At 38.6% G+C, this 288,358-nt stretch overlaps 16 protein-coding genes and 1 non-coding gene across 29 annotated transcripts; 9 read left to right on the top strand and 8 right to left on the bottom strand.

The window, feature by feature from the left end:
- Positions 1–1,393: 1,393 nt before the first annotated feature.
- LOC118808097 (cell wall protein DAN4) lies at positions 1,394–15,208 on the top strand. The gene is made up of 18 exons (XM_036570507.1): positions 1,394–1,487; positions 4,423–4,473; positions 6,151–6,256; positions 6,340–6,396; positions 6,630–6,698; positions 7,302–7,385; positions 7,471–7,545; positions 7,763–7,837; positions 8,012–8,068; positions 8,150–8,206; positions 9,342–9,431; positions 9,547–9,618; positions 11,075–11,134; positions 11,879–11,938; positions 12,677–12,775; positions 12,887–12,995; positions 14,096–14,198; positions 14,871–15,208. Exons 2-18 carry the CDS (start codon positions 4,446–4,448, stop codon positions 14,885–14,887), a joined length of 1,218 nt encoding a protein of 405 aa, XP_036426400.1. The 5' UTR covers positions 1,394–1,487; positions 4,423–4,445; the 3' UTR covers positions 14,888–15,208.
- An 893-nt stretch (positions 15,209–16,101) lies between these two features.
- LOC118808095 (SLAIN motif-containing protein 1-like) lies at positions 16,102–33,510 on the top strand. 3 transcript variants are annotated; one of them, XM_036570504.1, is made up of 10 exons: positions 16,102–16,631; positions 18,191–18,327; positions 25,816–25,968; positions 26,147–26,266; positions 26,623–26,772; positions 28,089–28,442; positions 29,934–29,945; positions 30,723–30,872; positions 32,117–32,399; positions 33,223–33,510. In XM_036570504.1, the coding sequence occupies exons 1-10, from the start codon at positions 16,189–16,191 to the stop codon at positions 33,296–33,298; spliced, it is 1,878 nt and encodes a 625-aa protein (XP_036426397.1). In that variant the 5' UTR covers positions 16,102–16,188; the 3' UTR covers positions 33,299–33,510. The 3 variants fall into 3 exon arrangements, with proteins under 3 accessions (XP_036426397.1, XP_036426398.1, XP_036426399.1); XM_036570505.1 differs by lacking the exon at positions 29,934–29,945; XM_036570506.1 differs by lacking the exons at positions 16,102–16,631; positions 18,191–18,327; positions 25,816–25,968; positions 26,147–26,266 and adding an exon at positions 26,287–26,379.
- A 944-nt stretch (positions 33,511–34,454) lies between these two features.
- On the bottom strand, positions 34,455–34,526 carry trnae-uuc. Its single transcript has one exon. It is a non-coding gene; the product is annotated as a tRNA-Glu (tRNA).
- A 143-nt stretch (positions 34,527–34,669) lies between these two features.
- Positions 34,670–40,232, top strand: wbp4 (WW domain binding protein 4). 2 transcript variants are annotated; one of them, XM_036570503.1, is made up of 10 exons: positions 34,670–34,811; positions 35,236–35,308; positions 35,408–35,470; positions 35,909–36,032; positions 36,971–37,123; positions 37,335–37,396; positions 37,480–37,555; positions 37,833–38,026; positions 39,016–39,230; positions 39,416–40,232. In XM_036570503.1, coding segments are annotated over exons 1-10 (1,170 nt in total). In that variant the 5' UTR covers positions 34,670–34,809; the 3' UTR covers positions 39,624–40,232. The 2 variants fall into 2 exon arrangements, with proteins under 2 accessions (XP_036426396.1, XP_036426395.1); XM_036570502.1 differs by having other exon boundaries at positions 37,477–37,555.
- A 1,371-nt stretch (positions 40,233–41,603) lies between these two features.
- mtrf1 (mitochondrial translational release factor 1) lies at positions 41,604–47,684 on the bottom strand. The gene is made up of 9 exons (XM_036570501.1): positions 46,956–47,684; positions 46,649–46,746; positions 46,477–46,558; positions 46,277–46,384; positions 45,897–46,069; positions 44,730–44,847; positions 44,458–44,594; positions 42,504–42,602; positions 41,604–41,935 (listed from the first exon to the last, which is right to left on the bottom strand). Exons 1-9 carry the CDS (start codon positions 47,344–47,346, stop codon positions 41,804–41,806), a joined length of 1,338 nt encoding a protein of 445 aa, XP_036426394.1. The 5' UTR covers positions 47,347–47,684; the 3' UTR covers positions 41,604–41,803.
- An 8,230-nt stretch (positions 47,685–55,914) lies between these two features.
- Positions 55,915–61,362, top strand: LOC118807526 (tumor necrosis factor ligand superfamily member 11-like). 2 transcript variants are annotated; one of them, XM_036569544.1, is made up of 4 exons: positions 55,915–56,167; positions 56,851–56,886; positions 56,973–57,111; positions 60,305–61,362. In XM_036569544.1, the coding sequence occupies exons 1-4, from the start codon at positions 55,994–55,996 to the stop codon at positions 60,775–60,777; spliced, it is 822 nt and encodes a 273-aa protein (XP_036425437.1). In that variant the 5' UTR covers positions 55,915–55,993; the 3' UTR covers positions 60,778–61,362. The 2 variants fall into 2 exon arrangements, with proteins under 2 accessions (XP_036425437.1, XP_036425438.1); XM_036569545.1 differs by having other exon boundaries at positions 56,855–56,886; positions 60,305–60,559.
- A 7,901-nt stretch (positions 61,363–69,263) lies between these two features.
- LOC118807447 (coiled-coil domain-containing protein 122) lies at positions 69,264–72,560 on the top strand. The gene is made up of 5 exons (XM_036569460.1): positions 69,264–69,271; positions 70,319–70,430; positions 70,756–71,154; positions 71,907–72,023; positions 72,378–72,560. Exons 1-5 carry the CDS (start codon positions 69,264–69,266, stop codon positions 72,558–72,560), a joined length of 819 nt encoding a protein of 272 aa, XP_036425353.1.
- Positions 72,561–100,616: 28,056 nt separating this feature from the next.
- zgc:65895 (uncharacterized protein LOC393546 homolog) lies at positions 100,617–129,606 on the bottom strand. Of its 3 annotated transcripts, none has more exons than XM_036570497.1 (3): positions 126,248–129,606; positions 104,257–104,308; positions 100,617–102,231 (listed from the first exon to the last, which is right to left on the bottom strand). In XM_036570497.1, exons 1-3 carry the CDS (start codon positions 128,527–128,529, stop codon positions 101,962–101,964), a joined length of 2,604 nt encoding a protein of 867 aa, XP_036426390.1. In that variant the 5' UTR covers positions 128,530–129,606; the 3' UTR covers positions 100,617–101,961. The 3 variants fall into 3 exon arrangements, with proteins under 3 accessions (XP_036426390.1, XP_036426392.1, XP_036426391.1); XM_036570499.1 differs by lacking the exon at positions 126,248–129,606 and adding an exon at positions 109,864–110,093; XM_036570498.1 differs by lacking the exon at positions 126,248–129,606 and adding an exon at positions 104,825–105,214.
- Positions 129,607–130,524: 918 nt separating this feature from the next.
- Positions 130,525–135,754, bottom strand: nufip1 (nuclear FMR1 interacting protein 1). 3 transcript variants are annotated; one of them, XM_036570495.1, is made up of 11 exons: positions 135,419–135,754; positions 135,220–135,284; positions 134,968–135,072; positions 134,743–134,805; positions 134,536–134,612; positions 134,285–134,377; positions 133,949–134,106; positions 133,713–133,844; positions 131,981–132,252; positions 131,650–131,802; positions 130,525–131,550 (listed from the first exon to the last, which is right to left on the bottom strand). In XM_036570495.1, the coding sequence occupies exons 1-11, from the start codon at positions 135,660–135,662 to the stop codon at positions 130,846–130,848; spliced, it is 2,067 nt and encodes a 688-aa protein (XP_036426388.1). In that variant the 5' UTR covers positions 135,663–135,754; the 3' UTR covers positions 130,525–130,845. The 3 variants fall into 3 exon arrangements, with proteins under 3 accessions (XP_036426388.1, XP_036426386.1, XP_036426387.1); XM_036570493.1 differs by having other exon boundaries at positions 130,525–131,802; XM_036570494.1 differs by having other exon boundaries at positions 130,525–131,802; positions 134,968–135,069.
- A 2,548-nt stretch (positions 135,755–138,302) lies between these two features.
- On the bottom strand, positions 138,303–144,328 carry LOC118808091 (dTDP-D-glucose 4,6-dehydratase-like). The gene is made up of 12 exons (XM_036570496.1): positions 143,858–144,328; positions 143,692–143,758; positions 143,512–143,580; positions 142,581–142,671; positions 142,320–142,462; positions 142,136–142,234; positions 141,647–141,706; positions 141,502–141,545; positions 141,248–141,413; positions 140,883–140,938; positions 139,463–139,560; positions 138,303–138,843 (listed from the first exon to the last, which is right to left on the bottom strand). The coding sequence occupies exons 1-12, from the start codon at positions 143,944–143,946 to the stop codon at positions 138,698–138,700; spliced, it is 1,128 nt and encodes a 375-aa protein (XP_036426389.1). The 5' UTR covers positions 143,947–144,328; the 3' UTR covers positions 138,303–138,697.
- A 248-nt stretch (positions 144,329–144,576) lies between these two features.
- gpr180 (G protein-coupled receptor 180) lies at positions 144,577–155,301 on the top strand. The gene is made up of 9 exons (XM_036570492.1): positions 144,577–144,715; positions 145,015–145,155; positions 146,853–147,053; positions 147,216–147,396; positions 147,504–147,553; positions 148,574–148,731; positions 150,608–150,799; positions 153,920–153,997; positions 154,113–155,301. The coding sequence occupies exons 1-9, from the start codon at positions 144,577–144,579 to the stop codon at positions 154,263–154,265; spliced, it is 1,293 nt and encodes a 430-aa protein (XP_036426385.1). The 3' UTR covers positions 154,266–155,301.
- An 11,375-nt stretch (positions 155,302–166,676) lies between these two features.
- On the bottom strand, positions 166,677–168,091 carry sox21a (SRY-box transcription factor 21a). Its single transcript, XM_036569543.1, has one exon. It carries the CDS (start codon positions 167,662–167,664, stop codon positions 166,966–166,968), a length of 699 nt encoding a protein of 232 aa, XP_036425436.1. The 5' UTR covers positions 167,665–168,091; the 3' UTR covers positions 166,677–166,965.
- A 9,805-nt stretch (positions 168,092–177,896) lies between these two features.
- On the bottom strand, positions 177,897–220,435 carry abcc4 (ATP-binding cassette, sub-family C (CFTR/MRP), member 4). Its single transcript, XM_036570490.1, has 30 exons — positions 220,200–220,435; positions 218,944–219,054; positions 217,276–217,396; positions 216,939–217,163; positions 216,059–216,148; positions 212,482–212,645; positions 210,119–210,244; positions 206,617–206,866; positions 204,229–204,336; positions 203,547–203,636; positions 203,252–203,443; positions 202,167–202,261; positions 200,444–200,530; positions 197,624–197,720; positions 196,528–196,728; positions 194,968–195,105; positions 194,837–194,874; positions 194,484–194,611; positions 193,236–193,382; positions 189,611–189,690; positions 186,950–187,100; positions 186,686–186,805; positions 186,496–186,606; positions 185,709–185,809; positions 185,418–185,609; positions 185,033–185,278; positions 184,607–184,779; positions 184,317–184,422; positions 182,004–182,138; positions 177,897–180,091 (listed from the first exon to the last, which is right to left on the bottom strand). Exons 1-30 carry the CDS (start codon positions 220,271–220,273, stop codon positions 180,002–180,004), a joined length of 3,987 nt encoding a protein of 1,328 aa, XP_036426383.1. The 5' UTR covers positions 220,274–220,435; the 3' UTR covers positions 177,897–180,001.
- Positions 220,436–228,125: 7,690 nt separating this feature from the next.
- Positions 228,126–236,130, top strand: cldn10a (claudin 10a). The gene is made up of 7 exons (XM_036570489.1): positions 228,126–228,347; positions 229,780–230,027; positions 230,647–230,808; positions 231,046–231,127; positions 231,230–231,334; positions 234,411–234,581; positions 234,813–236,130. Exons 2-6 carry the CDS (start codon positions 229,808–229,810, stop codon positions 234,538–234,540), a joined length of 699 nt encoding a protein of 232 aa, XP_036426382.1. The 5' UTR covers positions 228,126–228,347; positions 229,780–229,807; the 3' UTR covers positions 234,541–234,581; positions 234,813–236,130.
- Positions 236,131–237,717: 1,587 nt separating this feature from the next.
- On the top strand, positions 237,718–240,757 carry si:busm1-52i16.2 (claudin-10). The gene is made up of 5 exons (XM_036569542.1): positions 237,718–238,247; positions 238,729–238,890; positions 238,986–239,064; positions 240,020–240,133; positions 240,421–240,757. The coding sequence occupies exons 1-5, from the start codon at positions 238,016–238,018 to the stop codon at positions 240,599–240,601; spliced, it is 768 nt and encodes a 255-aa protein (XP_036425435.1). The 5' UTR covers positions 237,718–238,015; the 3' UTR covers positions 240,602–240,757.
- A 7,507-nt stretch (positions 240,758–248,264) lies between these two features.
- On the top strand, positions 248,265–254,029 carry si:ch211-181l5.2 (claudin-10). Its single transcript, XM_036569459.1, has 5 exons — positions 248,265–249,410; positions 249,594–249,755; positions 249,840–249,921; positions 253,534–253,641; positions 253,786–254,029. The coding sequence occupies exons 1-5, from the start codon at positions 249,182–249,184 to the stop codon at positions 254,027–254,029; spliced, it is 825 nt and encodes a 274-aa protein (XP_036425352.1). The 5' UTR covers positions 248,265–249,181.
- Positions 254,030–255,696: 1,667 nt separating this feature from the next.
- Positions 255,697–280,226, bottom strand: dzip1 (DAZ interacting zinc finger protein 1). Of its 5 annotated transcripts, none has more exons than XM_036570484.1 (19): positions 280,121–280,226; positions 278,990–279,148; positions 278,108–278,719; positions 275,711–275,795; positions 275,494–275,624; positions 275,114–275,272; positions 274,146–274,283; positions 274,009–274,071; positions 273,787–273,894; positions 272,075–272,123; positions 271,934–271,981; positions 267,630–267,689; positions 266,905–267,056; positions 266,344–266,548; positions 264,154–264,307; positions 262,277–262,662; positions 260,504–260,643; positions 259,621–259,786; positions 255,697–256,146 (listed from the first exon to the last, which is right to left on the bottom strand). In XM_036570484.1, the coding sequence occupies exons 2-19, from the start codon at positions 278,990–278,992 to the stop codon at positions 256,064–256,066; spliced, it is 2,742 nt and encodes a 913-aa protein (XP_036426377.1). In that variant the 5' UTR covers positions 278,993–279,148; positions 280,121–280,226; the 3' UTR covers positions 255,697–256,063. The 5 variants fall into 5 exon arrangements, with proteins under 5 accessions (XP_036426377.1, XP_036426378.1, XP_036426379.1 ...); XM_036570485.1 differs by having other exon boundaries at positions 264,154–264,304; XM_036570486.1 differs by having other exon boundaries at positions 266,344–266,530.
- Between the last annotated feature and the right edge of the window lie 8,132 nt (positions 280,227–288,358).

The following is a 288,358-nucleotide window of genomic DNA, read 5'->3' as shown; positions in this document are numbered from 1 at the left end:
TGCATTGTAGAGAAATGTACAGACTTGGATTTCTCTACAATGGTGGTGATAGGAACCAGGGGTCACAATGTCTACACGATATTTATTGTAATATCCAAAATGACCTGTTAAATAACCATTACTAACTTTCCATCACGTAGCTTGTAGAGGCATTAAACTCTTCAGACATCTGGCTTCTATCACACCACTGTGAACGATTCTGACTTTATACAGACTGATATTTGTATCAAATGTGTTACCATTGCGCATAGTTCTTCTTTTTCTCCTGAAGACACAGGATCTCTAAGTACATCTGAAAACAGTGATCTGTGGAGTGTTACATAGCAGCTTATCATGAATCAGCTAGAACCTATGACAGTCCAATATACTAAAATGTGCTAATATTAGTATGTGCCAGGCAGTGACATGAGAGGCAGCATGAGGCCAGCGGCCAATCCCTAAAACTCAAAAGGCTCAAACACAGAGGGCTGGTGCCACATTGTTTTTATGTTGCCAGGGAGATGCCGCTGTCAATCACTGTCATCTGAAATGCCCTATACTGTTCTGAGCAGGCAGCAGCTACTACTGTTAAATTGTATATATTTCTTCCTCTATATATCTTTATTATTATTGTTTTTAAGCATTTAAAACCATGTTGACAGGGGCTTTAAGAGCAGCACATGCACCTGAGCTGAGAAGGAGGGAGAAAACTTTTTGCTCCTTATTATGTTGCCTCAGCCCTCAAGTCCTATGGCAACACCACTGGGGTCGAACAGGAGGTGTGGTCTGATGGCCATGCTGCTAGATGTTAGCACTAGACACTAGCATGAGCTTGGCGTGAAGGCCTAAACAGTTGTACATGCAACCACACGGGTTCATTCCAGCTCACTGAAGCTTCATTGACGCAAATTTAGAGAACAACTCAAATCTGATCAAGTGAAATCGAGTGACTGTTGCCGAAGTGACAGAAAGACAGTTTCATTCTGATTATTAAAGTTACAGTGGGAGCTTTATTTCTCCTCTGTCTCATCTGTTCAAACGTAAAGACAGCCTGCAAGGTAGTAGGGGAACAGAGGGGAGTTTTGGAAACAGGGCAGCAAGAAGGTATTTACAATTTGCATAATTATGCATATTCATAGATTTTTGCATTCTTAATAAGTGTTGTGGTTTATGGATGCTCATATGCCATTTGTAGTAGTTTGTTTTGAGTGTCAGGGGGAGAATGAATTAGTGGAGTAAGACAATTCAAGACCATTCAAAATATCCCAGATGAAGTGTGCAGCAGAAGAGACAGAAAAAACTGGCGAAAAGTGATATTCTTGAATTGGAAAACAGTGCTTTTACAGATACCCAAACTGCTTAAGAAGACATCGGAAAGAAAACTCACCTTTCTGGTTTGAGGCGTGGACTACACTGCTGTTTAAATCTAACTCTCTGCCTGTGGCAGGGCAGAGCGAGAAAAACGTGCATCCTTTCACCTGTCACTCACTGCGGATCCTCCGAAAGAGGTGAGTGGGATCAGTAAAGGGAGCTCTATTACATTTTAAGTATCTATTGAATGCCTTCAAATGTTTATCTGTATTTGTATACCACTGCTGTCATAAGACAACCTCATAACTCCAAAATGGCAACTTTATAGGAGACATTCTTAGCTTAATTCCAAGTAATTTTGTACTATTTGGTGTGGTTTGAGTTATGAGTTTTTAACACAGCAGCAGTCAACTGGTTGTTGTTTTGTATATATTCTCATATTTTGAGTAGTTTATACTCTGATATACTCTCAAATATTCATGCTTACTTTCAAATAGTTTTACATGAGCTGGATTAGCATGAGCCACTTGTCTGTGCTTAACGGCTTTGATGTCACAAGATACAATTTTAGACATTGTCTCAAGGCTTTATAAGAAATGAAAAGTTGAAAAAGGCAAAGTTTGGGTAGGCTCATTTGAAAGTGCTATACCAGATCGTTTTTTGCTTCTCAGCTAACTGAAAATGGAAAAGAACAATTAAGTAATATTTTTTTTGTATTACAACTCTTGTGTTACTTACATTACAGTGTATAATAGCAATGCATAAAATGTGTCACAAAGAGTGAAAAGCCAGTTTATGTGCATTAGGCAAGTGTGTAAAGGCACTAATCGGTTGTAAATAGACAGACTAGGGTGGAATAATGTAGTCATCGAGGCATGTGCTAATTGGAAGAGGTGACGATAATTGTGCAGGTGTTTGTGTGGGTGGGTGTGTCTCCATGCGTCATAAGGACAGGTTGTTTCAGGTCAAACCCAGTGAAAACAGTGGAACAATGGGTGCGACAAGCATATAAACACCTGCAAATTGCCACAAAAAATGAATGGCATCAGGCTCATAAAACTTTCTCACACTTAACAAGCTAATATGCACAGAGACGTTGTACGTAAAAGAGTATATAATTGCAGCAAATAACAGAACCTATAATGGCTACAATATACAGTGACTAGAGCATTGACTGTCTGTTACTGCCCATTATTATTATATTTATTCTTCTTAATAGCTGACATTCATTTCATGTTTGTAGACAAAGAACGAGCACCCACCCAGTCGCACCTTCTACTCTCTTAAAGGGCCCATTATTGTACATTATTCTTCTATTTTCATTTATTATATATATATATATATATATTTGTTTTGATGTTTTGAGTGTCTGGGAGAATGAATTAGTGGAGTAAGACAATTCAAGATCTAAATGTAATGGTGTGCGCAATATCACAAAAACAGTTTCAAAACAGGCTGTTGCAGTTTATATGGACTTTTGTAGGGAGCAAACATAACGTTTCGAAACTTTAACACTCTGATTTAAAAAAAAGTGAGAAAAATTCAGTTTTCCATGACATGGGACCAAATAAAGGTGCTAAACATGGTTATTTGGAGGAATGTCATAGAACATTATGTTCCTTAAAAACTTCTAATGGATGTTACTTTAAAAAATAAAAAGAGTTTTAAACAAGTTTTAAGAACCTCTAAATAATGTATACTGTCAGAAATAAAGGAACTGTGCAGGTACATTTTTCATTCAGAGTACAAACAATGTAAACCTACCCTCAGAAGTACAACAGTGATTTCAAGGTCCAGTTGTGTACCTTCAATAGGTTTGTTCTCAGGGGATAGATATTTGTACTCTTTCATAGCTTACTGTTTTAAAACAGAACAATAAAATAAAAAGGGTGAAGACAAGATAGGGTGTGTGGATTCAGTACAACTTGGAAAAAATATAATTTCAATGGAATTCTCTAACTAAAGGTACTGAGGACAAACCCTGAGAGTTCTGCCTCAGTGACAATTTAGTACCTTCTTTTCTGATAGTGTGAAAATTCCTTGTCAATTTAAAACCATACGTTTGATAAAAATCATTTACGAATCTTTATTTTATATTGAAGTGCACAACTTTAATTAGGTGATTTAGTCAGTTACTGATAAAGCTGATCTGGAGGGCCACATGCAAATCTATACAATGAACATGTGCTATTTGGTCAGTTCACTCCACACTAGGGTCTAAAGCTTTCAGAAATGGTGGTCCAAAGCACAACCATTGTTACAAAATGTCTTCCGCATGTTGCATGCAATTAACATCAGACAGGTCCCCAAATCCTCATGTAATGCAGCTTTAACATAAAAAGATTTTATTCCAAACTATTTGGCACCATTTCTATTTATCCATTTGTCATACTTTTCACACAATGTAAAGGGCAGCTTGTATTCTCAAATGAAAAATGACAGCAATGATATGCATTTTAATATAGATATGTGGATATGCATTATACAGTTCACAGTGATCATATACAGTTGTATGCAAAAGTTTGAACACCCACAAATTTAAATATAGTGTTTTCAGCAAATTTTAGTGCAAATGTTGAGTTTAACATAACTTATCTTTGCTTAGAAAATCAAAAAAGTATGTAAATTGACTAGTGGCATCCAAACTCTGCATGCTGGTTAAAGTGGAAGCACTCTGAATCATGTTGCACCTTTTTGTTTTTATTTTTTCTCCAAATCGCTAAAACAGCAACAACTATAACACTGAGTTTTTTTTAAACAATGTAAGGATTAATATTGCATGATTGAGGAGGTGCATTTGAAACCCCACCCATGATGTAGTACTAAAACTGGTCTGTCTGCTGCAGTGATTAGTGTCTGAGGCTTTAGGCACATGTTTATTGCTGTTCTTGAAAGACAGACATGTAAAAACGAATTAACTGAACTGGAGACTAGAACTACATGTGAAAAAAGTAGTCAACCACATTTAGAGAATTACTGACTGAGGCTAGGCACCAAAATCTTTATTTGATCTCTTTTTAGGTGTAAATACATGCTAGGCATGTCAAAACATGTCCAGTGTGGACGGTGACAAAACCTGTAGTAACGTTATAGAACTAGTTTTATTCTCCTTAACAATCTTTGTCTTTACAGATTCAAATAATCACAGTTTCAAAATGTCCTCCAACAAAACACTTCAGTCTGGTAAGAATTTTTTTCTCTGTTTGTGTGCTTCACAATCTCTGCAGTAAATAAATTTTTTAAAATAACATTTTTTTCTGCAAATGTTAAATCACAATTACTTTATATTTGATGAACTTAAAAATAGAAAGAAAATAAAAGAGTACATTTTGGACACCCTTCCAGTTGTAAAGTCTCAGAACTTGAACTCTTCTAAGTATCTGATTGAGGATCTGATAATGTAGCTTAGTAATAGGGAATGAAGCAGGGGAAGGCAACTGTTCAAAAGGCATTAAGAAATGTCAGTTAAAGGGAACTGTGGAAGTCAAGGCAAGGCCTTAGCATGGAGGAGTCATCAGAGGTCAATGTATGATAAGAGCTATGGACCAATGATGTAATAGTGGAACTCTTTGGTCACAGTCACCAAAGGTATGTTTGGAGAAAAATGAGCTGCATTTGATGCAAAGAACACCTTGTCAAGTGTAAAGAATGGGGGTGGATTACGCTTTAGAGGTTGTGCGGCAGACATTGGCGCAGAAAACATTGCACGGGTAGATTGAAGAATGGATTCCACTAAAAATCAGCTAATTCTAGGAGCAAGTGTGAGACAGTCAAGAAACTGAAGCTGAAAAAAGGCTGGCATGGACAACAGGACAATGGTCCAAAACCACTTCTACAACAGGACAATGGCCCAAAACGGCCCCCACAGCTTCCTAACTTGAACATTTATTTCAATAGATTACATTTAGTGTTGTCCAAAGTGCTGTACAAGTAGATAAAAATAATAAAACAGAAAATACAATATAAATAATATATCAACATGAAAACGCACAGATGTGTGACAAATTAAAGGAAAAAAAAACATAAATTGTCTTAGTAAGTTGTTAGGCTAGCACAAGCTCCCAGAAAAGCTTCAGTGTGCCTTGACACAGATTCTACAAGTCTAGTAGCATATCCCCTCAACTGGAGTTTTTTTGATGATGGTAGTGGAGAACGCTGTCCAACACATGGTCCAAAAAGGGTTCATCTGGGTTGAGATCTGGTGGAAGAAGGCCATAGCATGTGATTTACATAATTTTGATAATAATCAAAGCATTTAGTGACCTTTTGATGGGGACATTGCCATCCCGGAAGAGGCCAATCCTATCAGGATAGAAATGTTTAGTCATAAGAAGAAAGTGATCAGTCAGAAAGAATTGATGCGCAGTGACCCTTCCTTCATATAGGGGACATATAGATCCAAACCATGCCAGCACAGCACTAAACATATTTTCAGCTTGGTTTATTTCTGCCTCTTTCGTAGATCTAAATGCAGTCACCGTTCCTATTGAAACACTGGTCAGTTGAGCAGTCTCAGCTACTGCCATCTGTGCACCAATAATGAACCCCTTTTCCTCTTGCCATCTTGATCTAAAGTCAAGGCCAACTGGGCCTGCTTTGCATTTTTGTACATGCCAGAGCATGGTAAGATGTTAATTGCTTTATTGTAGCACATCTGGAAGCATCTCCACTCGTTATGTTTCGCTACTCATTTATTCAGCTTTTTCATTTAATTTGTCATCTGTCTGCTGTTACTTCTCAGTCCTGTATATTTGCCCTATATTTGAGAACTGTCTGAATGTATTTGGGAATCTGTGTGTGTGTGTGTTAATGTGTGTTTGGGTGAAAAGTGTGGATTTATCATCATGTACTACTCTGCAGGTGTGCGTCCCAGTCAGGCAATCAAAGACACTACCAAACGAAGAACAGGTCTACTAAAAGACAACAGCTGGATTAAAAGAGACAGAGAGGAGGACGAACCAGTGGAGTAAGACACAATCCAGACACACACATACACAATCATTCAGCCATCACACATACTTACAACTAAGATATAATTTGGATTTGCAGTGTGGATCCCAACTATGGCAGAGGTGTCCTCCTCAAAACTCAGAACAACAGTCAAAGGTAGATTAAAAAAAACATACAGTACTAAAGTAAATAGCTTGTACTTAATGGCTGCTTAGATTGGTAATGAAAGAATATGAATTTTATGGCTTTAATGAAATAAAATGACTCTCTGGCTCTTGCACAGAACCAAATTACTACTGCTACAGTACTAAATTATACTGTAGAAAAATTGTTAAACCTCCCTGAGGTGGCAGATTTGTCTTCTTGTTATCTGTGTATTTCTACCACAGCAAGCCAGCAGAGGCCACCCTGATCAACCCAGTGTCCCCAAGTGCCTCCGTCAACTCCCTCACTAAGAAGTATGTTCCCTCATTACAATTACAGACTGAAAGGCTGTAGTGTTAGTCACGTCTGACGCGTCATTGAAAGTCATGTTGTCTTTTTTCTGTAATTTTCATCTTGGCAGATTTAATGTGAGTCAGGAGTTGCCAGATAAAGGTTGGCCTGGTATTCATACAGTAGCCTACTCATTTATGAAGCTCTCTATAGGTTCATTTCCTGTCAACACACTTTAGCCTTGGCAGGTCATGTTATGGATTTCCTTGAAAAAAAATATTTAGAAACTTAAATTTACTTCATGCAACTATTTAAAATTCTTTTTTTAAAACTTTATTGCCATTAACACACACTGACTGGCAATTAACATATAACAAATTCACCTTGAGATAGGGGCTTCCCTTAACATACATGTTGCAGGCCCCCATGCTTTTTTAAGAGGTAATATATTCTTCTATTACCTGCTGTTGTTTGATCTATTATGTACAGAATCTCTTGCAGAGGCAGCCGCTAATTGTCCTGCCATGACCCTGTATTCTGTACTCCTAAAGTCTTCACGTTTTCTCTACATTCTCTCCTTGTAAATGTTTTTCATGTTTAATGTATTCTGTTTTCTTCTACTTAAGCACTACCACAACCCCAAAAAGCTCTGTGACTGTTGCCACCAGTCCGACTACAGCCACCCCAAACAAACCTCCAGTCCCTGCCAAGTAAGAGCTTACAGTAAAGCACAAAAATCTCAAAAAGCACCCATCTGCTTGTGGCCCTGCTATTGCTTATATGTTTTTGCTATAGGAATCCCACGCTTACGACGACCTCTAAAAGTTTTACAGCTCGGGTGTTCTCAGGTGCCAATTCGAGCGAGAAAGCGTAAGTGAAATAACATTGAAGTTCCAATTTTGCTCCCATATGTGAACTCATTTAACTCCTTACATGGCCCCCTTACATACAGGATAGCTCAACCCGTTTGCATTGAAGTCCCTGAATAATAAATTATACAGAATGCAAATTCTATACTATCTATGATTTGCTCTGCAGTTTGTTTATCTTTGTTCTGATATTGTCTTATTTGTCTTGTTGGCCAAAGATTAACCCCTGTTAAAAGATCCATGGATGAGAAGTCTCCAGTGTCAAAGGAGCCACCTAAAGATGTCACCAATGGGTTGGTCTTACTGAGTTGAAAATAAGCCAGTCCACTCTATTGACTTCTCATTTATATAGACATAGAGGAGATATCAAAAGAGTGGTTTGATTTCCCAAGTTAGTTTGTTTTGTCATTTATTTTCATGTGAAAAGAATAGCTACTAAGACTGAATTTACTCATCTTTTCTCGCAGTAACAACAGTGCCCCTCTATCACCAGCACCGTCAGCTAAAGCTGTTACCTCTCCTATGTAAGTCTTCTCTCATGGCAGAACAAATGATTCTGCAGTGGAATCAGTAAAACAGTGCATAATTCTGTTGTTTTGTGACAGCACTAAGAGTGAAATCAAACCCTCTATGCCACAATCAACTACAGTTACCTCAACCAGGTAAGAAACTTCACCTGATTATGTTCAACTAAGACCGATTCAGCGCTACGATACACATGATCTACCTATCTGGTGGAAACGTGTAATTGCATGTAATGTGCAGAACATAATATTTTGTAATGTTGATTGTGCTATAGATTTCTTCTCTGCGCAGATGAATCTGATGATTGTCTTTTTGCTTGATAAAATCAAGCACATAGCAGTGCAATCTCTAAATACAAACACTGGCTGTACAACAGGTCATACTAAGAAAATGCTCAATGACTTTAAATGTGGCAAAGTAGGATACTTTCTTTGCCACAAGTCTGTTTGTGAAATTTCTGTCCTGCTAAACCTGCCCCGGTCAACTGTGAGTGCTATTATTGCTTAGCCCACTGGATTCGGGAGCAGTGGAAACGTGTTGTCTGGAGTAATGAATCACGCTTCACTATGTGGCAGTCTGATGGATGAATCTAGGTTTGACAAGTCCAGGAGAACACTACCTACCAGCATGCACAGTGCCAACAGTAAAGTTTGGTGGAGGAGGGATAATGGGATGTTTTTTAGGATTTGGGCTTGGCCCCTTAGTTCCACTGAAGGGTAATGTTCATGCTACAGCATACAGAGACCTTACATACAAAGTTTGGTGGGATGGAGTTTTGCATGGACTGCACAGAGCCCTAAACATGTTTGGGATGAATTGGAATGTTGATTGCGAGCCAGACCTTCTCGTCCAACATCAGTACCTGACCTGAACAGATGTTCTTTTGACTGAATCAGCACAAATTCACTCATACAAACTCCAAAATATCATGGAAAGCCTTCCCGAACAGTGGAAGCTGTTATAGATGCAAGGGTGAGGGCAAGCTCATACAGGTGTGATGGTCTAATGTCCACATACTTTTGGCCGTATAGTGTATCTTCATCAGTATAATGTTGATTTTGTATTTGAGATCTAAACACTGAACTAGACCTTCTTTTTGAGACTGTGTGTGACCTTAATACAAAAAGATCTATGATGTGGTCCAAAAAAACCTCACAGAACTGTTCTCAAAGAGCTACAAGCAAAGGCATGACAGCATTAAATTACTAAATTATACCACAAAGAAAGAAAAATGTATGAATCATGAGATCATATCTGAATTTATACACACAGCAATGCTGCTTCAAAATCTAATACAACTATTACATCAACAACAAAATCAACTACCCCTGACCCAGCTGCGAGCAGTGGTAAAGCTCTCAGGTAAAAACTTAGATTACAAAAATGTATAATTATTTCCCACCGTTGGGATGTTTATTCATAACCTACCTAATAAAGACACGACCTACTATTGCTCATAATACATGTTCTTTTCCAGTAACACAATGGACATTCCTGCTGATATATTGATTCCTGCGCTGTCTCCCACTGTGTACACAAACCCTGTCAGGTGAGATTTATTTTCAAGGCGTATTGACACTGTATTGTCACTTTCACTTTCACTATTGTCATATTCACCTCAACATTAGGGGTGTTATTAGGCTAGTTTCAGGCCTTAGCCTCCCCAAAATATTTTCATATATTATATAATATATAATATAATTAAGCCACCCCAAACCAAAAAATGTACATTATTAGTTCACATCATCAATGTTATTTTTCATTGATTCTTCATTCTTCAACTGTGCCATCATGTCAAATTCACTATGTGTGTTTGTATGTGTATGTATGCATATTTGTGCTGTTAAATGTCACTATGACCATGTCACTTAGACTGTTAAACATCTAAGCGCAACTACAAAACAAAATCACACTCTGACTGGTTGCACAAACTGACACTGTACCAATCTGTAATCTGTGTATATGAAGAACATATTTAGTAGCTGCAGCTTCTCTAAGAGAGGAGATAGCATTCCTTTACTTTAATACCATTGTTTGATCTGCGATCTGTGTATAGATATAATATTCAAGTTGTACTAGATCCGCTCTTAATGAAAACTACGAAAAGGCAGATCTGCTCTGCTCCAACTTGACCACATAGACATGTTTTGATACATTTTCCACCTATTGCTACTCAAAAGGTTCATGATGAACAGACATTTTGGGAAGCATGCCCTCTGACACCCTTAGTAAAGGCTTAGCTCCTCCCATCCATAAATTTCTACCGCACCACTCTATTTACTGGGCAGATTCTGCGAGTGCACTATCTTGTACAACTAGAAGGGAGAACTTGTGTCACTGCACTAGTTGTCTGTTCCTTGTTGAATTGATTTACATTCGTTTTTGAATCTATGAATGATGTCGTACCGTCATACATTGCACTGTGTCTGTCAAACTGTATTCAGAATTCTGTATAAGAACAATACCAACAAGGTCATAGAAAACTTTGTTTTTATGTATTTCTGGGTAAAGCTGCATCATTTAAGCCTAAAGTAAGGACTGTTCAATAGGAATGTTCCTTACCTCTTCTGTTGGACAGGCCTAACCTTTAAGTTATCTGGCTAATTACCTTATGAAATGCTGGTTTGGAGTTCTTTGCCTACTTTTATTCATCAGGTACTTTCTGATGAAAGTTTTTTTTTTTAATTCTTTGGTTAATTACATCCTAGGGTTTATTATTCAGGGCTTATAATTACATGCAATACAGTGTAAACTGGGCAAGTTATTCCTAAGTTGTAGGAATGAGAAATGGATGTCTGGATGTGTTGGTGGGTTTATGGGGATAATACAAATCCGAACTTATTTACTTTAGCTTATGTATATTTTTGTCTTTGTCAGTCTAACAAAGACTGACTATGTCATGTCAGCAGAAAGCCTAACGTTGCTTAGATGACCTTTAATTTTGTCCCTTCTCAAAAAAGAAGATGAATCAATTATCTAATCAATTGTGTTCTTTTTTCTCTTAGCCCAAAAAGTTCTTCTGATACTCTGAGCTATAATTCATCTCAGCCAGTAAACACTGCCAGGTAAGAGAGTCATACAGAAAATAGATGATCTGCATAATTACATGCAATCACTTTTCAGCTTGTTGGAAACACCTACCTTATACTTTATACTTATACTCTATACTAAACTTTTTATACAGTACTGAACAAAAGTCAGAGAAAGGGGGGTGGCCCCTTTTCATTTATTTAATTTTCAATCAAACAGGCTGTCCAATAGGAATGTCCCTTACCTCTTCACCAATTGGATAAGATTAATTTTGGGTTTCAGTTATCTGACTAACTACCTTATGAAACTGGTTTGGTGTTCTTTGTCTACGTGTATTCGTCAGGTTCTTTATGATGACAGTTTTTTAAAATTCCTCAGCTTGTTACATCCTAACGCATATTATTTAGAGCTTAATTACTTGTAGCATGTCTGTTGCTTAGTTACATGGAAAGCTATGCAAACTGACCAAGAGTTACAGCAGTGAGGAATGGAAGCCTGGACCTGTCAGTGGGTCCTGGCCATTTAATGATTTAATACAAATCCAAACCTACTATTTGCTTTTGTTAGTCTAGTCAAAGATAGACTATGCCATGTCAGTATAGAGTTCTTTAAATTATTATGTCATTAATATGTGTAAATATTATTTATTATCATGCATTGACTATAGCCATATTAGCACAAGTCTAAAATATTGTTTCAAATGCCTTTAGTTCAGACTCTACTCAAAAAATGAAGGAGACAAATCAATAATCTAATCAGTCTCTTTCTTTATCATGTAGTCCAAAAATCCTCTCTGATTCTCTGAGCTATACTTCATCTCAGCCAGCAAACACTACCAGGTAAGGGAGTCATACCGAAATTCCATTCCATTACCAGCAAAATAACTAAATATGTTTTCTATATTTTGACATAATGATATACATTCACCGTTCTCTAATAGAAACATCTACCTTGTACTTCCATTCATTGGCCAATTTATTAGCTCCATTTACTTTTTAGGGCCATGACAAAGTATGCATTTACAGACTGTATCCAATCTGTTGCTGAGGAATTTGTAAGCTATCCTCTACTCATTTATCATTGGTCAATTTCTGACCACAGGGCCACTGTTGATCAGATATTATTCACAGCAGTGACACTGACATGATAGTGATTTGATGGCGGGTGAGGCGCTGGTACGAGTGTATCAGGCACAGTGATGTCAATGCTAAGCTGGGAGCAGTCTGCACTCCAAAAATGTCCAGCTGAGAGTGGCTCTGTCAGAAATTGCATGAAAGGTATTCAACTCCTGCCTTAGAGGAGTGGTGTCCAGCACAATTTGTTGATTTTCATGCTGAAATCTCCAGATTGAACTTGTCTTGTTAAGTGACAAGTTTAGTTGGTGTGTTTAAGTAGAGAGCTTGATCAGGTGTGGGCAGTAGGTTGAAATACGCTGAGCTAGAGCATGGCTAACAAAAATTGTGCATGACAACAAATGGGTTACATTATCTAAGTGCACACCATCAAAGTTGACCTACAGGATGGTTGTTTCTAATAAAATGTTTAATTATTTTATCTGTATTCCTGATTTTTTACAGTACAACGCTCAGAACAAGTGTCAAACAGAGTCCAACGACATCCCAAACTCTGCCCTCACTTTCTGTGAATTCACCACCACTCACACAGTTGTCAACCAGGTCAGTTAGGCATATTCCCAGAAGAACAGTCTCCTGCAAAATGTAAAGTGAAAATCATTTAACAAACCATCTACTGTTAAGTCTAACCTGATAGTGGTGTCCATCCAACAGGATCGTGGGCAAAAGGGATCTTTGCTCATTCTGTGGTAAAAACATTTCTGGAGGAGAGAGGATGATTTTGGATGACCTTCAGATTTTCAGTCACACATCCTGCTTCAAGGTACATTTAGAAGATGAACGCGTCAGAGACCGGTTTTGTTGTGAAAGATGATGAGTCTAGTTTAAACTGAGAATGCAAGAGTTGGAAAGGGCACTACTCCTTCAGTAAGCACACTGTCTTGACTCAAGTCAAAGAGGCCTCTTCCAGTACGACTTTATGCAGCAGGCCTCACAGAGCTGCTGTTTCTGCTAAACAAATACCAGTATGACCCAAAGTGCCCCACCCCCTCACCTATATATGGACCATTGTACTGAGTTAGTTCAAACTGCGGTCTCACAGTAAAAAACTATTAAAAAAACATTTAAGCATTTAGATCGTAGATATTTACATCGAATATGCTATGATCTGTTTCAGCTCAAGGCATTATTTAAAATAGTTAATTATATACAATATCATATATAAGTTACTTCCTATTGGAAGGTGTCTATCCCAAAACCCCTAAATTTCAACTTGTGAAAATAATATTTAATTTTTTTGTAATTTTTTTGTTTTTATAAAGATCTTTTGAAAATGAAGTTGAAAGATTTAGACAGTTTCATTTCATGAAAATTTTATTTCATTTCAATCTCATCTCATTTCTTGTCAGTACCAAAACACAAAGAGTTTTAGTTTATAAGCGAAGCCTTTTTAGCCACACTCCTGCATTTTAGAGCAGGAAGTGAGACTGCATCCCTGTTAGATTCCATTGTTTTGGAATAAATTTGTCCCAAAGTCTGAAAATCAGTGTGTAATCAGTGTGTTCTTCACAGCCTCTCTGTCCCCTACACTTTTCTCCTCTGATTTCCTTTATTCTTTCTTCTTTGTACTCTCTATCCCCTCCATCTCTCTGTTCTACCCACCCACTCACTCCTCTCTCTCATTTGCACACATTATATTTATAAGGAATTCGGCTTCAGCTGGATCTCATATATTATTCTGATTTGGTCTCAATTCTTTTTGGGCTACAGTTTCTGCTCATTTTCTTCAAAGCTGAATCCTAATGCATCTAAAAATATTGCACAGCTCCTTTGGGAGTGAAAACAAGTTTAAAGGAACATTTAAAATAAAGAGATAAAGGACAGAAACTGTCACATATGCCTCTGTGTCCTTTCATTTCACAGTGTGAGCTATGCTGTCGTTCTCTGGGGAATCTGGAGGCAGGCGCCACTCTGTGGGTGCACAGAGAAAAGGTGAACTGTGAAAACTGCTACAAGAAGACCAAAGGTAACACCTCACTCTCAAACACGCAGTCAGTCACATCTTTTATTACGTAAGCATTCATACATACTAGGGATGCACTGATAGCACTTGGGTCGGCCGATACAGAGTACTGATGCTAACTCTAGCTAACCTAACTAGCTTATAACTAGCTTATAAGACCTGATAATTACACAGTTTCACCAGCCACTTCATTAAGAACGTCAACCTTGTATTTACATTCATTGACCATTTTATTAGCTCCACTTATCGTATAAGTGCAGTTTGTAGTTCTACAATTACAAGCTGTAGTCCATCTTTTTCTTTCTTCTTTTTCAACTGTAGTCCATGCTTTACTTTGTTTGCCCCCTTTTACCCTGTTCTTCAATGGTCAGGACCCCTACAGGACCACCACAGAGCAGGTTTATTTGGGTGGTGAATCATTCTCAGCACTGCAGTGACACTGATGTGATGGTGGTGTGTAGTGTGTTGTGCTGGTACAAGTGGATCAGACACAGCACTACTGCGTTACAGATTTTGCCATTAGCAAATCCTGCTTGTCAATCCCACAATGCCGATGTGGATACTGCGTTTAAGTGCCAGTATTGATGCCGATACCGATGTGCTATTGATATCAGTGCAACCCTAATAAATAAGTCAGCAAACACACATCATAGTCTCTCATTATCTCTTTTTCAGATCACTGGTTTCACTGAAGATACGGAGACAGCGTTGGAACCTTGCAAAAAAAAGAAAGCTACATACCAAACTGCTGGATTCAAATCCAAAATCATTTAATATCTTTGGTAGCAAGTACACGGTGTTTTTCTTTGACATGTTTACAGGGGAAAAGGACATAGCGAGATTTGTACTGGAAAATATGATTGTGAGAAGTTAATGATTATGAGCATGAGAGAAAAAAGATACATATGGTTTACTTTCTCTAATATTTCATGTGATATAAACAGAACTTGCAAAAAAATGTCTTTGGTAAATGTTTAACAGTGGTGTAATAAAGAACTTCTATTTCTTCAACATGTAAAAAGTTTTTATTTGGTTCTTTCTCAAATGACCTATGGATTTATGAATGCGCTGTCCTGGATCTGCCTTTACAGTTGTTGCGCCATCAAACCAGCAGAGCTCCAGCACAGGGCAGTTGATGTTTGCTCTAATGGACATTATTACCTTTCAAGATCCACAGTGAAACACTCTCAAATATGCAATATATTTCACACAAATGTAATGTACTGAAAACAGGATGAACCCTCACAAATTGGAAGATTTGCATTTTTGACCTGAAATAAAACATTTGACTTAAGTTCCTACAGTATATTACATCTAAACTGTAATGAATTATATAAAACATGCTTAGAAACACATTATATGTATTCTTAATCAATACTGCTCTACATGCAAGGGCATGTTGTTTTTAACAACTTGTTAAACTTTTTAATAAAACTTGTGACTTTGTGTGTAAACCTGAGTAATAAAAACCATTAAACTGGATAATATTTTTAAATATTCTGTGAAAGAAGGCGATAAAGTAAAGTAACAGTACATTGTACATTCTCCATACCTTTTTTATTCGAAGAAGCAAATGGTTTGCTAGTACAGTAAGTTTCACTTGTCATGATTGATTAAAAAAAGTTAGAATGCTTATAAATAGGTAGAATAATCTGACAGTAATCTTCTTGTACTCTCATCTTGAGAAATATGTCATCTGCTTTTTACATTCCAGAGAAACCCATTTTTCCACTGTAATTACCGACAATTAGCGCTCTCGTTAGCAGTTCTTCATCTCAACGCCAGAGGTCGCGCTGGTCAGCGGCGCAGTGGTGGGCGTGGTCTTGATGACTCCACGGAGCTCATTGGACGAACCGCTTCAGCGCCATGGGCGGGGCCACGGCGGGAGGCACACGCGCCGCCTGAAATCACGGCGAAGGCGGCGGGTGAGCAGTGAGGAGCCGTGCACCATATTATTTTATACGTTAATTATTTTGATAGTTTCTCTCGTCCAATGGAGGCCGCGGTGTTGAAGCCCCGAATAACGGCGGAGGGCAGCTGTGGCGTCGTGAACGCGGAGATAGAGGTGAAGAAGCTGCAGGAGCTCGTGAGGAAGCTCGAGCGGCAGAACGAGCAGCTGAGGACGCGCGCGCACGCCGTGAACACGCTCGCGAGCCCCCGTTCTCTGCCGTCGCCGCCACCTCCGCTGTCCCTCTTCTCTTCCACCGGCGCTGGAGGCTGCTGCTCCGGCCTTGGCTTCTCCATCCACTCCGCCCTGCCCCCGTGCTGCGCGCCCGAGGAGCCTTTCCCGTATTTCCAGCCGCACTCCGCCGCTGACACTGCGGAGGAGGCGGAGCATGACACGGGTCTGCCGTCTGAGCCCACCGTGCTGGACGAGATGGAGTTACTGGACCTGGATTCCATTTTCCAGTGCAACCAGGAGTCAGATGAAACCTGGTAGGCATCCCGTTGAATCATGTCCCTGCTTTTGTCCTCCTGTTTGCCCCCAAACATTTGTATTCCACAGCCACAACTAATGAGACCTGCAACAGCTGCTGTTTACAGCAGTTCTTCTGTTGCATTTCATTCTCTTCTCAACTGTTACCAGTGAACACCGCTGTTCAATTCAGGAATGGGAAAAGACAGGATTTTAGCGAGTCGTCTGAGTTAAACAGACCTAACTGAAGCTGTATTATGCAAATTCTACTGCTGAAACAGTGAAAACAGTTATTTAAAATGTTGCTATTGGACCATATATAATCACTTCCATCCACTCTTTTAATGATATCAATAAACGAATCCGTTCAATTAAATCATGGGGAAAATATATATCAGTGTACTGTTTGGCTGAAGCAGGCCTGGTTAAAGCTGTATTGATAACCAAAATCTATGGCTTATAATTGTAATGTGTTTTGGACTGAATGAATTAGTACATGAGGCCCTTTCTTTGTTTGATTTCTGAATACTCATTTAGAGCGTTTCCAGTGGACCATATACCAGCCAGTTAAGGAATACTCTTTGACCTACTTGTCAGATGAATGAGAATGGACAGTGAAGATAATAATTGAACCACTTTCCAAAATTGTAGTCACTCAAGCAGAAAATTTGACATGCATCCGCACCCAGCCACCCCACTCTGCCTTCTAGCTATTCTGCTTTTTTCTCTTGGGTCATATAACATGTTTTGGTCAAAGTCATGGTGTTGCCAGTTTTTGTCTGGTTGATCAACTGGCACATTATTATGACTTTAGGGATAAGTTTGAGAAGCTTGTCCTAGCTTCTATAGGTTTGTCACTAGGCTTCAAGTGTTTTGAATTTCATGTGTTTGTAACAGATCTCCTCTTGCATGAGACACAGTCTGTATTTGCTGAGGCAGCAGCCCATCATAATTTGAAACTGCTATTGATGCTTTAGGACTGATCTGCTTGTGAAAGGTTCCTCGGTCCTTGCCAAAGTTCTTACTCTCAGTGAGTATTTATGCAGATGTCCCAAAGGAGCCTTACAGTGTCTTAAGATCAGTTTTTCTTTGGGTACAATTGCTCAGTGAAGAAGAAAATGAGAAAATAAAGATCACATGCTGAACCATGTAAGCATCTGATGACTTCTAATTATGACCGTATATTTGAAATATTTGTGATCTTGTTAAGATGGTGTAGGTACAGGAACATAGCCGCTAAGGCCAGCAGTTTATATAATTACATGTCATAGGTTAGCATGTCATGAAAGGACAGGCTCACAGCTAGAGATTAGCCGACTTCTAAAAATGTGTTTCTCGGAGGCATCTGAAGATCTGGCGTACTAATAATGGAGGATCCTCTGAGCTGAGTCAAGTCTGTGTTCACTGTTGCCTTTGCTTTCAAATGTGACATTTCTTCTTTTAGTCTTCCTTTGTGTCTCTCTACTGTGTAACCAATAATAAATGTTCTGTTAAAAATCACTCCACACTGAAAGTAGATACTCCTGAACAATGGATGTTTGCCCACAGCTTGGCACAATTTCTTTTGTTCTCTTCTCAGGCTTTATTCTTCCTCCAAGTCTTGTTCGTGGTCTGGTGGAGGTCTAACCCCTCTGCAGTGGTGCAGGCATGTGCTCGACCATCCTCAACCAGAGGCAGAAGCAACTAAGCGATCACTATGTCAGAGACTTGAGTCAGGTAGGCTGTCTATGAAAGTACACAAAAGTTTGGTTTACCAGAATTGGACTAAATTATATTGTCACTGGAGACTTTTTAATGAGTTCTTTTTGAGTCATTGGACATTGGAAGAAAGTTTCCTCTTAAAATAAATTATCACTTATGGGCTATCTGAACACTGGTTGCACAATAGAACTATGAAAGTAGCCAGGATTTATTTTTAGCTTGTATGGTTACATTATTTTTCATGCAAATTTAGCATTAACAGTAAACACAAATGTCAGTAGCAAGAACTGAGGAGGTTCAAGTTCTGATTTACTTTTTACTTTGTGTTTTCTCAGTGGTTTGCACCATTTCTTGCTGTATATAATCTGGCTCAGCACGCTTGGTACTACAGTAAGAAGGGTAACCAAATTCAGCATGGGTGCTCAGGTTGGGTCACTTAGAAGTGGAAATAATGACAAAATGCCTCATCACAGATTTGTAACCATACCATACTCTAGTAGTGGGCGGTATGGCCATAAATTCAGATCACAGTGTAATTAATTTTAGATGCGCATGTAAAACTATTTTTAAAGGTTGGTAGTGGCTTATTATTCTGAGATGTTCCTCTGTATTTTAATAAAAATCGTTTTTCCAAAGTGAATATGACATTTTGTATTGTGCAAAAAAACCCCACAAAAAACTGAACAATAAATTGATAAACCTATGTCAATATTGCTTTTCGAACACTCCAAGAGCCTTGCAAAAATGTTGCTAATTTTTTTTCTTGCTTAATTTCTACAAGGCTGAAGTTCTTATACTTCTTCTACTGTGGCTTTTTTGTTTGAATTTGAATTGAAAGAAATCATGATTAGCTTCAGCAAATTTTTCAAGTCGCCCTAAACACTCTCACCTCTGATTTTCAAACTGGAAAACATTAATCATTCATATTATAAGTGCCAGGTGATTGACGGATTGTTGCGAGGCCCTGAGGCCGCAGCCTCCTCTGATGCAGCTGAATGAGTCAGGTGGCTGCTTGAAAAGAAAGTGCAGCAATTCGTCTGGTGTCCATGTTAGGCTAAGGTTAACCCCAAAAACCAGCCTTTTCTTCAGTAGACGACTTCAGATGCAGTGGACTAGACAGCTGGAGGTGACTGAGGGTCTGCTACGCTTTGTTTTATTTAAAATGTGACTGAAATGTCCCTTGGGCATACAGCTAAAAGGGATAGCGTTACTGTTGTTTGTGCTGTTTATCTGTCATGTTATCTGCATTTATTTGTGGCTTACCTCTATAAAAGTTGTTACTTACGCCAGAGCAAGAATTTCAACCAGTATACCGGATGAACTTGTTCACCTGTCACTACTACTGTACTGCACTGCACCGTGTTAGTTTGAATTAGGTAGTAATTATACACCTTGATTGATATCTGATTATGTAGTACTATGATGCATCTAGACTGTGTGAACAAAAGTCCATTTTGTCGTCACATTAAACTTAGCACACTCTGATTTCACACAAAGGTCTGATGGTGAAAGCAGGCAGCTGAGGATGCTGATGAGACTGTAGAATGCCAGTCCTGTAGACGTGAGCAAAGCTCACAGCTTGCGGTGCCTGTCACATTTCACAGGATTAGCGGGAGAAGTCTGCCACTCTATTATTTAACTAAAAGAGGAAGCCTAGCTTAGTCCTAAACTATGAAGGATTTTTGTTGGAGTATCGTAATTTACAGAGTAATTTAGTCAAACCAACTTGCCCAAATTTTCAGGTGCTTTAACCACATAAAATCTTTTACTTACATTATACACCCATTTTTAAAGCAGATTAAACATGAATGTCCACAACTGCAGTGTAAAGCTTTTTGCAGACGAACCTCACTGTAACAATGAAGCTGCAGCTCACACATGCTCTGTGCTGAGCCCTGCATTCACATGTTTGGGTTTTACATTGTGTAGCATCACTTTGGAACATGTACTGTAAACTTGTTGGTGGAATTCAATGTGAACGGGCAATTCATTCAAACATTAAACATGTAAGCGAAAAATGTTGGTTGCTGCTCCTCTTTTCCGATGCTGAGCACCTTTTGGAACTGGCTTGTAACTTACTCGTGTTTAGCAAATTGAAAATTCTCCATGGTCAGATAGCTTTTGATGCTTTAGAAGAACAGTGCCTTGCATCCCTGACACTGTGTTCTTGCTCATAAAACAAAAAAGATGTGCATAAGTTTTAAGCAAACCAGCTGCTGTGTTATGTTCTTAGTGTTGGATGTCAGAAGTTGTTTACTTATTATATTTCTGTCACTTCAATACCAGTCATTCAAAATGTGTGCTCAGATATGAGTCTTTATCCTCTAAACGGGTGTTTTTAATCATCAGCTCACTAAAACCGTACTGCGGTGGGAGGCATCGTGCACTCGCGTTAGCTTTGCCTAACAGGCTATAGCTTAAACACTACAGAACAGGTCTGATCTTGGCTTTGTAACTCCACCGCCAATCAGTCGATTTTATTCTTGCTCTTATAAGTTTTTATCATCTATAATTGTGATAGCAGAGCACCGGTTAGTCAAATTGAACCTGCACTGGGGTGTTTGGATCTCATTAACTAAGTTAGCTAGGAGAGAGGACCCGGGTAGCAGAAGCTTATCTATAAGGTTCCAGCTCCAGACACCAGATAAGAGGTTTAATTTCGACCTTCTGTTTCTCTAACATTGTACTCGACTTCGCTTACTCAAATTTGAGTCCTTATCTAAATTTTTGTCAGTAAAGCTGTTGTTAGAATTGAATATTCTGTGATGAGCACAGCTGGCAGCATGGGAGCTGAGCTAACGCTCACCAACTGCTCTCTTCTGGTTAGCAGCGCCGTTTAACATTTAGAAATTGGTCTTAGATTAAAAGCTGTGATGTTTAATTAAGTGGTGGATTTAAGATCTTGCATTGTTTTCATTTATTTAGCATTCGTGTGAGTGAACACAACTTATTTGATTGAATTATTTTTGTGTTTGAAGTGATGCAGCACTATAAAATGGCACAATATTGACATAAATGTAGAGCCAATCAGCAAATAGCTACATTGTTGCATCATCCCATTGAACTAGCTAACCGTGCAGAATTTGAACGTTGTAGAGCACTTCATATTGGTGGCAGCTCTATGCCTGCGCTCTGCTTACAGGCAGGTGATAAAGCTGAAAAGTAATAGAAGAAACTAAGTATTAAATTTAAATCATATAAGAAGATGAAGATAAATACCAAAGAGGTGTAGTACTGTAATTAAACACTAAATGAAAGAGATACATTATGAAATGTTTTATGATGTGTGTTCTGAGCTTGACTGTCTGTTTTAAAAAGTGGAATAGAGTTCCACACTTTAGAAGCATAATATCTGAAAGAGGCCTGTAGTGCAGTTCTTTCAAAATGAGGGTGATATGAGCTCTCTTTTTTGTTTCTTGGATCTGTGCTTGAAAACAGTGAGTTTGTGAAGAGGTAATAAACTGATTACAGTTGTGATAAATTATGTTAAGTTTTATTTTATTAAATTTAGTAGAGTGTAAAAATGAACTTGACATTTATTTGCAGTCTCATTGCATGCATTCTATAGCAACGCACCTCTATGTGCCACGACGTGGCTGTGTGCAGTGGCCTTTAGAGGAGGAAAGAGACTAATCTCTGCAGAGCTGTGGCCTGGAAGGAACCTAGTACAACACCTGTGTTAGCATGTGGCAGATACATTTTCCCTTAGTCTTCATGATATCCTGAAATATGTGCAATAATCAACAGTTATTAATGTGGCTTTGGCCTCTTTGCACTTGATGAATCAAGACAGTCACATAATCCAATAAATAATAAAAATAATAAATTCGGTAAAAAAGTCTTTAACCAACTTACTTGAAGGGTTCAAGGGGAGTGATTTTAGTACATTGCAAGGCATATCACATTATGTAGCTACTACAAAAATACTAGTATTTTGTCTGTATCTTGCAGCCAGGTAATGTGCAGGTAGTGTAGCTGCAGAGCTGAAGCATGTTGGATTTGTGAAGTATGAGGCCATGGCCTTGAAAAGTGAATGGGTGTGATGGTGCACTGACTTGGGGGAAGATTGTAATGGATTAATAGGGATTAAGGCTGTAAGCTGGTAAAGGGACGCTTACGTCCTTAGCTGAAGCAGCTGTACATCATGCTCAGAAAGGAATATGCTGAAGTTTTTAAAGTGGTTTGTGTGTTGGCCACGTATTAGAACTCCATAACACTGGTCTTATTTACGTGAATATTATTACTAGACAACTTGTTCATGTGGCCATGGTTTGGTTTTGTTACCACAGAGAGGAGACCCCATGTTGTCTGGCCCACTCTTTGCTTGTTGCTATATTCAGGAGCGAGAGGCCGGGAGCGGTAACCATGGAAACTGTTTACATAAAAGGAATCGGCTCTTGATGCCAAGTGGCTTGTACAGTTCTCATTGACAGCTTCCATAACCTACGTATTTTCTAATAGGTCAGCATAGACACAGACACAGCTCTTTATTTATTGCTGGACTGCAGGATATTATCATTTAATGTGCTGATTATGGCTACAAGATACAGATAAATGCTATATAGCTGTTTCAAATATAATAAAACCACCTTGATGTAATAAGGTTAAAGACAGACCTGCATGATTTTGACCAAAAGTATTTATCATTGTTGGATCATGTGAATAATACATGAGCACTCACAGAAACTCATCTGTGACATAACATTCAAGATGCTGCCAGCATCTAAAGGGCTCATTTGCATTGTGCAGCTTTTGATAGTATTAGCATTGCCAAAGCCAGTCTTTAACCATTAACAAATGAAATACTGAGCAGCCATAGTGTAGATCCACATATGTATTAAATAGAATAAATATTTGGATTACAATTTAAAAGATGCTAGCTTGAATATAAGCGCGTGCGTGTGTTTACAAAGCCGTTATGTTCTGGCTCCTGGTCAGTGGCCCTGCATGAATGACTTGCATTGGGACGCACATGCTTCCTCCTATTACACCCTGAATGCTGCTTTGTTTTCAGTGCCTGAGGGAACAGATGTGTACTCTGGCTCCTCATCAATACCCATTCTGAGGCCTTCTGATGGCACTAGATGAGATGTTCTGAGGTAGTTCTTTACAAAGATTGCCTTTTTCCTGCTCTTACATAACCTACAAAATGCTGCGGTGTTTGTTCCATATGGCCCTTTCAGATGCGGTAAGTGCAGTAATGGTGGTTAAGAAAGAATACATTTAGTAAAATGGTGCAACGATATAAGCAACATGTTGACATTTAACACCATTTAAGCCCAGCTAGTATTTTGACTGAAATCTGGTCTAGAATGCAAGAGGCCATGACTCTAGTAAAACCAGTTGACCCTGAACTGTTGACTTTGTAAATATTTGTTTCTTGACCCGAATTTGTGTTTGTATGCTTATATATGGCATGTGAGCATTTGTTGAAAAGGCTGGTCAGCATATGAATGTGGGTTTTATAAGAATCAGAAGCATTTAGTTGGATGTGTTGGCTTTGCTCCATGGAGAAAAATCTGTCAATATGAAATACTGAAAAAAGCTCATATTTGAGTATGACAGTCCTAAAATAGCTTTACAATTCAAAATAAGTGCAGTCTTACTCTTTATATAACTTTTATAATGATCTAGATAATACAGTAGTTTAAAGATGTTACTATGTTAGTAATTGAGTAACAATGTGGTTATTTTGATTATTAATTAAGTAATCAGATCCGTGTACAATGTAACATTTTTATACAGTAAAATAATCATTAAAAATACAGTCCACATGATGATCCTTGATGTGTATGTAATTATTGTACAGGCCTATCTGCAGTTAGGATTAGGGATATGCATTCTGACATAAGAGATAATGAATGGATATTTGGTTATGTAGGGAAGGAAAAAACGGACTTCGACTGAAATTAATGTTGCACTGTAGGCTTGCCTTTTTAGGTCACAGCACTGGTGTTGCCAGAAAACTGTAGCAGCATGCAGAGGAATGTTTCATTATTCAAAAGTAGCCAAGGGAACTGATGAATAACAAAGGCTGCCTCATTGGCAAACACAGCTAACAAGTACAACACCAGATGCTGATGAGGACTCGTCTTTTCTCCTCACTGGACATAGTGGCAACATGTCAGTTTGTCATAGCAGTATATTTTCACTATTTCTGGACCCAGCTAACAGGGGCTTATGTAGACAGAGGACTTATTTAGCCATGTTAAATAATTACCGCTTGACTGAATTGTAGGTCTGTATGTTTTCTCTTCCCGTGATGAAACGTAACAAATAGCCAAATACTGATTTCACTGTTTGAATACTGGTTTCTTAAATGGTTAACCAAGCACTGAAGTACCCATGCACATCCCTGGGTTTAAGGATTTGTGCCATAGAGGACTGTAAACTTTACTGATAGCTATGAAGCTGTTACATTATAGAGTAGCGTTTAAAACAAAACACTAACTAACCCTAACTGAGTAGAGTACCACTACTAGAATAAAGCTAATTCTTACTATTTTTTAGATTTTCAGTAGTATATCAGCGCAAATCTAGCAGTGGTTTACACTCAATTTCCAACATTGGGTTTAATGCTACTTATGGCAGCTCTAGCTGATTTGAAGCTTGTAGGATACATTCAAGTAGTATTTCTACTCTGTATGTTGTAGTTTTACATAGAATCCTTCAGTAAATATTTCTTAAAGCCTATGTTTGAATATTATTAAAGGAGCCTGTTAACTGTCAGCAGTGTGCAAAATTCCCCCATCTGGTATTAGGAGGGTCCTGTGTTGGCTGGCTACTCCAGTGTTGGCTAGCTGCTAACTCGCCATAGCGGTGCTGATGCTAGCTTTAATGGTGGCAAAATATTTGGTTTAACAATTCTTCTGGAAATGCTCTTTTCTAGTTTGTTAATGCGCTCTTCCACACATTCATAGAAACCGTACGCGTCTCATCTTGTGTCTTCATTTTGAGGAATGAGTAGCAATTCACCATTTCCTCCAGGCTCTTCAGAAATTGGACAAGTTTTCAGATTTACAAATATTCCATGGCATGTTGTAAAGTTTTTTCCAGAGATATCCTGCGCATAGTTACAGTTGCTAGGCTATGAAGAACTAACTGGGTGAACCCGTTTCTACAGCACCACCCTGAGAAAGACCAGTGCTTCATCCCTGGTTAATTAAGAATACCAAAGACAAAATCTCATCATTTCGTGGGTGAAAAGCATTTCCTTAAATTTGTATTTGAACATCTAATTTACACTAATAGACAGCATAACATCATAATGTTTAAAAATTAGTTTATTTTCAGGGGATTCCCAGAATTTTGATTTTGAGACATTCAGGTCTGAGACATTAATTAGGAGGTCCTAGACCCCCCCCGCCATGGTAGTTGTTAAATAAGACACATGCTCTTTTCAGTTTTTTTCATGAAGCTGGTCACTATAGACCTAGCCTATAATATGGTCATGTTAATGCTGATATCTAACTCTTCTGCTTTCCTCTACCTGCTCTCATTTAGTTAATAGATGGAGGGGTGTATTCTCCTCCTCGTCCCCGTCCTCTCCTGCTTTCCCTCACAGCCGTGTAGTTGGAGTTCCCCCTCTCTGCACCTCTTCAACCTCCAAATCCTGCTCCACTCCAGCACCAAGCACTTCTGCCTGTGAGAAACCAGGTAATGCACAGCATACAAGACAAACTATTATCTTTAAAATTCTGTATCTTTCAGAGTTATGGGATTGCCCAATGATGCCATATGTAAACTTATGGAAAATACTGTCTGAATTCAATGTTTCCTTCTTCACTGTAAGCCCTTCCTGTTTGCATTTCTCTCTCTCCCTTCCTCTGTCCAGCTTCATCTACTCCCTCATCCCTTCATCCCTCTCTCCTTTCCACCCTGACCCCAATTGGAAAGGACCGCTCTCCTCAAGCTGAGAGAACTCCCACTTTCCTCTATCACCCAGCCAGTCGCAGTAAGCAGCGCTGCCATCCCATAATCCATCACCACCTTGCCATGGTGACCCTCCCCATAGTGATGCTCACTATGGTGACACCCATGCCGGTCATTTGCCATGTTTCATATCAAGTAAGGCAGTCTAACGTTCGCTTCTGCTGTTATCGCAAGTTAAATGTGTTCTGTTGTTTGGGGTTAAAAAGTGTATGAGCTGTGTTAATTCTCTGCAATGGCAACGGCTTTCCTCTCACCAAATCACTGTGCTCTGTTCTGTATTGTCTCATGGAACGTGCTTTGGAAAACTTGGCTTTTAGCTTAGTCTACAAACATAGATTCACTTAATGGGTGTTCATGCAAGTGGCTGGCCCTTTGCAGGTCGCAGTCTGCGGCGCGCTCCCTTCAGCACGCAGTCATCTCTGGACAGTGAGCTGAGTGCCTCTGAGCTTGAGGATGACTCCATCTCTCTGGGATACAAGTTGCAGGACCTCACTGATGTGCAAGTGATGGCTCGACTCCAGGAGGAGAGTAAGTGGAGTGCAGATCATCGCAGGGATTGAGTTCAGCTGAATATTGGGTCATTCCACACCAGCTTAGCTAGTACTTGGAAGAGCTTGGCAAGTCAAAGTTGAAGCAAAAACAATTTCAGCAGACTCAACATAATACTTTTTAGTTAAGCATCTTTAATGCAGGAATGGCTAATTCCTAAGTTGGAAAAAAATGTAGAAAAACCTAAATTTTGCATAAACAAAACTAGGCAAGATTAATTTAGCTGAACTGACTATCAGACTATAAAATGATTTTCACCACAGATTATATGACTATAAGATGATTTCCACATGCACACACACATGCACAAATATCTACAGTTACCCAGAATACTCTGCAAAGTGAAGCAAATTTACAGTTTTTGTGTGAGTGTAGAAATATGCTCAAAAAAATCACTTGTTCTCTAGCTGCTAGCATACATGCTAATGCTAACAGTAGCATCATAGCTTAATTTGCAAAAACGTCATTGTTTATATTTTGATGTACATTATGGGATGTCGATTTTGCTTCATTTAATTAGGTGTATAATGCTACTTACTGTCTGTCTTGGGCAGGGTTTGTGCATGTGCATTTCAAAGTGAGTCAGAGGATCGGTCAGTCAGTAAGTGACTCAGTAAGAGGCTGGCCCGCTGGGTGATCCAGCAATCATTTTGAAAACTGACTGAAAGTTTACATTTCAAAGATAAAAGATTTAATGCTATGACATAAAAACTACACACTACAATTAATTAACCTATTTTGGGATTTATTAACATAAAAAAACTAGATGATCTTAACTGAAATGTTTTTGTCGTTGAATTTAAATTGTAGCTCCATCCAGTCATTCTGTAAGCAGTGTTTAAGATGTAATTTTGGGACAAACTTTACTAAAAGATGAACTAAAGACTCAAAACTTGAACTTTTTGCAAGAATTTTAGGAAATCCAAGAGATGACCTGCCAGGCCCTAGGTGAGTTGGCATGGAATAGGGAATCTAGAATTCTCAGAGGAAGTTATTATTGGAGATGTGTGTTTCTGGAACAGGCCAGAACAGGCAGACTGTTTTTATGATACAGATTAAACATGATCTTTGGCTGCTTTGCACTATGAATGTTTACCAGTTTGAAAAAAAAAAACCAAAAAACAAAACAAAACTGGGCCTTAAAAAACATTAACTTGTATAAAACCAAGAAGCTAACCTATGGGCAAGGAAATTCATTATGATCCTGTTTCTTGATTCTACATGCTTAGCATTTGCTGTTCTTTGTGTTTGAAGTTACAGTAAAATGTGCTCGAACTGTGCCTGTTGTACTTAAGGTCTCCGCCAGGACTATGCCACAACCTCGGCTTCCTCCTGTGTGAACAGCCGCCGCAGCGCCAGCTTCTCCTTTCAGTTTGGACAGCGGGGCGAGTGCAATTTAGAGGAAGAGGATGACGATGATGAAGATTATGGCCAGCTGCCTCCGCCGCAGCCCCGTCTGACCCGGACTGGACCTTTACAGTGCGGGCTGCCTCATTCACAAACGTTCACCAGCATCAGAGACTGGCGTCTGAGCGCCCCCTCCACTCCATCCACCCCTTCCACCCCCACCACCCTTCCCTTCCAGACCCCAGCCAGCCTCAGCACACCTGCTTATACACCTGAGCAGCCCAGCCTCAGAGCCAGCTCAGGTGAGAACAGAGGGTCCAGAGTGGAATAATGAAGTTGTGACTCTGTGACAAAATGTTTTATGACTAAATAAAGACTAGGGCTGTCAGAGGTTTTTTTTTTATTTTTTTTATTTTTTTTTTTATAAATATAAACAGCGTTAACAATGTTCCTAGTTTGATCCTTAAAACCTTCTGTAGTAGTGCAGGCTAAAGCCCAGCTGCTCGCATGCTGTTGCTACAGTAGAATCCATGATGTCATTTTCTGGAATTTGATATAGTAAATTATAAGTGAAGTAATCCATTTGTAAATATTTGTTGAAAAAAATAGCTTGTGTCATGTACAAAGTAGTTATCCTAAACAACTTGCTAAAACTGTGGTTTGTTGACATGGAGATGTGGAGGAGATAAATGAGTTATAATGACTCCAACCTAAATGTTTGTAAACTTATTACTTCAACTGCAACAAAAACATACCGAAATAAGACATTTAATAGATTAAATACAAGAAATTTCAATAAATGCTAAATTAATGTTCATCCAAAACAGGGGTGCTCAGTCTGGGTCCCGGAGATCTACCACACTGGAGAGTTCAGATTCAACACACCTGGCTCTAATATAGATTAGGTTTAGAGCTCCAGGACCAGGGCTGGGCACCCTTGCTCTAAATGTTTTACAAAGTCAGCATTTGAAGACAGTAAAGGACTCAGACAGCCAGTAAGTGGGTTTCCATTCAAAGGTTTCACACATTTTTATGTGAATTGCTGAAAGGTCAGTAAAATAAACTGTGAATTAATGGATGTTTCCACTAACTACAGCTATGCGCAAATTCTTGAAAATTATGTGACATGCTTAGAGTTTCATATTGTAGTTCATATAAGTACTCTGTGAATAAGATGAAAGTAAATGGGGGAAATCGTTCTTAGGATCAGATTTAAACAAATACAGTTAAACATCATTAACTGTGCAAAATCATGTATTTATTATTAAGTACTTAATCGTTTTACAGTCCTAAAAATGACCCAGTAACTTCTATCTTATTATTTTTGAAACAGATCTATATAATAGAAAAATAACCATTTATTTATTTATTTTTGGTAGTGTAGGACAAAAATAATATCTCCTTATGTTCTAGTTGCCATGTGGAAATGGTGTGACAGTTTGTTTTTGCAGTTCTGTTTAAGATTAATTTATTGGGCTATTTGTGGTCTTGCTAAACATGGTTTTCCAGGGTTTACATCTCCCGGCTTATCAGATTTGCTAATTTGTACGATTTTAGAGAAATTACATGTCAAGCTTAAAAGCTTAACATGGTTTGGAGGACCTCTTTTAAAAATGAGGCCTCAGTGGAGACATACTGGGAAAAGAAGAACATGCATGATACATCACAGCATTTGTCCTTTGTTGAAGACGTTTTTAATTTGGTTCTTTTTGTTTCTATCTCTGTGTATTGTGTGTATTATGTATTTGGTTTGTAATCTTATGCAATCTTTGGGGATCCTGTTTGGAATCCAGTCGAGTATGAGAGTAAGTGGTCAAACTTTTGGTGAATATTTTCTGTAATAATTGCTATAAAGTTGTAAGTAAAACCCTTCAACTCTTAATCACATCACAACTTGATCTATTTATGTTTTTTGTTGTATTTTCTCAGTAAGATATCTGGTATTCGTTTTTTTAAAAGTCAAATAAAAGTTTATTTTAGTTAAGATACTGGAGAAACAAGAGTCAGGAAGAAAATTATTATGTTGCCTAATGTTTAGTTGCTTCTCATGGAGAGTAGCTTACACTAGCGTTGTAATTTATGGCGGTTTCTGTGCTTGCCAGACATCCGCTGCTTACCAGCCTCTAAGCCTCTTGCAGAGCTATAAGCTTTTATTGGCTTGTCCCTTTCCTTTTGGAGTGTGTAGGCTGATGATGACTGAATCAGGGTGAGAGGACTTAAGCTGTAGGGACCTTGTGTTTTTGTAAGGGTGTTACATACTGTGTTCCACTGTAAAACGTAAAACTGTAATGTCTGTGAAGTACATAAGACAGACATACAGAGTACTACATACTCCATATTAGATATTTTGTCTGGGAAATAGGGTCATACATATGTTATGCTTTCTTTTGTAGTTAGAATAGATAATTTCATCAATATAAAGCAGTTTTAGACTGGGTGTTAATTGATGACTGTCTTTGTGAGAGTTTATGACCCTTTGTGCATATGCATGTCTGCGTGAATGTGTGTCTTTTCCATCTGGACATTCTCTCTCTACATAATGCCTGAGTGGTAAATTAACATGCTATGATGATGTGCTCTAGATAAACTGAGGAGGAGCATGCCCAACCTGGTGAGGGCTCCCAGCATGCCAAGTGTGCCAAGTCCAGCCAATCACACGGGTTCTCCTACGTCCATCCGGAATAGTCAAAGCTTTGACTCCTCCAGTGGACTTGCAAGACTACAGTCCTCCAGTAAGGCTCACTTTCTGCTGTAATGATAATTAAATAAATGTCAACAAAAGCAGACAGTAATCAAAAAAAAAAATAAATAAATAAATAAATAAATATATATATACACACACACACACACACACACACTTCTGAATTTGATGCCTGTAATGTTCCAAACAAGTAGCTGGGACAGGGGCATGTTTACCTCTGCGTTACATCACTTTCAATCACATCAATTGTAGTTGTGAAAGTGGATTTTTTTTTTTTTTTTATATTCTTCCTTGATATGACACTTAAGCAGCTCAACACTGGGGTCTCCATTGTCGTATATTGGGCTTTTGTAATGCACACATTTTTAGTGGGAGGAGGGTGTGGAATGCAGTGAGGCCAGTCTAGCACAACCAAGTAATGGTGTTGTAACACATGCAGAACATGGCTTTGCAGTGTCTTGATGAAACAAGCAGGGATGTTGAAAAGGACATCATCTGGATGGCAGCATGTGTCGATCTAAAATGCTTATGTACCCCTTAGCATTTATGGTGGCTTCAAGATGTGCAAGGTAACCATGCCATTGGCACTAACTGACCCCTCTAACCATGACAGACACTAACTTTTGAACTTTGTGTTGGTAACAGTTGGGATGATCCTTTTCCTCACCTTCTTCTTCTAGAGAACACAATGTCTATTATTTTGAAAAACAGTTTGAAAGGTGGTCCCATCATGTGATGTTAATGTGGAACATATAGGCTTACATTCAGCATGTTGGTTTTTAATGCAGTGCTGTCTGAAGGATCCAAGGTCACAGGCATTCGGTTATGGTTTTTGGTCTTGTCCCTTGCGCACAGAGATTTCTCCTGATTCACTGAAACTTTTAATAATGTTATGGACTATATATGGTGGAAATCCCTAAACTGTTGGACTATTCACTCATGCAATTTTTTGCAAAGTGGCAGCTGAGCCTTTCATGAATCCTCCTTTTAAATCCAATCATGATGGCATCACCTGTTACCTATTCACCTGTTTACTTTTGGAAAGTTCAGGTGTTTTTGATCATTCCCCAGACTTTCCAGTCTTAGTGTTCCTGTGCCAACTTTTTTGTAATGTGTTGCAGGCAAATTTGGAATTAGCATACATTTACAAAATCAATAAATTTGATAAGGTAAAATATCTCCTCTTTGTGCTGTTTTTAATCAAATCAGAAAGACAAATTACTGCTTTTTGCTTTTATTTGCATTTGACCTATTTGGGTGATCTCTTTTGTTCAGTTCCTTCTCCAGGGCAGCTCCAGAATCGGGTCCAAAGTGTTGGAAACTTCCCATTGTCTTCACGCCAACCACTTAAGGCCACTGCTTATGTTAGCCCCACTATTAAAGGGCCCTCCACCATGACGACATCAGCCAGTTCACAGTCACTGCCCAGCAGTGGCATTCCATTGCCCAGCAAAGGAGGCAGTATTCAGACGCCTGGCCGCAGCGGCCTCCCACGCCCTGCATCATTTATAGGGAGCAGCTCCACTCCTCGGAGCAAGCTCACTCAACCCGTGCGAAGGTAGTGAGGAGTTTAGCTTTATTTCAAAAATTTAATTCACATTGACAAGTAAATTGGAATTTTATTGTTTGTTAGCTAATTGTTAGCTAATGAGTACAATATCCTTTATAGGGCCAGATTTACAAAAGTGTGTCAAGAAAGAAAATCTTAAATGTGCTTTTTTTCCCCCTACACTGTCAATAGGTACTAAACTGTCACTGGGGTGGAACCCTCAAGAGTTTGTCTTCAGTACCTATAGTTGGAGAACATATTTGTACCAAATTCCATTACAGTTTTATTTTTAAATTATACTCCACACACCCTGTCTTTCTGTCCTGACTCCAGCCTTTTTATTTTATTGTTCTCCATTCAAACATTAAGTTATGAAAAGGTACAAATAAATACGTTCCCTGTGGTACACGGATGGATATTAGCTCACATGCTTTTAAAAGACTTTCTTAATAGAACTTCTTAAGTTTTGAGAACATTCTAATGAACTTCGTAGAGTTTATGTTAAGATCCGTCGTAAGCTCAAGAAAGCTTTCATGACCCCTGCCCCTGGTCCTTATTGGATTCGATTTGTCTCCCCCCAACCCAAATTTTTCCCTTTTGTTTTAAGAGGAGTAACATCTCATCTCTCTGTCATATAGAAGTAACTTTAAAAATGTCAATAGAGCATTGTTTTACTGTATACCTGTCGCTGAATATGCAGTTCTTTCAAACTAAAGTAAAAAAAAAACAATTCTGTTGTTTCTTCCATTAGTGCTATTTAGTTGAGTTTCCTAATTGCAATGTATAATATTGTATTCATTTTCTTTCTGTCTTCTCTGTCTTTCTCCTTTAGTTTGTTGACACCACCAAAGAGCCTGGCAACCCTCAGTGCCCTTCGGGATTCAAACTGGCGAGATGGCTGTTACTAACGGGTCAAGTATTGTGCAGGCCGACAGGACAGGGGAGACGAGGGAGCACCCTGCTGGCTGGGGCTGCTCACTACATCACTAAGTGTTCTTGCCGGGTGGGCTGGGAGGGGGAATGACTTTATGACTGCATTCATATCTGTGAATGGATAATGAGTTTAATCCCGGAGTTTTGCCTCTGTTCTGCTTGCTTTCAAAGCTCTGTATGCAAAAAAACAGATTCTGTTTAAATTCCTTTTGAGCTGCTAAAGGTCAAACAGAATTTTGACAGAATACAGAGCTAAACCACTGATGGTGTATTTTGACAACAAAATACAGAGGTAGTGCACTGCCAAACATCAGTTAATTCAGTTAACTATTTTTGGTGCTTTCCCAAAAGGAGAAACACTAAACATGCTGCTAAACAAATCTGGCAAAAAAGTGAGTCACTTGATATAGAGTGCATTGAATTTACAATTGCAATATAACTTCATTTTTGTAATTAAAATTATTTTAACCAATGACTTCACTGTTTGTGAGAGCATAAAAAATAATAATACTCTTAGTTAATGATTAAGTGATCTTTTTTTAAAACTCATTTAAGAACAGGTACACTGCATATATTCAATTTGAGAAACATAAAACACGACAGTGAAATGTATGAAATTGTTATTTAAAATTCTGTAATGTGTTTTTCATTATAATTATCATTTTCATTGTTTGGTATTACACTGTTCATATGTGGGTTTTTTTTTTGTTTGTTTGTTTCTTTCTTTCTTAAGCACTGAATTTGAAGGGTTAACTTGGACAGCCACAGATGTAGCATTGTATAAATCTTCCTTTCTGTGTTCGTAATATATAAAACACTTTATTCACTTTTGCACATTGCACTGGTATATGTATCACATTAACACATTTTTTCCACTTATAATGCTTTTAAAGAATGTGTGTGTGTGTGTGTGTAAAGCCAAAATAAAGGGGTTTTTATATAAGGTGTTTAATGGAGTCATTTTTTGTGATGGTGAGACTAGGATTTCCCAGATGGTTAGCTATATACAAAAAACAATGTAGGCAAAAATATAAATCTGTTAAACCTCAGATTAGACATTCACTTATACAATTTAATGACTTTTGTCTTAGTAGAAGAGAGAAAAATATCACTGGTGTAGAAAAGCATTACTTCCCATACCGGGAGTCGAACCCGGGCCGCCTGGGTGAAAACCAGGAATCCTAACCGCTAGACCATATGGGAGGTCTTAATACAGTTTTCACTTACTGCGGTATTATACACTGCGCCCCGCTTCATCCCCACACTTCATGCTTGGCTGTGTATAATAAAACGGTTGGTCTCTCCTGAACTGACTGCTGTTTAACCCACATTCTGTCTCCCGGCATCGGACACAGCAGCGCGCTCACAAGTGTCTGTCGCTTAATCACAACGTCATACTTGTGCGCCAAATGTGGACATGTTCAGTTATGTAGTTAGCATATAGCTCAGTTACAGTGTCTCCAATTATAATCCGAAGCAATTCAAAATGTAAGTACTCACTTTGCATGTAGCACTAGTGACATTTTTTTCTCAGATTCTTAGAAAGTGATGCATTTCAGCGGTTAAGGTAACTTTCTCTGTAACGTTACATTATACTTTAGCTGGCGCATCTAACTTTAGTTAGCTAACTAGTTAGCATTATGTAGTTAACGTTATACTGTAAATTAGACACTTGTGGCAATGACTCTTTATTTGGCGCCTGTTTTGTATTACAAATTCAGGTCAATAACATTATTCATTTGAGAAGGATAGCACGTTTGGTCCTGTAGCCCAGGTTTTCCGTCTGTTAGTGGAGGGTTTCCTTGTAAATCTCTAATTTATGATTTTAACCAACAGTTCACTGTTTGCAAGAACATGGCAAATAATCTCACCGTCTTTGTTTTCTTTTGTTTTTCGCTTGTGTGTAATAAAGGGCAGACTACTGGAAATCCCAACCCAGAAAATTCTGCCAGTATTGCAAGTGCTGGATTGCAGACAACAAGCCTGTGAGTAACGGTCCACTGCCCCAATGCTTCAGCAAATGATTTAGCTTGTTTTTATTTAATTTGATCTCGGTTATGTTTCTCTTCTGCTCATCTTGATAGAGTATTGAATTTCACGAGAGGGGCAAGAATCACAAACAAAATGTCGTCGCCAAAATCGACGAGGTAAAGGTTTTTAAAAACACACCTAAACTGCATGAGTAGCTACCCCTGACAGTATAACCAAGGTTTTCTGTTAGAAAAACTAGTTAGCATAACCATGCTGAGTGACCAGCTAAATTAGGAACAGACCAGCATAGAATTCATGTAGGTCTGTGTTTTTTGGGCAGGGTTAATGAGGTGAATAGCCACAAAATTAAGAAAGCAAATAATAAAATTAGGACACCTGCTCTATTAGGGATAGAGTCGAGTTACGTTATGACCAGCAGGGGCAGCTATACTGAAGGGGTAAAAACAGCAAGTTGCCAAAATAAGTTCACGCAATTTGGCTTATGGCCTGGGTTGCATTTGTGTAGAGATAAGAGGGTAGCTGTGATGAACCCTCTGCTATTGGATGATGGTGCCTAAACTACTCACACCCCTCCCTCACATGTTTCATTACAGATTAAAAAGAAGAGCATTGAAAAAGCCAAGAAGGAAGAAAAAATGTCCAAGGAGTTTGCAGCAATGGAAGAGGCAGCCATGAAAGCATACCAAGAAGACATGAAAAGACTACAAGCAGAATCAGGTAACTTTGTCAGTCGACAACTTGAGCCATAAGCAGGAAAAGGTGATCACTTTTGTATTCTGAGTATCACATGCGAATGCAGTTTCAATGCTTTTTCAGTTATTATAACTTTTCTACAAATTTGCAATTTTATAAGCACTCAGAATGTTTTGTGCTGTGTGTCATCCATGTTAGTTACTGTGACACACAGATTATCATTAAATGTCTCTTGTGAATGTTTTGAACTAGCCAGGTAACATCAGTAATACTCTATCAGTGCTATTAAGTGGTAAAGCCATGTAGAAAAAAAATCCACATCGACTGCATCTCCAAAGTTTTTATAGTTTATGGAAAATGCATTCATTGTAGTGCATGAATTATTAATTTATGTAAATAGAATAGTCTCTTACAGAACCACACTGGTTTGCAGTTTTACTTTATATGCTTAGATATAGTTTGGGCACTTTTGAACAGAGTTTGGCAAATTAAAGGGAAGCAAGAAACGTTTGGGCAGGTGCAATAAAATCATAAGCTAGTTTTGGAGTGTAACTTTAAATAACTACCTGATCAGATATTATCCATTAGCTATAAAGGGGCATTTGATGTGTAAAAGGTTGAACATGATGTTATTGGTTAATATTATTTTCTCCGCCTGCTGGTGCATAGTAATGTAATCACAATGCAGAAGACATTTTCGGAGCTGGAAAAGTAATTTACATTATTGATCAAATATTACAGGAAACAAGAATCTTGTCTTTTAAATGATGGATTCTTAATCACAATATGGCTAGTGAATTGAACTGACAAGATAAAAAGATATATATTGATTTCCGGTTACTTTAAAGAAGGAACACTTCTATCACACTAATAATGCTGACATTAATGCTAACATTAGCAGCGTAAAAATGAATCGTTTCACCCAGTCATAAAGCAATTAACATTTATTCGATCTTATGTAGGTGCCTCAGAAGCTCCTGTTAAGACTCGGACAAAAGCTGAAAAAGCTAAGGTTGAAGTTACTATAGAAACCAGCCGCAGCAGTGAATCAGATGCCTGGGTACAGGGGACAACTGATGATGGACAGACATACTACTACAATACACAGACTGGAGGTCAGCAGCTCTTTAATTGTGTTTTTACTGTACGTCACAACCAGTACAAAACAATAATTGCTTGTGATCTTATTTATTATGTGGGTCAGTCCATGTCTGCCATGGGATTTACTCTTCAAATCCAGCACATTTTAGTACTTTGCTTGTTCAACACCAGAACTGATGAACCCTGCTCTACACCAATGATTTAACGGAGTGTCCTTGATTTTAGAGTCTCAATGGGATAAACCAGAAGGGTTTCAAGGTGAAGATGTGTCACCCGACCAAACTGGGGTAAGTATGGTCATTTACTTGTTTAGCATCATTAAATGGAAGTATTAAAGGTACATAGTGAGTACATTGTTTGTTTTCAGCAGGCTTCTTCAGGCAGTGCATGGATGGAAGCTGTGAGCCCAGATGGATATACATACTATTACAACACAGAGACTGGAGGTGAATCCATTTACACACAGTACTTCAAGTTAAAATTCCACAATGCTTTTGACACTCAACACATCTGGAATTCACTATATAAGCAGAACTGCACAAACTGATGTTGACTAATATGTACACTCTTAGGAAAAAGGTACCCAACTGTCACTGGCACAGTGTACATTGTTGTCATCTCTTGGTATCTCACAAAATACCCCACTGTCACACAAAGTTGCTCAGACTTTTTTGGACTTCAAAAAACAAGTCAGATACATTTGATGTTATCTGAATCCAACAGAGTCTAGCTGGGAAAAGCCAGCTGATTACTCTCCTCAAGAGGGAAGTTCTGCTGAAGAGAATGCGGAACAGGAGGCCATATCTACACCTCAGCCAGAACCTCTCTCCTCCTCAGAGGACAGTTCTGAGGCTCCTAAAGAGGCTGCAGAGCCAACAGAGACCAAGCAGTCCAGAGTTCCCAAAATCAGTTTCAGGGTGAGAGTTATTCATAAATTACACAAATGTTTATCTTATACTTTAAAGTATTGCTTAAAACATTCATACTGCATTTCTTTACATGCACTACTGGTCAAAAGGAGTGTCCAATATCCCAAAAACGCCATAAGACTTTAAAATATATTTATGATATGTAATACCTCACAATTTTTGTGCTGAGGTTTAGGGCAGCAGTGGTGCCTCACTCACAGCATTGTCAGGATACAAACTTGTAGTAAGTTTTCACCTGACAATGGGGGGAAACGTTAAACTATACAGCTTAGCAGCCTCTTTTAAACCTCTTTTTAATGAAATATGCAGTTAGGCAGTGTTCCAGATAAAATTATGCCCAGTCTTAAACTAAAAATAACATGAGGATGGCTAATTTAATTACTGATGATACTCCCAGTAAGCTCAGAAAAGATTGTTGTGTTGTAATTTATCATAATAACGATATTATATCATTAAAATTATCATTAAAATTTTAAATGAAAAATGAAAAAAAAAAAACTCATTTTAGTCTAAAACCCCAAATAAGTCAAAAGTCTGTTTTTAAAGTGAAGGGTAGCCATTTTGAGTAAGATTTAGTAGATTTTGTATTTTTGTTAATGTTCTATTACAGTGGTCACCAGCCCTCCTTCTGGAGATCTAATGCCCTGCATAGTGTAGTTCCAACCTGCATCTACCTGCATTTCGTAACGTTAGTGCATCTGATCCAGCTAATCAAGGAAGTTAATGAGCTGATGCAGGTATGGCAGACTATGGTTGGAACTAGACTCTGCAGGATGGTAGACCTCCAACACCTGGGTTGGTGACCAATGTTTTATACTAAACTTAAAGCATTGTCCAATATGTTATATGGAAAAGGTTTCCAGCAAGTGTTTTCAAACTTTTGACAGTAGGTATGTTGTGTGACAAGTCTGGATAATGCTGAAAATGATCTAGCATTCCTGGTGGAATTTAGAATGAAAACGGTATATTCTCTTCAGAAAAGAAAAGAAGAGAGAGCTCCATTAGAAGAGAAGGCAGAGAAAGAGCCAAAAGCAGATGAAGAAGCACAGGAGGAGGAAAAAGATGTAGTTGGAGATGATGCTGGAGTAGAACCAGCTGTACCTGCAGAAGAGGAAGAAACCCCTGCAAAGAAACCTAGGAAGACAAACCCGTACGGAGAGTGGGAACAGATTCAGGAGGAGGAAGACCCCTTGTGAGTACAGTGCAGTCTTGTTTGACCTTAAGTCATGTTATACATCATATTTAAAAAATGTTCTTCTAGAAGTAGCATGTCATTGGCCTCAACTCATGAGACCTGTTAAAAAATAGTGCAGACACATACTGCAGTATTGTACTTAAACACTACTAGTCTTTAATGTCTGTTGCTTCTGTATGCAGTGAGAATGTAGATTTGCAGCTGCCACAGACAGACAGTGGAGTTGCTGCATCCATTCCCTCCGACTTGCCCTCAGAACCCAAGACCAAATTTAAGGAACGAACCATCACCTCCCTGGGTAATGAGAGCAGTGCAGGAGCCACGTTCAAGAAGAGGAAGACGGAAAATGGAAAATCCAGGAGCTTTCGACAAAGAGGGAAGGACGATTGAGAGCTTGATGCCTAAAGAGTTTGTTTCCACAAAGTTATGGATGAACATTATTGACAGGATGGACAGATGGATCCGCATAGATTCTGCAATTTAAATGTTTTTGTCAACACAGATGATGGCAACATCCACGGAATATCAGGTTAAGTATCAAAACATATTGCAGACTTCTTTAACTGCTGTCCCTCTCCACTTTAGAAATGTTTGTTGGATAAAATTAAGCCCGTTTTTTATAGCTACATGGATTTGGTCATCTTTTAGATTTTGTAATTGTTGCCAGTTTGTGATGTGTATGAGAATTATTTTTCTAAAATTGGAAAGAGGAATTAACTTTTTCATGTTATTAAACATTCCTCTGTGATTTCATGTTGTCCTTAGTAGCTAATGTTTATGTTCTAATATTTATACTTATTGTGTAAATCTGTACAGAGTGGCATGAAAAGCATGTGGTTTTCTCCAATTTTTTTTTAAAATGGGTATTCACAAATGATAAATTGTAAAGATGTTAACACTGTCAGATATGAAAAAGTAATGCAGAGCTTTCACTGTTTTATAGTCAGTTTTTAAGATTCTAAACTTCATCAGTCACAAATAAATGAATTGCAAAGAAGATTCTTCTTCAGCATTCATGTTCATGTGCCTATTTGCCATAGTGCTGTTTTGGAAACATATGGTCGCCTTTGCAGGCGAGGAGGCATGCTGTTTGTGAAAGATAGGCCGGCCGCCGATGTGTAAGCGTGTGTGCGTGCACTTGAGTGAGTGCACTGAGCTGATAGTCTCTCCACACCCTCAATTAATAATCATGCTAACTCATACTAATGAAATAACGAATTACGATGGTCCTGAGCATTTTGATGAGACTAAACACACTGCATTCAGACAAACAGCTTCAGTTTTTAAATAAAGACACACTCATGTCCTGTTTTTCTCCTAGCCCAGATCCAGCCTTTAGTTTTAATGCTTGGGTGTTTGTATGTAATTTTTAGCAGTCCCAGCAATGTGCAGCGGGACCGTGTTCTTTCATCTTGTTATTATTGCTGTGCTGTGCTTGAAGGTGATATTTAAAATATGTGTAAGTCACAAAGTTGTAGAGAACCATTTTATGATCATGATATAAAAGCCTATTCATGTGTGATCCAAGAGAAAAAAATATCGCCTATTTTTTTGGTTTCTTCTTCTGTTCGTGGCAGCAGTATAACAAAAATTTGACTTCTCTCTTTCTCTGTCAAAAGTTTAACTGAATATCTCACAACAATTCCTTATTTTCTTAAAATGTCTTAGTATCTTAAAATAACTTGTTTCAAAAAATTGACTTAGTATCTTGCAATTACGTAAGTCCTAAAAGACCATGGATTTACATTTTTTTCCCTATTTTTCATGACTGAATGAATTGTCACTTGTTTTCACATCTTGTGACATTATCATAGCAAAATGAATACTCAAGATCTTGAGTTATTTACATGATTAACTCAACGATGTTTTATGAAAATACCATTAATTATGACATATTAATAACTCAAAAGCCTGAAAAAACAAAAGTAACTTATTAAAGAAAAACAGATAAAAAAAACAAGTAAATCTAATCCCTTCCTTACAAAATAATGACTTTTCATAGTATTACTTTCTTGAAATAATGACATTTTCTCAAACTTACTTGTCTCAAGCTTTTAAGATTTGCACTTTATGTCTAAATAATGAGTTACAAGTTGTGAAAATTTGAACATGTTGCTGCTAGAAACAGCAAAAAACATAAAAAGCAGAATTAGTTTTTCCACTATGTTGCAAACTGTATTCCTCAGCATTTTATAAAATGTTTTAGCATTTCCAGGCATTTTTTAAAATTCAAAGTAAACAGACAACTTAGCAGTAAACTCCAGCATTCCCTGTTAATGTCATAAGATTCATGACACTGTATGTTTGACAACCAAGATACTCATGTTACAAATCCTTTTTAGAAACGAATTTGAACAGAAACTCAACATATATGTTTTCAGTTGTTTATTCAACTTACACCATCAAATCTTATACATTTTATGGACAAAAACAGACTTGCTTACTCTTACAGATAATTGGGTGTTTTGACAGACTTGCACTTTGCTACAGTTCTCAGCCTCTGAGCGGGAGACCCAGGTGAGATATCAGTCACAGTGCCAAAGAGTCAGGACAAAAACAGTAGCTTGTGACTATGCATGACCACCATCAGCATGATCTGACTCTGTGGTGTTCTTCACCAACTCCAGAAGGGCCTCTGTCTCTGCATGGTCCTGCAGCTCCGATATCAGCTCCTCCAGCAGCTCACCACCACTCATAAACTCCTGACAGAAAGACAGGCGAGACATTTAATATCAATGTCAACTGTACGACTCTCTGTGAATAGCTTTCTGACATAATATACAACATGGACTGCCTGTCAAAAGTTTAAGTTTAAATTTCTAAATTACTCAGATACTTTATGATAAAGTAAAAAATTCCTTGTTAGCTATTTTTGAATACCATAGGTATATTTTTGCAACACTCAGCTTCATGTTCATCAACGTGACATCAATGGTATGGAATAGATTTTGCATAAATGATTTGACATTGTTCTTTTCCAAACTATTGTCGAGAGCAAATGAACACCTAAAGGTTTTGAAGGATTTGAGTGGTGATAAGGGCAGACATAGCAAGTGGATAAAATGCAGTGACATTATTCCCAAGAGAGTACCATCTGAAAATTTACACAGGTGGTATTTACTTTTCTCAAAATAAATCTGGTTACTCTTTATTCATCTTCATTATGTGAAACCAGCAAAGAAATCCAGTTCATTTGTATTGAACACATTTAGAACAGCCAGGTGTCCTCAAACTTTTGATGGCCAGAGTACAATTGATTCGAGCAACCACCTTTATGTCACGGGTAACATAGCCAATCCGGTGGTCTGTCACCCTGTCCTGGCTGAAGTGATAAGTCCGTATTCTTTCCGACTGGGATCGAGTTCCCACCTAAAGACAGAGCACACAAAGGCTTAGCAAACAAATTCAACATAAGGCATGTTCAGTACAGGTAGAGAGAAATTCCATTATTTTTTCAAAAATTCTGCATGATTCAACTGTTAGATGTAAACAAAGACAATTTAAACACTGTTGTCTCCTCCTTTAAATACCAATCTTACATTTGAAATAGAGGGCGGTAAAATGGCCCAATTCCAAAATCCTAAACTTAAATTATAGTCTTGACTTATTAATATTTATGCCTTTGAAATTTACATACACCAGCCCACGTTCTAGTCCACCAGGTATCAACGACAATGGAGCAACAGCAATGGAAATGGCGGACTATTTCAAGAAACTTTACCATTTCAGGCTGTGAAGGGATATCTGTACTTTTCATACCTTTCCCAAGGAACTGAACTGTCAGCAGACAGTGGTGATGTTTAAATAAGGCTGAAGTAACCTTAACTGAATGTCCTGTTCCACCTCAAATACAACAGCTTTTACAGGTGCCAGAATGTAACTGCTGCACCATTTAAGGTTTAAGGGAAAATTCGCAAAACAAGCTGGCCAATGGGAAGCCAACTTCAGCTCCCATTCATTTAATGGGATCCTTGACAACTTTAATTCAAAGTTGTTAGTTTGCTCTGCACATTTCACTCTAGACAGTTTCTCAAATCTTGGACAATATTGAGCAGGCTTTGCTCAGCGTTTCACACTGAAGAGATGGACAGTACCAACTTTACTAGCTTCACAACTGCAACAGCCATCTGTACATAGCTGGCCACGCTGTGTGATTTTATCCACTTTTTAATCGTTGAAGCCAAATTATCTTCAGTTGAAAGTTTCGTAATGAGCTAACAACTAATTTACTTTGTGTCGTTGATATTGAAAGCAAGCAGCTAGTACAGGTAGAGTTGGCTACTAGCAAGCTCCAAGTTACTAGCAGAGTTAATGCTGGTTACGTACGTCACCGTGGTTATGTGAATAGTGGATCATCGCCACGGTGGTGCTAAATGTGAATGTACCTCTGCTGTGCTATGGTGAACTGAGAATGTATGCCAACTAGGTCACACTAGATGTTAGATGTTGGAAAAGGTCCAGATTCCAGTCCAGGAGTCCAGGTGGATGTCTGATGCTTATATACCCATACTTGCACAGGGTGTGTCATATACAGCTTGGGTATATAAGGGCTTGGCACATGCTGTACATTCTCAGGGACCTGGCTTTTCTCACTACTCAGAGAGACCAGGAACCCTGGTGGTCATCCACTATACAAATAACCTTGATTATATACATAACCAGCATTAAGTTTCATATCTCCTGACTCCCAGGGTGGTGCTAAAAGTGGATAACGAGTACTAACAGCATCACGAGGAGTACCTAGGAACAATGCCTCTAAGAAGTACCGCACAAAGTCATTACAGAGAATGCTTATGAATGTGCTACTGATGCCCGAAACATTGTTTTACCATAGACTTGAGATAAGCTTTTAGCCTAAATGTATTTTTTATATAAAGAAAACTTTTCACTCTCATCAACATTGCATATAAAACTCTGAAGACACATACAGATTTACTAGCCCTTTTCGATAGTAAATAAATGGTTATATTTGCATTATAGGAACCATGGTCACAATGTCCATCACCACCAGTGTAAAGAATTTGGAGTCAGTACGTTTTTAGAACAGAGCATTTCACATCAAACCGCACAAAATGATTATTCCATCTCAATGACTGAATTGTGCAGAAATAAAAAAAAATCTCTTTAAGTTTGTTAAGTGTAGTTAAAACCTAATGGAAATTAGATTGGTGATTCACAAACTTCACCCCATTAAATAATCTGATTCTAATCAATTGTAACAAACCTGCTGTTTACGTGCCGTGTGTCTCTCCTCCACCTGCCGGCCCAAGTTGTTTTGGTACAGCCGTGCTTTGAGGATACGCATTGCTGTGTCACGATTCTGTAGCTGAGAGCGGGACTGTTGGCATTCTGCTATAGTGCCTACAACAAATCAAGAACACACTGCATAATGTCACAACATTGAAACACCATAACCATGCCCCAGTAATCACTAAATAATATCTGTTGTAATTACGTATTACAAAAACACAAATTATTAAAACCATATGGCTGAACCTGTGGGGAGGTGAACTATTCTGACAGCACTGTCTGTAGTGTTGACACTTTGTCCACCAGCTCCTCTTGATCTAAATGTGTCTATTCGCAGGTCTTTAGGATCGATGGCTATGTCCACCTTTGAGGGATGATCACAACACATGAAATGTTAATCATGCATTCCATGACTGGGCTTGTGAAAATCTGCACAGTTAAAAACTAATCTGAACCAAAACTCTGAAACAGTCATGTTACATTATTACATTATTAGTAAACTTACCTTGCCACAGTGGTGGTAAGCTACAAATTACTAAAATCACAGTACTTCAGTACATTTTACCCTCATGGTAAAGCATAGTAATCAAAGTGATTTTACTTCTGAGTTCATGTGTAATAATGTATTCAACTTGGTCATTTGGTAATCAATTTTTAACTGCAATGACCTGGTTGGCTAACTACTTTTAGCCAACTAACAACTTTGTGTCTTTACTTTTTAAATTTGTAGTTTTAAAGCAGAGGTAGGAAACTGAGGGCCAGAGGTCAGCACGGTTTGGTGACTTCCCTGTTCTAGAAAACCAACCAAACCTGATAATTAGCTGATTAGCTGACTCACCAAACTGTGTAGGAATTCAGCCCAACAGGACCAGAGTTCCCCAGCCATGTTTTAAAGTTTTTTGTTTTTTTTTTATATATTCTGTTTCTAATGCCTGCTAGATATCCAATTTATCTAATGTACTAACATTTAAGGTAAGCTAATGCTTAGACCAATAAAGCCAAGGAAACTTTGAGCTTTGGACTATCTTTGTTAACTTGTGAAATTGCTTGAGCAGTTTTTCAGTGGGCATCTTATTTACACTTACATCCCCCGGGAAAAAAAGGAAGTTAGTATTTAACTGAAAGAAGTTCTGGAGACAAATAAGAAAACTTCTACACTGACAGACTGCTGAAAGATATGTAAGCATTATGCAGACGGGTGTGAGGAAAAAAAATCTCAGGAGCCGATTTACAGAAACAGGAGAAAACTGCTCACACTGATTTCAAACATGACTTAAACATGCATAGGAGAAATACACAAGAATAAGATCTTATTTTAAATATTTTCCTCTGGTTACATGTAAATAAGTTTTTTTAGTACTCTAGTGCATGTCTAAGTTGTTAGTAGTCTAAGATGACCAAAAATAGACTTACATCACTAGGATCGGGCAGAACTATAACAGTCATGGTTCCAGTATGGATACGCTGCATGCGGGATGACAGTCCCACCTCAGGGATCCTTTGGACCCTGTGCGTTCCACCCTCAAACTTCAACCAGCGATACACATTCTCTCCTATAATCCTCACTGCTGCATGGTGAAGACCTCCTAAGATGAATGAAAGCACGTATCAGTTAACCAATCTGCAAAACATTTATTGTACATGCTTCGTAGAATGAATGAATGTAAGTATATATCTTATTGTGCATGACAGTAAGCTGAGCATGTAAGGAGTTATTTTGTAAGAAAGAAAACACAGAGGGTCTGTAGGGTCTGTGGGGAAATAAAAAGAGGAAAAGGAGACATGTACTGTACCATAATCAGATGAAGCATAACTGAACACCTCAAAGTCCCAATCTTTATAGCTGGCAAAGCTCTGGTACATATCAAATATCTCCCGCGTGAACTGCTGACATATGTCCCCTGAGGCAAACCAGAGAGACTATAAATAATAATAATTAAATATTTATTTTTACCAAATCAAGAGGCAAAGAACAGGTGGGAGGAATACTCACCTCCAGTAGTTCTCCCTGCTGCAACCTCTAGAATTACACTACTGTCATCTTGCGCATCACTTGGCACCAGTGTCTGTATCAACTGAGAAACAGCTGTTTATGTCGTGACTCTGTATGATATTTATATTAATAATAGACTACAGCAAATGGCAGCAAAGTGAAAAAAACTCACTTTTCTATTTAACTTCTTTATTCTTTTCTCAATTTCATGTTGTTCGTCTCTTAAGAGCTCCACCATCTGTCTGTCTTCAGTTTCTCCATTTGTGGTACCTTTTATATATCATATAAGAATAGTTTTTAACTGACGTGCGGAAAATTAACAGCCAAGCCAAAAACGTGTGTCAAAAATTTCGAAAATGTCAAAATGTCAACAATGTCAAAAAGCTCACTAAGCATCTTATTGTGAATTGGCGACCCCCACCGGCAGCGTAAAATAAAGTAAAACTGCCTGACACCGCAAAGCATTTGAGGACACTTACTCTGCAGATGAGCCTCCACCTCTGCCAGCTCCTTAAGTGCACTCTCACAGCTCTGAAATGTGTCTGCCACAGACGACAGCTCGACCAGTCTTCGGTTTAAAATCCTTCTTTGAGAGTCGCTCACAGCTTCACTCTGTAAACTACTCGAAACAGATCTGTATTCGCCCAGCAGCCGCTGCAGGTGTCTTTGGACTGCCTCATTTCTCAGCAGGTCCTCTCCTTTATAGCCTTTGTAGCAGTATCTTCGTGCCAGGTCGCCACCGCTGCATATCAACGGTCGAATTTTTGAAACTCGTTTTCGAGCAAATGGTGCCAAAGTGGTTGAACAGGCTGTAACGTTGTTTGAAGGAAAGCTTAGCACACACAAACGTGTCCATCTGTGTGCACTCATGACACCTCTTTTTCTAGAGGGCTCGTCTCCAGTCCATGTGAAATTACAAACTAACAACTAAAAAAGTCCCCGCACAGACCTGAAACACCACGACATTAAACACCTCACTAGCACAAACCGAACCAGTCGTAGCAGCAGTCAAAGGCTTAACTAGCAGTTAGCTGGTTTTGGCGAATAACGTTATATAAACAGAATAAAAAACAACCCAGTTAGAAGTTACCGTAACAAAAGGTGTAATAGTCCAGCGACGTCATGAAATAAATGTGTAGTTACACTTGAGAGGAAAACGGTGCACATGGAGGATTTTTGATGGGCAAGGTCAATAGGAAGTAGTTAAGTGCTTGGGTTTCTGGTATATGTAGTTTCCGGCCAATGGGAGGCCTCTGAGATCGTGCGTCCTTTATTTATGAACAGCACTAAACAAAATTACCTTTAGCGAGTAATACAGTGTTTTGTGTGTTTTTTTAAAGTTAACAATGTTATTTAATGTAATAAAGAGATTTTTGTGGAAGCATTTTCTACTGTGATCATTCCAAAAGAGAAAAGAATTGAGTCATTGTGTCATTTGTGCTGGAGGTGCATGGTTTTATCCTGAAGCAGCAAAAATATTGGGGTAGGAGGTGAAATGACAATAAACAAACAAACAAACAAACATGCACACAAACAAATGGCCTCATCTCAGATATTTTTAATGCCTCAATGATCCAGGTAGAAAGGGTCCAGAATTTTAAACCAAACATTTTTCAGTTTGCACTGACATCACTTCTGATCATAGAGACCATTAAAAGTTTCTGTCGGCATCCAGTCATCACTAATGGTATTTCGTGTTTTCATGAAGGATTTATATCACAGCGGAAAGGATTCCAACGGTGTAGCAGGTGTTCTGGGAATGATTTCAGATGCTTTTGATGGTTTCCTGGGATTCAAAGGTATCCTACAGGAAACTTGATTTGTCTTGATTGGTAACCATTAAGCCAATTCCCATTAGAATGCAAAACCATCTGGTTTTAATTCCAATGGTTGTAAAGGTCTATTTTCAGCAGGGATAAGCATACTGCCGAGTACTGAGTCTCTCACAAATGTATGTGACATTACAAATGACAGCATTTTTCTAGCATTTTCTTGATTCAAGAGATAAAGGGCACTCCGCGCATCATAGCAATCTCAAATAGTTTAAATAATTTGCTGGTCCATGTCAGATTCTGTAGTTTTTAAATTAATTCATACCATTATTCATATCCCTTTTGCCACTCCAAGGTGTATAAATGAATGTGTATCACGTATAACATAAAAAATGCATCATACAAACACTAATATTCATAACAATGTTCACTGGCCAACATTTTATACTGACAGATCAAGAAGAAATAACATCAATGATGGAGAAAATCTCTGAGAAGAAGGTTTCAAATTGCTTGGTCAAAATAAAAGATGTTTTATAATAGCCTTTTAAAGTATTCTTTCATGCTAAATATCCTAATAGATATAGACCACTTTTTAGTTTTTTTTTTTTTAAGATTTCTTTATCGATTCATAAACAAAACAATAGCAATTACTGTGAAGCTCACAGAAACTGTGAATCATTCTTAGACTCCCATCCACTCTCTGACTAGCCTAAGAGTTACTTAGCATCTAAAGCCAGATAAGACCAAGGCTCCTTAAAACTATCTCGTCATTGGCCAACATAGTCTTTTAAAGTATTCTACCACTCTGTATAACCTAATAGATACAGACTACTTTAAAAGATTTCTTTATTAATCTATAACCAAAACAAAAGCATGGGCTATAAAGCTTATAGACCTTGGGAATCCAGCTCGGTTTCCCATCCTCCCATCTCCCAAATGAATGCATTTTGGTATATAAAAATGTTTAAGTATTTACAAATTATGATTTTGCTCAAATGCTTAATAGTAACACATTTAGTTTGGACTCTCTCAGAAACGCCCTCTAGCGTTTAAAAAACCCAGAAGACATGACTGAGCGGCAGTTCTCCTCACTATACATTCTCTGGAGATGTTTTTCTTTGTCAGTAAGTCAGAGTAGTGGCATGCATGTCAACAGGACTATACATGGATTCATTTTTATACATATCATGTAAACAGGCGTGGTACAAGGGGTGTGCTAGGAATACTTCACGATTGTGTGTCAGGAACCCCTAGAATAGGGGTTGGCCCCGGAGCCGCATGTGGCTCTTTTACTGCCCTGTTGTGGCTCCACAGCAGAATTAGATTTTTAGGTAAAAATAAATTAATCCTCCTTGGCAGTAAAAAAAAGCTCTGCTGATCCCTGAACACAGTTTTAATCATAATAAATAGTCTTTAATGCTGTAGTTAATGTAGCTTATAACTGCTAATTCACCCTTTAACCCTGAAGGTTGGCACGCAGACTGCTGTTTACCACAGCAACACAGACAACAGTCTTGCCTAGCTAGTAGCTAACGAAAAGGCAAAGAGAAAGAATTAATACAAACATCGAGAATTTGGAGACAAATGGACTTATTTGCATTTATAATCACTTCAGCTGGTTTCCTGATAAGTTTGATCTGCAACAAGAAACTGTCAAACACTAAAAAGCCCCGAAGCTGAAATCAGCTTCTCATATGCCAGGTTCTTGTTTAAATTTTCCCATTCCCTTAAAAAAGCCAGCAAATGAGAAGCTGACTACAGCCTCATAAAAAATTGAACGTTGAGAGACCTTTTACAAGAAATTATTTCACTTTTAAAGAAAAGTTTCCTGCAGGAGCTGAGCTATAGCTTAAAGCAGAGCAAGTCTCTGTTTTTGTTTATATTTTTTTGCCTATACTAGGACATTAGCACATACTGAGGCATATTTAGAGCCAGGATGGTAAAATGGACATAAAAAGATGTGGCTCCCAAGGTGGTTTGATTTTTGTTGAAAGGACAAAATGGCTCTTCTTCACATTTGGGTTGCTGACCCCTGCCCTAGAAAATTGTTCAGCACACTGTTAGCACCCCCTGAATATGTTAATTGGCCTTTCCATGCAATTTACATACATTTAATTAGACTACCAGTTCAAAAATCCTTTATACCTCGTACAAGATATGCAGACTCATGCATAATTACTGTGCGTACCTAAGTACATGTGCACAGCCTTTAGTGTACTGTACTGTAATGTTTTCACGTGACAGTGGCACATGACAGTTTGATATGCAGCCCCCAGTGCTACACGACAGTGTGAAAAGCAGTATGTGAAGGTTATTACTCTTGGTATGCAACAGTACAGTTTGGCTCTCCGCTCCAGTTTTTCCTGTTATTAGAGTAATTGCAAGGCAAACAATGTATTGTCATTCCAACTGTCATGTAGAACCTGTTATGTACCACTGTAATGATTGCCACAGAAGGCTAGGGGGCTCTTATCTCACTGTCATGTGCTGCTGTCACATAGGCCAAAGTAACTGTAATGACTGTCACGTAACACTAGGGGACTCTTATCACACCAGCAGTGCCACTGTCATGTATGCCCATGTAGACTCTGTTCTGTAGGACTGTCACATAAGCCTTGTTGGCTCTTTCCACACGGCCATGTGCCACTGTCTTGATGGCCAAGCCACTGTAATGACTGTCACAGTCTGTTATAATTTGGTACAGAATCTCACTGTCACAGTACAATACACTTGGCATCCAATGAGCAGCGATGTGTATATAAACCCTGCCATTATGGATCCTAATAATGTCCTCTACAAATGCTGCAGCTGCAGCTTGGTGTATGCAACAATTGAAGTTAGAAGACATGTTTGTCATATTTAAACCCATTTCATCAGACTCTGAAAATTTTTCGAAAAGGACTCCAAGAATGGCCTTCTCAGCTGCCATATTTGTAACAATTCCGTAACATAACCGTGTTCAACGCACTACCATTTCCATTAATCAATGTATTAATGTATTAATCAAAATATCGCAGTTGCAGGCCAACTGTATGTCATCATTTTGAGACGGCGCACAGTGCAGACAGTTAACCAGAGATGGAGAGGTTTCTCGGGGCGCTTTCTCCTACCTTGTTCGTTGCGGAACTATCAAACTTTATTCTTTAGTTCACTATGTTTTGACGTGTTTGAACACTCAACCTATTTTCGGGTCTGCATCAAACAGCTGAACCGGTCCAGCAAAAACCTGCGGGTCCCGGTCCGCTACCGAGCAACCCCTGTTCAGTTCGCTGCTGGTGGGAAGCATTTTATGATCAAATGAGGGAATTCATCAGTAGAGCTGGCTTTCCTCTTCCTCAGCACTGTATACTTTCAGTATCATCTGCCTGTTTTAACGTCTGACTCTTTACAGACTTACTGCTCTCATATTGTTCCTGCAGCTCGAACTGCAGCTGGTAAAAACGACAGATGAGCCATAAAATAATTGCAAAGATCAGCGTTCGATTTCTTGAATAAAGTTTGCCTCCTCAGGATTTTTGTTATAAAGCTTAATTTTGCCTCAGTGACTTTCATCAAAACAACTTCATAACAACTTCATTGGTGAAGACATTTCCGTGGAGTTTTCAGCATGGCAACAAACGCTGTAGCTGTCAAATTTATTAATCATAATTAAGATTTGGGAACAACATGCTGCCACTTGGTTTGCCCAAGCTGTGGCTCAGCCATTTTGAAAATCACAGAGGATGAAATGAAGTATTATTTTGTCGTGGCCATGCGCCTGCCACAGTTCTCTGGTTTTATCATATGCGCTTCGGAGCCAAAGCCAAGAAATGCTGTTCATCCTGCAGCTTCAAGGGACCGTGAAACAAAGTTCAAGCAGCCTACTCTTTCTCACAGACACTGACACCTGCCATTGTTTCCTCTGTGACACAGGCACCCAGGTAAGTGTCTTGCCCGTGTCAGACTTGGATGTGAAGTCAGGGTGCATGGACCTGGTCTGCAAGGCCACCAACAGCAGCTCCATTCCCATGTATGGGCAGTGGTCAGTGCAATTGAGCTTTGGAGGGCAGTGGTTCAAGTGGAACTTTGTGCTAGGCCCTCCTAGGTGCTGACTTTCTGCATGTCAAGGAATGTTAATGTTAAGAATAGAGGCCTCATCAGTCCAGAGACATTCAGCTCTCTCCCATGTTCACTCAGCTGGTCCGGTTCTTTCAAGTTGTCCAGCACACTCTCTGTCTCAGATGATTTCTCGCTTCTTCTTGCTGAGTTCCCAGGTTTGATGGACCCCACATTCATACCAGACAGCAGCAAGCACGGGATCAAGCACCACTTCACCACTGCTGGCCCGTACATCCATGCTTGCAGCAGGCGCCTGGACCCAGCCAAGCCCAGTCTTGCTAAAGCTGAGTTTGACATGTTGCAGCACCTCGCGCCTGTGTGTGGGTCCAACAGCCCATTGGCCTCGCCGCTACACATCGTCCAGAAGCCAGGTGGTAACCATTTATAATTTTGCTTGCCCTCTCACAGTTAAAGCTCCACAGGAGTTCGTGGGCATGGTAAACTTTTACTACCAGTTTATCCCACGGGTGGCCAGCCTCATGTATCCTCTCCACAAGGCACTCAAAGGCTAACTGCTAAACACATGGTGGACTGGATTAGAGAGAGTCTCCTGCCACCCCCAAGTCAACCATGAGTCATGCTGGGCTTAAATTGGCCCCCAAGGAAGAACTTTAGGCCTCCTCAAGCTCGAGCTTGTCTATGTCAGGTGATGTGGGTTCCCACAGACTTCATCCCATGTGCTATGGTCCCTTGGTCTGCCAGTCATCAGCAGTCAGCTTTTCATGAGTTTTCAAGGTCCTTTACCCCTGTGCCCATACCTTGGGCTAAGCAGTCCCATGTTACACCTTCTTTGCACAATGCAGGCTATTTGTTTGTTCAGCATGATACACACCGGGACCCCCTCTGCCCTGTCTACAATGGCCCGTTTTGGGTTCTGCTACCCATAAAGTTCTTCAAGGTAGATGTTGGACACATTCCTGACAGTTGGACCGTCTCAAGCTAGCCCATCTGGACTTGAGCAGGCCTGTGGTGGTGGTGGTGCAGCCGACACAGCGAGGACTGTTGTTGGTCCCACTGTCCCTGCCAGACAGCCTCAATGACTTCCAACAAAACACCTTCACCCTGTTTTTTTTTCTCATCTTTGTACATCTTAGCTGTTCGACTGATTTTAACACAATTATGTCATCCTCATTAGGCAAAAGTAGTGCCTGTGGTAAGCAGATCCGTGCTTTATAGTGAAGGATACTGTTGGTTAGTGAAGTGTTGGCTGGGTTTATATGAATCCAGTATTCTGTTTTATTGCTATTGTTTTGTAGCACTATTCCCGAGCATTGAAATGTGTAGGGTGATGACTGCGTAAGTGTTAGCAATAAGCTATACATGATGTTATAACATGGACGTAGTGCATTTAGAAACTGTGTCTACCAATTTGACCTACCTACTTTTTCACAGGCCTACCAAAAAATGTATTTATTTATTAAAAATGTATTTACAACAAGCCTATGATGTGTGCTCAAATATTGAAAAGTTGTGACCATGCAAAACGTCTCTCAGACGGCACCACAGCCCCGGCGTAAAAAAGACAGTTATTGCTCTGTTGTTGCTGATGTGATATTTTTAGTGTAGTTGCATTAGTTTTTAGTTTGTAACTACTGGTTAGAAGTGTCTACATTCCTTGAATGTCATGTCCTCCTGTGTTACCCACTTGCTGTGTAAGATGGAATATACAAATCCACGCGTTACATGGAAACCAATTACCAACTGTTTATCTGTTCAACCTCTTGGTCTACAGTTTGTTTTGCACAGTAGTGTCTGTTCATATTGCTACTAAGTATTTCGTTTTGGCCGGAACCATGGGCCTTCTCCATGACCATCTTCCTTGCACACAGGTATCACATGCCCAGTGACATACTGCATGGGGAGCAGTTTCATTTATACTGGGAGGGGTTCTGGTTGTCGAATGTGTCTTGGACAGATGGATGCGTTTTATAGCATGTTGCTCAGATGCGTCTCAGAACCCCCTTTAAAGTGGTTTGATGAGATCAGATGTATCTGTATCTGTTTTAAATGTGTCTTGGGTGCGTTTTTTTTGCATTTATATGTGACTCTGCCGCATGCAGATATAATCCTGAAACCAGGTGTAAACGATGTGTAAACAGTCGCCAGTAGTAGTGCCTCAGCAGTACAGAGGTACACCTCTCTCTGCATCTACTCTGTTTAGTGAGCGGCAGAGAGGCGGAGCAGCACATTCAGTCCGTACGGCAGCTGACATAAACGTAAATGAGCTGCGCATGTGCAAGCAATGTTGCCAAGGACCTATCATTAATTAATCTGTATTGTTTGCTCTTTCTTTTGTTTTCATTTAAACAATCGAATTTGATTGTTTTGACCGTTATCACTATCTTATCACTTATTATACAACAGTTATACAACGCAAACTGATTGGATGAGACGCGTTCTAACCGTGCTGTTCTTTCGCCATAACATCATGATTTTTTTACAAACACTGTATCACACTGCTAAGACGCCGTTGCTAAGCAACGGGTTTGACAGCTGTAGGAGACGCTCAAGCCATTTGAACGTTTTTACTTCTTACTTTGCGCACAAACAGAAAATGGATACTTTTAAGTGTGTTAAATATCGCGATAACACACTCCCTCTCGTGTTCTATTGCTATCACTCTCAAAACGGAACATCCTTCTTGTGGTTTTGTTACTCGGACGGAGTGCTGTGCGCTGTGTGAGAAAAATAGGAAAGGTATTCTGTCGCTTCTAACTTTCTCTCCGAGTAATCATTTTACATGTAAATATAGCCAAAACCACAGACGTTACCTTTAAATTATGTGTATTGTGATTTTGTCAGACGACATCGCGGTTATAAAATCAGTATTTTAGCAGTGCGGAGCGGCTTAGAAATGGCTTGGTGGTGTCTGGTTAACGTGTAGTCTTAATGGGCCACGAATCAGTCACTATCTCAAATTCATCCTGTTGTCTGACAAGAGAGCTTTACTGGGAGTTCGGCTTTATTAAAACACAATATATGTGAGCACAGAGAATAGGGAAGCAACCAGATGTAAAGGGCTGACACCGTTTGACACTTGGCGGAATGTAAATATGACGCGATGACATCACAAATATGCTAATTAGCGCATGACATCGTCTAACGACATTTAGCGACTTTTCGAGTAGGCTTTAGCTACTTTCCATTGAAAATAGTTGGCTTGCTGCCTGCTGAAGGTTGTATTTAAAAAATATTTTACTGTTTTTTGTAGTGTTCTTCTACACCAACACTACAATCTTCTAGCGTGTAGCTAGACTACGGGTCACCACACAACCTACACCGCCCCCCTCCTCAAAGGTTTTAGCACCCCTGTAAAAAAGCCCCCGACGCGTGACTAAGTAAAACTTAGGGCTATTAATATTTAATTTTAAATTAATGGGTATTCTAAAAAGACTTCCCTAAAATATATAAAGTAACTGTATTATGAAAACTTTTTTTCATCATGAAATGAACGATTATTGCTTTTCCTTGTACTCAGCTCACCCCTTCAGGCAGCATGCACAAGTTTTTGAAGACAGGAAATGGCATTGTAAACGCACCGCCCCTCCCTGCTCTCTTCTGTCTTCTACCTCTACAGTCGGAGGAGGTAGTACTGTCCGTTCGGTAACTTTGTGAGCAATCAGTGAAGAGCTGACCGCTGAGTGATGCCCATAACGGAGAGCCCAGAGATGGAAACCTGTGAGCTGGACCTTCAGCAGCGGCGATCAGCGCAGTGGAGCAGCAAAACGGCGGTGTTTATCGCGCTCACTGTCATTGGATTTGTACAGATTGTCTCCAGTGTTGCAGTGCTGTTACACTTGACCGGGCATATACCTCAGGTACAACTCTGAGTACCTTCTTTATTACTTAACAAAATGTTTCCTTTTCACTTAATGTGCGATTTCATTTGCTCTCTTCAGAAGCTGCCCACGAACTAGGCAACAGAGCACAGGTTCATTGTACAGGGCAGATAGTTTTTGTGAATGAAACAAGAACGAATGTCGTAAACAAACAGTATGACTTTTCTGTTCGTGGAAATTTGGTTGGTATGCCAGTAGCAACTACTGTGGCCATGGTTTACAGCATATATATGCTATTGCAACTGTATAATATTGCTTATTCAGTATTTTTTGAACTGAAACATGAGCTGCAGGCCCTGCAATTCTCTGCAAATAGCCACCATGAGTATGATTGCTTGCATAGTAATACACTGCTATGCAATCCATCATATTGCTATCATTCCAAATGTTAATTGTATTTATAAAGCATCCCAGAGTTAAAAAGAAAAAAGTTCCATCTCAAAACGCTACATCTTTCATTTGAGTTTGTAAGGGGCCTGGCATGACTTAACATCTGTGACTGACAAAGCACCTAATTACATCTGCACACAGCAGGAGAGAGACCAGTCAGCAGAATGCCAGGTGGTGGTGCTCAGAGAAGCACTAATTTGATGTGCACGTTTTCCATTAATCATATTCCCGGCAGTGGATCCATTTGTTTCACATGCGCTAATTTTTTCCAGGCAGACTCCTCCACAGCGCTACAGAGAAACACAGAGGTAAGAAGTTATGTGAATGTTTGAGACAAGCTTTGATTGGCAATATAAACAAAGACTCACTTAGATATCACTTCCTCATAATTCAGGTTGTTCTCACCGAGCCCGTCCCAACTGATGCATTCAGACACGCCAAGGCCAGAGCAGAACCCAAAGTTCAGAGGAAAAATAGGAACATCACCCCAGCAGCTCACCTGCCAATCAAACCAGCCAGCGGACATATACAGAGTGAGTGCCAACACTAAAAGCAGTGTCTGTGTAACCCAGTCTTACATAGGCAAACTGAGCACTTGCATATCAAGAGAAATTCCACTGATTTTTCATAATGTCGGCATGACTAAATCGTTGATATGTAAACATTAAGACTGGTTTGATATGAAATGCGCCATTCTTGATAAACATACCATCAGAATTTTTCTCAGTGGTGGTGATAGTAACCAGATGTCTGAAGGCTTTGATACCTCTAAAGGCTAATAGACAAAATGGCAATTTTGCATTGTAGATATCACTCCCCAGTTCCTATCACCACCATGGAGTTGGTAAGTTTTTCTACAACACATCAGTTCACATCACATCTCTCTGAATGGCTTTGTGAACATTAATCACTTGAATTGTGCAGAATTTTTTTTTAAAAGTCGTTGGAATCTCATTTAAAAATAAAGATGATTTGAAGTTTTTTGGGGCTGTGCTATAAAAGAATGACTTTTCCCTAAATAATCTTTCAATAGAAGCTTCTTTAAGGGCTCAACTCATCAATCTGAGAAAGAAAAACTAGTCTCAACTAAGGCCGTACACTCTTTAAAAAGATGGTTCTTCAAGGGTTCTTTAGTAAAGAAAATGGTTCTATATAGAACCATGAACACTCAAAGAACCCTTTGCATGCTTAACGGGTTCTTTGCCTCGTTAAAATGTTCTTCAGATTGATGGAGAATGTGTTATATGTGGTTCTGTATAGAACTTTTTTGAAAAGAGTTCTATATAGCACCAGAGAGAGTTCTTCTATTGTGATGATGCCAAGCTTGTCACAATAGAAGAACCCTTTTTGGTGCTATATAGTACCCTTTACAAAAGGTTCTATCTCTCCTTTGAAAATTTGCACTTAAACACACCGCAAAGACTACAGCAGACAGCCAACATGCATGGTTGTCCCAACGCACCTGTGCAAAAGGGAACAACTCTCCATAGGAGGAGCTGCAGTAGGCTGTAAAAATGTAAAACTGCAGCATAGTAAAGAATACATGGTTTTAATGTCATACAAGCATCAAATGACCCTGTTTGAACTAAACTCAAGGTGTGAAAGTAAACCACTGTTGTGTGATCGATGGGTTTAAAAAGGCTACTCACAAGTAAATGCCTGTACATTAAACAATGAAATACTCATTATACATACTCATGATGATATAGAATAACAAGTCCATTAAATAACTGAGTGTCCCATGCTTTTATGTTGGAGCTCTTGTGCATCCACGTTTATCCCTAACAATATAATCATATGTTCTCGTTGGTGGTATTATACTTAGGTACTGTTAGTTTACAAATTCGAGCCAGAGCCAGCAGTGCGGGACACACAGCAAACTACGGGTGACGGTTGCTCACTGGCTGCCTAACAGCATCTGATGACCAACAGTCGGCTTGGTGTGTCTGGCCCCCTTTCAAAATTTTAAGAACCTTGACATGAAGGTTTTTTTCTAGAACCAAATCAAGATTTACCTTTATTTATGAAAAAAAATATGGGAACTTGACTTCTAAAGGCTCAGACACTCCAAGCCAAAGATGAAGAACTAGCAGCAGCGAAGTAAAGAAAATGGTTCTATATAAAACCATGAACACTCAAAGAACCCTTTGCATGCTTAAAGGGTTCTTTGCATCATTAAAACGTTCTTCAGATTGATGGAGAATGTGTTATATGTGGTTCTGAATAGAACCTTTTTGAAAAGAGTTCTATATAGCACCAGAGAGAGTTCTTCTATTGTGATGATGCCAAGCTTATAACAACAGAAGAACCCTTTTTGGTGCTATATAGAACCCTCTACAAAAGGTTCTATCTCTCCTTTGAAAATTTGCACTTAAACACACGCAAAGACTACAGCAGACAGCCAACACGCATGGTTGTCCTAACATGCCTGCGCAAAAGGGAACAACTGTTATGATACAAGTTGTAACAATAACTTGAAAAGGTAAACTGATACAGACACAATTAATTCAATACAATGTTTTAACCAGATGAGTTTTCCAAACTAAATACATAAAAATATATGAATCAAAATCTCATTACCATGTCTGAAAAAGTCATGGTCAGGCATTAGGATCCTCTTCCCACACCCTAGTTAGTTATGTTTATTAAGAAGGGATGTCATCAGCAGGGCTCCATACTCGTCTGTGTTCTCCTAGTCTGGAAAATACTACTATCCAGTTTAGTTTAAAGAGGAAGAGTTACAGGGCAGAAAAATTCATACATCCTCATACAGTACATGTACAGGTTTGCAAGATTACCAGTAAATGGGTGGGAAAATTTATACAATACTGTTGAAGACGTGAAAGTGTGTGCTATACCTAGAGATGGCACGATACCACTTAATTAAAGCAGTTCACTTAACATCGTAAGATCATCTAAAAGTAGCAAAAGCTACCATTATTCATACAAAAGCAAAGATATTTGTTATTGATTCGAAATTTGTTACAGGATCAGATCAGATTTGTTCATTTTTAGTTTTGATATCTGACCCAGTATTTTCTGCTGAAGTCGACCAATTGGATTGGTGCCATCTCTAACATTTCTTTAATCATATGCAGCACCTTTGATTGATACAGGGAGATTCGCTCGAAAGAGGCCCCGAATATTCTGTTATAACTCTCGGTAGGACAAAGCAATCTGAACAAAACAATGTGCAGTTTGCTCCTCAGTATATGGAGCTTCGAACAAGCTGGGATGCCCCTACGTCAGAGCGATGAGGTAGGTGCCGGACAGCTGTTGCGACGTTTGACCTCCGTTTGCAACTTCGGGGTGCATACACCTTTACCCCTTCATGTGTCTGGCAGAAAACGGAGATCACTTCCAGCATCGCATGTAATGCAATCGATTACACATACGTCAAGGTAGGTAGCATATTTTTTGGTTCAGATAGCTTCATCCTAACGGGAGTTACAACAGAATATTCGGGGCCTCTTTCGAGTGAATCTCCCTGTAGAACCTGTATTTTGTAGATATATAGCTTACATCACATCCACAATAAGATTCAGTTTTGTGTGAAACATACAATTCTGGCAAAACATCAATACATTGTGTAGAATTTTTCATTAAAATTTTACTATGTGGCTAGTCATATGGAAGAAACTAGAAGTTTTAACTCTAGCTACAATACAGTAAATACTGACAATGTTTGGTAGCTCTTCACTAGCCTTTCTCTGCTTTTATTATTAGGGAAAGTCCATGCCGCTATCATTCACTGGAACCCTGAGCAAGGCAACCTTCACCATTTTGGATATCACAATGGACGGATCCTTGTTCAGAAATCAGGCCTGTACTATGTGTATGCCAAAACGTGTTTTCGTTACTATGATATTCTGGAGGTAGGTCCTGAGTCAGCACAAGGCGGTCAGACGAAAAGGTCACCAACCATATCACCATCTGATGAAGGAGTGCAGCTAATACAGTATGTGTTCCAAGAGCGCTTGTCACTCAGTTCCCCATTAAGGCCAGCACTGCTAATGAAAAGTGGGAACACATGGCGTTGGAAGCGAGGGACTTATCACATGTGCTGTCAACAACAAAGTGGGGTGTTTTCACTACGGGCTGGAGAAGGTTTATATGTGAGCGTTTCAAACTCTTGGATGCTTGACCCAGAAGCTGAAGGCAGCTACTTTGGGGCTTTTAGGATAAGCAGTGAAATGTAGCTTTGAAGACTGTGTGTTTCTCAAACTGTTTACTTATTCTATATTTATTTTTTTAATACTTGAGATACCCTTAAAGGCATTCTGTGACATTATAGAAACAATACACTGAGCTGAGGCTAAGCTGTTATTGCTCTTAGATGATTCCATTTCACAATAATATTACTTACAATTGACAGGGGCAGTTCTAGCAGGGCAGATATTTCACAAACTGACTTGTGGCATGAGTGGCATCCTATGATAGTACCACATTTAATGTCATCGAGCTGAAACACTTGAACTTAATGATTATGTGTGTCCACATACTTTTGGCCAAAACAACTGTTAAATATACACCATTGTTAAAAAAAAAAGTAAAAAGAATTTCCCTATATTCATTTCTTGTTGCTGTGTAACATTGTATGCTTACTACTTTTAAGTAATTTGAGTTCTCTTAATATTTAAGTTTTAACAGAAAATTTTACATGGCATAGTGTGACTCAGATGTGTATCTCAATGCAAATTGTATATTTTTATATACTGTGACATTCCTGAGCCAAAACTGGGCTTTTTCAGAAAAATCCTACCTGTTTAATCACAGTTTTTACCATTTGTATTATTTTATACACTACATTGCAATTCATTTTCCTTTTCAGTGAAATGAATAAAGACTGGATGTTCTCTTAGATTCTAATGTTGATGTTCACTTTGCTGATGCACACCCTTTTAAAACAGAATTATATATTGTGGAATGCTTATTGGTCTACAGTAGAAGATTTATTAATATGATTGCTGGCAAGAGAAAAACAGTCTGAAGTTGAATCACTGAAGAAAAGCAAACATAGCTCAACTTCTGGCATGGGTACACTTTCACTTTTGAGATCTGGCGCTTATAAATGGTGTTAGTGTGGTATTAGTGTGACACTGATACTAAATGGTTTTTGCAGATTAGGCTTGTATTCACTCTAAAGTATAACTTTACTGACCCCGTCACACCAAAGTCATGATGTCTGAAGTCTATAGGTACAGTGATGAAATACATCAGTGATTCTAGACTCCAGTCCTGGAAACCCTCTGCCCTACACAGTTTCATATATTCCCTGCCACAACACATCTAATCCAACTCATTTAGGGCTTTAATTAAGACATAATTTCCTGATGAGCTTGTTTTGGGACAGAGAATACTCAAAAGAGTACGTATCCCACTCGAGAACCACTGAAATACAGTTGGGTGACAAACTTGGCCAATAAAGAGCATTCAAATTTTTGGCCCTGAAAAATACTATAAGTTGCTTTAATGGTATGTTTTGAAGCATTTGGCTGGATCTTAGCATTTTATACGCTTCTACACCAGTGGTCAACGACCCTGGTCCCGGAGGTCTACCTTCCTGCAGAGTCTAGTTTCACACAAGCTCTAGCTAATTAACTTATTCAGAAGTGCTTGATTGGCTACATCAGATGTATTGGTTTCACAGATTAAGTGGTACTGTTTTGAACATAAGGAACACCCCTTTTTTCTCCACACTTTCCTCTTTCTAAAACTCTGTTACATATTAATCATCTGTCCATCTGCCCAAAATATCTAGTCCTAGTCTTTGGATAGCTTATCAGTGCATCGTGCTTCTTAAAAATGTACTAAACTGTTGAGCCTGAAACACCTAATGTTTTCATTATGTGTAGTTTATTCTGATTTTACAGATTTGTTAGCCTTTTGTGCATGAAATAATGATAAAAATTTCAAGCTGTCCAAGAAACAACTGAGCAGGTCCCCTCAAATGGGAAATGAGTGTAATTCCTGCAAAGTTCAGCTGACATGGATGTACATGTCCTCAAATTGAAGCTGACAATCTACATCTTAGTCACAGTTCCATTCTAAAGCTAATGTGCGTACAATGCCAAAATACCAATTTTATCAAGAAGCCACCAGCATGGAAGTAAAAACTCCTAAATTAACCCTGCTACTTTGAACGCATAAATGTTCATAGGTTCTGAAAAACGTACTATTGAACAAAACCAAGGGCTTCATAAGAAGAACTTCAAGACAGCTTCACTGCACAAGCTCTTTAGCTTTATTTTCTGTCTTATTTTTTTCTGTTTTTCATTGGGAAATACCCTGGTGCTAGGTTATGCTAGAATTATGCTATTTATTTAAAAACAAGCAAGCAGGAAACGCCTAAAAAATGTCTACCAGCACAAATTAAGACCACTGACGTGTTAAGGAGGAAAAACGTGATTAGGAGTGACAAATAACAAGCAGAGGTTGTTGTGGTTGGTTTGATTCATGTGGGGAATACCCCGCTGACTCACTATCCTGTTATGACTACACTGGCTGGAGCCTGAGACTGATCCCGTTTTTGCTGAACTTAGGAAGACTGTACCCCTTACTGAACAATGCTCTCTGCATAGAGATTATTAGACTTAAAATTAGACTTATCTAACACATTTGAGGGATATATATTATATTTTCAGAATGTCAAATCATGTTGAAATTTTCTTGCACCAGTTTTTAACAACTGAGTGATCCTTGGAAAACATTAAAATCATGTCAATAAAGCTACTGTTATTGTAAAGCTGTACAGAGGTGGAAACAAGTACAGAGAAAACATACTTAAGTAAAAAGTCAATGTTTTATTAACATATTAAAGTATATAAAAGTAAAAAGTAAATGTTTTAACAGATAAGATTGAACTTTTTTTTTTGGTAGTGTGTGGTGTGGCAACTAATGGTACTGGTACTTGCTCAAAGGCATAGTTGTGGGCAGTTTCGATTTATAATGATATGAAGTCAATTGTATATTTTAATTAACAAACAAATAATTTAAATGTGCGGAAAATTCACTGATGAGAAGAAGAGAAAAATTGCCTTTGAGATTTGTAATGAGTACCTTGAAGGTTTAAAGGAAAGTGTAAGGAGGAAAATGTTTTCATCTTGGAAATGTAATTGCATAACAGTTAAAGTATTACATTTCAAACAGTAAAGAACATATCTTATAAAATAAGTATGGTATTTTCTAACTTTATAACCGTATCATAATTGAAATACAGATAATCCCTTATATAACAAGTACATTCTGGCTGGATTAACTAAGGTGCAGCTCACACAGAGATGCAGCCACATTTTAGGCCAAAATGCCATGCCAGGTGTTTTGGCCATTAATGCTTTGACATTATGGATAACAGCTATATTTTGTTAAAAATCCAGTCCTACTTTAGAAATAGGACCAGGGAGAGGGTTAGGTTTTGGGTTAAGGTTGATGCCATGGTGAACAGCTGACTTCAGCTTCATATCACCAAATAATTAGGGGTGGGCGATATAAATAATTATCGCAGAACCCTCCTTGAAAGTATATGATGCCCTAAAATGAACTGAAGACCAGCAGTGAGGTTGCTAACCTTATCGCTCCTCTGTTATCATCGATCTTAGTGCAGCTTTTGACACAATAGACCATTCCATTCTATTAGACAGGCTTGAAAAACTAGTAGGAGTGACAGGTAAAGCTCTTTCGTGGTTCAAATCTTACCTTAGTGATCGCTTTGAGTTTGTTATTGTAAATGGTGAACTATCAGCTCTCACAATAGTAAAGTATGGTGTTCCACAGGGCTCTGTCTTAGGACCCATATTATTTACCTTATATATGCTACCACTACGTACCATCATTAGAAAACATGGCATCAGTTTCCACTGCTATGCCGATGATACACAATTGTATATTTCAGCTAAACCAGAGGACAAAATTGAACTTAATAACATAGAGGACTGTGTAAAAGACATTAAAGAATGGATGTCAAGTAACTTCCTCTTACTAAATTCGGACAAAACAGAAGTTCTTCTTCTTGGTCCAAAACCTACTAGGGATAATCTGCCTACGTTTACTCTTAATCTCGATAGTTTCTCAATTGCACCAGGCACATCTGTAAAAAGCCTTGGTGTCACGATCGATTCTGATCTGGCCTTCGATGAGCATATTACCAATATTACCAGAATAGCTTTCCTCCACCTGTGTAACATCGCTAAATTAAGAAATTCACTGTCGCTACAGGATGCAGAAACGTCCAGGTTAGATTACTGTAACACTCTGCTTTCTGGTTGTTCCAGCCAAAACTTTAACAAGCTTCAGTTAGTCCAGAACGCTGCAGCCAGAGTTCTCACCAAAACCAGGAAATTTGACCACATTTGTGTACCTTACATTGGTTGCCAGTTAAATTCCGCTTTGAGTACAAAATTCTTCTACTGACGTATAAAGCTTTGAATGGCCTTGCTCCTCAGTGACCTTATTTCCTATTATCAACCGACACGCCCACTTAGATCACAAGGTGCGGGCTCATTATTAGTACCCAGAATAAATAAAGTTACATCAGGGGAAAGAGCCTTTTCATACAACGCCCCCCAGCTTTGGAACAACCTACCAGTCTGTGTTCGGGACTCAGACACAGCCTCCATCTTTAAGTCTAGGCTAAAAACTTAGCTGTTTAGTCGAACCTTTGGTTAATTTGTTTTCCTAACTATCTGTCCCCCTCATCACTGCAAACTGGCAGGGTCACCTACAGAGCATCACTAATAGCCTGTAAATGAAGTAATATTCTTTTTTATTTGAGGGTCCCATTTCAGAGAGGAAGATTTCAACCACTACCCCTTGTAACTCAGTTCCAAGGGGCAATGTGATACTCGAAAACAAGGGCTAGGGGTAAAAATAAGAAATAGGATTGGGCCTAAGTTTGAAATTAGTGTGATCTGTCCTGACAACAAGGTGTAACTAATTTTGTATGGCTTATGGTTGTTAATATTTTCAACTGTAGGAAGATGACCACAGCCTTTTCACATTTTTTCATATTTTAACATCTTTTCACCTCTTTTCATGTCATGTGTTTTTTGTTACATCAAATTATGGGGAGCAGTATCAACAGGGGTATCAATAAGTATTGATGTTAACAAGCAGTATCAGGATCAATATTGGTATTGATAAAATCCTAACAATACCCATCCCTTCACACAGATTTGAGAAAAATAATTCATCATAAGATTTAGGGTTTTATAATCATTGTACTTCAAAAAAGCATAGATTTTTGTTAATATTTTTAATGACAGGTCAAATACATAAGCAATAAAGCATGTTTTTCACTGCCTGTTTTGCTCATGTGTACCAGGGATGCCAATATTTGCCAATAAACTAAAAGAAAGAAAAAAAGATTCCTGATTTCAATTAAAAAAGAAAGAGGAAAAAAATTTTAAAAAGGAAAAAAGAAATGGATATGGCAATGTATACTATAGAAACCACAAAACTGAGAGGCACATGGAAAATGGAGAGAGCACATAAATGTCAAAAATATAATCCATGTCCCCTCCAGTATTTCCCACACTGACAACCCTATTTTGCCAAATCTTTGGTATCTATGATGAGTTTCAAAAGCTGGTTTTTCCCGTGGGAGACGACTCAAGATCTGTGTCAACCACATATTAAGAGATGGAACATCTGGAGGTATCAACAACAAAAAAATACATTTTTTTTGCCAGATATGTTAAAGTTCCTAGGAGATATTCCTGACTGTCATTCAGTATTATGTCAGGGCTGTGCTTCAAATGATTAATTTGTGCTGACCAATAATAAAGCAGAAAGGTAGGTAAGGATGCTATAATGTCAATTTTAAAAAGGCTATAAAGATGTATTTGTTGTTGTTCACATAACAATATAACAGAAATCAAATTTTCAGTAAGATAAAATTATTCAAAGATAAAGGTGCTTTTAAAAAAAAAGCATTCATCAAATATACTGGCACCCCTATAATGAACATAATGCAACTGACTTATGTTGTCATTCACATTTGATCTTTTTTAAGCATATTGTTTATGTCTTCAGTGATTGCTTCTTGTCACAAATATGAATCCAATTAGCATGGCAAGGGCACTAGTAGGGAGGAAAAAGTCCTTAAGCGTGAGAAAGAAACTTTAAGGGGAACTAATACTCTAGTTGACACTAGATAGTGGAATTACAATCTAAATAATATGAGTTTACAATGGAAAATAACAGAGGTACTCTGACTAAACAAAGGAGTGATCAGTTAGATAAAACTATATCAGAAAACTGTCAGAACAAAAGATTTAGTAGACTACCAATTCTGTTCGACATATACAGCATGTAGATACGAGAAATGTTTGTAAACATGAGTTTAAAGCAGGACCAAAAAAAGGTTAGGAGTTCATATAGGGGCTGAAAGTGATTAAGTTTAGGAGAACATTTAACAACTTGCAAAAGAAACACAACAGTACATTTACACTTAACAAATGATAAACGGAGCACTGATGAACCTGCCTAGAGAGGGTTGCATGTGTAATTTTGCCTCCCACAGCACAGTGAGTGTGGTTTGAGAGGCTGAACTTTCTCCACAGTTGGACAACTACTAGTTGCCACCTCCGTGCCAACAGACTATTTTGTCGCTGCTGTCATCAAACAACAAATGTAAGCACCTGTAATTGGAACCAGACTCTGTGGTTTGCTCAATACAGAGCTCTTTGGAAACAAATGCCAGAAATGGCTCACAGTCTCACAAAACAAATCTAACCTGAAGTGAGATATGGTGGCAGTCTGAGATGTCGCAGGGCTGTTCTTCTTCCCAAGACATGGAATATTGCTAACAAACAACCTACAGTCGTGGAAAAAATAGGACACCCCATGAAAAACTTTGTCTTTTTTTAACATACTTAGACATGGACATTTGATCTTCACGTTAGCAGTATTGAGTGATGGAGGTAATATCACTTAATAAATAAAACTGCGGAAATGTATTTCTTAGTTAAAACACCCTCACATTTATTACAACTTAAAATGCCTAAAATTAGAATCAGGTGCCCCACATCAGCTGCAAATGATTAAAACTTTGTTAGAGAGAATTTTGGAGGAGCCTTTCTTGTTTAAACCTCAGACATTTTGTTTGGTTTGCTCTTGATTGTTGAAGTGAGTGGTATCAATATGGCAAGATCCAAAGAGCTCTCTGAGGCCTTCAGAAAGAATGCTGTAGATGCATTTGAGTCTGGGGAAGGGATTTAAAAAGATCTCAAAACAATTAGAAATGAGACATTCCACGTCTGGAAAAAATTTTACAAGTGGAGCACATTTAAAACAACTGCCACCATGGTCAGATCAGGCCATCCTAGCAAGTTCAGCGCAAGAGGAGAAATATAAAGAAGTCATCAAAAATTCTAAAATTTCATCACGGGACCTACAGGTAGTTCTTGCCCAGTTGATGTCAAAGCACATTCTACCATCAGAAAGAGACTGAACAAGTTTGATTCTTATGGGAGGCGTGCAAGGAGAAAACCCTTACTGCAAAAAAATAAGTAAATAAATAAAATAAAATAAAATAAATAAATAAATAAAAATCAAGGCAAGACAAAAGCTTGCTAGAGAACACATAGACAAAGACCATGATGTCTGGAACAATGTGGTTTGGACACATGAATTCACAGTTGAATTATTTGAGCACAGTAACAAGTGACATGTTTGGCGCAAACCAAATAGTATTTGAGCACAAGAACCTCATGGTTCAGCACTGAGGCGGAAATGGCATGGTTTGGGGCTGCTTTGCTGCAGCAAGGCCTCACAAGCTCTCCCTCACAGAATCCACTATGAATACTTTATTGTGTCAGAGGGCACTTGAGTAAAATGTAGCGGGGTTTCCATACACTAATTTTTTTGCGAATTTTGAAAATGTGTAAAAGAAAAAGGCTGAATAAAAAAAGCCCAAAATTAAGAAAAAACACCCAAATATTGCAAAAGAGTTGTACACTAGGACGAGGTGGAAAAGTTAGAAAGCTAAAGCCGAAATGTGAAAAAAGGTGATGGAAAAGTGCTTTTCGAATAAACGCTGACGTATCAAGACGTAAGTGGGAAATGATTGGCCTTACAGATGGTCCGATCGTGGCGCATCGCTTTTCGAAGGTTGTATTTGATATTCTGAAATGCCTAATCCACAGCTTATATGAAATACATAAATACATGCATACATATGACATCACTATACATTTCATGATATTACATTTTTCTGAGGTTTGATAATCTGTCAGGAATACACAAAAAGTACCAGCAGTGTCACATTTAAAAATACTATCAAAAACAATGAATGCAATGACTTTTATTGTTTAATAGGTACACCACCACTCTGAAAAAGCGTGCTGGAGAACCAATCCTGCCTTTTATTAGCTGCGTTAAACACAGATCTAAAACGCGCGTCAGGTATGTATAATTTCTTCACATTCACTTCAAGTCTAGCGTTTTTCACTTGCGTAAAAGGTCAAAGGTTGCGTTACACGTCACATCTTGTAAACTAGCTAGATGTAAATAGGACTTAATTAAGTCCCTGATGTTTGGAGTTGGAGCAGCCTGCACTGATACTTAACGCTACTTGGGCATTTATTCAACCTTTTTTCCCTATAGCCATACTGCCGTGAACTGTGCACGCGCTTACTCTTTCATTCCCAGCTAACAGCTATTAGCGACGTGCAACGACAAAACAGAAATGTTGAGGTAACGTTAAGCTTTACCAGTTTTGATAAGGTCTACGTGACCGTTCCCAAAACATTTTGTTAATACTTCTATCTACAGATTAATTACAGCTGGGTCCCTTAGTTGCATTTTGAGAGGCAGTGCTTGTTTAAGTTTTTATGTAGCAAATGATGTTAACTAAGTATCTAGCGTAAACAAAAATATAGAAATAATGTTAGCATCTGTACTTCTAGATACCGTATATGTTGATTAAGTAAACTATTTAAAAAGGTAATTATATATAAAATTGTCTGGCATTATTTTAGGGTTGAAAACTTCAAAATAAAAAACATGTTGCCAAATAAGACAACTTTAAACCACTCAAATCACTGAAAAACTGTTGTCCTCAAGTTCTTCCTTAAATGTCAGGTGGTGCAACCAAAAACAAAGGACTTTTATTTTGACATGCTTTTATGAAAAATTGGCCATTGTGTTGCACTATAAAGAAGACCCCGAGTGACCTTTGTGGTGCATGGACAGGATCAGTAGCTCTTTCACTAATTTTGGGGAAAAAAACCCAAAACATTTTTGAGTCAAGTTTATCATGGTTCAATTTACCATGACAGGTGGTACGACCTCACAAAAACCATTAATATGTGTAGTTATAGCCTGGCCTCAGGAGAATGTTTATTTATCTGAAAAATGTAAGTGTAAACTCAAGTTCAAGGATAAAGGTTTCTGTGAGTGTCTAAGCAGATGCTTGTTCAATTTGAAATTACTCTGAAAAGTCAGCTGGCACAACCAAAGTCAAATGGTGCAACCAGGCACAGTTTTACTAACTGAAATGGGCAATTAAAAGCTTTAATAACACTAACTATGTAAGATATAAAAGGCACATAGATATAAATGTAAATATATATGCAGATCACGTCATGCACATCATGTCCTTTTCAATAAGATTTTTAAAAATGATTATTTTTAAAACTTTGATTGTCATTGACCCATATAGCATTGTTATAGAAAAGGGTTATTTTCCAAAAACCTGAATACTCTGTTACATTTGTTCAAATTTAATTTTATTCTCCATAGTGAGGGTGAGCAGGAATTCTCTCTGACTAGTGCACTTCAAGCGGTTTCCCAGCAGGGGGAGTCCCAAGCTGTTGAGCTAGAGGAAAAACAACATGTTCTAAACTCAGTACAGGTAAACAGCAGTGCAGTTGTCTGTACATCACAGTAAAATTACATTTTACTTAACATTTTGTTCAATGAAAATATATCATATCAAGGCGTACATTCAAAAATAGAGTCTTCATATATATATATATATATATATATATATGTGTGTGTGTGTGTATATATATATATATATATATATATATATATATATATATATATATATATATATATATTGTGTATATATATTGTATATTCATATATTGCAGTGCTAATTCTCAAATATTGCATGGGATTTGGTAGCCTTGTCTCACTTTGCTAGTTATCTTAGCCACTTTTTCATAATGCTACAGGCCACTTTATCAGAGATAGTAAAGAGCTATGAGGCTCTTGCCAAGGACATAAAACTGAAGGAACGACAAATCACTGGCATCACCTGTGAGATTGAGCAGATTCATAACCACAACGAGACACAAGAGACACAGTTAAAAGCCATCTTAATAGAAAATATGAGACTCAAACATAGCATTGAAGAACAGCTGGAGAACTCGCACTTCTTGCTATCTGGATACAATACTTACCGCAATAAAATGGAAAGTTACAAAATGTCTGTCGCTGAGATGGAGAGCCAGGCACCTATTCGTAAGGAGCTGGTGGAGAAGATGAAGGAAGTGAAGAGACTTAAGGATTGCAAGGAGGGACTGAAGATTGATTTACAGAATCCAGAGGGAAATGCTGTTCAGCAGGCTCAGGTGCTGTACAGGACTACTCAGACATGATGTAACAAAATATGGGCATAACACTGCATGAAATGCTCACACTTGTTGGCCATTTTATCTGGTACAGCAACCATATAGGTGAACTTTGTAGGTGTACAGTTGCTGACTGTAGCCCATCTGTTGCAGTATTTTATCAGCTATTCCATCTATCAGTGGAAAGGGACCACCGCAGGACCACCTCTGATGAGATATTAGGTTTGGTGGTAACCATTCTCAGCACAGTAGTGACTTAGTAGTGTGTGGTGCTCTGGTATCAGGCACAGCAGCGTTCCTGTTTTTTTAAACACCTCAGTGTCAATGCTAGGTTGAGAATAGTTTGCCAATCAAAACACACATTCAAATTGTGCATGGAAAACAGTGAGCTACAGACTCAAACTGTCACGACATAACTACAAGGTAAGTGTTGTGCTGACAATGGTCTACCACCCACGTAATGTTTGGTCAGTGGTGGTCCTATGGTGGTGTTTTTCCACTGATGGGTGGAGTAGAGGGTGGCTGATGCAGTGTGCAGCAACAGATGGACTACATTTTTTAACAGTAATTTTAAGCCTCCAAGGTGGACCTGTATTGGTGGGTGTACCTGATAGAAGGGCCAGTTAGTATGAGTATTTCATGTAGTGCTACCATTATATTATACACACCCTGTATGTATATTTTTTTTTTTTGAATGTATGTAACTACTATGTTAAGCATAACCATAGTATTATATTTTATGTTGTTTTCAGAAGGAAATAGATAATATTAAGGCCAAGGTACTTTGCTCAAAAGAGATGGTGAGAGAAAAAATAGTGCTTTTGGAGAAGGAGAAAGAGACTCATTCACAGCTGAGAAAGGATATAGAGGTAAGCTGAGATCAGTACAGTGCCTTCTCTAATTATAGCATTACTTTGGTAAAGAGGAAAAAAAAATGGGAAAAAAAATCAGTGGTGTTTTTTAGATTGGTCTAACTGATCTAACCTCTAACTTAAGGTAAATTTCTTTCAAACATTTTCTTTTCTCAAGAAAGTGAACGACATTTGTTGGTACCAATAAAGCACTTGTGAACGAAATATAATAGGAATATTTTCAAAGTTAATTGAAGACATTATTAGCTTGCCTTGAAAAGGATAGAATTTGGCTTCACATTCAGAAGGGATGTGTTTTTTTGTTTTCAAATGCAGTTGATTTACTTTACAGTTATGATTCTTTCTGCTCAGATTCACAACAGAAGATGTGAGGCCATTGTCAAGAGACTCTGCTGCCAGCTGAACAAAGCTCAATCCAGCCACCAACAGCTAAGCAGTGACATCTCACAAATGGAGAAGGAGGTTGAACATCTTAGGAACCAGTTACAGGTATCTCATCCCATGCAGAACCAAACCACGGATGGCTGCACATGAATGTGATCAGTGAAGCTATTCTAGTGGTAGTGTTTGGGGCGATATAAGACTTTGCTGACTAATGTTTTTGAGTTCTTTGGCACATGTTAGTGCATGAATGTTTTAGCCATAACAGTTATTTTGTTTTATTTCCTTGAAAGAGTTGTTGGTGTGAATTTGCAAATAATACCTTTGTGATGCACTGTTCATGATTTGAACAGTTGAGGGCAGCAGTTTCAACCAAATGTTCAGGTATAATTTCAGCAAAGGTTGCTGGTCACTGTGTTCATTGCCATTGAAATATAAAGATTTTAAAACAAGTGCCTCATTCCTTAAACACATAAAATCATTTTCAGCAAGGTTAAAATGATTATGAGCTTTGCTTTCTTTTTGGCATTAGTATATAGGTCCGTCAAGCTTTGTGTATGTTACATATGCATTTTATATCTTACATTGCTTCGGATAAGTGAAGCTTGGTACAAAAGACAGACTCAAACCAAAAGTATTATCTTTGAGTGAGAATTATCTGTTTGGGAATCATGTTTTTTTTCTTACTGACGAAGAAATATTGACTTGATATACAGTGCCATGCAAAGGTCTTTAAAACAATTTATCTGGGCAGTAAGTGTATTTTTACCGGTAAATTATTAAACATTAGAATAAACATGAATACAATAAAAAAGATATTCCTTCATTTCTAGCTTTACATCTTATTTTCTCAGATGGTGCAGAAGACTCTTGCACAGTACTTTGTGTCATTTCTATATACATTACAGGCCAAGAGTTATAAGCACCACTGTCATTGTAAACATAAACCTTCTAAATATCATTCAAGAGATTGTGTGCAGTAAAATGTTTGTTAAAAAATAACAAAATGGTCTGACCAAATATCTGCATTTTTAATGTACAACTCACTTTATTTATTTATTTATTTTTGTTTTTGTTTGGCTCCTGGTTATTATGCTGCAGGCTCTTCTAGTCACATATTTACTTATATCCACCAAATTCTCACATTCAGATGCGTCTGAAGGCTTGGCGATCTGAATTGGGTGTGTTCAGTATAGGAGTTTGTAAATAATTAACTTGTCAAAGTAAGAGCATGCTGTCACCAAAGACTGTGAAGACTTTTCCCTGGAGGTGGTCAATGTGACAATATTTTATTTTTATTATGATATATTGTAATATGCTTTTCTGAGTATATTATAGATGTTGATGCTAAAACACCACTGACCAACTGCATGTTTCATTACAAAGACAGCCTAATTATTGGATTTAGTGCAGTGCAGTAGATAATTGATTGGATTTAGTGCAGTGCAGTAGATAATTGATTGGATTTAGTGCAGTGGTTTTGTCATTGACAGCATTTTGAAATTGTGGCACTGCTGGTACTTTTTTGTTTATTACAACTTATCAAACCTCAGAAAAATGTCATATTGTCATATGTATTGTGTATCGTGAAAATATCTTAAAATATTGTAATTTTATAATTTTGCCATATTTCCCACTCGATGGAATACATTTGAGTAAGAGTATGTACCTGCGAACTGATGAAATATTTTGAAAAACATGATTTGGTTTGACTAGATGTCAGTAAGCATGCTGAGTTGTGTTGTTGGTTTGTAAAACATTTTTTAAACAGATTTGAATTGGAGGAGAATTTGGGCAAGTTGGCTCACTGACTTTATTGTGATTGTTTAATTCGGACATCAAGGTACAGTTTTTTGTTATTAAATTAACGTATCATAAACTCAGGGTCCATATTTAGTTGAATGCATTATAAATACAATAAGGAACATCTCCAACAATGCTTGTGGTTAGGGATACACCATTACCACTTTCGTTACTAGTACCTGATCCTTAAGTATCAGCCGAATACCAAGTACCAGTATGGATATCATGAGGTAAATAATAGAGATTGTGAGTGTATTCTGTAGAGTTAATATGCTTGCATAACACACGTGCATGCGAAGAGGAGTCAGATTCTGCTGGGGAGATGCAATTCAGCACAACACTTGCAGAGAACATTAGAAGAGAAAGAACTGTTTTGACTTATAAAGTAGAGGGAAAAAATGTAGAGTAATGTCACAGGGTTTTATTACAAGAGGTTGCAAACTTTCAAGGCTTACTTGGCGTGAGATGTGGGCTGAGAACACTAACCAGTTTTGGTGTGAGATTAATTTATTTCTGTGCATGCTAGCCTGAAACAGGACTGTGATTAGATGACTTTTGGCATATGAAAAAAAAATACAGAATTCTGTGTGACTGGGATGACACAGATAAGGTTACAGCCTCCATTGCAGTCTTTCATTAATAGCATTGGCATTGACGTACACTCTGCTGTTGGTTTTTTTTGTTTTCCCATAAGCCATGACACTGTCTTGCATCCTTTTAGCTCTTACCAATGAGTAAAAGCCAGTCTGAGATTTACTCTTGTTGGTCTCTTGCTCAGTCACTCTCCCATTTTCTCTTTCTCCCTACTCTGACAACGTCTTCTTTGGTCTCTACATAGCCTCTGCCATGATGTCCGTGCTGGTAATACTGAGCTAGCTTTTTATAGCTCGCTGAAGAATCATCCTGTAAAGCATTACACAGTTCTTGCAAGAGGTCTTGTGTCTGATGCTCCAAAGTTACATAGCGCTATAACAGGTGTTCTGGGCCAGCAGCGGCAATGACAGAGACTCCATTCTTCTTATTACAAGTCAGTGTATCATCAAAATGATTTTAAAAGTAATATTTTAAGGTAACATTGTTATATAATGTTGCTTTAAAAACAGAACTAAACACTGTATAAATAAACCTGTGGTGTGTACATATAAGCACGCAGCAAGTCATTAGTCTCATATGTGCATCGTATTTACTTGTGGTTTATCACCGAGCATCAAATATTGCAGGCATTAACGCTGTCAGTAGAAGCTGCTTTCAGTGGATTTTCGGGCTTGATGAGAATAACAGGCTGCGACACCACGCCACTGTTTAATACAACTGAAAGACGGAAGCCCTATGCTGCTGTGCTAAAGGCTAAACCAAAGCTACAGACTATCATTACCCCAGGAGGGGGCTGCCGTTATTATGTTTTGCACTGTTTGTGTGTTATGTTATTTGGCTTATTTGTAGCATACCAGTGAAACTGATACCTTAGCAAGTATTCCAACTGGTATCTAACCCACTACTATTGTCCATCTGCTGTCAGAAATGCATGCAGCACTCAGTAGCCTGTGTGTGTTTGTGCGAGTGTGCATCCAATGTTGAGCATCGGCTGATTCCAATGCTGATCCGATATGTCTTCGTTAAAAACTAAAAAGCTTTAAAATGAGCTATTTTAATTTAATACTTCATTTAAGACGGTAGGCAATCATGCTGAAACTACTAAAATACAGGATTACCTTACAGGGAGGAATACCTGTACAACTTCATCATGCCAGTGAAGTGCTGTGTTCAGTTTCATCAGATGAGCAGTATCTGGGCTGGCAGTCTCATTGAACACTAATGAGGGTGTGACAAAGTATCTGCTATCTCTTTATATTTGCCTGTTCATCTGGCCTCTCATTAGCATGTTCTCAGAGCGGGGTTGTTTTCTCTCAGGAGAAAAAAATGCCTCAGGTGTATTCTGTTCTGAACTGACAAACCCATAATGCCCTGGTTCAGTACTGATGTTCTTGTCAAATAAACACACTGTGCCCATGCGCACACCTTCACACCCATCCTGAACTAGTTCTTATAAACACCCACAATCCATTCCTTGCACACTGTCCAAGAAAATGCACAGAGAAATCGAACACGTAGTCAAACTAATGTCAGTTTTGAGGAGTGAGAGGACGGTTAAATTAGTTGACTTAAGTTGTAAGAGATGAATTCTTCTGCTTTTTGTTTCAGTGGAAAGATCGTAAAAACCACTACAGCATTGTCTTGTTTTTACAGAATTCACCTTATTCAGAGAGTTCAAGTTGCTCTGTTTGGGTTGTGGTTTTATGTTGCAAGACTGTATGTCTGCCCTCTAGGGACCTGTTTATTTGAACCTGCATGTCTTACTCTCACATTATTCTGAATATTCCTCCTGCACAATTAGCCCAAATTACTCAACAATCCCACATTTCTTTCTTGGGTCCTCACAATAGCTGGTGTGCCTGTGTTTATGTATAGGGGAGTGTATTGGAAGTTTTTGTCTGTGATCATAGGCATGTGGTTAACATTGTCTGCTTACCTCCTGTCAGCTCGTGTGACCAGATGACTTGATGTCCAGCCGTATTGACTTTAGCAGAATTAGTCTAGCCCCCGCTTCCCTAAGAAATTTTCAGTGCATTACACTTTTTAGTTTGACTCCTGACCTTGACCTGTAGTTTGTCTAACTCCTGACAAATCTATCCATATCATGTGAACTCAGAAAAATTCACTCTTTGGGCCTCCTTATTGTATTATCATTATTGATTAGTTTTTAGATGTAAATCTGGCTTGTAACTCACTTACTCATGTTTAAACAATACTGTCCCCCAGAGGAGTTCTTGGCACTCTCAAGAGAATTCTCTGTGGGCTATTGAGAGAGTGAGAAAGAAAGAAATACGTGGTCGTATCTAATGTAGTCCTATATAAAATGAATGGAGAGCACCTAGGACAAACACCTTTTACCTGGCAAATACTAGAGAGCACATACAGTGGCAGCAAAAGTTTGGGCACCCCTGGTCAAAATTTCTGTAACTGTGAACCGTTAAGTGAGTAGAAAATGAGCTGATCTTCAGAAGGCATATAGTTAAAGATGAAACATTTTTTCCAACATCTTGAGCAAGATTAATGTATTATTTTTTTTTACAGTTTTAGTATGAAAGAAGGAAAGGAACATGATGCAAAAGTTTGGGTTCTCAGATATCTCTTTCCAAGGTCTCAGACCTCTTGTTAAAGTCATGGCTTGGTGATGCAAATTTCAAGGCTTTATAAATACTCTGACTTCTCAAACCTTGTCCCAACAATCAGCAGCCATGAGCTCCCCTGAGCAGATGCCTAGCACTATGAAAATTAAAATAATTTGACTCGTAGCTGGCTACAAAGAGCATTTACAGGCTGTGAGACTTGCCAGAGGAAAGTGTTGCTAAATACTGACCATGCAGGATGCCCAAATGTTTGCTTCAGGCTCTTTTCCTTTTTTGTTATTTAGAAACTGTAAAAGATGGAAATAAAAAATGAATCTTGCTTAAAATATTAAAGAATTTTTTAACATAATGCCTTTGGGAAGTCTGGTCATATTTTACTTGCTTAGTCATTCACAGTAACAGATTTTGCCCCAGGGTTGCCCCAAACTTTTGCATGCTGCCGTATCAGGTGGCCCCGAATTGCTCCCACCCCAGAACAGAGCATAGTGTTAAAAACCAGGAAAGTTAAACCATGAAGGCTAGCTAGAGAAAGATGATGAAAACCTCAAGAAAGCGTAAGGGGAAGGGATGCATGATTTAAAAAAAAAAACCAAAAAAAACAGAAAATTACTTAAGTTTCAAAGAAATTATGAAATTATAGTGCATGATTTGTTTTATCTAGGCTACAGCGTTGTTGACGAGTTCTCATGTATTTTTAAAGAGGTAAACCTCCTTTATTGTGTCCAAAAATATGGTTGCTGTGGGCTGGTTTGGACAAAAGCCCCCCCGCCACCCCCAAAAAAAGACTAATGGGATACCACATGCTGGTGCTTTACATCAGTGACACGTGTCCTTGTTCTTGATTTAACTTTTCCGGTTATTAAGCCTAGTCATTGCCAGTTTCCACCTTTTGTCTTTATCACCCCTATTGCCTGAACCACAGAGTGTGAAGGCAAACTCATGCTTTCTCTTTGAGACAAGTACCCAATACCACCTTCTAAATTCTTTTTTTTTTTTATTTAAGCTGCTCTGTACTCAGTAATGTAGAAGAGCATATTTCTATATACAGTATGTCACCTAAAAGATGGCCATAGTTGACTAGAGTTGCTTTGTCTGAAGAACACTCATTGATAAACAGGGCCACATACCAAAGTCCACCTGAACACAAATGAGTGCTAATTTATTCAGTACTGGGAATTTTGCAGATTTCCATGGCATGAGACTACTATGATATTTGTTTTATACCTCATTGCTTTGTTATTAAATCATTAGAAATGACAGGAGAGACAAAGTTGTCTGTAATGATTTGCATGGATATTAAGAGCTACCAGAGCTACCAGCTAACAGCAAGGTTCTTAGCCAAGGCTCCCCAACATCGAGCAGATAAGGCTATCCAGGGCTGCTGGAACCACAGTGGGGAGCAGGCATTTGACCCACCACTCTTCAAAGTACTGTGGTGAAGCCCTGCTTCTTTCTGAGTTCAGGACGGCAACATAAAAACCTCACTTTCCCTAGACTGCATGAAGTGCTGATCAGCACGAACAGGCGGAGTAAAACTGAGTGGCAGAGCCAATCAGAATCTCTATTTCAGCTGGAGGCACTTTCAGACCTGCCTTGGTTGGTGGGCACTGTTGAACTTTTTCTTTAGTTTGGTTTGGACATGCAACTCCACCCGAATTCGGGCAGCACCACACAACTGAACCGAGCTAATTCATGAGGGAATTCAACACCTGAGCACAGTTTTTGAAAGCATCAATGCCCTGATCGGTTAAACTTAAACTGGTATTCACAAAGATGATAAGCATCTCTACTTCTGTGTGTGAGAGTAACAGAACACTTACATCCCTGCAAAACATTTGATCAATAAATAAACACCCACGTGTGTAATTTAGTCCACTCTAGCCCTTGCAGTCCACCATCCGAACCAAATGAAAGAGATACTATATCACAAAAAACAAACTGTGGTGGGTCTTTAGAAAATGAACTGAGTGTGAAAACAGCCTGATCAGCATCAAAACAAACACTCACACTGTTCATGATCAGGTTCAGAGGTGGGTAGAGGAGCCTAAATCAGTCTTTAAGTAAAAGTATTGATACTTGCATAACATAATTACACAAGTACAGGTATCTTCCCCAAAACAATTTGAGTAGAAATACAAAAGAAACAGGTAGAAAATCTACTTAAGTACTGAGTACTGCAGTGGAACTTCTTACTACATCCAGCATTTATCAGCACAGGAACTGAAGACTGTGTGACTCTGTTCTTCTTTTTTTGGGATTTTTTTTTATTCTAAAATACAAAGCTCCAAAGTCAGAGATGTAACCAATCACAAAGCAGTACATGTGTTGCCACCATCAAAACAAAAACTGAAATCAAACAAAAAAAAAAAGGAGGGGACAGTGTGGAGTGCTTTCAGCCTAGGTTAGGTAAGCCTGAGTGTGCTGATCATGTGTAGTCATGCAGACTTTCATGAGTATGTAAAACTTATGAGTTCTTGGTTTGTCTGGCTATAAACTTTGGTGTAGAGCTGTGGTGTATTGCCTCTTTTTTTAGTGGTGATAGCTGTGTAGTCTTTAGCTTGCTAACTGGCAGCCTAGTAGACTAAAGTGATGAAGTTGTATCAGTGTGTAACAGAAAAAGTACTTTACAGCCTAAAGGTTATCGCACACCGAATGTGATGCCAGTAAACAATACAAAAATGCGAAATATTTGGATGCAGTTTTTTGACATCAAAACCATACACAACAGATGCAGTACATCATTTTTTTTTTGTCAAGTTATTCATGCCAGTGAAATGGGCAAACTGTGAAATGGGCAAACTGTGAAATTCTGCAGGATGCATTCATCTTTGGAAAAGTGTACAAAAAGTTTCTCCATCTCATTCAGGAGCTTGAACTTAATGAAATCCTTTTCACACAGCTGGGATCACTGTAAGTTAACACTGTAAGTTAAAGTTTGAGCTGATTTTGGAGATGCAGCTCCACATGAAATGAAGTACAAAACATACAGGCAGAATGTCTTCAAGTGCAAAAAACTCCTTTGCTTCTCACAGAATGGAAAAACAGTGACACTGGGCTACTGCCATTTTGGAAAAGTAAAAATAGCATTAACAGCTTCACTCCTTCATTCAAAAGCTGAAATTTTGAGTGCTTCCACACAGACTATAAATCTAATATTTAGAGCCCTATTTAAGCCCTGTTTGAGCTGCTTTTAAAACGCTGACATTTGTGGAAAGTTCCAATTGCTAGTACACAGCCAGTTTGTCATCATGTCAGTGTCCGAGATGACCATAATTGGTAGCGGGTACGTGTCTCCAGCGAATGTATGCCAAATATCATTTATATGCGTGGTCTAATACATTTTGGTCTCGTCCGAATAAATTGCAGAAATACATCATGCTTGGTGTTTAAAGGCCCAGCAAATCAAATGTTATGGTTTTGAAATATTAAGCATATTTAAGTATTATACTGCTATGGCTTGTAAACACTTTTGTTCTCCATGTTTTCCACTGCTGCTGAAGTCGACACATATGTTCATTCAGGCCCTTGCCCCTCTGAAGCCTCGTATAACACACTTCACTTGAGCTAATACAGTAATGGAACGGCCGTTAAGATGACCCCGAGGGGAAATGGCAGGACTGAAAGACAAGGGCATGTTAAAACCAGTACTGAAACAGGCAGTTTGTTAGCATTTGCAGTTTTATTGCATGCCGATGGCCATCTTACGGGAAGTGTTTCAGTTAAATTAAATATTATTAGTTTTAATATTTAATTTTATTAGTAAATAAAGGAAAAAAAATGTATGTATATCAGTGTCTTAAGTTTTGATATCGGAAAGCAATAGTGCCATCTCTTTAATACACACACAGCTAAACAGAGCTGATCTATGGTGCTCTTGTTGGCTAAGAGAAAAAGAAACAATGATGCATAAAAGCTCTCTGAGGCTTTAGACACACTCATCCCGCCTTCTATAGAGGAAAAGAACATGTATACCAAAAATAGAGCGCAGACTGCCACTGCGCTGCTGCTGCCTCTGCACAACCCCACCCAAAGACATCATCTCAGAATCAGTATCAGAATCACTTTATGTCACAAAGTATGTTACACATACAAGGAGTTTGTCTTGGTGAGTGCACACATTATGAGATGTTAACAGGACCAGCTAAATTATAGCTCATATAATTTCCCATCCACACGCACAGTCACAACCTCACACATCGACACACAGGCTCGCTAACACACTTTCAGCCTTCAACAGAAAGAGACATCTGCTGTTTATGAAACCACATAGTGTGTGTGTTTGTAGGTTCAATATAGACATAAGATGTTTATTAAATTCTAAAAATCCTCATATTTATAATCTTGCTATGACATAAGCAATGCTTTGGTTATTTCCTCTTATTATGTAGCTAGAAACTTCCAAATCTCCAAAATGGTAACTTAAGAGCAGAAGGAAAAATGGTTTTATCTTAACTTATATGGCTGTGACCATTTATTTTGGTCCATCCGCCATGCAGTGTTTTCACAACGTTACGGGTTTTGCTGTGATGGTGATGGTATGTGGACTGAAGTGGACTGGTTAAGTGGGCAGGTTACTTTTGTGTGAGGAGCAGAAGAGTGTGGGCAGTGCCTCAGTGTATAGACTATAGCCTACCAGGTTCATTGTAAAAACTCTGTCGGGTGTGACTCGTAGACAGCTGGCAAGTATGTCGTGGCCAACCAATAAATATGTATTACAGCTGTTTTCCAAAGCAGCCATTATGCCTAAGCTCTGTACATCCTGTCCTCTCTCTCTCTCTCTCTCTCTCTCTCTCTCTCTCTCTCTCTCTGTCTTTCTCTCTCTGTCTCTTTTCTTTCTGTATCTCTCTCTCTCTGTCCCACACACCTGCTGTTTCTCTCAGACACTCTTTCTTTTCTCTCTTCCTACCTCTATGCCCCTCCCTTACTCTCTGTCCCTCATTCCTTTCCTCTCCATCCTTCTCTTTCTCTCTCTCTCTGTCCTTCCATCCCCCGCTTTCTCTCTTCCACACTCTCTTTTTCTTGCTCTGTACCTCCTCCCTGTTTCTCTTTCTTTCTGTCTCCCTTGCTTCAAAAACAAAAAGTTTTTGACCTCTGTATGACCTTCTACAAACAGTAGAATATCACATGAACTCATTCTGCATTTTATTAATATGCTGAGTTTGTCTGAGAAACACATGGTTTGTATAACTCTAGACTGTTCTTTTGCCTCCTGTGACCACGTTGCTTTGAAAGGCATTTATTCTGTTGCTTTATGGAAAATGCGAATGCTGTGTGTGCGTGTTTGAGAGGACAGAGGGTTCCCGGGACTGGCCCGAGGCACAGGAGATTGGACGAGCGTGAGCGCTTCCGTGCAAGTAAACAAAATCCTGTTCCAGTCTGCTCTTTTTTCTGCTCTCCCTTCTCTCAGCCTTCTTTCGTACCTCTCTTCTCTTCATTCCTCACTTGTTCTTTAACGTGGAAATCAAAATTAATAAATTATAAATGGGGAAGTGCTTTGCTCCAGTCCATCTCCAAAATGAGAGCCCTTTATCAAAAAATTAATATTGCACATACGCACTCAAACTCATTTTTTTCAATTTTTATTTTTCTACATCATTTGAACACGGCAGCTGTCCTTTACATGGTCTTTACAATTTTCATGGACAAATAGATTAAAAAGTATGAAAAGTAAGAATGTTTTTGCTTTCTCCTATAAAGGTACTAATTTGGAGATGGATGTTTTTCTTTGGGCAGCGACGATATGCTCCTGTATGCTCAGGTACACACCGTCTTAGGGCAAACTAGTAAAACAGCTCTAGCTTGATTTTATGGCAAACAGTAAAAGCTATATATTGTATATATGGTAGGGATCTAGAGGTAGGCTGTATTGCTGATGTATGCTGATGTATTTATATGGGTCATTGACATGATGTGCATTTTTTTCCCAAAAAGATAATTCAATAAATACACACACACATATATATGTCAATCAAATTATTTAATAAGACCTCTTTTATGTGAAACAATTTTCAGTGCATCCATGTAAAATTAATTTTAGTTGCACTGCAACCATCCAACAATACATATTGTTTAAGCAAACTATCAAAAAAATGTCAGTTAGATAAAATTGTAACAAAAATAAGTTGGCATAAGTTGCCATACTTTTATGTTTAAAAACTTTAAAATAAAAAACATCAAGTTTTTACTTCCTCAAATGTCAGGTGGCACAACCAAAAACAGTGGGCTTTTATTTTGATATGTGTTACGACCCGGTCTAGGGTCAGGCCCTAACAGAGAATGAGCGTGGGCTCTCTCCCCAGACCTGCTGCCAGACCAGATGCCGGACACCGTTTAAACCAGAAAATGACAGGTTTATTTTCTTCAAAAGCTCAAACAAGTTGAGGTGATGGCTTCAGGATGGCTTCAGGGATGAGCAATTGCCAAAATAATAAACAAAACAACTAATGATTTCAAACTTAACTGAACTGAAAACAAAAGAAACAAAAGACATATAGGCTACCCTAACTCCCTACCTTAAACAGGAGAAAAGGTAATCAAAACAACATGGCACCCGTCCCCTACTTTCCCCAAGCTCTCAAAGCGTAATCAAACAGTCACATTTTTAACGATAGCAGCAAAGCGAAGCAGACAGAAGTAAAGAGTGTCGGGCTGGTCTGGACAGGTGTTCTTCCAGGTTGTATCAAAGGGGAAAGAGCCCGAACGTCTCTCAAGATGGTGGCTCAGCGACCTCTTATACTCCCAGGCGCCCCTGAGTGGCCAATCATGCACCTGCACACAACACAACAATGGAAAAAACACACAAAATGGCCACAAACAGACACAAAGAAGGGCAATTACGACTGGGGGACGTAACATATGCTTTTACAAAAGAAGCACTAAACTTTTGCGTCATGAAGAAGATCCCAAGTGACCTTCATGGTGCAATGCCAAGGTCAGTAGCCCTTTTAACAAATTGTGGAAAATATTTAATTTTTGAGTCATGGTTATGATGGTTCAATTTAGGTGCTATAACCTCAGGAAAACCATGAAAATTATTATAATAATGTTTATTTATTTGAAAAAATGTAAATATAAACTCTTACTAAGTTCAAAGACAGTTTCTATGGGTGACTAAGTAGATGCATGTAGATTGTTCAATTTGAAATTAGTCTGAAAAGTCAGGTGGCACTACCAGGAAGTCAAAAGGTGCAACTAGAACAGTACAGTTTTAATAACTGAAATATGCAATTAAAAGCTTTGATAACTAACTATATTTAAAATATAACATGCACATATATATGATTGCAAATATATATGCAGATATAAAAATGCACGTCATGTTCTTTTTAATAAGATTTTTAAAAATGGCCCATATACAAGATGCTGAAGGTGATAGTTGTCACATTTGGAATAGATATGCACCACCCTCTAAACTCAATCAGCTTATTTAATGCTTGATGAAATGGAGGTTTGTGAACTACTGATCACGGGTTATTTTCTTTTTTAAAATGCTGTAGGTTATTCGGATACATTTGCATTTGGGCTGTTTTCTGTTTTGTATCTGGATACACTGAGGTATTTTTGCTCATCCTTACTTGTATCTTTAGATATTCTTGAAATATGACAGCATTAAATTCTCTTGTCACACTGAGTCTCTAAGTGTGTTGTGTGGTTGTGGGTTTGTTTCCTTTGTGAGAATAAACTCACCTCCATGAATCACCAGGAATAAAATAGAAGTCCAGTTATTTTTTCACAGACACACCCCCGTACACTACCGCAAATACTCTATTTGTAACCTTAGCAATTTACGGCCTAAGACTGGTGAGAAAGAACTGTGTGTATATAGTGAAATCTTTTTCACCAGCATCTACTCCACACGCACCCTAACTTCATCAGTTCCAGTTCAGCCCACTCTCTCTTTGTTTTTCTTTCCTGTCTGTTCTCCCCCTCTTTCCTCAGCTTGCATCATCTGCACACCATGTTCTGCATACATTCTTTGTCAAGCACTTAGTATTTTGCCAGGTACAGGATCATGTATAGACTTTCGAAAAACCCTACTGCTTTCCTGTAGATTTATTTGTGAATTGAAAGTAGGGCTGTCATGACTACTTGATTAAACTCACATTAAATGGTTCGTCTGTAATTATTATTTGGCATGATAAAAATGTGTAATTTAAATTCTCGCGCATGTCTCTCTTACATAAGAAACAGAGTCTGATAGACACACCTATTTATATGCATTTTCTTGCAGCAACGTGTTTTTCGATTTTTAAAATCTAATAAACTGTTTTTTTTTAAATTTATTTAAAGATTCTTTTTAAAGATTTCCACGTATATATTTTAGATGATTGAGTAATTGTAATCTTTGAAAGGCTATACATGTTTTGTTATTGTGCACCTGAGTCCATTTTTATTGTTTGGGCTTTTTTCAAAACTCTAATTATGCGAGGACTCATCAAAAAGGAGCATGCTGTGCTTCTTGTGTTTTTGGCTATGACTCTCAGGCATGCAGATGCATTTAAATAAATGCACCATTTGTATGAAAGATAAAGGCAATGACAGAGACCACATCTTCAGTGTGCTGTTTAGAACAAGGGAGAGTGCTGGTCGGTATATCTTTGTTGTCCGTCTGCTCTGCAGGGTGAAGCTAAAACAAAGGCTCCAATGTCCACTGGGCTGACCAGGGAGCTGCCTCTTGCTTTGATATGCACCCTGTTTGTATAGAGCTTTGCTTGAGGTCAAGCCACACAGACTGTGACGCACATACGAGCATTGTGGGCTGAACTCCACCCAACAGGAAGTGGGTTCATTCTGCTTAATTTTGCATGGATGTCTTGCTTTTTTGTGTCTCATTTCTTTTTGATGTTCATTTGTAACCATTATGGCTTTGTGCATACTTATTCACATACATTAATTTTTTAGCCAGTGTATTGTAGAAGTATTTAGAACATATAGAGGTTATCTTGCTACTCCTGTCTACCTTTTTTTTTTATTTTTACCTGTTTTTAGAGGGTAAGTGACGGATAGTAAAGCAGTCACTTCATTCCCTCAGCACAATGCTTGCCCTGGCTCTGCGTGACTCAGTGTGTGTGTATGTGTGTGTGTAGGTGTTTATGAAAGCTCTAGGCATGCGTGTGCTGCGAGTGCTCCAGCTGAAATTATACATAGATTCACTGCACCATAAATACATTTGCATTTATCAGGATGTGGTTATGCATACAGAACCATTCAAATCCTCATCCTGATAATTAATGTACATGGACTGTCAGCAGTGCAGAACTAGACTTTGGACACTGACGCTAAAGGCTGAGGGTGGCATGTCATTCCTAATGTCCGTTTCTGTGTAGTATTCTTGTAATAGATATTTCAAGTGAACTGTGCTTATATAACATATAAACAGTGTGATAAGTGTTCAGTAGTGAATTATGTCTAGGAATGAGGCTACCCAAACCTGGTATTTGTAGTATGTGCAGTGGCCTCACCATCTTAAGGGAATGTACACAACAGTTACCATCTCACTGAACGTAATCTCTGAACATTACTGATTTACTAGCAAAAGTATATTGCATACTGTATTTAATACTATGTGATTAATAGAATTAACAACAACAACTGGCACATATTAAACTGTGGAATATCTTTCTAAATTGACAGAGACCTTTGGTCCATATGAGCTATCAATGCTCTGCCCACAAACGCAGTCTTTTGTAGCACTGTTGCTAGGCTGGACAAGCTTTACAGAGTGTGGGCGAAAATTCCTTTCAGCCTGAAGTGAAATTGTAGAGTGCTTTACTTAGAATCTCTACATAACATTGGATTTCCAGTTTCATACACTACGCTGCAGAGCTGGACCATGTTGTTGTAGCTAACTTAAACTATGCAGTTTGGAAATTAATTTGCAAATGCAAAAAACCCACTGACTGTTCACAAACATACAAAATCATTGTTGTTTGAAATTAGTGATGCACTTTAAATTTTGTTGTTTTGACATAATTTTGGTGTTTTAAGTTGTGCGCTATAATTTCTTATTGGGTAGAATATAATTTTTCTATGTTGTGTAAAGCCTTTAAAACAGCTTGGGACATTTACTACAAGATTGTATTTGTGGGTGAGGCATTGATAGGTCAATCACTGGAAGGCTTGAGACATGAAGCATTACCTTGTGATTATGTCAGTCCATGCAGGTGGAAACAGCTGGACAGTGTTTGAAAAAAGTGTTTAATATAAAGCTTTGAAGTTAAAGCCAAATTTCTATGTGGAATGAGGTGTAACTCATAAAGGTCCAATGCTGAATGTTTCAGTAATGTATCCAGTGACTGTGAGGTGCATGTAAACCACTCTGTGATAAAGTGGTACAGGGATCAGCATCACACATACACACATACACTGAAATGTGTGAGGATTTAAATATGCTCATGGCTTGCATAGTCTGCTTTATATTTATGCTGCTTTTTTTCTATGCTTTCCTCAGGATATCATTCAAAATGAGATGTGTCCTCAATGTTCTCGGTCCGTCTTGTTTGTTTGTTTGTTTGTCTGTCTGTATGTGTGCATATAATATATGTATATAATATAGAATGATTAAATGCTCATTACATGCCTCAGCACATGGCTTATGAGTCACCTTCAGTGTGTTCATGCAGTAGGAAAAAGGGCAAATTAACATTTTCACTGGCCACTATGACCAACTTCATATATAGTTACATTAAACATTCCATGCTCACCTTTATGTAATACTCATTTAAATTTTCTTCAAAATCCTTCATAACATTTTAATAAATAATTGTATTATTTTGTCAGTTCCTGCATAAATGTGACCTAAAGTATGATCTTCATTCAACTCGTAATAATAGTTAAAGAGAACTTAATTAAACAAAAAACACATACACACACACACACACACACACACACACACACACACACACACACATATATATGGATATGGATGGATGGATGGATGGATGGATAGATAGGTGTGTGTGTGTGTGTGTGTGTGTGCGTTATGTATATCACTATGTATATGTGTGTGTATATATATATATATATATATATATATATATATATGTGTGTATATATATATATATATATATGCATATCACTTTTCATTCATTTATCAAAATAAGTAATCTAAAATTACATTTCTTCGTTGGCAAAAGTATGCAAACTTCTGCTTTCGGGAACTGGTGTAGCCCATTGGAGCAGCAATGACTTAAACTAAATGGTTTCTTTAACTGCTGATCAGGCCTGCACATGGACTTGGAGGAATCTTGGCCCATTCCTCCTTATAGAACTACCTCAACCCTGTTACGTTGGTTGGCTTTCTTGCATAAATGCCACATGTTGGGTTCAGCCTCAACATTTCTTTTGGATTAAAGTTCCAGAATGGATGCCCTAACATTCTCCTGTAGAATTTCTTGATACAACCCAGAATCCATAGCTCCATCAAATTATGGCAACCTGCCCTGGTCCAGTAGTATTTTATGCCTTAGTCTTGGATGCCCACTCCAGGGAAGGGTGACAATGGTGTGGAATTTTCTCCCTTTCTGCACTACCTGAAACTTGTCAGTTTTAGAACCTCTTTCAGCATAATGAGCCCTGGCAAATAATTTTCTGAGGTCCTCAGAAATTGAATTTGAATAAAACATGGCATGCAGTAACAAATGTGTGTGGTAAAGATCAGTCTTTGATGGTGAAGACTTTTTTTTTTTTTTATTAGGGTAGGGTCAGCCACTCTCACACCTCATTGTCATCCAATTGATTTTATCACCTATACTGCAGTAATAGTTATTTACATAGTTTTGCCAGTAAAGACATTTAATGTTATATCACATTGGTCAATAAATGAATGAAAAACTATGTAACTGGCTGTGTTATTTGTTTTATTGGGTTTCTTTTTGTCTATTCTTTTCACTTAAATGAAGATCATATTTATGTAGAATTTCACAAATTCACATACCTATCTGCGTCTGTATGCTGTGCATTAGTCCCATGTTAGAACTCTATTTGTATGCTGTTAGTGTGGTTAGTACATCGTGTTCTTGACAAAAGCCTGAGGCCCTTCCATTCCATCATGTCAGGAAGAGGGGGTACCAGTGGCGGGAGGGAGGGAGGGAGAGAGAGAGAGAGAGAGAGAGAGAGAGACAGAGAGAGCGAGAGAGCGCAGCACAGCCCATTTTTCTAGGTGACCTAAATCTTATCACGTCAGCATCCCTACTGAGCATAAGGAAATTTTGAGAATGTGTGCTGCGGGTCCTCTCTTTCAACATTTATACACACACACACTCTCCTTACTCCTCCTGTGTCTATAACGCTCAGAACTACACAACTAGACTTCTAATCATGCACTCAAGAAAATGAAGAAAACAAATGCATATATTGAGTAAAACAAAGCTAAGTGAAAATATTGCTATTATTATTAGCTGTAGCGTAATAGTAGTAGTAGTAGTATTACTAGTAGTAATAATAGTAGTATTAGTCAATTAATAGTCATATTAATACTAATAGTAGTAGTAGCAATAGTATTAGTAGTATTAGTAGTTGTAGTTGTAGCAATAGTAGTGGTATTACTAGTAATAGTCATGGTAATAGTCTTATTAATAGTTATAATAGTAGTAGTAGTAGTATAGTAGTAGTAGTAGTAGTAGTAAAATAGTGGTATTAATAGTAATATTAGTAGTAGCAATACTAATAGTACCAAAAGTAGTAGTAGTAATAGTAGTAGTGTTAGCAGTAATAATATTAGTACTGGTAGCAGTAGTAATGGAAATAATAGTAGTACTACATTTAAGTCATAAGAGGGAAAAGAGGAGCCCTGCGATTAAACACAGGGATATATTAGCCTAAGACAGACTGAAAGTAGGACTTTAGAGGAAAGAGTGGGCTACAGCGGTGTTTGTTTCTGTCTGGGAGTTACAGAAACAGGAAGCACTCTCAGGGCCACTTGAAAGGTGACCCCTCCAAAACCCCCACACTTGTACACACTCTGTTTTTTAGTGCTGTAGTACCTCTGTCTTTGAGCAAGATGGTCAGACAAGACCCCATAATGTACATGCTGCTGCAGTGCACTCTCAAACTCACAATACACACACAAACCCTTGAGAATCTCTGGCCAGGGTCATGGTGCGTTTGGGTGTGTGTGTGTGTGTGTGTGTGCGTGTGTAAGGTGGAGGGGGCGTGGTGTGCAGTATCAAGCTGAGCTTTTGTTCCAGCTCAATAGCAGACAGAGCTGCTGTCCTAGCAGGCGTCCTGACTGGCGCATAGAATTACAGAACATAAAAACACAGAACACAATGATCCATATGACTCCACGCCACAAATCACCATGATCCGGCCAGTATAAACCAAAACTGTGTGTGTTTGTGTGTGTGTGTGTGGTGTGTGTGTGTGCGTGTTGGTGAATGTTTTTGTACACTCTTAAAAATAAAGGCACAAAAAAGTGTTCTTTGTGCGATGCCATAGAAGAGCCACTTGTGCTTCCCTAAAGAACCTTTGAATAGATGGTTCTTTAGAGAACCATTTTCATAAATGAGATTTGTAAGTGTGAAGAACGTTTTGCAATGTGTAAAGATCCTCCACATAATGTAAGGAACCTAGGAACTTAAATTTTGTGAAGATTCTTTGTCTTTAAAAGTTTCTTTACATTCAGAAAACTCATTTTTCAAAATTGTTCTTTGGGTATACAAAAGTGATTCTTATAAGGCATCCTTGAAGTAACTTCAGTATAGTGTAAATTTTGCATTTGAGACCTAAACTTAAAGCCAAACCTTCTTTTTGAGTGTGTGTGTGATGTTAATACGTAACAACATATGATGCGGCCTGAAAAACTCCCACCAAGTCTGACACTATGACTCTTACATTACACTATTTCAGGCCTTACAGAATGACTCGCAGCAGTGCATGCACACTATATTTTAGCGTTTTTTTTTTCTCCTGACTTTTTCCTGAGAAATGCTACTTCTTCCAATTTTGACAAAAAATATGGTGCAACTTTAAGCAGATTTGGCACAATGACCATGTTAAACCCTTTTGCACAAAAAGGTCAGATATTTTTTACTCTTATCAGACAACTCTTGGGAGGATTTGATCTATTCACCAGAGGCTTTTGCACAAACTTGTGCTGTCAAAGCAAAGAATGGCAAATCAAATACTAAGACAATTTGAAATTTCAAATATTCTGCTGTTCACTAAAATTGTGCTCATAATATCATTTATAATGTACAAATTAGTATTATATTGGAAAGGAATACTAAATAGAAGCATTTTACTAGTGGTCTCAGACCCCTCAGTATATAACATATAATGATTCTGACTCATTTCTCTGATTAAGTTGCCTAACTGTGTATAACTGTGTATAATGGCAATGTACGTATTTCTGCATTAACGTGTGTGAATGTACAGGACACATCTGCAGCTGCATGAATAAAGTACATAATTTATTTTCCTAATATAAACTGAGATAATTATCCATGAAGCGAAGCAGCAGACGCTTTTGTCCTTTGATAGATAAGTGTCAGCACAATCCAAAACTGTTTACACAGACAGAACATAGCGAGCTGTTTTTCTACAATAACATTGTTCTTCCACACTATTTGCTGAAGCACCTGACACTCACATGAGTGCACTGCAACAGCTCTATGCATTTACAGCATATGGTTGTGCTGAACAGTCCTGCACAGATACATCAATGTGGCCTGCAAAAATAAAGCACGCTCAATCAACACAACACCTTTGGCTCCACATTCACCTTGCATTTGTAAGTACCTTCTATTTATTCTCACTGGCCACTTTGTCTATTAATTTATTGGTCCACTATAGGTGTACAATAACAAGCCCATCGCGTCATACACAATTTGTCAGCCACTGTCTACCTTGTATACCACTGGTCAGTTTCTGACCTTAGGACCACTGCCGACTAAATATTAGTTGGGTGAAAAAAATTTCCAGCCAAAAGTGGTTTAGTGGTCAGAAACTGAAGGGCTATAGGAGGGCTAACACAAACTGCGCATCAACAAATGGGCCATGGTCTCTAAGTGTACACCAAGACCTGGTAGTTGTTTTTAACAAAGTGGCTAATGAGTGTAGAGTGTAGAGTAACCTCCTTAGAAACCTGTCTGGGCAGCAAACAGACGAATATAAGTCAGTTGTTTGTCTCGTAAAGTCCTTCTCATTTGTGTCAACTGCACGTTTAAAACCTAGACATAGAGCATCCCTTTAGAGAGGAGTTTTCCCCATGCCTTACTATCATGTCCTACATTTTTTGTATTTTAGGCACAACACTGAACACAAATGATGCCGACTGTGTTAAAGCCTTTGCACAAAAAGGTCAGTTTACTTAGTCTTATTGTTCAGATGATGAGAAGTACATATTAATACTGGGAAATTCAGAAATTCATGTGAAAATTTCACAGATTCTACTTTTTGCTCAAATTATAATTCTGATAATAGAATTTATATTGAAAATATTTGGAATAAATTAGAAAAGAATGCAAAGTAGAAGTATTTTAATAAATTACTTTTTTGGACCCCACAGTGTATCTCTTTCTCTCTCTCTCTGTGTGTCCCTCTCTCTCTGTTGCGCTCTCTCTTTCTCTCTCTCACGCTTTCTTTCTCGCTTTCTCTCTCTCTCTTTCTATCCATGCCACAAGGTATGTAGGTCTGTATTTGCAACAAAAATGACTATATACTATTTAGTTACTTTTAAGGGTTTCATTAGGTAAAGCATTTACAGTGTAGTGTAAGTGCGTAGACCATATTTGCGCCGTATGTAGGTTTATTAATGTCTGTCAAATTTGATGGTAAATGTTCACCTTTCTTAAACTGACACAATAAGAACTAAGCCTGTTTTTCTTTTGTTTCATTTCCCTGGACTTTCACAACGTTGTGTTTTTGTGATGCTGTGTTTTCTGTTGCTTCCTGTGACCTCCACATGGTTTTGCCTTTAACTCAGCCACAGCAAAGATGACCGACCAAGCTGAAACCTCTTTATCAGGCACTTCCTGAACTATATAAAGCATACTTAATTTCTCCCCCGAACTAAAACAAATCTGCTCTAAAAAGGGATGACACTGTACTTTCTATGAGTGGTGCATGTTAGAGAGAGAGAGTGGGGCAAACACAACATTAGCATAATCCTGATTTAATCTAGAGCCTTTCATGGACTTCCCACACTGTTTCCGCTAAGAGGGGAAAGACAGGCTAGGCGGGGTAGAGGGTTAATCGAGGGTTTGATCCCAGTGTAATCTTTGATTGGGAGGGAATGGGACAGGCTCAGGATTGTGCTTTTGTGTGTCAGGGCAATGCAATATGGGACAAAACACAGAGATGGGTGGTTGAGCTGACAAAAGTAATGCATTAAATGTACTTACGTTTCACTCCTTGTTTAGCCGATATTTAATCAGTGCAGGCAAGCTTTTAGTGAGCTATTCATATTAAATCAGTTCCCCCTGCCCCTGCCTGGTGCCAGGCCCAACAGATGCAGCTTTAGGCTCAGCAGCCCTGTCTTCGTATCCCCATACCTCTACCAGTGAACCAGCCCTATCTCCCCATCCTCATAACCCTACCAATGAACCAGCCCTGTCTCCCCATCCTCATAACCCTACCAATGAACCAGCCCCGTTTCCCTATCCTCATAACCCTACCAATGAACCAGCCCTGTCTCCCCATCCTCATAACCCTACCAGTGAACCAGCCCTGTTTCCCCATCCTCATAACCCTACTAATGAACCAGCCCTGTCTCCCCATCCCCATACCCCTACCAGTGAACCAGCCCTACTCCCACATGAAGAGGAGGTGAGCAGCATTATGTTGAGGGTCAGCTGGCATTATTGAAGGGGTCTGTGGAAATGTCTTTTTTTATTACTATAAAAAAAAAAGAAAAATGATTAAATCTTTTTTAATGATAAGAATTCAAACACTATAAATATTTTTCCACAATTCATTTTCAGGTATAGCTAAGTGCTTGACAAACTCTTGTGTGTTGTTGTCTTTGTTTTTCTATAATAAAGTTATAATAAAGTATAATAAAATAGCCAACTGGCTATAAACTAAGTAGTCAAGCTAGTGCAAAGTTTTACACTGCTGTTGCCACCACATTGGTGTGGCCTGTGGTGGTGTGGTAGTGGGGTGGTGGGGCCCAATGTGATATCTATTCATGGGGGCCCAAAATCCCTGACGGCGCCCCTGGTCCCAGTGCTAGTCCCAGTTTCTGTCTGCATTAACACTGACAGATATGTACATGAAAAATAGATTTCAGCATTGGCCCACAATTCCCATATCAGTACATGCCTAAATAAATTGTTGTTGCTGTTGTATGAAAACCTTGTAACTCTATATTTTCTTCTATTAATTGTTTGAATAATTAATATTTGATTTTTTTAATGCCAACTACCCTTTTCATTGTGTGAACATGATGAACGCAGCAGTTATGTCAAAGTTAGTTTTTTCCTTCTCCTATATATAGTTACCATACTGGAGATACACTAAATGTCCAAGAGTTTGTACTCACCTGTTCATCCAAAGTTTCATCTGAAATGAGTGGTAATAATAGGGAGTTTGTTTGTAATTGGCTGCAGTATCATCCTCTACCTTTCTAGAAAGGCTTTACACCAGATGTTGGAACATTGCTGTGAAGATATGATTGCATTCAGCGACAAGAACATTAGTTGAGGTCAGGTGCTGATGTTGGATGATTAGTTCTGAATCACAAACACCACTCCAACTCATTTTCTGTTGTGCTCTCTTCTGTTGTCACTCCAGAGAATGCTCAAATCCCCGCAGATTTATGCCCCTCTCGTTGAAACTTGGCATTGGACATGGTTCATGTCTCCATAGGCTTGTGTGCGGCTGCTCCAGGGGGCCTCATTCCATCCTAGAGGAAAATTTTATTGACCAAATATGTTGCCTGTTGATGGCTCAGGAGACTTAATGGAGATTCTCACTTTATAACATTTACCAAGTTTGTAACAGTTTTCAAATTTCCTTTGGAAAAATAGTGTTAGACAAAAAGGAGCTACGAGCTACTTTTAGCACAACTAAAAATTATAATAGTTATTTACAAAGCTCAGAAGGCCCGTAGTCGTGGATGAGAAATGGTTGATGTGTCTGTCTTTGGTTAATTTGCAGTTAAACATGAGTTTTAGTATCTTGGCAAATCTGAGCCCATTGTGTGACTTTATTGAGATCTCTACTAAAGCTCAAGAGAAGACACATGAGATTACTGGGCTTTCTTGCTCAGAAGAAATCTCTGAGCATCAGGAGACCTAAGCAGAAGTCTCTTTTGTCTTTCCATCTGATGTATTGTCGTCTAGGAGAAACTACAGAGATATTAAGGAGTTCAGTTTTCTTTATTTTTTTCTTTTCTGTTGGCAGTGCTTTTCTATGAAGATTATACAAGCTGTGTGCACAATTGAACATCTGTGTCAGCAGTGGGTGCACTTTACATAGCTGGGATATCTGAATACTGATGGAAATAGAATGAGGTTGTATTACAACAGTGAGTAGTTTATTTTTTTTAATAGGTACACATTTCAAACTAGTAAATGAAGTGTCATACTTGTGTCACTGTGTATTGTTGGGTTAGCTGGTGCAGGGATGAGTTGATATAATTCTAATTTGTCTGGGATCACTGCAGTGTGTCTGCTTTGGGCTGTTGCAGTTGTAAGGGCGCACGTGACAATGTGCTGTGTGTGTTTCATTTGTGGGTGGTACATTTGCATCTGCACTGGCTTTGTAAGTGTCTCTGAGCTGCTGAGGAGAATTTCAGAACAGAAGCTTTCGTGCTGCCCATCACTGGCAGTGGCAGTGTGGATGAGAGTGACACATGACTGCCTGGTCTGCTGGCTGTCTCTGCCCAGTCCCAACACAGGGGCATTTTGGGTAAAGTTTGGGAGAAAATGCATAGAGAGAGACATAAGAGATTCTGTTTGGATTTAAGCAGTCTTGCATCAGGACAGACCTACTGCACCATACAAAATCATTAAAAAACAAGAAAGCACTGATTTACTTTACTTATGGTGCCAGTAGAACACATACGATGGGTAATTTTTTTCGGATGGCCTCAATTTGTAATGGATGCGGGGTCTCAAAAGGAGATTTTCGTACACACTGATCTGTTGACCTTGGTATGGCCTTGGAATTTTAATAAATATATCAAAATACTTAGAAAACTACAATATTTAAATGAGTTGCATAGTTGTTGAACTCAATGAACTAATTAATTCAACAGCAATTACCTATTTAGTTAATCTAATTTTTAAGAGTGCATGAGAAATTCATGTTAAAATTGGTTTCTGAACTTGTCACCATTATCACTGCTTATATCTTTAAATTGCTTGTATTTCCAAATGTTTGTAGACACCCTTTGTAATTAGTGAATTTACTTCAAGGTGCGCTCATTACTGACAGTCTATCACACTCTTTCGATATGATACATATTCCCTTAATGAGTCCAAGCACACGCACATACACTCACTCACTCTCTCTCTCTCTCTCTCTCTCTCACACACACACACACACACACACACACACACACACACACACACACACACACTCACACTTATACACACAAGCATGTGACCAAAAAAATAACACACAGGAATTGCAATCTTGCACTAATAATCTTTCTTTCTTTTATAACAGAAAATCATAGTTAAAGAAGGCTAAGAATACCCCCCCTCATTATCATCAATAGCTCTATATGAATTTGATTGATTACTGATTATTTACTTATCATATAAAAACCTTAAAATTCTGTTAGAAAATCATTCAAATCTACAGTTTTGAGAACACTTGGCATCCTGAACATTTTTTGTTTTCTTGTGCAATATTTCAATTCCATTCACAATAGCGTAATTGAACAATATCTTTGGAACTTAGTTGTTTCAGTGTGTACCACTGACAGTGAAATAAAAACAGTTAAAAGTCACTGTGTGTGTTGTTTACCTTTTAGCCTGTACATACATTTATGCACAGACTAGCACTTGCAAGGAGGAATTTCCAAGAACTCTTTATTATTGCATATATATTTACCCTGTGAGAAGTTTTCATCAACTGTGAAGTGTTTGAAAGAATGAGAAATGAGTAGATGTTTGATTTTATTTGTAATCTGAAATGGAACTAATGGATGCAGTTCCTTCTCTACCAAAAATATCTCTGTTAGCCTTATTGTACTGTTTACTGTGTTTCCTGTTTACTAAGCTGTAGACGAGTCAGCAGCACTCTTCTTGTAAACAGGATGGAATGGCTTGCCTCTTTGGAAAGCTGTTTACAAAAGCTCTGCTATCTGTGATTTTCCAAAGTGGCCTTCACTCTACCTCCAAAAAAGGATGATGGTAAAAACAAGGCCTTTCCATTTGTACAGAGTCATTGTTTATCTAGTAATGGTGACTTCTTCTCCATCATTTTACTGTTCCCATGCCTTTTCTTAGTTGCCAGGCAACAGCTACCCAGCAGCTGCACCTCCCACCTATTTAGGGATATGAAAGCAGCTTTTCTTCCACAACAATGAGCTCTGTGCTGTTCATATTTATAACAAAAGGTCATCACGCCTCATATCCAATTAAATCAACTTCATGAGTCTTGCACTGTCTCCAAGCTGAACTCGGCACGTGTTCCTCAGCTCAGATCAAGACACAACCACAAAGATGGACGAGGCCAGATTACAAATCCCTCAGTAAGCGATTTTATCCCTTCCCTTATGAAATGACATAAGCAGAGAATGTTCTGCCTCTGATGAGGACAAATGTTTTGGCTTATAAGGAAAAAATCATCTTAGCTTTTGGATTCAGTGAATTTTCTGAGATCAGTTTTCAGATTGCACGAGGACATTTAACCTCATAACACGGAGCTTATGAAGTGCCTGTAGATGTGGCCAGTCAGAAGCGACACCCGTGTTAGGGGTACAAGACAACACAAACACAACTGGCAGTCAGCGCACAAGCATCAATCCAAAAAGTGGACCCACCGGTGCAAACTTAGGGGGGCAGACAAGTCTGCCTACTTTTTGAAATAATGCAAGATAATTTTTGTCAAAAAGAATTCGGGGCCAAAAAGAGCAGGTAGCCTAATCTCACTACCTTTTATTTGTATTACCATCATATGATTATGATCGGTCTACATTACGAAGCATCTACATATGTAATTCCTGTTAATAATATTGTGAGTTTTTGTGTTTTAATATTGACATATAAAGCATTAGACATCACAAGAACATGGTCATTTGGGAGTAGTTTGTTTACCTAGTTTTATGTATGAAATCTGCAACATTTATGTGGTGCTAGTATTGCATGTAGGTTTATAGCCTCTCGATGTTGGTCCCCCTACTTGTACCCTTGGCTGGACCTTAATTTATAGAAAATAATTGCAATATTGGTCAGAAAAATCGCAATTAGATATTTTCCTTAAACCATCAACCCTCGTGCTAATAATAATATGCTTGTGGCCTTCTTGTAATCCCTAAATGTGTGCAGAACAGCCAGCTAATGTAGAATGTAAAAAACATGGCAATTCAATTATGTACATTTGTCAAAAGAAATAAAGACCAGGACCAATTCTTTTTTTGGTTGGATGTTTTGCAGTTGACCTAAATCATGCTATGCAGTATGCTGGTTTAAAACACACTTCCATTCCCCTCTCTATCACTCACCCTCTTACACAGTGCTATAATACACACACACATTGCGATGTACAAAAACAAACACATGAGATGAGCTTTTGGAAAGTTAGGACCAGCTGCATCAGATTAGAGCCCTGCTGTGCAGCGTCTCTTCTACAGAGGCACGGCTCAGACGGATCAGCCAGGAGATAAAGGGAGGGGAGGAGGAGTATGCCATGAAAGATGAATGACTAAAGAGTAAAAATGATTCTATACCAATTATCCACTCGTTTAATTATTTTTGAAACCTATTTGGCTACAACGATTTACATCAAGTGTGTCCAATCTTATCCGCAGAGGGCCGGTGTGGCTGCAGGTTTTCACTCCAACAAAGCAGGAGGTCACCTGATGAAATGTTTAAAGACTGAAACCAACTGATGACACAAGTAGAATCAGGTGTGCTTCAGCTTGTTTGGAGTTTTCTTACCTTTGCAAATAAGATTGGACACCCCTGATTTACATCGTTCACATTTAAAAAACACAACGAAATAAAGTAAAATAATCTTGCATCTATTTATATAACAGTATGTAAACTAATACTACACTGTATTGTTCTTATTCCTGTCTGAAACTCTTCCTCCTGTTATTTTATCTGCATTTACTGCAGTAAAGGTACAGTGTATGGAATTTTATCATACCAAATCATACACTGGAGTCACTGACTAGCATTTACACTTTTAGCTCTTCTCATTCCTTTTAAAATCTGTGTACATCGAAAATATAACGCATTTTTCTTTTGTGCTGTGACATTTCTGAGCAAAATAGTATTAGGCAGGGTTTCTGAGTAAACTGAGCATTTTCACTCATGTTTTTTGTCACACCAAAGTAGTCATTACATTTTGATGCAACATTATGGGAAAACAAATTTTGTCTTAAAATGATTAACCATGTTTAATAAGATCAGAGACATGAACTGACTTCAGGTTGACCTTAAAGCAGCCTTGTCTTTTTTCAGGTTATTCAGATGCTAGCAGAATAAACAGCCAGTGTAACTTCTCCTCTAAAAAAAATAAATAAAAAATAATAAAGAATAAAGGTTCCTAAATGGTTCTTCATTTGGACATACAGTTCTTGGAAACCCTTCAGAACCTTCAGTTGGTATAGAACCTTTACATTATAAGGAGATTCTTTAAACATTAAAAAGGCTCTTCACACTTCTCATTTACAAAAATGGTCCATCTATTGAAAAATTCTTTAGGGAACCTGAAGTGTTTTTTCTAAAGCATCACTTCATGGAACCATTTTTTTGGCACCTTCATGTCTTAAGAATGTCTAGATTTCTTGCAGTGTTGTTCTTCTCCTATCATACACCTTTAAATAAAGAAAAAAAGCTAAACAATGATGAGCCTCTTTGTTTCCACTTCAGTCTTCACAGCACTCTCTAATCCAGCATGCTAGTACACGTGAACGCTGTAGGAGGGAGCGAATGGGAGCTTCAGGAGCATGAGTCTCGACCAAATCTTCACCAATCAGAAATGGCTTTTAGCGCAGCTCATTTGCATTAAGCATGCCCACTAGCCAAGCCCCAGTGCTGGAAAGAGTGCCTAATGCAGCAGCTTTAGAGACACAATTACTACATGAAACCAGTAATTTTTTCCATTTTATTAAAGTTGAGGTGCAACTGTTTAGTGCAATTGTATTACGTCACATTTTTCATATGTGTATTTTAGAGGGAACATGCATGAAATTCAAGGAAAGTTTGACACGTATGGGTCATTACCTCTAAGATTTGTATTGGCCAAACTACTTGTAGTACATCCAGAGTGCATGACTGTAAGGCAAAAAAAAAGTTTTCCAATGATGCAAAGATTTCCATTGAAATAACTTAAGACAACAGTCATCAGGAATTCTGAGCCTGCGGAAACAGAATACAATTTTCGTCATAGTGTGTGCTGCTCCTGATTCGTGATGACGGAGGCAAATCCGGTGTGCTCAGTCCAAACTGCAGCTTGTACTTGATCTGGACAATCCGCAGAGCTAACAACTCATTTCGTTCTTCCCTGCTACTTATATTACAGTTCACTTACATTTATTTTACACACACAAACCATAGAAATTTCACTACCACTTTAGTGGACCTCCCCAAACCCTCCATGGTCTTCAGAACACAGACACATATGTCACACTATTCAATCACTTTGTATCCCTGCTTAAGGAAAAACAAGTCAAAAAGGGCAGGAATGACAAGATCCAAGTCTGAACACTGAGGCATAGCTAATCTGTTGAAACCCCATGAAAACTACCCCCCCAAAAAAAGGAATTTAATGTCAAAAAGGTGAGATCTGATAATTCATCTAAGACTCCCAAAGCCCCCGTCGAACCTCCATTCCAGATGAAGGTCTGGGACAAGATGGTCCGCTTTTCTTTTCTTCATGTTAGTTACCTACAAAGTGCTTGTTCTTAATTTTATTTAACACAGCTAAGAAGAAAAATAAACATGAATGGCAAAAAAGACAAAAATCATACATCACAAAAAAAGGGATAATGTGGCAACAACAGCATGTTTCCCAGTCATTGCTGATATTAACAATACTTCTTAAAGAACAACAAAAAAAGCCCCTTGAGCATGCGGGGTGTGATTCGTCAGGCTGAGACTTTGTAGGAGATATTACCTATCCTCTCCTATAGTCCACTTGCAGTCGTTTTTCGTCAGTATTGATTGTCTGAGGCATGTAAAGCTCTTGAGAATTGGCTCTCGGCAAGCAGCACGTGGATGTCGTGTGACAGTTTAAATGTGCAAAAAAAAAACAAAAAAAACAAAAGAAATCGGCAATGTCCATGTTTTGTAGGATATTTTCCTAGACATCCTTATGCGATTGTGACATGTTTACCATTCTTGCTGCTTGAGTGCGTTCACAGTATCATTTCAGGCTCTGTCGTATTCTGCTGTCAGTTTCGCCCAGCAGCCCTCTATTGCTCCATTAGGAGGTAGTTAGACGGGGGGGCCCATGCCCTGACTGGGTGGCAGGCTCTGTGGAGGGCCTGCCGGTGCTGCCAGGGTCGCTGGCTGGGTGCCAGATGTGGGTGAGCTCGTTTGCACCTGTGCCTGGAACTGAGCAAGCTGCTCAGGACTGGCCAGGTTTTTCAGCAGGTTGTTCTCCTGCTCCAGCTGCGAGTTCCGCTCAATCAGCTCCTTTATCTGCTCCTTCAGCACCTCCACTTCCTCACGCACTGCATACATGAGGTGGCTCTTTACTAGGTCCTGTGTGAGAGAGAGCAAGAGAGACTGTTTAACGCAGAGTGCATCAGAAGTTTTTGGAAACATTTTTCAAAGCATTAATCTTAGTATAGTGTCACCTGGGGTTAGACAGTATTACTAATATCCAATATCACAATGTTTTCCCAATGCATCTCTATAGACGATATCACACAGCACTGCTGTCATCTAGGGTTGAACTAGATCAGGGGTGTCCACTCTTATCCACAAAGAGCCGGCTGCAGGTTTTCATTCCAGCAAAGCAGGAGCTCACATGAGCAGCAGTTTGAAGACTGAAACCAACTGATTAAACAAGTGGAATCAGGTGTGCTCCAGCTTGTTTTGAGTGAAAACCTGCAGCCACACCGCTCCTTTGAGGATAAGATTGGACACCCCTGCACTAGATGGATACTAGTGAAATACCAGTACTGTGATTACAGTGCTACATATTGCTTTGGTAAATCCCCAATTTGAGGTGATTAAAAAATAGCTTGAACAAATCTGACCTAAAATGATTTACTTTTGATGGATTGCATATATAAAGTATTCATCTGGATCTGTGATTGATCAGGATGCTCACAGCACTGATTGATTAGATGGCTCCTTTGCACACTGCAGCCTTATGCAATGTCAGTATAAACAAACAATATATTGTGCAGCTCTGCTGTACCCACAGTAATTCTTTAGCTATTCAATTTAAAAATGCATGTGAAGTCTAATTCTACACAAAATCAGTATTAAGTGATCTCTCATTTTCAGCAAAGCTGATAAGTGGCCATAAACAACTGAGAATACAATTTTACAGCCTTAACTGCATACACTGGAATTCTTGTTCACACTGAATTGTTGAAATGCACAATTCAACAACATGACAGACAACTCCACAGAATATAAATGACAATTAGCACATAAAAAATATACAGAGCAAACACAAAAACTCTGTAGTGGTAAAGTGTATTATCACATTTTACTCGGCAGGATTTGCTGTCCTGTCTAGTATGTTTGTATATTCTGCATTTGTTTCACACAGTTGTGCATCTGCACTCTTATGTAATTCTGTGCTATGTCCTGCAGCACAGAACTACATATGTTGTACCATGGGGCCTGAAGAACCACATTTTGTTCCAATTTATACAAGTTATATTAAGGAATGACAACAAAGACCATTTGATTTCACTTGAAATTGTGTAGAGAATATTGTTACAGACCATTTAGTATGCAATCTACAGTGGGACACATGCTGTTTCTCAGTCCTGTAGTTTGTACTTTAATAGTGCAGTTTGGCCTGTCAGAGAGTAGAGAGAGGAGAATATTGCGGGTGCACAGGTTGGAATTTTGAATAATGGTTTGGACCTTATTGCGACAGTGAATGCTGTGCATCTCACTGACTGTAGGTAGGTCACATCCTGTAATCCTCTGAATGAACAGATATAGACTCTCCAGTGTAACAGAGAGGTTTAGTTGTGTGTAATCTGCCCATCATTCTAGTTTAGGATCTAGCTCGGCTTAGAAGCCCGAGAAAGAACAAAATGTCCCTGCTTCCAGCGGGTGGAGCCAATCTACCGCCGAGTTATTTATAACAGCCCGTCTATGGTGCTCCCTTTGCCTAGCAACAAGCAAGAGAAGGCCTGAGCTGCTCGTGTTTAATAGTGATCACAACAGACCTGAGAGAAAACTGCAGGACACCACAAACCCACAGGAGACCTTAATATAAATGACGTAGATGAGGATAAAAATATTAGGCACATGTCCATCCACCCGCAGTCACTGACATGTACAACTGCCCGGTCTAGCTCCTAATCAAGCTTCAACATATACAGATAAACATGAATAGATTTAACAGTAGCACACACGGCTGTTACTCAAATGATCTGAGTTTTTAAATGTTCTGTCGCTCACTTTCAAAGCTTTTCAGTGTGACCAGTTTTGCATTATGTGTAGCCTGTAATGTATAGCTATTAGACCTGGTTCACTTAGCACAGACCAGACTGACACAACAAATAAATAATAAAATACATATAAAAAACTCACCATGGCTTGTTCAATTTTGTTGTCTATGGCCACCACACTGGCACCCGAAGAGCTGTAGAGAGAAAGACAGACAGTCCATAAGAAAATGTGCAGAGTGATGTCTGTAAAGCATTTATGATGATGAAACTCTCAATGCAGCAGCTCAAAGATTCGCTCTGGTAGCTCAGAAACGGAGCCTCAAAACCTTAAGACGACGAACCAAAATGAACACAAAACCCCATCACAAACAGACTGTAATCCAAGAAATCGAAAATGAAAGACAGAAATGGCATGAGAGCTGCTTATTGGGGTTTTCCAAATGGTGTCTGCAGGTTCACGAGACCTGCACCACAGGCATTTTGGCACGCGATCCGTTTCGATTTTAGTTCACACTATGAGGGCCGATCACCGGAGCACGTCAATGTCAGGTGTATTTTGTGATAGAAGAAAGCAGGAAACATTACAGTAAATAGGATCCCACTCATCCATCCATCCATTTAATTCATTCGATGCAGAGATTTGTCGCGGTCTTGTTTTCCTTTCGCACCGCACGTCTCAAAAATCGTGACAAACAGGTCATTGAGCCTACCTACGGTCAAGCTTGATGGGCGAAGAGCTCTCCGTGCCCAAGACAGACGACAAAAACGAAATAGAAAAATTCCTCAGCTGGCAAACACCAAGGTCCATCGCCACTGTGTAACATGGAGAATTCATTCTAATCCGCCCATAATATAAAAGCCGGTGTGTAAAAATGGAGCTCTACACCTCCGTCGATATAAAATGTCACATTCTCCAAAAGGGGGGATATTAGGTCACTTGTGTTTCCAGGACTCGTGAAGCCTGCTCGGCCATCGGTGCAGCACAAAGACCGGCGAGCAGATCCACAGAGGCTGCGCTTCTCTCACTATCTGCAGTCCGACATATTTGCATAATAAAATCGACTAACAGCCCACTGAGGCACCCCATTGGCTGAGGAGCGATTTTAATTTGACTAATATATACAGCTCCGCCCCACCGAAGCTGACTGCTGACAAGGTTCAGAAACCCAAGAAACCGAACCGCCTGAAAACAACGTCTGAGTGTTAGAATTCAGAGAGGAAAATATCATTAAAAGAAACAGAATAATTGTTAAAAAAAACAGCTGTATTTCTTCATAAAGACTAAAATGGCGAGAAGCACACAACCGCAGGTGCAGACAGAGAGCGGCGAGAGTGCGCAGGCTGCCACCTCTCGGCTCGCAGGCTGAAGTACAGACCCACCAACGAGAAACAAAAACCCTCAACAGCTTTTGAAGAAAGTGAAGAAAAGAAAAAACGCAACGTTAGAAACTCTACAGCGAAAATAGCTAAACATTTACCCACTGAAACGGTCCTCTTAGTCGTGGTCTACATCACGCTCCCCCTCATTTCGCACGCATAAAAACAAACATCAAAATGTGCGGGGCAGGGGGCATTCCAGGACCACTGTTGGGAACGACTGGCCTAGATCATGGGGATGGGGTCAATTTTATTCATGAAAGAGTGACAGCTTAGATTTTTTTCTTGAATAACAGGCTGGAGGAGTTTCGCTAGTGCACTTAATCCCATTTGTGCAAAAAGCAGCAGTTATTCACAGTAACTCCTGAACTCAGTCAGGTGGCAACTTTATTTTTTTTCAGCTTGTGACTCAGAAGGAAAAATCTAAAGCCAAGAACAGAAATAGCAAAGTACTAGCACCAGCTGAGGATGAGCAAGGGAGGAACAGCTGTCTGCCTTAAAGGGGAATTCCTATTAATTTAAATAATCTGCAATAATGTGAAATGCGCCATTCTCGAAAAACTCCCGAGTCAGAACTGTTCACAGTGGCAGTCATAAGAACCAGTAGTCTGAAGAGTTTAATACCTCTGAAAGCTGCCTCATGCAAAGCTGTTACATGAAACTGTTACAAATACACTGTCTGCTAGTTTTGAGACAAGGTTTCGGCTTAAAATGTAATTTTAAAATACATTCATGGTCGAGAGGTATGTGCAGGGCATTGTAAGGCAAAATAGCTCCGAAATAAAACTCCGTTATACCGTTATCAACGTTACGTAAACACTCAGGCACATGTAGGTTCAACTGGTTGTCTCAACAATTTATGTATACAGAATAAACTTTGAGAAATCGGTAGAAGTCACATTGCTAACTATGACCATAGCTACAGGGTGCAAAAGGGTTGCCATTAATGAAAAAGCAATGTGACTGTTGCTGAATTCTTAACATGGGACAGACCTGGGATTAGCATATACAGAGAGCTATATATACACTGTATAATGACCCCTTAAAGATCTGTATACGGGTTCAGTTCCTCACCCACATAACTATATACTTATGAGTTTTATAGTAGTAGAATTAATAATAGTAGTTACAGAATAAAAAGTTTTAGGATTAATGAGCCTTTAGTTTAATGGGTTAAACAGAAACTGGGCAGTAACACCTTACTATTTCTTGGCTCAGTGCTCAGTACACTGCTGACCCCTGAAATTATCAAGTGAGCATTACATGTTCTGACCCACTCAACATTCATTTCCTGGATTTTGATGCTTTTACAGTTTTATAGACTGAATGCATATAACATGTGGGAAGATCGCAAAACAGAAATCATTCATGAGATACCACTAGAAAATACCATGACTTGGGCAGAATACAACTGATTTCAGAAGTTAAAACTGTACATCTGGAACATAGTTATATGTCCACTACATCTCCAGAAGTTTGGAGATACCTGCTCATTCAATGATTCTTCCAAAAACAATGGTAACAGGGAGTTTGTCCCCCTTTGTTGCAATAACAGCCTCTACTCTTCTGGGAAAACTTCACACTAGATGTTGGAACATTGCTGTGAGGATTCATTCTGTTTCAAGAGCTCAAGAGCATTACAAGATCAGGTACTGATGTTGGATGATTTGTTCTTGATCACAAGCACCGCTCCAGCTCCTCCCAAAGGTATTCAGTGGTGTTCCATCACTTCTTGACCATGCAATTTAACTGCTCCACAGCCCAATGTTGGGGGCGTCATACCTGTCTAGCTGATGTTTGGAATTGACCTTAGGCTCATGTGAAGCTGCTTTAGAGCATCCCATTCTATCGGCAATAGTTTTCTATGGAGATTATATAAGCTGTGTGTGCGTGCAATTGAGTGTCAACAATGGGAGCACCTTAAAGCACTTAATCCACTAATTAGAACTGGTGTCTGGATACATTTAGACATTAAGTGTTCATCAGTATTTGTCAAAGTGTTGCTAGGCACATTGCAATATTTCCATAGTGTTCCTTTTTCCCAGTGCCAATTGCAATGAGCACAGTATCTCTGAAATGTCAGTGTAGCTCAACGTAATTGAAGGATGTATTTGGCTACATGATTCTGTCTGTGTGTACATATAACAAACAGATGACTCGCTGTTGTGAGAAGAACTCTGCCATTGCCCAACATCTAATCCTCAAGAACAGTTATGTTATGAAACCAGACAACCAAGACATTCTTAGGAAATTTACAAAAACAAGTACTTAAAGTGTGCTAAATCTTAGGTTAAATCCATTGTTTGTTGATGTACACAGTTTCTGTGTTGAAATTCAAAGTAAAGCAAAAGCAGAATAAAGGATTAGCGTCCATTTATTTGTCTACCATCTTCTTCCTGCTAAAATTATACTTTCTAATTCTGAAATTGTAACTTACAGTAGAAGGAAAAATGCTCAATTTTTTTTTATATAAAATCAAGCCGAAAAAGTTCTTCTGGTTCATCATGAAATGTTCAGACAATGTGAAGGAGAGCTGGCATGGTCAAATGGTATTAAAAAAAAAATAGTTTTCATATGACAGCAGCAACTAAAGGAACTCTGAACTTTTTCACACCAAGGCACACTTATGCCACTTCAGACAAAAACTTAACCCCCCACAATGCTTTACCAGAGTCAGGATCATACCTTCAGAACATAGTGTCTACTGTAGCAGTCTAACAGACTGAGACTAATAATTATGTGTCTTTTTCTGGTTGTCTTTTGTGATCTGCTTCCCCTTTGGATGCAATTGCAATTATTAACATCCAGCTTGGAGTGTAAAAGTCTAAGAGACTAATGAACATTTTTTGCAGGTGCATTTTAAAAATCAGCTTGACAAAAAGATGATTTGGAGTGATGCCATGGAGGAACCACCTTTTGTGTTCAGAGTCAACGGATTTTCTTTTCTTTTTCTAAATACAGAGAAAAGTGCTGAAATCACTGTTTGAACTAAGCTACCACTGATTACTACAGATGTGGCATAGACTGCTATTTCTTTAAAGAAAGTGAAAGGTTTCACTGCAAGGCTTTATAGGAAACCAAAATCTGTTCTTTTATAGCATCATTTCAAAAAATGCTTTAGGCATCTTTATTTTTGAAAGTAATGTAGTAATAAATAAAGTACTACTTACCTATTATATATTCACTAAACAATCAAGCGTTTTAGTACCACACTGACATTCTTTGATATTTTTTCTGAGGAGGGTTGTGAGATGCTGTGTGCTAGAAAATGGATTTTGCACAGGGACACAAAATACTGCCCTTCCAAACTTTATGCCTTAAAATTAGCCCTGGTAAACTATTATGATGCTTTGAAGTGAACGTCTGAAGTGCAGGATCTGGCTACTACAACATGAGAAGCAGCTAAAGCCTAAGATTGCTAACAACAAAATAAAATCTCAACTTCTTTAAGGTTGTATGACTGGAGTTTTAGTTCACAACCTGTTGACAAAAATAGGCAGTCTTTCATGCAACTATATACATTATTGAACATCACAGGTGTAAACATATGTATATTGTGCTGGTTGAATAGACAGTATTGCAAATGAAGGAACAGCCATTAGGACAACTGTATCAATTATTTTAAGGGACGCACCAACATGGGAATTATGGGCCGATGCTGACATACATCGATACCAATGCCAATACATAAACATTTTTAAAATGTAGAAACTGGGACTAAATCTACCTGAATCAGCAAAACAGAAAGATGCAACATATTTGTAGATGGTTACAAAGTGCAAGAACTGAATAAAACAAATTTCAGAACAAATATCTCAGCGATACCTAAATGTTCTGCTCTTCCGGAATACAGTAAATACATCATCAAATACTGGTTTGAAATATCAGTCAAATCTGTCCAATGCTGATATTTTTATGCAATTATCTCAATGATACAAAAATGATTTATTGTGCATTCCTAATTATTTTGAACACATGCATAAAGAATATGAAGAAACACATTCCTATATGTAATGTATTTATTCATAATGGATATGAATAAATAAATTACATATAGGAAAAGACTGCATAGATGTTTAAATAAAGTCACCAATAAATACATCAAGTCCCCAGTGAATGTATCAAGAAAGTACAAAATGTTCTTATCCAGGGGTGAGAAAGAATTGCTGCCAAAATGTATTAAACTATTTTGGATTTAAATATATGTTCTTATGATGCAAAGCTATGATTCTTTTCAAAGTAGTTTGAGTTTTTTGAGCCAATTATTGCACCTTAGCCATATAAACACAACACTACAGGAGCAAGATGTACAGTCATGTCTGTGTAAGATTTGTGTGCTTAATTGTATTTAAAGCTGGATAGGTGGTTTTACCTCAGGTGCTGCTCTAGTTCCCAAAAAAGGAACTTTAGTGCCATCCTGTCCTGACCTTTTGGATCCACAAGTCCCTTTTCTCTCATTGAGATGTCAATCAAAGTTGTCCATACACGCTAAAAAACAAAAGCCATCCAGCCATCAGCTGCCAGCCACACACACACCCACTGTCACCACTCAACTTGCTGGACCCTCACCACTCTCGAACAATGCACTCTTTTTGTCAAAAAAAAAAAGCGTGATATCAAAAGCGAAAGCAATGTGTGGGGAAAGGTTGCACTCCACTGCTAATTTACTCTACTGAGCTCTTTCGATCCCTCACTAGCAATTGAATAGGTGAGGGCAAATCTATGATGTCACATTCAATCACGTGACAAGTTCACCACTGTTACATAAACAATTCCTGAATATTTTGCCAGGCAGCCAATCGGATGCTCAGAAATGGACCACACACCCCATGTGGAGACTCATCCTCCGCCCATTATCCCACCTCTTGCCTCTGGAGCTTTGCTCATGGTTGCTATCTCCCCATTATGGAAGGAGAAAATAAGTGTGCAAGCCATTGCCTTTCCATTGTGCAATACATCTTTCTTCCAATAGTGCAATTTTCTGCTGTTCCTATTGTTATGAAAGACGATGGACAATCTTTACCTTCAGTCTGCAATAATAGAAAAAAGGCTGATTAAATGGCTCAATGCTCATATGCTGCAACCATGTTTTCAGGCTCTCCTGCTCTGCACTCTCCCTAGTGGTGTCTCTTCACATCAGCATACACTACCATGCACACACAGCGCAAGCTAACCGTCTAAGGCTTAAGGACAAAGATGGCGCTGGGCACATGCACGCCCATGCGGACATATGGGGAGAAACAAACAAATGAGAGCGCATGCGTTGTACATACACACACTTAAACAGGAACACCTCTAAAATACCACCTCTCAAGGACCTGCTCTAAAGGATCTGCTCCATCAACCACAAAATGGAGTATAAAAAACAAAGCACTGAAAGACAGGAAAACACAAAGTCAGATGCTCAGAAGATCAGAAAGACAGAGGAACAAAGAGGATCAGAGGTTGGACTTTTTAAAGCTTGAGTGCATTTGGTAGAGGAAGGGGTCAGGCCAGTCACTGAGCCCTTGCCAAACATCCCAAGAAGCACCAATCCCATTGACAAAATCCTCAATCTCTATGGCATAGATAGACAAAAAACAGGCAAACATGCTATACCAGTATTTCATATTGAATAAACGTTAAGAACTTTATGATTTTTGGGTCAGACAGGATAAGATTAAAAGCTACTTTCATTTGATTAAAAACAGGCAAGATTATTTTTTTAAATTGCATGTAGTAGCAAGAGAAGTGCAACGTGAAAGTATTCATTGTACACACATGTGAAACAGATGAGTATGGTTTTGGTTCACCCCTGACCTGGGTTCAGGGGGTCCGGGTGGAGGTCACAGGGGTGTGGAGGCCCCTCGTGCAACTTTAGAACACAAGTCAAAAACACATTTGCAAGGTGATTATATGAACTGAATACGGGTCACTGATTACAAAATAGTCTTTGCCTTACTAGCCTAGGTTGAGTTTAACTAGTTGAGGCATTCACTTGAAACAATGCTATTAAGGAAAATTATCTGCCTGTCATGTGAGGACATGGACAAGATGTACACAGATTATAACCACACCAGTGGTCACCACCAATCACCATTCAGCTTTACCATCTCAGAGAGTCCTGAGCCAATCTGAACACAGAAAACACCTCTTCATCTTCCAATGAGAAAAGTGAAGACCTAGCTGTTATGCACGGTGGGGGCAGGCAGACATTCATTCTGAAAGACTAGATCTGACCTAGTACACTATGTAACTATATAAACGTGTGTGTAGTGTGTGTACAAGGGGTGAAGGGTGTGGAAGCATTCTGACAGTGACACACATGGGCTTTGCATGAGTAACCTACATATTATGAAACCATCACAAACGCAAATAGATTGAAAGGCAAAATGGTAATATACCAATACAACTATCTTTACATTTCAATAAGGAACCACAAATAATGTGGCTGTGCTTCTAAGACTGAACTTTGCAGGCGTGGAAAAATATCCTGTCAGATTTCTTTGAAAATATGAAAACAAGCCTTCCAAAAGAATGGAGGCTATAATAAAGGCATGGTTTGGACACACTAAATAGTGAAAATTTTGATATTTAATTGCTGAGGCTTCTGCATATCTTTCTGTTAAATTCTGTTAAATAACTTGATGTACTTGAAACTAAATTGGAATGCTTGGAAATTAAAAAGTCATTTTCACCCTTGGTGAAATGAATCACTTTTGTTGATTTTTTAGGTGAAAATAACATCCTCTACAGGGAACGTAAATATGCCATTCTGCTATTTTAATGGAGGATTTCTATTTTTTTTTGGCAAAGTTTAACATAACATAACATATAAAACATACAGTATAAAATGTGCCACTTTTGCAAGGCCACATTTTATGCTTTATTTTCCCTCCAATATATGTCACATTCAGCAAATAAACAGAAACTGTGCCCTAACGTTTGCAGAAGTAGAGGAACTTATTTTCACTTAGAAAATCAACAAAATATGTCATTTGACTGGGGCACCCACATGTTTGCATACAGCTGTGAATGAAGAGTGGTCTCTGAATTTTGCACAGTACTGTGATACACACCTATGATATTACAATGACTGGTCAAAGTGGCTTTAAAGGACACAAATAACATCATTGCTTACTATACCTCTCAGAGGAAGGAATGTTGGAGAGGGATGGGTTTTTCTATAACGACTAGGTTGAATGAGCAGAGTGAGGCTCTAGCTTATATAACCTGCTTTAAATGATGACAGTAGAGGTTGGCATTTATTCAAAAAAGCTCTTTAACACAGCAATGGCCTGCAGTAACATACACAAACACCAAATGACAAAAAAAAAACACAAATACTAGTACAAAAACATTTAAATATAACATAGAACTATTAACCCACTCCACACACATCTAATCCAACATCATGTAATGAAAGGCATTTCACAGAGAACCACCCTAGAGGAAACATACAAATGCAACATTTCCCTTCTCTGTTCTCTGATTCCCTGCAGACACCCCAATTTGTCAGGCTCAGCAATATTCTGCTTTGAGACCGCCCACTCTGGTAGTGATGGCATACAGTTTGAGAACAAAAACAAAATGGCGCAGATCGCCAAGTCGCACCCCCAACATTCCTGCAACACCAGTCTTCATGTGACCTACGTGAAAAAGAGCCATGGCAAAGGCGAACCAAGCATGAGTAACATGATACGATGCTTACCCTTACCAGGACTGCACAGGACGAAAAACGTAAAGAACAGAAGGTATTTGATGTGAGGTGAAAAGTGAGATTTTTACATTTAGTAATTCTAAAAACACTGATGAGGTACTGCACCTGTGACAGACTAGGCTGGATATAGGACAACAAAATAGACTGAAATGGTTAAAAAGGGGTCAGAACAGTACGATAAACACAAAAATTCACAAAATTAACATCAGACTAATACACATCCGTCCTTTTTTTGCCAGCACAGAATGACACTCATAGCTTGCACGTCCAGCTTCGATCAATACTGATATCTGTTCTGCCTTTTCATATATTTCAGTCCATATGGAGATTGACTAAAGGGAACTTAAAGCTGTGTCTCTATCAAAGCTTTATTACTGCGAAAAAATGGCCTAGAGAATGTACACAGAATCTCTACACAGAATGTAGAGAACCGGAGAGCTAGTAAGTGTATATGTATCACATCACTGCTTGCTTATATTTGTGCATGCATGTGTGCAAATGTTACATCACAGTTGGCAACACTGTCAAAAAAATTTCAAGATCCATACTGAGCCGAATACGGGTTGTTATAGCAACCCTAAAAGGGCACTGAGTGGGATAACCAGTGACGTCTGTGCTAGAATACACTTTCTGTAGCTGCACAATTTGTCAGCCACATTCTTTAATGCAAAGGGGCCAACATGGGACAACCATTCACGACATATTAGAACCCGACTTGCTAGACATGCCACAGCAGGCTTGTTGGGATTTTTATACAATGAGTGTGGTTCAAGGCAGGTGTACCTAAAAATAGGTTCAACAATGCCCTTTATTTAGTGAAAAACATCATGCAAAATAGAAGAAATCACTATGACAATCCATCATGCTCATCATTGCTTTATCAGAGTATAAGAACAACAGTAAGTTTCTAAACAATGTTGGATACCTGTCATGTTGTATAATACTTGGAGCCTGGAACATTTAGTTTTTCATTGAAATGAACCGTTTTATTGATTCTAACCATTCCTACAACTGATGTACAATTTCCAGTGCGTTTGGCTGCTGCATAAGGACATAGCTCTGCAGTTCTGACTCACTACCTAGCTAGCCCCAACTGGTTGTTGTATCAGTTGAATACTCTATCACTTGGTTTATCTGTTGAGGGTGAAGTTCTAATGGTGCAAATCTCTGACCTCACAACAATTTCATTTGATTATGATTCTTCAGGAAATTAATTGTTGCAATTATTTGTTGAAATCTTATATTTCACCACAATTTGATTATTTTGTTAATGATGCTCAAAATACACAAAACAAAATACATAAAGGCCATTGGAGGAACCATTTACACAGCAGCCATATAGACAATCACAATACACTTTCAATAAGTTTTTCTTTTTTTTCCCAAATTTAATCGTCTCCAATTCCACCCGCTAGTTAGGACTCCCCCAATCACACGATACCATCAACGCTAGGAGGGTGAAGGCTAACACAGGCTTCCTCCGAGACCTGTGAAAGCAGCCACCGCATCTTTTCGAACTGCCGCTCACGCAACGCCATTGGCCAGCTGAACGCGCTCGGAGGAAAGCACCAACCGCCACATCTGCTACGTCAGCTAACAGACGTTTCACACTTTACAGTAACCTGAGAATTGTATAATAGTCAATTATACAACAGTTAGTTCCGGCCACGCAAGCTGATTGGTTGAGAGGCGTTCTAACCGTGCTGTTATTTCGCGATAACATCACGTGTTTTTTTTTCACAAACACTATCACTCCACTAAGCAACGGGTTTGACAGCTGTAGGAGACGCTCAAGCCAATTGAACATTTTTACTTCTTACTTTGCGCACAAACAGAAAATGGATACTTTTAAGATCACATTTGACCTACGGCCGATTTGGTCAGACTCTGAAGATGAGATTACACTAAATTCCCAAACTGTCATTACCACTGAGCAAGCTTTTCAGTCGGCAGCTGTGACAGAAGAACACCTAAACAACCTGGAATCAGCCAGAAATTAACCGAATACCATTCGCCAATCGTGCATTCTCATCTTCAGAGCCTGACCAAATCGGATTGAGCCATAAAACTGACGCAATAAAAAACAAAAAAGCTTGCTCAGTGGTAATTACAGTTTCGGAATTAGTGTAAGGAGTTGGAGAACGAACTGCTGGCTGTGCAGCGAGTGAGCGGAGCTCGTTACTCTGATGTAGCAGCGAGCTGCTTATTAAGGAACTATAATTTGGCAGAAGGAATTGCTAACATTAAAACATTAAATGACAAGTTCGCGGCCCAATTTATTAATTTCTAACTTTATTTATTTAACTGTTGTATAAAAGCAATAGAACACTCGAGGACTTGCGTTATTGCTATAACATCACGGCTGTGATGATCTACGGCCAAATCACAGCCGTGATGTTATTTCACGATAACACACTCCCTCTCGTGTTCTATTGCTTAAAAATCTGTGTATACGTTCATGACTGCTACAATTTACTCCTCATTCTAAATTCGATGCAGTTGAATTGCCAACTTAATAGATTTAAACTGCTATCAGGTTTGTTTTGTAAAAACCACACTTTGTAAATCCACTAACAAAGTTTTTTTTAGCAAAAGTGCAAGAAAAAAAACACAGTACAGCATGTAGTGCTAATGAATAAGTGATACAAACTGCTATACCCTTGCACAAATTTACTTACAGAAACACACTGTGATTTATGTCTAGAAAACTGTAACTTTTTAGACAAACTACATCATAAAGACAAATTAATTGATTGCAAATATACATTGTGATGCACTACCACAAATACCATCACAAACGCGCATCCAGTGAAGCAACAGTGTCACAGCGTAAAGATCTGCTGCATGCAATGCACACTTTTTATGTACAGATACTATGATGAGGGCAGAACAGGACAAATACAAGGATGTCTCCTTTGCCTTCCAAAACAGTAACAGAACTTATATCCAAAGTAGTGATCCAAACAAGTATATTTGCCAATATTAGCGACTGACCTGCAGTATTATCAGAAACTGCATTATTGAGATAATATCCTTGATATCGCCAATAATTCATACCTCTTTTTTTGGGATGCAGCATCAAAGGGGCTCGACCTCTCAATCTCCCAACAATGGGGCAAAAGCTTAGACAGGTATTCCAGTATAGGTCACACAGTTTTCATATCTGTTCAACCCTAATACATACCTGAACAAATAGCAAGAAATGCTGCCAGCATCAAGTTATGTTTAAAACTTCATACTACAAAACATGGATTATATTAGATTTTACCCATATATCTGTACACGACTAGTCAACTAGTCTGCAGAAGGTCCATGTTTTTTAGAACATAGAAAGCTTCAACAGTATCTGCGAAGTCTTCCCTCACAAGTGTATCTGTGCACATCTCAGTGGCATGATACTGACTGGTGTATGCTGCACACAGGGTACTGTTTCCAGGGTCTAGAGCGACTCTCGTCTCTTAGAGGACTCAAGCTGAAGGCCTGTTTTGCCTTACATAACCATCATGCCACGTGGGTCGAAGATGTTCATTACTTTGATAGGTGAAAACATTTCAAAAGCAAAAACAGGTTTGCAAACAATGCTGACTGCATGTATGGAGATTAATAAACTGACCACAATGCAACTATTGACCCCGAACAGTGAACATTTTTTGTCTATTTTTTGTAGAAATATTCTCATATCACTGCAACAGCTGCAACAGAAGCACTAATTATCTATACACAGTGATTGACATATTGTGTAAGATGGAAAACAGGTGAGATAGAAGAGCTATCATCCAGACAGAAGTAAACAGTTTATGTAATACATTGGAATGGGGTGAGTCCACTAGGGGAGTTAATATGGTGGGAGGGCTAGCAGGGCTAACCAGAGCACCAGAGGAACACTGTGAATTAAGTTCAGGATGTTCCAGACGTGGGATTACGTGGTCTTCTTTACAATCAGCTTAACTCCCTCCTAGCCCCCAGACCCTCAACCAATACATACAGAGCAGTATAAGGTTTAAACCAGGACACAAAAAGCCGGACTATTTACAAATGCATACATGGTATTCATGAGCAGCTGGAAACCTATAGGCAAAACTATATTGAATAGCACATCTTCCCATTTTACCAGCTACTTCAGAGTACAATACCGCCAAGTATGCGTCCAGCACAGTGGTCCTTCCTGTTTTTAAAAAGCAGCCACACATTCAGGGGCGAAAGAACAGCAAATCCTTTACAGCAAATCACCAAATTGCCATGGAAACCAGCAACATTAGCAATAAATGAATGTGATGAACAATGCTGGCCCAGCAGGTTCCAGGCACAGTTTATTTTGTTATATATCTCATGATGTCATGCAGCATTTTACTGAACATTTAATTATAATTTATCTCTAATCATCATTGCAAAATCCAACAACTACATAAGTGCCATAATATATTAACAGTAATAGTGTCAAATTTATCCAGTCCAAAAATTGCAGCTAATTGCTTTTTACTGTAACAAGAAACTGAATGCAAGTAGGTGACACAGAAGCTGGATGTCAATGTGTAACATTTATTGTCAGCTCCTTAATTAAATTTATGTGACTAACCTTGATATCCTGCAAACACAGTTTCTAAGGTAGCAACAAGCCCATTTGAAGCAATAACGGTACATAATCGTGTAAAGATGAATACATGGACTATTTCTATAAACACAAAATGTTCTATTAAGCAAAAATGAGAAGAGAAAACATAACTGCATAATTTTCACACACAGAAAAACAAAACCGCTTGTGTGGCTATGTCTGTGTACTTAGGCGTAAACAGACGGACAGCACATAATTCTTAAGTGATCAGTACTCATTTGTGATCAGTTCCATGGGCTTTCTAACCGCCTTAGGCTGCCCAAGCAGTCTGGAAAGACACGTGTTAATCTCGTGTTGCTTGCTCTCTCTTTTTACGTAAATTAACAACATCTAAAGAATGCGTCAGTCTCCATTTCCACTATGTTTTAACTTGCAAAAAAGCAAAAAAAGTTCATATACACAAAAATTGCAAATGCTTTTGCATATGCCTTCATGTCCTTACGACATGTAGTAGTTATTGTGGTGGCCACTGCAGCTGCCCGACAAAGACAGCTCGCAATGACCTTTTACTCTGTTAAGTAAAGCTAATAAGACGCGTTTATAGCACACAGACATGAAGCAGAGACACAAGAAACTCTGCTCTTCTCTGCTGAGCAACATACAGCAACATCAATAAAGAGAGCCAAGTACAGCCAGGCATCAACATTCAATTCTTTAATGATATGAATCTTTTTACTTCAATACCACAGAGTATATTTCACTAGCCCTATTAGCATCAGTGAGTTGATAAGCATGCTTGTTCCAAAACCTAAACTTGTGATTGACTGATAAGTAAGTTTTTAACATCGGCAAAATCTGAGACAGCTGCAAAGTGTTTCTTTGCTCAGAAAAAAAATTGAAATTAGAATAAATACTAGTGATGCACCGAAATAAAAATTTCTCTCCGAAGCCGAAATTCAGGACACACAAAACCGAAAGCCGAAAACCAAAACTGAAAGATTTTCTTTTTCAAATCTGACATTTTATTTATGCTTTTGAGTGAACATACTAAACATAAAAAATACCTGATAATTAAGAAAATATACTTTTATTATCGATAAAATCTGTTTTCCATAGGACAAAACAGAGCTGCCAATAAATAAAAACAGTTTACGTGATATAAATTTACTAAAATGATTACAATATGCGTAGGCTACAGAATAAGCCATGGACACAAACATCCTCAACAACATAGAACTCTAAGTCATTTAGACACAGATGGTGTTGTGCAAGGGGGACTTTCCTTTTTGATTCTGTTTTGCTGTATTCTGTGTATCGAACAAGATGTGCTTTCAAGGGGTATGTAACCTGTAGTAGAGAAGCCCTTTCTTGATAGTTGACATTAACAGTGATTATATATTGCACATCTAACGTCCCTCACAGAAACCGTGAAAGTTCCATTTAGCCGAGTAGTAAATACAAACAACATTAATACAAAAAGTGCATCCAAAACACTACCATACTATACATGCCATACTCATAAATGACTTCTAAATGATGATTTTATTTGGTTATATTATGTTTTTACAAGCAGATAAATGGTTTTAAACTAAAAATTCCCTTGGTGCCTAAGACTTATGCACAGTACTCTGTGAATATATAGAATTCAACAAAAAGTATCAGAAATCAGTAATCAGTGAAGTCGAGTTACGAGTATTGGTACTGAATCGTGAACCAAAAAAATATAAGCATAACAGCCCTATACTAGTGATAAGGGTGGAAGAAGTGTGAAGACGTGAGTAAAGCTTAGCAGGAGCTATACTTAACAGTGATAAACTCTGGACAGACCATGGTAGAACTGGTCTAAACCAGCCATTGATGCCTCAAAGCCATCTACAGTACATCATGTTATGCAAGATACTAAAAAACTGAAAGGAAAAAAAAGTCTAGATACACGAACACCTCTAGTCACCTTTATAAATCTATATATGATGGGTATGAGCAGACATGGCACATGGGATACGGCTCTTGACTCCTACAAATTATTAAAAAAAGCAAAATGTCCTGGAAAAGAGATGCTTCGTCATGCCTATCTGAAAGTAACCACATACTACACAAACACAAGACACATTATACTTCTATTACTCATGTTCAGAAAAGAAAGATTTTCTGTTGAGAAAAAGATGGAGAGTAAAGAATAGTCATCAGCAAAATTATTTTGGAAGGTGGTCATGTTTCAGGGGGTGAAAAATTCCTCACACAAAGAACACACAAAGCCTCTTAAGAATAGCAACAACACGAAAGTAGAACTGTGCTGCCGGCTAGTGGACAAATGCGGTACTTAATGAGAATTGTAAAGGCATTTCATCACCAAATGTTAAAGAAAAAAACTGCCAAACCAAATGCAAAGTTGTAAATATTCTAAACAAAGGTTACGACCTCCCTCGTTCCATTATCAAGCATAAAAATAACAGGACAGCCGATCATGGAGGAACACTCTTTGAACACTACGTATAGAAGCAGTTTGTTAAATTCAAGCACTTGCTCTTGTGAAATGATATAATCACAGTCACCCTGGATTCATTCATATGACTTGCCAAATTAGCAGAATGTTAATTGTTTAAGTTTTACATTCATTAAATTTAACTCAGCAGTCATTATATATGAAATGTACAACGATTCTCCTTGAAAAGCATTGCGACCAAATACGCTGAATTAGCTCTCCCGCACACTCCACAAGCTTGAGTTTCTCCAGCAATACAAACCAGATAGTTCAACATTTTAGAGGTATATATTTAAGTTTTCTAAGGTTTGATAAGTTGGAACAGAGGGGAAAAAAAAAACAAACATTTGTGGCACATTTCAAAAAAATGCTACCAAAAACTATGAACACTGATGAATGCACTGATATGGGAACTGTGGGCCGAAGTTGATATCTGATATTTTTATGCATTATATGTCCATGCCAACATTGATACAAACACGTAAACATTTATAGATTTTAGAAATTGAGACAAGATCCACCTGGAGAATATGGAAAAACATTTATTAAGCATTTATTTATACAGGGCTGCAGGTGCAGTAAAACGCAGACATTTTAGCATTCGCAGTACAGTACATACCTCTTCAAAAATCAGTGTGAAATGTCAGTCAATCTAAACATCTGTCCGTTTTCACCTTTGAAAGCACATATCTGCTGATACTGATATGATTCCAATGTCCTGGATTTGCATTCCTAACAAATAGAATGATTTCTACTCAACATTTCACACACTGCACTAAATCCAATTAAAATGTCTAATTTGCTCTCATTTTAATGAAACATGCAGTTGTTCAGGAATGAAAATACGCGATATGCTCAGAAAAGCATAATGTGAATTTTATACTAAATATTATAAAACTGCCCAGCCGTAAATGTGAGCAGTTTCATCAAACAGCCTAAAAACCTAAAGAACATTTCAACTTGCTGTGTAAAAAGTCTAAAGAAGGGATTAGTTTTACATATTGGATGTGTGGTTATTATAGCGGCACATTTACACTTCAGTTGTTTTTACACTCTAAAACAGACACAGGCCATTTTAATCCTGTGTGAATGAACATGTCAGTACATATTCCAACATGTCTTGCATAGAAAGAGTTTTCACTGTACTTCTTCGTCATGAAGGCACTCAAGAAGGCATTTACTTTTTATTTTGGCCTAAATCAAGCTGCTAAGTTCTGGCCTACAAAGACTGAATCATGTAATATGTTTACCCAGCCCACACTTCTGTAATACAGAACCAGTCATTTACATAACAGACATTCTGCGGTAACAATGGGCCTCGTTCACCGATATCTTCATAAATTTTTTCTTCAATTGTTCTTGAGGAAGGTCCTAAGAAAGTCTACGTCAGACTGTTTGCACTGTTGTTCTTGAGTGTGTGTAGATTCTGTTCTTAAGGACAAATCCTAAATAAGAAAACACTGGTGACTGTCAGAAATGTCTTGGTGAAAACTGTGTAAGTGGGTTTTAAGAAGAAATTTCTTCTTAAGAATGGCTGGTGAATTAGGCCCAATTACATCGCGCCCATACGTCCAGAAGACTTTTTCTGACCGTCATAGCCAAGTACAGACAGAAGGTACCACACTGTCTTTCACAATCTGTCATTAACACAGGTAACCGGCTAAGGCAGATTCAACTCTTCTATTGAAGCTTCAGCTATTCAAACAGGCAAGAGTTTGTCATCATTGCTCCAGGCACAAAGGGAAGCATGAAAAATACAGTAATACCACCAAGACCAACGATCACTCCCCATTACCTGCTGCTAGGCTTAAACTCATTCATCAGTGCCAACATGACATGAAAGCATGACCACACACCAAGAAGAAACACAATGAGCCACGATTATGACTTTACGGCCCAAACACAGGTGCAATGAATAAGACTGTTTTAAGCACATTTATGGCTGAATTAACATGATTTACCATTTTACTGGTTCATCTATTGACAGGTTAATAATAACAAAGCAGAAATGGCGAAACTATGACCAGAGACTATCAGCTAGGGATAGTGTCCAGTGCCAGTTTCCAAAACCACTTGCATGTGCAAACTCAGGCTACCAATACCAATATCTTAAATTTCTTAGATATATGAACAAATACAGGCAATGACAGCTCAAATTAAACCGGTTTAGCATGCTTGTCTCTTTTCAGTCACAGATATATGCACTAATACGATGTGTGTTGATTGCCAGCACTATGTATTGGCCAAAATCTAATATGAAATTCATATCTAGTTTCAACAACAGAAATTATCAGTGTTAGAATGTATTTTTGTGATACTGATACTCTTTCACATCGGCAATATCAATTATATTGCGTTAGAATGGAAATTGCTTTTAAAAAATTTCAGTAAGAAATGTTCACTATCAATGTGTTTGTAATACAAATCAAATAATCTAACTGAGTAATCAAGAGTTTTATTTAGCCCAAACAATAAAAATGGACTTAACTGAATAATAAATCAAGCACAGCTTTTTAAAGATTCCAAAATACTGAATTGAGAAAACATAAACTAGTATGCTTTAAAAAAAGAAATCATGGCACTGTGGCAAAAAATGCATATGAATAAGCGTGTCAGTTAGTTTCTACTTCTTAATGTAAAAGAGACCAGCTGAAAAAATTACAATATGCATTATCATCATGCAGACTGCTAACTCTTGCTGATTCACCAACAAGGAAAATAATAACCTATGACGTTTCCCCGAGTCGCTGTGAGAGCTCTAGTTTAAAATACGCACTCATACATGTTAAAAATATGTAAAAATTAAACTCTTTAAAAAGCAAACTGTTCTATTAGTGTTTTTACGGGCCTTGGGCAGGAACGAGAGAACGTGTCTGTGAGTTGGAAGTGGGCCAAACACCACTGCCACATGCAGTACTTGCCACGTCCTTCCCAGCAGCCTTGGGATGTGCCTGCCCCGTTTTGTCCAAATGTTGTAATATGGAGATAAATGTGCATGGGAATGGTGCGCAGGATGAGGCTTTACATAATAGCTGAACAAAGTTATTTTGGCGCAAACATTTAGAATTCCCTCAAGAATCTCATCATATGTTAATGATTAGCTTTACGCAAAAGAAAACAAATATTCATGGCAACTTCATGCTTAATCAGAGGTCAGTAGTTTTAATATTTGGACTGTAGCTGTATGTGGGCATCTCAAGTCCATTTAACGGAGGAAATGCTTTTTTCAGTAGACATTAAAGTCGACTTAAAAATTTAGGCTGATTGAGAAACTGTGACTCATCCATCTCTAAAATGTGTCTTTTATCTCTGGTGCCTATGTACTCTAACAATTTAGGTGGAGACACGCTCCCTATTTGTAACTTACCTGAAATGGTAAACATAGCTACAGGCTAATGTCAAAGCAGGCCTCACTCAGTACAGTAGAGCGGCTGAGTGGTATTGGCAGCATAATTATTACAGTCTTAGTGAAACAGCGGTGGTTAAAAAAAAAAAAGACTCCAGCAGAAACTTGCCACTACAGCAGTAATAAAGCAAGGCGCATACACACACGCATCATGTCTCTTTCACAGACCATCACTCACCCTCTCTCCCACACACACACACACACACACACACACACACACACAATCACGTGACTGCACTGGGGTTTTTCCACTCAGCCCTGAGCTGGAACAGAGAAAAACATGGCTGCCACCTCACTATGATCCAGCTAGAACGAGTTATAAGGGGTACAAGAGGGGAAACTTAAAAAAACAAAAAACAAAAAAAACATAAAGCACCTTTCATAGTCCCACAAAGTACCTGCTGTATCCCACAGCAGAAAGAAGCAACACGGTATTTGTGTGATAGACACAAAACCGCAAAGAAATGGACCAAACTAATAAAGTATTACGGCTTTCCTCATACATACAAATAGTGCCTCGACTACTCTCAGTGAAGAAAAATAGCAGGTGAAGTAGTGTTAGAAATAGCAGACAGTAAGTTCCTTTTTGCACAATGCTTCTTATTTGAAACTGGATATCTCTTGTATTGATGCACCGCTATGGGATCTGTGGGCTGATGTCCATATCCAATATTTTCATGTATGTATCTGCTGATGCCGACACCAATGATGATACATAAACATTTATAAAATTTACAAATGCAGTTAAATGAATAAAACGCAGAAACTGTTGCAGCCTAGCCAAGCAAAACGTAAGTACAGTAAAAACCTCATGAGATATCAATTTGAAATGTTGGTGAAATCTGATACGATTCCAATATCACCATGCATCCCTAATTTAGCAAAACATGTTAAATCGCACGTGTCCTGGCAATTACTTCTATTGACAACTGCAATAATGCAACCTCATTCAAAACGGGGGAACACTCAGAAATGATAAAAAGGTACATCAACAATGGGATGAGGTCACAGAAGTAATTAGGGGGGGTCCTCTACTTGTGTTTGGGTATGAGGAACAGGGCAGCAGTCAAAACTTCACTTCACTAATTTAAAAGGTTTGCTTCTGAGGTATTTGCAGACCAACAGGAGAATATTTCCCACACCAATACAGTATCATTACATACTAGAACACTTCATACAGTATAAAACGGCTGGCAGCCCTGGACTGCCTCATGCAGGGTGCCAGCATTGTTTGGGTGCTAAGCCTGCAATGATTCAGCGTTTCCAAGTTCTAGATGACAAGGCAAAGGCTGAGAGAGAGAGAACGAGCAAGCTGAGGCTGAAGGACACTTAGTGAGCATTTTTAGAGCTTACTGCACTGCTGCTACATCTGTCTCAGGAGATCCAAGCACCAGAAACTGACAGATGCAGATGCAGGCAGAAAGGAAAAGACTGCATCACTATTAAGCATACAGCGTAGGGGTCGAATGAGGATACAGTGCTAGAGCTCCCCTGGCCTGAATGAGCTGGTATACCCCCTGAATCAGCAACAGAGTGTTCAGTTCCTAAGAGCTTCTAAAACAGTCTGAAACTAATTTAAAAGAATAGGGGGGACGACAGGAATAATGGGAGTGTGACTGAATTAGAGGTATTAGACTGGACTATTGTCTTTTTCTGATACACCAGTGGAAATGAAACTCATCTGACACCTCAGCCTCCGCACTGCTGTTAGATGATGTCCTATGACATCATAGCAGTGACATGACTTACTGAGTCATACAGATACAGCTGCAGCTATATTACCATAGTGACAAAACACACAAGATTGATGCCTTTCCATTTCCACAAACAGCTACGAACAGAAAAGACTTTGGTCACAACTGTCATACCTGACAAATACAGGCTGATAATCAAATACACCCCAGGCTGATTTACAGTGCAAGAGGGAGCATCATTTTAACATAAAATATATATGTCAAAGTTACAACATAAATCTTTTAATCATTTAAATCATATAAATCTACAGCTTATTAATTGGCACCTTCAGCTTCAACATCAGACAACACAAGAACTGACAAAAGACTAACCCCCTCAAAAAGAAAAAGGAAAAAGGCAAGGATATTCGAGTATCCCAGCTATGGTTAATGGACAAAAATGGTCAGCACATAATAAACACTGTATCTTTGAGGTTCTTTCAAGGAGCTTCAATTGCCCTTCAGTTTCCAGTGCACAGGGGAAGTAGGAAAGGGTACCATTCTAGCAATAATATTGGGGGTGGGGGGGTTGGTAGGTTCAATGAGACAACAGTGCTATATTTAGAAGGAGCATACTGGCCCAACACTGACCACTTATAAGAAAACACAGAGTAAGGAGACAGAGCATTTTACTCAAGGACAAAAACTGGAGTACATGAATAAGACACACACTTGGAGGCCTGTTCCTGAACAGACCATTCAAATACCAATGAAAGAGTGAGGATGTCAAGATTTTGGCAATACAGTGCAAAAAAAGGGGGCTTTTCATAATTTTTCACAAACACACAGTTAGCATCATGGGTGAGTATACAGGAGTGCAACAGTAAAGTAAAAGTGTCATTAGTATTCCTTCAGTGAATAATATTTGACATCTTGACTCTTACCTGTCCTCATCTGTGCCCACTGAAGTAGCTAAGGCACAGGCATCTGCACTTGCGCTGCCCTCTTGTCCAAGAGTGGCACCTGCCTCTGAGGCACTCTGTCCAGCGAGCCCTGCCACCCCTCCTGCAGCCAGCCGGGGCAGAGATAGAAGAGACTGGTGCTGGAAGAGCAGACGCCCAGCATCTTCAAGCTGGGAGGCTGTCAGAGGGGCCATTCCACCGTAATGACCTCCTGCTGATGGAAGCTGGCCGCTTTGATGGCGCAAGGTCAGGCCTAGTCCACCAGAGTGGCCTGCAACAGCTCCTCCATGCTGAAGGGCCTGAGGAAGGCCTGGTTGAAGGTTGCTCTGAATAGCAGAGGAAGGTATACTGGGTGCAGTCTGGCCTGTAGACGAGGAGGATGCTGGAGGTGGCTGACTGGCAGCAGCTTGCTGTTGTTGCTCTGATGGTATTTGGGGTGGATGTGGCTGGGCCTGACTTATCGTGTTTCCTTGTGCCAAGACCAACTGTGGAGCTGGAACTTGGGGCCTTGGAGATACAGCCTGTGGAACAGCCACTGGAGTACCAACTGGTAGGCCAGGTATCTGTGTGGGCACTGGGGTTGCCCTAGGCACCACACTGCCCTGCACTGGTGGCATCTGATGAGGCTGAGCTGCAGCCTGGAGGCCCTGTGAAATCTGGGCATAATCTACAGGCTGTAAGCCCTGGTTCACAGGCATAGCTGCCTGCTGATTTATAGGGTATCCACTCTGCAGTTGGCTTGCTTGGCCCTCTAAGGTGTAAGGAACCTGCTGTTGGGGTCTGGCAGGGGGAAGCTGACCCTCAGTTCCCAACAGACCTGGAACTGGAACAATCTGTGGGTTGTTAGGTGGGGCTACAGCAGGTGGAACAGCAGCATGTGTTCCAGGATCCTGGGGATGTGTATGAAGTTGAGTGGAGGGCTGGGGAATACCTTGGTGAGAAACTGGCAAAGCAGCTGCGGTGAAGGCCTGCTGAACAGGCTGCGCTCCATGATCCCCTCCACCACTCATCGTGCTGCTGGAAGAACTTCCACTTGTGCTTTCATTCTCAGACTGGATGACACTCTCCACAGCTCGATGGGTGAGTGGTGCATCTGTGGATTGGGTTGCAACAGGAGCTTCTTTCTCATAATACTCTGTGCACATCCACCTTCCCTTCCTGAATGGCTCTGAGCTGGAGTCCAACTTCACCACCCTGAAACGAGAGGCAGTGGCTGTGGAAGCAGGAGTAACTGGAATCTGAGCAGTGCTGGTAGCTGGAGGAGGCTGTGCAGCTGCAATTCCTGTCATGGTGTTTCCTGTGGCCCCTGTGGTACAAGGGAGACTCCCTCCGACTGCTGTGGCCCCCACCACACATCCTGGAATCCCTGTTCCACTGGAACTATTCGTAGAACTTGACACTGCAGATAAGGCCTGGTTCACTATGCCAGTTGTACTAGCCTCCGCTACAGCAGCACGGACTGAAGGGGCTCTCTGGGTTCTACCCTGCACAGACTGGGCTGAGGTGGCTGCAGTTGGAGCAACGCTGGCTACTGATGCAGAGGATCCAGGCACCCCTTGAACTGGTTGAGGGGCAGCCACAGAGTGAGTCCCCTGGTCCTTGTGGTGTCCATGAGGCTGGTGGCTATGGTGATGGTGACCATGGTGATGAACAGTCCCATTCACCATATATCCTTGTTGAGAGGACTGAGAGTGTGAGTGGTGCATCACTGGCTCATTGGGTGACACAACTCCTGGAGTCTCTCCTCCATGTAAGCTATTCAGTGTTTCTTCTGAAGAGCTTCTTTCAGGAATCCCTGTATCAGTGGCCCGGGACACAGACACATCAAGGATGTCGGATGAGGACAGGTCCTCGGTATGTGACTCGTCCATGTCATCATAGCTCTCTGTATCATCTGCTATACTGTTGTTCGTGCTAGCACTAACCTGTGCCGGGAGGACGCTTGTAATTTGGAAACCACTCTTCTTCTTCACCTGGGCCCCGGCGCTTTGGAGAGACTGAGACTGGCCGTGTATGTTAAGGCTGTGGGGAGGAGGAGGATGGTGGGGGCCGGGAGAGGACGATCCAGTCGGAGGTGTATGGTGCATAATCAGTGATGTCTGGTGGTCATCGGTCGGGAGCGCATTACAGTTCACGCTGGCCGCGTTCGACGAGGAAGAGGTGCCACCACTTCCCGTGTTACTGCCCCTACGGCTGCTGAAAACTGATGCGTGCGCCATCTTCCTAGTCCCGGGAGAGTCCCCTGTTGAGTCCGAGTGATGCATTTTGTAAAAATGACTGATTCTTCTATGAGTAGGGAGAGGCAAACGTAGCTCTCTGCTTTGTCGAGACTAAAAAGTCTTAGCTAGCTTACAAGCTAGTGCCTATGCAATGACGTCGTTAGCAGGACCTAGCAAACTGTATAGCCCCCATTTAAAGATTCACAGAACAAACCAGAGAACGCCGAGAACTGTAAGAAGGCACGACGACAGCCCACAACAATAAAATCGACTTGAAAAGTAATGTGTAGTAAGGTTTACAAAAAGGCTTCTGCGTACATGAAATAGCTTACTAGGTCGCTAAGTATAGTCACAGCTAGCGTCTGAGTGTCAACCAGCTAGCTACAAGCTAAAATAGCCAATACTTGGCAAGGCTAGCGATTGCTAGCTTGCTGGCTAAATGACAAGTCTCAAACACAGACAAAACTGCGTGCAACTGTCAAGCCCAATTAAATATCTATCTACAACACATATTTATATGTAAATATATACTGCAACAAATCTAGTTTCGAGACTGACATTTGATATTATACAACGCCGGTATTTGGCTAGCAAGATAATTCAATACAAACAGTTGTCATACGACATCACCTCCATCACGCTGGGGCAGACGCTGTTGAACTGCAATGCATATTTGTTTGGTTAATTGTTTGGTTAAAATAAGAACGCAGTTAATCCAACGAGTGCGTTAAAATCCTCGTCCAGTTGTTAATGTTCTTCGTAAGCTTGTCGAACAATTAAATCCATCGCGCAGTTGTTTCAGTTCAAGGTTTGCTGTATCATCCTCTTTCCTATGATCTTCAGCCACCCCGCTGCCATAGCTGAATGCAGTTAGCATGCTAACCAACGAGCTAGCAGGTCCAGCTCTGACGACGGGAGTGGGAGGAGAAGCCGCACGGCGCACGCGGAATTCTGGCCCTTGCAAGAATTTACCGCTGATCCAGGACCAGTTCGTGTGAACTTCTACAGCAGGCTTCAGGACAGCTTGAACTGACGCTGTTGACAGTAGGCGAGTTCATCTTTTATACTTCTGTGCATAAGGCTGTGTTATTTATTAATGGCACAAAGCGTATCTTTAGCACGTCTATTTTGACTCTCCCTATTCGGATTAACTTTCCGCCTTCGCGACCCCCGGGACATCAATGTCCATAACCACAGTCTTTGCAAAGAGATTCCATACTGCCGTAACCTAGCTTTTGGTCAAAAAGTGGGTCACTCAGTCTATTAAAGGCTGACAGAACAGGGAACAAGCTTCTGTGTGCATTCCACTAGAACACCTGCACAGTATTTACATGAATGACCAAAGCCTCTTGTGCAATTTGGATACGAGAACAAATGGTTTACTTAATCCTCATTAAGCAAATATCTGGTTGTATCAAACTGTCACATATGGTAACTTCAGTAGTCAGTCAGCTGACTTGTGAGTAGGGCTGGGCGATATGGCAAAGTAATCAGATATCAGCAATGACTGAGAAGTAACCCATGAATTGTGGTAAAGAGAAGTGATGAGAAACCTATATAAGTCTAAATTAATTTTAAACAGATCCCTAAATAATATTACATAATGTATTCATGTACTTTTTTATTGTTTTTTTTTTTAATGCTTTTGACCAAATATTGTTAGAACAACGAACTGCTATAGAGGCATTAACAAACCAGTAGGCTACAGCAGAGCAGATTTCCTACAGTGTCTTTGTTTGGATGAGCTGAAAAATGATGAAAATACTCCATGGTTTTACATTTCACCACTATATGTCTCACAGCTGAACTGATGCTATAATGATGGAAAACAATGCAGAACCTCTTGGGCCTGCAGTGAACTCACTCCCCTAACGGAGAAGATTCTTCTTGAGAGAGAGAGAGAGAGAGAGAGAGAGAGAGAGAGAGAGAGAGAGAGAGAGAGAGAGAGAGAGAGAGAGAGAGAGAGATATTAAAGTGACAGGTTAACCTACAGCAAAGCAATTGACTTAAATAATAGTAAATTTGCATTCCACTACAATACCTGCACATTTTTTTTAATTGATTGACAGAAGTCGATTAGGCAACTTGGATACATAATCAGAGAAAGAATGCTTCCTTATAAAAGGTTTTACTTAACATTAAATGTGCACACATCCTAGTATATTAAATCATAACTTGTTGGAAACTCAATATTGCTTATCAATGTACAACATGATTAATTAAATCAGATGCAAAGATAAATGTTACAAAGAAACCAATAAACTGTCACAATGCCTGTAACATAGGTGAAACAGAATATCAATAAATTCAGAAGGTCTTGGTCTTTGTTACAAATTGACAAATCAAACTGATCAACATGATCTACATGGCATCACTGGTAACTGCAGAAATCTCCCAGATGTCATCATCATAGACGGACATGATAGGGTGAACATGTGCCTCTTCATTCATAAGCATTTTTGGCTCCTCCTGCTTTGTTATTCCAACTGCTGTGGAAACATCACATTCATTCTTCAGTCCCTGGTGTAATGATGTCTCCCCAGTAAGCTGCTGAGGTTGGTCATGATTCTGGACCATGATTTGCTTTTCATTAGAACTTAAGCTCTGAACATTTTCCTGCAAGATCCCTGTGGTGAGGTCTGTTGTGTTCTGAGATGAGTAAACTGCATGTCTGATATTTACCACATCAACAAAAGCATGATCAGCATCAGTTAAAGCCTTATGGCTACTGTTAGACACTTGCTGAGCTGCCTTTTGTGACGTATGGCAGTGCTCATGCTGGTCTACTGCCTCTGTGGACTTGTAAGGATGATCTCTATCTTGTGGTAGACCACTGGAACAGTCATCAGCTACTAAGCTCTTAGCAAATAACATTGAAAGTACCCTTGGCTGAGCAGTTTGTGTTGGCTTAAGTGGTGCAGTAGCATCTTCACTGATATCCTTAAGCTCAACTGGGGTATCAGCTGAGCCATGACAGACTTTTCTGGAATCACTCTGACAGCACTGTAAAATTCCTTCAGGTTCCAGGTGGAGCTCTGTGGCTTCCATATAACATCTTTGATTATCCTGTGACAAAAAGAGAAGGTTCTCCTGTTGTGATTGACTTGCCAGGCAGCTTGTATGTGTTCCAGTCACACTCTCCCCTATTGTACCTCTTCTACTAACCTCATTATTGGTGCAATTCTTAGTTACTGCTGCGCTTTCAGGCACTATCAGGTTAGAGCTTTTACAAGCTAGGCCGAAGAATCCATTACGGATAATGTAGCGAATGCACTGGAGCATCACATTCCTTTCATGTCGAATATCTGAAGCCAACAACTGTAAATCAGAAAATAAATAATATAATAAATAAAACATTTTACAATAAAATGTGAAGTGGTATGTATCACATTACTTTGTTTGAAGTTCCTTTATCATATCAGTAAATACATCTTGATAAAATCAAGCAAAACTGTAAATAACAGAATTTCATGTATGTTGTTCTCGTTTTTCTTACCATCTCCAGCAGGGTGGGACGGCGTTTCTGTGGACCTCTGCCGGGACCATGACCACCTCTGCCACCCCGTCTACCCCATCCCCCTTGGCCTTCATGACCCCTTCCGTTACTTTGGTCAGGCAAAGGGTGCAGTACTTGGTGGACAGTCTCAGATTCCCCAACTGTTGGCATCTTTTCAAGCTTTAGTACGCAGTTCTGGGCAGGGGCAGAATGAGCTGCCAGCAAGACCTTGTTCTCCTCCAAAGCCTGAGCAGTTTTCAAGATAGGAGTATCTGAAAGATTTTCAAATCGTATAAATAAGTATTCTATTCAGTCTTGGTGTTTTTGTTTTGTTTACAAACTCCATTTGTAAACAAAACCCAGTGTTCATTGGTTGTAATGGCCTCAGTCAACTTACAGGATTATGCCGCATACTCATGTCATATAAAAATGCATCGAAAGTAGCAAATAGGTAGGTGTTCACATTTGATCATTATTAACCTTCTAAATTAGTAGGTGCACAAATATGGAGTCATCACTATTTTTACCAGACTGCTGTCTACATTTTTGGTGTGTACCTCAAATTAACTACATTTTAAAGGAGAAAGGGACCCACTGTACAGTTTTATACAGCTCCCTGCAGAATTATAGGCATCCTTATAAAACAAAATAAGCAAAAAGCAGGAATACACAAATAAATTAAAACAAAATTTTGTTGACCTTCAATATTAAAGCAAAGGCTATTAAAAAAAACAGCCTGACATCTGAAAAACCCATCTCCACTGTTACGGGGCTGAGACAACTGAAACTGTGCTGAACCTGCTTGGAAGAAGACGTAAGTCTGTTTCATCCACATCCACACACAGTGAACAGGATCATAGTTGGACAGTTGTAGGAGTTGGTTTAAACCTGGGGTAACCAAGTTTCCAAATCTGCAATTAGACACCATCTGCATTCCAACAAATTATTTAGAAGGCTTGCAAAAGCCTTTTGTTCTAGCTACTGTCAAAACACAAACATGGGATTGAAACTGGGTTCTATGGTCAGATGAGATGATAGGCTTTTTGTTCTAGCTACTGTCAAAAATCAAATAAGGGCCCCAAGGAAACTAAACATCACTGGGATTGGAACTAGGTTCTATGGACAGATGAGACAATAGGCCACCGCATACTAAAAACACATTTGAACCCAAGAACAGACATCTGTTAAGTACTTTTAGATACAAATAGATCTTTCTTTTAACTATTAAGATTACACAGTAACTATGTTTACTTACATACCAATGCTTCAATATTAGTCATGGCCTAACGTTGAACCATCAATTCTAAAACGAAACTCCCACAGTCTAAAACTGAAGGTGCAGTCCAGTCTTATATGGACTCGACTATTAAGACATGTATGCCTTATGATTGCTCCAATGACTCGCACATAAAGCTTCTGCAACATTTTGCAGCCTTTTCTGCAATTCAATTTTCAGCTTTTTGACACTAAAACACAAGTGACAAAGGAGAAAGATCTGCACTTTCGAGATTTTAAACATAAAGGATCTCATGGGTAAACTAAGGTGTGTTATATGAATTTAGACCACAATTAAGCTCATCTTTTATACAGCTCATACAAACATCTTTGTCAGGTCCAGTTTTTTAGACTAACCCAGAATTTAACTGGGATATTGTGTACATGTAAACATAGTTACTGTTAATGTTTCTCTGAAGCTGCATTAGATAGAAGAATCCATCAGTGGGTCACTCACCATCTGGTTCTTCCTCACTCTCTGTCATGTCTCCATAGCTAGACATAAGTGATCCCAAAGCAGAAGTCATATTCTTGGGGGCCACTGAAATGGCAACCTTTGTCTCCTTAACTGGTTCATCTTTCTCAGAATCTAAAAAAGGATTTACAGACAAAAATGTATCAGTCCCTTTAGCTTGAATACGTTGAATGATGTTGCTTGTTTTTGACTAGAAAGCAGCGAATTGCTTTGTTAACCTGGGTCACTATTGGCCAGGGCTCCAAGAGGGTCTCCATTGTAAGGAGGTCGGGTGAGGGCCTGTGGCTGCTCCACTTCTGCACTTCCAGTATACTGATGACCACCATACGCACCTTGTCCATGATTCTGGAATCCTCTTCCACGACTTTTAAATCGACTGTTTAAAAAGTATAAATCAATTAACGACTGTTTAACGTTTGCTTAAATGCAAACACCAATTTGACTTACACTGAAAGGCAAACATCGCTAACTGACGCAGACTGTCACAGCTGTTCTCATGCAGCATACAGAAAGTGTTCACCCACATAAAAAGTACTTATCAATTCACAACGAACCCAAACTGGGCAGTCTCCAGCACATCTCCCCTTTTTTCTTTGACCTTCATCATCTTCATTTTCTTCTCCACGTTGCTCAGTGTTGGGTAGTTCCTAAAAACAGAAATATTTAATTAAAATCTCCAGTTGATAACGTTGGCACCCAAAAAATAAAGTAATACATGCACTCATTTTCTTTTAAAGATTGATAATACATTTATTTTGGTGTGAAGCTTTTAAAAAAGGATAGAATGATAGAAAGGATAGAATACTTTCTCCGTTCTTCTCTCCATTTTGCAATCTCCTCTTGGGTGTCCAACTTGATTCGTTTTGCTCCAGGAGCATGATTCTGAAAGACAACGTGGTGTAAGCTAGCCCTGGTCTTGTTTATCACAAAAGGTACTATTGAATTTATATTCAAGTATGGTACAGTATTTACAAACATATGATTCCACACATTACTGAACAAGAGTACTTACGTTTTTCCAGTGAATCTGTACAAGTTTCTCATGGGCAGCAAAACTGCAGTCATCAACTGAGCACTACAAAAGTAATTTAATGTTAATATAAGTTACTATATAATATAAATAATTTACAAAATACATTCATGCTCTAACAATAAATGACGAACATTCTTGATCTCGAAGCTCTGCAGTTTTGTCTTTGTAACTCAGGTCTGACTTCCAGGTGGAACAGTGAATTACCTTTACATGCTGAGCAACATGCTCATCGTACTTGGCTTGGTGTTTGAAGCCTCTGTCACAAGTGTCACAAAAGTGACTGAACTCTGGTTCTTTCTGCTTTTTCTGCTGAAATAAACAACGCACATATGTTGGTGTAAGTTACTTATTCCGCTTTTTTGCTTACAACTGTTAGAATTTGCTGTAAGTCTACAGAGAGATGGACAAACATAATCAAAGCAGAACAAAATCTACAAAAAAGAAAACGAGTATTACTCTTTTGCCCCACTGGTTTTGGCCATGGCCTTGTCTCCCGTATTGGTAGTCATGATGATGTGGACCTTTAAAAAAACAAATGAAAACTCAGTAAAAGCTGGACAATTAAGGCATGTGGTAATATATGTACAGACAATGACGTTAGTTAACAACACCACAGTTAATCACCACAATCTTTTCACATACCACTACAACTCACCGGGATATCGATGTTGAACGTAATTCGGATAGTAAGGACCCTGATAACCACTGAAGGGGGCAGTGGGGCTGGAGCTGGGGTTCCAGGCTACTGGTGGTGCAGACTGAATCCAGCTCCAGTCTCTGGAAGCCTGGAACTTCTCTGCGCGCTGCTGAGAAGTCCACTGAAAAGCCGGCGGTCTGAGCACTGGCTGTTGAGCTGGACAGCTAAAATTGGGTGGCGGATAGCTGTCAGGCTCGGACATGATTGCCTTCCTCTTTTCGATGAATATAGCCAACTGTCTGATATCTATACAAAAAATTCACTCACCTAAACAGCTTACACCGTGCTACAGCTACATGCTTTCCTGCACACGTGCTAGTCCAACCCAACGTCATTTCCTGCTCAAATTATGAACTTTGAACAGAAGATGGCGGTATAGGACTAGGTTAGTTACATACGCCCCCTGTATCTAGTTCTGTTTAAGTTTAAAATGTGCTAATTCGTCCGGTTATTTTTCCGGTTAAAGTGGCACTTTTCGTTTGTTTTCCACTTTTGTTAGCCACTGATCATCTGTGTAACACTTCGGTGCAGCCTCAGAAGGGCTATTTCTACCTATAGAAACCGATAAGCCTACTTTCAGCATGGCTGCTGTTCGTATATGAAATATGCCTTTCAGTAGACAGAATTTTAAAGAAAACTAAATAAAAAGACAATTAATTACCTAACCCACTGGAAGTACAATTAAATACATCTGGCACTTTCTGCTGGGTTGTTTCAGCAGTGGTTTTACTTTGTTGTTTTCTTTGTTGAGAGCCACGAGAGCATTGATCATCACCAGAATTAATCATCCAAAATCAGTATCTGACCTTACTAATGCTCTCATGTGAGAACACAATCAAATCCTAACAGCAACGTTCAACTATCTAGTGCAGAAGTCTTTAATTAAAATTCAATAAGGTCCAGTTAGAGAAAATATCCTCAAGCAAAGGTCTGGAGCATCATAATGTCTAACTTCATGATTCTGTGTCATATACTGTATACTGAAGTAGCCTAGTAGGTATATCAACATCATGTAGTCAACAACTGAATGTCAAATCAAATAAAGTACAATTCAGTAATATTTCAACAACATTTATTGTCCGTTTTCTCTTTTTAGAGCACGTCATGTGAAATTACTTCCCTCCGACTCACTTTCTCCTCCGAGTGCTGTGTCTCGCCTCGTCCCTCCCTTGGGTGTGCGCGTCACTCACTCCAGTCTCATAATGCACAGATCTGATTGGCTGAGTAGCGCCACATGTGATATTTACAACGCATGCGATTGGTCCGTGAGTCTCCCGGGCCGCTAAAGTCGTACCGTAAAGGCTAGAAAAGTTACGCCGATTAAAACAGGACCACCCCGTCGAAATTAAATAATTCTCCATACTTTTTCGGTTATAGGTCCAGGTCCGCATGGGACAGCGTCTGGGTCCGGACTCGGACCGCGGTCCGCGTATTAGTGACCTCTGATCTAGCGTAAAGCCTTCCCAGAAGTGTAAGAGTCTGTTACTTTAGCAAATGGAGGACAAACAAAAGCTTTTCTATTTAACATAGAATTTATCTTTAATCGTCTTTAGTTACTCTTTTGGAACACGTACACCGACATCGACAGATGTTAGGTATCCTTTCTCTGTGCTGGCCTGTCTGGCTTGCACTGCCACAATTTCTTATTGTTTTACCAGTCTGTGTTCTCATCACCATGTGGAATGTATGCTCAAGCAAACTGAATGCCCACCTTGGACATGTAAAGACACTGCCCTTTTATCAGTAATGTAAAATCTAATAATTTCTGGGGCAGTGCATTTTGGGTCAAGAACCCAATGCACAAGTTTGAGGTCTCTGAATTTGAGGTACTGAATTTCAGTAGCTTTAACCTTTACACTTCATCCTTCTGGACGAGAAGATGGGAGGCTGTTTAGCAGCGGTAGGAACAAGTTGCAAGTAACAAGTACATCTTAAGTCGAGTCCCAAGTCCTGATCATTGATTCCTAAACAAGTCAGTATGCATTATGTTTTATTGACAGCATGTTGGTAGTGTATGGCTGTATATGAAGTTTTTTTGTACCCTTCTAAATAAGATACAAAATCTATTGTACTTGGATAGCCAAGTATTTGATAATTATTTTATGATTTTCGGGAGCATTGGGAGCATAGTATTCAAATAAAAACAAGCTTAGTGCCAGTGTGTGAAATACCCCTTGGCATACAGGGATCCCATGTTGGCTGGCTACTCCAGCTTTGGCTGGCACTGAATGAGAGCATTCAATGGGATCAAAATGTTTGGTTCAACAGTTCCTTTTGGAAATGCTCTTGTCTAGTTTGGTAATGCGGTCTTCCATATATTAACAAATCTTACACAGCTCCTCTTTTGTCTTTGGTTTGAGAAATAAGTAACATTTTTTTCAGAGATATCCCAGCCATAGTTACAGTTGATAGGCTATGAAGGACCAACTGAGTGAACCAGTTTGCTACAGAACCCCACTTAGGCAGACAAGTGCTGAATCCTTAGTTAGTTGAGAAGACCAAAGACAGAAGCTCGCTGACTGTAGGTGAAGCAGCTGAACAATGAGCCTTCTCTGAATCTGCGATTGGGTGTCTGTTTTTTCGCTGATAGAAAATATAATGTCAAAGTAAGTTTATTTTCGGGGATCTACAGAATTTTGATTGAGACATTCAGGGGGTCCAAGAGGCTAATTAGCCCCCACCCTGTCTTTAAAGTAAAGACAACAAAATTATGGTGAATGACAAAGCTGAAGTTGGCTTCTTCAAATTTTTCCATCTCATAATTTAAGGCAGAAAAGCAAATCCCATTAGGAAACCATCAAATGCATTTTGAATCAGCTAATCAAACCCATCAGCCGTCACCTGACAAACCATTAGGATCTTTTATGTCAACCAATTAAGAAAGGTAAAACACATTACAAAACCATCAGGAACCAACAAAAACACAATGGTTTCTATGGGTTTTTTCAGCAGGGCTGTGTCCAGTTTATGGAGGCGAACTTCTAGACGCTTCACCTGTCTTCCCAAATAAAATAAGCCAGGCATAAGCACAGTGACAGACATGTAATAGCGTTGCTATATATCAGATTTACGGCAGCAATCACATTCATTTACATGAAAAGTATTTATATACAAAATATAAGTACTAAAATTAAAAAAACATAACATCTCTAAAGAGTTTCTATACTTTTTTAAACGCATTTTAGTGAAAATCTGTGTCCGTGCTTCTGTAGTTCATAGTATTGTATTTACTAAATACTACTTTGTAGATAAAGTACTTTGTGCAAAGGTGTCTTTGGTCTTGGCATCATGAAGCAAGTGATGGTTCTCAGTCAACAGATGACTGTGCTGCTTCTTTTCAGTGACCATTGACCAGTAGGATGTGTTCTCTTCGTACCACTTAACTGGGAGGAAAAGAGACAAAATACTGCATCTTAAAACTAAACACAAAATAACAAAAATACATGATCTACAAGAACCTTAAGATATGCACTGAGATATATATATATATATATACACTATACATTAAGCCTTTACAAATGTTCACATTGCCATTACTGCCTGAGAAAGCAACATGTTTTAAATACTTTGAAGTTTAAGTACGTTAGAACATGCAGTTTAGGATCTGAGAGCTATGACCAAGAACCGCAAGGCATCAGAACATGCATTTTAAAATCATCTCTGTAAAATCACAGCTCCCTCTTGTGCAAATAATTTCTATAGTATGGCAATACTAATGGTTTGTGGGCTGTATGGCTAAAATTTAACATCACAATACTTAAAGACATTTTTACAATACAGGATAAATGTTATGTAGTACAGAATACAGACTTTATTTATCCAATTTGTACATTGTTTCCCATACATTGCAATCTCCTGACAATAAAGAAAAACTTTGATTTGCTGTAACACTTTGGTGTCAAATTTGCCCTTTAAGGTAATAAGACAAACTCTGCCACTAAGTTTAAGATGAGACTTACAAGAAAGTAGCATGAAATTAATGAAAATCTCAAAATGACTTACTAGTCCTTCGGATGCCGTCCTTCCATGAGACCTTTGGCTTCCATCCAAGTCTGTGCATCTTGTCTGACATCATTGGGTATCTCAAGTCACTGACAGGCCTAAAATGTAATAATACAATCTCAAAGGCATGAATTATTACACTCACTATCCAAAAGTGAGAGAGTACTTTAAAAGTGACTTAAATACTATGTAGGTACACAAGCCACCAAGCTACACTACATGTTACACTTATGTACACACAAATGTTACAAACTATTCACCAAAAAGCACTTTTATATATTTCGTTCTACATCTAAAGAACGTATTACTTGCACCCCTATACCATCATGAATACTGGCTTTTGAACTGTGCACTGATAAGCTCAGCGGTTAGAGGACACTGTGTCCATGATTTCCAAAAAGAATTTCAAATGTTGATTTGTCGGAACACAGAACACTTTTCTACTTCCCCTCAGTCCATTTTAAATGAGCTCAGGCCCAGAGAAGGTGGCAGTGTTTCTGGATCCTGTTTATGTACAGTTTCTTCTTTTTTTTTTTTTAGAGTTTTAACTTGCATTTGTGGATACAGCGACAAACTATTTTCACAGACAGTGGTTTTCAGAAGTGTTCCTGAGCCCATGCATTGATTTCCACTACAAAATCATGTCTGTTTTTAATGCAGTGCCGCCTGAGGGCCCAAAGATCACAGCCAGCCAATACTGGTTTTTGGCATTGTCCCTTACATACAGAGATTTCTCTGAATTCTCTGAATCTTTTCATGTTATTATTTACTGTAGACAAGGAAGAGCAAAAGTTCTTTGCTATTTTAGCGTTGAGAAACGTGATTCTTGAATTGCTGCACTATTTGCTTGGGCGTTTATACTCAATCATGTTACTGACCTGTTTCCCATTACCCACCAGGTGTTTTTTTTTAGCATTACTTAACTTTACCAGCCTTTTCTTGCCCCCATCCCAACTTTTTTGGAACGTGTTGTTGGTATCAAATTCAAAATGGGCATATATTTTTCAAAAACCAATAAAATTTCTCTGTTTCAATATGTGGTATGTTGTTTTTGTACTATTTTCAATGAAATACAGGGATTAAATGATCGGCACATTATTGCATTTTGTTTGCACAGCGTCCCAACTTTTTGGAAATGGGGTTGTATTTACATTCCTCTTGTTTCAACAGCCTTGAGGTTGGATCCAGATGTTTTCTGCATATTGATTTTATTATTAATTCTTAGTGCTACATAACTTTCTCAGTCATTTTGGAATCTTGTAATGCTCTGTTCATTATTCTGGATGCATTTAAAATTTCTTCACAACCTGTGAAGTTGCATAGGATTAGCATATTAGAATCATTTTATAAACTTGCCTGCAACCAATTTGGTTTTATATTAATGAAAACTTTGGAATGTTAGTGTATGTCCTTTACTCACCTGTCCTTAATGAATTGTAGCCAGTCATCCAGCTGATCATTGGAAGCATTCTTCACCTAGGGTACAGGAATCATTATACCAAGAAATTGGGCATATATTGGGAATTTGACTCAAAACACTTATTTTCTCTTACACAGTCATGAATTTTAGATCTACATTTATTCATTATGTGTACATTCTGATTAAAAGCCTGCTCCTTGATCATCTATCAGCAGCTGTAGACTTCAGTAACAGAGGGGTTTACAGAATGTACAGTAAAGAATTACCACAGAAATACAAAGAAACCAACATAAACTTTACAAGTGCTATCTATATAAAGTGGAACTGCTAATAGCTAATGATATTTGAGTAAAAACAGAACCTACCACCTTCACCAACTCTCTAGCAAGCTGGATGATAGGAATCTCAAAGTTGGCCCCAATGTTGTAAATCTCCCCCAGGGCACCCCTCTCCATGAGTATCAAAAGGGCCTCCGTAACATCTTCAATATAAAGAAAATGTCGAGACTGGAGGCCTGTTCCCTGAATAGTGCTGTAAGGGAGAGAACAGAACTCAGTTGCATTTGCTCAAGTAGTACTACTTTTAATTTGTAATTAAAGTAAAACAAAGTAAAACTTACCATTTTTGGTCTTGTTGTAGGAGCAGTAAAAATTTTGGAATAACCTGGAGTAAAGCAGGTGGTAAATGAATTCACTTTATATAGTTTAATATTACTACTTTCAAAAAAGGACAAAAATATTTATGTAACGCAATGTCTTGTATACCTTTTCATGGTATTGCCGTGGTCCATACACATTACTGCTCCTTGTTATTATTATGGGGAACTAAAATGTATAATTGAAAAAAACAATGTTAAATCCTCAGTTAAATGAGAGAGAGATCAAGATGAAAAACTAAGAAAGAGACAATATTTTATTTATTAAGCGCCCCCCCCTCCCAGGTCTCCCTTAATCACACCATACTACCAGCCCTAGGAGGGTGAAGGCCAGCACATGCCTCCTAAGAGTCATTTAAAGCCAGCCACTGATGCTTATGTCATTCAACAGCTAAACACGCTTGGAGGAGAGTGCTAACACCTAATTGTGTTATGTCAGCTAACAGATGAATGCATTAGCCAGCATTGTGCTGAGTGATGGAGAAGAGGGAGGACCATCCTACCCACTCAGAGAGAGCAAGGCCAATTACGCTCTCTTCTGGCCACGCATTGGCTGTAAGGAAAGGAGGCAATATTGACAAATCATAATTTTGAGTACCTTGTGCTTTTCCCAGTATGATATCACAATGTTTTCAGCAGCAGCTTTTGATGTGGAATATGGATTAGTTGGCCTTTTTGGACTCAACTCATCAAATTCCTGTCAACAGATGATGTTCAGGATTACAATACTTTATAATCCAAGATTATGCTTAAAATTTAAATGTTTGCAAAAACAGACTGACCTTGTCCAGGCTATCTCCATAAACCTCATCAGTGCTCATGTATATGAACTTTTCCACTCCAGCTTCAAATGCTGCTTGAAGCAGTACACTTGTGCCTTCTGCATTCACATGCATGAATTCAGATGGATACAGGAAGGAATTCTCTAAGGGAAAGCAGAAATAGAATACTCAACATTTACCTGCTTCACTGAATGCAGATGTATCAGGTACAACTAGGTGGATTCTCGACTGAATTAAGTTTTCAAAAAAAATATTACTCACCAACATGTGATTGAGCAGCACAATGGAAAACAATGTCAATGTTTTCAGTAGAAAACAGATGATTAATAAAATACTTGTCGCATATATCCCCCTGTCGAGAGAAGAGCCTAATTAATCAGTTGTTGAAGACTTGCTGATACATGACTACAATTATTTAATGCTTTTAAATCACCTCACTTTCACCAAAGGCACACTAATTCTGCAGTCAACTTTGGTGGGGGCTTGTCAATGTTTGAAGTTGAAGGATGAAATGACACTTCAGGAATCAAAGTGCAGAAATAAGTTACTTAGGATATTCATTAAAAAAATCACTTCAAAGCATCAGGATTGGTCCAGCTAAAAGTAACTGCAGAACCAACTATTAACACACCAACTCAACTTGGCATTCAAAGCTGAGTTTCAGGTGTGTTTGAGTGAGAAAAATCACTAAACTGTGCCAGACTCCAGACCTCCAGGACTGGAGTTGGCCACCTCTAAACTAGTTATCAAAACTATCATTTTGGTTTGGTTTTCTTCTCGATGGGGAAAATGTTGAACTAAAGTCATTATAAGCAGTGTCTAATTCTTGCTATGCTGTCTTATGAGAAACTGAACATGTGCATAAACATTTTGTTTCGAAAGGGTGTAAAAAACACACAATGCTCCTTTCTACACAGGCCAAAACCACACCCAGCCAATATGAATACACTGTAAAAATCACTTATAACACTTGTTGCCCCTATTTTTTCACTTATTTTCTTTTGACTTTTCCCTTCTTGATGAAAGGGGTTTATCTTATATTGAACCTCCTCAGAAATATCGCTTGGAAAATAAATAACTTGGAAAGGAAATAAATGAAGGGTGCTCTCAGATGTTTGCCCAGTACTAAAGATCATTTTGTCCTATTATGAAGAGGGATGGTAATGTAAGAGTTCCTATATTTAAAACTTACCTGAATGAATTTGTAAGTCCTTGTGTTCTCAAGACATTTGAGGTTCTTCAGACTTGAGCAGTAGTCCAACTGAAATAGAATACATTTAAAAATCTATGAGAGTATTTAGATCATATATCGATAGTATGTGTTTTTTTTAACAAATAATTGTAAATAAAGAATTATGTTTAATTTACTCACTGAATCAATATTGATGATTCGCCACAGAGGATATCTCACAGCCAATAGTATGATAAGATGTGACCCACTAACCAGGAAGAGCAGTTCGATTATTTATGTGGCACAAAGCTAAAAAGGTATGCTGTAAACACTTTAATTTTTGAACAAAGAAATAAACTGCACTTACATGAAACCAGCTCCCCCAGTCACAAGAACTGTCTTACAGCCCAGCTTTAGTTTGCTGAGCTCAGGCTGTTTCTCACTTTGATCTGACATCGCTGCTCTTGAGATATTCACATTATTCGTCAGTTAGGAGATGTTTTTCCCTCTGTATTGACCGTGATTAGGTCGGGTCCCAACATGACAGCCAACCTAAGTGGTCCGACCCGACTCAAAGTCTACTTTATAACAGCAACACCAGAAGACAGAGGCAACGCTCAAGCTATGCTGTAGCCTAACACTGTTCAGCATTAACGGTTAGCTTTAAACCGCTTTAAAACAATTACTTATGCATTTCACAACACGGGTAAACACAATTATATGTATACGGCTTCACAATTCTTTTAAATTCAATTACTAAATCACAAACATTGTAAACGCTCTCAGCTAACTAACCAACATCTCACACAAACTCACAAACGCACTTTACGACCCATTGGACGCTTTACGGCAGTGCTGACACGTATCATATCAGCTGCCAGCGTTGCCCAGCCGTTGTCCCGCCTCCGCGCTCTCCTCATTGGCTGCACCGACGTTCGCGGAGGAAATCCTCTACAATTGAATGGTCACTAAGCCCGTCAATCAAAAACAGTCAGAGGAAAGGGAGCAGTCTGCAAAGTGCCGTCCTCATTCATTGCCGTTTATGAGGAATATAAGTCATTATTTTCGGTTGGTAGTGATGAAACGATGTATTCGTTTTCAGTCATTCTGATCGCTTTCATGCACAGTGTTTGTCCTGCTGTGGGAAAAACCGTATCAGGAGTGTTTCGGAGCGACACAGCGAGGGAAAACAATGGGCAATATATTACAAGATTTCTGTATCACGGTAGGTGATTTTATCCATTCAAAAATACAGAGCAGTTTAATTGGTCTTTTGAGATCATATTAACGTTTTGTACCATGGAGGCTCCTTTTAATGTGCATCAACTTAGGATGCTTTAACGTATAGATAAAGTTAAGCAGGTATATTATGTGCATTGCAGGCTTATACACTTAAGATAAATCTGTTAAGCTGATTGTCACAGTGATTGAATATACATTACAGTGAGCTTATGTTATGTACATAAAAACGTATTAGTTCAATATCAAGCTTAATCAACTGTGTGTACATCTTTCTCTCTTTAGGGGAGAATGGCATGATGGCTTACAGACTGGAGAACGTGCCCTTGGCAGTGCAGAAGGAGGCCAGGCTGCTGCTGTTTCAGGGCCTGGAGGGCTTTGACAACTTAAGTTGTCTGGACAGAGTGTCAGCAGCTCGGCTTACTAGTGAGTCCAGTCCCTTGTTCACATTGTGTTAAAATCTTTCCCAGCAGTTTGTCTTCTCATTAAACCATCATGTCCCCAGCCTTGTTCTGTTCCTGCATCAGACATCAAAACGTTCCTTACTCAGGTTTCTGGTTAAGAAGGGGGATGTTTTACAGTAGTTATTCTCTAAATACCTCTACTTCCATAGGCCTATACCCTTGCTTTAAAACATCTGACATATACTTGGGAATAACCTTTAGGCTTACTGGACCAAAGATGGTCATTGCTTACTCTCTCAGCTATGAAAAATTCAAGTTTCAGAGATATGGGTTTTGAATGTCTTTGAGTCCGTGCATGGCTTTTTCGTAGTAGTAACTTCTGTAAATGTGCTTCCTCGCAAATTACCTTAAGATGACATGACAAAGCACATTTTAAACATTGATGATATTCATTTTCAGTACAGGATAAATGAACCATCTTCATTACTGTTTTGTTGTTGGTGGTGATAAAAATCAATATTAGATATTTGTACCACTGATTTAGCTAAAAGCCTAGGATATCTGTCATTGACCTTTCTTCTAAAAGTCTTAGTTCATTTTTTCAGGTATTATTTCTTAACTAAATGTGCTGCTTAATAAAATAAAGGTGCAGGGATTTTTAAAATTGAAACTTTTTAAAATAGCAGATCATAACACATTGGTTGCAATTTTAAAACAGGATTTTGAGCCTAATTACAATAATAATAAGAGTTACCTTTACCTGTTTTTTGCAGCAAAATCTCACATCTGCAGAGAATCTTTGCAAAGGAACCTAATCAAAATATTGGGAAGACAAAACATTACGGTTCAAATGAAAAAAAAACACAGTTACAATCTATAGAAAAAAAAGAAAGGCATTTGCTAACTTGAATCCGTATGATTATAAATGATCAGGTCATGAGGCCTATATGGCTACAGCTTTTTAAACCCCCACCAACCACCACAGAGCAGGTATTATTTGGATGTTGGCTCATCCTTGGCGCTGCGGTGACACTAATGTGGTGTTCTGTGACCACTGATGAAGTTAGAAAACTAACACAAACTGTGCAGCAGCAAATGAGTTATTTTCTCAGTCTTTACATCTACAAGGTGGACTGACAAGGTAGGAGTGTCTAATAGAGTGGACAGTGAGTGGACACAGTGTTTAAAAACTCCAGTAGCACTGATGTGTCTGATCCACTCATACCTGTGCAACACACACTAACATAACACCACCACGTCAATGCTACTGCAGTGCTGAGGGTGACCCACCACCCAGATAATACCTACTCTGTGGGGGTCCTGTGGGGGTCCTGGCCATTGAAGAACAGGGTAAAAAGGGGCTAACAAAGTATGCAAAGAAACAGTTGGACTACAGTCTGTCATTGTAAAACTACAAAGCACACATATAACAGATAAAAATACTAATGAAATGTCTGCTCAGTGTATATAGCACACAGACAGAAGGAGATATAATGGTATATGTTGACCTTCCATTTAGAAAAAGAAATTACATGAGTTCACATGTATTATAAGTATGTATTAGTCACATTATTGTATGTATAGTAATGATTTTACAGATATTATTTTAGTAGTAGTTGTTATATTATTGTTGTTAAGTGTCAAACATATGATCATGATTCTCAAATGACATTATTCTCAAACAAGAATAATGTCATCACATTTATAATACTTTTGCAGTCACCCTGAGCTCAGAAGAGCACAATGAGACCATACCTCGGCAGGTGAGCCCCCAGGCCTGGCATGTGATGTATGCAGATCGCTACACCTGTCAAGAAGAGGAGATGGATGGAGTGATTGAGGGTGTGGGCTTTCAGCTCACCATGTTAAACCCAGACTCTGCAGGCAATCCACTGGACCACTTCAGCGCTGAGGAGGCCGGTAAGTTTGATCCTGACATTTCCTAATAAGAGAGCACTCTGAGATGATGTCATATCATATTGTATTATATTTGCCTAATTTGTTTAAATTAACTTATCAAGCTTCTTCTAAGCCTATACTAGCGAATATTGTGACACAGTGTCATCCTCTTGCCCTCACCAGGTTTACATAGCTTTTACTTCATGCTGATCCTGGCCTATTTTGTGGCCTGCTGTATCTACATACAGCCACTGTGGCAGGCTTTGAATAAGGGTGGTCCCATGCATACTGTACTCAAGGTCCTGTCTACAGCACTTTTACTGCAAGGTCTATCTGTGCTCTTTAACTACATTCACATGGCCAGGTGAGATGCAACTATGCAACTGCCATATTAGCTGTACATCTCATTTTCTGTCAGAAAGACAACGCTGTCTGTATGTGGTGTTCATCATGCCTGTTTCCATTCTACAGGTATGCTAGAGATGGGGTGGGAACTCCTTTAATGGGCAGCCTAGCAGAGTGTGAGTCTTGCTCTTCATTTGATGCATCCACACTATTTACCATTAATAGTGTACAATACAACAAAAATACTAATAAACACTAGTGTAATTGTACTTCGTTACTATACTGCAGTATTGTTTTGTAAGATTTGTACTTGAGTATTTTTTAAGCTGAATACTTGTACTCTTACTCAAGTACATTTTCAAGAGTTTAATGCAAAATTTGGGCAACCCTGGTCAAATTACATGTTTTGTTCATTTTCTAAGTGAAAATAAGTTCACGTAGAACACATCCTCTACGGGGAACACACTTCTACACATTTTAATGCACAATTACTGTTTATTTACTAAAATTAACTTAAAAATATAAAATGGCCTGTGCAAAAGTTCTGACACATTTTATGTCATGTTTTTTTTTTCAAATATGTTATATTTATTTCCTTTAAAGGATTTGTTAAATCAGCAAAATATTTAACTTGACTGGGGGGCATTCAAACTTTTGCATACCGCTGTACTTGTTGCAAACCTCAAAGGCCAGATTTTGCCTTTTTTCTCTTGCCAGTAAGTTGAGGTCTTTTGCATTTGAGTGTATTATTTTTAGTAAAACATCCAACCAAATTCATATCAGTGTAAAATGAAACTGCCCAAAACTATGTACATTTGTCTCTAATTTCAAGGCTAGTACCACACCACACCACACACAACCACACAACGAAAATGTTTTATTTATTTGTCAATGCTATTTACTTTTATATGCATAAGTATGTTTAGATATAGATACTTTCTGATTTCCACTGAAGTATGTTTTTATCTCCATACTTCCTGTTATAACTAAGACTTTATTCACACTTCCTACCACGATTGTACACATACTGTCAGTTAAGTATCATTTCTCTCTATTTTTTTCCACCTCTCACAACATATTTCTACAATCCCTAGTAAAGCCAAAATGAAAATGACACAGAACAACAGAATTTATTGATATTCTTTGGAAGACATATCTGTGACAAGTGCTTCTGTTCTGAATATGTCTGCATGTAGTGTGTGACATGGTGGCGCAAGTGCAGATGCTGTACATGTTGCTGAGTCTGTGCATGGGCTGGACGCTGAGCCGAGGCAGGAAGTCCCAGAGTAAGCCCCTGCAGTGGGACTCCTCCCCTGCATCCACTGCTCTCGCTCTTGGTGGAGTTGTCACACAGGTCAGCCTGCAACCAGTCTGTAACTTTAAAATAATAGTTCATCAAAACATACTACTTGTGGTTAATATTTTAACCCCAAGTGGGCCTCTGCTTCAGTTTCTCTCGCTCTTAACTATATAATTTACATAGTATTTACCGAATAAATAATATTAGTTACTGGATAGTACATAAAACTGGAATATTATGTTGAAAACAATACAACAGCACATTATTTGATGTTTTACCTCATATATTTGATTGTTTTTTATAAAAAAAAAATACACTTATTTCAATTTCGATTCTTGCAACATATATCAAAAAATGTTGGGACAGTAAAGCATTGTCATTCCTTGTTACAACACTTAAAAGATGTTCAGGCACTGAAGACACCAAGTGATGGAGTGTTTCAAGTGTAATTTTGTCCCATTCTTTCTGCAAACAAGTTTAAATGTGTGCAGCAGTACGGAGTCTTCGTTGTTGCATTCTGGGTTGCGTTTTAAAATGCGCCACTTTTGGGGTCAGATCAGGGCTGTAGACAGGCCACTCCAGCAACCGCACCCTCTTTTTCCGCAGTTATACCTTGTGATGTGTGCAGAATGTGGTTTTGCACTGTCTTGTTAAAATATGCAGGGGAGTCCCTGGAAAAGACGTTATCTTATATATTAATCCAAAATCTCTATGTATTTTTCGGCATTAGTGGTGCTAGACCCTGGCTTTTGGACTTGTTGCTGGTAACAGTCTGGATGGTCCTTTTTGTCTTTGGTCCAGAGCACATGGTGTCAATTTCCTACAAAAAAGCCCTGAAATACTGATTTGTCTGACCACAATACACATTTCCACTGTATGATGATCCATCCCAGATGCCTCCATGCCCAGTCCACACCGCTTATAGTAAAGATTTAACTGGCATTTTTGGATGTAACCACATATTGTAGTGCTTGACAAAGGTTTGCCAAGATAACCCTGAGCCCATGTGGTTATATCGCTTATAGATGAATGATGGTTCTTGATGCACTGCTGTCTGAGGGATCAGAGAGCAGAGTTATTCAGCTTAGGCTTGCGCCCTTGCACTTTGCACAGTGAAATTCCTACAGATTCCTTAAACCTATAATAATGTTGTGCACCATAAAGGGTGAAATATCCATATCCATTTCTATCTTTCTTTGACAAACATTGTTTTTAAACATTTCAAGAATTGTCTCATGCATTTGCTGGCAAACTGGCGATTCTTGGCCCGTCTTTGCTCCTAGGTCTTTCTGGGTTCTGCTTTTGTTCCAAATCATAATTACAATAACCTGTTGGCGTCACTTGTTGCAAATCACATCATTATTTAATTGTTTTACCTCATTCCTAGTCCTAAATTGCCCCGTCCCAATTATTTTTGCAATGTAATACAGGTCTGAATGGCAGGAATGGACGTATATTTACAAATGAAATTATGTTGACCAGACTAAATTTTAAATATCTTGTTATCATACTTTTTGCAATGAAATACAAGTCAAAGTAAATTTTAGAATTCAATGCTTTTTGTTTTTTTATTTGCATTTTCCATACCATCCCAACTTTTTCTGATTTGGGCTTTTTGGGATTAAATTTGGAATTAGCAGGGACCATTTAGCATTATGCAGATGACATCATAGTATTTCAGTGGATCAGTTATTATTTACTGCATTTGTTTTTTTTGGACTTAGTATTCTTTCCCCGGACTGCTCAAACAGTGAAAGCACTTTTAACTGTATAACTGCTAGCCTTTTAACTGTATGTGTGATGTCACTTTTACTTTAACCTGTCTGTTTTTGCTTACTGTCTAATCTACTCACACAAAAGAAATTGAACGTAACAATGTAAAACCCACTGATTGTACAAAATGTGTGTTTTTACCTCTATGACCCTATAGGGGGCGCTTCTGATCTGGGAGCAGTTTGAGGATACCGAGCACCATAGTTATCATGCTCACCGCAGTCTAGCTGGCTTACTACTGATGGCACTGCGTGTGTCCCTTGCTCTACTACTTGCATCCGTATTGTACCAGATTATCTCTGCAGAGAGGAGCACACTCAAGAGGGACTTCTATCTCAGTTTTGCAAAGGTAAAGCAGTTCTCTCTGCTCACAATTTCTACAAGTACAGCTATAGATCTGGGCTGAAACACTTACCTGGTGCAAAAGTATGAAGTCACTGTGCCAGTGGAAATCACTAAGTAAGGATTAAACTCTGAGAGATGTTAAGACGCACAAGGAGAGCTCAGCCTTTGGCCAGCATTGGGAAGTACTGTTTGGAGAACTTATATCAACCTCTTTTGCAAAGTTTAGTGCTTACCTTACTCTAGCTCCCAATACATAATGGACTGGATAATGGTATTTTGCTAATAAGTAGAATCAGGGATATTAAATTAGGGAAGCACTAAAGTGCAGTGCTGTGGCCATCAGAACTGGAATAGGACTCTCTGGGTTATAGAGCAGAGGATAGGCATGATAGGGGATAACAAAATATTTATTCGGAGCACTTCTAGTTATTTCCTTAAATTAGACAGTCATCAGTTATCGTGGGTAATTGGATCTAATAATCCACCCATCTCAGTATTATCCAGTGACTTTTTCTTTTTCCCCCTTATTACTACTTTTATTCACTATCATCACTAATATACACTCATTTTATTAGGCCTTGTTGATGAGAGAGGTCAACAAAGAATGGCCAGACGTTTTTGAGCTGACAGAAAGGCTAACATCAAATAATGAGCTGACAGAAAGGCTAACTCAGAAAACCACTCTGTAAAAATGTGATGGGTAGGAAAGCATTTCAGTTTGCACAACACACCAAACCTTGAAGCGGATAGGCCACAACTGCAGAAGACCACTACTGTCAGCCAAGAACAGAATGCTGAGGATGCAGTGGGCACAGGCTCACCAAAACTGGTCAGTTGAAGACTGGAAAAATGCAGCCTGGTCTAATAAATCTTGATTTCTGTGGAGGCACACAGATGATAGGGTCAGAATTTGGCACCAACAGCATAAACCCATGGACCCAACATGCCTTGTGTCAGCAGTGATGTAATGGTGTGGGTGGTGTTTTCTTGGCACTCTGTTGGGCCTGTTAATACCAATCAGTCATTGCTTGAATGCCACAGCCTATTTGAGTATTGTTGACCATGTGCATCCCTTCATGACCACAATTTACCCATCTTCTAATGGCGGTTTGATCTGAGGCTGTTTTGAAAACAAAGGGGGGCCCTACCCAGTATAGTATTACTAATAGTAATAGTATTACTAATAAAGTGCTTGGTAAGCGTATATGTTCGGAATGAACTTGGTCATCATTAGGTTTACAACTATCGAAAACAGTTAGGTCCATAAGTATTTGGGCAGTGACACAATTTTTGCAATTTTGCCTCAGTACACCACCACAATGGATTTGAAATGAAGCATTCAAGATGTCATTGAAGTGTAGACTTTCAGCTTCAATTCAAGGGGTTTAACAAAAATATTGCATTAACTGCTTAGTAATTACAGCCATTTTGACATAATCCCTCTATTTTTGCAGTCTCAAAAGTAACTGGACAAACTAACACATAAATATAAGGATTATTTTTTATATTTGGATGCAGATCCTTTACAGACAGTGTCTGCAAATCCATGGACTTCACTAAATGCTGAGTTTCCTTCCCTGAATTGCTTTGCCAGGCTTTTACTGCAGCTGCCTTCAGTTTCTGGGTCTTTCTGCCTTCACTAAGTGAAATGCATGCTCCATTCGGTTGAGATCAGGTGACTGACCATTAAAGGACATTCCATTTTTCTGCCCTAAGAACCACTTGGGTTGCTTTCAATGTTAATATGTACATAATATGAAGTGCCATCCTATCAGTTTTGCAGCATTTGACTAAATCTTAGCAGAAAGTATAGCTCTATACACTTCAACATTCATCCTGCTACTTCACATCAGCAGCCACATCATCAATAAACACCAGTGACCCAGTTCTTTTGGCAGCCATATATGCCTATGCCATAGCACTGCCTCCACCATGTTTTACAGATGATGTCTTTCCTTTCCTTCTACATACTTTTCTATTCCCATCATTTTTGTACAAGTTAATTTCATTTTTATCTGTCCAAAGAATCTTGTTCTAGAACTGGGCAGTTTTTTTTAGATGTTTTCTAGCAAAGTCTAATTTGGCCTTTCTGTCCTTGGGTGTTTCCAGTGGTTTGCATCTTTGGGTAAACCCTCTTCATTTACATTCATGAAGGTGACTCTTGATTGTAGACTTTGACAATGAAATGTCAATTTCTCCCTGAGAATGTCCTTGACTTGACTAGATTTTGTGAAGGTGTTTTTCTTCACCACAGAAAGAATTCTGTGATCATTTACTTTAGTTGTCTTCTGTGAAAATGGAGGGAATATGTATGGAAAATGGAGGATCTATATGGCTGTAATTACTAAGCAGTTAATGCAATATTTTTGTTAAACCCCTTGAATTGAAGCTGAAAGTCTACACTTCAATGACATCTTGAATGCTTCATTTCAAATCCATTGTGGTGGTGTACTGAGGCAAAATTGCAAAAATTGTGTCACTGTCCAAATACTTATGGAGCTAACTGTATTTTTATTTTCTATGTTCTTTCAAATACCATAATGAATATTGAAATATTCTATAAGTATAAGAGATGTTTTGTTTTAATCTCTAAATGAAAGAAACAAGATCTGATTTGTTATCATTAATTTGGTAAAAGTGTTTAAGCATTATTTCAAATTCACTATTCACAGTTTGAAAGTTGCTTAGGAATTGCTTTATACCAGGCCATGAGATCAGTTTTATAAATTTTAACAGCTGGTGCAATCCAAATCTAAATTCCACAGCTACATGCAGCTATGTGGCCAACACGCTCTCATGTATTCTTGGAATTAGTGGCAACCGAGGGCATGCTTGCTACTTGCTAGGAAGCCAAAGCAGTAGGAAACATATTTGGCTTGCACCTTACTTTAAAGATGAATAAAGTCACCTCTAGAGCTCTAAAACAGAATAGAACAGTGCATATTTCATTTATTTCTGGTTATATAGAATCGGTTATCACTCAAGTATTTTAGCAATTCAGATTATTTTAAATAAAATCAAAATATCAAATTAATATTGAATATTTGTTGCATATGGACTCGTCAAACCAATATACAATTGAATTTATACTATTCTTCTTTAATAAAGCCGTGTTTTGTTTTAGGGCTGTTTCCTGTGGTTCCTTTGTCATCCAGTCCTTGTTTTCCTTTCTGTAATATTCAATGAGCATCAGAAAGAAAAGGTAAGAGGACATATTTGCCATAGGCTGTCGACACTATGGTACCAACAATAGTACAAAAAAAAAAAAACCTCGAGCACATCTTCTGACCTTACATTTTCCCACTGTTTATTTTTAGATCATAACCATTGGTGTGATTCTGTGCCAGTCCATCTCTGTGGTCATCTTGTACAGGCTCTTCCTTTCTCGAAGTCTTTACTGGGAAGTGTCATCTCTGTCCTCTGTCACACTCCCCCTCACCATGTCAAGGGGGCCTCGGAGCCGATACTGAAGAGCAGGAAGTAACCGCAACACTGTGACTCCTGCTGTAAGGGGTACAGAGGAGAGGACAGCGCTCTGCTTACACTAAACGGAAGAGCATCGTAGAGAGAAAAGTCACATGTGTATGCACAGGTATACACATAAATAAACACGTGCATTCTCTTATACACAGCTTTGCAGAGGAGCAAGAGTCAGTACCTGCTGGGCCTTGGTTAAAAATAAGCCCCTGTAAGATGTACTGAGGTAAATACATGGGAATGAGTTTTCCCTTCAGGCTGCAGACTACAGATGTTTCTGAGAATTTTTTAACTGAAAAGGGACATAAAAATCATACAATTAGTGTAGAACTTTATGGACAAGCATACAGTTGATGGAATAGAGAATGGTCATATTCTTGGTATTTCAAGATTCTTGGTTCTTCAAGAGCTTATCAGATATTCTGCATTTTATGGCCTTTTATTTGTGGTTTAAAGGTCTGCCTGTTCAGATCAAAGCTATACATTGAATTCAAGAATTTAGATTACACAGCTGGGAATGTGTTACTGGGTCACATGCACCACTGGGTGCCTCTGTCTATAATGACTTCATGTGAATCATTAGGCTCCGTGAGATAAGAGTAAATTTGGCGTCTATTGGAAAAAGCCCATTAAATCATGGGCTCTACAAATTACTGTGTAGAGCAATAGGGTACAAAAGCATTTGCACACAGCACCAATACAACATGCAGCATGCTTTTTAGGCTATACTTGAATAAAAATGCCAATGGTTGTGGTCTGAATTACTAAGTACATTCATCTTGTACATGGTTTGTTTCATTTTCACAAGTGCCTGAAATGACAATCACTTTGCCAGTGAAGAAGGACTTGTGTTGTTTTTGGGGTTAATGACAAATAAATATAGAGGATATTTATTGATCTGTTGAATTGTTTACACTCTTCACAAGCAAAGACTTAAGTCTATGGAAATAACTGTTACCTTAAGCATGGTTTGTAAATGATTACTGTAATGCATAAAACATTTTTGTTAATAAATATCTTGTGAATATACTTTGAAGATTGAGTCGTATTTTATTTCTTTTGGATGTTAACATGGTTCATAAATATTTTGTGCACGGTAACTAAAAAGTGTAGATATAGCACATATTGGCTGATTTTTCTGTCATTGCACCAGAAGGAGTTTTGTAATGTTGCCGTGTTGATAAAACAATGGACTGAAAAAGAACCAATGTTTGGGCGTACAGAACATGGTGGAGGGTTGAAGGCTTCCCCCTTTATCTTTTTTTTTCCTAGGTATCTAAAACTGAGTTGTTTTTTCAGGGATACCTGAGAAATATAGTAACTTTCCTTTGAGACACTAGGACACCCTGCAGTAGCTATGATTGAGAAGAGAGTGGTCTTGGAACGTGTACAACAGGGGTCTTCAATTAAAATTCAATAAGGTCCAGTTAGAGAAAATATCCTCAAGCAAAGGTCTGGAGCATCATAATGTCTAACTTCATGATTCAGTGTCATATACTGTATACTGAAGTAGCCTAGTAGGTATATCAACATCTTATGTAGTCAACAACTGAATGTCAAATCAAATAAAGTACAATTCAGTAATATTTCAGCAACATTTATTGTCCGTTTTCTCTTTTTAGAGCACGTCATGTGAAATTACTTCCCTCCGACTCACTTTCTCCTCCGAGTGCTGTGTCTCGCCTCGTCCCTCCCCTGTGTGTGCGCGTCACTTACTCCAGTCGCATCATAATGCACAGATCTGATTGGCTGAGGAGCGCCACATGTGATATTTAAAACGCATGCGATTGGTCTGTGAGTCTCCCGGGCCGCTAAAGCCGTACCGTAAAGGCTAGAAAAGTTACGCCGATTAAAATAGGACCACCCCGTCGAAATTAAATAATTCTCCATACTTTTTCGGGTATATAGGACAGCGTCTGGGTCCGGACTCGGACCGCGGCCCGCCTATTAGTGACCTCTGGTGTACAACTTCCAGGTTCCGCCTTCCCTCTGCGCTGCGCTCCAGCCCTACCTCCAAAACCCCTCCCCGCAGAGGAGGCAGCTATGCGTGCGCAGGCTAGCAACCATGGCAACCAACACGCACTTGCGCTACAGAGTGTTACTGTAACCACTGTTGTTATTTTGTAGTTACATTTTTTTTCGAAAATCCAATAAAACATAAATCACGCAAGGGTAGTTGCCAGTCAAGCAGACATGTGTCTAACTCTGCATCAGATGTGAAGCTTTTCAGGTCCCATAGTTCCCTCCACCTCTGAAAAGCCACTCGGATGTTACTCTTGTGTTATCTTGGGCTATGTGTAATTCTTTCTTTTTTAGCTTGCTTTTCTTCATTTGTCTTCTTCTGTTTACTTGTCTTTGTCGTGTATGCTGTTGTTGGCGAAGGAGGGACGGTCAGTTTTTTATTTGCTGGTGGTCATTTATCGCCAATGCCTTGAATGCCGTCTGATTGGCCGAGCCAAAATGGGGCTCTGCTAAGGTAGAGTCCACGCTTATTGCTGTCACATGCACCACAACAGTACTTTACAACCACATCCAACTAATCAGCTGTGAAAATGACGCTATAAAACTGTTTATTATGCAACAAAGACTGCAAGCAAACTAAATAAACAATATAGGCTACTAAGATGCAGCATTGACGTAACATTATGATCACTGTGATAATATTACTTGTTTTGTTAGCGCCAAGCTAACAGCAATGCACATTCACTTTTCACACCTGGTTTTATACTATGCAGTTCTACCTTAAACATCTGAAGTCTGTAAGACATACATGTAACATGGTCTTTACTTTGCATGCTGTTTTCTACTGTAAATCCTTCAGTAAATATATTCTGTCAGATTTATTCTTGCATAATGTAAGAAATTGTGTCATATTTGTTTGCTTAAACATATTGTCTAACTAGTGTCTGTGCTAAGGCCTACTACTGATGTGTTAGTTGCTACTGTTAGTCACAATGTTTTAATACAATCATTCACTGCAAAAAAGATTAGTTGAAATACAAGCGATAAATACTGAATGTGAAGAGAAAATGACTTAATACTAGTGAAATTTTTTGTCTGTACAGCAAGACATCTTTACTTGACAAGAAATCTTAAAATAAGTTGGCCCCAGTCCAGAAATAAGAAGGCTCTGATAAGTGTTCAAATGTTTGAAACGAGTAGAAAATGTTGGTTTTTAGATCAAATTACTTGAGATCAGACTTGTTACAGGACAGTAATAAGTGAAATAGGCTAAATATTAAATAATTCTCAATTCGTTTTTTTATTCTTAAATTTAGCACACTGAAAAAAGTCAAGGCCAAGGAACATGAAAATAAATCACTAATTTAAGTGTAAATTACTTAATACTAGTGAAATACTATTACTTGAAGCAAGTTGGCTCACCTTGAAATAGGTAGGCCTAATCTGATATTTAATTTAAAACTAGTCCTAAATCTCAGAGCAGTTTTAAAACAGGAAACTGATTTTACTGAAATCACTACCAGGACTGCAAGTGAAATTTCCATCAACATTTACCCACAACTGAACAGAGACAGAGAGTAGAGAGAGAGACAGAGAGAAATGACACTAGACCATTGAAGAACAAAAAAGGTTATACTGTTCAAACATCAGAGAGAAAAATATTTTTGAATGAAATGAAACTATACCTGATAACAGGGAATGAAAACACCTCAGCAGAGGAAACTGGAGAAAAAACGTATGTCCTAGCTAGCCAGGTGCATGACAACAAATGAGAGAAAGACAGTGCAGTACAGCAAAAGGCTTTATAAGCTGGAAATACCAAGATCCTGTCAAGTTGTCTCAAAGGCTGATGTAGATACATCTTGGCCTTCAAGGTTGGTTAAAAGTTAGTATGCAGCAATGATTAATGGAGTTTGATACGTCTGATGATGCTACAAATGTGACCTACTGTTATCTTGCCAGGTACTTTAGGTAACCTGTCATGTCTCCCCATTTAGGGAGACTCGACTTGGACTCTCCCTGGCTCTTTTCTAGGACATTAAGACTCCCATATATACCACTTTGTTTCTTTTGGTGGTTGTGAAGTTTCTGCGCTTGTACCTGTGTGTCTTTCTGTGTTTTTTTTTTTTTCATTTCTAAGATGGATCTGCCTTTGCTATTGCATGCTTATGTGTTGACCCCTGCCTGTTATATGGACAATGAGTGTTGGACAGCTCCTAAGAATACCACTTTGCATTTGCAACCTGCTTCAGACCCTACGTTATGGCCAAATGCATTCCTTACATTAGGTTTGTTTGTTTGATTGTCTTTTTCAAAGACTAAACATACATGCGTCTATATGAAGGTAGTGATAGGTAGATATTTCTAAGAATGGGAAAAATGTGAATTATTTTTATTATTATTAATTGCTCTGGACAGAAATGTAACATTTATTAAATTAGTAAGCAAATAGAGGCATTGTGTTTTGTAACCGCTTGAATTTGGAAAAATTACCTAATTGCACAAAAGAAAGTTACTCAGAGTAATGAATGAAATTAAGAAAGCCTCTTTTAATATGTTGACTTAATCCCAAGGAGAAAATTAAACAATACTCCCTGTTTCCAATTTCAAGAAGAAATCCAAAAAAGGCTAAACATTTTGCTTACTCAAGTTTTCTTAAAACATGTGTTGACTACATAGTATCAACTATGCATTGAAAAGGTAAAGAGAATCAAAATCAGACTGTTTATCTTTCAATTGTATCAATCAAGTCCCATTTTTTCCAGTTTCTTTAAGTTTTTCAAGTTTTGTGTTTTTATGTCACAATCTCGTATTTGATTTATACTTGTGTTTGTGAAAGGTGCTATATAAACTGAACTGATTATTATTACTTCTACTTAGCATAGCAAGTTGAAATGTGTTTTGTGTTGTACCTTACGTGTTCTACAATAGCAGGTAGTGATGCATTATTTGAATTCATTCATTTCCCAATTAAAGCATGTGTGCTGATGGTCCACAGTGATGTCACCAAAAGAAACTGCCCTTCTTGGCAGTTTCCAGTGCTAAAGGTAGCAGTTTGTGTAATCAAATGTCATTCTGGTCAAAACAGGTCCATCTCGTTGTATTTCCTTAATTGCGTTAAACATGAAAAATATTAAACGTTTTCTCCAGTCGTTTATTATAACTGTCTAATAATATTTCTTTGCATTGCTAAAAACATGATACAATCAGCTGAGATGTATTATACCCCCTGTGACTTTAGGACACCTCAGTGTGTACAACCTTTCTGGTGGACCTCCCTTAGATAGCCTTTTTGTAACTGTCTTTAAATACACCACCAGAGAACTGATGGAGTCATAACTTCATTGAAAATTTTCAGAGGACACATGGGAAAGGAAACTATTGCAAGCACTGGTATGCTGTGGGAAGAGTAGTACTAATCAGTTATAGTCACTCACATCTCTTCACAACATTAATACTGTAAATGATTCATCTTTATGGTTGTATATACATGAAAACGTACCGACAACCTAAATTCCTTAGGTTGCTAACCAGTTTGCTAGTATGTTGGCTGGTTAAAGCACTTAATTTAGAATTCCACAGATTATTCAAAATACCTGCATAATTCAATTGTTTGGACGTTATCAAAGTCATTCAGAGTAGTTTGATGTGAAATTGTTTGTTGTAGAGAAACTTACTGACTCAGATTTCTTTATAGTGGTGGTGATGGGAACCAGGGGTCACAATGTCTACGACACAAATATAGCCATTTTATTTACTATCCAAAACCACCAGTTGACCTACGTGTGTTTTTTATATAATGTTGATGATTGTAAAACAGTGGCAAATAAAAAAAATATGTATGTGCCTCTCTGCCATAACTGTGAATAAATGTTTTTGGCTAAAACCTTGTGACAACTACAGTAAAACAATGTTTCACACATCAAGCAGTGTATTTCATGGGAAACTATAGCACATGCTGACACAGGTTAAGTTAATTAATATTGCTGTAAAAATTAGAAGCCAAAGGGAAAGAAAATCATAAAGACCACAAAAAAGTATAGGCAACACAGCATATTTTAGCATGTTTTTTATCTTCTGACCCACTAATGGTACTTCTTTAATTTTTTACAAAAGGGCTTACATAGTTCAGCTTTAAATTATGCAGAGAAATGACCTGTAAAAGACAGACTTTTCTTAGTGCAGGAACATCAGGGTCATCTGGAGGAGATCCAGTTCCGAGTAATCTCTGTGCTGAAGGAGAATAATCCCACGTTGAAGCGTTAGTTGGATGCATAGACGCTTCGAGGCAGAAAGGTGTATTCCACCAGGCCATTTACAGCACATGGGCATGCTTACATAACTCATCAGAGAAGCCAAGGAGAACCAGGGCAATCTGGAAGTGTTTTGATTAGATCTAGCCAGTGGCTATGGCACAGTTCCCCATAAGCTAGTGCTGAAATCTCATGTGAACTAAAATGAGGGACCTCCTACATTATTATAGCAATTCCAGAAAGGAAACATCACTGGCTGCATTATCGCAGTGATCCTGTTTGCCTAGGCAATTAATGTGTTGATAAATCTAAGACACCAGAGTATGGAGGTGGTTAAGGTCCTTTGACCAGACAGGCCTCACAAGAAAATCAAGGCCTAGATTTACCAGGGTGGTATTTTGCTGAGTATCAAATGGCCACTGCTCATCTATGTGATGGGAATAAGCTAGCAAGTCCTGGAGTCAGCAGGATCTAAAGTAGATGGTTATGCCTTCTAAAAAACTTAGGCAGCACTACCTTTTGTTGAAAGTTCTATAATCTGAGACTTTTTGTAAAATATGACCTCAAAGTCAGTGGAGAGCAAAGGAAGAAGTGGAGTCTTGGTGATGATAGATTCCTGGTGGTGGCAGTGAAGAGGGGTCAGACTAAGAATCTCTGCAATCCCATATTATGACAAGAGAGGGGAGCAGCTGCTGGTGATTCAAAATGAGGCGAGAGTAATCATGAAGGGTGAGAGGTCTGGTAGAACAGTGGGGATGAGGCACCAAGGTGCTTGGACAAGATAAAAGCGAGTAGTGCAGAAGAACATTACACATACAGACCTATGGCAAACAGAACCACAATGCATATAATGCTTGTTGCAGGGTATGATGTCTTCCTCAGTCCATTCAACCTGCAATGCTGGGGACTGGTCGATACCACAGCATCCCCTTACCAGTCGAGTGGGGTCTTTGAGCACATCTTGATCTGCTGTCTGAAGGCCTAAAGAAAAGGCTGGTATTGTCAGAGTATTGACAGATTGCTCAGGACCATTTTGGAGGCCATATGCAATGCTGTCAACAGCAGCCACGGGGCAAAACCCACAAAGCAAATCATTAGCTTAATGAGAGCTGGAGCAAACCCAAGTTCAGCACTTAAAGCGGCCTTCGGCCTTCTCAACACTGTGCAAGACTGGCAGCTGACTGTGGATGTGGGCAAGCAACTAAAGCTGCAAAGACCACCCTCAGACCCAGCATGTCAAAATCAAAAGGGCTGTTGTTATGTGGGAACTAACTGTGCCTTTCAGCTCTTTTAGTAGTCTCTAGAAATCACTAAACTGCAAAATTTGCATGTTGATGGAACCGTCTTTTGGAACCATCATTTACATATCAAAATGTGTTGCATTTTCCACAAAGATACTCAGAACAGAATAAAATGTATTGCGTTTTTATTAAAACATATGAAGGATGAAGAACTGTAAGCAAACTTAGATGCTTCTGCTAGAAAAAACAGCATAGGCCTATATAGCTGGTCACCAGTACATGCTGTATTTTGGATGCTGGTATGCAGGTCAACCATCATGAACATGATGAGTCACCAACTAAACCAGCACCAGACCAGTACCAGAATTCATGCTGGTATAAGCTGTTTTTTTCCAGCAGGGGTGAGTGCATGAACTTCAAAAATTGGTATTAGAAGTCAGATATGAGAATACAGCTAAGCATTTCAAGTTTTATACAAATGACAACAGATTACGTGTGGGGGAAGTGGTGAAAAAGAAACACTTTTGCTGTTGCGAATCTCTTGGAAGTGATGTTTTGAGAAAGTTCAGAATTTGCTCTGAACAAGGGACTCCTCACAACAAAGAATTTAGTTTGAAACAGCAATCAGAAGGGGGCGCCAGTCCACAAAGCATAGCTACAATAAGCTGCTGCTTCGTTAATCAGAGTGTAAAAGATGTTTTCAATCATATTAAATCATTTTTTACATAACAAACAACAGTATGATACAAATTATTTAACTTGTACAATAAGATGATGTTTTAATTCTGGTGAATAAAAACAGGCAGCTTCACCACTTTTCATGCTTATATTGCAGAGGTGGGTAACTAGTTACATTTACTAAAGTACATGTACTTTAATGAAATGTTGATGGATTTGTGCTCTCCTTAGTATTTTGAAATAATAACACTTTTACTTATGCTCAAGTATGTCAGTGAGTAAAATGATGTGAAATGCGACATTCTACAGAAACTTACCAAGGCAGAATTGTTCACAATGGTGACGATAGGAATCAGATGCCTGATGGGTTTAGTGCCACTTTTTTGACCTGTTACTTTTGTACTTCTATTCAAGATGTTTTTTGGGAAGGTATGTTTCCGTTATTTTGCCCAAGTATTGATCATTTTACTTGAGTATTCATGAAGGCCACTCTCCCCACCTCTGCTATAGTGTTCAATAAGCCAGCACTTCCAGATCTTAGAACTTGATTTGGAACATATATGTCTATAGTCTGTCAAGCATGAGAGATGTTTGAAGGAGTTCAGCCATTAAGAGCTTTCAATCAAATCAATTCTAGATGAAACAGCTAGCGTGGAAGATGCTATTGAAACAGGCCTACAATGTTCTCTCTGTCTGCTGTGTGCATTAGCTACTTTTCAAACAAGTTAATCTAAAATTTATAGGTACTCATAAGAACAAATCATTACAATAGACTAAACAAGAAAACATGTTTGAGTCAACTTCTTTTGATTGTGCAATATGTGGTAGGTTCTAACTGATGCTAGTGAATATTATCAACATTATAGATTTTATATTTCTACATAAAGTCAGATATAGTCTTGTTTAATTGCAACAAATCCATCTGTAGCTGGTCCCGGTTTTAACGTTTTCTTGACTCAGTTTTAACATTAAGTATAATACATACATGTCTGAAGTAATCTATATAAATTGTAATCATTTATATAACAATTACTTAATATTCATACTGTTAATAACTAATATTTACTAATCATAACTATTAATTTTGACTGACTCCTTCAAGTGCCTTCCTGAACACACAGACACACAGTCTATCAACATGGGTTTTGGTGTCAGCAGATATGCACGTCAGATAATGGATTCATCACATATTTTTCAACATTGGCTCACAAATCCCTCAAAAATTGCAGCATATTTTCTAGCATGTAGGATGTATGATCTATAGCCTACTGTCAACTGAGGCGGAAGTGGATTCACGAAATGACAACGTACGCAGATACACGGAAAATGTTAAATGCGGAACAAAACTCTACTTACTGTACTCACTCCCAGTCATAGCCTTACAGTCTCCGTAGCCAAGAAGGCAACCCATTATTACAGGCTTAAAGGAGAATTCCACCAATTTCATGATTTCTGCATATTTCAGAGGCTGAGATTTAAACAAAGTCATTCAGAGTGTTTTGATGTGAAATGGTGCACTGTAGAGAAACTTACTAATTGATTCTTTTTTCAAGGAAGTGATAGGAACCAGGGGTCACAATGTCTACAATGCAAAAATGGCATTTTTATTTACTACCCAAAACCACCAGTGACCTTACACATGTCTCCTGAACTTTTATATGTTTATATGTCTGAATTTGGGGACCATTTGGCCTTATAACACCCTGCATGTACCCCTCCACCATTATCTCACAAATAATGTCATATGCACCGGGCAGCGTGTTCTTAGTCATTTCATGTAATAACTTTCTGTAAGGGGGCTTTCAGACACATTAAATGTTTTATACATCCGGTTCTTTTCACCACTGCTGTGAACAGTTCTGACTCAGAATTTCATTAAGTTCCTCTAGAACAGAACATTTCACATCAAACCACCTGAGTGACTTTGATTAATGACTGAATTATGCAGAATTGTTGACAAATCGATTGAATTGCCCTTTAAGACGAATGAAAGTCGTCAAAGATCGCCCTCTACTGTTTCCACTCAAAATGTGGTTTAACAATGAACTGAAGTGATGCACGTTACAAGGCAGATTAAAGTGCCCTTATCATGGAAAAACACATTTGTGTAGTTTTTAATTAGCTTTGTTATAATATGTAAACACTAATAAAGTTTCAAAATGTACCATTTACTCCACAGTCCATATAGTCTATAAACGGAAACAAGGCTGAAAAAACAGCTCGTCTTTAAAGTCTCAAATTACAAGCATTTCCCCAAAACTGCAAAGGATGTCACGTCGATGATGTCATACAACAACATCCTACAAGGCGGCAGCACCAAACCGCGGGAATCTCAGTTAAAAGGTCTCTGTTACCTGACGCACAGCATCTGTAGGTCTGTGAATAGAAGTGACGCAATGTAAAGTGTCTAACATAACAGTCAAATGGGTCAGAAAAATGAAAGGTCACGAAAGTTCCAGCTTAAAGTCTTTTAATCAACCATCAAACCATCCACTCTGGCGAAACTGATAGTGAATAAAATGTTTAAAGGCAGACAGCAGGTGGCGTAGATCGCTCTCTATTCCCCTGCAGGTGCTGCGTTGACTGTAGAAGTTGATCATTATATATTTGTAGCACGTTATCTTACTGACGACCTTTCTCACGCAGTTGTATAATAAAATGAAATATTTTTTCATGAGGGGTAGCATATATTTTTCGATAACGTTGAACAATAATTGCTATATTCATGCCCATGAAGTAGGCTACAAGTTCACTTCTTTTTGTTTGGTTTGTTTGGATTTCTACAAGTATACATTTTATATGCTAAACTACTTCTGCCTCAAAATCCATAACCTCTTTCTTGATGGAACCAAAACACTGTATGTACACCAGTTAGGACCGACACCTGTAACATGCTGAATAGAAATATAGAAATATTAATAGAAGAGAAGTTAAAAATGAGAAGAAACCAAACATTAGAATAAAATACAATTTGAGGATCTGAAGTGTCAGAACTTTGCCTAAATAATGCACTTTTCGTCACAGATTAACACATTAGGCTAATAGAAGATAAAAGAAAAAAAAACGTATTTTATAAGAAGTTGTTTGATTTGGTTTCTTAGACGATAAATATTTATATTTACAGTGCAGTAGTGTATCACATTGCAGAGATCTGTAGTCCCTCGCATAAAACATCTTTGGTGGATTTTGGCCTCCAGTTCTTCTTTTGTGAGCTGCGTGAAATCTCTTCAGGAAACGTTTCAGTGTAACGTGCAAAAAAAAAAAAAAATCCATAACTGTTCATTTAGTTTTAAGTTTCAGCACTATGATTACTGACAGCCGCAGAAATGTACAGCTTTAAATATATTTCTTACAACAACAAATTAATCAGTAAATTAGCAAGAATTAAACAAATAGACAAAGTAACTTTATATGGGATAGCTTTTCCTTTGATTTCTTTAGACGCTGAAGTGTTGTGGGTAAACTTGCAGACAACCTTTTTAGCATTCATGGCTTTAATCACCTGAAAAACATTGCTAAGCTAGTTTGTGTTCAAAGATTGACCAAATATTCTCTATAGGGTTGAAATCTGGGCTCTGAACAGCCCAAAACCGTCAGTAAAACCATTATATTTTAGGCTTGGTCCAGTTTTTGCACGGGAGTGTAAATCATGAAATAATGTTTTCTACATCTAAATAGTTCTTCATTTGTCGAAGAGAAAGCCATGTATATTCAGTCATTAGCTGCATGACTCTCGATCTAACATTTAACCGCTATTTGGGTGTAGAAGCCACAGTTTCATGACCAATGCACAGCACTTTATACTGAGTATGGAGCCATTTGACAGTCAGCCTATGTAAAGGTACAACAATGATTTTAAGGTCCAACTGTGTACCTTAATATTTTTTTCTGGGAAGAGGCACATATTTGTACATTTTCATACCCTAATGTTTTAAAACAAGACAACAAAATAGACCGGGTGTGTGGAGTCAATACAATTTAAAAAATACAAGTGCAAAAGATTTTGGTACAATTATGTTCCCCAACTAAAGGTAATGGAGACGAACTTTTGAAGGTTCCACCCCAGTGACAGTGTAGAGTACAAATAACAGAACAAGAATCTGTGTCGACTCACTATCTGAAGAACAATGAACTCAAAAGTTTAAGGCGGCTCAGTAACATTTTTGGTTACAACACCGTGTTTTAACAGTGCGTCCCCTGGTTTAATTTGGAAAATTCAGTTCTGTAATAATCTAGGACACTATTTCCTCAGACTACTTTCTCCGAACTGTTTTACTACTTCTGTGAACTGAAAGAAAGGGACTAAAACAATACAGAGAAAGCTTTCTGTAAAAAATCTATTCACTAGACATACATTATCTTCAAATATATACAAGCCATTTCTTATTTGCCATTGACTTTATTAAATGCTTTATTAACCGTTGAAGAAAGAGTCTGAACACCACTTACAGACGTTTCATTTGTACAAATATACAACTTTAACGGGTCCATCATGAGGCATGAGCGGCCCTGCAGCACAATAACCAGTCAGCCGTCCAGTCTTCCTCCTCTCACGGCCATCATAAGGCCGCTGCGTACGCTGGGTACGCTTCGTGCAGGCTTTTGCTCATGCCTGGCAAAAACACGTAAGCTACGGGAGGATGAGGGGCAGAGGCCGTCCAGCCTGGGCAGTTGCAGGGCACCATGTATCCTGGGTTCGCGGGACTAGGGTGCGTGTGCGTGGCGCCCCCCAGGACGCCTACGGTGGGAAACGCAGCCACACGGCCCGGATATTCAAGCGAGCCATGCGCAAAAGCTGACGCGGGAAACTCGGACATTTTCGAGTGTATGTCCACGTACGGGTAAGGGCTGGTGGGCAGCGGATGGCCGAGCAGCGCTCTGGTAGCGGCGGCCACGGCTGCAGCCTTTTCCGCTTCCCCGCCCTGCAAGAGTGCCCCCTTCAGGGAGTCGGGCTCTCCGAGGCTGTAAGCCACGTTCAGCTGGTACCTGTCCTTCCTCGCCGCGTTCTTGGGCTTCCGCCGAGGTCTGTACTTGTAGTCCGGGTGCTCCTTCATGTGCACCGCCCTGAGCCGCTTGGCCTCGTCGATGAACGGCCTCTTCTCCGAGTCCGACAAAAGTTTCCACTCTCCGCCCAGACGCTTGCTGATTTCCGAGTTGTGCATCTTCGGGTTGTCCAGTGCCATCTTTCGCCTCTGAGCCCTCGACCAGACCATGAAGGCGTTCATCGGACGCTTTACGTGGTCAGTCGGCTTCGACATTTTGCTTTTCGCTTCGTTTTCTTCTTCTGGCGCCGAGTTCCACTCTGAGCTCCAGTTCCCAGAACTAAAGCCGTCTTCAACTCGAGCAAAAACCTGTGTTCCTGACACATAAGTAAAAGACTGTGCGCTAGGGCAGTGACATGTTTCTGAAACTCAACTCTTCGTCAAGGAGATGACAGCCTAAACGCCTTTTTAAGAGAGAAAAAAACTTCTGCAGAGTGTCTTGTGTTGGTGGGCGTCCTGCGGAGTCCGCTCTCTTACTCAGTTAGTCCACTTAGTCAAAGCTGTGCTCCACTGAAGAGTTGCGCGCCTGGGACCCTCCGGCTCACCGGCTTCTCGCTGTGTGAGCGTTTCTTCAACAGGTGCTCAGAGATCAGCCTGCTGGACGGAAGAACTGATTCGTTGAGAAAAATAAGCGTCAGTAACATCAGCGCGTGAGAGAGGACAGAGCCTCTGGGCGGCGCTTTCCAAAGCGCGCTCACGCGCCCGTGTTTACTGCGTTATCACGGTTTGTTAAGCCATGATCGATGAACGAGAACCGTTTACGTGTGACAAGTACAGTCTATTCATTTCACACACAACATAAGCGTATTATAAATGCTTTAATCAGCACCTGCTCGTTTTCACTGATTACAGTTCTTATCAGTGTTTCCTTTAGTTGGTAAATTTATCAAATTTCTTCTTTAGGCGATACACAGCTCCCTCCGGAATCCTCCAGAACCGTTAGCACATTGATAGATATGAGGAATAAAAAGGCTGTAAACTGAAACATTAGAGAAATTAAACCTTTAAATGTGGATTCGGACATTTTTCGATTTTGTTGATAGGAACCAGACGTCTGAAGTGTTTAATGCCCCTAAAGCTCCCTCACAGAAAGACATTATTTAAAGGGAAAGAAATCCTGTGGAAACATCTTTTTCCGAAAACACATAACATTTTTATACTTCAAACAACAATTCATGCTCGACTTTTACACTCTTGTAAACTTGCGAGGTCTGGCCTCAGTTTAAATGTCCTCTGAGATCACTGTGGGCTTAAAAGACTGAACATCATTAGATGCATTAGTCGAACAATTAAACCGGTTCGTTACGTCTCCTGTAAGGTTTGTATTACACGTGTTTATTACTCTCTAAAGAGAGCTCGCAGTTAGAGTAATGTTCCCGGGCTTAGCGACTGCATGGTGCTGAGAGAAGTCATTGTTGGAGTGAAAGAGCAGCAGGAGGATTAAGATGATAATGCACCTCAGCCCGTGCCATGAGCCTCTCAAAGAACAGGTGCAGATTGACAAGTGTAAGTTTCTGCGTGGTTAACAGGCGTCTCTCAGCGTGGCTGTGCAACTGTAATGCCCGTCATTAAACAGCTCTCAAATGAACGAGGCGGTTTTCATAGAGCCTAAGTTCCTTTAGAGAGGTTAATGTTTTTGGAGACGATCAGAAATCCAATCTGTGGCCGCCCCAATAAAGCTTTCTCTTACCTTTCATTCACACGACGAGTGAAAATAAAGCAACGTCATTTAAGCACGCATCACCAGCCTTTACAATATAAAGTAGTTCTATGTAATCTACCTGTTATCAAAGTCGCTATCTGCCTTTTTCTGTTTATGAGAATGTAAAGTAGCATGACCATGATATTATCATGAACTATTTAATTCGACTTTTAAAAAGTAGCAGTTGAATGGTACTGTACTGCTATATACTACTGTACTGCTGTTTGTTACTGCATTAGCACAGTGGGCCTCACTTTTATTATATTAGGTGATAGCCAGGAAGTTAGAGAGCTCTATGAATGTGCTGGACCAGTGAAAGCTGCATTTTCACATAAAATAGTACGCCATGCACACTGTTATCAACTGTGCCTGTTACCTACAGACACCCTCACATCTGTCTCTGACATGTTTAACTGAGCCTTTTTGCAGCCATTTTCAGTTCTAGTAAGTGTAAAGGATATACTGAGTTTATCTGTCAAGTGAGATTAAACCTTCGTTGGATAAAACTGGGAATGTGGGCTGGTCAGTCCAAAAGAGAGAAAGAGAAAATAAGTTGCGTTTCACATAGGAAGAGGTGAATTTCCGACTGTGCATTTTAAAATTTCTCTATTCTATATACACTAAATGACCAAAAGTATGTGCACACCCCTCCTAATTACTGAGCTCAGGTGTTTCAGCCACACCCATTACTAACAGGTGTATACCATCAAGCACATAGTCATGCAGTCTACATAGACAAACAGTGGCAGCAGAGTGGGTCATACTGAAGAGCTCAGTGACTTTAAACATAACTCTGTCATAGGATCCCATAAGATATGAAATCTCTGCTAGATCTGCTCTAGTCAACTGTAAGTGCTATTGTTGTGAAATGGAAGCATCTCAGAGCAACAACAGCTCAGTGGTAGACCACACAAAGTCACTGAGAGTAGCAGGTAAAAATAGCCTATCCTCTTTTCAATCACTCACTACAGAGTGATTCAACTTGTGCTGATGTTGCTGCCTCTGGAGGCAACTATGCATTGGGAGCTGCACAAATTGGGCTCCCATGGCTGAACAGCTGCACACAAGCCTAAGATATTTTTTTTCAGGTTTTGGGCTCGGTCCCTGAAGGATAATATTGATGCTAGAACATACAAACATATTTTAAGAATTATATGCTTCCAACTTCGTCGCAACAGTTTAGGGAAGGCCCTTTCCTGTTCCAGCATGACTGAGCTCCTGGACAAAACAAGGTCCATAAAAACATGGTTTGGTGAGTTTGGCACAGAGGAACTCCAGTGGCCTGCAGAGAGCCCTGACCTCAACCTCACTGAACACCTCTGGGATGAATGGGATGTCAATTGTGAGCCAAGCCTTTTGGTCCAACATCAGTGTCTGACCTCACAAATGCTCTTTTGACTGAATACAAATTCCCACAGACACACTCCAAAATCTTGTAGAAAGCTTCCCAGAAGAATAGAGGTTGTTACACCTGCAAAGGGAGACCAACTCCATATTAATGCCTTTGGAATGGGATGTCCAACAAGCTCATATAGGTGTGATGGTGTCCAAATACTTTTTGCTATATAGTTTGTATACTATGTATATGCATACATTTGATTTTTGCAGTCCTTGCCGCTGCTGTCCATCTTCATGTGATTCATGAATGAAAATTGCAAAAACAGTAGTGAACTCTGTAGAGCACCACTTGTGTCACACCATCCCGCTGAATTTGATATGCTAATTTGTCTCTCATTTGAGGTGGTACTGTCCCAACTGGCCTAAAATGCTATGACCCTCTGGGAATTCTCCTGACTCTCCCAGTTACCCGCTCCAGCATTGCTAGCATCAATAAAAAATGTAACTAAGTAAGCCCACTCTCTACAATGGAGTAATCTACGAAAAATACCCTTCTGATGAGGTATATTAAAGGTGTGAGGAGCTTTTAAAAAACCACAGCTGCATAGAAGTTGATTTTTGTGTTGCACTGTTTATTTATTTATTTATTTAGCTTTGAAGGAAGTCAGACATCTTATTGCAACTGTATGGAGAAAATGTATTATCTGAGCAACAGAAATTACTTGTTAGATGAGGTGGACAACAAGGTAAAAGTTAGTTGTTAAGGTAGCTACTTGACAATCTAGATAACTTACCTGGGTTTAGCTCCTATTTTCTGGCTGAAAGGATAAAAAAGCCCATTTTGTGCTGAGTATAGATCAGGGGCTAGGCCAGCGGTCAGAACTGTTTGACACTACTGGCATTCCCAGTGGCTCTATGTTGTATTTGCGTAATGCATGCTAGGTATTGTAGTGAGAGAACACTGATGGACGAAAACATGAAAACAACATAAAATTGTGTGTTCTGTAAAACCCGAAGGCTCCAGTACTGTGCTACAGAACACTGCATAACGCAACAAACAACATATTGAACTTTTAGGCTGGAATGCCGCGCAAGTTAAACAGATGGGGAGAGAAGCAGCATGTTTTGTTTTAAAGCTATAATGCAAACTACTGTTTTTGATGACATTTTGTGCTATGGCTGTGCTTTGAATTCTGTTTTCGTTTAAGAAGTTCTCAAGTGTTCATGTTGGTTTATTCATACTAAGTCCAAAAACTGACAGCAAAGTCAGAAGCTTGTCAGTGGTTTCCAGACTTGGTATAGCTATTGCTTTGCAGGGATGTTAGATATACAATATATACTAAGTTCCATGTGGTTCACAGTGCTCATGTACAGCTAAAATTGATGGGAGCACAGAAATACTTACTATTTCGTCCCCAGTCCCCAAAAAAAAGAAGCGATTCCAGTCCTTCAGTATGGCACAGTATAAATAACATTTGCATCTGTGATGTGGGATTATCAGTTTTTTACCCTTTTCCTGATTTTCTTATGAGCTTTCAGGTTCTTCCTCCCTGTGGTTTTAGTATGGGCGTTTCAATGAGAAAGTTCTTGCTGACGCTTTTAAAGCAGGCAGCTACTGTTTGCTCAGGACACGCTGGCTGGTCTGGCTAAGAAAGGCCAGTATTCAGTCAGTGACAGCTTGAATGTGTAAACAAAGTGAAACCTTGCAAGAATCAAGATGGATTTTTGCTAGGCTTCTTTTGACTAGCCATTACTTTATTAGGGGGTTACCACGGCATCCATTATAAATAGTCTGTCTATATTAAAATCAGGGCAATTCTTCAAACATTTTGACCGAAAAACCAAAACTAGTCCTTTAGAAAGACCGGAAACAATAAAAGCTTTTTGCAAGTGCCCATATGTAGACCTCACTTTCTAAGAACCAAAAAGGATGCCTAAGCCAAGAGTGGATAACATCAGAACAATGCGGTGAAATGTAATTAAAGAGACAAATGATTCAAAGTCTGGTTTGAATTTGCTCTGCCTCTTCCTCTCTTAAAACTTTCTCTGGTCAGAAAGCTGGAGTTGCATTGCATGGGTGATCTGAATTATCTCTGAAGGAGAAGCTCATTTAGTGGCTGAAGAAAAGAAAGTTCTTTTGAGAAAAGGGAAGGAGGGAACAATGCATTCAAAAAAGGCTTTCACTTCTCATCATTGAAGAAGAGGGCCCCTTCTCTTCACACAGCTGTGCTCTGTTCTTTCTCACAATGATGTAACCTTGGTGCCATAACTCATGGTACTCAGTGCGCTTGCATTTGGAAGAATAGGGGAGCGCTGCAGTAGACACTAAAGTATATGTAAGAAACATCAATAATAGAACTGTGTGTGGTTTAGATGAACTTTGTGTTGACTGGAGTAGTTAGCCATGCCACGCTATTTGCTGCAGCACTGGAAAGAACCATCCACTATAACACTGTCGCATGGTGCAAATACACAAGAATTCCACTCTTTTATTCCTTATCACATTGTCAAAGATCTACTGAAATGTGGGTAAAAGTAAAAAAAAAAAAAGTTTTATAATATATCTCTGCAATACGTTAAATATAATGATTGTTTTTTCTTGCTTAAGGTCCTGCCAGACAGTGGAGCGCTGAGGTCCTAAAATGTTATACTGATTACATTCTTAAAAATGAAAGTGCTATATGGAGCAATGCCACAGAAGAAACACGTTTGGTTCCTTTTAGGACCATCCATTGGACATTTCTGTACAGAGCCTATATCCTGAGTTTGTCCAGTGTTTTTTTCATTTCTATATGACCATTTTAACCCCTAGAACTAAACAGGCCATTTTTTTCTTTTTTTTTTTTTTAACAATGCCGTAAAGACTGATATATGTAAATCACATATTTTCTGAATAGTTGCCCAGTATTGTGCCTTACTCAAAATCCAGTCCTGGCTGAAAAACTCCCTATAACTTAAGTGTGAATGAGTGGAACTGAACTGCTGTAACCTAAAATATGTGAATGTGTAAAAAACAGCTAATTCACAACCTTATTCTCCATTTATGGACGGTGTAGACTTGAGAGTGAATTGTACATTTTGAAATCTCAACGTTTCCAACATTTAAAAAAAGTTGGAAAATTATTTTAAAAAAGTAAGGACAGTTTGATCTTTAATGATGTGGAACCATTTTTGTAAAAAGTTCGTCGAACCTCCACATAATGTTAAGCGTATATACCACAAAGTTTTTTTCTAGAACCATATGTCTATTTCTCTTTCGATGTGTGTTTAGACCACATGGTAAAAAACTGTTGGCTTTAGTCAAAACCTCACTCATTTTAAGCTTCCTCCCATTCCAATGTCCACCTCAGAGTATCCTCGTCTGTTCTCCCATGGGGAGGCCAGAATCCAGCTGACATCACAAGCTGTTTTGTTGGCTGTTCTTTGTGGTCTGTAATGAATCTAATGACTGTGAAAGGAGGGAGGAGGATAACTCCAATGAGGGAGAAAGACGGTCACGCTGTGTGGCTAATGCCATGAAATTTGTGACTCTGGTGAATGAGCACAATGGGAGTGAATGGCAAGACAATGACCAGTGTTTTTGTCCACTCAATTTGTCTTTGGTCTCTCGACCTAATCACATTCACCGGGAGTCTTTTGAAGCTTTGGCTTGGGAGAAAAACTGCTGAGAGCTTTTTTCACTGAACAAAAGGGCAGAAAGGATAGGAATCCTCATCTATCAGCAAGGCAACAGGATTTAAAGAGAGGGATCAGGGTCCTAAGGAAATTTAGAATGAAAAGTGGACAATGGAAAGGAAGGACAAGTTGTATTATCTTGCCAAGTCATCAAAATTTGTTTACCATCACTGGAATATAAGCAACTGGTTTATGTGTTCAATGTTTTTTATTTATTGAAGACTTCAGACTCGACTTTCCAAATTTAGTTCCTTTGAAATACTTGCATTCCATAAGATGCTTTAAAAAAACATTTTGTATTCAGTTCTAAAAGAGTGACAGATGTTAATCTTAATCTTGAGTAAAATCTAACACAGTAGGCAGTTGCTTCCTCAGTTGTGCCAGTTTCACAGAGCGCATGGCCACCTTTACCAGAACATCATGGAGCTGCAACCGAAGTCCACCAGGTCTTCGTCATGTGTGTTTACCATTTACTTTACCTTTCTCTGATCTGGCCATTTAATGGAAGCACTGGAGTATTCAAAGAAAGACCGGATGACTAATAAATTAATTACACTAATTACACTCATAAAACAAAGGTTCCTAAATGGTTCCTGGCTTGTATGAACTGGTAAAGAACTTTGAAAAAGTACACTCATCTCATTTACAAAGAATTAAGCATCCATGAGAGATTTTTAAGGGGAAACAACAGTGGAGGCCTTTTTGCATTTTTATTTTCAAGATTTTAGAGGCACCAAACCAGACTTACAAATGCACCCAGTATATTCTTAAAATAAAAATGTCTTAAAATTTGAACAATGCAGGTGGGGAACAGGACGTGTAAAACCATTTATTCCTTGCTTTTTTGGAAACAAAAAGTTTGATGAGGAAAGGTAAATGTTTAACTATCAAGATGTGCCATTCACTCACCAGCCCATACAGTCCATGTATGGAAAACCAAGCTGCAAAAACAGCTTTGAATTCAGTTTTTGTGATGTCACAAAAACAAATACTTTTACATATATCCACATATTCAGCCTACTGCAGTTTATCCCCACCCACCCACACTGAAGTTATAAGAAACGTTTATTGAATAAGGCTCAACACAGGGCAGCCAATCAGAATAGAGGTCATTTACATATATCAGTCTTAAAGACACTGTAACAAAAACAGGCAATTTAATTCTGATGTTTGTTTTTGTACATAAAACCACACAAATGTCATAACGCCTCAAAGGAAAATAAATAAATAAAAAACATAGGCTAATTAAATACAAAGCATTTATCTGTCATCACTGTATGACTAATCAAGACAGAATACATGTGTGCCTATCACAGTGTAAATCCATGGTAGCATACCATTAAAATATAAGTTACCCATACCCACATTTTCTAAACTGTGTAGTGTGCCTTAGCATAAGATTACTGCTCCAGGGAGGTATACCAGGCATCTCCAGCAAGAATGGATTTTGGTTATCTATTTCATATTTGCCCCTAACCTTGTGCATTAAAAGCCCCTTTTTAAATGAGAGTGAAGCCATGCATTCCTTCACATGCACACCTTTGAACTGGACACAATGGGAACCTCCTTTGCAAACATCTCACACTTTTGTTTGCCCATCGAAGAGGAGAAAGGCCCAAAGTATCACTTACGCTCTCAGGATTGCGTACATGCAAACGGAGAGGGCAAGAGAGTGAGATTCGACACCTGTTTTGCCCAACACTTCCACTCGTTCACAGTTAAACCACCATTCTGCCTTCAGGGTGAAGTCTTTTTTTTGCACAACCATAGTGCAATCTCAAAACAGCGCAGGACTTTGCAGGACTGTAAACAAAGGCCCACCAGCCCCTTCGGCATTGCACAGCCTTTAAGTCCATTATCTATGCAAAAAGCTTTGGAACAATACAGAGGTGGGGGCCTTCCTTCTCATGCTCACTGCTAAAATACCTGGAGTTCTACAATATTTATTAATGGGGTTACATGTGAAATGTTTTGTTGAGATTTAGGTTAGCAATTCTTTTAAGATGATCATAAACTAAGCATTTAAAGTAAACATGACAGACCTGTTATGCCAAATTTGTAGGGCTCTCTTGATTATTTGATTAAAATGGATTACTTGATTAAACATAAAACAATTAAAATTTGCACTCAGTGAATCAGCTTAGTGCTAGTCTGCAGGTCATTATAAAGCCGTGTTTAGCAGTGTGAAGGCAGGGATGCAGGAAGCAGGGCATTACTGCAATTGCTAAAAATAACAACAGAAAAACAACAAAATAACAGAACTATAATTTTTTTTAACACAGCAAACAGCCATGTGTGCTTTTTGTAGGGTGGAATCTTTTTTTAAATTTTGTTTTCAACATCTGAAGTACCCATTATTAAAGTTATTGCTCAATATTAGAGTGAAGTGAATTCCTTTTTATCGCCAGTAGTTGGCCACTTTGGGTGTGTAACTTGGGTGTGCTGCTAAAACACAAGTAGGAGCTGTATGTTAGTTTTTTGCCTTGAAGCAGTCTAATATTGTTTTAAAAACTTTGTTTTCAACTGATAACTGTCTCCCATTTTTGATCAATCATTATAATAATCTGCTAAATTTGCATGTGTAGCTTGACCATGGCCATGACAGTGTTTTTCACCTCACATCAACAATGTGATTGGTCGATGCTAAGTTCATCCACATAAACTCTGTGCAGCATGAGAGAGCAGAGACAGTTGGGTGTGCATCAGCTGTGGTTGCTGTGTTGGTTAAAGGGGCACAGCTGTACCTCGTCATCTCTCTCCAAACAATTCAAATGAAAAAGGAAACACATAGTACTTAGCATGGTGTCACTGTGTTCATGAAAACATTCAGCACCCCCAATGTCCATGCATTACATGTGTCACTTCTGTGAGCATCACTGAAAAAGAGGAGACTCATTACTGCATAAATGTTCGTAGTTCTAGACTGCATGTATATGAAGTGTTTCTGGTACACATTGTGCATATATTAAGTAAAAAATATTGCTTAGCTAGGTCTAAGCTGAACATCTCATCAGACAGCTAACAGCAGATTGCTAGCCTATATGTATCCCTTGCATGTGCACTGTATTACATTTTTTGGCACTGCCTCATTTGTACCACACATACCTGTCTTTTTACGACATTGCGTTGCATTTTCTTAGCTTGGAGAAACATATTTTGTTCTGTGCTCAATATTGGCAAATCTGCTTTAAACTGCTGTACAATTATACACAGTGAGTGATAAAACAATGCAGCATTAAAGATTTTGGCATTACAAAAGACACAAAAAGCATTTAATTTGAATTTGCTGGTACCTGCAGGTTCCCTGATAATGCATATTTTAAATTCTCCTGCTGGTCTCTCTTATAGTAAGCACCTGAGTGCTTACTGTAAAAGAGACAAACATATTTCTGCATTTTTTTATGAAGCGTTTTCAAATGCTTCCTTTTCATTTTTTCATTTAATTATTCTGGAATCTTCGAATAGGCTCTGCATAGTATATTGTTCAAGTAAACCTAAAAAACTGAACAAAACTGCAGATCACTTGATTAATCGTCAGCATAATCAGTTACTCAATTACTAACGCAGTCAATACTGACAGCTCTACAAATTTACAAAAATTAAATCAATAAATATTTTGCTTTTTGTAACAAATAAGCACACAGAGTCATCTGTGCTCGTTCAGAAGAAAACAGTGAACACGTAGGCTCAAACACTAAGCTGGCTTGCAAGAAGTTTCATGATAACCACTGAATTCATTTACACACTGTTGTCATGCACAGGCAAGAAACTGCACATTGCCCCTTTTAATAATGTGTATGTTTAAACATTAACCGATGCATTTTCCATAAAATAAGAACACAGGACAGACAATTACATGATACAGTCTATAATACAAGCAAGACTTTCAGCAGAAAAAACTCCATGTAGGATGAACCAGTGCAACAATTAATCAGAGATTTTGTAGTTTAAAGTGAGCTGCTTGAGGATTCAGTTTCTTTCTCATTTATGCCAAGAAGAGTCAAAATAATTGGACGGTTCAAATAATTTTGTAAGTAATAATCTTCAACATCAAAACTGATGACTGATGACATCCAATATGCTAGAAATGAACTGTACTGAATAATAATCATCTCTCTTTAACTGGCCCTTTCTTCAAAAATATAATACAAATAATCGAGACAAACAAAACAATTTGGTCATGCTCCAAGTAAACCCATAGAGGATTAAGAAGAAGACTGGTAGTGCAACAGCTGAGCAAACAAGCTCACAATGAAGGCACATAAACCTTTGTACATTTTCATACCTGCTGTCCCTTTCAAATTCACAATTCCCAAAAATAACCAGCTACTGAACAGTCTTTTCAATAGAGAACACAGAACATGGGCATGTTAAGGACCTCATGGGACAGTCTGTAAGGCACGAACAAACAAAAAAAGCTGTTCTAACAGTGGATATTAACATGTGATTAAAATTATTCTCACTTGTGAAAGGAAAAAAACATTCTGTGTCTTGGAAGCTAAATAAAATTCTTGGACAGGACAATGTTTCATCTTGACAAATTATAACCACAGACAAACATAGATATTTGTTTTTTTCAGGACAGACACAATACATTATCAAATAGGGGTAAAATAGTTATAGATTCACTATCACTGTGATGTGTAATTTTACAACTAGACACAAAAAATATACAATATTTATGTATATTTATATATTTATTTAGTATGTGGGGTCCAGTGTCTAATAAAAAGCACTGCAAAAGAGAGTAATCATTCTGTGATATTCATCCTGAGCAACAGTGCAGCACACGAGAATCGCAGACACAGTTACATGACGATGAATGCCCTATGTTGGTGTTTGTAACAAGTGTGTCTGATGAGTTTGGCCAGAATTAACTATGGAATGTTTAATGTGCCATTGTTTTTATTACAATGACTGAGATTTTTGCTTGCAATTAAGATAGAGATGGACAAGATGGTGAAGATGGTGATGGACTGTGCAAGAGAAGATTTTCTACATCAAGGAACGGCCACCCTAAAATCTCCCACAGCTCTTCCTAAAATATTTTATGTTTTACATTTTACTTCCATTCTGTCACAAGGCCACAGCAATAATCAGAAAGTACTATGATCCCATCAAAATATTTCAAGGTTTTCTTATGGACTGTATACCTAAAAATGTTGATTTATCACAGTGCAGTTATTTGGTTGACTAGTTTTAGCTAAAAAAGTCACCTTTCGACAATGGAATTTAAAGAAATACACATTTCAAAAGCAATAACAATAGTAATAAATAATGTTTCTAGAAGCAGTACAAAAATATCCAGCAATACCATTAGCTATATAGCCAGGGGACTGAAGGCAACAGCATAACCGAAAGAAGCAGTTAAAGTTAAGTCGAAGAGGCTGTTATCTGCTTCTGTGAAAGAGCTTAATTCCCTGGGAACTTTGGCTATATAAAATCTCAGCACATCTCCTGTAATCCTGGTAGATGATAAGGCACATACTACAGTGATCTACAATCAAAAGTCCTCCCAGATGTCTTAGGCGCATCACTAAAGTGAGCGGTGAAATCATTACAAGTTTAGAGTGCTGGTTTAGGAGGTACAATCTAATGCCTGGAGAAATGCAGGACAGCCTTGGTCTTCGTTGATTATTACTGAGTCTTTGCCTCTCTCAAGCTTAGTGTAGTATGTATCCAGCATGAGCCTGTGTACTCTGGGTGTGCGTTGTCCCTCTTTTTTAATCCTGTCCACGAAGAGGGGTTTGAGTGTTGTGGATAGGGCAAAGATATGCCTCCAAGGGCTCTATAGAGATATGTGTGGTGGGACAGCCTTGTGCAGCGGCCACTAGGCCCTCACAGGGCTGTTTCGAAGATAACCAGGTTAGCCTCTTTGCTGGAGGTCAGACCATTGGCCAGGTTGGGCCGACTGCGGTTCATATACGCCTGCGGACAGAGGAGAGAAAGCGTGGGGGAGTGTTACATGGATAAGGAGATGCATAAGGTCCTTTCAGAAGACTTGGAGGGAGATGAAACATACCTCTCATTTCCTTTGTCAAATGACAAAGCATTTCCAAACATGAGAACATGCACAATAGGCCAGCGAATGGCTGCAAAATTCCCCCTTCTTTAATATCATTATTTTGCAGAAATTAAAACCTTACATTGTATCTGTGAGCACTGATTGGCTGAGAAAGAAGTCAACAGACAAAAAGACACCTGGCGTTCCATTTCTTTTTCGGCTGGAAAAGAAAAAGTCCCGACGACACAAATAGCAACCGACAAACAGTTGGCCATACTATCAGATATACTCCCAATTGAGCTTGCATTCAAAAGGCACAAAGGCAGAGTGGTGCGGTATCAGGTGATGTGTGTTTGAAAGCCCACCGGTCAGCTCCAGAGGGCCAGCTCAGTGAATGAGCTCAGCGGTGAGGGAGGCAAAGGGGAACCTGATCCAGAGAGAGAACGAGGGGGGAGAAAGGCTCCTACAATAACCCCCATCAGCCTGCCAGTGCAGTGGTAGAAACTGATATGGATGAAGGGCACAATGGCCAAGGCTCTTTGAAATGCTGAGTTTTGTGCATTTCTGGCACGGGCGCATGTGGCACAGAGAACAGGACACGAGAAAAGAGGACATGCTGTTTGTTGTTTGTGCAGGAGGGGAAGCACCATGGTTATGTTTTCGGTTGGAGCAGAGGGTTCATGTTTGTGTGCGTGCATGTGCAAATAAACTCACAGGACAAAAAAATTGCCGAATGCATCATCTCTTTTCTAATACTTGGTTACGTGTCCCCTTGCCTTAATAACAATGCCAATCCTCTTAGGTACAGGCCAATTTATACTACTGCAAAGATGCATATAAACGTATCTGTGGCATGACACAGAAGAGGGGATCTCAGGCAACCTCGAGGCTTGTAGAGGCCATGACGTGCTCTTTATCAAAATTTCAACCGTGCGTTGTGTGAATTGCTGGCTGATGGCTGATTGGCTGTCGAGTAGTGTTTGGGGAGGGACAAAATCCAAATAATACCCAACCTCAAATGAAGCAAACATGTTTTTAACCAATAATCAAAATATTACAAAAACAGTAAATAATAATTCTTGGAGAGAATGTGAGACATTCTTGTTTGTACACTGTCCCCTAGTGTATGTGTTACGTTATGTTCAAGTATGTTTGGCAGACATCTACACAAATGCCAGCGCACAACACCTGCACATGGTTCAGCCTTAAGGATTATACCAGTCTTCTTGTCCGTAATAGCTCACTCTTCCATGAACTAAGTGCAGATGTCAACCAGAGTTTGTGTGAGGCTATTTCAGCATTTCACCCGCTGTTCCTAATTGAGAATTGGGACTGAGGCCTGCTAGTCAGTGAAACTGTCCCAGTGTTCCATCATGTCTGTTGAACCAGTCACATATATTCCCTACAGTGTCATCCAGGAATATGGCAATGTCATGCTTAGACAAGAAGCACAAAGTTAGTGGATGAATGGGCTAAAATAGAGATTGGTGTAGTCCTTAAGGCTTATTTCTACTTTTGCATCTGCTTATCTGCAAACATCTGTGGGCATTGTCTGTTCTCAAGAGAGTGGTGTAATCCTTAGCTGACAGAATTGGCACTATCAATGCTACTGGATGACTAACTAAGTATTAAAGAAGAAATGATGCATGCAACAAATCTTTTGGCCAGGGCAGCTTGTGTTTGTGTAGATTTGGTGCATGTGTGACAGAGTTTAAAAGGTATGTATGTGAGTATGTAAATAAGTGAGAGTATGTATATCTGTGTTAGAATGTATAAAAACTGCATGACTGCATTTACAGTATGAAGTATGACTCTGTGTGCTGCTGTTGTGTGTACCTGTTTTGCCAGCTGTTTTAGGGAGGCTGCCTCCGCCTTTCCTGTCTGTTGCACCATCTTGTAAAAGATTCCATCCTGGTTCTGGAGGAGGACATGAGGTTCATCATAGTCATGGATCCGGCCCGCGTCGAGAACCTGCAAGCAAGGACCCTTATTTCACTTGTTTTAAGTGAGACCCTCTAAGTAATATATGCAGTGGTGGGCTAATTATCTATATATGGACATGGAATTTGTAAGGTTAGCAGTGTTCAAGAGTCAGTATTCGCATCAGGCGTCAGGGTTTATGCCCCTTGTTTCAGACCTTGACCAACAGTAATTACAGCAGTGGGTAAGCCAGTAAGCTGTAATAGCGTCAGTCAGAATAGGTATGTATGTGAGTAAACAATAATTATATGAGGTGTGAGTTTGGGGTGAGGGGGGTGTGCTATGGTTTAGCTAATTACACAGCCACATTGTGGGTGACACTGAATTGACCACAGAAGAAAGAGAAATGATTGAAAGTAGCATGAGCCAGTCTGAGTCAGCATATCTGTGTATTACTACAGTTTGAGTCAGAGTCAACATAGACAGGGCAGAAGACAGCATATCCAGTGTTTGCGAAAATTCTGGTTTAAAGTCATTGGGAAAACAGAGAGTCCATTGTTTGTAAACAGAAACCCTTCAGTGAAAGTAGAGGTGCGCATTGTGTAATTAAAAATTCTGACTGCTTCAGTTTAACATACAGAAAAGAAGACAAAATATACATTGTGCTTTTGCACAGGCCACATTTTATGGTTTATTATTTTTTCCAGTATGTTAAATTCAGCAAATAAACAGCAAATGTATGTTAAAAAGTAGACTGATTATCCGCTAAGGATACTTATTTTTGCTTAGAAAATCTTGATGCTGAAGTAAAACTCAAGAAAATCTATTTTGTAGGTTAACAGTGGCTTATTATTCTGGAATGTCTCTTCAATTTTAATATTTTACTGAAGCGACTGAAGCAAATCTAAAATATGTGCATTGAGCGAAGTACTAAAAACAGGACACAACAATATACAAATACACATTCAATATTGTTTTCTAACCCTAATCCTACCAATATCAAAGGCTTTTCAGGGCCCAATAAAACTGTGCTTAATTGTCGTTTCCTATACTAGTCTAAAAGGTTGGAGTCTATGCTGGGCTAAAAGCTAACCTCATATATATACATACATATTTATCCATATTTGTTCGCACCCTCAACAACAAACTGGTCCTGACAGACTGTAACCGAATACACAGAAGGAGATTGTACTGCCATGTTTTCCTTTTCACCTGAATGCGACTAAAACATTCTTGACTAAGCCATTCAGGTAAAACAGCTAACTTTAGTATGTTTTGCATTGTTTGCATATCGCTGTTGTCGGAAGAAAACCTTGTATCTCCAAAATTAGAACTTTACAGGAGGAGGAAAAAACAAATTTACTTTTAATGAAAGTCAATGGAACCAGAGTTTTTTCGAAGTCATTTTGGGCTGTTTCTTTTGGTTCATTCTTCATGAAATTTACACACAATATAAAGGGCAAAAAACGGAGATAGACAAGATAGGCAAAAAAATGGAGAGACAAGGTTTTCTTCCAACAACAGCGATATGTTGCATTATCTGCGCTTATTAGTAGCACACCAGTATAAAGATTATAACAATTCATTAGTAGGAATTTCAACCAGTATAACTGACGAACCGCTATGTTACCCACTACAAAATGAAAAAAATACTTTATACATTATCAGACAATTTAATATAGACATTTTTACTGCGTACCAAGCAAATCCTCTACATCAATGACACAGAACCAAGTTCTTGCGTAGCAACCACAACTTGCCAATATCCATCACTACTGGAATGACTTTCTTTTTGTTTCTCTGCCCACTCCTTCCAGCCAACTTGTTCTGACACACAGACAGCTTTTTAATGTTTGTATTTCCCGCTGCTTGCTGAGGTGGTGAGGGAAACAGCTGATGTCAACACAAAGCACAATGGTTGCTATATTACACTATAAACATGCGGCAGATAAGGCGGCACATCAATGGCATTATGTTTCCACTGCCAGGCTGCCATCAACGTGCAGCCTTTTGTCTAGGAAGTCAGTGATCGTTTGATGCTACTCATCTGTTTTTGCTGGAATTAATAGTCTGTGTGAAGATCACTTATTTCTGTTACTCTTCATAATAGAATTTTTCCATTTAAAGGTGTCTTTTAAAGAACATTTGGCTTTTAGGCCTGCATGGTATCTGTAAGCACAAGGCTCATGCTGAAAGCCAGAGTCTATGTCAGTGCTTTTTGCCACTCACCAGTATGCGGTCACTGTCTATGATTGTGTTCAGTCTGTGTGCGATGGTGAGGACAGTGCACTCCTGGAACTTCTCTCGAATGGTCTTCTGAATGAGCTCATCTGTTCTGTAAAATGCAGGCACACAACCACAGCTTTCAGAGATAAGACATGGGTGAATGATAGTGTAATTCGTATAGCGCACCACAAGATCTTGTGTAATCACTTGCACAGTTTACTAGGTATATTAAAACTCAACAAAAATGAGCACGAAGGGTTTGTGGTAAAATGTAAAACGCTACAGGCTCTTACTTCGGGTCTACGTTAGCTGTGGCCTCATCAATGATGAGGATGCGGTTCTTCCTCAGGATGGCTCTGGCCAGACAAACAAGCTGCCGCTGGCCTACACTGAAGTTAGAACCAGATTCAGCCAGTACTGTCTCCAGCTTACTGGGCAACTCCTCCACCACAGACTTCAGCTGAACCTGAGAGTGTATGCAGGTGTATTTGAACATACATACACACGAAAATGGACTTTCTATAATTATAATGTACATCCCTGGGCTCAAGCTACTAATCCAATTCTGAGTGAGCACATGCTTATTAGTGAAGCTGGATGCGTGTCTGTGTTTCTATTTGCATAGTTATACTCCTAGATGAGAACCACATGTCCTCCCAGGGATAGCATAAGTTTGACAAATATGACTTGTGAGAACATTCTGCCATTTTTGTGTGTACCTCCTCCAAAGCGTTCCACAGGGCCTCGTCTGAATGTTCGTTGAAGGGGTCCAAGTTCTTTCTCATTGTGCCAGTGAATAACACAGGATCCTGTGGGATGATGGACATCTTCTGGCGGAGGTCATGTAGGCCAATCTCAGGGGTCAACACGCCGTCCACGTAGATCTTACCCTCCGGCTCTGCCAGACGGAACAGTGCAGAGATCAGAGAGCTCTTTCCAGCACCAGTTCTACCAACGATACCAACCTTAACAATGCAAGGAACAGACAGGAAAGATTAGCTAGTGCTAAACCAAAGACAGGAACAGTCAACAGCAAGCTTAATAGATGATATGCTAAGAAACACGCGATATCTACAATAATTAGTGGTGCTTTATTTGACTTACCTTCTCTTTGGGTCTAAACATTGCTGTCATGTTTTTGAGGACCACAGGCCCATCAGAACTGTAGGAGAAATTGACCCGGTCAAAGGTGATCATGCCCTGACTAGGCCATTCAGGAGGAGGTCGCTTCTGTGTTTCCCATGGTGCTTCGTTCTCGAGCTCAGTGTATTCCACCACTCTCTCTACAGATGTCATCTAAATACACACAGGTTATGGATCAGTCTTACAAAAACTTTCACACCTTCTCTTTTGCCTCACTGTGTTTACTTGAAGGCTACTAAAGGAAGTACTTACCATGTTCTCCACTTCAGCGCTCTGTCTCACACCCCACTGAAACATACCCGTCAGGGTGACTGCATATGACAAGGCCAAGCCTACTGCACCTGCCTCCAGATCTGATAGACAGAGGCCAAAATGGCATCAGAACTGTCCCAGTCACATTAACGAAACAGTAGAATACAAGATTCTTGGCCCAACTTTCTCCACTGAAACACATAGTCCAGAAAACAGGCACTTGGGACTGATTTTAAAAGTAGTCTTGTGCTAGACCTGTCACAATTATTACATAATCATCTAAGCGTAATTATTTGAGCTGATCACAAAAATGTTGAGCTTATTTGCCATATTTGGTTGAATTAAAGATAAGAAGATGAAGATATGAAGATAAGAGAGAATTAACGTAATGGATCTTCCAAAAACAACAAAAACTTCTGACTCGGCGCTATAGCAACTTTAGAGGGCAGCGGCGAGTAATGTTTTTTTATTTGAGCTATGTCTGTGTTCGCTTGGGAGCTACTAATTATCAACAGCTAGGAAGCAAAAAAAAAACAAAAACAAAAAAAAGCAATGTAGCCACTTTAGACTTGTATTTTAACAATTACATACAATGAACGAAAAGACAAACTTAATCGCAAATATATATATATGGCAATTTCATGATTGTGATGCCTGTATTATGCTGCCTGGCAAATACTCAAATAATATTCAAAAGGACTCTGAGGCTTTAAAATGCAGACTGCTTTTATCAGTGTGGTGTGTGGACATTGCTCAGAGCAGTCTCTAATAATGGAAGATTTCTCACTGTGTCTCAGCAGAAGGCATCCAAAGGCAGTGATGGTAACAAACACGGAACACATTCCATCCAGACGCACAGCGAACCAGCGTGATGTAGTCAGGAACAGAAACCAAGCCTCTGTATAAGCACACATTCAAGATTACATTTCTGTTTGCCTGCAAACTACAGAATATAGCCCTGGAACTCTTTAGCAGACCTGAGTGCAGATCTTGATGAGCATCAAAGGTTTGCTGGAACCTTTCCTCAGCCTTGAAGGCACGAATAGTCCAAAGGCCTTGCAGTGAGGATGACAGGTGGGAAAATACAGGGCTTCGAGCTAGAAGAAAGCGTGACACACATACAAACATTGGTGTATCTTTTCTTATAACCCATTTGAATTCTACTCCATCCCTTATCATATTCTATATACATATATTCTATATTCACAATATGCCATAATAGTTAATTAAAAGACACTCACTAGTAGATTCAAGACGTTTGACATCACGAGAGGTCTGCAGAAAGTAGCGCCGCAGGAACAGGAAGACTATCAGGAGGGGCAGCACAGGGATCATAATCCACGGGATGACTGAAGCAGCCACAGCGATGACACCTATAATCTGCAAAAACACCTAGCAAGAGAGATACTGTATAAGCTCTTTGTCATGGTGGTCAACTGCTGAGTTGTTAACAGTACTCTGAAGAGCCCCTTAGTGTTAAAGCTTTCACCCACAGCCACTTCAGGGCCTTCTACAAAACCCCACAGAGTATTACACCATGACTCGACACTTTCTGCTGGTCTCCATCTAATAAAGGTATCTCCAATGGTTTTGATGGTTTTCATACCTCCCACTCTTTCTCCCTTCTTCTAACATATAATCAGGTCAACATACTGCATGTTAGCAAACTCTGGCATAACGTAACTGAAGTAATGATGACCCCATGTTTTGGTACACCACAAAAAGACAAAAAGCTTTTTCTTAGCTAGTGATGCTTTCTTGTTGTCCATTCAAAACTTTTGCTGATGGTATGGGAACTCTCCATAAAAGGCCCCCCCCCATAGCAAGTTGAGTGAATTCTTTCTCTAGAAGCTTCTATTCCAAACCACTGGCTTGGTTATAACATCTGCAATGCTGTTCACCCTGCTAAGCATGAGAAAAAGTAAAACGCACTCTCTCTGGGTGGCACAGAAATAGCTGTCCCATCTTTCTTAGTAAAACCCAGTGAGCCAAGACAGGGGTCATTCTTTTGACAAAATGGGTGACAAATGAGGGTAGAAAGGGAATAGACTGTGTTTAAAGGCCCAAGCATTTGAGGGCAGTGGGTCTGCTCACAAACGCAAGGAAAAACTCAAAGCCCTTCTACCTACAAGGGCGTCTTGATGGCTTTAGTCATTGTCTATAGATTCTCTGTTTTGCCTTCACACCAAAGCAGCTAATAGTGAGAAGAATAGTGAGAAAAAGACAGTGGGAAAGGCCCCCAAAAGGATGAGTGACAATAGTCAAGATGGTAAAGTCCTTTCAGTGTGCTTGCCACCGAAAGAGAAAAAGGAATCCCCTTCCTGACAGAATGAAAAGCGCTTTAATGGAAGACTATTGTGCTTTTTTTATTTAGTCTGTCAAGTGGTAGACAATGGCACTTTGTGGACATGAAGTGGCATTTGTCTTACACAGACACATGCTGACCAGATTCTCTGTTGCCAGGAAATACGCTGATCTACACTCTTAAAAATAAAGATGCCAAAAAGGGTTCTTTACCCGATGCCAGAGAGGAATCATTTTTGGCTCCCTAAAGGACCTTTCAAAGGATGTCCTTTAGAGAACCATTTTTGTGAACGAGATGTATGAGCATGAAGAACCTTTTTAAAGTTAAAAAAAAACCTACACATAATGTAAAAAAAAGTTCAGACAGTATGTAAAATGCTAAAAAAACGAAAGCAGTGATTAGTAATTTGTTTGACTTTTATTCAATTGAAAGCTGTACAAAAACACAATATTTGACATTTAACCTTATACATTTTGTTGTTATATATATATATATATATATATATATATATATTGATGATGCTTGCCACATATTTAAAAAAAGTTGGGACAGGTGCATGTTAACCACTGTATTACATCACATTACATTCCTTTCCACAACACTTAATAACTGTCTGGGGACTGAACACACCAACTGATCCAATTTTGAGTACAGAATTTGTTTAAAAGTCTAAATCTGCGCAGCTGTATGGGGCCTTCTTTGTTGTATTATCATAATGTGCTGCATGTTTTCAGTGGGAAACAGGTCTGGACTGCAGGCAGGTCAGTCTAGTACCCACACTCTGATTACGCAGCCATGATGTTGTAATGTGCAAAATGTGGCTTGGCACCGTCATATTAAAATATGCATGGATTTCCCTGAGAAAGATATCACCTAAAGGGCAGCAGATATTGCTCCAAATTGTGTATATCTTTCTGCATTAATAGCGCATTCACAGATCAGCAAGTTACCCTTGCCATGGGCACTAATATACCCCCAAACAATGACAGACCATGGCTTTTGAACTTTACATTGGTAACAATCTGGATGGTCTTTTCTCCTTTGTCCTGGAGAACACAATGTCCACAGCCAATCCGAAAGGTTGACTTGACAGACCACAATCCATGTTTTCACTGTGCTTCAGTCCATTTCAGATGAAATCAAGCACAGAGAAGTCAGTAGTGTTTCTGGAGGACAATGTTGACATATGACTTCTGCTGTGCATAGCACAGCCTCAACAGCGATGCGGCAATGAGCATTTGTCAACGCATTCCCTAGCCCATGTGGCAATATCCATCACAGAAGCATGCCAGTTTTTAATGCAGTCCCTATCTGAGCAATCAAAGTTCACATACATTTCCTGAATGTTTTGAAGATAATATTCACTGTTCCATTTATTTGAAATTGTGGTTTGTAGGGAGAACCCTTAAAATAGTATAGAACATTTATATCATGGCAAACTTAGAAATCTATTTTTTTTTTTAAAATGGTTCTTTAGGGAACTAAAAGTGTTTTGTTCTAGGGCATCACTTAAAACTGTTTGTAGTTACTTTATTGTACTGAGTCAGTGAAAGGTAACTTTTCCATGCAGATGCAAACACCTACACACTATAGTTACCTGGATAAAGTCCACGAATGTCCAGGGAAGTAATGAGTCTAAGTGTCCAATGTCCTTTGAGAAACGGTTCAGGATTCTTCCTGGCGGACAACAGAAGAAATAAAGTCAAATCTCTTCCAGTGCTGGAAACAAAACTTCATGCTATCAAAGTTAATACACGCTGATAAATCAATAAATGAAACAGCCTACAGCTGTAAATTAGAACTGTAGTAATTGTGAGAGTCATTGTTTTCAATTATCTTATCTGATATGATATGATCTAATATAACCTGAAATAGACCCTTTCCCCTACAAAACAATCTGCTAAATAATAATATATTAAAAAAGGAGAATGGAAATGAAGGACCGCTCAGAGGGTGAACAAAAGCATTGCACAACAATGTTTTAACTCATGTGTCATAAATCAACTACAAGGGCTGGTCATGCTATAATGAACTTATTGTACAATACTCTGAATTAATCAGGTTGGTATAGAGTTCATTTAAACAAATATTAAACAACACATTGAACACCTTCACTGCACCTTGCCTAAAAGTGTCAACAATTATACATATGACAAAGAAAGTAATTACATCAGTGAGGGCTTGGACAGTGTTACTGAGAAAAAACACATCTGTGCACACCGTTTCAATAAATGACTGTTCACAAATTGAGATAAAAACAAATACAGGATGTACTGGTTCAAGCTGCTGCTTGTGGGTGCCATGCTGTGGTGCAGTATAGTAAATCGCAGCCTCAACTCTTTTTCCCAGCCTGATAAATCATTTTCACAAGATTTCTTTAAGCCCTAGGACTAATACTAAGTACTTCTCACTCTCACATTGTACCCCCTTGTATAACTGCTACTGATACAAGGGCAGAGTAATGGGCTCCGACCATTTCCTCAACAACCATAAAGTGGTAAGACTATTGAGACATGTAAAAAGCTTCTTTGCTCATATTATCACCAGGAACACCCCGATAAGCTGGCCAAAAGAGGAGCAAGTCATCTGGAAAACAACACATGGAACCACACTCAGGGCCATTTACTCTTCAGAGGCTTAAAACCACTTACAACGACTAGGCCGTTTTCTCTGGACTCTTACAAGTTTGATTGATTAGACTGCAGTGTGCCACGCAATCAGAAGCAGCCATATCAGCTGCCTTTTGTCCTGTAAACCGCAGGCATGGTCCTCCATTATCGGCAACACTTGCGTACCGTGTGACTATTAAGCCATTAGCAGATGCAATCAAACATTGCAGGTGAGACCAAAGTTCTGACATAGGGAATACACTAGCAAAGATGTAGGAGACAGTAAACAACTAAGGCAAGGGTGAATCTTTCACCTTGATGAAGAACAACTCATAGCCAATGTCATGCATATAAAGCTCTATGTAAAACTACATACATATAAGCAAGGGCTGACAAACAAACAATAGTATCAGCAGAAAACTGCTTGAAAGAATCACATTGGCATTGGTCCAATATTAAAAGTTCAGCAACGTGTATTGTTAAATGTAAATTAGCTCATATTAGAGAAGAATTAACAAGTTTTGAAAAGCATTACATGAATAGAACAATTTGTCATCATTACCTTTTTAATCTAAACTATTATCATCCACATGCTATTCTGTGAAATAATTAATATAATTTATGGGTATCAGCAGATACAGGCATGGAAATATCAATCATCAACTTATTTTGTTTGTTATAACAGAGTTATATTAGGTGCATCAGGTTTATGCCTCCATTTGTCTCCTGACATGACTATAACAGGTCAAAAACCTCGTCAATCTACCTATTCATAAAAAAACATCTTATCTAGACAACCTTAAAGAGCAAGGCACATTAATTAAACTATTATAACATTATACAGTCTTTTTCTAGTCATGTGTTCAGATTTTTCTAAGAATGCTTATCGATCCATAGCCTCATTTCATACAGATAAGAAGAGAGAAAAGGTGGCCTGCCAACCAGCTTCTGAGTGTGTGGAGGCTGGCCAAGTGTTTGTCCTCTTTAACAATTCCTCACACACCTGCCCATGACGCGTTCATCCATATGCTTCCTATCCACCAGCAAGCTAAAGCCCTGAACACTCATGTGTGGACCCAACTCCACAGAGCAAATACTGAAATCTAGAGTAAACACTATTAAGACCAAATCACTCCTGCTTCCCCTTTGTACTGCCCCTTGATCAAGGAGGTGTGGAAATCGGGGGGCCTATGACACATTAGAGAGCTAAAACGAGTTTACTTTGCAGCAGGTGATTCTTTTGGTTACACTTTGATTGCTTATGACAGCAAAATGCCAATGAGAGACACAGAGGATAGCTGAATAATCAATGAAATTTGTATCCATTTTTGTTTTTAGATTAAAGTGTCATTTAAAGACATGATATTTCCCCCCCCTGTTGCTGGACTATACTACAGGAGTGTGGACATTTCATGAATCCAAAAAAGCAAAAAGAAAAAAAAAAACAACAATTTTGTGAGAAACACAGCTAAAGTATGCTTTCACTGAAGTGTTACAAAAAAGAGTTTATGAAATAGGGTATATTCTCTAATTTCAAGAAAAGGTGCCTTATGTGTTCATCTGTTTGTCAAACAGAGAAAAAAAAGTTGAACCGGTATAAATGCACACTGATCAATAATACTTATTATGATACTACATATAAGATGTAAGACTACATTATCATAGCAAAACTACACTGTATGTACAAAAGTATCCAGACACCCTTTCTCATTAGTGAATTTGGCTACTTTAAAGTGCACACATTGCAGACAGAGGCATTCAGTTGTGCATACTTGGCTTTTATAAGAGATTAAAAAAGCACTGCTAATAGAATGGGACACTCCGAAGCAGCCACATAAAAACCCAAGGTCATCATGCCTAATACCTAGCATCATCTAGTGGGATATAAAGCCCTCCAAAACTGGGCTGTGTAGCAGCTGAACTAAACTGTCCAATACGTTTGAGATGAGCTGGAGTGGAGTTTGTGATCCACAACTAATCATCCAGCATCAGTACTTGACCTCACTAATGCTCTTGTGGATAAATCAAATCTTTACAGCAATGTTCCAAAATCCAGGGTAAAGCCTTTTTTAGAAGAGAAGAAGTTGTTACTGCAGCAAGCTGAGGACAAACTTTATAGTAATGCCCTTGATTTTGGAACAAACACTGGATGAGAAGGTGTCTACAAACTTTTGGACATACAGGGTAAAAACAGCACAAACTACTATGCATGTTTTTTATTCCTGCATACTAAATAAGCAATGATACCTGTAAGAAGTGCTCTACAAATGCAAACAATACAATGGAACATTCAACAGATCAAGAAATATCACACTGCTTAGACTCCATTGCTCTCTTCTGGACAATCATAGTAACAACTCTTCATTTTCATGCTATGCAGTTGCCTGATATGGAAGAACATGTTTTTCTTTGAAACGGCTCTGGTTATATTCATTGTCTTGTTTTAAATTTTCTTCATCCACTTTTGTTTTTCAGCCCTAAGAACAGAACAGCAATCACACTTTCAGGAAAAAAAAAACAACAAAACAAAAACAAACCAAACCAAAACAACAAAACAAAACAACCAAAAAACTGTTATCCATCACCAGAATACCCCTGTGATTGTGCACTCACCGATAGGGTTAATGTCAAAGAAGCGGACAGGGGTCCTCAGGATGCAATTGAACATGCGGTTGTGGAGTGTCTGAGCAGAGCGCACCAGAGCATTAAACATCATCAGACTGCGCATGAAGCCAAAGATGACGGTGCCCACGGTCAAACCTGATGACAAAGAGCAGGTTAGGTTTGCCTATGAGTTGGATTTTGCAATAATGATTCAAATATAGAATACAGAATATACACACCAAGCTCCAAGTACACACGCCACCTTCACACAAATTGCACATTCTAACAAGCCATTTCGTATTAGTGTCCTTTTATCATTTAGTCCAGTGTTTATAACCATTTTAGCAATTCTAACACTATTCTGTTATTATTTTAATGAGCACTGGAGTGGGCAAAATGACCCTAGTGACTCTGGACGAGAATGATATTTAGCGCTGGTTTGCTCATTCTAACAGTGCCAAATCAACTGTTGTCAACAGGCATCTTTGGAGTAAGGTGGAAAAAGCTGTGGAGCTGTGCAATTTGCAGCAACTGTATTAGGCAATCATCTACAGGAGAATTTATGCTGCTCTGAAGGCCAAATGAGGAGCACCATGCTACTGTATACCTAATAAACTGGCAACTCAGTGAAATTTTCATTCCAAAATCTACTTTAAAACTGTATTACAATCAAGGTTATTGTACCTTTTACATTTTTTTTTTTTTTTATTTAGTTTTTCATTTTGTTTTTTTATCTAAGTTTAGTTAGTCTTAGGGGCTGCATTAATAGTTTTAGTTTTGTTTTTATGTTCTGAAAAATAATGGTTCTATTAAGTTTCAGCTTTAGTTTTAGTTTTTGGTATTATGATCAATGCGGTGATTGTAGGTATTTGATAAAGAACAGGGTAGAATAAAATTAACACAACAGTAGATTGAGCTCAGCTTGGCTCCAGCTTTTCCTTACAGTCTGCCAATCACGGAAGAGATCCACTTCTAAACTCTCATTCATGCACTAAATAACACAAAACTAAAGTTTTTTTTCAGTAATTCTATTTAGCTTTAGTTAGCTTTGCAGAGGACATCATAGTTTTAATTAAGTTTAAAACTGTCATTTTTATTTTTATTACAGTTGAGCAGCACATTTCCCTGTTAGTTTTCATTCCAATAATAGTTATAGTTTTAACTATAACAACCCTGAATACAACATATTATGAATCTTACTTTGCACAGATTATGCAAGACAATTTATCAGACAGATGTTTGCATATGTGTGTATACCTGAATAAATGCCCAGGTAGAAGTCAAGAGAGAGTTGTTGAGTAACGTTCTGGTTAAGACTGCCGTTAATGCTGTGGGTGAAGGTAAGGTTGCGGTTGAGCACATCCAGTTTCTCTTGCTCCGAAGCCCTGTTAATCCAGATCATGTAGTTACTGCAAAAAACTTGTAGAGCTCATTACTATTCTGTGATTTAGGACAAAAAAAAATCTAAAGTTCTATTCAAGTACAACAAAGTACAACATGACAAACTGGAGCATTTTGTAGGTGCTGGTGTAGTGAAAATAAATTAAATAGCTCAAATGAAAACTGTTATGCCTTCAACATTTTTGAAAACCCTCCAAGGAGGCACTCACCAGTAAGCAAGCCACCAGTCTTGAAGAATATAGGCTGTCTGTCGATGGAAAGTGAATTCAAGTTTAACAAATCAACTAAACACATAATAAACAAATACTTAATCAGTGTGGGCTCCAGCACTATGTCTCACCTGTGCGAGCAGATTGAGCAGTATGAGGCTGAGCAGCATAAGCATGTTGACTCCAGCAGTGAAGTATTTCAGATATATGCGAACACCAATGGTCCCCTCAGAACGGCTCTCCTCTGCCATGGTTTGAACAGGTTCTGCCTGTTCATAATAGAGAGATGGGTTTGAGGTTTAATGCACGTTAAAGGGGGTTAATATAAACTAGCATCCACTGAATATTTACAGAGACATATTTACACTGAGCTGACATAAACACATATCTGTGTTAAATTAATTCACCCTTACTTCACAGTCCATATTTTACTCTCATAAAACAAAGTTTATCCATTCAAAAGCAAAGGCTTATACAGTATGCAGCAAAAGTGAGTATTACCCTAGTTAATATTTCTAAAAACAGTAAATAACCAATTATTTCAGTTTAATTCAGCTAAAGGCCAATTTCTGAAGATAAATCTAGGGCTAAGCTGGAAGTACTGGCCCATCTGTTTTTCAGTGCATGACTGCATAAACAGCAGACTGTACTGTTTCTTATCTTTAAAGGATGGCCGCTGCACCTTCTGTTACGGTAGAGCGGTTCTTTCAATACTTTCTAATAACTGGTGTAGCTGTGCTTCAGCTTTTGTTTAGGAGTTTACCAGGGCTGATGGAAAAGGGTACAAGAACACTGGTAAACTACAGAACAAAAGATGAAGCACAGCTAGAGCAGTTATTAGGAAGTTTTGAAAGTATTTTTTCTGCCAACATATTGCCACATGGAGCCTTGGTAGTTTACACACAGGCCAAACAGGGCGCAAATAATTAGTCTTAATTGGAAATTGCATCATAGGTGTACTCACTTTTGGTTCATTGACTTTCTACACTGGAGTCTTTAATTCTAACATAGTCCATCCAACCCAATTTTTTGTTAGTTAAAAATAACAGTAAGTATCCCGTTTTTAAATTTAAAATATATGTAGTCATTTTAATAAAATACTCTTAATAATCTTAAATCATTTTACATTTTACTGAACAAGGGTGTACTTCTGTTGTATACTGAAATAGCCTTTTTGGAGTTTCCAAAATTCGACTGCCACTAGATGGCGCCACTGGCACATGCAAAGACCATCTACTTTTTTTTTGTTTCTTTAAAGAAACATGAACCTTATACTTTGGATATTATGCACTTAATGCATACCTATCTTATACATCCACTATGCAAGTGTGCACGCACAAACTGTAGTCCACCCTGTACCCCATTAATCACTGGTTAGGTGGTCAGATATTATTTGGGTGGTTAACTGTTCTTAACCCAGCAGTGATACTGACGTGGTAGTGGCATGTTAGTGTGTATGGCGCTGATACGATCAAGCACAGAAGTGGGGTTTTTACACACATCGGTATTCCTACCTTTCTGGTCCACCGCCCAAAAATATCTAGCCAAGAGCAGCTCTGTGACCACTGATAAAGGGCTTGCAGATGGATAACAAAAGAGGTTGGATACACACACACACAAACACACACACACACACACACACACACACACACACACACACAGACATATATATAAATCTGTACCACATATACCGGTAGTTGCTCTGAATCATCTTTATCGGACATCACTGATGAGGTGCGCGAGCGAACGGAGTTCTGCGAGAGGGTCCGAGTGCGGAAAGACTCCACAGTCCCTCCTGCCTGCTCCTCTTCCTCATCCTTCTTCAGCAGAGAGGTGAAGTCCACACCTGAACGTAGCAGCTCTGAGTACGTGCCCTGTGCCACCATGTGACCCTGAAAGAGCGAGAGAGCATTAGTGAGAGAGATTTGACATACATAATATTGTTTACCACAACAAACTAAAAAATTCAACCTATTTTTAATCAGCTACATCCCAGACACAGAGAGAAGGGAAGGAAAGAGTAGAAAGAGTGAGTGAAATGTTGGTAAAACACAGAGGACAACAGAATGTCATGGACATTTTTATTATTTTAATCACTCACTTACACAAGGGGACATAAAATATTAGAATAATACAAACATGCCTATAACATATGCTTTGTATTTACAAAAAACAACCATGCTTCAGTACCAAAAAAGGGTTAGGTGTTGCTTTGAAAAAGGAAATATTTGTTACAACTTTACAGTAATAATAAAATTGCCATTTTGGTGACCATGGTCCGTGGTGGTCCAAGTTGGTCCGTCCTGCCGTCATTCAATCTAGGTTATGTCATTAAATACTATTTAGCTACTGCAGTGACAGCCAGCTTATTTAATACCTGATTTTAGTTTCAACCTTATTTCATAGAGTGATGTTAGCAAACATCAACCAACAGACCAGCATCTGTGATGCCAGACAGACCAGCTCAACGGTCTTTATGGGACCATAACAGTCACTGTAGCGTGACGTTAGCTAGTGCAGAGGTTACAGTTCAAAACCTGATGTGTCTGATTAACTTAAGTTGTAGAGGGAACACAGCCCTTATGATAAAGATGATAAAAATACGTACACACATTGTAAGGCCTGGTTTAGGCCACGATTACATGTTTTACTACAGCTGTTTTACTACTACCAAATTTCTTGTCTGGAAGCCTTTTTAGCGCAAGGATTAAAAAAGGCCTGGGTCATGTATTCACTGTGGTAGAGTGTGTGAAGAATTTGAGGTAGAGGCTCTGCACAAACACTTACTTCTTTCAAAACGAGGATATGATCAGCTGTTTTCAGGTACTGCAGCTGGTGAGTGACTAAGATCCTCGGTTTCTTCTTTAAAACACCACAGATACACCTGCACAACACACACACACACACACACACACAACCACACATTATACTGACCAGTAACATTACAATCACGCATACAGAAACCCTAGAAAGGGCACAGGACACACTGGTCTCTATAGACAGATCTTTTCTACTGCATAAAATACATATATGGATATGCATATGTAAATATATGTACAAAAAAAATGGCACAAAAAAATTGATGCTCCTTCAACTTGAAAACCATTTTTGTAACCAACGGTTTCTCAGTAAAGTACAACTGAATTTATTAAGACCCAGTAAATCTGGTTGTAACTGAAATTTAGTGAGACGAAAGAAGCTTACTGCAGCGTCTATATAAATACCTCAGTTTTCAGTCTAAAGAGATTTGACTAGACACACTGATTCACATACTGTACAGCAAAACAAGCACCAGTGGAATCCAGATGGGTCTTGTCCTAAGGGACAAGTTTGTACTTCAATTTACATTCACCCAAGACCGTATTTCACCAGTTGTCACAGATCAACCCAAACTACAACAGCTTGTACTAAGGCAGGGTAAAGAATTTCAAGCAACAACTAAAACAAATAAAACATGGTGATGTCAGTGTGCAGGTTAGGTGAGATTCCATAGTGCGAGAAATTTGCAGCCAAATTAAAATTTCTTTCTACTTTAATTTGTCCCAACACTGACTTAAAACGCTCATCTAAAATAGGGTAATATCGTACATGGCTGGTATTCTGAAATATGATCACATAAGCCTCAAATCTTTATCTATTGGGGTAAGAAAACACTCAGCCAACAATTTAATTCATTTCAATATACTGGCGTCATGAATGGGTATTCTCACATTATTCTAAAAACAGTTTGAAAAAAGACTAATGATGACTATAATTATGTTGCACAACATACTAACAACACCAGAACTGGTAGGCAGGAGGAGTGCCGGATTTGTTGATAGGTGCTCATCGTATTGCATACTTTCATTCAAACAATGCAACTGCACACATTAATGTTCACTGTATGTATAATTATTATATAGGCATATTTGCTGTTATGACTGAAGTGAAGAAACCCCTGCCACAGAGTACAGCCATGATCTCTGAGAACTGTGAAAATGCTCCAACATTAAATAAGGCTTAAGATCAACCAGCCATGTAATTTTTTTTTATTATATAATCATTAATGTGATGATATAACAACGCTTAATTTTAAAGTCTATACTTTACAGACACAGCTTTTTTACTGCTACGATAGATAATGCTAATTTCTCCTAGTGCATTGATGGCTTTTCTCGTGTTAAATTAGTATCAAGCCAAAGGTCTAGAACTACACATGAACTACACATGATGTGTAGTTTTACAGTGAAACTTCTGTCAACTTTTCAACCCAAAGCCTACCTCTAATATTACTAGGTTAGCCTCTTAAAAGTCTGCCGAGCTGGTTGTTAACCAAAACTGCATTCTTATGCAGTGTATATATTTACTATTGTGTTGGGCCTTTTACTTCGTATACACATCTGCCAACCTTTGGGAAAATATTTTGCGTAACACTTTAACCAAAAAAACTGCTTAGCACATGGTCATTTCCCCATTCGCTGCCCTATCAAGTTCGGTTATTCTTATTATCTTGAACATATGAACTGACAGGCGTCACCAGCTTTTTGCGTACAGTGACAAATCGTATCAGCGTACTTTGATGTAAAAATGCATACCTACTACACAAAATGCGTAGAGGTTGGCAGGTCTGCGTATACACCGAATTTGGGACCACAAACATAGAGAGTTGTATGCAAAAGTTATTATAGTATTTAATATTGTAGTATATTCAATAACCAAATACAGGCACAGATCTATAGACATGAAAACTCATGAGAAGCAAAAAAGATGACAAGTGATGAAACCAGTCCCCTGTAGCGGGGTCCAGATGCACTGTTCCCAGGAGAAAATTTTAGTGACTTTAACATGGACATTCTGGTTAACTCTGAGATCACAGTACAGTTGTAATTACTGTGGAATTATTTGGTCAATTGAGTTCAACAACTTAATTGTTAAAAATCAGTTTACCATATCAAAATCAAAACTTCAGTGTGAACAAAATTTGCAGCCATTGTTTTTTGAGAGCTACATCTATTATAAATAAAGACCCATTCTACTGTTCTACTGGCTACACAATAACATGTTGTTAAGAGTCCACAGAAAACACTAAATCAAAGAGTGTGTTCACATGCACTGAATAATCAGATAACTGCAGAACATCAGGTTTTGCCAGTAATCCAACACGTTTACATGCTTGAGTAATCAGATAATGGGAAACTCTGGTTCTATATAAGTCAGGGAGTAACTGGATTTCTGCTTTGCAACCGGCCAATAAACTCACAAAAGAAGATGTGACATAAACGTAATGTAAAACTCAAACTTCATGCCGTGGCTTTTTTTTAAAAACATCGTACCACATTACCTAAAAAAAAATATGAACATACATCATCTAGAAGATGAAGAATATTTAACTCCTTCATTTTACCTTATCCAGCTCTCTTTATCAGATTTCTTAATCAGATTTCTAGATCGGAGCATGCAGTTTACATGACCATTTGAATAATCGGATAACTGCAGAAATCCGATCATGATCGGATTATTGAGTGCATGTAAACATATTTGTTATTAGAGAGTTTTCAAAATTATACTCTATGCTTATGAGGAACTACATTAACATGTGCACTATATTGTACTAGAAAAACAACTTACTGATCAAACAGATGTCTGCCCACCTCTGCATCCACTGCACTCAGGGGGTCGTCCAACAGGTAAATATCAGCATCTTGATACACAGCCCTATGAAACACACACGCACACACACACAAACAAATATTTCTTCAGTGTCAGAATCTTATTGTTTTCATAATGTTGTAAGCACATTTGGTCCACACAAAGAAGGTACCACAGAGTAAAGACACACATGCATAGACACATACTGACATACAAACATCCAGACACAAACATAATGCAGACAAATAATGAATCAAAGCTAATAGGGCCAATTAAAATGCCCTATACCACTGGACCAGGCTAGCGATATACTTTGTTTTATTACATGTATGTGCATGCAAGATAGCTGCCCGCCTTATCCTGCAGTCATTTAGAGTGTTGGCTGTGCATTTTTTGCAAAAATTGATGCAAAATTCAACACCAACAGATTCACAGTGCTATATCAGCAAAGAGGTAGCAAGGCACTCGAGAAATATGTATTAGGAAGAGAATTAACAATCAAGGTATTACCTTGTTAATTACTTAACAAGATTACAGTTTATTATTTATTACTGTACCGTACATATATAACATTAAAGATAACAAATATAAACTCTATCCTTCAAAAAATTAACAATACAAACATTTTAAATAAAAAAGCAAAAAATCTTTACACTACAACGATATTTTACACATATTACACACGGAGTATTGATTATATTGCACATGGGTATGGAGACGAATTCACAGTCTACTTTCAGTAGGTGTGTGAGCGTGTGTAATGGGGGTGGTGGCGGGGTTCTACTGGGAGCAGTGCTGGTTGTACAGTCTAACAGCAGCAGGAAGGAAGGACCTGCGATAACACTCTTTCACACACTTGGGGTGAAGCAGCCTGTCACTGAAGGAGCTGCCCAGTGATGCAAGAGTCTCATGCACAGGGTGGGAGTTGTTCTCTAGCATGGATGCTAGCTCAGCTAACATCCTCTGGTCTCCCACCACCTGCACTGGATCTAGGGGACTTCCCAGGACAGAACTGGCCCTCTTAGTGAGTTTATCAGAGAGGGCAGTACACCCTCATAGAATCGAACCAACAGCAGACTGAACAAACATAGGTACAAAGTATGTTGTCCATGTAGCAGCTGTGTAAAAGCTGCATTATGTAAGATTTATTTTATTAACAATGAAAGAAGTAGCATTATTGAGTCAGAAGGTAAAAAACATGCCAAAATATGATGCCTGTGCATTGCTGTGAATTACTCTGTAAAGCCTGAAACAGTAAGTGGTATGTCAGAGGCTGAGGGTCAGATTTCGTAGGTCTTTTTGGACCGTGCCTTTGTGTATGTCATTTGGCTTTACATATATTAAAAAGAACATCCAGCTTGATGTTTAGATCTCCAATGCAAAATTCACTTACATCCTGTGAAAATAGGTCATTCACAGAGTTTTAACTGAGTTCTCTTTGAATACTCTTTCAGTACGCTTGCAATCATGAGCTTCATCCGCTCAGGGAAGGGGTCCAAAGCACACCCAATGTTAACAAATGTCCTTCTGCATGTTGCACGCAAATACATATTTTCAACAGACAGGACTCAAAATCACCCCCAAAACTTACATAGAATAGCTTTAAGTATAATGCTAACACTATTAAACATATTAACATTGCAGCAAAACAAACAAACGGCAGCAAAACAACAAACGGTATTCAGTAAGCTTGTATTCATACCTGGCCAGGTTAACCCGAGCTTTCTGTCCTCCACTCAGAGTTGCACCTCGGTCTCCAATCACAGTCAGGTCCCCCTCAGGTAGCAGCTCCATGTCCTACAACATATAGCAAGAACCAGACAGTGTACTGTATTTTAAATCAGAACAATGCCACACAGATGAGAGACTCTAAAACAGCATTTCTAAATTCCAATCCTGCACCCTCCCACCAAGCACAGCAGTTCCACATTTTCCCAGAATAAGCAGACCTGACTCAACTCAGGAAGGGCTTGATATTTAGTTTAATCAGATTTACTGAATGAAAAGTATGTGAAACTGCAATGTTTAGACACACTGCTACTAAAGGAAGCAGACAGAATTTAGTCAGACAGAAAATCTTACTGACAGATAGTGGTACTTATCCTTCAAAGCTGAAGACGATCAAATCTCATCAAAAAAAAAGGATAAGCAAATTTCACCAATAACTTCTATCTTTGTAGTGTCTGTATGTTCAAACTCACACATGGCAGGCATGAGAGTAGTGGATTAACAACCTGAAGAATGCCTGATCTGTGGTCAAATAATCTAAATTATTATCAACCTCCTCAATAATACCAGCAAAAACACTGTAAATAAAAAAATACCAATGGTAATTGGTAAAAAATCTGCGGAAGACATTGTAATTAAGTGGTAGGTAATTCAGTTTGTACAGTGTCAATGTGTAATTTGTAAATGTGAATACTAGACTTTTAGTTCACTGAGTAGTTTATATATATATATATATATATATATATATATATATATATATATATATATATATATATATATATATATGTGTGTGTGTGTGTGTGTGTGTGTGTGTGAGAGCATAAATTTGGGGATGTTACTGAGGAAGTCATTTGCAAAGGTTATATAAATAAAGGACTAACAGGAGGGTGTTTGTTTCCATGGAGCAGAAGCTGTTAACCTCAGACAACAGTTTCATGAATAATCCACTGAGGAGTTTGTACGTCATTCTGGGTGCTTGAATCTGCACTTGCTCTTAAACAACTTCGATGAATAAAGGTCACTGCAAGTACCAACTTTACTCTCAGGTAGCAATCATACCCTTTTAAGAGCACAGGCCCTCAGAACTCTCTCATATTTGTGTGGCTCCAGCTCCTTCCCAAACAGGATGTTGCTGCGGATTGTCCCTGGAAACACCCAGGGCTGCTGGGAAGCATAGGTCAACTCCCCTTTAACTTTTATGACTCCTTTATCCTGGGGCAGCTCCCCCAGAATGGTGGAGAGCAGAGAGGACTGTGAGACAGTGAAACAATGCAGAGTATAACAATTGGTCACAATAGCAGGAGGGAATAAGAAATGCAATAAGAAGGCAGAGAGAGAGGATGTAGTCACAGACCTTTCCTGCCCCAACCGGGCCAATCACAGCAAGCAACTGTCCTGGCTTTACAGTGAAGGACAAGTTTTGCAGCGTTGGAGCGTCCAGACTCTGTGTGTAAGGGATGCAGCACACATCTTCAGTCAAACTGAGTCGAAACGAGCGTATGTATGTAAGTATATTATCACTGCCGGAACAAAACCTTGTATCTCCTAAATGGCAACTATACGGCAGAAGGTATAAACTTTAACTTGTAATAGAAATTACTGTAAAAAGATTTTTTTTCAAGTTTTTTCAATTTCATCATGGAATTTTAATACATTGCAATGGTTTATAGTTTTCAAATCATGCAAAAAAAAAACTTTACAGTCTGAACGATCCATCAGCTGGACAAAAAAAAAATAAATCAGCTTATACTAACGCAGAATTTATGTGTTACCAATAAAGATGCCTAAAATTTATGAATCACTGATAATTAACAAGTGTAACAACTGAGCTTTAATTATATTTGATAATTCAGTTGGCAAGATGCCAATCATATTGGTCAGTTAAGCATCTAGAGTCCTAGATGCTTAGAGTGACTAATCTAGAGCAGAATTAGTCAGAATTTTTTGCTTCTTAAAATTAATATTGGTGACAAATTTTTCGTATCAGCCCAGTCCTAGTTTATGCGTGACACAGAGAGAGATTATGGTGCATTCACCTTGTCCCAGTAGCAGATGAGGTCATGGATCTCCAGTGACGCTTCCTTTTTCTCCTCTTGAGGCAATGGTACACTGTGCTTAACCAACTCATCCAGCAAAAGGAACTTCTGAAACCCAGACCACCACAAACACAGGGTCAGCAAATGTGCATGCGTTTACTGGTTTATTTGTTTTATTTGAATATGCATGACAGTCAACAGCTATTCTTCCTGAGTCCACATTAATATAAAATACATAAAACAAATTACAGATGATTACATGCAGAATGGTACATAAAGCTGTTTCATTCAAAATGACTTGCTGAGTACACAGCAAAATGTCCAGAAAGCAGCTTTGCTACTTTGTGTCACACCTGAAAAGATGTATATGATGTATATGGGTAGACAATTTCCATCTAAAGACATTAAAAATATATTAGAGCAAAGTTGTCACATATGGACCGAATGTTAACTTTTTCACCTCTGTTTTGTTGGCCTAATGTGTTAATCTTTGTATGGGCAGCGGTTGTGATTATGTGTGTGTGGTTTGTTTTTAACTTCAAGATATGGGTTTGAGATCTACTGAAACTGCAAGACAAAACTGTCAGAAATCAATCTGATCAAGTCACTTAGCAGTGTACAAGTGGAAAAAAAAATTTTTAAAAACAATCAACAGTTGGATAAAATGATAGCTATGCTATTATTGCCTAATGGTCTTAATACCAGACATCAACAGAGTATTTCATATGAGATTGGCATTCCTTGCTAAAGTACGTTCACAGGATTTAGGTACTTCATTGCTCAAATGAAGAAGAACTTAAACTAACATCATAAATGCAGACAGATTTGTTTACGACTCAAGAATTACATACTTTTTTTTTTACATTCTATAGTGACAGGATGACGAGAAACAGCCTACAATCATTGGGCCTGTTCGAGATGAACTGCCTCACAGTGGCTGGCAAGAGTTGCCGATTGCAGTTCAGGGAAGATCTGAGAAGAGAGTTGTCAAGTCGGACAGTTTTAGCGGCAGCACCCTACGTGAGCCAATAAATCAGACATCTAAACTAAAATCTAAAATCTAACTGGCATGCACCGTACCAAGTCATGTTTCATAATTACGTATGGACAGCCACGACTGTACTGTGAGCTGAGTGGAGGCTTAATTCTTAACACCCCACAGCACAGAATATCAGGGAAGATAATCATTCAAGAGCTTTCTGAAATTGGGACACCTTTTACACTTGTCAGGAAAGGCAAAATAGCCACAAATTAATCTTGATTATCCTGTAGTGTGGGCCAGGCATTAGTCAGCGACGACTGCATCAGGCTTACGATCACAAATTTGGCCTAGCTTTGCCATGTCAAACTATTTTAAAACATTTGCATAATCAAATTTGCGATAAATGATTAAAATATTTGACCTTTTTCATGACCTGCAGCTTTTATCTGTACAAAAACTCATTAAGCCACTTCCTCCATTCCCTCATATGAGCATGGAAGCTCCATTAACAGTGTGTTATAAGGCAGACTTCATGTCTAATTACACGATGACTTATTTTTAAGAACAGGCTATACATTAATTACACTGGGAATATTTATGATGTTAAATACTTCAGATAATTTGTTTTTGACAACTCTAATGCAACGTAATGTGTAAACTTTGACAGCTCTACACACTCACACACATAGAATGATGTCAGACACTGTGAGAGCCTACACATTTCCTGAAAATATTCAAAATAAACAAAAAGGAAGTATTGAGAATGCGTCTCCATTTTCAATCAAATAAAAACACTGAACATTCTCACATTATGCACATTGCACCCTCACAACCTATTTTTTCTAATGAATATAAACTTCAACAGTGGCATTATAACAGCGTTACATAATACAGCCTGCATTGGCCCCGTGCTTCGCTGCTGCAAGCTGATCTAAGATTAACCCAGTGAAATGACACCTGCCCCACTACATGCTGGAGTTGTACACAGAAGCTCAGTACAATAAAGCTAGCTTTTTATTTACCACAGGCTAATGATGCTAGCATCTTCCTGATTTATACAGGATATAGTCACTGCACTCGCCACTTCAAAACCTACAGCTATGTGTACAAACATTATCCACATACGTTTACGAAAGGAAAAAGCCTAATCTATTTGGTAAACCTGACCCCAAGTGAAGTCAAATATTGACTTGATGATACCTAAACAGATTTTCCTAAACTGCATGAAGCAAAAGCTGTGTTTGGTTAATTATCTGTGAAAGAGGTTGTAAATGAACCAAGAATACAAAATCTTTTGAAGTGAAACCAAAGTAAATAAGGAAAAACAGAAGAAGCACAAAAACAGCATGACTTGGCTGATGTCAGCATAGATGTCATCTAGGGTTATTGCATACAAAGAGCACTACCTTGATCCTGCGGATGCTGACGGCGGCCTCAGACACTTTCTCGATAGCCGCAGGAAAGAACAGCGTGACAGTGAGGCGGACGGCACTGTACAGCGACACCGCTACAAACACACGGCTGGCTGAGATTGTGTTTCCCACCAACACGTACACGGTGAACGTCACAAACACGATAATCTTGCTTGCCGAAAAGAAAGAGGCCATATTCAAGCCACGCAGGTAGGAGCTGCTCATGATCTTGGAAATCTCTTTCCTGAAAGAAATGAGGGAGCACGTCAAAATTAAATGAAAATAGTGTGAGGTTTGACCACAACGTTTCTAACAAAAGAAATAGTATTACATGCTTTCATATCTATTACTAATATTACAACAGCGCTGCAATCAGTAAATGTGACTTAATACTGAAGTTTATCTCTGTTCCCAGTGACCAGATGGGGCCAAAATCTCTAACCTCCTTTAAAATCTAACACCACAAAAAACAATAACACAAAAGTTAATGCTTCAAATGTAAAGATTCAACTGCATTCTAGGGCTGCCAAAGGGCCCCCCTAACAATTTAATCATGCCTCAAAAAACAACATATGAATCTGGAGCTGAAAACAGAAAAGAAAAAGAAAAGATACAGAGAAAAATCATGAAGATAAATATTACAACCCCATTTCCAAAGAAAGTTGGGACGCTGTGCAAACTGTAAATAAAAACAAATGTAAAGCCTATAAAATAAAAATAATTTAAACCCCATATTTCATTGAAAATAGTACAAGACAACATATCAAATGTTTTGAAACATATATGCCCATTTTGAATTTGATGCCAACAACACATTACAAAAAAGTTGGGACGGGGGCATGTTTACTACTGTGTTTCATCACCTCTTCTTTTATCAACTCTCTGTAAATGTTTGGGAACTGAAGAGGACTAATTGCTGTAGTTTTGAAAGTGAAATGTTTTCCTGTTCTTGTTTGATATAGAATTTCAGCTGCTCATCTGTTCGGGGTCTTCTTTGTCATATTTCATTTCATAATGTGCCAAATGTTATCAGTGGTGACAGGTCTGGACTGCAGGCAGGTCAGTTTAGCACCCGGACTCTTTTGATACTGAGCAATGCTGTTGTAATAGATGCAGAATGTGGTTTGACATTGTCTTGCTGAAATAATCAAGGCCTTCCCTGAAAAAGACGTTGTCTGGATGGCAGCATATGTTGCCAAAACATGTATCTATTGTTCAGCATTAATGGTGCCTTCACAGATGTGCCAGTCACCCACACCATGTGCACTAATGCTCCCCTACACTGTCATGAATACTGGCTTTTGACCTGTGCACTGATAACAAGCTGAGTGGTCTTTAGCCCGGAGGACACAGTGTCCATGATTTCTAAAAACTTCAAATGTTGAGTTGTCGGAGCACAGGACACTTTTCTGCTTCCCCTCAGGCCATTTCAAAAGAGCTCGGGCCCAGAGAAGGTGGCGGCATTCCTGGATCCTGTTTATACATGGTTTCTTCTTTGCATTTAAGAGTTTTAATTAGCATTTGTGGATGCAGCGACAAACTGTTCTCACAGGTTTTTTCAGAAGTTTTTTCTGAGCCCATGCAGTGATTTCCTCCACAGAATCATGTCTGTTTTTAATGCAGTGCTGCCTGAGGCCCCAAAAATTACGGTCAGCCAAAACTGGTTTTTGGCATTGTCCCTTGCATACAGAGATTTCTCCAGATTCTCTGAATCTTTTAAAATTATTATGTGTCGTAAATGATGATAAGCAAAAGTTCTTTGTTATTTTATGTTAAGAAACGTTGTTCTTGTATTGTTCCACTCTTTGCCTGTGCAGTCTCATCTTTACTTCTGAAAGACTCAGCCTCTCTGGGATGCTCTTTTTTATACCCAATCATGTTACTGACCTGTTGCCAATTAACCACCAGGTGTTTTTTTAGCATTACACAACTTTACCAGCCTATTGTTGCCCCAGTCCCAACTTTTTTAAACGTGTTGCTGGCACCAAATTCAAAATGGGCATATATTTTTTTAAAAAACAATAAAATGTTTTTTTTGAAACATTTTCAATAAAATATAGGGTTTAAATGATTTGCACATCATTGCATTTTGTTTTTATTTACATTTTTCACAGTGTCCGAACTTTTTTGGAAATTGGGTCGTAGTTTTTCTTTTCTGTGGTGTTAATATTGTGCTACATATTTTGCTTTTAGCTGGACAACAACAAGTAGTTTATCTGGGGTCTGTCTAATGAAACAGGTTCAATATAGGCTTTCTAAAAATGGTTCAGCTTCACAAAACATATAAAACACAAACATGGATAACATTTTCTACAACAGCAGTTAACAACTTTCCCTATCAATCCAGTCATTGTTATAAAATCCTATTTAGAGCCACACAAAGGCCTAAAGCGAGCCCTGATTATATGACAGAAGTGGACAAAATGATGAGAGGCGAGTGGCCTTATCCTCTACTCAAGTGTATATCCTGTCTATTAAGTAATAGAAAACAGTTCTTGTTCCAAATGAAAATAATTCTTATGCCAAAAAACAAAGAAGAATCTCTCTGCAAAAAGCCTTGCTATCTAGAACCATTAAATAACAATGAACAACTAAATACAGTCTTTATAATCTTCACATAGATCTAGAGAACAGGTTTCCAGGTTAACTTTGAACTTCAAGTCAAAAATCTCCAGGCAAACCATAGGAAATCATAGTTCAGCCCAGGCACTGCAGGTCATGTGCATGTTAACAGAGGCAGATAAAAGGTGAGCCTGGATCTTGTGGCTGGATATTATTAGTCTTGCACCCTGCGGTGGCTGGTGAGTTTTTAGTTGCCAACTGATGACATTCCTATGGATCTGCTTTTAAAGCCAAGGGTCTGAAGGTGGACTCCATTAACAGGATGCATACTGAACAGAAACTATAATCATACTCTACACATTTTTTGAGGACCAAGGTGCCCTTTTTCTATCATTCTTAAAGGGAAAGACAGATTTTGCATGCTGTTATATTGTGCCCTGCCTGGCCATCTTTTGCTCAGACTACTCCAGGTGCCCTAAGGTGGGAAAAAAGTGACCTCTATTTTGCATTTTTCCTGTGCTAAACAATGGGATGAAAAAGGAAGGCAGGCCTTCGACCCAGGTATCCTGAACTCCAAAGATCAAGATTAGCGTAATATAAACAAAAAAAACAACTTTTTTTATTATTAGTTTAGTTTGTTTTTACAAGCAGCACCATGCTTGCTAATAACAGATTACTTTCTACAAAGGCATGTGATAGAGTTTTCTGCCGGTATATACTGAAACAACAAGCCACCACAGCTGATCGACAGTTACAATGTCACTGCTGCTTAGTAACAGTGGGACATAGGGCCAGAGGCGGCATTCCAAAAATGCCTGAATCCCAAGGAAAAACAAACAAACAAACAAACAAAAAATAACATAATACAAACCCCTCAAGCTGCAGTCCACCACGCACTACCAGGTTGAGAAAATTATGACTCAGCATAGCTTACTTTCTGACATCGTTGACCAAGGCTGCAAAAGGCTTTTCCCAGGCATACATCTTAATGATGCGAATCCCAGACACCACTTCATTCATTGTGCGTATTCTGCTGTCAGTAAAAGCTGCTGTTTTACTCCTGAGACAGAGAGAGACATGACAGAAATAAAACTTTAAAAAACTTCCTTTTTCCTCTACAATGAATATACTGAAAGTTGCTGAAGAGGAAATAACTTCTTGTGGTTTTTCATGAGCCTGACATTACAAAGCAAGATCCCAGAGGACTGTGACAACGTTCATAACTGAAAGAATTTAATGTGAATTGCTACGTAAGACATTGTTAAGTGGATATTCTGGTATTTAGAAATGTATGCAAGTCTGTGCATTGTATAACCACTTTTACAACCACTTCTCATCACATGCTTCAACAACCACTAGGAACATTATGGCATTATGAGGCCTTTGAGGTCAACTGAACTACATCTAAACTTCTACACACAACAGTTTTGCAACATACTGGTAATTTTGTAACCTTGCAACGTGACTTCTGGTAAATTTTGGCTCTGCGAACCTCACACTGTGCTAGACTGTAAGAGTTCACACTGAAATGGGAGGTCCATGCAAATGAGGTAGCACAAGATGTGCTGATACTTTGTGAAAACGTAAGTAATTCCAACAAGAACTTTATCTCATTTTAGCACAACGTTTAAACCCAATGCAATCTCATAATTTTGTGATTCTGCCAGAAGACGCAAGCAAAAGGTGTACCGGAAACATGCAGCAATTACAGTGTATCATAGCATGATGTCTTATCTTTTATGTTCTTATTCAACAACATACATAATTGTAGGCTACTTGCAATGCGTCATAGTTGCTCTCTCTCACCGATACATGGAAGAGTAAGAGCACATGAACTTTATGTTACCAGAGCTGCACCAAATAACCTAAGATGCAGAAGTGACTTCATCTGTGTCTTTGACTGCATTGCACATGAGTTTGACCTGTCATTTCTTGCGAATGATCTCTCACCTAATTTGCTGTGGTTTACAGGCCCATATCCTACATTCTTCTTCATTTTATTTTTTCCTCAGAGATCCATTTATAACAGTTGTATGGTTTTATGTACCAAAAATGGATCACTATTTCTCAGTCTCTCTTTATCCTTTAGAACAGGCTGTTTTTGTTACAATACCTATACGACTGATATGTGAATGAACTCTGCTCTGATTAGCTGTCCTGTATTGTCACTCAGTCAAAAGCAATGTGGGCTGAATCACTCCTTATAACTTCAGTGTGAATGGGTGGGACTAAACTACTGTACGCTGCTGAATATGTGGATGTATGTAAACGAGCTGGTTCTTGTAATATTGCAGAAACAATTAATTCAAAACAGGCTGTTGCAGCTTCCTTTCCATATATGGACTCTATGGAGCAGACAGTGAACAGCATTTTTTAAAACTTGCACAACATTGACATATTACATCTTATACTACTTTTTTTTTTTTTTTTAATTTTTTACCCGATTTTCTCCCCAATTTAGTTGTCTCCAATTCCACCCCGCTAGTTAGGACTCCCCCAATCACATGATGCTATCAAAGCTAGGAGGGTGAAAGCTAACACAGGCTTCCTCTGAGACCTGTGAAAGCAGCCACCGCTTTCTTTTCGAGCTGCCGCTTACGCAACATCACTGGACAGCCGAACGCGCTCGGAGGAAAGCGCCAACCGCCAGATCTGCTACGTCAGCTAACAGACGCCTCCCCTGACTAGCATCGCGCTGAGTGAGTGATGGGGGGAGAAGGGCAGCCATCCCATCCACACACCCAGAGAGAGCGAGGCCAATTGTGCTCTCTTGGACTCCCGGCTACGGATGGCTATAGCATCACCAGGGATCGAACTTGCGATCTCCTGATGATAGGGCCAACGCTTAGACGGTTGCGCCACTCGGGAGCCCTTATACTACTCTTTTATTCATAAAAAGCAAGGGAAATTTGTTTTATAGTGATATGTGAGCTTTACAGCATTAAATGAACTCACTACCTTGAGGAGAAGGAGGTGAATATTTGCTTCTGTCAGACTAGCACTTTGCACTTAAGCACCTCAGCCTTCTCTGCAGTGAAGCATACTTGGCACTGTCAAATTTAGATACTGCATTAAGCGACACTGACAAAACGCACACAGCATGGATTTGTGGCATCAGAAAATTGCAAAGAATTTTTGGACACACCCTCATGTCTCAGTTTTATTAAGCAGTGTTTGACGTCGGTCATTGACTCAGGAAAACATAAGTCTTCCTGCTTAATTTCCTTTCTGAATCTCGGCTTAAATTTCTTCAAGACCTTATCATGTGTGCAGAAACAGTTGTGGACATTTATGTACCTGAATTTGGAGAAAAGACGTCCAAACACTGTTTGCAGCGGCATCAGAAAGACAAGCACCGCCATACCCGCCAGACAAGATGGTCCGATCTCTTGCCACAGAAGGCCGATAACAGCTGCAGCTTGCAATGGTCCCACCCAAAGAAAGTGCAAGAAAATTGTCACCTGAGGAAAAAAGTTCATTTTAATGGAGCTCATATACAGACCAAAAGAATGCTGGCATGACTATGGGTAATGTTTCCCATGTACTAGAGAAACCTGCATTTCCTGTAGTAGTACTTGGCAGCCAATAAGCATCAAGAAATGCTTGGAGGATCGACACTATTTGGGGACATGAAAAGACAGGAAAATGTAATCTTGGTTAAGCAGACATTTAAATAAATAAATCTGACTGGAGATTACAGATGAGTCTGCGAAAGAGAGAGAGATTAAAAAACTGCTGCTACAGTGTTTACCTCTTACAGATAACACGTACTTGTTACATGCTGACGAGTATTGAGCAAGCAGCAATGACCAAAGAAAGACAGAGAGAGAGATAACAATGTAATATAAATGGCATCAAAATGAAAGGACAACCTCCATTCATTTTGATGGCACTTTCTCATATGTTCCTTACACCAAAGTATCTACTTTGAAAGCCACTTTGCTAATTTGACTATCAAACTGTCTGTAATGGAGTTTTCGCACATGTTGATGTTGTGCCTTTGGCTACAACATTTTACATTTTGGCCACTAATAATGCAGAGTCTGTGGCCTGAGTGGCCTCTTGTTTTGGATATTTGCTTATTTCTCTGTACCAAATGACCAGACCAGTTGAATTTACATATATTCACAAATATTACAGCAAATATTTTTTACCCAAAATTTAGAGCCTGTTTGGGTGGACATGGAAATGACTGCATCGAATCAAATATTGTCAGAATTCTCCAACTGTAACATTAATGTTAACACAACGATAGCTAACTCTTCAGACTCTGACTGGGTTGTTCAAATATGCCAGTGGCAATGCTGACAGAAAAAAAAAGAAAAATATATAACCAGAAGCGGCAATGAGCAGGTTCAGGAATGCATCGGCACAATAAGCCCTCATGCAGTTTTAGACAACTAGGCCTAAAAAGGCCTAAGGCAGTTTGGGCCTTATTTATAGAGAGAGGATGAAAAGTGCAAAGAAGTCTAAGTGGAAGTGAGTCAGAATTTGTCAAAAGAATACTGCATGTTATGACTGTTAATCAGGGAACTTTCACAAATATATTTATGAGTTCTGTTCAGATTGACTGTTTGACTTTTGTATAATAAGCTATAGTCTTTAAAAGAATAAGTCAAAATACCAGACAAGAAGTCCAATTTATTACATAACATGTAATTACAAAGTTATTCAGGTCAGTGAACTGAATCACATGGCACCAATTGTTTAATTAGTAGACTTCAATATAAAATTATAATAGCATTTTAAAAGATTTTAAGGCCAGTCTGGACCAAATTTTGCAGACCTCAGAGTTTCAATATATATACAAATATTTATAATTTTGAGATGATCGGATCAATGAATGACCACATGGCCACAATGATTAACTGATAGTGTGAGAAAATGATGAGCAAAAAGTCAACATTTTAGACCAACTTCGAAAAGTAAGGATCAAAACCCAGAGACTAGTCTGAAAAACGCAGTTCAGAAACAGTTAACGATTGCAACAAAACCTATGCATTTTTAAAATACACTTGTAACACAATTTTTTTTGGCAAACTGTACTACATTACAGGAAAACAGTTATATGACCATAAATAAAAACAGGTACATATAATGTGTAATAATTACTTGATTTTCATGAACAGCACCCCCAGTGGCCAAATCTCTTGAAACTTCACTGGTTGTTAGACAGTGCCTACATAGAGATATCATTCAAGTTTCATGATGACTTGTCAATGTTAAACCTGTCAAATGCCTGCTGACATATGATTGGCTGACAGCTGCCATAAATTCTAATGTATCAAACTGTCCTCAGATATTCATAATAGTCTGTCTAATAGATGCTACCTGCACAATTTCAGCTTGATCAGATGTACGGATGCTGAGAACAGTTATTTAGCAGTTATAACACCCCCCTAACAATGTATGCACACCAAAATTGATAGGCTACCTCAGAATCTACTACTGAATAAGGCTTCAAAAGTTTGAAATTTTTAGAGTTATAGAATTTTAAAATAATTATGAATAATTCCAAAAGGGTTCATTAGCATATAGCAGCCATATTGTTTATAAAAGTCAACATTTCTTTGATAATTATTGAGGTTCAGGCTCTTGTGAATTTTTTTAAATCAGTTAAATGAGGATCCAGTGAAAACCTTAGGACTAGTTTGCAAAAGCAGGTTTTGCATATTATGCAAATCTGTGAAAAATGTAAGAGGCAAAGCAAACAGATCCAAATTAGAAATTCGTTTGGCTTGACCAAAGGAAAAATAATAATAATTTTGCCTCTAAAAAATTTGGTTTACGTGTTACAGGGACAAATGCATTAGGCATCCCCCGTTAGGCTGACTGGGCTTAGTCATGCATCTGTGTAACCGAAGGTAATACTACCTATTGCCAAAGTTTCACGTCTCTACGACCTACTGCTTGGTCTGGCCAAATTGTTTTAGGGAAGAATCAGACTAATAAGACAAATCCCAGACCTGCCAACCTTGGAAAAATGTTTTGCATAGCACAATAGATGCAAAAAACAAAACAAAACAAAAAAACAAAAACAAAAAACAAGGTTAAAAAGAAAGCTAGCTTGCAAATTACATAACATTGGGTCAATGTTACTAATGTGAAATATTTTTCCAAAGTTGGCAAGTCTGCGTTAACTTAACTCAATTCAATATTTCAACTTTCCACAAGCCCTTCAACCTGTTTAGTATTGCAAAGGTGTAAAAAGAACCGTCCTCCCTTGTGGAACCAGCCATACGAAATGAGTAGGGGGCGAAAAGGCAAGCAGTTGCATTAACAGATCTGTAGGTGCACTTTAAGTTACTCAGGTCGTTTAAAGTTAGGCACATGCTTAATTTGAGCACATGCTCCAAGTACACTGAAAACACCCATCAATTCACTTGATTCCTGTTTATTTTTTCTGCACAAATGCTGGATGCCTAATTTATTCACATACAAACTATAATGTTTGATCATAAATAACCCGTCAGAAAGAGCCTTTAAAAAGTACTTGATAGGTGTGTGGGGGAGTTGCTTTTTGTCTCAGTAATTCAAAGTCTCAATGAGCGTGTAAATGAGCTACACACACAAATAACAATTCACAGTCTTTTAACAGAGGCCAACATGTTACCCAGGAACAAAAGCTCTCTAAATTATCTCACTCATCCTGCCAAATATGTAGCCTCTGGCTTGCAGCCTCGGAGTTCTAGATTTAAGTGAACAGTGAGAGGGGCGACAGCCAACTACAGAAGCAATTAAAACAACCTGCAGGCCAAGCAGCAATGTCAGACCCTGTTTTCTCTAAAAGAATGATTCCAAGAGGGGCTGGGTAGAGAAATCTAGATTAAATGCAAGAGTAAGAAGACAAAAGTCAGTTTCAGAAACTACCTACCTCGTCAAACTTGTTGACATCATTAGATAAGAGGTTGACAATCTGTCCCGTGGTGGTCTTACCCATAGCGACACTGCTAAGGCACAAAGCCTGGGGGGAAGAAAACATATTTGAAAGGTTCTCTAAAACCACTCAAGGCTCATAAACAAGGTGGATATGTGCAACAAAATATACAATGAATTACAGCGCTACAGTCATTCAGACATGAACATATTACCCTCATTTTGTATTGTATTAGAGATATACTGAAATTCTGGCCACTGAAAAATTTCAGAGCAGCCTGAGATTATTGCTGAAAATACTGTCCAAAAAAGCAAAGGATTAAATACATCTACAATAAAGTGTCACAATCTAACACTTAACAAATCATTTGAATGCTAAAAAAAATGAGACGCAGTCATTAAATAAGCTGTTTTCTTCGCTCTCCTGCACTGGTCAGCAAAAACATATTCAGTTTGAGTGGCAGCAGATCAACTGAAACATACAAACATCAAGAGAAACATACAAGCATGATCCACTGCTGCTTACATCAATGTTTTATGCAGTCAAAAATGCGTACATCCTTTTTTGGCATTAACTGATTTAATGAAATTCTTTACTGGAAATCGCATATTAAACATGGCGATTATCACCTTTGAAAGATCGTCAGCATCATTATAAAATTAAAAAGCATAAATAAAACGGCAAATTATACAGACAAAAAAAAATTACTTTCTGCTATTGGTTTCTGCTGATTGAGTCCTGAAATTCCCCCAAAAAAATCCCAAACAAAAAAAAAAGTTCCTTGACCCAATTCACAAAAGTTTCATATGGATATGAGACTACCAATATACACAACTTCACAGTGCCTGACAAGTAAAGGCATTTAGGAGAGCCAAACCTTCTTGTAGATCATGTGGCACATGGCGATACGTATCTTCATGCCAGCTCTTTGGACGTGGTAGAAGTAGAGATGGTGTAGAAGCGCAAGGCCCAGTGTGGAGAGAGAGACCCCGGTAACATAGCCATATGCCTCATACAGTGCACCCATGTCCTGAGGGTTATAGTTCTCAAAGTACTGAATCAGCTTGCCCAGAAACACTGGCTGCACCAATTTAATAACTTCCTGTAAAGACAGAGGCAGAAAATGATGTAAAATAATAGCAATTTCATTTTAACATAATGAAAAGATTTGTAGAGCAACATAACGACATAATGAATTTCTGCTCTCTATGTACCTCAATAAGGGTGAATATGCCAAGAATGGCATATGACTTCCAGTAGCACTTGATAATGGCTTTGGTGAGTTTAGGAGTTCTGAGCTCTTTGGTTGCCATCTGAACCTCACGGTCCCAATAGCTGAGTGAGTAAGTGAAAGAAAGAAAGAAGGAAAGAAAGAAAGAAAGATAGAAAGAAAAAAAAAAAAGAAAGAAAGAAAAACGTAAGACAGACAAAGAGATCACCCAGAATTATTTTTATGTCTTGTTCTGTCTAAATCAGATATGAACATCACATGAAAAGCATTAAAAACAAACATAACACACTTTTGTTGTTTGATGGGTTAAAATGCTTCTATGTAAACCAACATAAACTAACCAATAGTCTACATTCACTAAGTCTGTCACTGTGATCTTGGCTATCCCTACTTCCCATAGTAAAACGCATAGTAAAAATTAGATTTCAGCTAATAGGGATTTTTTTTATGAATCACCAGAACCAAACACTGTTGGATTTGACTAGGACTGGGTATCATGCTCACATTAATAACATGCAAATGTTATCAGATCGCCAATCACCAGTGTAGATTTTGAAACAAACATGCTTATCGGTTCATTGATGCTTATAGGACATACTACTTGGGCAGTGAAATTTAGTACTGAGTGACATGAAATTTTTCAATACTCTGTAATATTAAGTAATTAAGTAATAGTAAGTAATTCAGTTAATACCATAAAGGTATTAAATTTAAATACCCAGCCTTTTATTACTTATTACATTCATGATGGTGCCACTTTGAACAGTATAGCATGGGTTAATAAAGGTAACGCACCTGCAGAAATTAAACTTAAAAGAAATGCCCTGAAATATCCACATTCGTCAGAGTGCTGTTCAGAATGGAAGCCATGAAATACCAATTTATCGGAATATCAATTAGTGCAGGGTTACATGCTATTTGGCTGTGACCCCAACAGCTCTGAATACAATATGACTGCAGGGTACAGCACTTGTGTGTGCATTTTTGCATGCTCTGGGTAACCTTAAAAGTACTTTTTAAAAGGATTAGTTTCTCTTCAGTACTGTGTCAAAAGGAGTCTGACTGAATCATAAATACTATAGCTGGAGATTTTTAAGACAGATCACTGTATCTCAGACTAGGATGACAGTACTGTTTTTTTATGCTTACATGGTTGATGAGAGAAATACTTACAGTGTAAGTATGAATTTCATGGCTTATGAGTTTCTTTTTCTACAGTATGTCACACACATGCAAAAGATATCAGCTAAACTGTCCTGAAGGTGAGAGTTTCCTCCTGAGGTGTCTTAAAAAGTCCTGCAGCTCCCATTCCATCAGTTTCATGAACAAACCCTGCCCCCAACGGCTCTGCACAAAACCAGTGCTTGGCACAAATAAAATTACTGTACTTGGTATACTATACCTGCTATTCACATACTAACACCTTAGACTTTAAATAAACTTTAACAAGGGGCATCAATTCCCAAACAAAAATATATATAAATAACCAGATGTGTAGCATACTTTTGTACCTCCCCTTATAATTACCAAATCAAGACTGTAACAAAAAGTACAAAACACAATCGTTAGGATATTTAAGCCAGCATGACTTAGTGCTTGTAGATTTTAAAGTATGTCTGATACTGAGTGTTTATACTGTCGCTTAATGTACCTCTGAAGTTCCTCCCCCAGTCTTTTGGACCCATCCTCAGGAAGCACTCTGAACATGTCATCTTCCTCAAGCCTTCTTTTGTATCCAATGCGGAACAGGGGGTTCAACCAGCTGAACCAAAGGAGAAAAGCTTCCATGATTATTCAAAGCAATGATATTAGATCTGTTAGTGTACTTAGTAACTGCTATTTAAGACAATGTATTTCATATGAGAACATCAATAGTTCTAAAGCTAATATTTGACATAAAAATGACCAAAGTTTACTGCAGACTCAAGGATTCTTGATAAGAACACTAAAAGGAAACAGATGTGCTTGTGTAAGCTATTGGATTTCCTGATTAAAAAATACTATTGCTAAACAAGAGTTACCTACTTCAAAAATCAGAAGCACTAGAAACTCACTGTATGAGATAAGCCACAGGTGAACTCACTTTAACCTGTGTTTCCAGAAGGACATGGCAAAGACACCAGCAAACATGACTTTACACAACAACCAGTCTTCGTCACCTCCTACGCTGAATTTAATCATTATATGGTTACTTTGCGTGTTTCTTGTAACAACTTCAATTGCACAATGAGTACAATGCGTTTGTTAGCTAATATGTTTGTCTGGGTTTTTTGTTTGTTTTTATATACCCCTGGTATATGTGTTAATTTTTAATGTATGCTGCCCCTCTTTTGTTCGTACATTATGTATTGACGCGTAAAAAATTATAAAACTTTACACAATGACCACTTCTGTGTCTGATACCACAACCCATTGACAAAGATTTTTGTGACAGTAGCTCAGAAGACTCCCGAGGAAAAGCAGTCATGCTGTGACATGATGGTCCCTGCGGGGGATGTATGGATATATGTTGAGTTGCTGATTTAATTCTGTTGCTGACGTGAACCAGTTTGGCCTGTAACCCAAAACAGTGTCCTGCACTGGATTTTTAACATTTTCCGAAGCAACTACAGTGAAGAACTGACGTAACCGCGTTCACCATCTGCCTGAAAACAGCGCAGCCAACGACTTCTGTTGCCTGTGAGCTAATCTGGCTAGTTCCTACACTAGCTAGCTAGCTCATTACTTCTACTCCCATTTACTTTTCTAAACGGAGACACTCTCGATGGACCGAAGGCATAACTACATAACGTGTCTGGAGCTTACTGCCTCTCCAGTAGCTGAAGAAGACTTCCTCTAAACTAAACTAGCGTTAACTTACATACAGACTGCTGGTCTGCTCCGGCATCGTAGTAGCCGACTACTCACCAGAAGAATATCTGCGAGAAAATATTAGCCGAAGCGGCCGGATTAGTCTTCGCATCTTTGCTTACAGGCTCCATTGCGACTGGTAACTAGGCTTCAGGCATTTGCTAGGCACCCACGTGCTGCACCACAGACTTTCTTCTTCACTTCGGAGACGATTCCTTATAAACTGTTGTGTAACTTTCCAGCGCGCGCATGGCAGCGACCAGGTGATAGAGGCTCTCTCGCGCTGCTGTATCGTGGAGGCGTGACTGCCGTAGATCAAGGACGCCGCCCAGTTCACCCGCGAGCGCACAGCTATTTTCTCTGAAATTCTATTGGTCACTTCGCCGCGGTATAGATAACAGGGGGCTCGAGCTGTAACTACTGGACTTAATCTAAAGAGAGTAATAACTTACAGGTGTTTTAAATTATTAGTTGACAATTAGTTGATAATCCCTTTGGAGATAATGTAAGTTTATGGCATGACAAAATAGTAAAAACTATTATTTTGGTTAAGAAGCAGTTAAAATAAATCGGAGCCCAGAGCTTAAAAGACACATATCATGACAAATATTTTTTTCCTTGAAACAAAAGTTTAAAAGATTAATGTAGAATGTAAAAGCATTGTTAAAGCTCCAAAATGTACCGTGCATTCCCAGTCCATGTATGGGAACAAAGCTGCAAAAACACGAGGTTTTGAATGAATTGTTATTGTAATTTCACGAAAACCGGTGTATTTACACGTATCCGCCTATTCAGCCTAAACCAACAATCATTAGGTTAAGAAAGCATCAAATGTTCAGTTTTATTGCCTTTAGTTATGGAGTTAGTTAGAATTTAGATACTCATGGTTCTGTCTTGTCCTTTCTATGTAAGATATGGTCCTTTTTTTCAGTCAGTATAAGCTCCATGACTAACGCAATGTCCTAAAGTAGTCATCTTCACTTTGGTCGTCTGAATTAACAAAGAAGAAACAGCAGAGCAAAATAAGAAAGTCTAAGTATACGGCCATTTGTATTGGATTTGGGTCAACAAAACTGGTCAGGTAACCTTGTATAACATGGTGTATTAATATGATATTTCGGAGGAGAAACATGTATGTGCACGATTATGATGTCCTCATCTCCCCCCCCCTCTCTCTCTCTCTCTCTCTCTCTCTCTCTCTCTCTCTCTCTCTCTCTCTCTCTCTGACCCCCCTTTATAGGATTTCCGCTAGATAAGCCTCTGAAAGGGCTGTGCATGAAAGATGCACAATGAGAGACAGAACAGGTGGCTGCTACTCTGATAAAGGGAATGCTGAAAGACACACACACACACACACACACACACACACACACACACACACACACAAAAGAACCTTTTGCAATAATCTAATCAGAATAATGGGTCGTAATAACAAATAAGACAGTCTTATTTAACATACAACACACCCATCCTTTTGCACTGCAACATCTTTACTAACAAAACGGTTTAAACAGTAAAGAAAATCTGAACAGTAATGACCTCTTGAAATGACAGTAATTGGAGTCAGGTGTTGCTGTATGTCAGGGTGTGGGTTTGACCTGCTCTGTCATATGAAAAATCACACACCTGCTCTTCAAAACAGATTTCTGTTCTGTTCAAGTGCAGTATAGCAGAAGAGACTTCTGAAGACCTCAGAAGACAAGTTGCTGAAACTCATAATACTAGAAAGGTTTACAAAAGAACTTTGAACTCCACCAGCTCACAGTCAGACAAGTTTACAAGTGAAAGAATTTCAGCATCAGGCCATTGAATTTCAAGCTGTGTCAGGAACTTCTACAGATTCTACATATTGTCTCTCTGTCATGCAACATTTTCCAAGAAACAGAAATAAAACAGCAAACAGAAGACATTCCAAGTAAAGATGCTGAGTCAGAGTCTTGGACTCAGTCCTCATTGAAATGATGTGGTGTGAGGCAGTTAAAGCAAGACATCCAAAAATACAGGAACAGTTTAGTATACATCAAAGGGCCAAAATGCTGCACAGGACTGATCAGCAGCAACAGAAATTGTTAAGCTTCAGGTGATTGATGATAACTATGGTTCTATTAGTTACTAAATATAGACATTTATATACTTGTTTGTTCAGTGACAGAATTGTTTATATTATTTGTTCAACAGAGATATGACACTATAAAATGCTGTATGTGTTTGTTACATAAGATTTTCTTTATCATAATGACTTGGATGAAGATGAAATCAAATTTTAGAAAGCTTCCTTGCAGAATTCCAAAGGGTTCACAAACTGTAAATGCTACTACATCTACACTAAAAGCTTTTTCCCCACAACAACCTCAGGAACCAAGAGAATATTTATTTCAAGGAAAATAGCACTTGAGACCAGAATAATGTCCCCAAAAGGAATGTTATTTTTTGTCCATCTTCATAAAACCATTTTCATTTGAAAACAAAATGCTTTTAATTATAATTTTGGCCATCATACTGCAAGGCAAAGGCACCTCATATTAACTGTTCAAACTGGTTTGCATATCCAATTTTTATCACTTGTAAAGAAGACCTATGTTCATCAAAAAGTGATTTACCGGGTGAGCAAGCTGCTGGGCGAGTCATGCTGCGTTCATCAGAAAAAGGCAAAGTGATGAGTCATACCTGCAGTAGTAAAGTCTGAACCTTGTGCAGGTATTACACTCTTCCAGTGCAATCACAGCTCACTGAAAACCCATAAACCTTGGATCAGTGCCATTTCAGGCCTGTAGAAATCTTGTGATAAGCTTAATACAGGATTAGTCTTTGACTAGCTTAATGTTCACCATATTATTCAGCCCTAAGAGCCAACAAGGCTGCCAGTTCCATTTCATTCTCATGAATGAAGCCTCTTATCTCAAATTTGCCACATTAATCTGTTAATGATTTACATTAGGATGTAATCTGTCATCTTGTTACGTAATACAAAATAGCATTATAACTTGTTGACAGGTAGTGTTTCATACCAGTTTTTATCAACATTTACACATTCCTCGTGAATGATAATATAATTTTACTGGATGGTAGGTAGTATAGTCTTCTGGGGTTCGCTATTTGGCCATTAGTCCACAACCAGAGGGTGAATGCCCTCTTCAAACTGAATCTTCTAACCTCTGTCACTGTTTTTACTGAATCTAGCCTGAGGTCACCCTGTCTTTTTTGGCACAGCTATTTCATTTTCAGCTAATGCAGTTGCATAAGGAAGAGAAAAGTCAAAGGAAAGTGAAAAAAACAGGGGTTTCCAAAACTGAAGTTAAAACACTATTAACAGATACAGAGAAAATGGAAACTCCTAACAATCATGCAAGACATGATAGACCACGAAAACTGACTGTCTGATAAACAGTGCTTGAAGCTTTAATTTCTGAGAAAATTAAGCTCCACTTTTGCTTCACATCTGACAAAATCCACAGATGTTTCGGTCTATCCTTCCACTGTGCGAAGACAACTCAAAACTATAGGCCTGAAACTATGTGTAACTGTGAAGAAAGCTGTTACTGAGAAAAGGAAGTAGAACAAAAAATACCTCAACATCAATAAATGTGTTTGGGATAACAGTAAAAATGACACTTTTTATTTTTGAAGTGAAAAGAAGAAAACAGAACTTCTGCAGTAAAACTATACACAAAAAATCTTCGTGTTAAAAACTAAAAAATGCTCTTTTTCTGGCTGCTAGATGTCTTTTCACTCTTGTTCTAAGAATTTTCACTCCCTCTTCCTAGCACAATGCTTGTAGTTCAGTGATATTCATGGGCTGATTTGCATGTACAGCATGTCTGAGATCTACCCACAGATTTTGAGTCAAGTTCAAGTCAGGGGACTGTGAGCCATTGCAAAAGCTGCCGCTTTTGTTTCGTGAAGTACAACCCCATTTCCAAAAAAGTTAGGACACTGTGTAAAATGTAAATAAAAACTAAATTCAATGATATGCAAATCATGTCAAACATATTTTTAAAGCAAAATACTACAAAGACAGTATATCAAATGTTGAAACTAAAAAATGTATTGTTTTTTGAAAAATATATGCCCATTTTGAATTTGATGTCAACAACACAGTCCAAAAAAGTGGGACGAGGGCATGTTTACTACTGTGTTTCATCACTTCTTTTTTTATCAACTATAGGACGTCAGCTGCTCAACAGTTCGGGGTCTCCTTTCCGTCGTATTTTTAATTTCATAATGTGCCAAATGTTATCAGTGAAGACAGGTCAGGACTGCAGGCAGGTCAGTTTAGCACCCAGACTCTTTTAATATGGAGCAATGCTGTTGTAATACATGCAGAATGTGGTTTGACATTGTCTTGCTGAAATAATTAAGGCCTTCCCTGAAAAAGACGTCTGGATGGCAGCATATGTTGCCAAAACATGCATATATCATTCAGCATTAATGTTGCCTTCACAGATGTGCCAGTCAGCCACGCCATGTGCAGTAATGCACCCCATATACCGTCATAAATACTGGCTTTTGAACTGTGCACAACAGCCTGGAGGACACAGCGTCAATGATTTCCAAAAAGAAATTCAAATGTTGATTCGTCGGACCACAGGACACTTCTCCGCTTCCTCTCAGTCATTTTAAATGAGCTCGGGCCCAGAGAAGATGGCAGCATTCCTGGATCCTGTTTATGTACAGTTTCTTCTTTGCATTTAAGAGTTTTAATTAGCAATTGTGGATGCAGCAAAGAATTGTTTTCACAGGCAGTCATTTTTAGAAGTGTTCCTGAGCCCATGCATTGATTTCCTCCACAGAATCATGTCTGTTTTTAATGCAGTGCTGCCTGAGGGCCCAAAGATCATGGCCAGCAAGTACTGGTTCTTGGTCTTGTTCCTTGCATATAGAGATTTCTCCAGATTTTCAGAATCCTTTAATGATATTATGTACCGTAGATGATGAAAAGCAAAAGTTCTTTGCTATTTTAAGTTGAGAAACGTTATTCTTGAATTGTTGCACTATTTGATCGTGCAGTCTTTCACAGAGTGGTGAACCCCTCCTCATCTTTACTTCTGAAAGTCTCAGCTTCTCTGGGATGCTTTTTTTCTAACCCTAACCCAATCATGTTATTGACCTGTTGCCAATTAACCACCAGGTGTTTTTAAGCATTACATAACTTTACCAGCCTTTTGTTGCCCCCGTCCCAACTTTTTTTGGAACTTGTTGCTGGCATCAAATTTAAAATGGACATATATTTAAAAAAAAAATGAAATTTCTCAGTATCAACATTTGATGTGTTGTCTTTGAATCATTTCAATGAAATATAGGGTTTAAATGATTTGCACATCATTGCATTTTGTTTTTATTTACATTTTTCACAGCATCCTTTTTTAACTTTTTTGGAAATGGGGTTGTAGTTAACGTTGGTTTTGAGGCATGTTTTGGATCACTGTCTTGATGGAGAAACCAGCGTTTCATAGCCGTCCCCTGCTTTGTAGGCATCACTTAGCTCAATTTTAGAGCCAGCTGCTTAGAGGATGGTTGTTGAGTGTTAGCACAAGGTTTGAAGAGTCAGAGAATTTATTATTCTATCAACAATTCCTGATGTGCCTAACCAGCCCTTACAAGCCAATAGAGGCCTATTGAGTTAAATATATTAAATAACAGGAAAGGTGGTCATGCTTTTGCACATGCCTCAATTATTATTATTTTTTTTAACTTAACTAAATACAAGGTAACTTTGCATTAATTTTTTTTTTTGGAGTTTTTTAAGAGTTCACTGCAGAGGTTATGTTTACTTCTTTTTCACTCCAAAAATCTGCAAAATATGTAATTTGGCCAGTGGTGCTCAAACAAAAAGTGGATCGTCTGAAGAAAAAAGGCAACCAAAGACTTCTGGGGTGTGGAAAAATTCTGCACATTCCTTTGAAAAACTGAAAGCAAGTCTCCCAAAAATTTTAGATCTAGAATATTACATTAGCAATTGAATTAATAGTACAACGCAGGCATTGGACAATAAGCTTTGAAAAACTATTTTGGTTACATTAATCCAAACCTTTTAAGAGTACTAATGCATTCAGACTGCTACTTTAAAAAAGACTGACAGATTGTCATTATACAAAATGTGACTTTATGGATTTTCAAGTTGTAAACTAGCATGCTTATGTCACTGTAAACTGACTTTACATCGGCTTGCCTAGGCACAAAGCCATCCCTGACTAATTGTATTACAGCAGAATCGACGTATCTAATTAGTTAATGTTCCTTTGGTTAAAATATTCCATTTGATCTTTGACCAGAAGATGCATCCCAGTCAAATTTGCTCGTCATATTTATGTTGATATGATGAGTTGGTTTTAAAGAATGGCCTTCCCGTTTGCCCGCAGAGATTATTTAATGAGCAGACTGGTGTACAGTTCACACGTTCTTAGAGCAACACCTCTCAAGGGATGCTATGTGGTCTCCATGACAGCTCCTACTTTGTTTGATGTTCATTAATACTCAGTTGCACTCAGCATCCATGCATTAGCTAGAGCAATTGCTAGATGTACTGATCTCCATTCTCCCCCAGACAAGTGTACTGTGTCCTGACCAACATACTATGCAGTCATTTTGTTCTAAATAGAGGTAGATAAATATAGTAGTAGCCGAAACTCATATTTAAGGTACTGTATTTATTGCTTCAATCAAATAATGACTCAGGTATACATAACAGTAGCACAGAGGACAAAAAAATACTCTCAGGAGTACTGAGGTCCCTACAGATCTTCTTAGAACAACCCTCATCTGTCAGCATAGGAACTGAAGTGTGCTAGGTATCTTCTTTTTTGGGATATTTTGAATGCTAAAGTTTGAAAATGAGAGATGTGAGCAACAGCAAAGCAAGTGTTGTCCCCAACAGATCAGAATGAAATTAAACACATAAAGAGAGCTAGCTACTCAAATTGTTTAAATAGAACCAAAGACATTATAAAATAGGTCCCCCAGTTGAATGGTGATAAAGTAATGTCCACTTCTGGTTCTCCTCCATTTGCTGATCTTCACATTCCATGATGTGGTGCCCCCTAAAATGTTTGTGCACAGACCTGCCTGAAGGAACCATGAACCATGAAGAAAGTTCTGTATCAGAGATTTGTTGAGAGTGTCTGTTCATCTATTCCTGAGCTGAAATTAAAACACATCTGGGTTAAACAGCAAGACAGTTATCTAAAACAGAAAAGCAAATCCACCTATAAGTGGCTGAAAAGAAACAAAATTTATGTTCTGGAGTGGCCATGTTGAAGTCTTGAACCCAATGGAGATGTTGTGGCAGAGCCTTAATTAAGCAGTTCACGCTTAAAAATATTAAAGATCATGAAACACTATTAATTTTAATGTGGGCAATTATTTTCTCACATGGGCGACTCGTATGTTGGAGAAATTTGCTCCTCACATAAATTTAAAGACTAATTTTTAAAAAGTTTGCTAAGGTTCTCTTTGTCTAACATCACATTTTGTTTAAACATCTAAAATCATTCACCGTGACAAACCTGCAGTAAGAAAATAAGGATGGAGGCAAATACTTTTTCACGGTGATGTGCATCTTTTCCAGAAGTTCCACTTGGGATATTGAGAGACTGTGTCTAAATATGTGTTCTGTAAGTTAATTATCTTTAATACAGCTACAGTTGATTTAAAAGTTTTTCTACTATTATGGACGCTCACAGTTATTATTATTACTGTGGTTATTGGTATTCTGCTTACCGTCATTCGGTGGCTTGTGAGGTTTCTTTGTTTTGGACCAACTTCAGATATTCTGTAGCTGTTCTGTGTGTGCGGTGTACCCTAAGCTGAGTGGTGTAACCCTCTCCAGTGGGAGTAGTAGGACCAATAACAGGATGTCCAAGTGGACCTGAAGGCAGGAAGGGCTGTTTGATCTCCATTTACTAGCTTGAAACACACACACACACACACACACACACACACTCACAGGCACGCACGCATGAGGCACATACACACAAATTGGAAACTCAAATACTCTCATATGCTTGCAAAACAAAGCTCTCTCTTCAAAATGGACATATAAAAGGAGGAGGGACACCATTAACCTTTGCCTGAAGTGCAATAGCTTTAAAAGACCTGTTATTTTGAGCTGCTGGAGAAGAGCACCCTCAGGAAGCCTGTCTGAAACTTTAGACATGCTTCAGTGTTGATATTTTACATGAGCCTGATCCATCCATCTCTCAGACAGAGGTCAGTCATTCAGGACTGTTTATGTTGCATTCTCCACTAGTGCTGCTCATTTTATACTTATTTTATATAGGATAAAATACATGATTTTTTCTATACATATTTTATTAGTGATGACAAAACAATTTGTCTGCAAAGAAATGGTTCCCAAGTAACATATCAATCAAAGCTTATTCCATGAACAGCATTATGTCTTGAACTGCTGTGAGGTCATATGTGCACTGAATATTGCTGTGTATGTTTTTTTAATTCCAGTCAAAACAGCCAGTTACAGTACAAGTTTTTCATTTTTAGGGAAAAGCAGGAAAAAAACAGAAAATCTTTAACAGATAATCTTTAACAGAAAATTACATAGAAGCCTTAACAACTAAATATAATGTTTTCTCCTTTTTGTCTGTTTCCTTTTCTCAGTAACAGCTTCTTTCCAGCTATACATCCTTTCAGACCCATAGTGTTGAGTTTTAGCATGGTCATTTTCAGTTAATTTGTTTCAGATCTGAAACAAGAGTGGAGCTTGACTTCCTTCTGTCTCTAAAAGATGAAAGCTTTGTTCTGTTCATCTGATGGTGACAGCTTTGGTGGTCTAGCAGGTCTTGCACCCTTGAGTCCCTTTGTCTCTTGATCTTTTTAGTAATTTTTTGAACTCTAGTTTTGCAAACATGAATAACTGAATCACTCAATAGCTATTTTGACCAGAAAAAGAATGAACAAAAGGGTGGTCTCTGACATTTGCACAGTACCGTGTATGTTTTATAATGTGTTATTATTCAGAGAATGTAACAAGTCAAGAGACAAAAAATAAAGAAGATGAAAATACTTCAAAAAGAATATTAACATTTGCACTGTCACTATTGTTTTGTCAAACAAAGCACCACCTAGCACTGAAAGCTGGGGTTTATAAATCCTTATCTAACCTAATCTGATCTAATCACTAACTGCTAAGGCCCACAAATGTTCTCATTTGCATGGTTTCCGTGTTCAACACTGCCAGTTTTCTTTTTTCTCTGATCTAACTACTCGTTACTATTATCTGGGCAGTCATTTCTCCAATATCTGCTGCAGGCACAGACATTTCAGGTCCTTCCAATAACATGCACCACTGATGTACTCACCTACTGACCTCTTACGCCTTAGCCATTTGCCTCAAATCATTCTTGTGGAGTGATATGTGTGTGTATGTGCACCACTGTGTTGTGGTGACATAGATGGCTAATATGGATACAAAAAGCTATTGGTCAGTTGTTGAAAAGGTCTGAAAACAAAGCCCTCCCTGTTGTATATAAAGCAACCAGAGCGAGACCCAGCTCCAGACCACTCTATTCTGCACATCCCCTTCAGAACCACACATTGGAAATACTGCTCTATTGACCACTTCTGGCTACTGTTCTCCTTACACAGATCTGACTGGAACTTATTACATCATTCATACTTTCAGGTGACCTGGCTTGTGGTCTTGGAGAACAATGACTAACATGGTAACAGAGATTGTTGCTTTTCTGCTTACCATATCTGGCTGGGTTCTAATCTCCTCCACACTGCCCACTGACTACTGGAAAGTGTCCTCCGTAGATGGAACTGTCATAACTACAGCAACCTTTTGGTCCAATCTTTGGAAAACATGTGTTACAGATTCCACTGGAGTCTCCAACTGCAAGGACTTTCCCTCCATGCTGGCTTTGGATGGTTTGTCATTGCTCTTGTGCATGTGCTGCCAAAAAGTATATGCATGCTTTGTAGTACCCTTGTAGTAACACTGGCAGGTTGCTTGTGAGTATATGTTTTTAAGTAGCCTTGTATGTATGCGAGCTGAATGTATCTTGTTTTTTTTATTATTAGCCCAGGTTTTAGTCTTTTACTTCCTCTCAAAAAGAGCAGGTGACCGTGATCGGTAACGAGAAAAGAGCAGCAAGGTATCAGATAGCTCTAATGTGGTTTTGGCTTAAGCCATGTACTGCCATGGCACAAATTATCCAGGTCCTTACTTAGCTAACTGCATCATTTCAACAGGGCCTGTGCCATGGTTGTGTAAATTGTGCCAAATGCACTTAAAGTACCACTAACACTAGATTTGAGAACATCAGAGAAATTGCAACAGGTCATGTGAAAGGATGAAGAGAAAGTCATACGTCTTAGTAGCTATGTTATATCTTGACAACTGAAAAACTACTGACAGTACCAAGAACTGCATTCTAGTGTGCTCTGACCTGCACTCTAAGATTATTTCACAGCTCTGCAATATAATCTGTATATTATTGTTTTCCTTTAAGTAAATTCCTGCCACTTTTTCTGTCTGATCCTGTAGCTTATATTCAGGTGTGCCGTGGACTCATGATCTCAGCTGTGTGTCTGGGCTTCTTTGGAGCCATTTTGGCCCTGGTGGGAATGAAATGCACAAAGATAGGGGGCTCCGAGACCACCAAGGCGAGGATAACCTGCCTGTCTGGACTGCATTTTATCCTCAGTGGTAAATGTCTGATGTTTTTACTACTTTATTGTTTGTTATGTTTCTAAAGAATCTGCCAAGAATACAATGTTATGGGAAATAAGGAAATTTGTGTTTGAATTCCACGTAGTATTAAGGAAACACAAGGGGAGATATGCTTTTTTAAGATGCATGTTGTAGCTTGATATATTGCACTGGAAAGCATAACAAGTTCAGGCTTCTCTCATTCCCCTTTCCTTTCTCTTTCTCTCTTTGCAGGTATCTGTTCATTGACGACATGTTCATTATATGCACACAGGATCACCTCTGAGTTTTTTGACCCTCTATTTGTGGCACAAAAGTAAGTGATTCTGCCACGGCACCAAAGCAAATGTACTCTGAATAACCTAATGATCATCAACCAGTTATCATCCAGCTGCTAATTCATGTTATCCATGTCCAGGTTTGAGCTGGGGGCTGCTCTCTTTATTGGCTGGGCAGGATCTGTGCTCTGCATCCTGGGAGGCTTTATTTTCTGCTTCTCCATGAGTGAAGGCTTCAGCATGAGGTAGAGTGTGGTACCTCTTGTGCAGCATTGTTGCAGATTTCAGTGGGATCACAGCTTACGGTGCTTTAAAGTTGGGGTCATAGATATTGGCAGAATTGAGCTGAAGCTAGAGTTTTTGAAACTCAACAGCCAAACAAATACATTCCCTCCCCTTCAGTGTTTACTCTAAAGGCTTACAACCAGAACACACACATGCATGCTGCATAAGCTAGAACACCTAACTGCTGATGTTATCTTCTTAATTGTTTTCAACTGTCAAAAATGATGCCTTGAGGCAATATCGACAAAGTTAGTTAGCTTTTTCTTTAATAATACTGATGGAATATTTTGATAAAATGTGTATGGCTTACAAAACCGAAAGCAAACTGTACTTTCATCTTTGTAGGTGAGCAAGCAAGACAGAATTTTAACCCTTAGAGCCCTAGCACTATTAGGTGTTTTTTTCCCCCTGTTTTTGTCAGTTCCTCTTTCAGTTGTTGTAACTCTAGTAATCATATGAGACAGCCACATGTTATATGTTGTTTTATTTTCAGAAGACATGTGGCTTCATAAATATGTAATCACCTGAGTTGTAAATGCCCACAGAAGTTTGATATTTTTATGAAACTGGACATGTTTTGATCAAAAATTTACCAAGCGCCTGTTATTTTTTACTTATTTTTGACTGTATCTATTCAAAACATCACTGCACCTCTTAGATGTCAATGAGAAAGTTTTAGGATAAAGTGTCTATGAGCTGAAAATATAAGAATTTTGATGATTGTTCATTACATGGCTTATTACTGTGAAATAGTATGTGATTAGCATCAGGCGGACTTATTTTTCTTGATATTCTCACCTAAAGGAGACATGCAGATTGCTATTCGATTTTTGTTCAGGGCCAATATGGCTAATATTCCAGCTAATACAACACTGTTTTAGTACACTGGGTGTTTATTATCAGCTGCTTATAATAACAATGACTCCTATAATAAAGAATCCTTCCAGAAATGATCAGATAAACACTAGTTTATCTAGAAAATACACAATAAAGAGTCTGTACCATAATATAAACCTGAAATTTGGATCAGTCCAGCGGGGTTGGACAGACGCCAGAAGACTCGGAAGGTGCGCGCGCAGCTTTTCTGTTCTAGATGCGCGTCACGTGACCAACGAGCCGTTGCTAGGAAACACGTGCACAAACACAGCAGGAACACTGCCGAGCCGCGCGCAGCTTCAGAGCGGCTAATCGGCGGAGGCGCTGAGAGGCGTTTTCGGTCGATGATACTGACTCATCTAATCAGATATTAGATCTGAAACACCGTGTAAACATTTCAGAAGCCCTATAATAAACAATAGTAGTGGAAATAAAGCGAGATGCGCGCGCACGCGGTGATCAGAGCGCGAGGAGCGGAGCGAAAGGGCGGTTTTTTTAGCGGAGGGCAGTGAAAGACGCGCCTGGAGCTGCAGAGCGGCTAATTGGCGGAGGCGCTGAGAGGCGTTTTCGGTCGATAATACTGACTCAACTAATCAGATATTAGATCTGAAACACCGTGTAAACATTTCAGAAGCCCTATAATAAATAATAGTAGTGTAAATAAAGCGAAATGCAGAGTTTATCAGCACAGAAACTGAGATTTACTAGAAGAATAAAACAGAAACTGTGAAGGAGCGTCTATTTGACTGTTTTTCCACAGTGGATTACTCACAGACGCTTCGTCGGACCGCGATGGCGCCGCTGTTTTTAGAAGCGGGAGACTCCGCAGTTTCTGAGGATATGCGTAGTGAACTGCTGCGGTAAAGCATTCCTGAGTTATAAAGCTGAGAAGACAAGGTGTGATTTATGATGCAAAATCCGTCATTAGGGCCGATAAGGTTAAAAAGCCTTTTTATTGTATTTAAATATTTTTTTATTGTGACAATTGACAATCAAGACAGCTGCAGTTGTGCTGTCCCTTTAACGTGGAAACAGCGCTGTTCTGATAATTGTGATAATTGTGATTGTGATAATGTCTCCTCAGGGCTGCAGCCATGGGCAGGCCTGCTTAAGACTGGTCCTACCCAGATTGATCACAGGTCTACACAAAGAAAGTATAAATAAAGAAAGAATATTTTTAAGATGACATTTGATTTGTGTGAGTGCTGTCACTGTGTTATAGTCAATCAAATCATTTTGCTCTAAGCCATGGTCCGCCTTATATTCTCCTTCCTCTAATCACTGCTTAGCAATTGTTGCTATTGGCTATTGGTTTAAGCCTTCAGTTCATTATCATCGTCCATCATGTTCAAAACTAGCATTACAGCACTAAGCGATTGAATAAAATTAAACAGAGTAACTTGAATTTATGGAACAGAGATAGGAGTTTATGGAAGAAGGGATGTTAAAGGCATAAATGAAAGTAAAAGGTACATAACAATTGTGGATGGGTTAAAAAGGGACAATGCGGAGAAATTGATAGTTGGTGTAATACTCATTAGTTAGTTTAGTCACTGTGTGATGTAGGTCACTTTTCAGCAAACTGGATCTCACTAAAATTTTGATCCTAGTTACAACTCTAGTTTTCAAGCAGCGGTTCTCACCCCTCCCCTCTAACGCCTAATTGCTCACTAGCAGCTCAACACAGACTCACACCATTTCATAGTCAAAGAACCAACAGTGTCCTTGTTAACCTGACTGAGCTGACAGAATGGCCACTAGAGGGCGTGCAGAAAGAGGTTAAAAGGGCCTTTATGACTTGAATTCAGAATGTTAAAACACTAATAATTTTTGCAGGGCTGTGACCCTTTGGGCCCTTACTTTTGACACCCCTGCTTTAAAATAAAATGGAAAAATAAGGTAAGAGGAGACAACACTGTGGTTCTCAGCCTGTGTCTCCTTTAGAGATTGTGAGACCTCCACCTTCACACAGCTTTCTCTGTAGATGAAGAGGACATGACAACACTGTGCCAAAAACCAGATGACTATGTACTAACAGAACACAAATTAATGTAAATTGGCCATACACAATTATTTACAAATTGTAAGTGACATAGCAAGAACATATTCTTAAGTCTAATTATCTCTGAGAAGCTTAAAAAAACTCTCTGTTTCTTAAAGGGAATACTCCTACAATGGAGCCACTTCATTCTTATCAACTCGAAACAAAAAGAGTCCTGATGGTCCTCATAAAGATGCAGCTGATCATAGCAGCTCTGCCAGACAGTTTGGGAGGAACGCCTATGTGTGAAATACTCCCACAGGAAATCTCACAATAAAATCATTCTACCGGTAAGAGACATATGCCTATTGTATGTGCATAATGGATGTACAACTGCTGTTCTTAGGGCATGTTAAACTTGGGCAATAATCTAATAATCTAATATTCTCATTCAGCATTAAATACCTCAGATTATTTTCCTTTATTTTATGTCACCTGTCACAAATGTGCATTAATAGCCAAGTATGTATCATTTTTATCTTTGTTTGATGGTCAATTTCTGAAAACTGGTCAATGTCAAGCATTGTCATAGCAGGAATAACTTTCCAGACACATGATTTAGAAGGAATTAACAGAGAACATCTTTCATGGGTGTGCCCCTTGCTGAACTGAGGCCTGACAACCACCTGAATTGATGACAGACATTTAAGATGGTGGTTCCTGCTGTGCTCCTCTGTTTGTGGGAACATGTTGTCTAGATGTGGAAATTGGATCGGAAGTCACTTCCTCAGGACCTGATGTCTGTCTCCACCTTCTGATCAATGGAAACCCTAGACCTTGACCTCTGTTCCTCAAACATTTCTGGAGCTCCTCTGTACTAGCAACAGTGGTCCAACTTCAAGTTCCAGCCAGGTGTTTCCGTAAAACATGTCTTAGGTGTCTCAGTGATATGTGACGTCTTGTGGAATTTACTAACAAAATCTAATAAAGCACTTCTATTTCTTTATATATAGGCCAGCCTGAACTAGGAGTAGCAACTGACTGAACACTGGACAGTCTAAATAGGATGGTTATGTTTTGAAAGGACATCAGGGAATGCCATTAGCAACAGCCATGCATAATCAAGCTCACATACCTTTAAGAAATCTGCCTTGTGGTTGTTCAGCATATGAGTTTTGTCATTATTTCTTGCTCACACAGTAATTACCTGTTTTGTTGTATTTTGCATTTGCTTGACTTGGAATAAGCTATCATTCCTCTTAAGAGTGTGCGGAAATATTAATCAAAACCACACACAAACTGATAAAGGGAGGATGGCAAAAAACAATAGTCATCTAAAAGTTCCTTTTCCTTGTACAGTCACTCTTTTATTGATAACAAGTATGCCCTTCTTCATTATGTTTCGTCTTATGAATTAGGTGAATGTGTGCATCTACAGTGCTTCATAAAATGTATTCTACAAAGGCTGGCATTAATCTTTCAGGGATTGTCCTCCAATGTGCAAAAATAACCACCAGGGGGCTGCATACATTACCATTGTAAAGGCTAAAACTATACACCCCTGTAATGCAGTTGCTGGAGATTTCAAAAAGGTGAAAATTTACAGAAGAAGCATGATGCCTGAATGCATAATATGCATATGATCTAACTGTAAGAGCTAAAACCCCAAGACATAAAGATCAATTTGACATTTTTAACAATATGGTTCATGTACAGTTTATGCAATCCTGCTTATGATGGAGTATGATACTTATAAGATCTAAAAATGTAAATGATATCATCAGAAAGTATAAAGAGTTTTCACCAAGTTTTCTGTGTGCTGACTTTGACATCATTTTTGACCTATTCGAATGCATCATAGACAAATAATGTAAACCAAATAAAATCTTCTAAATGTGGTCTGCATGCCTTTAAGTCTTGTTTCTTGTTTTCTTGTTCCTCTTGACTCTTTATTTTGGCATTTCAAAAAATTCAGGACTGTGGCCCAGGGTTGGTTCTGGGTTCTGTGCCATTTCTGCAGGATTGTGGAAGACCCCTTAATCTTGCGCCCTTGAAGGCTATATAGGTCATGAATCATGACAGAGACTTTCTCTTCTTTGATCTTCCTCTATTAGACAAAGGATGTCCTTCTCAGACTGGAGCAGGTTTAGGCTTGACAAGGAGTTAATTTGAAAACATCAAACACTGGACACTACTATATTAATACACATAGACCCCCGCACACCAAACTCCTAACCTTGTGCTAATTAAATCTGACAAACACACACACACACACACACACACACACACACACACACACACACACATACACACACACACATACACACACACACATTTTTATGAAATTATTACTTTACTGTAATAATGTTTCAAAGCCTGAGGCAAAATTTGCAGTAAATGAAAGCCCCTCTCTGGTGTTTGAAATTCCTTTTAGGCTTGACCTATTCAGTGACCTGTGCTTCATCTGATCCACATGTTTACTTTGAAACTATGCAATTTATAGCCAAACCATGACAACGGTTATAAAGTATAAAGTGCTTAAGTGAAGACCAGAGACTTTGGTCTTATTTTCTGTGCCGTTACCTAGCTAGCTAACAATAATACTAAGGCTAAGCTATGATTTCACCCTGTGTACTGTGCAGGACAAGGTGGTGTCTCACAAGATTGACTTCAGCCCTGGTGGGCCACAGCACTGCAGATTTTAGCATTCTACCTCAATTAACTCTTTTTGCCAGAGATAAAGTTTGCCAGCATCATTAGCAGCTTTATGAATTGTATAAGTCTGCTGTACTTAGGAAGTTGTTGTAGTGTATGACCCAAGCAATGAGTTTGAGCTGTTACCTACAGGACAATATTTTAGGATGCCCATAACTAAGAAAAAAACATTTACAAGACATGCTGTATTATCATTGCCATTAGCCTCCTGAATCACACTTAATTATTTTAATCGTGCGAGGACTGATGTTTATGTCTGTATGTTGTTTGTTGAGAATGGTTGTAACTGTTTTATGTTGTACTATGACAGAGGAAGAACAAAAACATATTTCCACTATTGTTTGACAAAAATAATATTTTATTCTGTTCTACACTGTTAGAAGAAAAGGTACTGTATAGGTAAATGTTTGTTCATCATGGTTCAAACAATGTAAATGTAGATTCGAAGGTGCAACAATGGTCTTATGGTCGAATTATACACCCTAAATAAATTTTAAAGATACACTACATACACTTTCTCGGAAGAAAAGTGCATATTTGTACCTTTTCACAACATTCACAAAAGTCTAGAGTCAAGACAGGGTGTGTAAAGTCAGCATGACGTGAGGGGTACCACCCCAGTGACAGCCTATTTAATTCTATTGAAGGCATTCTAACATTTGTGATAATATTTTAGTGAAGCAGAAATATGAGCTACATGCCTAGGTAAGCATTCTCAGTGCTATGCATTTCTTATCAGTGAGGCCCTGGGAATGTGTACTGAGACAGGCTCACACTGAGAATAAGGAGGACACCTTATCTTTAAGCCAGTTGTGCTTTATACTGGTTTGCAAGATGACCTGACAAGGACTGAGGCAGCATTTTGACCACGTGAGGTGCAGACCAATTACATGCTAAAAGAGTAGTGTCAAAGTGTCAAAACTAGGCAAGTGCATGGAGGGTAGGGAATGTAGACAAACAGAAAAGACAGGAAAGAAAGGAATAAAGGGAGAACAGTAGTGATAGAGGCTAAAAACAAGGAGCAGCGTGAGACTCTGAATCTACCTCACATTGGAGGAGAGAGCTGAAGATGAACATCCGTGCGCTGCAGATTTGGGGGTTTCTTCAGACTGTATTGGGCTGGACCTTCATCGCCTGCTCTTTAGCCATGGAGGGCTGGAAAGTGGCTGCTACCGGTGGCCAGGGCGGCAGTGCTGTCTTCACCGTGGCCTGGTATTGGTCCAGTTTGTGGAGGGCCTGCTCCACTGATTCTAACGCTGTCTCCAACTGCTACGACTTCCCTGTGCTCTGGTCTGTGGAGTGTAAGTGCAAACTGAGGGTCTGATAATACTTACACAATGTATTACTGCTATGCTAATGTACCTGAAGAAGGAACGGAGCACCAAATATTTTGGGTCCCCATTCAAGCCATATAAAACAGAAATATGAAGTAATGATATCTTAACATGTGCTACTTAAATATGCAGATACAAGAACTGAAATAAATGTTGAATATGCATATAAAGCTTTGAATTCTAAGCTGAAATTTATAAATAAACAAAAAGATAAAAGGTACAGGCACATGTATCCAGTCGGGAATTTACGCAATGTTACTGTCATTTAATGTGAAAGAATTGTATACATATTCATATTACATATATTTACATCCACTTCTGTCGGTTATTGGGGCATATATGGCCATATATCAAGTTTTTTGTACTGGACATATTTTAGCACTTTGGTACACCTACTGTGTACTTTACAAAAAAATCGTTTGCGAAGTACAAATTCTTCTGTGTGCAGATTACGTCCAGGTTGTGAGGGCTCTGCTGATGAGCGGAATAGCCATTGGTGTGCTGGGGTTCATTCTAAGCATGGTGGGAATGGAATGCACTTACATTGGAGGCAAGGAGAAAGAGAAGAACAGAGCCATCTTCATTGGAAGCCTCTGTCATAACACTAGTGGTACTAATGTAATTAATTATTGCATCATTGTACTTGTAGACTGTGATCATGAGTTCCTCAGAGGTCAAATTTTTGTTGCTTTTCTCTTTTGTAAGGTTTGTTGGCTGCGGCAGGCTATGCAGTCTACGCTTGGCATGTCTCCACAGAATATTTCAACCCTAATTTCCAATTGAAGTAAGTACAGTTCTTCTAAGAATAAATGTTGGCTATTCATTGTTGCCTGTGACAAATAAAACTGCTGAAATGTCCCTATCAAATTTCCAATAAGATTAAGATGGTAACCTTAAGAGTGTAATATTACGGTGGCTCTTCAATCTCTTAAAGCTACACTATGTAAGATTTTTTTGCTAAATGAAAAAAGAAATAGCATTACTATATCATGAACGTAAAACATGCACTGCTGCAAGTCACTCTGTAAAGTCTAAAATACTTATTTAAAAGTCAGAGGCGTTGGATCGGATTTTGTGGGAGTTTTCAGAGCTTGTCATACATCTTTACATATTAATGTTACGCACACAGGCTCAAAAATAAGGTCTGGCTTGATGTTTAGGTCTCAAATGCAAAATCAACATTATATTGATGAATATATGATGACAACATCCTTTACCAAGTTCTCTTTAAATATTCTTTCAACGTGGTCACAGGGGTTTCTGAATCACAACTGATGTTACAAAATGTTCCTCTGAGCATCTCCATATTCCCAAAACTTAAATAATAGCTTTAATTTTATTGAAAATTTAACATTTTGTCATCAGTGTTTTCTCAGTAATACTTTACTTAAACCCTGCTACATAACAGTAGCATATGATATGTAATGTTACCAACGGTTATGTTATCAACATCAGTAACTGTCATGACAGATGCCACAATGTCAGATGTCATGACAGCTTATGTCACGCAAATTTTTGTGTCCTGTAGTTAGCCCTCATGCCATAAAACATTATGACATATGTTATGATAGCCATTGGTAATGATAACATGACACTGTTATATCACACAATGTAAACTGTCATGACAACTCATTACCCTGTATGACACCTGCCATGACATGTTTATGGTATGGTTATGTCAATGTTATGTAGCAAGATTCAAGTAAAGTGTTACTGTTTTCTGTTACTTTTATTGTCAGGTATGACTTGGGAACACCGTTGTTCCTTGGATGGGTTGGATGTGTATTTCAGATCACTGGTGGGCTGTTCTACCTGGTTTCAGTTTATAAGCTCTGGTCTCTGGAGGACAGTAGGTGAGTTCACATCTGGAGATACTACACTACATTCTCTTAGCATCTTATTAGTTAAAAGCATCAAACTGCTTCCCCAGACAGTCACAGCACAACGCATTTAAATATTTTCCTTGGTCCAACTTGAGATTGTGGTGAGCTGAATGAAGTGTGCTGTAACAGGAATAAAACAAGACTATGCAAGTCTGTGGCCCTCCAGTACATGCGGCATAGGTGAAAGACCTTTACTCCACTTATAAGTCTTGTGTGGTTTAAGTGCTTTTAATGCTCAATCAAACCTGTTTCTACAGTACCCGCGATCTGATGGATGCTGAAGAAAGCAAAACCTTGCGTTCGACTCCGACAAATCTCTCCGTCATCTCTGAACTTTCCAGCAAATCCACAGCATCTACTGTGTCTGACCTCCCCTTACAGTCACCTTCCACTGTGTCCAAAATCTCACACAAGACTCAGCATCCTTCCAGCACCTGATGTTCCTCTCAACATAGTAAGAGATTAGAGGGCTCTATATTTGTATTTTTCTTACTCTAGATGTTCAATCAGGGTTTATAGGTCCTCCAGGTCCAGCAGTTAAGACAGACAGAGGATGATGCCTGGACAAAATCTGTTCATTAGGAACTTCTCCGAAACACTCTTTGCTTGAACTGTACTGGGATTATGGCCTTATATTCCTGTTACCCATCTATCCTTCACTGGCTGCTGACAACAAGCCCTTCTGGTGGGCCATATAGGGAGATAAACATTATAGTAAGGTTACAATAGTTCACAAGTAGTCATATCTCTTAAGGTTTAGCATCTGCTATTTAGACGGGGAGGTGCCCTGAGACTGGTTAACAATCACATCTCACAACAAAACCCTGAGAATATTACAGTTTATATTGACAAAATTCTGCTAAGCAAACTAAACTGAACTAACTCGGCGTATCATGTATCACCTATTTCACTTGCATTTGTTTTTGTTTTAAAAGGAAATATTTGATTAAAAAGTTTTTTTTTTTAAATTTTTCATATACAAGTAACAAATTACATATGGATGGCAAAGTATTGCTCAGATGGAATCTGAATTGTCTGCCCAATAAACTAATTTCCCATACTGCAGATTGTAATGACTCTGAATCACTGAGATTCTCACAGTAATCTATACTGGCAGAGGTGGTGCACACTAGTGCAACAGCTCAGATGTCTACCAAGACCTTAACGCGTTTTCAGTGGTTGTGGTTCACTATGTTTTGGCACCCTTGGTCAAATGGCATGCTTTGTTGATTTTCTAAGTGAAAATAAGTACACTTTACACCAATGCACATTTTAATGCACAATTACTGTTTATTTGCTGAACCAACATATTGGTTAAAAAGATAAAACATAAAATGTGTCCTTTGCAAAAGTTGGCACATTTTATTTTTTATGTTTTGTGTTTAAGCTCACCAAATAACTTTAACTTACTGTTAACTTATTATTAACACAATATATAATTTGATTGAGGGTGTTCAAACTTTTTCATATTCTTGCAGACTGTAAGTATTAAGAACGACTGTGTGGTCATAGAAAGAAATCAATGATGAACGGTAATAAAACTATATTCAAGTAAGCATATTGCTACTCAATGAAAGAAGGACTTAAATAGAAGTAAGTACTGTAGAGGTATTGTAGCATAAAAATAAAAGTACCAGGTCAAAAAACTACTTGAATACTGAGTCCTTTATAGAGGTGGGTAGAGCAGTGTAAACCCATGCTCAGTCAAAAGTATTGTTACTGTGAAATAATGAATCAAGTAAAGGTATTCCAAGAAAAAAAAAGTAGAAGTACAAAAGGAGCAGGTCAAAAACTAAAGAGCTGCAGTGGAACGTCTGAGTACATTCAGCATCTGTAAGCGTGGGAGCTTTATGTACTCTTGGTCTAAAATAAAATGAAGAACGTATAAAATCAGCAAAGTGACTCTCTGATCTTAATGCATTATAGATGCTGTCACCTGTGTAATATAGTACAATTAAACAGAAAAAATACTAATGACTAAAATATAACTGAGAAAAGTAGATTACTTTCTTTGCAAATTTACTGTGGAAGCAAAAGTGTTATATTTTAAAAAGTAGGCTGGAAAGTACAAATCCATCAATACTTTACTTCAGGTACATGTAACTGAATGGAACAATGGAACTAAATGGAACTAGCAGTGGCATAACTAGGCTCTTATTGGCCCTAGTGCAAAAAACAGTTAATGCCGACCATATGAAAATTACTTTGAATTAATAAAAAGATGAAAATGTAATTTGCATGTTTATTGAGTATTATTATGTCGCAAATGAGTTGATGCTCTCAAGGCAACATTGGAAAAAATACACAAACGCAAATACAGTATGGTACAGTTAAAAAAATGTGTTGTTTTCAGTAAAGCTTTGAATATGTAGATGTGAAGAACACAGTTAGAGAACTTTGAAAATGGTTAACACATATCAGATCACACTGGATTGTTTACTGGATGTCAGCATTTTTGGAACAAATGAACTCTTACTGCCCAAATTAATAGCTTTACAGATAATTTTCTCAGATGCCTGTGACTTTTGCAGAGTAATAAAACAGTGTGTACAATAAGAACTGATTTCAGACTTTTAAAATGTATACATGTATCACGTGATACAAAATAGCCTGTCTGACTACAACACCTATCCATACAGTACAAAAGTACCACAATCTGTTTCAGTTAAATCAGTTATAAAATAGCAACGCTTGCAAGCAGAAACTGGGCTGTTTTCATAAGTGAATGTTGAACTTGCCATCTTTAATGAAATTGCTGATGAAATGAAATCAGCTAGAGTCTGAAATTCAATAACAGAGATCATCGGTTAGAGGTCGATTAAGTAATAATTATAATTCCTGATAGAGGGAAAGTTAAGTAGTGCTGCTGGCCTGGACTGTCAGGCTACCAAACTCCCAGTATTACAAATGGGAAGTCCGAGCTTGGGTGGCCCAATAAAAAAAATCTGGGTGACTGGCTGCCCTCAACCATGGGCCCTAGTGTGACTGCCTTAGTAGTCACAGCGAGCTAGCTACTTCCTATTTCTGATCCTATTGAACTGCAGTGGGATTTCTTAGAACTATTATCATAGAATCAAGTTTAATAGGCACTAATCTTTTCTTTCTGGAATCCTTTTGGTCAAAAAAAAAAAATTCTAATGCTACAAAAAAAAAAGAGATGCAATCATCAGCTGAATCAACAGAACAGAATTAATTTAAACACTCAAAGAATAAAAAATGAAATATGAACAGCTGAGAAGATGTTTAAAAAAGAAGTACAAATCCACAGAAATGTTACTTTATCTCATGTAATTATTAGTTAAATTAATTAAATTAATTAAATGTTAATTACCCTTGGTAATAAATGATCAAAGATTAGCTTTTTCTGACATTATTATACAGTACTGTGCATAAGTAAAAGACCACGATTTTTTTATTTAATGTCCAGTCAAAATGGCCATTAAGTACAAGTTATTAATTTTCAGGGTATATTTCTGAAGAGATTAGATATAAGATAACCCACTTGCATAAAGAAAACAAAAGTCGTAAGAAAATAAATGAGGAGCAGAAACAGGAGTTCCCAAAACAGATTAAAAGCTATAGAAACTCCTAACAACCGTGCAAGACCTGGTAGACCACAAGACTTCCACCACAGATAAACAGGACTCAAAGCTTTCATCTTTGAAAGAAAGGAGTAAATCAAGCTCTAATCTTGCTTCAGAAAAATACATAATTGCTTCTGTCTATGCTTCCTGTTTAGGATTACCTGGATCATGAAAAGCATAAAATGTAACCAACTTCTAAGACTGAAAAATATCCCTGCAGATTTCTGTGAAAAACTGAACACAAGTCTCCCAAAAAGAATGGAAGCTGTCATAAAGGCAAAGGGAGGACACACCAAATACTGAAAAATGTGATGTTTTATTTGGTTGTTGAGGCTTCTGCATCATTTCTTGTTAAACATACAGTACTGTGCAAAAGTCTTAAACACCTAAGCGCATTTATTTAAAACCATTTATCTTGGCAATATGTGTTTTTGCTGGCAAATAAAATATAAATAAATACAATAAAAGGAACAACCATCTCAAAAAAGTATGTATTGTGTAAGCTAAGTTGAAGAACAAAGCTTGGCTCTAGAAAACTAGAAATAATACTGAGCTTCCTCCAGGAGAGCTTTGGAAATGGTTAAGTGAAAACTGCTTTTTTCCTGATGCTGAAAAATGTATCATTTGTACTTAATGGCCATTTTGGCTGTACATTAAAGAAATAAAGGGTGGTCTCTGACTTTTGCACAATACTATATCCAAACCAAAAGCAAGATCATTTACATTTTATTAGAGTTTAAACTTTGCAGAAGGCAGCTGAACCTTATTTGATGCTGATATTTCTGACAGTGCTCCTTATTGCTTAGACATAAATAGCATCATATCTGCAGCTCTCCACACAAAGGAGGATACTACTCTGCTGACCTAAATAACATTGAGGCCCTGAGGGCATACCTGCTCAGAAACATGTCAGTTAAGGTTCTTCATTTTGAAAAGATGCACTTTCTTGCAGATAAAGATCTTCAACATTTCTATTGGTTTCTTTTACAGAGCTGAGGCTCCGGGAAAGAGGGACAAGAAGAATCTTGAGTCCGTCCTTGGTCCCTCCTCCAGCCCTTGTGGCAACTGCATCATCCTGTCTATGCAGTACATGAGTGCAGTTGTACGTAGAGAAACTACCCGCATTGGAATGCCAAACCCAGTTATATTTACAAACACTTCTAGGGATGTCAAGTTGCTTACTATGCAAAACTACAGAAGCCTGCCTCGTTTCAGGCCTGAGAATGAGGATAAATGTAAAAGATTCAGAAAGAGAAACTGTCTTCCAGAGTCAGATATCTCTCTGTTTTTAATCTGTATATTAAATTCAGCCTTGATGGAAGGTTGTCTGTCAAATAAGCTGGGTGTTCTCTTATTCTATACTCTGTACATTCTGTTTCTTTAACTGTAAAGTCTCTTTAACTGTGTTTCTTTAACTGTAAAGTCAACAACACGAATCACATGGTGAATCAAATAGAGATTGGCTGCTTTGTGTGTTGGATCCTAAACTGTTCTACACAACCCACTGAGTACTAGAATTTCTCTGAGGTGGGAGATGTCATCCTAACCACAGTCAACTACTTCAATCTGTAGATGGACTGTGTATCTGACACCACTGGCGTGTCTGATTGCAAGTATTACCCCACTATGATGGCACTACCAGGTAAAGACTAGTGTAGTGCCTGATTTCCAACAATACATGTTATTAGCATTTCTGTTGAAGACAGTTTTTAAGACAGTAAAAAAAAAATATTATTACTTTTGTTCGTAATAATATATATTGTACTTTTAAATATTATTTCTTATGCTTTTTACTCCTTACACACTCATTCAAACTCATTTTTTCCTTCAGAATTCCACTGAAATCTATTGGTAAATTCAAGCGCTGCAAAAGTCTCGTTTGTCTTTCCTGTTGATGTGTAGGGGAAATTACTGAGACTAAGGAAATCGCCTTTTTTGTGTTTCTTTCCTATTGGGTAAACTAAATTTACTTTTTATAATTTTATATTCAGTCCCTATTCTACTTATTTAGTACTCATTTTGCCACTTTTTGCTCTTTTATCTGCAGTTCCTCCTTTTCTAATAAAATCTTTCATTTGCTTCTGAGTTTTGACATATTTTAAGGGGGGATAGGTCTTAGTAAAAGGCATTTACCTTAAATATCTCATTGGTCAACTGATTTGGAGTGAGATGTTCTCTTTAAGTTTACATTATTGTTTTATTAAGTTTACATTATTGTTAAACACTAAGGTTAGGAGAAGCTGTAACACGTTTTGGTTTGCCACTAACAGTTCCCTGCCAGAAAAACAGCATAGACCAGCCTAGTTGGTCACCAGCAAAATCAGCATTTGTTGTGTTTTGGATGCTGGTATGCTGATAAACCAGTATGACTCACAATAACAGTACAACCAGAGCCTTGTTATGCCTGAATATGGATTGATATGTGTGACCCCATATGTTGGAGTACACAAAGCAGTAGCAGCTGACAAAGGCTGGGCTGTCGGTTCAGGGTTTGATACAGTCATAAAAGCATCTTGACACTGGCATCAAGAAATGAGAAAGACTGATACCTTTTCATTGTCCTGGATATACTAGATGACACTTAATGCTGTGATGATATGATATTCTCAATTTCTATTATTAACACACTTCAATAATGACATAGCAATCAAACGCTGAACATATAGCATTTACATGTTCATTATGAGGCTGGAAAATCAGTGTAAGGCAAAGACAAAACATTAAAATCAATTACATAATGCACAGCACTGAATGACCAAACAATACTTCAATAATAGAAGAAAACTAGCTGAACAGATGAAGAACACAATCTAGAACGTAAACAGAGATTATAATAAAGAGAAGAACACACCTGCATGAGCTCAGAGGGCTTATCACAAGAAATTGTGCCCCTATCAAATGTCTAATAAGATTAAGATAAAGATTATCCATGCAGTAGTATGGTCTTTTAACTTATGGTCTTTCAGCTTCCTGTTTTACTGAAAAACGTAACGTTTTACGTTGTACCATAGAACAACATAGTCTAGTTTAGTCTTAATTTAATGTTAGGTTGGATTGGGGAACACTGTTGCTTCTTTTGGTGTGCTTGATGCATATTACAGAAAACTGGAGGGCTGTGTGACCTGGTTTTGAACTTTGGTCTCTAAAGGTCAAAATTAAGTTCACATCTGGAAATATTAAAAAAGGAGCATCACGGTAAAATGGGCAACACTGCATTTAGTGCTTTGTGTACCATCCTGTTCTCAAGATAATAGTACTGAGTATGTTTCTATGAAGCTGGATGAGGACGGGGAACAGACAGAAACAGATCTGAGACCTTTTATCCAGACAAAATCTCTCCAGATGCTTTATAGTCCTTGGTCCTCACTTGTGGAATCTCCTATTCAGTTTACCCTAAAAAAAAATTCTATGGAATGTAAGTCAGGGGACTGGTTTGGCTACTGCAAAAGCTTGATTCTGTGAATAAAATTTTGTATATACTTGTTGGTATGCTTTGGATTACCGTCCTGATAGAGGACCCAATCTGTTTTTATTCTGTTTTAATAGTAAAATGTTCATATTACAAACACTGAATGCTGAGGTATTACTCAGAAGGAATGTCTATTGTCTGTTTATAATTTTTGAATCAACATTAAATTATTGCAAACTAATGATATAGCTCTAAATCATTATGAAAATATTTATGTATTTACTTCTTATTAATCACTGTCTTAAAATCACTGATATAATTTATACTGGCAGAAGCTGTGCAATACTGGTTTGAAGGGGAATTCCACAAATTTTCAAAGAGATTCTGCATAATTCAATCACTGAGATGTACACAAAGTAATTCAGAGTGGTTTGTTGTGAAATGTGTCATAGTAGAGAAACTTATTGAATTGGATTTCTTTACAAAGGCGGTGACAGGAACCAGGGGTCATTATGTCTGTGGCACAAATATAGCCATTTTATTTACGAACCAAAATGACCAGTGAATAAACATAGGTCTTTGGAGGCTTATATGCAATGCTGATGATGGTGAAATAGTGGTAAATTCAAAGAAATACGTTTTCCTTATTTTGCCTTATAACTTCCTGCATGTACCTCTCTGCCATGAATAAATCTTCTCTCAAATTTTTGGTTAAACAATGCCTCAGGCAACAGGCAACATATTTATAACTGTTCCATGTACTAATTGATGTAGCTTTTAGAGACATTAAAATCTTCAGACATTTGGTTCCTATCAATACTGCTGTGAACAACTTTGATACCAAGTTTCTCTAGAATGGAGCATTTTACTCTAAACCAGTCAGAATGACTCTATTTACATCTTAAGCACTTCATTATGCAGACATTTTTAAACATTTATGGATTTTCTTTTAAGAACTAGCCACACATGCTTGCAGTGCTGAGAAACTGACTGTACAGTGACCTTCATGTGATCTTGCATGCACTGGGAATTGCTATGTGGTCGTACAATCAAACCTGTAATTAAACTTCAACCACAATTTAACTTACGTTATTATTATTATTAAAAATCCCCATATAAAATACATATTTATATACTGCATATTCATGTACATTAATCTTTGCAGAGAACAGCTCAATAGTTTTGCCACCTCTCTTACTGCTAGTATTACTGACAGTTCTGTTTTGATATAAACAGCATCATATCAACATCGCTCCAGACATAGGGAGATCCCACCCTGCTAATCTAAACAACAATTATTCCCTGAGGGCACACCGTCTTAGCAGTGAAATGGCTTGGCCAAAAAATATTCCCCTTAGTTGATCAGCCAAGACATGTCTGCTGTCCAAAGCTTGCTTTTGTAGTCGTGCACTGTGAAGCTAATATAACTATAACTAAATAATATAACGAGTAACTAAACATTTAAAATGTGACTTTTGGTCTAATGAAAGAAAAGATGTCTTAGCATGTGTCATTTGCTACTTGCAGTCAAATGGTGCTGTGTGCTACAACTACAATGGAACCAGTAACCAGAGGGATATTTTGAATCCTGCTGTGCACTCTCATGAAGATAATCATCTTGAGTACTTGTTTTTTTTAAAGCTGAGGGCCTGGGAAATGAGGAGAGGGGGAACCTTAGTCCCACCTTGGTCCCTCCTCTAGCCCTTATGGCAGCCTGTGTAATAGGGGTAATGTCCTTTCGTCGCAGTAAACGAGTCACAGAGTGAAATGGTAATTAGAGAAACTGCCCCCATTAGAAGGTCCATTTCAGTTATGGTCACATGAACCCTCAGGCATGAGAAGCTGCTTACTGGGCAAAACCACACAAGACAATGAGGAGAAGGCAAAGGGGTTTAGAAGGAGCTTTTGTCTTCCAGATTCAAATTGAATAACTCTGTGTTTTTATCTTCATACTGACTTCAGCTTTGGTGGCATTTTTAAGAGGGTTATTTTCTTTTTCTGTACGCTCCCTACAAAGCCTGGAACATGAATCGCACAGGAATTATGTATATGGAGATTGGTTGCTTTGTTTGTTGTCTTTGTGGCTGGATCCTGAACTGTTCTACTCTGGCCACTGAGTACTGGAATTTCTCTGAGATAGGAGATGCCGTCCTCACCACAGTCAACTACTTTTCCAATCTGTGGATGGACTGTGTCTCTGACACCACTGGCGTGTCCGATTGCAAGTACTATCCCTCCATGATGGCTCTGCCAGGTAAAGACTAGTGTAAAGGTTATTAGCAAAAATTCTTCAAAAACAGCCTTTAAGACACAAGGTGGAATGTTGCCTTGGTAATAAAGCACACAATGAGTTGTGAAAATATGTAGTATAGCTTAGTGACTTCAAAGAATTTGCATTTTGCAGAATTATTAATTAAGCACTGCATGTTTTTCTAAGTTTTCTTGCATGTGTGCCGTGCCCTGGCCATTGTCTCTGTAATCCTGGGCTTTTGGGGGGCTGTGCTCGCCTTGATTGGAATGAAGTGCACTAAGATTGGAGGCTCTGAACTTGCCAATGCCAGAGTAACATTTGCAGCTGCCCTCACGTACATGGCATCAGGTAGGATGCCCCATTAATTCATTTTGATCTTTGCTTACTTCACTCTGAAATAGATATTCTGATGCAATGCTTTTTGTGCCACAGGGTTCAGTGGTATGATACTGTACTCCTGGTGGGGGCAACGAACACGAGCACAATATGTGGATCCAAACTACAAGCCGCAGAAGTAAGTGATTTCCCCAGTTTTCATCTGGTCTTGTATCATTGCTAAGCTGGTTGTTGATCTATTCAATCTCTCCTGAGCTGGGCCTACATGCGATGGTTCAGCCAAAAATAAAATTTAGTCAATCAGCCAAGCATGTTTGGTGTCTGAAATTTGCTTCTTCAGTTAGTGCTCCATATATTAAATAGAAGAGATTACATAACAACTCAATATGGTTTGAGGCAAGTGTGCAAGGCATGCGGTTTACATGATGCTAAGCTGGTGGCAATAAGCTTCCATTACTTGTTAGCTACATTAACCTTGTAGCTCCCGTGAAAAATAAAATAGCAAACTTCAGACACCAAACACGTCTTGGCTGATCAACTACATTTGGAATAAGGGAAAATCTGTGTAAATTTGAGGAGTTATGAAATTTAAGTTTTTGCAAATTGCATTTAAGTTAGCACTGAATTTAAGGTGGCAGTGTATTTACGGTATCAGTACATTTAAGGTGGCAGTGAATTTAAGGTGGAACTGCATTTAAGGTAGCACTGAATTGAAGGTGGAACTGAATTTAAGGTAGCACTGAACTTAAGGTGGCACTGCACTTAAGGTGGCACTGAATTTTAAGGTGACAGTGAATTTAACATTTCAGTGAATTTAAGGTGGCAGTGAATTTAGGTTGGCACTGCATTTAAGGTGGCACTAAATTTAAAGTGGCACTGAATTTAAGATGGAATTGGATTCAAGGCGGCAGTGAATTTAAGGTATCAGTAAATTTAAGGTGGCAGTGAATTTAAGATGGAACTGCATTTAAGGTAGCACTGAATTTAAGGTAGAATTGCATTTAAGGTAGCCCTGAATTTAAGGTGGGAGTGAATTTGAGGTGGCACTGCATTTAAGGTAGCACTGAATTTGTGGTGGAACTGCATTTAAGGTGGCACTAAATTCAAGGTGGCAGTGAATTTAAGGTATCAGTGAATTTAAGGTGGAACTGCATTTAAGGTAGCACTAAATTTAAAGTGGCACTGCGTTTAAGGTGGCACTGAGTTAAAGGTGGAATTGCATTTAATGAAGCACTGAATTTAAGTGATCTATAAATTTAAGGTGGAACTGCATTTAAGGTGGCACTGAATTTAAGGTGGAATTGCACTTAAGGTAGCACTTTTGTTCATAGCTTGCTTTGAAAAGCTCTACAAACTTATCTGCACTCAGGCTAATTCAGTACAGGCTTAATAGTACTACTTACCCCTTGATAAGTTGCTTTAGGCCATCAAAATATCCTAATTATTCTTTTTTACTGCTAATATTTCTGATAAGGATATTCGTCAGCTTCTTGTTCAAATTTTCCCTTTCCACCTTAAATGGTCAGCAGTTACATTCTGGGGCCTGAGGCGCTACAATAACTTAGTAGGAATGAGAAAATTCGAAAAGCAGTTGGCAATAAAGAAACTAACTTCAGCTTCAGCTGCTCTTTCACAGAACCAACAGGTCAGTATTGTTTTGTCCTGTTTACTAGAGGTTGTGATAGCTAATCACAGCTGCTTCCCCAGTGTAAGGTGGAACAGGAAAGTTCAAACAAGAAGCTGGCTTCAAGAAGCTAATTTCAGCCTCAAAGTTTTAACACTGGTAGTATTTTTGATAAGGAGTTTTAGCCTATCAAAATGTCCTACCTAGAGGTTTAATTTATGGGCATACCTATAAATATGCGCTCCGGTAGGACATTTTGACAAGCCTTACCATCCGGTAGGTCAGTGATGTGCAGCTGCTGTGCAGTACATTTACATTTACGTTTACATTTACAGCATTTAGCAGACGCTTTTATCCAGAGCGACTTACAAAAAGTGCTTTGTCTATCCAGAGAAAGTATCTTTGCTAGCTACCAATAGGTTAGAGAGAAAGCCAGTCCTAAGCTCAGATACTGCTAGAATCAGAAAGTCATTATAGACACCTAGAGAAAAAGGAACAGAGTTAAACACAGAGCAGTGCAATACAATACAATACATAAGTGCAGTACAATACTTCACAATCAAAACTTAATTCAGTGCTCATTTAAGTGCTGGATAAAAAGATGTGTCTTCAGTCTGCGTTTGAAGACAGCGAGATACTCTGCTGTACGGACAGGCAGTGGAAGTTCATTCCACCCCAGAGCCGTGCTGCCGCATTCTGGATGAGTTGCAGAGGCTTGATGGCCTGCATTGGAAGACCAGCCAAGAGCGAGTTGCAGTAGTCAAGCCTTGAGATGACAAGAGACTGCACTAGCACCTGGGTGGCCTCTCGAGTGAGAAAGGGTCGGATCTTCCGGATGTTGCACAGGAGAAATCTGCATGACCGAGTTAGGTTCGCAATGTGAGTCAAGAACGATAACTGGCCATCCAGAACCACACCAAGACTTCTTGCCTCTACAGACGGGACAGTCAGAGAGTTCTCAAATGAGATGGCAAGATCATGATGAGGACCTGTAGTTGCAGGGATGAACAGCAGCTCAGACTTGCTAGGATTGAGCTTCAGGTGGTGAGCGGCCATCCATGAAGAGATGTTAGGCAGACTTGCCGAGATCCGACCGGAACCCTGTGTGTCAGAGGGCGAGAAAGAAAGCATTAGTTGAGTGTCATCAGCATGACAGTGATAAGAGAAGCCATGAGATGATACAACATTGCCAAGAGAGCTAGTGTAAAGAGAAAAGAGAAGAGGACCTAGCACCGAGCCTTGTGGGAAACCAGTGGAGAGCCTGCATGGAGAGGATGTGGACCCTCTCCATGTTACCTGTTAAGAGCGATCCTCCAGATAGGACTTGAACCACTTCCACGCAGAGCCAGTGATTCCAAGGTTGGTGAGAACGTCCAGAAGGATTGTGTGGTTGACCGTGTCAAAAGCTGCTGAGAGGTCAAGAAGAATTAGGACAGATGACAGACTGGCTGATCTTGCTGACTGGAGCTTCTTGGTCACTGCTATAAGAGCAGTGAAGTAATGTGCAAAGTAGCATTAGCTTGCATGTAGCAATATTAGTATTTTGACTCTTTAACGATCTCGTGATTCAGAGGCTCCAGTAATCTTTGGAAGAGAAATGTACACAGGACAAAATGTATCAGGTTTCTTTTGATTTCCTTTCTCGCTGGATTCCAATCTAGAATCTAATGCTGGAGCTAGTAATGGTGCAAATCACTGACTGGTCAAAAAAAAATAAAAATAAAAAAAAAACTAGCCTGCATTAGCCACTAGCCAACTCAGAGCTTGAAGCTCCTCCATTGCTGCTACTTCTGTTTGTAGTTACTGCTAACGCTAGATTCATATGTGAACTCGCAAGCTAAAGAGAACTCTACTATCATGGTTCTGTTGTACATTAGGTAATATACACTCAAGTACTCAACCAGGGTATGAATAGTTCTGGGTTTGGAATGTAAATATACAGCGCTGTACCGTACTGTTTGGTGTTGTAAAAAATCAGAGTTATGAAATAATTTAGGTTTGAGAGAAACATCATTCCTGAAACTATTTAAATTTCTACACTTCTGCTTTCCTGTCATTAAATTTATACATTACTTCATCACCCAGTGTCCTCCTCTTTCTTATATATCTCAGTCTCTGCACTTGTGAATTGCAGTAAATGGTAATATTTTGTTGTTCATTCTTTAGATTTGAAATAGGTGCAGCAGTCTTCATAGGCTGGGGAGGATCATCCCTGATTATAGCTGGAAGTGCTGTTATGTGTTACTTCTCTGGAAAAGAGGGACTCCGTTCCAGGTAAGCCCTGTGTTACTGCACAGTCTTTGAACAGAATATGAAGAGTATTTCACAGGCTAAAAATGTGGCAAATAATAATAAAATAGATGTGCTTGATGACTCCATATATGACAGAAACAATCCATAATGCTATCCTCTCCTCAGTTCTAGTAAGAGACAGCAATCAACAGAAAGTTATATGACAGCTCAATCCAGAGGGAGCTATGTGACAGCCCGAACCAGAAGGACCTATATGATGCCTATTTCCAAGCCCACTACAGTCATCATGGCCCCTGTATCCCAGTTAGGCAGGGAGAGCAAGGGAAACCGAACTCAAAGGACACACAGAGCCCACACTATCAGGACGACTGGAGCCTCCGTACGCCTGAATTTGGATTCATACGTGTGATCCTATGTGTTGGAATATCTACACATTGTCAAAGCCTGATAAAGGTGGTTTATGATAGTCATAAAAGCATCTTGTCAGTATGTTATACGTTATACATGGATATACACAAAAGTGAGAGACCACCCCTCATTTATTAAATTTCAAAACGACCATGAAGATGAAGTTATTAACTTTTCTGGAGATGTTTCTAAGGAGATTAGATATAAAACAATCCACTTGCGTAAACAAGGGAAAAGTCAAAGGAAAATATGTAAAAAAAACCCCAGTTGTTTCCGAAACTGAAGTTCAAAAATTTAAAAAATTTCAGAAGAAAGTGGACTCCTAACAACCTAGCAAGACCTGGTAGACCATCAAAACAGTCACTATCAAATAAACAGTACTTAAAGTTTTCATCTTTGAGAAATAGGAGAAAATTAAGCTGTTACTAGGAAAAGGAAGTAGACAGAAACAAAATCTGCAAATCAAACAGAGAAGGTGGTGAAGTTCTCCGAACAAATGACTGCTCACCCCAGAGCCCAGACCTCAACGTCCCTGAATTTGTTTGGGATCGTTTGGATCATAATAAACAGAAAATGCAACCAACTTGTAAGACTGAAATTTGGAGGTGTGGCACAGATTTCTTTGAAAAGCTGAAAGCAAGTCTCCTGAAAAGAATGGAAGCTTTAAAAAAGCCAAGAATGGCACCTCGAGTCCAAAGAAAACTTCTCTTCCAGTTAATGAAGGTTTAGGTGGGCCTTAACTAATGTAAAAAAGCAGTTAAGAAAATGTGTGCGTGTGTGTGGATTTCAGGGATCCTTTATTCCCAAAGTTCATCAATTAGAAATCAAAACTTTATCCAGCATGTAGGCATAAGACTGCCATAAACAGAACAGTACACCAACCTAACCTTAGTGGGTTTATCACCAGTTACAAATCACTGGTAAATCATGAGAAAAGAAAGCTCAGGTTAATTTGCAAAAAGTATAATGACCCAAAACATACTACTAAAGACACTATGTAATGTTATTCACCTAATGTAGACACCCTCAAATTAAAATGGACATTTTGCCGTTTAACCTCATATACATTCTTACATATATACACACACAGTACAGTCCAAAAGTTTTAGGCACTAGAGAAAAGCAGAATAAAAAAATGACTATCTGGGCAGTAAATGTCTATTTAAATAAAAAATAATCTAAGAATAAATACAAATGACATAAAAAAAACAATAAGCAGTGATTTTACATATATCTTAATGTGTGCATTTAACCATTTTCCAAACCTCTTCTGGTCGAAGCCAAGTTTTATCTGTAGTTATCATTTATTGCCTGGTTTGGCTTATTAATGGTTCATTATGTTAAATCAGTTGAGATGTTGATAAAATGTAAGAAATGCTTTTTACTGTTTATTGTATTTTTGTCTATTTAAATCTATTAGAATGATATATTTTGTTTTACTGGTGACCACTTATTACCAAGATAAGTTCTTTTTAAACAACATTCTTAGATGCCTAAGGCTTTTGGACATGCATATATAAAACTGTCACCATCATGCAAGAACCTTGTATGTCGATTTTTGTCATTTTATACTTTCTGTGTAATTTTTCTATAAAATCTTTCTCTAAAGAAAATTCTGCACATATAAGTGAAGACTAACATTTTCAATTTTTATTAAAAAGGCTTTATTTTATTATATGAATGTTTCTTGATATTTGTTTGTTTAGAAAAAATAGCAAACTATATACTCACAGACATTCATAAAAAAATACATGGATAATTTTTCAAAGTGCAACATCACATGACAAGATCTAAGATATTTTAACACTGAATATATTAAACATATTGACAGATACAAGGAATGGATGATTATTGCTCCAACTATGTCCCTGAATAGACTGTAACTAGGCCAGAGTTCCTATAGTTGATTATTACAGCTAATGCAATATACCTCTGCATAAACTATAGTAAATTATTGTTTATTACATGTTTATTACATTCTAAGTGTTGTTTTTGGTATTTCTTTGTTATTGCTTTTAAATATTTGCTACTGGATTTAAATGTCATCAGAATCATCCCAGTCACTAACTGTCACAATACTGCTCTTCAGGGTGCTGCCTGTGCCTGCATCATTCAGACCTGGAAAAAAGAAACACACATGCATATAAACACAAATGTAAATGTCTTTAAAAATACAAAGTCATTCACTGCTTTTCTCACTTGGCTTACTGTATGACACACACGCACACACTTTCTAAGCCACTTATCCTTCTGAGTCACAGGGAGTGCTGGAGCCTATCCCAGCGGGCATTGGGCGGAATGCAGAATACACGCCAGTCCATCGCAGGGCAGACAAACAGACATATACATTCACTCACACACACACACACACACACACACACACACCTAGGGGCAATTTAGCATGTCTTTGGATTGTTGGAGGAACCTGACGCAGACAAGGGGAGAACATGCAAACTCCACACAGAAAGGACCCGGGTCGCCTGGCCGGAAATCAAACCCAGGCCCTTCTTGCTGTGAGGCGACAGCGCTACCCACTGTGCCACTGTGCTGCCTGTCATTTGCTTTAACCTATTTGAAAATCTGAATTTCCACTTTACTTGCTTTACTTTTTATTTGATCAATTCAAACACTAAATATTAGTTACACATGTTACTAAGAAGACTGATAATTGTGATTGTTTTAAATTATGCATAGACTGGATACATTTTTATACTTAACATGCAGTGTTATTATCAGCCACATTCTTTGGTTTTCCACAATCATTTGATTTGAAACTAAAATGACCAAAATAACTTAGTTTTTTTGCTCTTTACCGCAATAAACGGGACAGTGGTTTAGGGCAAGGCAGTACGTGTTTTTCAACAAACACAGGGTGATTCAAAAAGATTTGTCCGATTTCAAAGCAGCATATTTTTACAACTGTGAGGCGCCTAGGAACCAATCACATACCAGTTAAAAGAAGGGGTCATAGAGTTTCTGACGGTCACCGGAAGATGAGCGTCAGAAACTCAGTCTGCAAGGAGATGGAGACCCCTGAGCAGAAAGCTTTTTGCGTTCTCCACTTCAATAAGAGTGAATCCGTCATAACTGTGCAAGGTGATTTTCGTCGGCAGTGAACCTCCAACAGCTCAGAGCGTTCGCTGTTGGTTCCACAACACTGGATGACCTCCAAAATTGCACTGAAAGAGTCGTGAGTACAGTGACACCCTTGACATGCTCAATCGAGTATGGGATGAATTTGACTATCGTGTTGATGTTGTCCGTACAGCTGGAGGAGGTCATATTGAATTGAAAATTACATAATAAGTTTTATGCTTACTTAAACCATTCACAATTTACTGCATTGTTCTGTAATGATTTACAAGTGAAATAAATTATTATGAAATTGGATAAATCTTTTTGAATCAGCCTGTATATATTCACAAACATTAACATGCATGAAACCCAGGGCTCCAGACTAGCTTTTCCACTGGTTGCACTGGTACTACCAACTTGCTCATTTAGTTGCACTAGCACATAATTTGGTTGCACCTTTTTTTAGTACAACTATTAATCCTTGTATGCTGATGTATAGTAGTCTTCATTTGCATATCCTAGTTTTACATTTATGTAATGATGTTAAGATTGACAGTGACTCGAGACTTTTTAAATTTTTAATCCGAACATTGTTTCTCTGCCACCAGCTGTGGCTGACAAAATTGGTGATCTTTTATTATATAATATTAAAAGAAAACATAAAAATGTTATCAAACAACAGCAAAGCATAACAGCATGTATGCTTTTTCATGTACTCTTATGTTTTTACCTTTTATGTTAACCCCCTGCAATTCAACTCAGAGAGGCCAGCTCTTATAGTTGGGCCTCCTCCTACTTCTTGGCTTAGTTGGTGTCTTCCTGCTTGCACCTGAACTCTCACTGCAGCCTGCCCTCTCACAATCAGTTGTTTCTGAGTCGTGACCTGGCTCTCCCTCTCCACCAGAGCACGTGAGCGGTATAGGTTGGAGCAGGACGATGTGATTTTGATTGGAGTGTGGAGTGGCTCTTCAGAAAATCAGAGCATCAGTGTTCTCTCTCGCTCTGAACCTGCCCCAGTATCGCTCCATCTTGCAAGCCAGACAGTTGTTTTTTTTCCATACTATCTCTGCATGACAAGTGATGTGGCAGTGACTAAATAGCTCGCACATCCCGGCACTGATCGCTACAAAGCACTACAGATATGACACACAATTTTTCTTGACATACATTTTGCTACGCGAATGATAAAGAGGATTGTATTAAAAGCACAAGCATTTATTTACCCTCAGCAGTTTTCTAGCTTGTGACTGGGCTGTAGCTTCAAGCCTATACACTTGTAGCCTGTGTAGCACAGAATGTTTAACTTGTTTTTCATTTAATAATGACCATAAATAACATAATTCATGAAATAAAGAGTGTAGTATCTAGTCAATATGTTCAGGGCATAAAATAAATTAATCATATGGAGTGGAGGACATGGAGTGGAACGGTGTGACTGAGGAGCAAAAAATAGAAAATTTGGTGTGGAGCTGGAGTGGAGTGATTACAGAAATGCTTTAAGCAGAAACGTCAGGTGCTCCACTCCACTCACATGTGCTGCTTACCACCAGCCTCCTCCTTTCTCCTCATTTCGTTTTTTAAAATAATCAGCTACATACTGCTTCCTCTTTGAAACATGGTAACTGGATTGCTAACTAGATTCTTTTGTGCGTTTTATCAGAAAGTGCAGGCTGGGAAAGAGTGCAAGGAAGAAGATAACAACTGAACCACTGAAGAAGAAAAAAGCACTACTTTGAACCACAATGACTATTGCAGTAGCCATGTCGGAGGGGCACCTAAACAGCCTAATGATCATCATCTACGCTCACAAATGCGACCGTGTCAATTTTTTAACATTTTTTTTGGTTTTCTGTTTAGAGCTCTAATTAAACTCAGTGATGCACTCAAAATGTCCCTCAGTACCTCAGCTCTCAGAATCTCACCTCTCAAGCAGGAAATTTAAACTGGCTATAGGCAGCAGCGCTTCTTAGCACTGGTTTTATCAGTCTGATGGGAAACAACTGGCCGTCAAGGTAAATGCTGAACCAGAAAACATTTTACGCTGTCCTGTTTTAAGAAGCTGATCCTGAACTGTGTTTAAAACCAGATCTAGGAAGTAAACTATAATTGTGTTTATGTCTTACTACACCAGTGATGCCCAATCCTGGTCCTGGAGATCTACTACCCTGCAGAGCTTAGCCCCAACAAAAATCTAGCACATTTGATCCAGATAATGAAGGCCTTCAGGAGCATCTGAACATTAGAGCCAGGTGTGTGTTGGATCTGAACTCCAGATCTTGGTCTCCAGGACCAAGATTAAACACCCCTGTGCTACGAGTTCTTTGATTGGTTTTTGCACGTCAGTCAAATAGCCCATTCTTATCAGAGATGATTCTCGAAACCTAGCTGTATTTAGAAACAAGCCCGTATTTCAGCATTTTTACAGTTTGTGGTCGAATTGAGTTCACCTTATTATACATTATTTCCACACACATAAACTACTTTGGGCTTTGTCTTTAGTAGAAAAACTCAATGTACCAGGCTTCTGTCCTTTGCCTGTGGAGGTGCCCCAAACACTAGTGCTGGTGTCGACACTCTTGTCCGTGCTCTTTTTCACGGCAGCAGGATCGGTTTTGAGTGTGGCAGGAGCGTCCTCCAGAGAAGAGATATCCCAGTCATCATCATCATCATCAAACTCTGTGTACTGTAAGACAAAAGAGAGTAGCCGTGTTTTGCCTGACAATATCGCATTTTAAAGGGCCTGCAGAAGTCCTGCATCCCCTCCATAGCCACCAAGTGGATGATTAAATTTTGGATTTCCATTCTCCATATGCCTGTAACAAAACTATGATAGATTACAATTTTTACAGTTTCTGCTCCTCTTCGAGAGAACTGCAGTATTACATTATTAGTCATACTGCTTATTGCCCTTCACAATTCACAAACTGAGATGCTATCCTGGCATAGATGATGTGTATCAGTTATACACAGGAAACAGGGCAGAGGAAAATGGGAGTATTTCCCCAAAATATTCAGCAAAATAATTTTTTAGTAATTTGTAATAATCACATTGAGCTTAAATGTGAATCTTCTCAGAAATTCAAATGGTAAAATGGAGATCAATAGTAAAATGGCACTGTTCAATACAGACATCAATATTTCAAATTTATGGCTTCATAAAGCAAAAAAAGGTTCAGTTATTTGTCGTCTACAGGTAATAGCATAGATTCTAGTTTTTCTTCAGAAACTGCTGGAAAATGCTGTGGCCTGCATATTTCTGTACTGCAGGACAAAACAACAACAAACAAACAGCTTGAAGATCAGATGATGTCATGTTGAAACCCTTTCAGAGGTGATGTCAGCATGCCTTCATTCTTAATTGGGATAAGCAGAGAGATTAGCAGTCTTTAGTAGGTCTTACTTTCAGATCTCGGACCACATCATTTGTGTTGGTGACTTCAGTAGGTTTCCCTTGCACTGTGTTGATGCCCCCTGCTGGTTTTTTCAGGCCTCGCTCTGCGAGCTGTTGCTCCAGATTTTTGGTCAGAACCTTCACATTACCTAAAGACAGAACACTGGCTGATACACCTATATACATATACATATGAGTCGTAAACACTACTGTTCAAACATTTGGAATCATTTGTCTTGTTAACAATTGTTATTCAACAATAACTTAGTTGTTATAAACTACACACTAAAACAAAAAGTGACTTTATTCACAAAAAGCGGCGCATGGCAAAACATGGCAAAAAAAAATGTAATATTAAACTGTAATTTGTAGCTTTTACTCAGTGAGATTCGCCCATCAATATGATGCATTCTGGAAACTCATTAAGATTTATTCACTATAGATTTTACACAGTAGGGCTGTCACCATCGTTAAATTTTAGCTGATGATTAACAGTCATGCAAATAATTGTGATTACCGATTTAATTATTATTATTTTTTTGTTCACTGATTGCAACTATTAAAATACAGGCTTAAAGTGGCCAAACTGGCTGATTAGCTTACAACCCCATTTCCATTGGGACACTGTGCAAAAAGTTAACAATAATAGAATGCAATGATATGTACTGGCGACCTGTCCAAAGTGTATCCTGCCTTCTGCCCAGTGACCACTGGGATGGGCTTTATTTTTAATGCAATGCCACCAGAGGGCCCGAAGATCACGTCGAGCCAGTATTGGTTTTTGGCCTTGTCCCTTGCATAGCGATTTCTCTGGATTCTCTGAATCTTTTAATGATATTATGTATTGTAGATGATGATCCCCAATTTCTATGCTATTTTACATTGAGAAATGTTATTATTAAACGTTATATTCTTGAACTGTTGCACTATTTTCCCACTCAGTCTTTCACAGAGTGGTAAACCCCTCATCATCTTTATTTCCGAGACACTCAGCCTCTTAGGGATGCTTTTTTAAAACCCAATCCTGTTATTGACCTGTTGCCAATTAACCACCAGGTGTTTTTTTCAGCATTACAACACTTTACCAGTCCTTTGTTGCCCCTTCCCAACTGTTTCGAAATATGTTGCTGGCAGCAAATTCAAAATTGGCAAAACTACAAACAGCAAAATATATCAGTTTCAACATTTGATATGTTCTCTTTGTACTATTTTCAATTAAATATAGGGTTTAAATGATTTGCACATCATTGCATTTTGTTTTTATTTACATTTTGCACAGTGTCCTAATTTTTTTGAAACAGGGTTGCACTTACTAGCTGTGTTTATTAGCTAGTAGCTAATACTGGCTCTTCTGTCGAATCCATCAACAATGTATACAGTTACACAGAATCATGTGAGTTAAACAAAGCTACAAGTCCTTCATAAGAGTGAAAATATAAGCAAAAAACCCACTTTGCATTTACTGCTTTCATTTATTTATATTTTCGTGCCTCAAACAAAGACTCAAAGTTCACATTTTGTTTATTGCAACTTAATATTATTGTGAAATCTAATGAGTGTAAAAAATATGGCAGTCATTTTAAACAGTTGCTGTAAAGTTAAATAAATAAATTAGAATCATTTTATACCCGCAACAAAATTGGTTTTATATTATTGAAGACAATAGAGTAGCAGCAAGAACATACAATCCATGAAGAAAAACTAGACTGACACTTCATGCTAGTTAAATAAAAATCACTGGTGCCGCACTTAACTGAGACAACACTGAAACAAGATTCTTACTGTGAGAGGTCTTCTGCACATTTCCATTCTGGTCTGTGTGCGTCTGTAGCTGATGTAGTGTAATCTCCTCCATTTCACTGCCCTCAGTCCACTCACTCTCACTCTCCACGGCAGTCACTTCTGTTCTGTTAACGCTGACCACAGGGGCCTGGTGAGCTCCAGAGTGCTGTGCTGATGGCTGAAATGCTGCAGAGCGCAAGGCTAAAGCCTGGGAGGAGCTTGCTGCCTGGAGGGCAATGCGTGGCTGGGCTCTTGGTGGCTGAGTTTTCTTTGTGGTTGTGTTCGCTTGTGGGCCTTTGGGCTGAGAAGTTTTCTGTGCCTGAGGAGATTCTTCCTCAGATTCCTCTTCCTCTGAGGAGGTTTCATCTGAACTGAATGGAGGTGTTCTTTTAAAACAGGAGCAACGATGGATTAAACACTTTACGAGCACTGAAAATACTTATTATTATTTATTATTATCTACAAATCTGATAAATTGCTAAAGCTGAGTGTACACTACATGGCATTTAAAATCCTAACACATTTTAGTAACAGAGAGCTTTGGTCTTTTACAGAATTTTGTCTTTTTTTCGTGGGGCACCTGAAGCTGAAACCTAGTCAGGAACCCTGCCTCTGCTGAAATAGCTTCATGAGACAGCAAGATTTCTTGCTAAGCAAGCTAACTTTGTTAATTCAACCTAACTCTGGATCGTGGGTCACTTTTTGTTGGGCTACATCACCATGGCAACTGATGCTGCACACCAAATGTGCTCAAGGGCAGGTAAAATTTGGGATTTCTGATCATAAACGGCTCTTAGACCAATCAGGACTGAGCTTCTGACCAATCAAGGTGTGACGGAGGTGGACGCTTTTTTTCTTTGTGATGTTTCTGGCGTCACTCACATGACAAATATCTCTTTTTTTAGCAGAGAAAGCAAATCAAACTACATAAATATTAAGAATAAAAAAACAATTATTACTATTACTCATTATTACAGGGACCGTGTTGCTTTATTACTGTTATAAGTGCTTTACTTTCCACATATTTATGCAAATTTCTTCTTCTATCTTTGAGAAATAAGCGCTTAACTCCTTTTTTTTTTTAGTTTTGCGTGATTGGCTGTTTGTCATTAACACCGTGCTTCCTTGTGCATATGCGTGAGGATTAATGGTAGCGTTAATATCCAAACTGGGGTAACAAAAAAAGTTGTTAACTGCCTCCGTGAAACCAGTTAACCACTGTTCCATTTTTTAGGTTTCGCGAAGCTGAAACGTAGTCAGGAATTCCGTCTTGCTTTGTGAGACAAGCCCATTTGTTCTTTTATTCCCATACAAGATGTGTAGCAAAAACACAAACTTGGAATATATTTGGGGTTGAGAAACACAAATATCACAATGTAAGCCAGAGAAATATTTTTCTACAAATTGGCAGCTGACTTGAAATTGTAAAGAAAAGGACTCTGTGTTCAACTGCTGCACACGTGGACTGCATACGTGTCTCTTTGCCTTTTTTCTCCTCTCTCCTAGCTCAATCACTGGCTACCGCCTTAAGCTCTCACTCATTTACATTGCTGACGTTCTCATGCTACAGGACTCGTCAATGTTTTGAGTCGTAAAAATGAAACATGCTTGAAAATTTCGGAGGGCCTTCGGTCACTCCAAGACTCGATTGAAAGGCTAAAGATTGACTTGCTCCCCCCCCACTTCCAGATCAACCGCACCATCAGTCATTGTTCTGAAAAATCAGTTTAGATTGTGACAGAAACTGTAGTTAAAATCAGCCTAAAAATAGTGTAGTGTGGTCCCAGTTTGAACCATAATCTTTTTGTATTTCTATCATCTCTCTGCAGAAACTTAAGGCATGCAAACAATGTAGCACACTGTGAGAGGATGCTTACTTCTGATGTAACACTGGTGTGGAGGTCTTGGGCAGAGTGCTGGTCTTGTTCCGATGAGCAGGCTGGGGTGTGTGCTGTTGTCTGGCAGGAGGGCCTGATATTACTCTGGTGACTGTGGTGGGTAAACTACTAGACCGTGGCCTGGACTCAGCTACTGTCATTAGTAAAAGAAAAAATATGTTCAGTAGGTACGCTAAGCTATGTCATTGGCCAAAAATGGCTGCACAAAATATACTTTGCTAATTGGTATTGTAATATTTGTCTTTACAATACTGATATTGGAGGAATTCAATTAAACTTTGTCACCAATACCTTGTATACCAATACCTCATTTACCTCAACATACTGTACATTTCCAATTAATACACAACTATAAACACCTATACACTTATATATCGCTGCTGTCGGAACAAAACCTTGTATCTCCATTTTTGTCTTTTTTCAGTTTTTGACATAATTTGAAAATGCCTGTTGCCCTTTACAATGCGTGTAAATTTCATGATAAATGGACCAAAAGAAATGGCCCAAAATTACTTGGGGAAAAAAGTCTGGTTCCACTGACTTATATTAAAAGTAATGTATGTTTTTTTTTGTTGTTATTTATTTATTTTTTGCTTTTTTTAAAATTTGACTGTTGAATCTTTTTAATAATTTCTATGTAAACTGTAATTATGTGCACTAAAATTACAAAATGACTTTTAAATACTTAGTCCAAAAAAAAAGTTTCCAAAAAAAAACACTATTTACAGATTCAACTTCAAACCTTCCTATGTTAAGTAATGAGCAGTAATGCCAATTTGTAAAGTGTTACTAATATAATTTAACATCTATCTAATTAATTTAAAATAAAATAAATCATTCAGGTTTTTTTTTATTATTCAGCCAGGCATAATTGTTTGTATATGCAAAAAAACAAAACGTTTTAGTTATTCAAATCTTTTCAAGTTAGTTCCCAGTATTTGTCATGTTTGTAAAAAATAATGTATTTACAATATATTTAGTATATTTGAGTATTTTACGGAGATGCTAAAATAGACAACACTGTAAATATTGCAGTGATCTTAATGCGTCCTTTTATACACATTTTATGTGCGATTATGCACATTTCATGCTTTATGGAGTAAAGTTTCCTGAAGACAGTGGCAGTCACACACAACGATTTACATTGATGTTCTGCACAGGTAGAGGTTTGCATTTACATTTTATCGCTTTCATTGTAATTTCTTTTTTGGCCGGATTTCCCTCCCATACTTAGTGTAGTTGATATTTTAAATCTATTTCAGTCAGAACCACTTTGTCAAAGAAAATATTTTGTTTCCATTTGCAGTAAGTAATAGCTGGAGGTATTGCTCTGTTCTGGGACCTCCTCGCCCTTCCATGTGCATACATGGAAACCCTAGGGCAGGGAGAGCATCAGAAAGACCCGCCCTAGGGCACATTTTATGCAGCAATGGCATCAATGACACCAACATGACAGGAAGTCCGACACAGCACGAAGGAGGAGTTCGGGTGGAGGTGGGTTGCAAAGGGGCTTGCAGAAGAAGCACGAGGATGGGCAAGCTAAAGCAGCTTAAATAAACGCCCTCACAAACTTAGACAATTGGTGATTGTCAGCTGATTGAGATCAGATGATAACAGATTAATTGATTTGACACTGGGGCCTGATCTTGACTTTGCGGACTGCCTGTACTAACGCTATGCTCAATTTGGCAAAAAAAATGTTTGCTTCTATGTCTCATGGCATTTAATAAAGCCTGTTTAGTCAGAATTATAGCTCTCTGACTGAAAAATCACTCTTTTAAGCTATTTCATAAAGAATGCATCAATATCGAGATATATATTGTCAATCTCCAAAAGGATAAAAAATATAGATTTTAACTATATTGCCCAGCCCAATTTCCAACTAAAGCATTAATGTACTCTAACAAATGCAAATACCTTAAGCTAAAATATTAGTATATGTTAGTATATGATGATCACATGTTTTAAATATATTGCAAATCAAAACATAGCAACGCAATTACAATTCACATTCATACAGGGCAGGCCGGACACAAATGTAAACTTAAAAAAGACTGCATCGTATTTTTGCATTATCTCTTATAAACAACCATGATGATGAAAATAATTTAAGCTGACACAGCAAATTAACTTCCTCCCTGACATACAACAGAAATGCAGAGCTCAGACCTTGTACTGATCGTTTGGGCTTGGAGGATGGTTCCGTATTCTTCTCCTTAAGCCTCTGCTCCAGCTTTCTGCTGACCTCTTTCTGCACTTTCCGGTATTCTGGGTCTTCCTCTTGCCTCTGCTGTCGCTCAGAGACCATCTGGGCCATGGCACTCTTATAAGTCGTCTTGGAGAGCTGACTGACTCCCTGGACAAAACAGGAATCCTAAACATTGGGCAAAAGTCGGCACTTTATGTCTACTCCAGAATGAAGATTTTGGATAATCCAGCATGTGAATGCTCACAGAAAAGAAAAATGAAAAAAAGACCTCCTTATTATTGCTGTAGTTTCTGCTTGACAACAGTAGAATCAGACAGAGGACACTTTTGCTTAAGTCCACTGCTGCTCAGATATTTATCCTGAGCAAAAGACTCCAGTAATCTCATGTGCATTTTCACTTGAGTTTTAGTAGAGGTCTCGAAGTCACACAAAAAAGTTTAGGAGAAACATCTGTGACAAACTTGATAACAAAGAACAATTAAGCACAGCAGATAGCAGGTAGAATTTAATAAAGAACTCACAGGTTGAATGCCTAAACTGAGCAACTTGTCATGGAGGCTTTGCTGAACAGCCATTCGCATGTCCTTCTTGAGGCCGGGTTTTTTTAGCAGCTCTTCTGCTTTTTGCTGCCATGACTGAGTGTCAGGAAGGCTTTCTGAGATGCTTGAGGAATCTGGAGACAAAAAAAAGAACTTAATACATGTATCAGACAACACCCAGAGCAAAGAACACACTGTTCTTTCTAACATGCTCTAAAGGTGGGCAATATGGCAAAAATATAACACCTTGCTTGTAATGAAGCTGCAGCGTAAAAAAAGCAATGTCACATTTAAAAAAAGGCTATCAAAAACTATGAGCACAATATTTTTTTGTTTTAATTCAGCAATTGTCAAAATGAAGAATAAACTGGAGACTATAAACTTTTACTAAGCTCTCTATAACTGGTATAAAAGGAATACTGAAGACACCCATGATATACTCAGAACGTACTATGACATAATTTATCACAATAACAACAACATATATTGCCCACCCCTAACATGCTCCACAGCTCTGATGGTATAGAGAGGTGAGGGCTAAAAACTACACTCCTGTTTCTCAGGGATGTAAATCTACCTCTCTCCTCTATGTAGTTTGGAATTACTGCCACATGCTCACTGACTGGACAAGACAGACAGACACAGTGTCCATGCAGAGAGTGTGCAGGCATGCCACAGATGTCTATGAGCATCTGCTTTTTTTTTACCTTTGTCCTCCTCTGACAGCTCCACTATAGGATCCAATTTATAGACTGAACTGGACTGCTCTACTAGGACATCACAAAAGGGGTCAGACAAGAGTGGGGATTAGGGGGTGGACTAAGGGAACCTAAATCTAGAGGTAAATCATCAAGGCTTTTTTATTACTGCGTGATATGCACATATCTGCACACCCCTAGCCAAATGTTCCAGTTAAATCCTAAGTGGACAAACCCTAATCTGAACTCCAGAACGAAGGAGTGGCATTTTTTGCAACTTGTAATGCAATTTCATTTGACTTTCTTCAAAACAATAAAAACATGCACACTGATTAATACTGGATTGTACTGGACATTCGATTACATACTACTAGAATGTTAATATTAACAACAAACTATTTACACACACACACACACACACACACACAAAGGTTATTACAGGTTTGAAATTTTACCAGGCTGGATCCAAATATTCGACTATACGGATATTGTTTGCTGGGTAGATATTCGGTTTTAATTCTGAGATTTGGATATTCCCTAAATGGCTAAAAGTATTCTATCAATAAAGGAGTGCTGCAGAAGTGTGTAACCTTCAGGGTTCTCGGGAGAAACCTAGACAACAGCTTTACGGTTAATTTGCTAAAAACAGTGCCAACCACGGCAAAAAGAAACACAGCCTCTCCAGCGCTAACAGGTAAAAGCCAGAGAACGTGTAGCGAGCAGAATAACCGCTCTGTAATGTCTTCCAGGTTTCTCAAATGCTAGAGGGTGCTCCCGAGTGAGACCAAAATAAATAGGTAAATATGGAGCTTTTGAGAAAAATCATAGTTTATAAATACTTAAATATTTTTAAGATAAAATAATGCATTCATATGCTGAACACAGAACAGCATAAAACATTTTAACACCGCTGTTATATTTTTAAATGCTTTTGGACTTGAGTTATAGGAGTTTAAAACAGCACCTCATGTACACACACACACACTTAGAATGGGATACTCTCAGAGTGTCGGCTAAAGGTCAGTGAACAGTAGCAGGCAAAATATTGAGCACTTCCCACATCTGACAAACTTTCCAGCAGGTCTTTTTCAATTATGTGGGGTTTAAATTTAATTATTTTATTTAAACGTAACTATTTTTGATGCCTAAATTGCCCCTAGGTGTGAATGTGTGTGTGAATGTGTATGTCTGTCTGCCCTGTGATAGACTGGTGACCTGTCCAGGGTGTATCCTGCCTTCCGCCCAGTGACAGCTGGGATAGGCTCCAGCACCCCACCGCAACCCAGAAGGATAAGTGGTTTAGATGATGTGTGTGTGTGTGTATTTTTGACGCTTAAAACTGGACCACAGGTTCTATTCATTTATACTCATTTTATTAATTTATACTCATTAACTTTGGGTGCTCAAACATCTGCATAATATTCTACAACAGTACTTTTTAATCCCACTTCTGGTAACATAACATTGCACGGTTTCAATATTCCTTGACTCAACACACCTGATTCAGCTCATCCATCAGGGATGTGAGGAAAAGCGGGTGCTGAGGGGCTGCAGCACTCCCAGATTAAAAACAAATAAAAAAATTTATATGAGCATAGTAAAGACCTAAATCTGCAGTACCCATGCACTGTTTAAGTACACATGGCATTTTCATTAAGGCAAGCCAAAGGCAGATGTTTTGGTAGCCTGCTGCTAAAACACAAGACCGTCCCAAAGTGACCTAATGTTTTGTTTTTTTTTTCAATTAAATAACACAATAAAGCCCCATGAGTGTTAAATCTCAGTGTACACTACAGACATGACACTTTTAGTTTCCATGACACAAATCAACAATCTGATCGGAGTCACTCAGATCTTTTGCATAAAGTTTGTCCAGAAGGTGAGAGAGCAGAGGGAGCCAGATGTGCTTAATATCAGAACCCCCAACTCAAAACAACTTGCAGCACCCATCATCAACTGATTGTCAAGTTTATGAGCTGCATCAGGTGTACTGGGGGCCCGTGTACATTTTGGCCAGCTGAATTTCGTCATGAAATAAGAAAATGGAAAATGCGAAACTGCCTAGTATCCGATTTTCATTTCCAAGCAGGAAAATGGGAAATAGCTCCTTATCTGATTGCTGATTTGAAGTATAAAATTGAAAATTTTTTAGGAGAAAACATACAACAACTGAGCCCGAATTCTCCTTCTCTCTTTCACTCTACAAAACGAACAAAACGTTTAGTTATTTTGATTGATAAGTGTGGGTGGGGCTAAGGTGCTAGTTGCACCACTGATTAAGTTGCTCAATCATGTGTTTTTTAGTAAAGCCCTCCAGTTTAAAAAAGAAGTCCACAGCTGTTGCTGGATCTGCACTTATTTTGCAGGCAGCACTGACTGGCAACAACAACAGAAGAATTTGTTCATGAAATATATGCAATGGTAGATGTGATCATGTGTATTTATGGATATGCATAAATAAGCTGTATATAAGATGTTTAAAAAGGTGTGATAGAGCATGTGAGACTCTATCATATTAGCCTACTGCTAGAACTCTTTAATTGTTACAACAATGTTATAAGAATAATTATAAAATAAAACAAACAAATAATATAAAACAACAAACAAAGAAGCAAACATTGTTGTTAACATTAATTTTTGTATTGTGGCCTCTAGTGATTACACATGTGGTGCTGTATTTCCATTCAGGAATGAGCCCAGTTTAGAGTTTTAATGCCAACATAGCTCAGCCCTGATATATATATATGTATATATATATATATATATATATATATATATATATATATATATATATATAATAGTTTAATAACTACTGGAGCTGTAATTTTATTTTTTATGGAAATATATGACCTCATATGTGACCTGCTAGGCCTCAGATGAGTTGCCATGGAATAAGCTAAGGGCTAATTTGTTTTGATTAAAAAACAAATAATTACTGTGGAAAATGTATTAAAAAATAAAACAATTTTCTTATAATGATTTGATATTTGTAATTATTTGAGTACACCTCATGAATACTTCAGTATTTTTAATATGCTAGTCTATTTTCTGTGTTAATTTACTCATGAAGAACATTTATTCATGATTTTACTGCATAATGTAATTTTGGTATTTAATACGATGCTAAACTGCCTCTTTCTTTTTCTTTTTTGTATTTTACATCTGCCAAATAATGAATTTCAGCATAAAATTCTGTGGTTATAGCCTATGGTAAGACAGTGGCACTGGACTTAATACAGCTCATCCTGAGTGGCGGATAAATGCGTGCCTCTGTTTTGAGCGAAATTAACTGCTTTTCTAATTATATACCCAGATATATTTAGCTTAAAATCAATGCATCATCCTACCAAAAATGTAGCTGCAGGTGACAAGACTAAAAATCTTTTTTTCTGTTTATTTAGCATTTAGGATAATGATTCCCATTTTAAGTTAGGCTATTTAGGCCTATAATTACATCATCACACCTTGCGTTTCATATGTTAGAGCATATATGTGTTTGTTATCCATTTTCAGATAAGTTGTTGTATCTTTTCTTATAAGCCTAAACGACGAAACAAAAAAAACAACTTCCCGTTTTTTCATTTTTAATTCAGCACGAACATGCTTTTTATTTTCCTTGTTGATGCCAAGAAAAGGAAATCTGATACTAGCCAGCATGCTGGCCATTTTCCAATTTTATACTTCAAATCAGAAATCGGATAAGGAGCTATTTCCCGTGTTCCATTTTCCTACTTGGAAACAAAAATCAGAGGGTGTTTCCCATTTTCCGCTTTCTTATTTAATGACGAAAATCTGATGGTCAAAACGTCCATAGACCATTGGGCTGGGGAGTACTTGAAATTGTAATGCAGTGCTGTGGTTCACAAGAAGCAGGATTAAGAAACAACAAACTAAGCCACAGGTTCCCAACCCTGGTCCTGCAGTACCCCTGTGCTGCATTTTTGTGTTTTCCTGCTTTAACACATCCACGTCAGCTCAAGAAGGGCTTGATAATTAGTTGATAGGTTAAATCTGGTGTGTCGGGAGCAGGGAAATCACAAAAATCTGCAGGGCATGTGGTACTCCAGGTCTACGGTTAGGAACGACAGATTTAGACCATTATTAGTGAACACATTCACATGACTGACCAAACTGTAAGCAAGCTTTCCAAGTTATCATCATTATGTGTTAATGGATATTAATATTTATGGATCTCTAAATATTATACTGGGAGGACAGACAATGTTATTTCACTTTTTGGAGGATTTTGAGGAGGACTATGGTAGACAGAAAAAACAAAAAAGAACATCTAGGTCTTTGTTGGGGTAACATACCACTGACTGCCACTTTGGGTTTAAGCTCCGGAGCTGATGGAACAACCACTACAACAAAGTGAGAGAAAAATGCTCTTTGAAAATTTTAAACACAAAAATGTAGTAATGATTAGATATGTAGATATACAGATGAATAAATACCTTCTTGCTGGAGTACTAGGGTAGGTGGATTTGAGGTGACCTGTTTCATCTGTAAAGCAAACACAATCCTGTTAAAAAACAATCTGAGCAGTAATATATTACATGTTTCATGTCTTCTGTTCAACGTTAATGCATTGGTAGCACCTACTGTAGACAATGCAGTCGATAATACAGGGGTAAAGTAAACAGGAAGTATCCCTCTTGCATTTATGATTAAGTTCTTGAGCTCCATAAAAAAAAAATCTTTCTTAGAGGATGTCATAAAATTGTTTACAGCTTAATTAGGACTACACCAAGGTACTGATTCTTAGTTCTAAATTCCAGCAAAAAAAAACGATTAGGGAGACATGAGGCCGTTTTGCATCATGTAAAATCTCAACTTCAAAATCTGCCAGTTTTTTCAGCCTCTGGTTTTTTTTATCCCTCTTTTAAAGAATGTTTCCAAGGAGTTCTGTGATTTAAGAAATACTGCTAATATTTTCCATCCCAGGGTGATGTGGAAAAATGTGTATATGACGTTGTTACAAGCAAAACTGATTATTGTAATACTCTTATTACTGGGCTTCCCCAAAAAAAACAATACATTCTTTACAACTCGTACAAAATACAGCAACGTGGATCTTAAAGAAAACAAGAAAGACAGCACATATAATTCCTATTTTGAAAGAACTGTACTGGCTACCTGTAACTTTTAGGATAGATTTATAAACTCTTTTTTTTTTCAATATAAACTCTTTTTTTATTACTATTTTTTAAACCTCTCAATGGAGTAGAACCTGTGTACTTCACTGAATGTCCATTTGTTTATGTTCCAACATAAAATCTTAGATCTGCAAATGCAAATAATTGCAGATTGATTATTGGGGTCAAACAATGCATTGTGACACTGTGATACTGCAATGCAAAAATGTGACAATGAGCATCATGGATATGTGATAATATATCGTGTAGAATGGATATTTTATTAATTATGATTATGAATGCAACTGCATTGGTTGAGCAGTAAGTTTTTCTAAATAACCAGCACCAATCAACAGCACCAGAACGTCTATTAGCAAGAACATTATTTTCTTTCATTCAAATTGTTTTTTGCATTACTGTGGGAATATTGAATTGTGAATCCAGTGTCATGAATTGAATTGTGGGCCAAGTGTAAACTGCTAATTGATTATACTCAATCAAACAATTAAGCTAATAGGTCCTACCTTACTTGCGGGTACTTCATGAATGGAGTTTGGCTGGCTGTCTTATATACAGCTTCACACATATACACATTGAGGACAATACAATACGTGCAAGTGAAATGCTCATGCTCATAAGGCAATAAAAATGGCAAAATCTTAACTAGGTGATTCTTAGTCTCTAGTTTATTGTCTTCTCTGTTCAAATAAACCTGTAATAACTTTTCTGCTAATTATTAAGCTATTTAGAGATTGTGTCCACATAAGGGAAACAGCAGGATGTGCATTGTACTGTGACAGAAACTACTGCTTTAACTGCCTTCATTTAATGTGGCAAAAAAGCTAAGTTTTCCATTCTTTTCATAACAAGCCTCCAAATTAATCTATTGAGACCTATTACCCGATTAGATCTTTCTTATGAACAAGCAAGTCTAGTACACTCCCTCTCCCATGACTGTAAAGAGGCGGCTTTGCTAATACAGGAAATCCTGAACAAGTGTCGGACTTCCTCTGCTTCTCTGCAGCACTGACCTGCTTGTCCTTGGAGGCGATGATCTTCTGCTGCTCCTGCAGCACGAGCTCTAGCTCCTGCCTCTGTCTTTGTGCCTTCTCCTGCCCATCAGCCAGTGTGGCCTGGAGCTGAACCGAAAGCAAACAGAGTGCACATGGATGTCAAGGCAATAGTCATTAGAGGAACGGGACCAATCAAAGCTGGGCTGACTGAAATAGCATATGAAAATAACATATAAATACCTGACTCTTCTCACTCTCATATTCTTCTTTCATTTTTTGCATTTTAGCTGCCCACTTCATTTCCTAGTAAAAAGAAAAACCTCAGAACGATGCTAATGACTTCATAAATACATGTGCTTTCACTTGAAGAGGCTGACCTGTTTGTGTAGTTTCTGTTGGAGCTGGATGACCTCCTGCAAGTGCTTGTTCTCAGTGTTTTGTAGTGAACTTGTCTGTGCCTGCATAGTCTGCGTGCTATCCTGCATCTTATTGCTCTGCTGCAACTTCAGTACCTCCTGAAGAACAAATGCAATACAGTACACCTTTATAACATATTTTTGTCTCACCTGTACCACTGTACCACTTTAAACAAGCCATATTCTATTAACACACATTTCACAAACTAGGGAAGCACCTACTTGGGAACTGCAATGATGCAATTTTGTCATGTACATACGTGGCCATACTGGTACATAAACATTTATTAAATGCAGAAATTGGGACCACTTTGGGAATTGGGAATCTATCTGGATTAGCAATACAGAGAAATATAACATTTATTTCTAAGGTGTAAGAAATGCAGTAAACTGAATGAAATGCAGATATTTTAGTGCAGTAGCCCAGCATTGCCTAAATATTCTGCTCTGTTAGGGTACAACATATACATTGTAAAAAAAAATGTATTTTCATTAGCAAATTACTGTAAAATGTAATGGTCAATATCCATTTTTCTTATTAAAAAAAGGTTTAATGCATGTAAAAAAACATATACATATACTACATTTTAACACTGCTGTTGTGAATATACAAAACAGAAAGTAAATTCACAAAAACAAATAATCACATTTATTTTACAGACATTTGCATTTATTTTAACGATCACTACTGTTATCATTAGGATAACATAACTATATGTCGGAATAACTAGTTGAACTAGCAAAAAGCAGTATTGAATACTGCCAAACTTTTTACAGTTTTATACAGATTTTTTTATAGCGTATTTTATCGCAGTTTCAGTTATTTTAATTAAATTTTTTTTAAGCAATTATCCCGCAATACTGATTTGGATATCATTGTGCATCTGTAGATTTTCTCAGTATTTTCAGTCATGAACATGAGAACTCACTTTCTCTAGATTTCTGTTCCTCTGGTGCAGAGAGTCCATTTCTCTCTGACAGGCCTGCTTGACTTCATCTATCTTGCTGTTCATGCGCACTCGCTCGTCCTCCTTCCACATTTCCAACTGTTTCATAAACTCCTCCTGTTTCTGAGTAAGATCTTTCTCCTGAATTGCAGAGTAATAAAAAGAGATTTAAAAATATCAACATGAATAAAAAGATATTAAATAGCCTAATTATTTGAGACGGGTATGAAAGTAAAAACTATGACATGGAACTATGAATAAAATCTACAATAACCATAAACATAAGATTTAACACCATTCTTCTTGCCTATTTGAAAAAACCAAAACTTAATGAAAGGACACACAGTGTCCTCTAGTCTGACCTGTTTGACAGAGTAGTCTTTCTGCTGCGTCTCCATTTGCAGTCTGGCCAGGGTTAGTTGTTCCTGCAGCCTGTTGATCTCTTCTTGTAACTTCACAGTATGAACTTTCTTCTGATTATCAGTCATCAGTTCTGTCAGTGTTGAAAGGATATGAATAAACCTGAACAGAGTCAATACACACATGACATTCAGCTTGAGAAATGGCACTGGGACTCACTGATGTCATACTCCATAGGATGTCTGCGTTGCATGTGACTTTGCAGGAAAGAGGCATTCATGAAGGCTTTTTCACAATGTTGACACTGTAAGATGAGCAAAATTAAACGGGCAAATCAGTGACAAGTGCACACTGCTTAAGGTGCATAAAATATATACATATATACTGTGCAAAAAAGGTGTAGTTACCTAAAAATATATGTTTAAAAGCTAATATTTAAAGAGGTAACTGGGCGGCAAGAAACAATCAGAAAAAACACTAATATTAACTACAATATATTAAACATAACATAATATACAATATAATTATATTAAATACAAATAACATTAATACTTTAAATACTGTTTTCATGTATATCATTGTTCGTTTAACCATTTCCAAACCTCCCCACATGGCAACCCTATATTAATTGTAGTCACCATCTAAAACTTACTTTTGCTAATCAATCCTTCATTACATGAAATCCACAAACAGCACTCCTGATTTAATGTAATGAAGGACTGATTAGCCAAAGTAGGTCTAAGATGGTAACTACATTGAGAAGAAATCTAGAACCAAACCTATGTTCTTCTACCTACAGTTCTCACAAAGGTTTAGGGCGCCCTGGTCTAATTACACGTTCTGTTGTTTTCTAAGTGACAGCAAGTACACATCCTCTACAGAGAACACAGTTCTGCACATTATGCCATATTTAAGTCTAGTAGACGATTCGTAAACTTATTTTCACCTCAACTTCTGCATACAACTGTAGGTCATACCTCTATTACATTTTTGAAAACAAGAAACTCTTGTTACTTCTTCTTTTACTGCACTAGCATTTATTCTAATGTATATAACAGTATTGTTTTCATAAACAAAAACACACTTTCTCTTGAGATAAACAATTTGCTGAGGTGCCACAGACTTTTGCACAGTATTGTATATGGAGGAAGGAACTAGGAATAAGGAAAAAATTAAGGGAATATGAGCAAAACAGAAAAAACAATGACTCCCAGCAGAGAAAACACTGAGAAAAGTCACATCAAGTCAAGCCAGAGAGATGACTGGGTCACAGCACGCTGCCATAAAGCCGTCATTCGCAGACCACACGCACAACAGTGAAGTATGGAGTGAGGAGCCTCTGAGGGCTGTTGCCATGGAAATGTGCAGTGGTGCTATCCTCTTCTTGCCAATCAACCTCAGAAAGCTTCAGTTCACACAGAGACTGACAGGAGAGAAATAAACCAGCCTCTGCACTTCACACACCACATTTAGCAATGACACACACATCTGCTCATTTTTGTAATTCAAATTGAACCAGACTGTCACATGTTCAGCATTTGTGCGCGTGAGTGTGTGTGTGTTTGTGCATGATGCTAGAAAAGCAGAGAAAATGTGCAGTGCTTGCCAAACTGCCTCCACAAGGCACTGCTTGTGTGGCATAATTGCATTGCTGGTCTACCATAAATTCCCGATTCAGCCGTAAAATTCAATTACCCCTTTTGAAGAATCTTTGCAGCTAGGGATCCATTTCTATCTATTCACTTGACAGGTGTAATCAAGCGGTAACGCTATTTAGTCAAACTCTGTATTGCACAAACCACTGCCTGTTTCATATAGCCAGTGTACCAACAGAACCACTGCAATGCTGTAGACAGCAAGGTATAGTAAGCTACTGTTTTTGGACATAGTGTATTGTCCTCTCTGGCTCTTTGTGAAATGATTCAGCAATTACAATGACCAACAACTCTGGAATTAAAGCACTGTACAATTAATTATAGAGCCACATAGAGCAGTGACAGTTTAAAACTGCTGTTAGCTAAAACCTTCAAGCACCCAAGCAACCACAGGCATATGAAACATTAGGTGTTGCCTTGGCAACAGCTGGTCGTGGTTAACAGTGATAGCAATAGGCAGCTCGTCTATTTCAGCAGTAGGCCAAAATGTAGAAAGGTATAAAGGGCAAATACTGCTGCAAGGGAAATGATGATGGCAAGCCTCAGATTTAAGGGTACATTAATCAGGAAGACGGGGAAGGGGGAGGGGTGTCTTTGTTTTGGTTACTGCTCTTGAGGCTTTTTATAAGTGGATTGAGAGAAGTCATTGTCACCAGCTCACACCATCTGCTTTCAGCCCCAAATCCTGAACATTGCCTCAAAAAACAAAGGGACGATTAGCTAAACAAATTCAAACAGCCCAGATTGCACCAGTAATGTAGAATCTGCATATTTTCACACAGTTCATGAAATACTGTTCCATCACACCACAGAAGTGACAAATTCCCTAGCCCTCTCCACCTTCACTAGATGGGAACAATAAGCAGTGAGGCAAAAGCTTCAAATGGGGGAGGGGCAACATCACACCATCAATGAGAATGATAATAAGGCATGCTCACATCTCAGCATGGTTCACACCAACCTTATGGTAATTCGCTATGCCTGCAGTGATCATGGCTTGCTGAGAGGCAATAATCTTCTTCCTCTGCTTCAGCTCTTCCTTTAAGGACTTGGCATCCTGCGTCTGCTTTTGCAGCTGCACTCTGAGCTGCTCCCTCTCCTCTGCTTCAGCCTGGAGACGCTCCTCGGCAGCCTGCAGGCTGACGGTCAGGCAGTCCTGGGAGTGCAGTAGGTATTCCACAGTGAGCTGGGCCAGTCTGAAGAGCTTGAGTAGGGCTGGATCCACTTGGCTCTGGCAGCGGGGGCACCGCTCACCTTCCACATTGCAAAACGTCACTGCAGTGATGTGGTCTTGCAGAGTCTGGAAGTCCAGCTCGCAGGCAACCCGTTCCACGTCAACGGCATTGATCCGACGCCAGTCCACACTCTCGCGACGGGCACGAAACTTGAAGGGTGCAGTGACAGCAGCGGCTCCACAGCTGAGAACCCTGGACATGGCTGAGCCAGTAGGTCTGCTCTGGCTGCCTGAGGACAGCTGGCTCTGGGGGGAGTTCAGCAGGGATGGGATCCCTGCTGAGGAATGAGCCCCCTGGGCCTCTGATGGAAAAGGGTAATAGACGTTGTTGTAAAATGGCTGCAAAGGAACAGAAATGGTTAGCAAAAAGACCAAAAGATCATCCAAATGCAATGAAATGTCAAGGTCAAACACAAGATGTTGCAGCATGGTATAGCTATAGCAGATCAAACAAGCGTTCACGGCAAAAGGCAGAGAAAATCAGCAAGAGACAGAAGCAATCACTACAGATACAGAGAAGCAGAGAAAGCGATGATCAATATGTCAAATTCAGCCATTGACAGGAATCCACCTTACGCTACCGGTTCGTTGTCGGTGTACTCGCCTTACCATCTTGCGTTTTTTCACGAGCCTTCAGAAATAAATAGGAAGGACACTCAACAGCGGTTCCTCCTCCCTGCGTGTGGAAACACCGAATCAGGGCGTCCTGGCAGTCTCCATGGAAACAGTACCGCGTGTCCCACTTTGTTAGCTGTTAGCTAACGCTAGCTGAAAGAAAAAACGAGAATTCACGAAACCTAAAATCACTGCTGTGAACAGAAAAGCAAACAGAAAGAACAGCGAACAGAAATAATTTTCACAAGCATCTAACTAGGCATGCCAAAACTTTAGGTAGTCAAAACTTTATGCCAGGAAGGCTGAAATCTTTACACAGAGCGTCGATATTCAACACTAAGCTCAATATTACACAAACCTAGCTTTAAATTAAGCTATCTAGGCTGGTAAATAATCTAGTGCATGCAACTGTTTGGAGTAACTTTCAGTGATAAGCTAATTTCTACTGACTTCTAATGATTCTATTAGTATATATACGTGCATTAGCTAACGTTATAGGTGTAAAGTTAGTTTTTAGATTGCAAAATCCCTGATTAACGTTAACTAAGTTACACTGCTATAGACCTACTAAATAAAACCTGTGTATCACTCTTTTTCTCACAGTTTGTCATTTCTTTTAAAAGCAAGGATGTCGAAATGCATATATTTTATGTAATTTAGAATTTGTTCTGGACAAACCTGTGTCACTGCATAAACTTCCTCTTTCAACCATTCATTACCCAGCTGGCTAGCTAACTGACTCCTTCTCAAGTTACTTCGCCTTCAAAAACATGTCAAGTTGGGACAAGCTCCCCCGCTGAACAAAAGGCGGACCTAAGCACTTCGAGCAGCAAGGAGTTTGGAAAGGGTTTAAAAGACCCGATAAGCAAGCTGAAAAGTAAAAAGGCTTGGCTTCATGGCTGTATTCATACCACACCAGCGACCGTTACATTTTCCAGGACAAAATCAGCCAGTTATCCAAAAGCTAGCTTAGTTCTAGAAGTAACGGGCAGGCGAACCTAGCCTCAAAAATGTTCGGCTTAGTCCTTGCGAAGAACAAAGACTGGCTTAAGACAGTATTTCGATGCAGAATTAAAATGATTTTGTAACTGGAGAACGTCGAAAGAACAAGAAATGAAAACTTACCTAACTAATTACTAAGTTAACTCACGAAAAAAGCGCCCAATTCCCCAAGTGTAACATGCAGGACGACGTGACGTAGCAGCTCCACACATTCCAAACGCTGCTCATCATTGCAGAGAGAGAGAGAGAGAGAGAGAGAGAGAGAGAGAGAGAGAGGGGGAGAGTGCGCGCGCGCGCGCGAGGGATGGGGGAGGGGAGGGAACCCCAGACTGCACGCTCCCCACTGAAATGTAGGGTTTTTTATATTTTAATTTAATGTAATAAATAAATGAGGTGCTGCATGATGGCTCCAATTTTTTAATGACTGTCGTTTTAATGTGAACGAACTGCAGGATACTTTTAATTGTCAACAGCACTCTAAGCGGTACTAAGCTACCACTAAGCGGTAATGTCCAATATAAACCGTGCGTAAATTCACTGGTCAGAACACCGTTGCCATGGCTGAGTAACTTTATGATCAGCGAGGGCTGTAAGGTGGCTATGTTTTATTAGTCTGTAGCGCCGCCCAGTGGCCATAACAGGAGACCACGCTTATTTGTACCAATTTGCACCAACATGCTATCTGAAAGGCTACCTAAGAGGAAAAAAATACTTTTTACAATGCACATATACTTTAAGTTCTAATTGCAGTTACAGTGGGAAGAGTACTGAAATTACTCTAATAGACTAGAAGTTCTCTAATTTAACAGAGAACCTAAATTAAGAAGTAAAATTACTGCTTTGAGAAATGATTCTAACAGAAATTAACTAAATTAATAATGCTATAATTAAAAATCTCTAGATCTGTTATTTACACTACATGTCACTAAACTGATTTAGACCTAGTCACAAGAGTTCTAAAAAAATAAAATATATGTAAACGAATAATTAAAAGAATAGATAGATAGATAGATAGATAGATAGATAGATAGATAGATAGATAGATAGATAGACAGATAGATAGATAGAGAAATAAGCCATGTAGATAAAAAGGCAGATGAAAAAGTGCATGATTATAATTATTGGTTGTTGTAGATTCTACAAGATGTACAAGATGATCATTGCTGAAGTATACATAGTAAACCACCTGCTGCTTTTAATGGTTTCTTTATTTGATTAAATCATTTAAATAGTTTTCCTTATTAAATTGAGATTAATAATATAAGTACTATTAACACATTTAAAAGTATGAGAATCTCCAGAATCCACGTTTTTTACTACTATTACATACATACGATGTAATAATTAATGTCTTGCTAAGAGCAAATTATGTGTAAAAATCTTTCTTGATGTTAAACAGTGTCTCCACTAACAGTCTGTTCTTCTTGATTGCCCTTGTTTTCCTATTTAACTAATTACTTTGTATTTTAAGTAGGCCTTTTCTTTCGTATGATCGCCAAGTGGAATGCACCTATTGAGTCTGTCCTTAAATGTAAATGTCGATGAATGGCAAGGAAACTAAATATTTGTAAAATGTGTTGTCTTGTCACTTGTAATGCATTCAACACAAGCAGATAATGGTGGAGCTTGACATTTATAGTTCTTTATGAAGTGTAAACTTGACTAGCTGAGAAATTCTGTAAAATATTATCATATTTTATAACCAATTCAAAGTATTTCATTGAATACAGAACATTGCAAATGTCATTATAACAGATGGGTTTCAACCAGGGTTGCACTACATTGCTCATGGCAGACTGGTCTCTTTGGCAGTGTAAAAAAGTCCTCACAGCAGGAATAAAACAGTGTACATATACTGAGTCATATACTGAATATATTAGGCACATTTACTGACTGCAGCCACCTGTTGTGGCACAATTTATCTGCCCCTCCCCACCCTGTCCAACAATGGAAGTGACCATTACAGGACCAATACTGACCAGATATTATTTGGTTGGTGAATCATGTTCCTTATAGCAGTGTTACCGTCATGGTAGTGGCAACAAGGTTATTGTTTTTTCCTTTAACATCTCAATGTCAATGCTGGATTGAGGATGGACCAGCAATCAAAAATATCAACCCACAAAAATGGACCACATAAATGGCTAGAGCACAAACAGTCTATGGAAAAAGATTATATCTAACTGTGCACCTACACAGTGCACCAACAAGAAAATCAGTCTAAGAAGCGGTCAGTAAAAGTAAGCAGTGAGCATGACCTGTTCACTCACCGCTGACATAAAGGTGTATTCCATAACACATGCTGCATACAAATCCCCTATCTCTAAATAAACAAACAAACAAGCCAAAACCCAATAAACATCAGCATTTCTGCAAACATAGCTAATCTTCTGAAGAGTTAGTATTTACACATAATTCAAAGGAGAAAACATTCCAGGTTGTGCTCTGTTGCATTTCACTGACATCTTGACCGTTGCAGGCCGGTGAGAACTTGAGGGGAATTCATTGCACTCTGTGCAATATTTCAGTCAGAGCTTTGAGATCTGAGAACAATGAACAGGTCTGTGATGAGTCTTTGCTGCTTCAGCAATCTGGCTTCCCTGCTGCTCTCAAAGCATTAAACCCTACTGTTCCATTCCCAGTCTAACAGGAACAGGGCAGAAATTGCCATGGGAATTTCTATACTGCCTGCTTATTGGAACCATGTCACCATTACTATGCTCTCTGTCTCCCTTTCTCTCTCTCTTCTCTGCTTCTCTTCCTTGCTTGTTCTCAGTCTTACCTTGTACCATCTTGAAGCCAGTAGCTAACAATAGACCATTGTGTTGGTACATGTTGGTTAAACATGTTTGTTAAACATGTAAATCAATACAGTGCGGAGTGAGCTTTAATCAAAGCTGTCCTCATTCATTTTTGACATCCTTTGCCCTGTACAGCTGTTTGTGGACACACACTTTGAATTTGAAGACAGTATTGTGTTTTTTGTTAGAAATGCACTACAATGAGCTTAAGGATGAGTCATGAACTTGTGTTGTGCATCCCTGAGCTGTAGGATGAGTAGGTGCAGGCCACTTCCACAGGCCAACAATGTAGCCAGTCTTGGGGCCTTGAGAAAAGTGGGCTCCCTGATGAATTGGGATTTTAATGTGAGCTGACAGGAGGACTGCACTCAAACAGGATAGCCTGAGGCAGACAGGAGGTGGCTCCCTTGTTAGACTGTTCCAAGTTCAGCCAAGCTAGCCAGATTGGTGGCATCTTAATGAGACTCCACATTGCAAGAACAGCTTCTGTGGAGCCACTTACTGTACCTGAGTTTACAAGTTGCTCTTTCTTTCATTCATGAAAATAATGACTCAAGTAGAAATAAAAATAGCCTGTGCACTGTAAAAATGAGAAGTCTGCTCAATTTAACATGATGAGGTAACAGATTACATAGGGTTTTTTGTGTCAGCTCCATTTGATGGCACCAGAGTTCACCCAACTCAAACTTATTAGTTTAGTTAAAAGTTCTCCAAACTCCCTGTTCTAGTTCTGCAACTCAATAAGTTAAAAAATTAGATTTTTTTAACCCCTTGAAATCTCAGGCCTATTACATACCAAGGCTTATTATACAGTATTTATACAGTGCTGGGGGGCCCTGGCCTTTTAAGGGGTTACCTCAGTTTGCCCCCCATTTGGGACTTCTTCCGTCACACAATCCCATCAGGCATTATTAAACAGTTTTGCGAAGTTAAAACAACAGAAATTTATCTGCTTAACTTCAGGTGCTCTTAAATAGCGCATTGGACTAAGCATTCACCCCAACAGGAGATTGTAAGTTTAAACCCCAGCACTGCCATAGCCATCCATGAGTTCCCAAGAGGAGAAAATATCTAATGGGACTGTGTGATGGAATAAGTCCCAGCTAGTGGGGGAATTGAGTAAAAGAATATATATATTAATTACCAAACTGAGATACAGAACTGAAAAATTAACAGAATTTTTAAACTAAACTAAGACATTTGAGTTGGGTGAACTCTAGTGTCCTTAAGTTGAGTTAACTGAAAAAAAGCCAAATAATCAGTTATTTTACAATTTTAAGTAGAACTGACCTCAATTTTTAACAGTGCAGTTGAACTTCTCTTTACATCCAGTAACTATCATCATAGGAGCTGAAGTCTGTTAGACATTATTCTTCTCCTTTTGGGATCTTTAAGGTCTTAAATAAAGTGCTACAGCATAAAAAATTTGAGGTGTGAACAACAGCAAAGCAGTCCAGGTGCTGTCACTGACATAACAGAATGAAATAAAAAACAAAAGGAGAATTATAACTCCATGCAAAGGGGTAAAGTGGAAATGTTTGAAATTTGAAAATACTTACAGAAGTACAAATCCCTTAGAATTGTACTTGTAACTTATCACTACTATCCATGTCGATACAGTGCCAGTGGCTGAGTCAAGATCTGCAGGATCATCTGTTCAGAAATAACACTCATGAGCGTGATTATTTTGGAAAGCATCTTTCAGTTTGAACTGTCAGAACAGGATGCAGATCAGAAGTGAAGATATTTCTATCCCATGGATCATGCCAGGTTTCTCCTGGAGACAGAGGTAAAAATGCTCTTCCCTCCGTCATACATTTTTCTCTGTTAATTTAACTCTGCCAAGCTCGTCCATCATTTGACTCATGGACCACCGCAAAACTTCTCAGTGGAATGGCTTTCCACAGGGCGCAGTGGAGAGGAGAGCGGGAACAAATTAGATGGCTATTTCTGTCTCCAGCCTGGGAGGTGAGAGCTCTGGCTTCTTGCAGGTGAAAAATTAATTAGGTGTGTGGGTGGAGGTGCTGTTGGGAGCCGGAGGCAATGCATAAGTCATCAGGATAGACGTCTGCTTGTCATAGCCATAGAAAGTCTCCACGAAAGGGCTCATCAATAGCATTTATAGATCTGCCAAGGGAAAACGACACAGCATGTCAGTCTGACATTCTGGACATGCTGTTCCCCCTACGTTGTCTCCTCCTCACTATCACTGCACAGCCTTAAGGCTGCATTTACCTGAAGAGCATCCAATTTTACACTAACAAACCCTTTTGGAGTGAGCGGTGGTTTGAGGGGGTTTGTTGGTGAGAAGCCTGATTCTGAAAGCCAAATTTCTATGTTTCTGGCACATTTTAAGTAGGGTTGTTAAATGATTCAAATAGTATATCGTGATTAATTGCATTGTTTTGTGTAGATTAATCATATTTCACTTACTTGCTCAAATTTGACTCTAAAGTGATTTTTTTTTTCATTTAATAAGCAGTGCTTTTTGTTATGGACAACAACAAAAACAAACAAATGGATAAGGTTAGGATGTAACGCAACACAAGTATTGGAAATATGTATTCAGAATACAGACATTAAGTATCTGTATTCACTCCAAGTTACATTTTGCAAAGGCAATACTCAGAAAATTTTGAGGAGAATACTTTTAGAACACTTACCTACTAAATATATTTTTAAAATCTTCAAAAGAAACACCATCAATGCTTGTTTATTAACTACTTTAGAATCAGTACTACTTTACAATTTGACTAATGTTCTCGTTAGACAAATTCTAAAGAGGACAACAGTTAATGGCCTCTTTACAAACACTGATGTTCCTGCTAAAGCCTGAGTATACTCAGCTTTACTGAACTCGTTTGAAGGATGATCAAGCCGATAATCTCCTCTGTAGTGAACATGTTTGTGGGTGATAAGTTTAGCATCATTGTTGCACTAGACTTGGGGGATTGTGGGAGGAACAGTGCTTTGAAGCAGGCAGTGAGAGAGAAAAAAAATGTCGAACTTTTTGGAATTTTATTTAAAAGATAAATGAGCAAATTTTTAATGAAACATATCAAAAAAATAGTTACATAAATAAATAGGGCAAACAACAGCAGCAGTGTGAATTAAATAAAATTGTTTTGTTTTTTCTCATGTGCTTTAGCAAAATACATTGTAAATGCATTCTAAAAGTATTCAAAATATATTCTAACCACATTATTTTTTTATGTATTGTAACAGAACAAATTATTTTGGACAGTGTATTCAGTATTCAGCCATCACTACTTTTTTAAAGCATTTTGCTCATCGCTGCAAATGGATTACTGGCCAATTCAAGACTCACCTCTTATTCAAAGCCCAGATAACCAGACTGAAGCTTATTTTTGACATATTTTGAGAATATATATAATTACAGAATATAGAATATATATGATATACAAACTCATTTCCAAAAAAGTTGGAACGCTATGCAGAATGTAAATAAAAATAGAATTGCAATGATGTGCAAATCATGTAAACCATATTCTTAGAGGGAAATACTACAAAGACAACACATCAAATGTTAAAACTGAGAAATTTTATTGTTTTTTGAAAAAAAAAGCCCATTTTGAATTTGATGCCAACGACATGTTCCAAAAAAGTTGGGACGGGGGGGAAATAACATTTCTCAGTTTCAACATTTGATATGTTGTCTTTGTACTATTTTCAATTAAATATAGGGTTTAAATGATTTGCACATCATTGCATTTTATTTTTATTTACATTTTGCACAGCGTCCCACCTTTTTTGGAAATGGGGTTGTATATGATTCTGATCATGTCATTAAAAATCTCAGCAAAGTTTGTTCTTTTTGAGACAATTAAAAAATACAAAGTCAGAATAGATCTATTGCTTAAATTTATTTGTCAATTATCAAGAGTGTTCTCACATCATCTACTACAGTGTGGAATGGAATATATGTCCAGACCCATAATAAAATGCAAGGCATTGTGTGTAAAGCTTCAAGGATAATTGGAATATCACTTCCTTCGGTTGATTCTGTTTGCTTTCAGCACACCCTGAAGTGAGCAAAGAAAATACTTACAGATTCCTTTCATGCAGCGAGCCATCTTTTCCAAACTCATCCTTCTGGGAGATGCTATAGACCCAAGAAATCTAAGACAACCTGCTTCAAGAGCAGCTTTTTTCGTACTGCTGTAAGGTTATTAAACTCCTCTGAATAGTGTAAATATAGTCTGTATGATACTGTATGATTTCCAGCCTTTGTAAGAATGCACAGATGAAATTACTGTGCAATTTTTCATGATTCTCCTTTGTTAAATCTTGTATACAATGTGTTGTATTGTATATTGTATATGTATCATATTGTATTTTTAAGTGTATTGTGTTACAACAGAGTTGAATTCAATCAATTAATCAATCAATCAATCAAGAATCAATTCATGGGAAAAGACCATTGTGCTTGAAAAAGTGGAAGGTAAAAGAGGAAGAAGATGATCAGCTTCAAGATAGATGGATGCAAGCAGAGGAATCATGAACAAGCCATTCAGAATCCCAAAGAGAAGACAGGATATTCTGGAGAAACACTATCCATATGGTTGCCACCTGTATATGATCCTCTAGTATTACTAAGGATCTTATAGTAGGATGTACAGTAGTAGGATAGTTCCACTTAAAATGACTGAACTCTTTAATACTGAATTACTTTCACAGGAACAATGTACGCTAGTGATCAAAAGTTTAGAATCACACTTGAGATCACTGTTTTTTTTAATCAAAAAATGTTGGTGGATTTCAACCAACTAGTAGTAAGCTGTAAAAAAAGAAGAAATTTTAGATGTGTCCAGAATAATGATCAGAGATGTAGAGGATTCCAAAATGACTGAGAAACCTAAAATAAAATTAATTATCCAGAGTGCCTTGTATTTGAAATATGGTGATCAAATCTCAGGCAGATAACTTATCAAGGAATTACAATGAATAAATAATTACAGTATATTATTTATTATGTAATATTTAAAATATTGAATAAAACATCTTGAAATATCTCTATTATTTCAGTCCACATGGTATAATTTACACTTTCAGAAATAAAAGTATGAAACTGTCACTGGGGTGGTACCCTCAAGGGTACATCTCAGTACTTTTAGTCAGGGAACATAACTGAACCATAATCCATTGAACTGATATTATGTAAGTTATATTGACTCCACACACCAAATCTTGTCTCCAAGCTTTTTATTTTATTGTTCTGTTTTAAAACATCAAGTTATGAAAAAGTACAAATACGTACTTTTCACCTGGGAAAACTTATTTAGGGTACACAGTTGGACCTTAAAAGCACTGTTGTACCTTTAAGGGTACATACCCTAATGGATGAAAATGTACCTGCACAGCACCTTTATTTCTAACAGCATACAATTAAAGAAAATAGCAGCAATTATTAATATAACAAGTGTTACAAGCCTTTTATAGACATTATTTTACTGTATTTTTTTGGCACTAAATTATTAACAATGTAAACTGCTTCTCTTGATAAGGAACTTGGGTGAGACTTTGCAAAAAAAAATGCTTA

This window comes from Colossoma macropomum, unplaced genomic scaffold (assembly GCF_904425465.1).
Source record: "Colossoma macropomum unplaced genomic scaffold, Colossoma_macropomum, whole genome shotgun sequence".
NCBI classification, from domain to species: Eukaryota; Metazoa; Chordata; class Actinopteri; order Characiformes; family Serrasalmidae; genus Colossoma; species Colossoma macropomum.
Note: the sequence above shows the minus strand (reverse complement) of the source record. Positions and strands in the feature narration are given on the sequence as shown.

What these genes read in the sequence shown, in the direction of transcription:
- LOC118808097 (XM_036570507.1), top strand. Translation starts at nt 4,446, where the DNA reads ATGTCCTCCAACAAAACACTTCAGTCTG. An exon ending in AAACCTCCAGTCCCTGCCAA is followed by an intron (nt 7,386 to 7,470) that starts GTAAGAGCTTAC and finishes TTTTTGCTATAG; the next exon opens with GAATCCCACGCTTACGACGA. An exon ending in GCCAATTCGAGCGAGAAAGC is followed by an intron (nt 7,546 to 7,762) that starts GTAAGTGAAATA and finishes TGTTGGCCAAAG; the next exon opens with ATTAACCCCTGTTAAAAGAT.
- LOC118808095 (XM_036570504.1), top strand. Translation starts at nt 16,189, where the DNA reads ATGGAGGCCGCGGTGTTGAAGCCCCGAATAACGGCGGAGGGCAGCTGT. An exon ending in ATGTCAGAGACTTGAGTCAG is followed by an intron (nt 18,328 to 25,815) that starts GTAGGCTGTCTA and finishes GCTCTCATTTAG; the next exon opens with TTAATAGATGGAGGGGTGTA. An exon ending in CTATCACCCAGCCAGTCGCA is followed by an intron (nt 26,267 to 26,622) that starts GTAAGCAGCGCT and finishes GGCCCTTTGCAG; the next exon opens with GTCGCAGTCTGCGGCGCGCT.
- wbp4 (XM_036570502.1), top strand. An exon ending in TTACAACACAGAGACTGGAG is followed by an intron (nt 37,556 to 37,832) that starts GTGAATCCATTT and finishes TGAATCCAACAG; the next exon opens with AGTCTAGCTGGGAAAAGCCA. An exon ending in CAGGAGGAGGAAGACCCCTT is followed by an intron (nt 39,231 to 39,415) that starts GTGAGTACAGTG and finishes TTCTGTATGCAG; the next exon opens with TGAGAATGTAGATTTGCAGC.
- mtrf1 (XM_036570501.1), bottom strand. Translation starts at nt 47,346, where the DNA reads ATGAGTGCACACAGATGGACACGTTTGTGTGTGCTAAGCTTTCCTTCA. An exon ending in TAAAGAAGTTAAATAGAAAA is followed by an intron (nt 46,559 to 46,648) that starts GTGAGTTTTTTT and finishes GCTGTTTCTCAG; the next exon opens with TTGATACAGACACTGGTGCC. An exon ending in ATGTTACCCGTGACATAAAG is followed by an intron (nt 41,936 to 42,503) that starts GTGGTTGCTCGA and finishes TCTTTCTGTCAG; the next exon opens with GAGTTTATGAGTGGTGGTGA.
- LOC118807526 (XM_036569544.1), top strand. Translation starts at nt 55,994, where the DNA reads ATGCCCATAACGGAGAGCCCAGAGATGGAAACCTGTGAGCTGGACCTT. An exon ending in TGACCGGGCATATACCTCAG is followed by an intron (nt 56,168 to 56,850) that starts GTACAACTCTGA and finishes AATTTTTTCCAG; the next exon opens with GCAGACTCCTCCACAGCGCT. An exon ending in CGCTACAGAGAAACACAGAG is followed by an intron (nt 56,887 to 56,972) that starts GTAAGAAGTTAT and finishes CTCATAATTCAG; the next exon opens with GTTGTTCTCACCGAGCCCGT.
- LOC118807447 (XM_036569460.1), top strand. An exon ending in ATGTTCTAAACTCAGTACAG is followed by an intron (nt 70,431 to 70,755) that starts GTAAACAGCAGT and finishes ATAATGCTACAG; the next exon opens with GCCACTTTATCAGAGATAGT. An exon ending in ATGCTGTTCAGCAGGCTCAG is followed by an intron (nt 71,155 to 71,906) that starts GTGCTGTACAGG and finishes TGTTGTTTTCAG; the next exon opens with AAGGAAATAGATAATATTAA.
- zgc:65895 (XM_036570497.1), bottom strand. Translation starts at nt 128,529, where the DNA reads ATGCATCACTCGGACTCAACAGGGGACTCTCCCGGGACTAGGAAGATG. An exon ending in GTGGGCACAGATGAGGACAG is followed by an intron (nt 104,309 to 126,247) that starts GTAAGAGTCAAG and finishes TTCTCTCTACAG; the next exon opens with CTCTTCGGGTGCCAGTGTGG. An exon ending in ACAAAATTGAACAAGCCATG is followed by an intron (nt 102,232 to 104,256) that starts GTGAGTTTTTTA and finishes TCTCTCACACAG; the next exon opens with GACCTAGTAAAGAGCCACCT.
- nufip1 (XM_036570493.1), bottom strand. Translation starts at nt 135,662, where the DNA reads ATGTCCGAGCCTGACAGCTATCCGCCACCCAATTTTAGCTGTCCAGCT. An exon ending in ATGTTGCTCAGCATGTAAAG is followed by an intron (nt 134,806 to 134,967) that starts GTAATTCACTGT and finishes TTACTTTTGTAG; the next exon opens with TGCTCAGTTGATGACTGCAG. An exon ending in GAGTGAGGAAGAACCAGATG is followed by an intron (nt 132,253 to 133,712) that starts GTGAGTGACCCA and finishes AAAATCTTTCAG; the next exon opens with ATACTCCTATCTTGAAAACT.
- LOC118808091 (XM_036570496.1), bottom strand. Translation starts at nt 143,946, where the DNA reads ATGTCAGATCAAAGTGAGAAACAGCCTGAGCTCAGCAAACTAAAGCTG. An exon ending in TGCTGCTCAATCACATGTTG is followed by an intron (nt 142,463 to 142,580) that starts GTGAGTAATATT and finishes GCTTTCCCTTAG; the next exon opens with AGAATTCCTTCCTGTATCCA. An exon ending in GGACGGCATCCGAAGGACTA is followed by an intron (nt 138,844 to 139,462) that starts GTAAGTCATTTT and finishes TTTTCCTCCCAG; the next exon opens with TTAAGTGGTACGAAGAGAAC.
- gpr180 (XM_036570492.1), top strand. Translation starts at nt 144,577, where the DNA reads ATGTATTCGTTTTCAGTCATTCTGATCGCTTTCATGCACAGTGTTTGT. An exon ending in TACAAGATTTCTGTATCACG is followed by an intron (nt 144,716 to 145,014) that starts GTAGGTGATTTT and finishes TTCTCTCTTTAG; the next exon opens with GGGAGAATGGCATGATGGCT. An exon ending in CTTCAGCGCTGAGGAGGCCG is followed by an intron (nt 147,054 to 147,215) that starts GTAAGTTTGATC and finishes TGCCCTCACCAG; the next exon opens with GTTTACATAGCTTTTACTTC.
- sox21a (XM_036569543.1), bottom strand. Translation starts at nt 167,664, where the DNA reads ATGTCGAAGCCGACTGACCACGTAAAGCGTCCGATGAACGCCTTCATG.
- abcc4 (XM_036570490.1), bottom strand. Translation starts at nt 220,273, where the DNA reads ATGGAGCCTGTAAGCAAAGATGCGAAGACTAATCCGGCCGCTTCGGCT. An exon ending in GACTGGTGGCTTGCTTACTG is followed by an intron (nt 194,612 to 194,836) that starts GTGAGTGCCTCC and finishes CTGGATTAACAG; the next exon opens with GGCTTCGGAGCAAGAGAAAC. An exon ending in CATTCGTGGACTTTATCCAG is followed by an intron (nt 187,101 to 189,610) that starts GTAACTATAGTG and finishes CTCTCTTGCTAG; the next exon opens with GTGTTTTTGCAGATTATAGG.
- cldn10a (XM_036570489.1), top strand. Translation starts at nt 229,808, where the DNA reads ATGACTAACATGGTAACAGAGATTGTTGCTTTTCTGCTTACCATATCT. An exon ending in ACTGCATTTTATCCTCAGTG is followed by an intron (nt 230,809 to 231,045) that starts GTAAATGTCTGA and finishes CTCTCTTTGCAG; the next exon opens with GTATCTGTTCATTGACGACA. An exon ending in CCTCTATTTGTGGCACAAAA is followed by an intron (nt 231,128 to 231,229) that starts GTAAGTGATTCT and finishes ATCCATGTCCAG; the next exon opens with GTTTGAGCTGGGGGCTGCTC.
- si:busm1-52i16.2 (XM_036569542.1), top strand. Translation starts at nt 238,016, where the DNA reads ATGAACATCCGTGCGCTGCAGATTTGGGGGTTTCTTCAGACTGTATTG. An exon ending in TGTGCTCTGGTCTGTGGAGT is followed by an intron (nt 238,248 to 238,728) that starts GTAAGTGCAAAC and finishes TTCTGTGTGCAG; the next exon opens with ATTACGTCCAGGTTGTGAGG. An exon ending in AACCCTAATTTCCAATTGAA is followed by an intron (nt 239,065 to 240,019) that starts GTAAGTACAGTT and finishes TTTTATTGTCAG; the next exon opens with GTATGACTTGGGAACACCGT.
- si:ch211-181l5.2 (XM_036569459.1), top strand. Translation starts at nt 249,182, where the DNA reads ATGAATCGCACAGGAATTATGTATATGGAGATTGGTTGCTTTGTTTGT. An exon ending in CTCCATGATGGCTCTGCCAG is followed by an intron (nt 249,411 to 249,593) that starts GTAAAGACTAGT and finishes TGTTTTTCTAAG; the next exon opens with TTTTCTTGCATGTGTGCCGT. An exon ending in CCTCACGTACATGGCATCAG is followed by an intron (nt 249,756 to 249,839) that starts GTAGGATGCCCC and finishes TTTGTGCCACAG; the next exon opens with GGTTCAGTGGTATGATACTG.
- dzip1 (XM_036570484.1), bottom strand. An exon ending in GGAACAGAAATCTAGAGAAA is followed by an intron (nt 274,284 to 275,113) that starts GTGAGTTCTCAT and finishes TTTGTTCTTCAG; the next exon opens with GAGGTACTGAAGTTGCAGCA. An exon ending in TCGCCTCCAAGGACAAGCAG is followed by an intron (nt 272,124 to 273,786) that starts GTCAGTGCTGCA and finishes TTTGCTTTACAG; the next exon opens with ATGAAACAGGTCACCTCAAA.